General features: G+C 41.9%; 19 protein-coding genes and 1 non-coding gene across 42 annotated transcripts; 13 read left to right on the top strand and 7 right to left on the bottom strand.

The window, feature by feature from the left end:
• The first annotated feature begins 10560 nt into the window (after nucleotides 1-10560).
• Nucleotides 10561-22246, top strand: tpm1 (tropomyosin 1 (alpha)). Of its 15 annotated transcripts, none has more exons than XM_076089110.1 (10): nucleotides 10561-10805; nucleotides 11154-11279; nucleotides 11470-11595; nucleotides 14796-14929; nucleotides 15299-15416; nucleotides 16316-16386; nucleotides 17196-17271; nucleotides 17479-17541; nucleotides 17649-17718; nucleotides 18312-21375. In XM_076089110.1, exons 1-10 carry the CDS (start codon nucleotides 10692-10694, stop codon nucleotides 18392-18394), a joined length of 981 nt encoding a protein of 326 aa, XP_075945225.1. In that variant the 5' UTR covers nucleotides 10561-10691; the 3' UTR covers nucleotides 18395-21375. The 15 variants fall into 15 exon arrangements, with proteins under 15 accessions (XP_075945225.1, XP_075945219.1, XP_075945220.1 ...); XM_076089109.1 differs by lacking the exon at nucleotides 18312-21375 and adding an exon at nucleotides 21384-22246 and having other exon boundaries at nucleotides 10563-10805; XM_076089103.1 differs by lacking the exon at nucleotides 11470-11595 and having other exon boundaries at nucleotides 10563-10805; nucleotides 18312-18390; nucleotides 19405-21369.
• Nucleotides 22247-23747: 1501 nt separating this feature from the next.
• On the top strand, nucleotides 23748-25945 carry LOC142947482 (uncharacterized). The gene is made up of 2 exons (XM_076089097.1): nucleotides 23748-24158; nucleotides 24302-25945. Exons 1-2 carry the CDS (start codon nucleotides 23987-23989, stop codon nucleotides 25141-25143), a joined length of 1014 nt encoding a protein of 337 aa, XP_075945212.1. The 5' UTR covers nucleotides 23748-23986; the 3' UTR covers nucleotides 25144-25945.
• A 139-nt stretch (nucleotides 25946-26084) lies between these two features.
• lactb (lactamase, beta) lies at nucleotides 26085-29593 on the top strand. The gene is made up of 6 exons (XM_076089096.1): nucleotides 26085-27066; nucleotides 27185-27251; nucleotides 27454-27644; nucleotides 27735-28044; nucleotides 28126-28291; nucleotides 28748-29593. Exons 1-6 carry the CDS (start codon nucleotides 26713-26715, stop codon nucleotides 29271-29273), a joined length of 1614 nt encoding a protein of 537 aa, XP_075945211.1. The 5' UTR covers nucleotides 26085-26712; the 3' UTR covers nucleotides 29274-29593.
• A 6494-nt stretch (nucleotides 29594-36087) lies between these two features.
• tmem266 (transmembrane protein 266) lies at nucleotides 36088-59944 on the top strand. Its single transcript, XM_076089758.1, has 10 exons — nucleotides 36088-36101; nucleotides 41634-41822; nucleotides 51096-51250; nucleotides 53079-53152; nucleotides 54100-54156; nucleotides 54283-54421; nucleotides 55142-55257; nucleotides 56485-56677; nucleotides 58082-58144; nucleotides 58243-59944. Exons 1-10 carry the CDS (start codon nucleotides 36088-36090, stop codon nucleotides 58878-58880), a joined length of 1638 nt encoding a protein of 545 aa, XP_075945873.1. The 3' UTR covers nucleotides 58881-59944.
• Nucleotides 59945-60194: 250 nt separating this feature from the next.
• Nucleotides 60195-65774, bottom strand: etfa (electron transfer flavoprotein subunit alpha). The gene is made up of 12 exons (XM_076089093.1): nucleotides 65642-65774; nucleotides 64906-65055; nucleotides 64719-64800; nucleotides 64384-64466; nucleotides 63769-63868; nucleotides 63461-63571; nucleotides 63230-63331; nucleotides 63002-63070; nucleotides 62828-62910; nucleotides 61807-61872; nucleotides 61351-61431; nucleotides 60195-60386 (listed from the first exon to the last, which is right to left on the bottom strand). Exons 1-12 carry the CDS (start codon nucleotides 65678-65680, stop codon nucleotides 60351-60353), a joined length of 1002 nt encoding a protein of 333 aa, XP_075945208.1. The 5' UTR covers nucleotides 65681-65774; the 3' UTR covers nucleotides 60195-60350.
• A 1516-nt stretch (nucleotides 65775-67290) lies between these two features.
• On the top strand, nucleotides 67291-71412 carry isl2a (ISL LIM homeobox 2a). Of its 2 annotated transcripts, none has more exons than XM_076089095.1 (6): nucleotides 67291-67510; nucleotides 68011-68200; nucleotides 68599-68858; nucleotides 69385-69671; nucleotides 70526-70693; nucleotides 71296-71412. In XM_076089095.1, exons 1-6 carry the CDS (start codon nucleotides 67453-67455, stop codon nucleotides 71410-71412), a joined length of 1080 nt encoding a protein of 359 aa, XP_075945210.1. In that variant the 5' UTR covers nucleotides 67291-67452. The 2 variants fall into 2 exon arrangements, with proteins under 2 accessions (XP_075945210.1, XP_075945209.1); XM_076089094.1 differs by having other exon boundaries at nucleotides 67453-67510; nucleotides 68599-68861.
• A 2264-nt stretch (nucleotides 71413-73676) lies between these two features.
• scaper (S-phase cyclin A-associated protein in the ER) lies at nucleotides 73677-127173 on the bottom strand. Of its 4 annotated transcripts, none has more exons than XM_076089083.1 (31): nucleotides 126848-127171; nucleotides 122932-123049; nucleotides 121771-121847; nucleotides 120640-120837; nucleotides 118117-118217; nucleotides 117567-117683; nucleotides 116863-116990; nucleotides 116469-116755; nucleotides 115591-115932; nucleotides 114109-114276; nucleotides 113944-114010; nucleotides 113727-113844; nucleotides 113283-113394; nucleotides 112743-112883; nucleotides 112280-112435; nucleotides 112033-112175; nucleotides 111828-111909; nucleotides 111586-111738; nucleotides 110384-110491; nucleotides 106547-106683; nucleotides 103039-103104; nucleotides 102413-102539; nucleotides 96386-96501; nucleotides 88984-89107; nucleotides 87289-87518; nucleotides 85488-85643; nucleotides 83034-83268; nucleotides 81427-81576; nucleotides 75441-75632; nucleotides 74710-74758; nucleotides 73677-74413 (listed from the first exon to the last, which is right to left on the bottom strand). In XM_076089083.1, the coding sequence occupies exons 1-31, from the start codon at nucleotides 127013-127015 to the stop codon at nucleotides 74316-74318; spliced, it is 4464 nt and encodes a 1487-aa protein (XP_075945198.1). In that variant the 5' UTR covers nucleotides 127016-127171; the 3' UTR covers nucleotides 73677-74315. The 4 variants fall into 4 exon arrangements, with proteins under 4 accessions (XP_075945198.1, XP_075945199.1, XP_075945202.1 ...); XM_076089084.1 differs by lacking the exon at nucleotides 126848-127171 and adding an exon at nucleotides 125675-125919; XM_076089087.1 differs by lacking the exon at nucleotides 115591-115932 and having other exon boundaries at nucleotides 126848-127170.
• Nucleotides 127174-128380: 1207 nt separating this feature from the next.
• Nucleotides 128381-131619, top strand: rcn2 (reticulocalbin 2). The gene is made up of 8 exons (XM_076089091.1): nucleotides 128381-128450; nucleotides 128942-129082; nucleotides 129179-129281; nucleotides 129369-129565; nucleotides 129659-129772; nucleotides 129877-129970; nucleotides 130080-130219; nucleotides 130486-131619. The coding sequence occupies exons 2-8, from the start codon at nucleotides 128942-128944 to the stop codon at nucleotides 130627-130629; spliced, it is 933 nt and encodes a 310-aa protein (XP_075945206.1). The 5' UTR covers nucleotides 128381-128450; the 3' UTR covers nucleotides 130630-131619.
• Nucleotides 130679-138790, top strand: pstpip1a (proline-serine-threonine phosphatase interacting protein 1a). 3 transcript variants are annotated; one of them, XM_076089089.1, is made up of 15 exons: nucleotides 130679-131323; nucleotides 132525-132625; nucleotides 132722-132796; nucleotides 132947-132981; nucleotides 133085-133191; nucleotides 133315-133377; nucleotides 133868-133972; nucleotides 135248-135293; nucleotides 135526-135605; nucleotides 135971-136069; nucleotides 136164-136260; nucleotides 136450-136537; nucleotides 136643-136719; nucleotides 137302-137396; nucleotides 137487-138790. In XM_076089089.1, exons 1-15 carry the CDS (start codon nucleotides 131294-131296, stop codon nucleotides 137616-137618), a joined length of 1230 nt encoding a protein of 409 aa, XP_075945204.1. In that variant the 5' UTR covers nucleotides 130679-131293; the 3' UTR covers nucleotides 137619-138790. The 3 variants fall into 3 exon arrangements, with proteins under 3 accessions (XP_075945204.1, XP_075945203.1, XP_075945205.1); XM_076089088.1 differs by having other exon boundaries at nucleotides 130684-131323; nucleotides 137299-137396; XM_076089090.1 differs by lacking the exon at nucleotides 130679-131323 and having other exon boundaries at nucleotides 132580-132625; nucleotides 132722-132800; nucleotides 137299-137396.
• tspan3a (tetraspanin 3a) lies at nucleotides 138605-142596 on the bottom strand. Its single transcript, XM_076089092.1, has 7 exons — nucleotides 142405-142596; nucleotides 141408-141599; nucleotides 141234-141308; nucleotides 140932-141033; nucleotides 140640-140792; nucleotides 140458-140541; nucleotides 138605-139442 (listed from the first exon to the last, which is right to left on the bottom strand). Exons 1-7 carry the CDS (start codon nucleotides 142465-142467, stop codon nucleotides 139350-139352), a joined length of 762 nt encoding a protein of 253 aa, XP_075945207.1. The 5' UTR covers nucleotides 142468-142596; the 3' UTR covers nucleotides 138605-139349.
• An 828-nt stretch (nucleotides 142597-143424) lies between these two features.
• On the bottom strand, nucleotides 143425-144258 carry ch25hl1.2 (cholesterol 25-hydroxylase like 1, tandem duplicate 2). The gene has a single exon (XM_076089757.1). It carries the CDS (start codon nucleotides 144256-144258, stop codon nucleotides 143425-143427), a length of 834 nt encoding a protein of 277 aa, XP_075945872.1.
• Nucleotides 144259-145784: 1526 nt separating this feature from the next.
• On the top strand, nucleotides 145785-150638 carry LOC142947468 (uncharacterized). 2 transcript variants are annotated; one of them, XM_076089078.1, is made up of 12 exons: nucleotides 145785-145948; nucleotides 146596-147213; nucleotides 147549-147608; nucleotides 147702-147754; nucleotides 147881-148025; nucleotides 148146-148537; nucleotides 148641-148869; nucleotides 148977-149091; nucleotides 149308-149425; nucleotides 149518-149629; nucleotides 149832-149944; nucleotides 150053-150638. In XM_076089078.1, exons 2-12 carry the CDS (start codon nucleotides 146608-146610, stop codon nucleotides 150120-150122), a joined length of 2013 nt encoding a protein of 670 aa, XP_075945193.1. In that variant the 5' UTR covers nucleotides 145785-145948; nucleotides 146596-146607; the 3' UTR covers nucleotides 150123-150638. The 2 variants fall into 2 exon arrangements, with proteins under 2 accessions (XP_075945193.1, XP_075945192.1); XM_076089077.1 differs by lacking the exon at nucleotides 145785-145948 and adding an exon at nucleotides 146018-146150.
• Nucleotides 150639-150711: 73 nt separating this feature from the next.
• ch25hl1.1 (cholesterol 25-hydroxylase like 1, tandem duplicate 1) lies at nucleotides 150712-151902 on the top strand. The gene has a single exon (XM_076089081.1). The coding sequence runs from the start codon at nucleotides 150712-150714 to the stop codon at nucleotides 151666-151668; it is 957 nt and encodes a 318-aa protein (XP_075945196.1). The 3' UTR covers nucleotides 151669-151902.
• Nucleotides 151903-152495: 593 nt separating this feature from the next.
• Nucleotides 152496-157099, bottom strand: kti12 (KTI12 chromatin associated homolog). The gene is made up of 9 exons (XM_076089082.1): nucleotides 156864-157099; nucleotides 156279-156330; nucleotides 156136-156188; nucleotides 156005-156060; nucleotides 155832-155911; nucleotides 155424-155583; nucleotides 155239-155301; nucleotides 154214-154282; nucleotides 152496-153626 (listed from the first exon to the last, which is right to left on the bottom strand). The coding sequence occupies exons 1-9, from the start codon at nucleotides 157012-157014 to the stop codon at nucleotides 153483-153485; spliced, it is 828 nt and encodes a 275-aa protein (XP_075945197.1). The 5' UTR covers nucleotides 157015-157099; the 3' UTR covers nucleotides 152496-153482.
• Nucleotides 157100-158355: 1256 nt separating this feature from the next.
• znf592 (zinc finger protein 592) lies at nucleotides 158356-166317 on the bottom strand. The gene is made up of 9 exons (XM_076089076.1): nucleotides 166146-166317; nucleotides 163491-165706; nucleotides 163028-163206; nucleotides 162769-162942; nucleotides 162521-162680; nucleotides 162009-162263; nucleotides 160909-161021; nucleotides 160672-160813; nucleotides 158356-160552 (listed from the first exon to the last, which is right to left on the bottom strand). The coding sequence occupies exons 2-9, from the start codon at nucleotides 165684-165686 to the stop codon at nucleotides 160055-160057; spliced, it is 3717 nt and encodes a 1238-aa protein (XP_075945191.1). The 5' UTR covers nucleotides 165687-165706; nucleotides 166146-166317; the 3' UTR covers nucleotides 158356-160054.
• A 2855-nt stretch (nucleotides 166318-169172) lies between these two features.
• Nucleotides 169173-175783, top strand: slc28a1 (solute carrier family 28 member 1). Its single transcript, XM_076089079.1, has 18 exons — nucleotides 169173-169410; nucleotides 169583-169662; nucleotides 169745-169812; nucleotides 170105-170196; nucleotides 170292-170481; nucleotides 170574-170715; nucleotides 171275-171388; nucleotides 172161-172235; nucleotides 172320-172400; nucleotides 172510-172590; nucleotides 172779-172904; nucleotides 173182-173312; nucleotides 173393-173561; nucleotides 173925-174122; nucleotides 174262-174343; nucleotides 174425-174523; nucleotides 174606-174711; nucleotides 174873-175783. Exons 1-18 carry the CDS (start codon nucleotides 169407-169409, stop codon nucleotides 174991-174993), a joined length of 1959 nt encoding a protein of 652 aa, XP_075945194.1. The 5' UTR covers nucleotides 169173-169406; the 3' UTR covers nucleotides 174994-175783.
• On the bottom strand, nucleotides 175287-191987 carry alpk3a (alpha-kinase 3a). Its single transcript, XM_076089075.1, has 13 exons — nucleotides 187659-191987; nucleotides 186747-186868; nucleotides 186136-186253; nucleotides 184668-186012; nucleotides 179459-181937; nucleotides 178983-179130; nucleotides 178397-178524; nucleotides 178266-178307; nucleotides 177895-178169; nucleotides 177694-177782; nucleotides 177378-177595; nucleotides 177231-177279; nucleotides 175287-177159 (listed from the first exon to the last, which is right to left on the bottom strand). Exons 1-13 carry the CDS (start codon nucleotides 187796-187798, stop codon nucleotides 176820-176822), a joined length of 5493 nt encoding a protein of 1830 aa, XP_075945190.1. The 5' UTR covers nucleotides 187799-191987; the 3' UTR covers nucleotides 175287-176819.
• malt3 (MALT paracaspase 3) lies at nucleotides 189875-197609 on the top strand. The gene is made up of 15 exons (XM_076089080.1): nucleotides 189875-189988; nucleotides 190250-190334; nucleotides 190440-190561; nucleotides 190890-191028; nucleotides 191194-191369; nucleotides 191550-191646; nucleotides 192196-192231; nucleotides 192366-192569; nucleotides 193018-193195; nucleotides 193398-193472; nucleotides 193656-193783; nucleotides 195124-195273; nucleotides 195888-196042; nucleotides 196703-196819; nucleotides 196956-197609. The coding sequence occupies exons 2-15, from the start codon at nucleotides 190322-190324 to the stop codon at nucleotides 197292-197294; spliced, it is 1929 nt and encodes a 642-aa protein (XP_075945195.1). The 5' UTR covers nucleotides 189875-189988; nucleotides 190250-190321; the 3' UTR covers nucleotides 197295-197609.
• Nucleotides 197610-197909: 300 nt separating this feature from the next.
• trnah-gug (transfer RNA histidin (anticodon GUG)) lies at nucleotides 197910-197981 on the top strand. Its single transcript has one exon. It is a non-coding gene; the product is annotated as a tRNA-His (tRNA).
• A 1123-nt stretch (nucleotides 197982-199104) lies between these two features.
• Nucleotides 199105-248261, top strand: frmd5a (FERM domain containing 5a). 2 transcript variants are annotated; one of them, XM_076089900.1, is made up of 14 exons: nucleotides 199105-199206; nucleotides 234339-234443; nucleotides 235499-235541; nucleotides 235967-236045; nucleotides 238309-238406; nucleotides 239106-239229; nucleotides 240172-240259; nucleotides 240439-240527; nucleotides 241067-241130; nucleotides 241272-241363; nucleotides 242306-242380; nucleotides 243356-243424; nucleotides 243627-243733; nucleotides 247132-248261. In XM_076089900.1, the coding sequence occupies exons 1-14, from the start codon at nucleotides 199105-199107 to the stop codon at nucleotides 247707-247709; spliced, it is 1713 nt and encodes a 570-aa protein (XP_075946015.1). In that variant the 3' UTR covers nucleotides 247710-248261. The 2 variants fall into 2 exon arrangements, with proteins under 2 accessions (XP_075946015.1, XP_075946016.1); XM_076089901.1 differs by lacking the exon at nucleotides 234339-234443.
• Nucleotides 248262-248601: the final 340 nt, after the last annotated feature.

The raw sequence follows: 248601 nt of genomic DNA, 5'->3' as shown, positions 1-248601 counted from the left end.
GTACCTAGTCGTTGCCTTTTTCCCCTCAGCTAATACTAACTTAATTCACTCTGAAGCTGATCCTCTTTCTGTGTCAGCAGCAAATGATGGCATAGTGTGTAAAGGGTGATTAAAGGTGGCCACTAACACACTGAGTTGTCCTAATGAACACCATATTTGGTTGTTTGAGTGTTTTGGTCTCATGCAAGGCCAGGCCACACAGTGGAGAGGGGAAACTGAAGCCATGTGTTTAACTGGGAGTGCCCATCTACTGCTCACCCTCTCTCTCCCTTCAGTCCTAAAGACCAGGAGGATGTTTGTCTGGTTAAGTTTGACCTCAATAGATGAATGATGTAAAGCAGAGACGCAGGCTGGTCGAGTTCGTCCTCTTATTGTCCTGAACTTCATGATTTCAGACTGATTAGTAAACCACTGTTATACCTGTGTTATAGCTATAATCACGTTTTCAACAAATATCCTATATTTATAGCCCTTTCCTGAAAACTGTTCATTTGGCAGAAGAAGCACCATGCTCAGCATGATGGTTGAAATGAAAATAAAGAATAGGGTGTCTCATGCACTCAATATATTCCCCTATATCTGTTTCCCAAGCTCTCTCTTTGTTTTTCTATTGGTTGCCATTAACAAGACTTCCTGTCACATGTCATTTTCCTGCGCATGGAAGAAGGTGTGGACTCCAGATGCACTTGGTTGGCTCTAGGTTTGATGCCGGACACCGTGGCAGATATAATTATCGTGCACAAGACATCTTGAATTTTCTGTTTGAAATAATGGTGCAGACATTCAACATTTTAAAATTGTTCAATGAAGCACTGGAGCCTGAGAACGATTTTTTTTTTGAGTTTCTTAAAGTCTTACACACAAACCGTTATCCTTAGCGACAACAGTGTTCATCTTTGGCACCCTTAATGTCTTATATTTGTTGTGTTGGAAGGTGTGTTTGTGTTTTGCAGCACTGTGACTTGTGTCATTCCTAATCCCCACAGACTGGCAGCCACTTGGTTTCAGGCTTTGTTCCGTGCTCAAGTTCTCAGAAATGAAGCCATGTTAACCCATGGCTAAACCAAAGGACACTGGGTCAACTCTCCTCTTTCATCGTTTCAGCACTAATTTACGGCATGTTACATCAGTAGTGGCAGAGCAAATGCACTTGGCTTTATATGGGTTTCTTAAATCTATATGTTTATATATTTCCCAGTGTGAATAAAAGGAAAGTTACTGTAGGTTCGGAAGTGATACTGTGCAGGAATGGAGCCACGGCTTGTGCTAAGAACAGCCTCGGTGACACTGAGAATTGTCACACTGAGAAGCTATGTAGCCAGTTATGGCAGTTAAGCCTTGAAATGTTGGTGTTTATCAGTTTCTTAATTTGGGATTTATTTCTACGGTTATATTACCAGACTAAACAATTGTAAATTCTTGTATTTTTTGTTTGGAAGCCAGTTCTGGTGGGGCTAAAATTTAAAAACGGGTTTGGAGGGTATCATGGTCTTTTGCTGCATAGAGAGAGGGAAACAGTCTCTCCCCTAAGCCAGTTTTCTCCACTTGTAGAGAAAAGGATGAAAGAGGAAGTGAGGTTTTGAAAAAATGCACATTGGGAAAGGCTTTAGGTTTTGGGCTGGGCCATTTGACCAAAGCATGCTACTGAAACTTTCATTTGTTTCACAGACATTATCTCAATCTCGCAGTGACTTATTTTCTCACGTCTAGAGAGGTCTAGGTGTAAACTTTGGTCTATGTGATGTTCTCATCCCTATTTCAAGCACGCCTGCTCTTCAAGGTTTATCTGAACGTTTGCAGGAGTAAAGGAAGGGGTCTAGCGGTGTGCATGTCAAGCCAAGAAACTTACAGCTTGCCCAAGCTGATAAAACAGTGGAAACCAGCATTGTTCATCGGTAAATAGCTGTAATTAATGTTTGGCTTTGGTCCATTTTGTCAGGGAGTTTCACATAGTCCAGACCCAAAGATACTATGCCAGAGAGAAGTATAGACGCCACTCAAACAGCAGAGGAAAAGTACCAAAACTTTTTATTCTGCACTCTTATTCTTATTGTTTATGTAAATGAAGATGATGGCTTTTATGACTGAACCAACTGTTGTGTCCGTCTTTCTCCATGTTTCCTTCAACAAGACTCTCTGAGGCACTTCATGTTTCAGGGATGCAGCCTGTGTATGTGTACATGGACTTTGTGTAAATATACTTGCACTGGGTCGGCAATTAAATGCTCTGAAAAGGCTGAAGAAAAGGAATATGGCAGTGACATTGTGTAAAAAAGATGCCTGTGGTTTACTCGTATTCACACACCACCCCTCTGCTGCTCTGAGAAGCAGGGCTTCCTAACATAAACCTGGAGGACAGCAGCTGATGGATGTAAGAGAGCCATTTACTCGGGTCTGGAGCACATGACTATTTTAGGTCATCAGCATGTTTCTCCCAACGTATTGGCTCCATTTCTTACCTTTTGATTTAATGAGAATAGTGAACTGTCTTTAGAGATGACCTCAGTGCCTTTTTAACTTGGTACAATGGCAATTTATATTATGTGTTGTGATTTCACAGAGTTAAAAGCCAAGAGGTTACTGTCATATTGCCCTAAATTGTTGATTTGGCTGTTTCAAATTTCCTATCTTACAGATATTATGGAAGTCTCCTGAGACCAACTGGGCTAAATTAGATTAGATGGAAACCATGCTTTCTATGTAACATGACAAACAGGGTTGGTTCTCATACTGCTACTGCTCAGCCAAATGTTAAAGAAGTGAGAGTTTGAGTGTCAAATTGCAGGAAGTGTCCCACATTCCTTCATGTAATGCTGAAGCAGACAGAATTCACCCATTTCCACGAGATAACAGGTGAGTGGCGCTTTCATGTGAAGTATGTGAATTAGTTGCAGTCACATTCAGAGTGTCCATCCACTGCTGAGTGACAGCATTCGCTGTCCATTTCTCCCATGACGGCACAGCAGCTCCTTTAGCCTTCTTGTAAGGAGGGCAGTATTTCTCAGTCAGCAGGGCTATATTGGGTCACAGCTGAGACTCGAACCCTGGGTGCTAATTTTGGACGACTCCACAAGTAACATCAGGAATATCCATTAAACGTATGTGTGACTCCAACACCCGCTCTTCCAAAGTCAGAGTTTCCCCAGTGATTTACAGTGATTTCTCTTGGTGTCTTGGTCTTAAACAGTGTGAGAATGAGCCGTGGAACAGGGGAACCGTCGGCCTCAGACTGTGCTGCCGACTGGAACTGATCTGCGGTGTTCCTGGGATTTAAGCTGTCTAGAGTGAAATGTAACACTCGTCCCTCCAAACCCTCTATCTTAATAAGGAAACTTTGCTCCACACTCGTTAGATGACAGGCTACATTTCTGCAGAGAAAGAAGTCCTTGGCTCCTTTTCTTCTCTCGATCCTGCGGCCTCCCCGCCCTGTATTAAAGCTGAATAAACAGTCACTCCACTTAGTGCTCAGCAGATTTTTCTCAACACTGATGCCAGTTTTTATAAGAAAGGATTTGGTGTGGAGACTGCCCAGATGATTAATCAGTGTGACTTTATCCATACTATTATGTCTTACAGGGGCAGTTTGCCGGTCTGCCCTTCTTGTGTTGTATTTACTCAGCCAGAGACTCAGCTGATTACCTCTGAGTGACCGAAAAACTTTCTTCACAGTCTTCACTGTCTGGTGGAGAGTATGTACATTTACTAAAGTACTGTTAAGAATCATTTTGAGGTACTCTACTATTAGTTTTTTTAATTTATTTTATGCTACTTATACTCCCCTAGCTTCATTTCAGATACCTACAGCTGTAGTTATTTTTCAGATTAAGATTTGACATACAAAACAAATGATAAGCTTATTTAATACAATACATTGCGCAACCATTTTAGTTTTTGACCCTTTACAAAAAAAAAAAAAATTTCACATTTCAAACAGTTCCACCAAAGAGTTTTCAGATGGTTTTATTCAAAAGTCAAGGATTGGAGAAAAGTCCAATAAATTAATACAATTTTGTGTTGCGGAACTTTTATTGCATTGATTGTATCAGGACCCCTCACATTTTTCATGTGGCCCTAAAGAGGAGGCTCGACTCCCAGCTTGAAAAACCACTTGACTAAAGATGTTGAAACTAGCACAACCAGCTATTTCAGTAAAATGTTTAGTACGAATTATTGATAATATATCAGTTACAGGGTTGATTTATACTTTTACTTTTAATACTTTAAGTTAATTTTGCTGATACTACTTCTGTACTTTTACTCATAGGATCTTGAATTCAGGACTATTTTTTTATGCTCATGATTTGGTATGTTAACTATCTAAATTATCTGAAAACGTCTTTCTCCTCCGGTCTTTCTTAATCTTTTGATGGGAGAGATGTGTTCTTTAAGCAGACTCATAGCATAATTACTCTCTTATCGTACTGTATATTGTTATCTCTGACCCAGAGGCCTTGGTTGTTGGGGCAGGAATCAACCAGACCACACCCGATGGATGTCTATTTATTCTCATGTCCCTGCACTCAGACAGTTGTTTCATTACTGACTTTGCACAACCGTTGTATCTAGCTGTGTGGTGAGTCTAAACCTGACTGGAAAATGGTCACGCCATTAAATCAAACGCGGGGCTGCAGAAAGGCTTTGGTGTAAGAATGCAGGTGCCGCACAGCTCTGGGTTCCTGTGGCATTCCTCGCTGCAGAGAGACCACTGTGACCCAGTCATAGTGAACGTCGGCCGCAAGCTTTCAAACAGCCACTCAAAACCACACTGGAATGTCTCATCACCATAGATTCTCGCACACGCTCCATGGCTTTTCTTCAGCTAAGCCATGGTCATTTTGCGGTTTGAAGTCCATACGCTCATATAAACCTTCACTTTCTCACTCAAATTTAGAAAACTGGACTTTTTGTTAGCTAAAAATGGAAATTGAAACGGTTTTGATGATGATTGTTCTCCCTCAAGGAGAGCTTAGATGGATTTTGTTGTTAAGAAGGGCTTTATTAAGATCAAAAACATAGACAGGGAAGCTAACATACTCCCATAGAAGTCCAGCATCCTCCTCCTCTTTGCCATTGTTTCATTTCTCTGCAGCCGAGGGTTCTGACAGGCAGGACTGTAACAGTGGCTGAGTTGGAGGTGCATACCAAGAAGTTTTATAGCCCTGTGGAATGGAAAGAAATATCGAGTGCGTCTTCGGACCTCACAAAAAGCCCCCGCAACTTAGCCCTCTGTCTACTCTACCTCACTAACACCAGAGAGCCCATATATGGACACATATATGAAAGATTCTCCCTCTGTGTGCAAACACGGAAACTTCTAGCCCTGTGACATGAGGGGCAAAAGATTGAAGGCAAATATTTAAAGAAGACCATCACCGAGATGCTGGGCAGCTGTGGAAGAGCAAGCAACAATCATTATGTTGTAAGAGGATATCAACAAGCACAAAGCAAAGGACAGTGAGCATTTAAGTCAGCATCTCAAATAGATCTTTCAACAGCCTTTGATCCCTGAAGGAAGAATATCTGAGCACACAACTCTGATGCTGTGGAAGGAATCTCTAATCTGGGAGAAGTTCAAGCTGCCTGTGAACAATCATTTGCTCCCCTCTTCCCTCTTGCCCTTTACTGTGTACAAATAAACACAACAGAAGTGCAAAAAGTGTCGTTTTTCTAAATTGAAGGCAGATTTGTATTGCAGAACGTCAGACAGATTGACTTTTCTGTTCCAGTATTCCTGCTATGACATGTCTGGCCTTTTGGAGAATTAAATTTTACACAATAATTCTAGCATGGCATCCCCGCATGAGTCTGAAATGAATCATGACAGTTCCCCCCCGAATGCTTTCTCTCCTCCCCTCTTTTGGTCTAAGCTGACTGAGCAGCATCAGATATGGCTGACATTCTTGCCTCTCTGTGTGTCTCCATCTGTAGAGGGGGAACACAAACAAACAGTCTGGGAGGAGTCCTGCCGAGGCCACAAATATTCCTCCATTATGACTTCTTCCCACATTTGTGTTTGCAGTGCTGGAAGCTTTCATTTTTGGTATTTTTTACACCAAAGCTCAGCTTGTTTTCTCTCAATAAGTCACAGCTGCTTGCATTGTGCCACAGAGGCTTCTCTGCAAACTTGACATCTAAATTTCAACTTTGACAAAAATGCATCTGTCGAAAAAATGTGTCCAATCGTGAGGATTTCTATGAAACGATATGAGACAAAACAATGTTGTGCCCCATTCCTGGCCTGTAGGAGTTTTATTACAGGTCTTTACAGTCTCAGAGATGACTGATCCTTTCATTTAACAGCAGCTACTTGTACTGTTGAAAAAACTTGGCACAAGAAGAATGCTACCCATCCTCAATGGAGCACCTGCAACTAAAATATTTGACCTTCATACCTCTGGAATTTGACTCAAATTATCAAGCATGCCCGTCCGTGGTAAGAAACTGTGAATTGGAATTTCAAGCGGCTTACACTGCACTCTCAGTTTTTGTTAACTAGGTAGAAAGTTTAAATGGAATTACAACTGACTGAGGGACACTTTGTTGTTTGATTTACACCCTTAATGACAGATTTATCACCACACAGAACTGCGTGAGTCAAAGTGTCACAGCCTCTATGCAACTATCTATCAAGTAGAATACTGTACCGGTTTCTGTGGTTGTGATTAGATGTCCACCTGTGCTCTCTAATATACTAGTTTGAGTCTTACAAGCAGTATATGGCCGAGGAACATTACTGTGTATAAACCAAGCGACAGTAGGGACTGGGCTCGGGTTACAGCTTGGGTTGCACCCCCTCTCTTCGCTTTTGCTATGCTAAATGATTATGCCCCTGCATGGAGCTATCTAATTCCAGGAGTACAGTCTGAAAGAGCCAAGGAGTTCTCTCTATATATATCTGGGCGATGTCTGCAGAAATCTTCAGATGGCATTTGACAAGGAACCTGCCAGCACTGTGCTTCTCAGAGTTTCACTCGGTGGCTGCTCTCAACATGGAGGGGCAGCTACCCTGAGTGCTCCCTTGCTATTCTGTGTCCGTTGCAGTCATTAGAAAACAACCACACACATGTCAGAATGCTATAGCTTTACAATAAATTATGTGATTTTAGTAAAGAGCAAACAGTTTAAGATTTTCCGTTTTTTTATCGGACAGGTATTGTGACTGAGACTCAACAGAGGCAGAGACATACTGTCTCTAATGCAGTAACATTTTAGCCATGAGAAAGCCTTACATGTATCTCCCAAGGGTAGTCTTACGCAAACATGATTTCAGGCACAACAGCCAAGCTCCTCCCTGAGCAGCGACCGAGAAGAACTGGACATTCCTTATGCATAGTGGGTTGTCACTGTAGGCCTAACAGATTAACTAATACAGGGTTACAGTATTAGCATTAAAGCTCTTGGAAAGCTGTTGTCTCACTTCAATTGGCAGGAGGACAAACTGCACTACCACCACCTAGACCACAAAGTAACAGAGTTAAAAGTCTGAGAGTTGAGGGTTTCTTAGGTCTCAGTTGACTTTTCTGTCCCCTTGAGACTTAAAGCTATAAATACTTTCGTGGCCTCAGACTTGTCTCGTGTTTTAATGTCGTTCTGTATTTCGTAATTTTGACAACCTTGTATATGACCATGGCTGCCATAACTCACATGGTGGGGAAATGAATATAAGGATAGCTTAGTGAATGTGAATATATGAATTCATTGCTCATTGCTGCACCTGTTTCAATCAGCTGTTGCCTCATGTAGACATGATCTTAGATCTGTCCAGAAAATGGGCAATTGTTGTCTGATGGCAGGTCTGTTTTTACATACAGTATGTTGTGAGGAATTAATTCGTCATTCAGTAAAGTCACGCTACCTCCTTTCAGCTGTTTGCCACCTCTGAGGATGAACATTGAGAAGATTCTTGGCTTTTTCAATGAGCTCATGCAATCACTGTTTTCAACACAGACACAGCCTTCTGAAGACAATCAACTCGTCATTAATGTGACTGTTGGCAAATATTTGGGACAGAAGAAAATATAGCAATTTATTTATTTATTCATAACTCGTGTTGTTCCTACGAGTAAGTTCCATATTAGTTGACATCTAATGGGTTTTCATGTTTCAGTACCAATTCAAAAGCTATAAAATGTAGATGGTAGGACATAGACTTAAATGTTTTTCAGATGCTTTCATTGGCTCCTCTGGCAGGAGGCTTTGGAGGCCTTGAGAGGCAAATATTTTTTTTTCAGAGAGCAGAAAATTATATGTCTGGAGATTTTTTTTTCTTTACTTATAAGCAGCCACGAAAAATAAACTCTTGTCTTCCGAACAGCACCACAGCCTAAAAATTGCTTTAAATATTAAATACTTTGTTATTGCTGTTCTCATTATAGGTAGTCAACGCAAGAACACTATGCTTTATGTCCTTTTGCTCTATCTTAAGGTGTGAGAGCTTTTCATTTTCCAATGTAACTCAGAATGCAGTGTTTTTTCAATAACGTCTGGACAGAGGGAGAGATTTGAGACTACTTTAATCAAAGCAAGCGTACTGGGCCCTGGGCTATTTTTACTGTACTACCAGTGCAGTAAAGGAAACATCATTATGGAGCTTATTTTCATTCCCAGAATGCCACAGCAAATCCAGTGTACCATTACAAACCTCCCCGGAGTCCATTACGTGGAAAGGCTGTTTAAGATAATTAAGATCAAATTGCAAATCACGCTTTCTGTAAACGATGTAAAGACATTGATGAAGACAAGTAATTCTGAAGATATTCAATGTGACAAAAGTGTAAAATACTATATGCACACAGTATTAAATAGAAACAAGGCAGCATATCTCACACGTTAACACATGTTTGAACACCCCTCTTTATACATTAGAGAAAGTAAATGACTTCATTTGGCAAGCAATGCATTATCTTGGCATATTCAGAGCCATTTCTGTGCAGCAGTAACCTCCAAGTTCTGTACATTTAGTGTTTTATTTTTTTTACTCATAGCAAGTTGAGAAAAAGAAAAAGACCTTTTCCAGAAAATCACATGTATGAACCAATTTTGATCCAGTGAAAGAGAAAAGCAGACAGAAATAAGGCCTGATCTGTGACCAGTACTTTTCAATGCCAGTCACAATTATACAAATGCCAGTCTATTAGAACATGGGCTGGCCCAGGATTAACTAAATATTGTTTATATTACTGAGCCTTTCAATCAAAGTCTAAGACCAGGCTGATGCCTAAATTAACTGGACAATATCTTGAGAAAATTATAAACACTATTCCTAATATTGGTCATGTTTTACAACTGAAAGTCAGCCGGGCGTACAGCAATAACAATCTGTAAAACAGACGAAAGCCTGAACAAGACAAGGATTATTTTGGGGAACATATCTTATAGCACTGGACTTTGCCCTCTTGGCACAGTCGTGAATCCATATTACAGACGAAGGCAGGTGCAAGAAAGAGAAGGAGGTCCTAAAAATATCCCCGAGGAGCCTTGTGAAGACTAGAAGACACTTGGTGGGTCCCTCAGTCGCTGCAGTTGTGTGTTTTAACGTTTCATTAGCTCAGTGCATTTTCATAATATCTTTAAAAATGGGGATTATTGGATTATCTAATAATGAACTAATAATGTATGCATTGTAATAACTGAATATCATAGAATTGCATAGAATATAATGTTACACATTCATACCCTTTCAGAAATAAAGCTACTAATAAAATGTGCTACATATAAACTGAAATACTCTTCTTTAGCACTTTATATAGCAGTAAACATCTCTTAAATGCCAAGTTAATTAGCAGCTCAGCTGCTGTAATTGAGGTATAAAACTCTGCCCACAGTCAAATGACACATCAACAGTTTACAGGCAGGATATCCGATACATTATCAGGTAAACACTTCCCCAGACTGTGAACAATGCCACTAGGGCTTGATGGGCTTATCGAAAGCATCTCCACTCAAACAGCACATTTGGCTTGAGCTACCACGCTCACCCACACACACCCACACACACACACACACACACACACACACCAGCTGCTGCAAGTTGACAAAAACCTGGTAAAACTGTTATAGCAGCTGCCTGTGGTCCCACTCGGCCTGTAACAGGACAAAAAACACCGACGAAAAAGAGAATACTGTGAAGATAATTTACATGAACAGCAAACAGTATCCCAGATTTCAGTAATACTCTACTGGAAATAGACAAAAAACTCAAGAGACACTCAATAGAGAGACAAATACCGCATGCTGCCTTTAAATGTGTTGCCACAGTGGTAAAACAAACTGTCATGCAGATATTTTATGCTGTCATCATACAGTAAGCTTCATCTGCATGTTCTCCATGCATTAAATGGCTTCTGTAACACTACCATTAGGAAGCCTCTCCGTGGGAGCTGCCTGCTTGTCCATCACATCCCATATAAAGGCGTATCAAAAGTCAAATGTCTGGGAGCAACGAATCGCGGAGCAGAGCCATAAGTTAAAAAACGCCCGGGCACCCTCACACGCCCCCTCCGAAAAAGTATTGGATGTCCAAAGGAATCCAGTCACCCCCCCTTCAAAGTACATATTTGACAGGGCACAGTCAGGCAGCGCCTGTACTCCAGCTTAGTCTTCAGTTAGGCACAGACGTCCAAGCCTCTCTCCCATTTCCTTCTTGGTTTTCATTTGGACGTTTTGTTGGAGCCGAACAGCAATAAGCAGCCATGGACGCCATCAAGAAGAAGATGCAGATGCTCAAGCTCGACAAGGAGAATGCCTTGGACAGAGCTGAGCAGGCTGAGGGAGACAAGAAAGCAGCAGAGGACAGAAGCAAACAGGTCGGCTGATGTGTTTTTTTTCTTTTGTGGAAAATCACAAAGATTTAAAAGCAGGAATATCAGTAGAAGTTTAAAGCAGCTGTCCTTTAAATGGATCACCTCCTAAATACGGATTAATTACTTTCATGGAGAAGCCCAAATAAGGATTAAATTAAGAATAATCCATCCTTCTTGGATTATATATATCCTCCTCTCAACCGTTTTGATGATGTAAATATAGCCAAACCATGTTGATAATTTAGAAAATGTAAATTGGAGAGAAATATGTTTGATTATTAATTAAATAATGGCATGTTAATTTGTATAATGTGTTTAATTGTATGATGTTTTTCTTATATGCATGTATAGTTAGAGGACGATATAAGAGAGTTGGAAAAGAAATTGCGTCTTTCTGAAGACGAAAGAGATAAAGTGTTTGAGGAGTTCCAAACTGCTGAGGAAAAGCTGCTGACCGCTGAGGAGGTCGCCACCAAGGTATCTGATCCTGACGTGCATGAGCTTCCCTAACTTTTCTTCTCTCTTCCCCCTCTCCTGTCCTGTCCTCTCCTGTCCTGTCCTCTCCTGTCCTGTCCTGTCCTGTGTGTCTCTCTCTGTACGCCTCTCGCGCCTGTGCGCGTTCACGCAACTCCTCGCTGATCACCTCTGAAACTGAAACTCGCCTCAGCTTGAGGACGATTTGCTAGCTCTGCAGAAGAAGCTGAAGGGAACTGAGGATGAGTTGGACAAGTACTCCGAGGCTCTTAAGGATGCCCAGGAGAAACTTGAGCTGGCTGAGAAGAAAGCCGCCGATGTGAGTAAGGAAGGGGGTTCACAATGGCACCATTTCTACACCACGCTTCTTCACACCTTTACTCTCTTCACTCTCCGACGGGCGACAGTTCAACAACACAGGGAAGGGAAATTCCCTCTCTGTAGTCATTCAAACTTGAGCATCAAAGTCCACATGGACTTTTTTATCAAATGTCCAATTACTGTTGAACTGTCGCTTTGTGTTAAATGAGCACATGCACAATCCCTCACAAGTCTGCCCAAAGAAAGTCAGATTGGCTGTTTAACTGCAACGCTCATTATTTATTTCAAATCCAATTAATCCGTAGGATAACTCATATCATTGATACCCTATATTTCTGTTGTGTTTTAGGCCTTGCTGTGTTCAGTCGTACAGCTTTTAGGCTGAATAAGTGTCTTTCAGAGAAGTGTCCTGATGCGCAGTCGTTCTCAGAGCGCATGGAGCAAGGCGCCTGGATAAATATAGCCCCACTGCTTTATATGGTCATGATAGAGCTCATACTGCAGGCTGCGCTCTATGCTAACCACAAGGGGGAAGCGCTGTAAATAAATTAGTGTTTTAAAATAAATTCCCTTCGGATGAATACATGACAACTGAGCTATGTAAATAATTTCAATTTAGCCATGTTAAAGGTCGTGCTTTTGGAGAAAATCCTCGGAAACCGTTTTTCACGACAAAAAAAAAGAATCCTGTAAATGCCCGAGTTAGTGTGACTGTCCGGTGCAGCAGGCACTTTGTTCACAAGAGTCAATCAGGGGAATCAATTTGTAGTGTGGTTTAGAAGTGGCCTCGGGGATAACCCGGTGTAAAAAATCCTTTAATTGGATTCCTCCGGGGAGTTAGGCATTAGTGTGACTATAGTCTGGTGAGTTTTAGCCACATCCGTCATACTTGGTGCTGTATTTCTTTCCCTGTAGGCCCATGTATTGCTGTGTTTTTTTGTTCTTAATATTTCTATGTAGGGAGGTTTAAGTATGGCTGTAGTGCTCAAACAAGTTGAACTACACTTAGTGTTTTATAGCCTTGTTTTTTTCCCCCTTTCATATTCTTCAAGGGTCTTCTGTGATATTTGCTAAGTTTAAAGTTTAAAGCGTAGTCTGTAATTACTGTATTCAGTGAAGACTTACTGAATGGCCTGTAGTCGGTAGAAGTATTTTACTGCCATGTGCACTACTCACAATTGACCAGCAGATGGCGCGGTGGCTCTGTTAGATAGCTACAAGCGGGCTATTTACAGTGTATTGACTGGGTGTGTTCTTGTCATTAAATATACATTGTTGCTTTGCATCAATTCAATTTCACGTGATGTTATTTCCTGGGGCAATCCGGAATAATTCCACAGTGTAAATCTTTCAGTGCACAATCATTCAGAATAGTTCATTTGCAGGTCTATTTTTGAAATCAGCAGTACTTCCTGGACAAATGACAGGCATCGCAGAGAGCGTCTCCAGAAAGCTTTGCGCGCCGTCCAGTCTTCACGCAGCTTTCAGCACAATCAAGGACGTCATCTCGACCCTTGACAATTACTCGGAAATTGTGCTGCACTCGGAGCGTATTTTCTTAGTTTTTATTTTAACATAGTTGCAGAGTAAACAATGGCCGGGGCTACATCCCTCGAGGCAGTCAAACGAAAGATCAAATCTTTACAAGATCAGGCGGACGGTGCTGAAGAGAGAGCCGAGAAATTACAGAGGGAGTTACTTGCGGAGAGGAATGCCAGGGAACAAGTAAGCATTTCTTTTTTATTTTACCGCGCGTGCAGCCGGAGAGGAGCTGTTTATTAAACCCAATATCGCACATCTTCCTCTTGTAGCCTTTCCCGTGTGCGTGTTTGTTCCGCTGAATTATAGGCGACCCTGTGATATAGCGGGATTTCTCTTGACGCAACCGCAGTGCTGCAAGCTGAGCTTTACACGGCTCCATGCAGTGCCAGCCACCACAAAGTAGCCTGCTGCTCTCGGCTAAGCGTTTATAATTGGTAACGTTAGGCCACCGATGCACAAGTCATATTACGTGGGAAAAAAACGCGGAACTCTGCATCGGTGCGTCGCGTCATATCGCTACTGTGTTTCACTTGCGTCTCCTTTGATGCACTTTGATGCCGTTACCGGTCCTTATTCAACCTGCTTTCCAGTAACTTCCGTTTATTCGGTTGTGCACGCACGCCAACGGCAGGTTAAACGTGCGAATAGATCACTTTAAGCAACCAGGAAGTTACAAATAATCCGTGGTAACATTTAGGGTGCCAGTCTGCTCTGTGAGTGTGCATGCTCTTTGAGTTGCCCTTATAAGGGCAATAGGTTTGCACAGCTACCAAAGAGTGATTTCACCCTCGTGTGAACATAGCGGCGGTTATCTAGACGGGAAATAAATCTTTCTGCAGGGGGCTTATAGCAGTCTGGGCCTATCTCAGGCTTTATGTTAATCACCCGTGAGGGGTTTGAAATAGGGTTGAAAGCATATTGCGTCAGTTTATAGGTTATTAGTCATCAGTTTATAAGTTATTACTTCCTTGTTGCTTCACAACCGCCGATGCACTTTGGTCCGCCACTGCTCACTCACGCCTGAACTGCAGGGGAAACCGTCAAACCACTGGTTGTAGCCTGTTTTCAGAGCCTCAAACCGGCTGAACAGCCGCCATGAAGCAGAAGTCACTCCACAGGTTTGAATAATCACAGGAACGGTCTGCCCTTTTTCAAGTCCCTATCAAAGCGGAGTAACTTTTCTCTCAAGATACCAGATCATTTCCCCTATTTGGATCAATATGTGACGAGTTGAATTACACTTAAATGTCTCCTACAGTTGTGAACTATCCAGGGAGTCTCCTCTTCGCCATGAGAGCAGTCGTATACAGTTTATTGTCTCGCTTTGACTTGAGCCGTGTTAATGTTTCCTCAGGGGTCTAGTAATGAGGCAGGGTATTCAACCTGCTGTCAGCTTGGGACATTGTTATTATAAATAGTCAATTAGGAGCACTGGTACAAGGAGGGCTTTTCCCAACAGGTTGCATACAGAAACACTTTTGCACAACAGCGATTACAGTCACCCACCTGGCATAAAACAAAAAAAATTACAATCCACCACCTCTCGTTCATTCTTTGGGCTGACTTGTACGGATGCACTGGCGTAATTTCCAGGTTGTTCTGTTGAAGACGTCGACCTCTAAGTTTTCTCCTCACTTGCTCCTCTTCTCTCCCTAGGCTGAGAGCGATGTCGCTTCCCTTAACAGACGTATCCAGCTGGTTGAGGAGGAGTTGGATCGCGCTCAGGAGCGTCTGGCCACTGCCCTGACCAAGCTGGAGGAGGCTGAGAAGGCAGCTGATGAGAGCGAGAGGTGGGTTTCTCATGACTCAGACCTCTGATCTGGCTCTCTCGCTGCAGAGACCAGGTGGCGGGGCTGTGTTCCTGTCTCTTCGTATGGGGTGCAAGCGGAGCCTCTGTGCTGCAGAGCTGGATATCACACAGCTCACTGTCACACTAGCTGTGTCCAATAGTGCAGTCATTTCTTAACATCCATACATTCAGTGTTTTATCCATTTTTCATGTCAGAAAACAGTTAGCTATTCACTTTGGAAGGACGTATTAAAGATTTACCAGCCGACACTACTGTGCACTCGACCTGTGTGTCCTCGGGGAGACTGTAGGCTGGTCAGGTCTCAGCTCCTGGTTCCTAACATCATGATCTGTTTCTTCCGTCACACAGAGGCATGAAGGTCATTGAGAACAGGGCCATGAAGGACGAGGAGAAGATGGAGCTGCAGGAGATCCAGCTGAAGGAGGCCAAGCACATCGCTGAGGAGGCTGACCGCAAATATGAGGAGGCGAGTTTTTCAGCCACTGGCAGCCACCTCAAAAAACCTCTGCAACATCGAACATTGCTCATTTACTGCAACCAGTAACTGTGTGACAGACGTGTTACCCGTATTGAATTCCAAGATATTTGTTTAATAATATCTTAATCTGTTGATAGAATGTAACTTTTTTTATGTTTTTACGATCCGATAAGGAAGCATTTTTACACAATTATGACAAACCTTTTGAAGTTTTAATCCAAAATCACCATTCACATGGTTCCTGTATTTTTCTGGTGTATGATAACATAGTAAAACACAATCGTAATCAGTGGGGGAGTTTAACTAACTACATTTACTCAAGTACGGTATCTAAGTACACATTTGAGGTACTTGCACTTTACTTGAGTATATTAATTTGACATTACTTTCTACTTCACGACATACATATACTATTAGAGCTGAAACAAGTAGTTGGTTAAACGACTAGTTGATATAATTCAATTGAGAGACTATTAAGTACCTTTTCTTTTGATACTTTAAGTATATTTTTCCTAATTACAATACACTATTTTACAGAGATGTATTAGTACTTTCACTTTCAAGTAAAAGGTACTCTAACACAAGTAGTTGTAATAATATCAAATGTGTCTTCCGAGAAGAAGTAATAGTTGTTAAAAATACTGAATAAACACAAAAACGTTCTTAAATATACTTATAACTACATTATAGTGTGTTATAAACCATTCGTTAAATGTTTATGTCATGCTTATAAATTCCTATTAATGGGGGTTAAAGTGAAGTGTTACCAAGTGTAGTTTTAAAATATTAGATATTTGGCCACACTTTCAGGAAAAAAAACTTAACCCACATCCTAGTTGTGTCAGTCATGTGTTGCGTTGTAACACTCTGTTGTGCTGCACCTAAAGGTGGCCCGTAAACTGGTCATCATTGAGGGTGAACTGGAGCGTACAGAGGAGCGCGCTGAGCTGAACGAGGGGTAAGATCTTTCACCTTTACATGCACCAAAGCTGCACTCACATTTGCACGTGCGCTGGCAATTTCAACAGTTGAGCTTTCAGCACTAATACACAAAGCACAAGACTTGTATCCATTTGAACAGTGTGCCCTGTGTTCATACTGTGTGTGTTTATTATTTGCATGCTGTCCATGGTTTGAATGGTTTTGGCTTGCACACGTACGCCACACCCATAAACAGACGGGCTCGGAGAATGGACGATGAGCTAAGGGTTTTGGAGCAAAGCATGAAATCACTAAACTCCTCAGTCACAAAGGTACTACAAACAAAAACTAACACATATCTTTGATAACTGGCTCCTCCCACTGTCATTTATGCTGTTAAGTGTCCCCTCTGCTTTGCTTGCTGCGCTTGTTTCCTCTTTTATGCTCTTATATTCGGGGTAGTTCGACTCTTTCACGTCTCTAACATGGCAGAGACTGTGCAAGAATAACACCTCACATCTAAGAGAAAGCATGATATTTAGATGCGGAAATAGCTTTTAACCAAATTAACGATTACATTGCAACCCACTACTCTTTGTGTGATCACAAGATTCACATTTCTATTCTCACAATCCGGCTCTGTTAAGGCACTTTTAAGGCACTTGGGGTTCCCTCGTCGTTTAATCCCTGTAGTTCTTATTTATCTTGTTTCCTCTCTCCCTTTTTCTTACTTTCCTTCTTCCTGGTTTGTGTCCACCTCTGGTTCTGTCCATCCTCGTTTCCTGCCCTTTCCACTATCCCCTCATTTTATCCTTCGCAACTTCATCCCCTCATCTAAAACACCAGCAAATGCTCTGAGCTTGAGGAAGAGTTGAAAACTGTGACCAACAACCTGAAGTCACTGGAGGCCCAGGCTGAGAAGGTAAGTGCAGCCTTCTGACCGAGTGCATGCTGTCAAACCCCCTCAGCTCCCGGTTAGACTGGGGGGGATGGGGAGCAGAGGAGCCTTGGGGATAATCCATCCACAGCTGTAAAAAAATTATAGACATGTGTTTTTACGCACTTAGGACATTCCGAGTGTGACTCCATGCCCATGTGTTTGACACCTGTCGTTGTTTTTGTCCCACAGTACTCACAGAAGGAGGACAAATACGAGGAGGAGATCAAGGTCCTCACCGACAAGCTGAAGGAGGTAAAGCTTCACAAGGCCTTATCTGGGGTTGCAGGCTGACTCCAGGATGATTTGTACAAGTCACTTTGAGTGTTGGACTCACTTATACATCTGTCTCTGTTACACAGGCTGAGACTCGTGCTGAGTTCGCTGAGAGATCAGTAGCCAAGCTTGAGAAGACCATTGATGACTTGGAAGGTATGTTTTTTTTTTTTACCCCTCACCCCAGAATGCTATTCTGGTTATTATGAAATGGTTATTGTGTCATTGATGGTATCAGGGCTAAAAAAAAAAAAAATAATGTATTTCAGCCTATTATTTGCTTCGCTCTTGAACTCTACTTCTGCTTCCCTTTTAATGCCGTCACGGCTCTTTTCCAGACAGCAACATACTTTTGTTGTGGTGACTCTTACCTTTTTTCTATTATGTTTAGTTGATTTGTTTTTTGAGTTTCAAGGTAGGAAAGAATGGCTTTGGTGTTTATCAGAGCTATCAGGCCTAAATGTTGACTTAGTGTTCAAGGAGTCGTGATTGAGGGCTGAGAGTGAGAGATATGCTCCATTTCTTCATGGCGCTGAGGAATTTCCCCTGACTTTTGTTGCACTTCCATTCTGTCATTTTCTGGTGTAACTTGTTTTTCCTCTTTTTCCCCTGTTTTCAATTTTTTTTTCTTCCTATCTTTTTCTCTCTCTCTCGTCAATATTTCTGGATGCTTCACCCTTCACCTCCTTGCCATGTGCTCCTTCACCTTCACCCCCTCCCTCCCCCCTGCACCCCTGGCCCACCAATAGATGAGTTGTATGCCCAGAAACTGAAGTACAAGGCCATCAGCGAGGAGCTGGACCACGCCCTCAACGACATGACCTCCATGTAATTTTCAACTTGCTGCGCCTGCTTGTTCCGCCGCCCCCACCTCTCTTCCCTGCACCTCTGTTTACCTGTACACCAGCTACCTCGCCTTCATCTCCTCCCTTATATTTCCTTCATACCCATCATAACTAGTACATCCAACCCTTGTATCTGTTCCTACACTTAAAAATAGTTGTGCAGCTATGTTTTTATATAGTCTTAAAGTTTGACGTCTTAAAACAGACATTGTGGTCTTCCGTGTCTGTGTAATTGAAGTCCACAGGCAATAATTACAACTCATCACACTTCTTCTTTTTTAGTGTGGTTATGATACTGAATGCTCTTTGTATCAGTATCATTGATGTTTGAAGAATACTGTAAACTGGACTTGAGTAATGTTATGCATATGCTGGTTTTGTCAGTCCATGCATTCTTTACAGATTCATAGTCATTTCTAAACACTCGTGATATTTTCACATGATATTTTGACATTCTGGCAATGCATGGAAATCGTCTATTGAATTGCTGTTAACGTTATCACGAGAGCATTTCAATGAATCCGATTCTAACTCCAGGTTATGAATGCTTCCTCTTCTACTAACATGGTCTACTTCTGTCCAGAAGAAAGGCCCCCCCCTGAGTGTTGCAAGATCCCCCTTTGTTCTGTCGTTGTACCAGTCGGTCACCACAACTGTCACAGTTTAGCATCACTGTCGTTGAGTCCCCAGTTTTGCTAAATTAGTGTTGTCCCTCAACATTTGGCCATTCTGTGGGAGATTAACAAAGTGCACAGCATCAATCTGGTAAAGCGGTGCTCCTCCTGCATTAGCAGAAAGGTCTCAATGTAATCAGAGGAAGGAGTTGGTTGTGTTTGCCAGTGTGTGCCACCTCACAATGCACTGCCATTGTGAATTCTGGTTGTGCCGTGTCGTGCCGTGACTCCTGTGGTTCTGGTGTATTGTGGTGTGCATCTCAAATTCCCGTAGGTCCCACGCCGACCCCCCTGGTTCACTGTACTTCTTCTCTCCCACACAGATAAATATTTCACACCTCATCAAAGATGCCTCCTGTCGGCTAAGCGGCATCTGTCTGCTCTCTCAAGCCATCTCTCAATTTTCCCATCCCTCTCTGTCTTTGCTTTCCTCTCCTCCTCGTGTTTTCATCCTCATGTCAAAGTTAATTGCATCCCATCACTTGTACAGACACCTAAAATCTTTCTGCATTGTGTAAAAAATAAACGTCCTTCCTTCTATGTAAGCTGTATCGCTTTACTCTGTCCTTTTTTTTTCTTCTTCTTTTTAATTTATTTATTTTCAAGAGGCTCTAATAAAGCCAAGTAGCCTTGATTTTAAGTTATGATCTTCATTTTCGTTTCCCTGCATCCCATCAAGCCATTAGTTGAGCTTCACCCAGCTTTTCTTTCTTCTTGTTATTTTTATTTTATTCAAATATTTTTCTGTAAAGCTGAGCTATAAGGAATATCACAGTAGTGCCATGATCACGGAAACAACTGCAGGTACTGGACTGAAAGCTGAGCCAAGTTGTCTTCTCTCTTAGCGTTTGAGCCTGATGCATGCGAGCACTTTTCAACATTTAGTACTGTGACAGGAGCAGCTGACTGGAAAAGATTTGAGAATTGTAGGGAATTAGTGTTGGATTGTTATCGGGAAGATTGTGGTGAAGTAGAAGAGTAAAGGGTGTCATGATGGAGTACAGAACAGTATGTAAGATTTGTTGAGCCTCATCTGGTTGCTGGAAAAATTGGAGTAAACTGCGATCAGTGATTATGAGACCCTGGGCTTTGTATGATACACAGTATCCTGTCATATATTTGAATAAACAAACAATCATATATTCTGAGTGTTTTTTATTAAAGTTGTCCCCATATCTCCAGAGCAATAAGCGGAAGTAAGCAATGTTCTGGTGGTGTGTGTTTTGAGATGTCATAATTCAAATAGGACGGCAGAATAATAGGTGAGCCCCATTCTGACATTGTCGGACCACAACAAACTGGTTGATTCTCAGTTTGGATATTGATCCGCCATATTTAAGCAGATGATAAGATGCACTTGATAGAGAATGGTATGACCAAAATGTCAGATATACATGTAGTTTAGTATCTTATTTTCTATTTTGTTCCCACCCTATCCAGGTTTAAAGGTTTTATATTTAAGCTGCCATTTAACCTTTTTAGTTTAAATTTGCTTATCCTCTGTTTTCACTCTACACACAACCGCCCCTCTCAAAACAAGAACATCAAAACACTGTTTGATTATGTTATTTAATGGCTATTCAGATACTGTTGGTGTGTTTTATAAAGACTAAAAAAAGTAACTGATGGCCTGGAGAAGGTAGGTGTCAATGGGCATTTTCTCTTTTCCTATTTTCCTCTGATTTCCTGTCCTCTCTCTGTTTTTCTACTTGCTTTCTGACTGCAAAGATCGCTTCCACCATCAACTTCAGACAAACCGCCTTCTCACTAACGAACTGCGCGTGGCCTTGAATGAGGACTAAATTGCGTGAATGTTTTACGTGTTTGTTACGGTTTTGTCTTTAATGTGTGTGTGTGTGACAATCTGATCCAGAGCAAGATCCAAAGTTCTTCCGTTTGCATTGTCCACGTACGATGCCCGCACTGCTTGAAATCTGTGTTGCTGTTTGTTGAAATGTAATTGAAGTATGGTAAAAATCAGGGATTAACTCAAATCTATATTGTATAGTCTTGCAGCCTAGTATTACGATATAATACAATAATATTTTTTTATGGATTGTTGTTGTGTTTATGTGTATTAATGAGAACGTTGTTGTAACCTGTTTGCATGATGGCTTGCACATCATAATATGAGCTTGTTGACTCAATGTGTTGCACTTGTTTTCTGTCCATTAAGTGTAGGTTTAAATCATTTACGTGACTGACCTTAGCGATGTAGCCAGCTTGATTAATAATGCAAGCTAACCACTCAACTTTGCTTGCTTGTGTGAGATTATAACTTCTTCATTTGATGTTCTAACAGAGAAACTGTCACAAGCTAAGGAAGAGAACCTCGATATGCACCAGATGCTGGACCAGACTCTAATGGAACTGAATAATTTGTGAAAGCACGGTCTGACCCCACTGACGCACTGTGGGTTTGGCTTTTTGTTCATGCACCTTGCTTACCATAAACCCCTCTTCTCATACCTTGCCCATGGTGGAGATGAAATGGCCAAAATACATTTCCTATTTCACCGTCCTGCCTTCAGCGGAAGTTGACCAAGGAGCAAAGATACGGGGAAGTAAAGCTTAAGCATTCCCTTTGATGAAGCCTAAATTGAGAAACAATATTGTTTTTTCGCCCGTTTTTAATCTTGTAATGATGTCTGCCTTTTGCAATCCTTGAGATAGTTTTTTTTTTTTTTTTTTTTTTTTGACAAGTCATTTGGTGAAGTGACATTTGTAAGATTGGTTTCTACTGCATTGAAGCTGATCTGGTTCATTCCATTCCACCTAGATTATGCACATACAGAAGGACAAAGTGGAGACATTTTGCACTTAGTTGAACATGAATTCTGTAAGACAAATTATGTTTAAAAAGATATACATGCCCTCCTCCCAGAAACTTTCATAACAAGTGTAAGTATAAATTGGCTATGCCTGTCATCATGTATACTGGTGCTAATGTAATGTTAAGCAATGCCCGGACATGCTAATGCATTACAGTGTAGTCTTATCCTTTAAAACCATGGTTCAACATTGTTTCATCATGTTTATAAAGTATAGATTTCAGTCATCTGGTTGTGCATTGTTTTAGCATTGTTTTAATGTGGATGTCTCAAGTGTTTATCATATCTGAAATTTACAAATTATAAAAAATAAAAAGCACGTTTTGAAAATGTTCTAACTTTGTTTGTCATGTATACATCGCCTTTTGTCCATCTAGAGGTGACCTAAATGAATGGCCGTAATAGATTTTTGGGTGAATGAATCAAACCTGATGCAATGCCAAGGAAAAGAAAACTACTTTTCATCAGGACGGGGTGAAGCTAAGGATGTATGGGTAAGACTTAGAAAGGGTTGGAACATTTCTGGGAGTTCTTTTTGACTCACGGTTAACTTAAGCAGACAATATCAGGAAAATTGAGGAAAAAAGTAATAAATGTGATGACTGGTGGGAAGCCACTTGTTCATCGTTGAAAACAATGTGTGTGGCCTTGACAAGATCTATGTAATCAGTACAGCGTATTGGCTCCATACAGCCAAATCTATTATTGGGAAAGTTGATGTGATTCAGGCTCAGGCATTCAGAGTATAGTGGAGCATTTAAAACATCGCCAACACCTGTCCTGCAGGTAGAAATGGGAGGTATGCTGCTGGATTAAAGGAGGATGCAACTGATGGCAAACTATTGGGCTAATTTACAGGACACAAAGGGAGTTTGACATTACAAAGTAGTTTACCCGGTGGTGGCTCCATGGAGCTTGCGTGGCCTGATATACTGTAGACTGGTATTTGTTAGAGGTTTGATTTGGTTTTATGTAATGAAAGAGTATAGTGATTTACACTATTTTTACAGATTTACATGGATGTTGCTAAGAAACCTGGGACAGGAGTGACAGGATATGGGGTGGCAATACCAGCTAAAGGAATAGGAAGAAGAGCATCCAATAATCTAGGGGTTTACACAGTGGAGAGGCTGGCAGTGCTGGTTGTACTACAATGGGTGGAAAAAAACTAGACAGGAATAGTTGTTGATATGCTCCGACTTATCCACAGCCCAGTAAGTTTAAAGTATTTTCATTCAAACAGGCTTCAAGACATACTGTATGAAGTCCTTCAGTCAGCCACAAGAATAACTAATCAGGGAGGTCAGGTTAAAGTCCTGTGCGTTCCAGCGTATGTAGAGAATGAGAGGGCGGATGAGTTAGTTAAGCGGCCTGTAAAGAAAGGTAATATAGATCTATGCAAATTAGTAGAAAGGTAGGACAGATGAGGGAAAGGGAGACGTCTACATCATAGTCTAAAGAGTGTCAACGTTGGTAGGGTGGGTAGTGGGCACAGGAGAAAGGAAACTGTGTGTGGACATGGTTAAGGTTGGGGCATTGTGCACGAAACAAAACACTGAAACTAAAGTGGAAATACGTGGACGGGCTTGTATGAGGGACATCAGGAAGAGGAGTCACTTGAGCATTTAGTTTTGAGTTGTGAGTATGGGAGGCAGAACGAGATGAATAAAAAATAGAGTACTACGCATGGGTGAGAGAGCACAGATTAGGTAATGTTGGCTCTCTTAAGGGACACAGCCTGGTATGTTTTTATGGGATATTATGGATAAGCAGGGATGGGGTGCAACGGTGGTTGTCAGGGGCTAGGATTTTATAGCAGGTCTAGGTAGGTCTTATAGCAGGATACAATATAGGTTAACGTGGTAAATGTGTGTGTTTTTTTTGGGGGGGGGATACATTTTTAAGTCTATTGTTTGATCCACACTCCGGAGCAGACGGTGGCGGTAATGCACCAACAAGGTGGATGCCAACCGCAACCGGAAAAAAAGAACAAGAAGAAGAAAAAAAAAGAAACATTTGTATGAGCGTGTTGAATTAGCTACTTACAGATACTTATTTCGTTTGCAACTAAACAATGTCAGTATTTCCGGATTTGAGAGAGTTTGTCAACGAGCGACTAACTGTTGCAGCTGATGAAATATTCGAAGTGTTTAAAAACGCAATCGTGGAGTACGAGGAAGAGATCCAACGTCAGCGCAGACTGTTGGATATCGTTTGGAAACCTGAAGTGAAGTTACACAGGATAGGTGCGTCAAACCTCATTGTGTTTAAAAAGCTAACGGGTGAATATGACTCATATAGGATCCTAATGCGTTAAAGACATACGGGTTATGTTGTTCTGCTCAGATGTCCGTATGTTTATTATTCCTTTTGTCCTTCGACCCTCCAGAGCTCCCACAGCAACACGTCTTTCAGGAGGACGAGGTTCTCTCTGACCAGCAGCAGCTCTGTGTTCTGGTGAGGAACTCCAGTCTGGACCAAGAGGACCCAGAACCTCCGCAGATTAAAGTGGAACAGGAGCAACTCTGCACCAGTGAGGAGGGAGAGCGGCTTGTACTGAAGCAGGAGACTGATGACTTTGTGATCCCCATTAATGAGGAAAGTGGCCACAGTGATGATGATCACAGTCTGAACTCTCACAGCGCTCATGAAGCTGAGAGCCAAGATCCGATAAGAGACGAGCATGGAGACTCTGGATCAACCAGTGCAGAGCCAAAACAACAGACTCAACATCACAAAGGCCAAATTGACAGTAACAATGTATGTAATCCGACTAAGTCAACTATTCACTGTAATACTCGCAACGGTAGAAAGGTTTTCACATGTGACATATGTGGGAAATCTTTTAAATATAAGGCATATATGCAGAGACACAGGTTAATACACTCGGATGACAGGCCGTATTCATGTGAAATATGTGGGAAGCGTTTTAGATATAGGTCATATATGCAGAGACACAGGATGATACACACAGATGAGAAGCCGTATTCATGTGAAATATGTGGGACATATTTTCGATCTAGCAGTCACTTGATAGTCCACATGAGGACGCACACAGGTGAGAGGCCGTACCTTTGCAAGACCTGCGGGAAAAGGTTCAGTGCAGTTTCAACATTGAACACGCATCAATTAATCCACACAGGTGAGAAGCCATATGTCTGTAAAACATGTGGGAGGGCCTTTAGACTTCGTGATCACTTGAGAGGCCACATGAGAACCCACACGGATTAGAAGCCGTACCTTTGCAAGACCTGCGGCAAAAGAGTCAGTGACCTTTCAGTATTTAAAAGACACATGAGGATTCACACAGGTGAGAAGTGTTATACTTGCAAAATGTGTGGGAGAGCTTGCGAGCTAGCGTGTCATGTAACCTTTCAGCCGTTAAATCAATCTCATTTCTTGTCTTTGCTCTTCTTTTTATTCTACGTTTGACTAACTGTGACTGGACATGAACATCTTCCTTTAAGGATTTGCATACAAACGGGGTATTAAGCAGTATAACGGAAAATTGAGGGAAACGGGTGGTAAATGCAAAATTGTGCATTATGTTAAATTGTGTAATTTTCTGGTTCGGAACCCATCAGGAATAGTAGTTTCCTCACCATTCTGTCCGCCTGAAACGCCAGTGCTTATGTATGAATCACAGTTACGGGTTAAATGATCCTGTATCCTGACAACTACTCAGTGAGATGTCCCTGAACATGACACAAACATGTTAGTAAAAATTGTATCATTATTTTTTCTGACCATAAATACCTAATGTACCAAATAACAAAAAAAAAACTTTAAAAGTAAAAAAAAATTAAAAAAAATGGAACATCAGCCACCCAGGGTACCCAAAAGGCCCACATCAGCACTAAGGTATCGCCAGGTGCGTCCTGTAAAATTGATCTCATGGCTCCGTCTTGTTGAAAAGTCCTATCATATAATATGTTTTTATTTTGGTTGTCCCTGAGAACCTGGTGTCAGTATTATTTGTGCAAAGGAGTAATGGTTGGTCTCAGAGCAAGTAAAGAAGCTGTCATGTATTGTGTGTTGTGTGTTGCGTACTATATGGAAACTTAGAGGTGATTGGTTGCATACATATTGTACATGAGGTGGGAGGTGGTGTGTCAATAGGGCCAAATTCGGTCTGGCTCAACCATGCAAACAAGTTGATGTTTAATTGAGATGTCAGGTTAAGTTCCCGTGGGTTCCAGTGCATGCAGGGGTGAGTGGGAATGAAAGGGCAGATGAGTTGGCAAAGAGGGCTTTAAAGAAAGGAAATATATGCAAATTAGTATCAGTAAAGCAGTCAAGTGTATTATTTGGGGGAAAATACACCAAATGTGGCAAAAAAAGGTCAGAGAAGATAAAAGGATACATGTATAACATGTCCAAGTTACCAAAGTAGTTTGAACAGGAGAGAGGAAACAGTGTTGACAATTGGTCCAGTGTGCGTGAACCAAAACACTGAAAATGCCAGACAGACTGGTGTGAGGGATGTGGAGAACAGGGGTCAGTTGAAGGTGCTTGTCAGATGCTAGGATTTTATAGGTCTAGAGTGTAAAACATGGAGGATAAATATATAGGTTAACGTGGTATGTGTGGTATTTTATTTTGTGTGTGTGATTTGTTTTGTTTTGATGGAAAGATTGTAAGTATCTTGTCTGATCCACACTCCACGGAAAGTGGCGCTAATGCACCGATAAGCTGGACGCCAACCACCGTAAAACCAGAAGAAGAAGAAGAAGTAGAAGTAGAACAACAACAACGGTCAGTTATCTCCAAAATAAGAGAAGAGAAGCAGCATATCCAACAATGTCACGACTGCTTTTACCAAATGGTTTTTGTGTCAAATGTACCCTACTAACAGCGCGCGGGCCTCCTTTGCTGACATCGCGAGCCGGAGCGCGAGTCAAGCGTAAGCCGAGTGTTTTTATTCAACAGCAAATACGGTATGTCGGAGGGTCAAACACAGCGTTTTTTAAATACCGGTCAAAGTCCAGGATTTGGATATGCGGGGTCGCTGTGGGGGTCGCTCTAGCTGTCGGACTGAAATACCGCGATGACACAGCCAACACTTCCTGTGAGGATGAAGCAGAAGAAGCACAGAGGACTGGTCGATACAGCGATGCCATCAAAGTTGGCCTGGAGCTTGTGGAGAGGGTAAAGGTAAGCCTTGAGGTAGGCCTATGCACTGCTGGGGTTCTCCTTGTATTCCCTGCCTGACCTCTGACCTCGGTGTCACCTGTTTCACTTCAGTGTTTGTGTCTCGTCTGTTGTCACTCAGACTGAGGTCGGGGCTCCTGGTCTGGTGGTTGGGGTCTCCGTGGATGGTGCTGAAGTCTGGAGTGAAGGTGTGTGCCTACAGAGTCAGCTTTAAATGAGCCCATCATTGGCTTACTACCTAGGAGAAACCCAGGAACAAGTGAAAACACAAGACACAAATAACTTGCTATTGTTTATTTCACAATAAATAGTTTTAAATTTGCAATACATGGAATCTTCCTCTCAAAACACTTTGATGTGTATATGTGATGCATTTAACACGTGATTCAGGGATCGGTTATGCTGATTTGGAGAATCGCGTGCCGTGCAGCCCGGAAACGGTGATGCGGATCGCCAGCATCAGTAAGCCCCTCACAGCTGCAGCTGCCGCGCGACTGTGTGAGGAGGGGAAACTACAACTTGACGTGCCTGTCCAGAAATACGTCCCAGAATTTCCCCAGAAACAATTTAGCGGAGAGGATGTAAGTCACTTGGAACGAAATGGCAGAGTGTTCTTGTTATCGGGAGTAGTATCGCGCTGTCCTGCTCACATGCACGTCACTCATTTGCAGGTCACAATAACCCCTCGTATGATTCTGTCCCACCTGAGTGGTATACGGCATTACGAGAAGGATGCGAAGAAAGTGAAGGAGCACAAGGAGAAACCTAAGCGTCTCTTAAAGCCAGCAAAGAAGGAAGATGAAAAGAGCTCACCTGAAAACAAAGATAAACCTGCAACAGAACCAAACACCAAAGACAAAGAAGCCACTCAGGAGAAGAAAAAAGAGTTTGAGCACGAGGAATACTACTTGAAGGACAACTTTGAAAGTGTCACTCAGGCCTTGGACCTCTTCAAGGACGACCTGCTCATTTTCAAACCGGGTAAAGCGCATATCTGCTCGCTAAACCGTTCATATATAATACAATGTCAATGTCTTGATGAGTACGATTCTGTTTGTGCAGGCACCACTTTTCTGTACTCCACCCACGCCTTTACCCTGCTAAGTGCTGCTGTGGAGCGAGCTGCTGGACAGCGCTTCCTGGATGTCATGACGAACATGTTCCGTGAGCTGGGAATGCTGAATACTGTGCCCGATGAGAACGACCCTATTATTTACCACCGCTCCAGGTAATGTATGAGGACATTGGTGTCAAGCTGCGGCCCAATCGCTGTGGCAGAATGTCACAAATGAGTACAGGGGAGATGTGTAAAGATGTTCAGGTACCATTTATTTTCCGATACTGGTTCCAGTAACTATGAATGCCTTTCTCTTATTATCTAGTTTGACAGATCTTACAGTGTAAAATATAGACATAATGCTAACATTTTGCTAACCCCTGCCCGATTTGTACTGCGCATGTGCAATTCTCAACAGTGACAAGAAAGAAGCGACGTTGGTTCACTCATGAGCTACGACGTCATCGTCGATTTCAGACACGGTGATCGTTTTTTTTTTTTCAGGAGCTGACGAGCGAGACACCTCGCTTCTCTTTCTTCTCTGTTGGGAGTTTAACATGGCCAGTCCTGATTGGGTAGCGAGTGACATGGTTGCACAACATATCAACTGTTGATGCTCCTCCACAGATTCTATCACCTCAACAAGAGAGGACGTGTTGTGAACTGCCCGTATGTAGACAACTCCTACAAGTGGGCGGGAGGCGGCTTCCTCTCCACGGTGGGTGACCTGCTGCTGTTCGGTAACGCTCTGCTCTACAGCTACCAGGTGGCCCACCTGAAGGACGCCGAGGGCTTTCTCCCTGGCTTTCTCAAACCCCAAACTGCCATCGATCTTTGGTCACCAGTTGACAGGACGGAGGCAAGCTGGGACAAGGACGGACTGTATGCCCAAGGCTGGCTGGTAGTGGAGAAACTACAGAAATACGGGCAGTGCAGGAAGCGAAGACACTATGTGTCACACACAGGAAGCGCTGTGGGGGCGAGCAGCGTGCTCCTGGTGTTACCCAGTGAGGCGATAGATGAGAACCAAGGACGGACCCCTCTCCTCCCTCAGGGAGTGGTGGTCACCATCATCACTAACATGCAGTCGGTTGGACTCAACAGCACAGCGCTGAAAATTGCACACGAGTTTGACAAAGCCAGACGCCTGTAAGAGTCGGTTGTTTACAGAAGTGCGAGTTTCACATTTTACTGAGAAGTATTTCAGATCAACCTTGAAAACCGTGACATTTTGATACATCTATTTGCGAATTTAACTCCACTTACTTTCCATTACAACGCTTGCATACTGCCACTAGGTGGAAGCAATTTACAGCAACTCGACACACAAAAAGAAGCCTTTGACTTATGGCATCGGTGTGTCGGCTTAATACAGAGGTTCATGCATCTCCACCTTTTTAAAAAAGCTAATACAACAGTGTTGTAATAACTGTAATTCTGCATTTGAGAGAAATAAAAACATTTTATATACAATGGAAAGAGGTTGGTTGCTTTTTAAAGACGCATGGTACCCCTTCAAAGTCTCTACATCCCATGTAGTGACTTTTAGGGCCCACCCTGAACACGTATATCTTCTCATAGCAACATGACGTGCTTCGGGGAAAACTCTGCTGTGTGTTGACCTAATACTGCCCTTCTATCAATAATCAATAGGGTCACATTTTTTTGTGTATTCACTGCTGAGCCAACTTTTGAGTCTTAAAATGTACTTCAACCACAAGTACAATCCTGTCTTTGTATTTAAAGGAACAAGAACCATTCCAGATGTTGATGCCTGAATGAGTTTGATGCAGAGATAGATTGTTGATGGTAATTCAGAGAACAACTAAGCTGTTGGCAGTCCAAATGTAGCTTTTTTTCCTCCTACAGTTTGTTGTTGGCAGCTGTTTGACAATACTTGGAAGTCCATCAAAAGGGAAAGACTAACAGACTTTTGTCTATCCAGTCCAACAAGTTTGAATTGTCTCTTAACCTCGCGGATTTGATGCCACCATTTTCATTATAAGCCTCCTGGGATCTCCTCTGCCCCTGTTTTTAGATTTATAGGACTGATGAATGGCTTGGGATACGCTAATTATATAGACTCCCACGCACACACAGTGTGTCACTACGTTTGCTGCCTGTGTGTCGTCGTGCATGTCCAGCTTTGTGAGAGCCAGTTTGAGTGTTAAAACTGCAGAGTAAAGACAATTTTGAAAAGTGAGGTCATCTTGACCAGTCCTGGCTGCTTCAAGGGGCAATTATGGTTTGGGGTTGAGATCAAATGTAGGATTAGGTTAAGAATAGGCTAACGTTTGAGGTTAGGAATGAAGTGCTGATGGTTAGAGGATGGAGAATGACTAGTCCATCGTGTGTGTGTGTGTGTGTGTGTGTGTGCGCGCGCGCAGTATCCCACCAGAAATCACACAGTCAAATCTTTCAGTATGAGGGTTCATTGCATATATTAACACAAACTAATATTTATTTAATAGCACATTGAACATATTGATTGATTGATACAGAGGGTCATTTCATAATTCAATATTTAGAATAATAGTTCACATAATATTACAAAGCCCAACTATGCTTTGGACATTTCAGGCAAAGCACATAGATTGAAATGTGATTTAAAATGAGTAACACCAGCGCCAACTTAATAGCTTTGTTAAAAAGGCTGCTGTGCAAGGCGTGATTCAATTCCCACCCACTCTGTTGTTGTTTGTGTGTAAATGAATTACACCTTTCTGTAGCAAACAGCATGGACTCAAGAAATCTCACGATGTGTTTGTCAGCTCTTGACTTAAGTTAAAGGACAACTTCAGTGTTTTTCAACCTTGACTCTATTTTCCCATGTTTTTGTGTCTCAGTGACTAATGGGGACAACATTGTTTAGACCTGGTCCAGTATTGAGGGATAACGCTGCAGACACTGTTGTGTTGGAGTCAGTTGGAGTATATAAAGCGTAGCTTAGTGTTATCGCAAAGATTTTTGATCTCATAGCTGAATGTTAATGCTGATTTTGACTGTGTTAATGCCACGCAAAATTACAGAACGAGACTCTCTGGAGCAAGACACACAATAACAAAGAGAAAGGATTTAGCGAAGGATAAAGAAAAAGCGTGTTTTTTTTTTCTCTGTAGGGTCCTCAAGACTGGACCCTTTTTAAACTGTTGTCCCCATTAGTCACTTAGACACAAAACATGGGGAGAATAAGTTGAAAGATACTGAGCTTACCCTTTCCAGTCAAATGCAACAGTTTTCCTCTGGCCTATTGGTCTTTAGTCACACTCAAAACGGTACCAAGTCCAACAGGCAAGTGACACTCATCTCTGAGAATTCTTTCATCATCCCGCCCAACACTCACAGAGGAACAAATGTACATCAGAAGAAAGATCATACTCTGGGTTTTACTCTCCAATACTGTGGCTGATTGTTCTGTTGGCTCTGTTGCTTGGCTTTCAACACCCTACGTGTGGACAAAAGTAATGGTTATTGGCTTTGAAAGAATACATTCCGCCTGATGTACAATAATACCAAGACTGTATCGCACATAAAACACTTCCACATCCTGATGTTATTTTTAGACGCCTTGAGAACGTTTGGTAATCCTTAATCCATAATGTACTTACCTGCGTATGTAGTAGATAACAACTGCCAGCATCACTAATAATAGGAGAGCAACAATGACCACGGCTGCAATTAACCCTGCTTCTGTTACATTGGGGTTAGTGCTGAAGAGCTGGAACTGCTCACATCGGCTGCCTTTGTAATTTGCATTGCACCTGGTTTAAGATACAAGGACATTTGTCAGCAATACCGCCATCTGGTGACATCAACAGATATTCCAACGTAAAAGTTAAGGACAATTGCATTTTTTTTTTTACTTACACACAGGACAGTATATTCATAGAAAGTATTTTATAGCATGTCCCTCCGTTCATGCAATAGGTGGCTTCCTGCCCATTACAAAGTTCTCCATGATCTACAGACATAACAATATTTCAGGAATGATAGTTTTAAGGTGACTGAATAATCGCTTCTTAAAATGATTTTGTTTTTACCTGCCATCATTTGGAATGTTGTTTTCGAGCTGTTTCCTGCAAACACAAGAAACATTTGTGTTTGACAAAAGGAAGTAATGTCTCACCACTGAGGAAACCAGAAGTTTCAGAGGCCAGTAGTGAAAGCAAAGCTGTTGCATATACTAACAGTTTCTTAAGTCTGAAAGGTGTCATGAACTAATGTTGCGTTGTGAGAGGAATATATCATCACCATGACTGAAATCGATCAAATCGTCTGTCCTTACCAGCTCGTGAAATCCCGGCTTTTGGTAGTTAGAGCAGGTTGCAGAGGTGAGTCATAGTGACGCTTCACGATACCTCCGAACTGCTTCTTGTTTTACCTGAAGACGCTGTCGTGTGGGCGTGTTCCTCCCTTCGCCCCAAAAAAATGTTGGGATTGCAGTTTGTCCACATTGTGAATGGCAAGTTAAACGTCAGGATACTACTTGATTAGGTCATTTGTGTGTGTGTGTGTGTGTGTGTGTGTGTGTGTGTGTGTGTGTGTGTGTGTGTGTGTGTGTGTGTGTGTGTGTGTGTGTGTGTGTGTGTGTGTGTGTGTGTGTGTGTGTGTGTGTGTGTGTGTGTGTGTGTGATAAATGGTGTCATTTAATGTCGTGAGAGCAATAGAGCTGACATCAGATTAAGACTGACGACATTATATTTTGTTTTTGTTCTTTTAGGTTTAGTTGCATCATGCGAGGATGACTGAGCAAATCCCCTGTTGTGCATGTGAGCTCAGCGTGTTTGGGTTTGGTAAGAAACAACTGAATGACTGGTATGCAAAGAAGACATGAATGGAATCGTGGGAGCGTTTTAGTATTTTATGAACACTTCCGTCAGACAGATAATTACTGTCCGGAACCGTTAGGTGACTCATCAACTGTCATTTTTAATTGTTCACTGCCTTCCAGTGGTGGATGAACTATTCAAGTTATTAACTTAAGTAAAAGTAATACCACATATGAGAATACTCAATTACAAGTAAAAGTATAGAAGTATTGGCAACTGAATCTACTTAAAGGAAAAATTAAAAGATTCATAATGCAGAGTGGCTACACTGTGTTATATTACTATTTAATCATTATCATTTATATATTAATACTGTATCTAAGTCTTACTTTGATCTTGTCTTTGGTCAAGATGGAGCTAATTGTAACTACCACTTTAGTCAGTACCAATGGATCATATTTTAACTGATCATGTTTAGTATGTAAAATCTTATCTTTATAGTAATTTAATTTTACTCGTAAATAATACAGTGTAAACCAGGCTTGCCCATAAGAACACATAATAAAACAGGAATACAAAAAGGCTCCTATTGTCACAGCAGGAGAATATACGAATCGTTGGGAATTGAGGACAACAGTACAACCAACCCTTCCTCCTATATATATATATATATATATATATATATATACACTGTATATCCAAAAGGCTTTACCTTTTCATGATGGTTCATAATAGGGTAAATTATCTGAAAGTGATAGCACATTCATTGAAAACAATGACAAGGCAGATATGTTGTTGCCATTCTTTTATCCGCTTATCCTTTATGGATGCGTTTCCAGGGCCTAATTCCTGCGCTACATTTTTTTAAGAACTAAAATATCTCAGCAAGGCTAACCAAGTCAATATCGCAGTGACGCTGCAGCCCGATAAATGACATTAAATACAGCAGACTTGGTCGTAAACACACCACAGAAACACTCGAGGTCACTGAGTATATTAGTGATTCTTTTTTTTTCTTCTTTTCGTGCGGATGGGTTGTTATCGCGAGGAACTCTGAATCTCAAGAGGTGAAGTGAAGCGAGAGTGTTTTTCAACGTCGACGCTTCTAGGGTGGCATAGAAAGAGGAATGTCTGCAGGCTCTTAACAGGAATCTAGACTACTTATATGATGCATTTGATATTACTGTGTGTGCAGATCTAGCCGGTTTCCTTCGCGTTGGCGTTCGCTGCTCGTCACACATCTGTAGCCCCCTGGAATCCCGTTTTCAGCACCTGGACAGCTCCCGATAGTGAACCTCTTCTTCTTATTATCGGGCACATGGAGTCCCTGGTGTGATTGTGGGGGAAGCCCCGCAAGCACATTATGCCTCCCTCCGAAGATGTCGTTATCTCCCCGATTCAGTGACAGCCGTCGTCGTCTCCGCTGAAGGATGCTGCTTTCAGTCCGGAGTAGGTGTTTTCGTCGTGCGCTGTCTTCTGAGAGGCGATACGGGTGCTTGGCCAACGCACATTTCAGGGGAATCGCAGCCTACACACAGCAAGATCGGAGCTTCTCTCACACCGATCATCATTATCGGCGAGAAGGGAGATATTACCAACATCACTGCGAGGGTGAAGGAGTCACGACCACACTTAACACAATGTAGAACACATACGAGGTTAGTGCGTCTTTTCTGTGTTTCTTTTCGAGTCGGTGTTGATTTAAAAGCGCGCTGGCTGGTTGATGCATTTGTGTTGGTTTTGAACAAGAATGAGACCGTGTGGCCTTTAAGCACAGTGGGAAAATGTTACAGCACCATAACTGTTAATGGAGCTACGACTTGGTGGGAAATAATTGCAAATACACTTTGATTAGGTGAATTGCAGAAATGGCCCACCGTGCTTGTTTTTGTGAAATATAATAGTACAAATTGTCTTTGTGGATAGCCACCTCCGCTGATGAATCACTTACTGTAATAAGTGGCAGCTCAAGATGATGATTGTGAAGTTCAATCTCTCTGGTACTGTGATTTACTCGTCTCCAGAAATACTTTGCTCTGCAGTAAATTACATCCAGAAACAATCTTTGATGCCGCTTGCCTTTCGCTTCTCCTTATAGAAAGGCAAGCACCTTGTTAAGTGTTTTGGCTGTGTGACTTTCAGCTCATCTCATCGCCAGGTCAATATATATTTTCCTGAGTATAATGCAAGAGACCACATGTGTTGGGTGCTGCGGTGAAACAGTGTCACTCTCAGCCCTTGAATGACCTGTGCTGATTTATCCTGAGTAGCATTTAATCTGCTGTGCTTCACTACATTACTCTGCTGTGGTCTGCTGCGGCTGTGAATGCTGACTCCTCACCTCTCCATGTCTGAAGGCTTTCACTGTGCCTCTGTGTGTCACACACGCTTCTCCGAATCCATGAAATATGGTGTAAGTCACGAAGGTGTGAACAATGATGCAAATATATAAGCATTGCAGTCATAACTTCATCTCTTGTTGACAGCTGGTTTCAGTGTTCCTTTTACTTTGCAACACTGAGAACTGGGCTTGTTTGTAATAATGGACATTACGTGTTGAGCTGTAACTATGCATTTGAGATTTTCCTGTCTGCTCGTGTCATGTCTGTTCCCTGCAAAGCAGCTGGAGTGGGCTTTCACTGAACGGACTTTGACATCAATGGCTCTCTATCCCGTGGCACAAAGAGCTAGCATCCTGCTATACTTGCTATGCAAGAGGTGTGATGTTCCTCAGTCCCTGATTCACGGAGCTGAGCGTATTGTGGAGGAGATTTAAAATCCTTTACAGTTTAGTGCTCCCCAGGAAAATAGTTGAACATATAGCTGAAGTTAGGACAGGGCGCCTTCAGGAACAGCATAATCATAGATACTTCATTGATCATTTTGCATGCATTTGTGTTATACTGCATAACTGTATAGATATTTCATGATTCTGAGATTAAATGTTCATCCTTGACCTTGGAAACAGCAGTTGGCAAAAAAGCTGCTCTGAAGCTTCCAATCATATCTCACAATCTTGCTCAGCGGTTGGAGATTGCCCATAATTTGCTTCATGATTTCCTTTGTTCCTAGTAATCACACTGTTCTTTTATATTTTCTATAGGTGTGGTATGAGCCAGGTCTCTGCAGTGGTGAAATCACATTTCACACTTGGGGTCATTTAGTGTGGACGTCTATTTGCAGCAACAAGACCTCAACATGAGCAACCACCAGTGAGTATAACAACCGCCAGAACCTTGTTTGAAACCGTGTCTGAGAGAGTGTGAAATCGTAAATCTCTATTTATGAACACGCAGTGTTATGCAAAGGGCATCTCAGCGTGGAAGGATGCGATTAGCAGGATGGGACCTGCATATTCTCATGACCCTCATGCGAGTGGCTTCAGCGTGAAAAAGCGGAGCCTCTTCCAGCGTCCAGAGGGAGGAATTGGCTGGCCATCTCCAGTCTCTGCTGGCATCTCTTAGCATTCAGGAGGGATGTTCACTTGTCATCTTCTCTTATTAATAATTACTCTGTGTGTGGTCCTCCAGACAGACCCTGCATTCTGATGATGGCCACGGTTGGGGCTAAGAGAAGGGAAAAGAGGGAGCAGGGGGAAAGGAGTGGAGTGGAGTGGAGTGGAGTACAGTGAATGGAAAATGGGTTCAGTCAGCTGTATCTTTTGGTTAAAGGCACAGGGTGCTGCTTCCAACCAGCTCTGTCCGGGCCTTAAACCAGCAGATTAGTGCAGTTGATTCCATTTGAAGAGGAACGTTGGTGCAAAACATCTGTAAGCAGATAATATAGAGGATGTGTTGAGTGGTTAGTAGTACAAAGGCATGATTTAATGCCGCTGAATTACGGTGACTCTCTGTGACAGATGGGAAACTCTCATGCAGAGAAAGGTCTTTGGAGTTATTTTCACCCCAGCTCTCTTGCTGCTGCTGTAAATCACCTTTTTCTCTCTTTCTCTCTCTCTCTCTCCCTCTCTCTCTGAAGCCCTGTAGCATCTCTGCTGTGGAAACAGTGGGAGGCGGGATGGGGAAATTATTAGATGCTCAAACACAACAAATTAGAAGGGATTTATCTTGCATTTTTCACATAACTATGTATTAAAAAAATGTACATATTTATGTCTGTCTGTATACATTTTAAAAAAATGGTATACAAAGAAAGATGAGGTAGTGCTCTTCCTGTTTGTCCATTTTGGAGCTGTTTGTAAAAGACAACAACAAAGCAAACAACTCACCCTGAGGAGCCCAGCAGCTTTAAAAAGGGTCAGATTCACTGTAACTAACCTCTGCGTCACATGATGTGTCCTGCTGCTCTTAATTTCCCTCTATAATGAAGGCCCCTAGGCAATCACTAGAATAAAATCTGATAAAAATTGTGGAATGTTTATTTCATTCAAATACATTTTTTGGCCTAATAAGAGTCTTAACTATTAAATATTTAGGCTATAATGTGTCACGTTTTAACATTTTGTTGAGTGGAAGTTTTTAAATACATACATTTGTTAGGTATAATGTTATTTCATCTTACTCAAACATAATATCGTCTTTTTGAAACACAGATTCCCTTTTTTAAGGGAATACATTAAATCTGAAAATGACATGATTTAAAGAATAATTTTGGCAATATTCTATATATTTTTCTTATTGTAAACAAATCCCATGAAATGACCAAAACCAACATTTATCTGTTCCTATGAACAAATATTGTCTCTGCAGCTAAAACCTGATAGACTGTAAAGTATTTGTATTCCTCTGAGCCGTGCTGAGCCGTGCTGTTTCTCCATCATGATGAACCTGGGCACTGTAGTTTTATTTTGAGTCATTAAATGTGTATTAATCCTATAGGCTGAAAATAGTCCCCAACAAATGCATCATTCCTCCAGTCTGATTAACTTTTGCAAAAAAACAATGGTGCCATGCTGTTTTGGGAAATGACTTTGCCCCTTTTTTAATTCAAACTATGTATTTGTGACCCGTTTTTAAGACTTACCTTTTCAGTGGGAATTGATGAACTTGGGGCTGGGTGCCAAAAGCAGGGGAGGGACTAACACATTGTTAGTCTGTGATGGCCTTTTTAAAGGATTTTTTGGACAATAAGAAAAATATAGAAGAATGAATAATAATACCCTTTAAAGTGTTACTGTGTGTCCATATCCAACATAACTTGAATGCTGCTGTTGGGATGTCTGCAGAGTAAATCTTAATATTTCAGGCTTTACTTTCATTAAGGTGATACGGACATAAAACGACAGCTGAAGCATTTTCTCTATTAACAGTACAAAGAAAACACCAAAGACTAACAAAACACATTCACTCTTCATTGATGCAGTGGAATTGTGAACTGCTGTAATTTCCCCTTGGACTTTGAAAGAGCAGGCATTGCCTAAAATATCCGATCTTACAAATGTACCAGTGTGTCGGAAGCTTTTGTCAGGGCTGCTGCTGGGGAATCTGGACGGTGCCCATATAAGTGATTTGGCCCATTGGTTCCGCTTTCCTGGTCATATCAGGGCAGTGAATTGCTGTGCACCAAGTAGTAGCCAAGTGTCGGTATACAAACGTATTGGGTATGAAAGAGCAGCTGGGATGTCGACAGCTGGCCAGAAATACCGTGGCAGTGAGAACTCAGAATGACAATGATACCGATGCCCTCTGCAAACCACCAGTTCATGCTGAGAAGGCAGTTTAAAATCCACTGAAGGGACAGCAGCAGAGAATGTATTGCTCAGAATAGGTGATTTGAGATATAAAGTGACAGGCATCAATCTCATATCACCTGTTGTTGTCCTGTGTTATGCATCACATTATAATGAACATAAGCTGTCGTCAATGTTTAGTTTGACTTTATTAACAGTTATTTATCCAAAGAAAGTTGTATAGCTGCTCTGTATAGTCGCACCTGAGTGCTGAAGGTTGACTGGCTGTGTGTAGGACATGTCGGTTATAGTTTTACAGCAATTGTAGGGAATTGGAGCGAAAGACCACTCCCACAACTGCCTTTTACCCCAAAAGACTATTATCTGCCAATACAACACAGAGAAAAGTTGGGTGCAGATGTCAGTCATTTCAAACTTGTCTTAACCACATATCAAAAAGTATGAAGGAAAATACTAAATAACATTACTTGAACACATTCATGAGTCATTTAAAAAAAAAAAAAAAAAAAGATTAATTGAACATTGGTTTTAGTCTAGTCTTAACTTTACATATTACTGTAAACACACTGTTGTTAACACGGCCACAGCTACAGCCCTGAAAGTTAACATATTCCCTCCTGATGTGTCTTATTCTGCATTTGAACCTCCTTTGTGTGCGCTGATGTTAGCATTCAGAGTACAAATATATAATATAGTTTCACTTTCTGTTGAGTTCAGCAATATTGGACTTAAGCGGTATTTGAGTACCTTTCTCACAGACTGCTGCAAGAAACGGAGGCTAGAATAGATTACAAGTGAGATTCATTTAAACTCCAGATCTATGGAACCACTGAGTATTGCAGAGAAGATATTCCTATTGACGATGCCCGAGTGAAAAAAGGCGCTCTTGTATGTATTTTCAAGAAATATGTTACTGGGCAGTCTCTCTGAATGCAGGGTGTTATTCGGTTTTTATATATGTGTTGATCACTGCATGGTGATTTATAGTGACCAGACCTTTAGTAACATTAGCTCGCGTAGAAGCATATTCTTTGAGCCTTTTGGGCTTCATGATGAGACTTAACTCTTGTTCTATATGGGATATCTATACGAGATTTCCCCTCAAGCCATGCATGCTCTATGTTAACCTTTTTGCGTCCTCTTGGCGTTGCTAATATCACAGGCCTCTGAAAAGATCACAGCCTTTAGCAGGCTACTGGCTGTCCTTGCCTGCATTGTTGAAGGGAGCGTGGTGTTCAGATGTGAAGCCTCCACTCCCTCCCCAGGATGGCAACCAGCCACTCCACTGGGCTCTGCACATAATGGCTCCTGGCCCACTCTGTGATTGTCTGGAAATGTGATTTTGATGCACTGAACAGTTTGTGTGTGTCACGACGGATTAGCGTCCTTGTTGCGGTTGGTCAGAGGTGCCAAGTCCACAGATAACACTGGGTTTTGTGGCGTGCATGTAAATATATGGCCGTTTGACCCTCAGGCTAAACGACACATCTAGCAGGATACGCATAGCGAAAAGAGGAAGGGCAAGGCATTTAATGTAGTGAGGACACAAGAAAAAGAGTTTGTGTTCCATCGTCCTATTGTGCCATTTTAAGTTGATATAGTTCAAGTGATTCTTGGTTTTGTGTGAGAATAACAAAATAACCTTTCAAAAGAGTCCATTACACCACTATTATTCAAGAAGTAAGTCAGGAAAAGGACCTAGTTTCCTTTCCTGCCCTGCCTAAATTAACATTTAACTGGAAGGTGGGTCTGCTCAGTGATCTTTACTAACTGTCTCCTCCCACTCAGTTTCACCTCCAGCACAGAGGTTGTAGAATTCACCAAGCCAATGGCCTTTGTTCCCTCTGTCGTGTAATCAACGCCTTCCTCCACTGTTAAGCACTGGAGTTATTGATGTCTCCACGCTGGCTGCACTGGGACAGCTGCCAAGCCCTTTGAGACTCCTGTTCCAAGGTGACTTCTCCTTGTCCGCTATTGGCTGAGCTTGAAGGATCATAGTCCTCACCACGCATTCAAGTTTCAGGACCTCAATGGCAGATAAAATGACACTTTGTCTGGTTCTGCTGAATATAACAAACCTCACAAAGAAAATACAGTGAATGGAAAACAAAGCTGAAACAAGTTTTTTTTTTGTGCACTCCAATGTAATTTAGCCCATTTAAAAAAAAAAAAATTGTAAGATGATGCTGCTAGTTTTGCATGTCTTGACACGTGCTATGGGTTTTTATATTGATTTCCAGCAGCCATTGGTTTCCATTCATTTCATTATTCTGTCAAGTATAAACTTAGGTAAACCATCAGTGAAAACAGGCATGTCATTAGTCATTTTATTAATTGGTAATTCTGTCTTAACTATTCAGTAGTCGCACAATGTTTACAGAAATGAAAATGCTGGAGAGTGAATGTTGTAAAAAGAGTGTCAGTTTAAATGGCAACCAATTCTGAAATATCAGGTGTTGGAGGATCCTTGAGTACACACAGAGAGTTTTCAAAATGGTAGCTGCTGGTGAAAAGGCAAATGCATCAAATTCTTCGTTGTAATGATCATTCATCTCAAGCAAGTTTCAAGTTTGAGTTTCAGTCTGTAGTGATGAATAGCAATCATTCCAAACATCAATGAAGAATGTAAAGTATACATGAGTCGTCGTTTAAGTTGATATATTGTTAATGGTAATATTTCCTTATTTGGAGAATGCTAATTGCCGTATTTACTGTGGATTGAGACTTCACTTCATAGTCTGCCTTTAGAAATGTAGATCAGCTTGTTATCACTTGCCAGGTAAATGTGCCCTTGTTGAGCGCGCCAGAAAACACTGCAAACAAGGTATTTCACACCATGTTTGTGTTTTCATTCATCAAAATGAAGCATAGTCCCAGTAGTTATTATCACACTCTGCTATCTGGAGCATTTCCCAAGTAGGTGCACTGGTGAATTCAAAATAAACAACACACTTCCGTACAACCTTGCACTGTACTTCCTTTGCAGAAAAAAAACATTAGCTAAAGTATACCGAGTTAAACATGACACTCACAAATTATACATGACTCTGATGTTGCTCTGGTTGTGGTGTGTGTGTGTGTGTGTGTACCACAGGGCTCCTCCCAAGGCCGGAGCCTCGGAGCTGGAGGTGATCTCCCAGCAGGTGGAGGAGGACAACCAGTGCATGGCGCCTGTCCAGCTGGTCAGCTTCGCCTACAGAGACTTGCCTTTGGCCGCCCTGGACATATCCCTCGCTGGATCCCAGCTCATCTCGAACCCAGACGAAGAGGACAACAGAGAGGGGTACGTCCCACAAATCCACCTCGACAGCACCCTTCACTTTCTGTTGTTGCTTTATAGTTTGACCACAGTCAGTAAGCCTGCAACAGCAACTTGAGTGTGGTCGTGTAGAAAAAGAGGGACTGCATTCAAGGATTGTGAAGCTCAATAACAGTGAACTCTTTCATCGTTTGAAGCATATCAAACATCATACATTTTAAGGACGCTGGAAATAAAATGAGTAGCATGATTATCAATGAAATCTTTCTGTAATTAATTTATATACTAAAAAGCCCAAAATGTAATTACATATTGATTGATGTTCCTGATGTTGGCCATCATAAGAAGATACTAGAAATATGGTGTTGGGGATGTTGCGGGAAAGTGCTACATCCATAATTAAGGCAGAATCGCAATTACCACAATCTATAATCTACCCTGGCAGAGAAAAGCTCTGCCATCCCTCTCCCATTGCTCGTTATTGCACATGGTAATTACACCTGGCGTAGTGAATCACCCCTCATTTTATATTAGAGTCCGTGAGTCGAGGATATTTGGCTATGAATTTATTAGTGTCACCATGTTAAATGGACAATGTCTCCACTGATGTGTTCATTTCAGCTCAATGACACAGCAATTTCTCACTACCAGACAGGCTTCTGTTCATAATGTCGATTTCTGGCAGAAAACAAAGAGTGTTGTTAGCACCATAGCTTTCCTGAAATGTCAGAGCCCCGTGGCGGTGCTGTTTCTGTCCATGAGGCCTGCTTGTCCAGGGTTTGTGTTGTTTTCTTATCACCATGCTGCAGGCTCAGTACGCTCAGGATAGGACACGCCCCTGTTAGAGCACCCCTGTAGCAAGTGTCCGTGGCTCTCCACTCAGGAAGCGTGACTCACAACCCTTTGGCATGCTGTGATGCTGGCATCCATGCAGAGAAAGTCGTCAAACAGCATAAGCTTAATTAGAGCATCCGCCATTTCGCCATCCAAGCCCCGGTGTGTCAGCTGACCATGTCCGGCTGGACTTTGCCTGGTCTGGCCCGGTCCGGGCCGATGGCTCTGTGGGACAGAGGGCAGGGACAGATGGGTCCTGTCCCAAACACCCACTCTCTCATAGTACTTCATCGCTTTCTCACTTCGTCTTGCTCACAAAAAGGGCAGAAAATGCGCACATAGCAATGCCACAGCAGAGGGCAGGATCTGGCATCCCAGCTCAATTATCATCACAGTGGGCACTCTCACACAGCACCATATGACACCCTGGTCACCTGGAATTTGGCATCTTGCAGTGGAAAAGTCATGCAGTGTCAAGACATGTCTCTGAGGGATTCATCAAGTCAACAATGTGAATATTCTTCATCATGAAAAGTAAGTCGACATTCATTCTTAGCAGAGAAACACCTTCCTCAGAGTCCAGGAAGCAGACTAGTGGAAACAGCATGCAATCTGACACCCAAGTGAATGTTGCAGTATGCTCAGTGAGCTTTTTAGATTGGAATTCACGATTTTCAGGTCACAGGCATTCCAAGACGTACCTGTCATCACGGTTTCATTCACACGTTCATCTTTTGGAAGCGCTCTTGGAAAAAGCAACAGAGCCAGCTTGTCGCCACAGAATCTGGCTGCCTTTGTGACTCATGTGTGTAACATCAGAGGAATGACACAGAGGCCCTAATGGCAAGGCAATGAACTAGCTGGTTTACTTTGCTCTGTAAACTATTTTGCTCTTGTTTATCTGAATGTGTCATCACGGAGACTCCTCTGCATTCTGCAGGCTAATTTTGCACTTTTGTAAATGATTGTGTACAAGAATATATACCCACTTTATTTTTGTTGCAGTGACTTTGGGCATTTATTTTGATGATTAGCAGGTTTGTTTCCTCAAGCTACAATGACTTACTTTGCTGAGAAGGTTTTTCATATTTAGTTATTTCATTTTGTGGACGTGACTCTATCCTGTGGTTGTAGATATATGAGCAGGTGAGCACTGATTTCCGTTTGATCATAAATATAATTATTTATTAGTTCGTAAAGTTTATATTGACCTCTGGTCAGGGCTTCGGTTGGGATCTGGACATGGTGAAAGGAAAAGCATGAAGGTGAAAGGAATAGCTTTATACCAATGGTCAGCGATGGGATAAGTAAGAGATCATTCCTGAATATTTCGATGGTGAGGCCTTGGTTTTTGTTACATATGGTTGTGAAAAAATGAGCTAAATAATACACACCAGAGGTGCGCATATAGTCTTGCATGGCAGCTCCTCGTGGCTCTTTATCAGGAGGCGTGGGCGATTATGTAGGAGGTGGATGTTCTTGCGGTCTACAAGGGGCACACGCAGTCCTCGCAGATTCTATGCAGTAGTGAGCTGGATGGAGATATTAATAGATTTTGGCAGTACCATCTTCTACAGAACTTGCTGGAAAGTCCAAGATTAGGGTAATTTCACATCCACCTTTAATCGCTTAAGTAGTGTCTCATTTGTATCATTTAAAAGCTGTCTTTTTATATAATGGGTAATGTTGTTGCAAACTACAGAATATTAGCTTTTTAAGTGGATTTGAATGCTTTGTCATGTTACTGTATTGATTAAACTGTAGCAACCTAACCAACATAATAGATCTAATAGACGTGTGTAATTAGTGTTAGTGACAATAGCTGTTTGTGTGTGCGCAAAGCATAAACAAAGTCACTCTTTATGGAAGTAACATAATGGAGTATGCATCTGTTTCATCTGTTGTTGTAATCACAGGTCATTTTCAATTGCCAAAAATTTGTTTTGTCACCAATAACTCCCTTCTATGGCTTCCAGGGCTGCACGGTGGTGTGGTAGATAGCACCCTGCAAGAGGGGCTGGGGTTCGATTCCTGGGCTAGACGGGCCTTCTGTGTGGAGTTTGCATGTTCTCTCCGTGGTAGCGTGGGTTCTCTCCAGGTTCTCCGGCTTCCTCCCACAGTCCAAAGAGATGGAGCTTAGTTTAATTAATCTAAATTGCCCGTAGGTGTGGATGTGAGCGTAAAAGTGTGTCTGTCTCTGTATGTAAGCCCTTCCATAGTCTGGTGACTTGGCCAGGGTGTACCCGACTTTCGCCCAATGTCAGCTGGGATCGGCTCCAGCCTGAACAGGAAAAACTGTGAAAGATAATGGAAAAGATAATTGATGGAACTCCGTTCTTTAGTCATTTCAGAATATGTTGAGGATCACAGCATACTCGGAGGACTTGAATCATGATACATCTGTGTTGTTGTTTTTTTATACACTGCCCTTGTGAATGCAATTCAATTTTACTGGTCTGAACAAAGTAGTAAGGTGCTGTGGTGAGATTTTCTTCCACCTTAATCTTGACCGCACCTCCCTGCCTGGCCCCAGTCTCGAGACCCCGTGCTTCACATCCTGCAGTTGTCCTTGGCTATCATCTCCAGATCAGCCTGCTGCCCACAGCAGCAGTAGCATATGCCGTTGATCTCCAGGGGCCAAGCTGAGAGGTGTGAGGCACTGCTGTAATGACATATGGTTCATAAGGGTCAACCTGCTGATTTTAACTTGAGGACAGGGGAGGTGGAGGAGATAAAGAGAAGGATGGAGGAAGGAAGACCCTCCTCCACACTTTCATTCACAAAGCTGCCGACTGCAGATCATAAGGAAATGGATCCATTTGAAGAGTGTCCTATCTGTTCATGTTGGACGGTGTTGTGGGATTTAACCCTGTGCCTCGTTGCATGGTGACAGCCACAGTTAGCTAATACAGTGTCTGGTGAAATGTTGGGTATTAGATAAGCAGTAGTGAGCCCAGACCAGCCTAGAGTTACCTAGACATTACTGAACAGTACTCGGACTTCCCATATGAAATAAAGTTCTAATCACTAAAATGCATTAATAAAGCAGTCGATATGCACATAATCACAACTAGGTTGACAATACTCAAGATTTAAGTATAATGGAATAATAAATCTAGACTGTAGAAAATAGCAGTGACGGACCTTTGCCAGAGTCTAGTATGAATCTTGGCAGCAGCAATATTTCACGGGGCTTTGAAACCACAGCTATACTACCTGTTCTGTGTTGATGGATGTCAGAAAAAAGAACAGGCTTTTCTTCCCCCCACCCCCCCGACTCTATTTCAAACCCAAAGAGGAACAGTCCTCTCCATCAAATTGGCTCTCTTGCCTGGCACCATGTGCGACACAATAGATGACATTTGAGTGCAGGGTTTGAGGGTTTGTTAATATTCACAGACATGCAAAGTGTGAGATTGCTTTTTAGGCTGAGAGCGAGAGAGATCAAGTGTCCTGGTGAAAACCCATTTATCAGGGACAGCTTGTCTGCTGCTCTGCACATGGAGCCCCATCCATCTCCATTTGCTCAGTATCTGTGGCCCATTTCTCTGGCGAAGAGCAGCTCAGAGTTCCCTCTGCTAGGTTGTACCATGGAGTTGGATGCAAGGAGTGCAGAGATGATAGCTGATCGCGCTTGGAAACCAATGGAAAGGGCTGGTTATACTGGAAAGCTGCCTGAATTTTCAAAATAAGTAAAAAAAAAAAAAAGTTTACCTACTCACAGGGAATGCTAAAGCCTAAAATGTGTTCATAGCATCTGTAATCGATTAGGCCTTTTTATTTGATTTGTTAATTTACAGCAAAAGTGTTTGCTGATTCCCCAGGCGTGAGACTGTAAGAGATTAATAGCGATGAGACGCGGAAGTAAAATGTGCAATTGATTACCTATGATAACTTCACTTTGTTCAGCATATTTATTGCTTAGCTGGTTTTCCTCTCTGGGCTTCTTTGCCTCTTTTGGCTGTGATAACACAGATGACTCAGCAGTGGTTACACAGGAAAGGATTTAGAGCCAGTTGTAATGCTGGCACCTATGCTTTCTCAGGAAACATAAGCTCTTGAGTGAGAAAAAATGCATATATCAGGGATTAAAAGAAATGCCTCTTTCAAATGTATAAAGTAAGTTAAGGAGCAAGTCTAATGTTGAGCCTGAATGGGATGAAGCCCTTCAACCTCAGCTGTTCAATAGCCTGCAGGCGCACAGTTGTGGTCCATTTCCCCCTGCCTGAGCCTGCTGAGTTCAGCAGATTGGTGTGAATTGTTAGAAGTTTGTACTGGAGAACCACAAGGCTATGTAGTTATCAGTGCAGAGAGAGAGTAATTGATAGGAGACAGAAAACTTGAGTCAAGTAGTATCATGGCAAGGGCCAAATAGGATAGGAACTACTTCATTGAGGTGACAAATTTGACATCTTTTTCAACAAAAGTAAAAATGTTAGGTGTGCTTGAATAAATGAATGGACGGCCACAAGGCACAGTGAGAAGATGTCTAGGCCAAGATTTGTGTTTAGACTCATAGCATGATTAATCATTTTGGAAGCAGTGTGAGGGCTGCCACAGGTCTGTAGCCTAATGTTCTGGAGTTTATCACCGAGAAAATGTGCTCTGTTGTAAATGTGCAATCAAGACATCAATCAAGAGTTGCAATCAATTATTTAGAGGCCTTGCACAGCAGTGTCGTTCAGAGCGACACTATTTTAGGCTTTCCTTTGCAAACATTCTGAGGGAGAGGTTGGTATTTGCAGCTGTTCATTGCTTGTGTGCGTGTGTGTGTGTGTGTGTGTGTGTGTGTAGGTGTGTGTGGGTGTGTGTGTGTGTTTCAATCAATACCTCAGACGAGTTGATAGAGTCTTTGAGACTCATTACTTCTGAATGAATTTTTCCCTTTGCAGCCCTTCCGTTTTCTCTCACTCAATCTCTTAACTCACAAACACACACACAAACAGAGCACCGCCTCTCTGATTTAATTTCCATTTAACTACTATCTAATGAGTTTACATTGTATTTTACTGTGTCTCAATTACAGGAGACAGTTTAATGAAATAAATGCACCTTGTGATAGGCTCCCCACCTCAGTGAGAGTTACTTAGCCGGGGCTGGAGCCAAAGCTCTGTACCGTCTGTGTGAATGGGCCCCAACAGAGCGACCAGACACCTTCCTCTGCGCCAGTCACTCTGCCTGACGTCTCTGTCAACTCTGTCGAGCCTGGCCATTCGGCTGCAAGGGCCCGCTGCAGCCGATGTCATGTACAGCATGCCTTCACTTCCATCTGAGGCCATTATTGACCGGTCTCATGATCTAATCCCGTCGCTCTGCACTGCTGTCGAGACCACTTCGATTTTCCCTCTGCACTGCAGCTGCTGGCCTGTTGGATGTCTTTATGAACCTGTCCACAACACATGCCAACTTAAATCTCTAATTTCCTCCACGCATTGCTCTTAACAGCGTGTGTGTGTGTGTGTGCGCGCACATGCAGGCATGCGTGCGTGTGATGTTTGCCTGTGCACACACATATTTGTGCATTACCCTAAAGGTATTGCCTATTTGATCCGCACATACCGTGACCCTGGGAGAGAGTGAGGGGATGTCCTTCCTTGACTTGCTCCACCACTGAAGCAGCCTCACTTTCTCATAAATACTTCAGGTCCTCAGCATTCAAAGTTTAAAGTGATTTTCCTAAAATTAAGTTTTCGAGCATGGAGTAATCCATCACTGCCATTTACTCTGCTTCCAGACAGGGTTTTTCTTTCCAGGTTTATTAAATTAATACCTTTTCTGCCTGGCTCGTGGGAGAGGTCTGAATGAATTATTCCACACAGTATGAGTTGAATCGTGCTTTTCAGTCCTGAAGGTAAGTGAGGTGTCTCTTGGTGTGTGTGCTGCTCATTCCGTCTTCTAAATAATGGTCCATAAATGTGCGATGACTGTGTGTTCGGCGTGTCTTTAGGTAAATGTTTCTTTTTCTTGGCTCTCCTCCACTGGCAGATGGGGTTTGACATTGTTCCTTGGGAACAAATCGGTGCTTGGGAGTCTCCATGGTATCTGCTAATGATACCATTACCCTCCACCACCTCTTGGTTGCAGGTGTTGAGCCCCTAATCTGTTGGCATTTGGCTGGTACTGAGGGGTTGCTGCACCGGTTAGCCTCTGGGAGAGCATTGACAAAACATGGGCAAGCTCCTGCCTCTCTGCTGACCTTGGTGAAGGATGGAGATGATGTGTAGTTTTGCTACAGCCGAGGTTAACGGTTAACTTTTATTATATTTTTGTATTATTTTTAGAAATTTGGCCATGATTCCTGCTCACCAAAGTCATTTGTAAGAAACCAGAATGTGCCCAAAATGTCAATGATAACCCCTCATAGTACAAGTACAGTTGGCCACAGTTGCAAACATCCCTTATTTTTTGCTCCTCAAATATGAGGATTTTATACTTTTCATTGTCTTTTAACGTAATAAAGTGGGTTTTGGACAAAACTAGACATCTGAACATGTAATTTTGTGGTTAAGGAAATTGCAACAAACTTTTTTGCTATTTTCTGATCATTTATAGACTAATCAATTGATCAATTATTTGAGAAAATGACCAGTGGTCGCAGCCCTCGTTCCAAATAGGTTTAGCTAACTTGGGAGTCAAACCTCATACCTGACCGTTAGTATTTCATGCCTGTTTGGACCTCTTGTCAATCAATGTTACCACGTACACAAATCTTAGCAATTAACTTGGTGAGTGCAAAACTGTTGTAATTTTGGCCATCATTCCTATCGGTAATACTAACCAAGAGGATGAGGCCAAAATTACGACAAATAAGGCCGAAGTTAATAAAGTGGAATTATCCTTCAAGTCAATCTGCATCTTTCTCTGTTCTTTATTTCTCATTCTTCCTTCTCCAACTCCCCCTCCTTCCTCCCTGGCTCTCTCTCCACTTCACTTTTGGATAAGTCCCAATGCCTTTGAACCAGCTGCACCCTGCTTCCTCTCTGTGTTTGCCTTCTTTATATTGAACTGAACCAAGAGGAGAGTAGAATAAATTGCATCCTCTTTTGTCCTCTGACAGACATTGCCAGTAGCTTTCCTCCTATGGGGGACAGGTCACGAAAGATAGCTTTTTTTTTTTTTTTTTTTTTACGAAACCTACTGCCTTTCATGCATGGAATGCAGAGCTGTGACAGGAAGGGAAAGCCCTGTGTGCCTCCTGAAAATGTGTCATTATTTATTGACCATAAATCCCCAAGAGTCTCAGTCAGTCAGTTTCTGATTGGTGGAACTTGAAGGGGAGAGTTGGTATGGATTCAAGGCAGGTAAGACACTCACATCTTCAGAACCAATGTACCTGGACAAGGAGCCGGCACAAGAGGGACACGAGGACACTCCAAACGAATGGAAAATACATCGCAATGTGGAGGCAGGTGTATAAAGCAGTCGCTGCTTAACCAGTGGGAGAAATGACACATTCTAGGTTCAGGAATTATGAGTGATGGTCTCTCAAAAGCCAGCCAGGTGCGACTACACCCTCCAGATGGTGCACATGCAGCCCCACTGTCATGCCAAGAGAATTACACCACGCGGTCAGCCAGCCAGCCAGCTACTCAGTCCTCCAGAGCTACAACAAGAGTAGAGCCAGTGAGCTAACTACCAGCCTGGTTGTTAGCTAAACAGTTGCCCAGATGGGCAAACTGGCCAGTTTTCACTCAGAGAGCTGTCTAGTCGCCCAGTGATGCAATAGTTGTGTATCATGTCAAAATAAATCTAGAGACGATAAGACCATGGAGTCAGGTATCACCTCCTTTATAGATGTTCTGATATTTCAATAATTAAATCTATTAGTGCTTTATACACACAAGCATGTTCAGATAGGAAGAAAACAAAATATTTAATGCTCAAATTTGGATTACAACAGACGTCATGTAATCCGTTTCCAAAAATAGGCAAACAAAAAGGAATGGCTGTAACAGTAAGACGACTACACAGCGTACAAAAGGAGAGCTTTACCGGGAAGTGGAGGGTTGCAGGAAAGGTTAGAATAAACGGCTTTATGAGGAGATGAGGAAAGAGGGGGGGGGGGGATATTATGAATTCATATGAATTACTTCATACTAATATATCATCTCAGTGCCATGTATTTATGCTTCCCATCACATTTAAGAGAGTGAATTAATTTTAGTGCGCATGCTCTGAATTTGTATGCAGAATAGTGCCCTCTGCTGAGAAATATTTAGAAGAAGATTGACTGATAGAAAACAGAGCAAAGTCAAGGTTGAACACACTTCATGATTTGTGTATCTTGACGTTTCTTGTGTTTTATTGATTTGACCTTGCATGCTGCCTGTCAGACGCGCACTCTGTACCAGTATTACATTTTGAAATAACACCGCAACAAGACCCATTTATCTTTGCACACGCAGCTCCTCTAACCGCATTTTCTTCCCGTCTCTGTCTCTCACCCCCTCTCCCCCTGGTCAGGTCGAACTGGCTAAAGCCATGCTGTGGGCGAAGGGCAGCGCTGTGGCAGGTCTGCCTGCTGTCGGTGGGCTTCAACTGTTTCCTGGTGGCCTGTGTCATTCTGGTGGTGGTGCTGCTAACCCTGGAGATGCTCATAGACATCAAGCTGTTGCAGTGTGAGTGGTAGAAAAGAGTGTAAAGTCACCTGAGATTATCAATATAATAAGGAAGTGTTTTTTGTGTGTCTGTGTGTTTATCAGCTTCACTAATTAGCTCAATCAAAAACACCTGTGTGCCTGCAGCCTTTACATGGAGATAAAGCTGTGAAACACCTGTCAAACAAATCCTCAAAACCCCCATAAGCGTAGCTCCTATTGCTCCGATATTAGAACTGGAGAGGAAGGATGACTTGAAGAACAGATCATGTGAGATTTGTGTCTGTAGTGTAAAAAAAAAGTGGCTTCAGTGGCGATTGAGAAATGTTGTACGGTTGTCTGTGCAAGATTTTTTTGAAGTAAGAATTAACATTGTTCTGAGCAGATAGTTGGTTTTCCTCTCAACTAGAGGCTGTAGTACCAAATGTGTAAATCTGTGGGATTCCACAATCATTTTTCTATGACAAGGACACGATTAGCTACTTTTCTACCCAAAATTATGCATGAAGAGTGAAAATTGTGGAATCCGTGGCAAAATAGAAATATTCTAAAGCTCCACTTCACATCACGCACTCTGAGCTGCGCAATACACACCCATTGTAAAGTCAGAAAAGGACTGAGAAAGCTGAATACAGTAAATAGCTCAACGTTTTGTCAACATTTTAAAGTTGAAATGGTGTCTGCAGCTGAAAGTATGAGGAAGAAGAAAGCTTTTAAAGTTTAAGAGGATTTGAAGATTTTCTCCATAGAGATCCCATTCAAAAGAAAATTGCAAAAAGCTTAATAATTCAAAAAGCATAAGAGATTGAAACAAGAAAAGTCATAGGAAGAATGTCCTTAAAGAGCTGAACATTTTGATATTTGTGTGTGTGTGTGTGTGTGTGTGTGTGTGTGTGTGTGTGTGTGTGTGTGTGTGTGTGTGTGTGTGTGTGTGTGTGTGTGTGTGTGTGTGTGTGTGTGTGTGTGTGTGTGTGTGTGTGTGGAAAATGACCAAAGAACACAATTTAGATGTACACAGCACGTATGTGAGCATGTGCAAAAGGTCTACGCTGAACTTTATAATTAGTTTGTGTCACTGATGATCTATCCTGGGACCAGAGGCTCTGATCAATCATGATCTGGGGAATATAATTCTCCTATTAGTATTCCACAGTTAACACAAAACGTCAAGTGGTCCAAACACCACTATGACTCATGTCACCCCAGTATAGCTTTCATTTACATCATCTGGTATGGTGAAGACATCCTCGCTTATTATGAGTGGAAGGTGAGGGGTCATACCTGTTTGATGTCACTCCGGCAGTATCCAAATGCATGTTCCCCTGTGACGGACTGACTGACTGACTGACTGACTGACTAGACAGGCAAGACCAAGGAAAAGTAAGAGAAATTTGTGAAGGGAGATTAGCAGACAAAGAAATCAGGCAATACAGAGTTGGCTGGTGGAAGAATGTGGGGATGACTTGAGGAAGATGAATGGACTCATAGACAGATCACTGAACACGGCAAACGCAAGACAGATGGGAGGGAGAGGTAAAGCGTGAAGAGAAATGCCTCAGCTGACAGCCGAGTGCTGTTTCAGGCTGTCCACAATTAGCCTGATGAATTGACAGGAAGATACAGACACATGTATGTTTTGAATTGCTTCATGCCTCTGTCATTTATGTATGTGTGTGTGTGTGTGCATGAATGTGCTAATTTTTTTCCACTTTACTGCACCTTGTCAGTGTTACGCAGCAGGCAAACGCTGTTAGAGACACCAACAAAAAACGAAACATACATCTTCCACCACTTAATGTCACAGAAACTGTCCTTAAAAATAACCAGTTATTCTGTTTTATTCCTACAGTTAATAATGCATTCCACTTTGCCAGCATCATCCACTGGATCAGCCTGGCTATTCTCTCTGTGTTCTTCACTGAGGTGAGTCTCTATCTTCCCCTTGCTCAACACAAACGCAGTCTCACTTACGGCTGACGCAGCAGCCTGTCGATTAATGCTATGTTGTGCGGTATTATCCTCATTAGAATACTAACAACACCATGAAACGCCCCGTGTCCTCTGTCACAGCTTGATTCGATTTTGATTAGTAGAGGTGAACTTGTGTACGACTCTATTAAAAGTGTACTTAACGGAAGTGGCTACAAAATCACATCAGTATACCGAAAACAAAACCGTATAACTACTGTTGTTAATGCTGGCAGAGTTGGTCCTTCTCGGGTTGTTCGATTGATACGCAGCACAAACACTTTAAAATGCAGATGGAGCTTTTCTGTTCTGCTAGTTTTAAATAATTTCTAGGCCTCAGGTGCGCCGTATTGATTACCATTTTCTTTACATTCAGCCACATTTGTCTTAGTTCCCTACACTTGACCACCCCACTGCTAACTTTTGTGTAGCTGGAGTTTTACTTATCAATAAAAGCAGCCTCCCCTCCCCCCCCAGCCCCAGTGACACATTGAATGAGTAGAAACAGCAGGGAGGATGATTCCTGCTTAAGTGCAACCTTGAATATCTGAAACGAGGAAGGAGGGTAGGGGATGGCAGAAGAGGAACAGCGACAAAGGGAGAGTTGTTTGCTCTCTGCAGCCCCTGCTGCGTCAGCAGAAGGAGCTAAATGCAGTGCCTCTAATTGTTTGCATGAAATCCTATCGCGCTGCCTGTGATGTGCATGAATATGATGTCATTGATGAATTACCAGTGGAGGGATGAAAGAGGTCTGAATCACAATTGCAAATGCCTCTTACTGGGACTGTCAGGTTAATTATTGGACATTACTACCCAGTATGCTCAGCCTACATCATCCAGTCTTGCTATCATTGTGTATAACCTGCTCTCTGTCTCCATCTCTGTCCCTCTGTCTGTCTCAGACGGTGTTCAGGATCGTGGTGTTGGGGATATGGGATTACATAGAGAACAAAGTAGAGGTAAGCTCCCATGGGTACCATTAGTCCTATTACCCGGGGCTCCTTTCACTGCAGTGTCATTCCCTCAATGTCATACCACTGTGGAAGCTACAGACATAACAGCAGCTGTGTGTGTGTGTTTGTCAGGTGTTTGATGGAGCTGTCATCGTCCTGTCCCTGGCCCCCATGGTGGCCTCCACAGTGGCCAACGGCCCCAGCAGCCCCTGGGATGCTATCGGTCTCATCATCACACTGCGCATCTGGAGGGTCAAGAGGATCATCGATGGTGAGGCAGGGAGTGACTGATGTCCTTTGTATCCTGTCCTTTACTGTCAGGTCACAGAGATAGATACTGCAGTGTGCTCTCTGCGGTATCGGCTACATTCAATATTGAGGTTGTTTGCTCAATTATTTGTTCGTCTTTTTTCTTTCTTTTTTTACCAGGTAGTACATCGTAATGAACCCATGGTTCGAAGCTCAAACAACAGATGTTACATGCAAATATTTTTTATCATATAGGTGCACACAGAGTATTTTATTTATTAGGAGGAATGCTTTTTGAACAGTGTTGCTCCCCCTTGTGGTTTTTGAATATAGTACAGTACGTGTTCAAAGGGATGATACATTGTGGTGAACACAATGCAATAAAACACCGCCATAAACTACTGCTTTAACGTTCCCAACCATTAACTGAAGTCTCACAACAGTAGCATTGTTTGCAGCATCCATTGTGCTGTAGTTTTGTCCACCTTGTGTACAATATGTTAGTCAAAGTCCTTTGTCATGTGCCAGTGAATGTGGCAGACTTTTGATGAAACAAAACAGTAGTTGACTTTGATATTTAGAAAACGTGTGTGCAATAATACACTATCTGCAAGATCCACTTTTGGAGGGGGAATGAATGAATTAAGTCAATGTAAGGTGCAGTTGAAATTATGATTGAAAAACACAGGATTACCTGTTTCTTTAGAAGGAAAACTGACTGTAATATACCCTTTTGTTTTAGCCTATGTGCTGCAAGTGAAGGTGGAGATGGAGCTGGAGATCCAGCAGTATGAGAAGGGCAAGGCGGTGAGGGAAGAACAGCTGGACCGCCTCACCCAGATCTGCCAGGAACAGGCAGTATGTCCTCTTATCTTTCTCATATCTTTTACCTTACAGCAGAGATGGGGACTCCAGGTCACACTTGAGACTTTAATTGGACTTGCCCCTCAAAGAATTGAGACTTGACTTGGATTTGTAACTTGGATTTGTCAGCGTCTCTGGATTTGAGGGGCTAGAGGGACGTGTTAAGATAGTCAATTATAAGCTGTCATTAGTTGGAGACTCCCTGTAATTAGGTTGTACTCCAATCTCCTGTTATTGAAAAATAGGTTATGGTTATTATTACATCCCTAGTAATGTTAATAATAATAATGCTTAATTATAAACAATATTTTCCTATTAGCCTACCTTGAGTGACATTACTCTATATCCATGTTTAGGGCCAAGATAGTTATTAACTTTAAAGGAAATTTTTCCTTGTGTGTGTGTTTTTTTTATATTGCACTGTTTAAAGTGATCATATACCAAAGAACTAATCAATACTGATACCATATGCAATGGATAAAGGAGTGGTGATGCATGCTTTGAATTCCTTAGATATGGCTATACACTGCTCTAAGCGGACCAGATGGTATGCAGCAGATGGTATTACCTTCTTTACAACCATTAGATACTTGAGACAACTCAGATTTGCATTTCTGCCTTGAAGTATAGCTGCATGTAATCAGCAGAGGGCAGCAAAGCCCTATGCAAGAACACAAAGTACTTAAAAGGGCATAAAAGAGGCCTATGATGTATCCTATTTTATCACTAGATAATACATTTACAGAAGTCTTGTGGGTATCGGATAGCCAGCACTGTGCATTATCTCAAAGCATTCTATTGACTACTTCACAATGTGATTATGATAGTTCTAATATTGTTAGTAGGTCATATTAGTAAGCTGAAGAATAACTTTATAACTGAACTTCATAAGTATGACTGCAAGTGCATCCACTGAGTGCTCTATATTTCTCAAATGTCTGCCCAGAGGAGGAGAACAGTCTCTACTGTACGTCCAAGCGTTGTACTGCAAATATTAGAGAGGTTGGAAATGTGCACTTTGGCATAAGCTCCCTGTACTGTATATGTAAAGTTGAACTGTGATGCAAGCAATATAGCAACATATTACAGCAAATATAATGCTTGGACAATAGTAGATGGAATTTTAGTGAGTAGAATAATACATTTCTGTGTGTTGTTACTGTGTGTTGTTACTTTCAGGAGTTTTTGGCAGTCATCCGATTTGTCTTTCTTTCGTTCCAGTTTGAAATCAGGCAGCTGAGGGCCCACCTGGCCCAGCAGGACCTAGATCTGGTAGCAGAGCGTGAAGCAGCCATGCAGATCCACCACATGTGGGGTAAACAGAGCAACAGTTTCCAGGAGGTGGACGGACTGGCCTCTGGGGCCTCAGAGCATCACGGGCCAGCTAAAGCAAGAGAGCCTGGGGGGCCTGCAGGTAACCATCTGGAACACCCAACTTCATTGTATTACAGGCTATCAAAGACCTCTCTGCACCATGAGGGAAGACCTAAGCAGTGCGTCATGTCCGCACAAAGAGGGCAGTTGATTGCAGACACTCCTCAGTCTCTTGAGCCTTCCAAGATAAGGGGTGGCTGAAATTGTGTAACCAAAGTACTTAAAACATACAAAGTTGCAGGTTTCAATTCTTCAGGCGTTTTTGGAGGATTAGATAAGACAACCTTCCTCATCCTAAACAGCAACACTGATCAGTCAGAAATGCCACAATGCTATTAACTAACATATGTGTTGTTTCACTAGACCTTCATGCTTATTGAAAGAAAAAAACTGAATTAGCACAACATGTCCCTGCAAAAACCAGACACCTCTGCAAATAGCAAACAACCCCTTGCTCTGAAGCTCCATGCTGGGCTGTAGGACAGTGAATAATAGTTGGTGTCCTCTTGTCAAAAGCATTCGTCTCATCACATCAAAATGCTGGAGCCACACCGAGATGGACTATAAACTGTTCGTACACTGACAGGTCATAACTTCCAGGACTTCCAGCAGCAAAGCGCAGTCAGTGCAGGTGATGCCAGTGCTCAAAACAGTGAGGCTTTTGCTTTATCAAATCATAAATCATAGTGCGATACATCTGAGCCACGGTGTTTCTAGTCAGACATCCTTTTACCTGCGGCTGCTCCTCATATACTGTACATGTACTCATGTGGTATTGATCATCTGGAGATGGTCCCTGTCACTGTCAAGGCTAAACAATGTGGCCCCTCTTGGGATAAATCATAAAATGAATATGTAAAGCCCCAACACAATTGAATGTAAGCCATCTAACAGTCCTGTGGGACCTTGACTAGCACTTAAAGGAAACACACGGACTGATTCAGGATCTGGGGACCACATCCACAGGAAGGGTTCATAAAAAATGATGAATGTAGTTGTAAGCAGGTCAGAACCTTTTTTAAGCTATAGTATTTGTCAGCAATTACAACTTCTCATAATAAGATAGAAAGTATAAATTTATATTATAACACACCTGTGTTTTATTATATTATTATTCATTATCTGTTTACACATCAACCTCCACTTATGGGGGCCCACAGGAGGAGATACTATATTTGTTAATTAACACTGCTTACAACTAAAGTATATTGCGTTATAAACAATGAATTAAGTAAATACTAAACTAAAGGACTTATAGTAATGTTGCCCCTTTTGATTGTCCAACTATAACCAACTTGTATGGATTCTGAATCATTTTAAAAGCGTCCGATTGCTCATTGGACTGTGAAACACTACCAATGATTAACTCGCAAATTAACACTGGATTCAGTTTCATTGTGTCCGAGACAAATAACATCAAGTGTCCATTTTTAATCCTCTTCAGATCACCACGGTCATGATGACATGAACAACTACATCAGCCAGTACTACAGTGAGGCAAGCAGCGGTGAGCACCGACACCATCCTGCTCCCCTCTTTTCCACAGGTCCTTGTAGCGCCACAACGTTTTCACGGCCCTGTGTGCATTGTGTTCTGTTCTTGTAGATATGGGGATCCCAGACCCTGCACGAGTCATCACCACAGCAGCCATAGATGTGCACCTGCCTAACAACCCCAGCCAGCTTCCCTCCTCTTTGGTGAGTGTAGACGCAGCGTCGTCCAGTCGCTTGCGGCGCACCGGCAGCTCCGTCAGCGAAGCGTCCACCACCACGGTGTCCCGCAGCAGCTTCAGCATCCGGCAGCACAGCATCAGCAGCCACACGCTGGGCTCCACCACGGATTGCAGCTCTACGGTGCGCGAGGCCTCCACCTCCACAGATTACAGCGACCAACGCTGCTACCCTCCGCCGTACAGCAGCCCTCTGGCCCTGGGCGCTCAGCCGCGTGGCAGTCCCAGCGCTGTGATGCAGGAGCTGCTCTCCTCTCTTTCTGAGAATACCTGTCTCACCCCGAAGGGCCTAGACCCCGTCAACCTTAAACCACCCAGCCCAGCGGGTTCCACCAAAACCAGCCCTGAGCTGGAACACAGGGTCAACATCTACAACAAGAGGAACCAGGAGAGCAGAGTCGGGCTGCACTCCAAGCCTCTCATCCATCTGCAGGGCAGAGAGCCTCTTCTAGAGGAGAAGTACAGGATGATGGAGCCAGTGGACATGCCGGTCAACCGTTTGCCAGAGACATAAGACTCACTTCACAGGACTCGCTCTACTAAACTCTGGTGTTGTTGGGAGTCACTGGCACATAAACGGTGTCCGTCATCCTCTTTGTACTGTTGGGACTGAGAGGATGAACTTGCCAGAGCAGCACAAAAACAGAGGGCAAGGAGACTGGAGAAGGCAAATGTGTTATCAGGCAGCACTTATCAGGAATTGACACTCACAAAAAACACTTTTTTGAGTTTTATGAAAAATTTTACCAAAAGAAACCAGCAACCGGGCTTGAGCCCTAACATTTTCAGAAAACTGGTTTGCGCAGAAGATGAAAAAAATCTGGCTTTTTATATATTAAGTTGTGGTTTGATTTCTAGGAAGTGAAAGCAGTGAGGGGGTGGTGCTGAGGGCTTAGCTCCTTTGATGCACTTTGTAGGAGTTGGAGATGATGAACAGATGAGATCACGAAGGCCACAAACGGTGAATCAAACTTTCCACAAGCTACAAGTCCTGGAAACATCAATGTGCAGGTGTATCTGCTGTTTAGACGGTCAGTTTAGTGTCTCCAAACTCACAAAGAACAGTCCTCTTTGATGGGACTGCTGCAGGGTACATTGGATCAGTCGCAACTTCTTTCTAATCTTTGTCTTTCTATATTAGCAACGTTAACATTTGTATCTTAATTCTATGAGTAGAAAGAGCGTGGCAGACTTTTGCCTGGTGGATGAGTGTTTTTATCCAGGTGCCACGACTAGATTCTGACCAAACCCAGCTGACTCAAGTGTTTACTGAGATTTTGTCCCACACATACCAAATTATGATACATCATTTGGGTCTAAAATATGTTTTTATGATTTAAATGTTTAGAAGCTGTGCATATATATGTATTTCAGAATGGGTTTATCACAGCCACACTTGGTGAGGGACTTGAAGTGGAGCTACACTAACATGTCAAAAAGTAAAATATAGCATGAACCTTCAAGATTAGCCTCTTATTGAAACCAACCCTGTTTGTTGTTCTGTTGACAGACATTTTCTATCTTGATTGTGGAAAGAGGGCATTGCAAAATGAATCCAATAAAGAGAAAACATGGCAAAATGAGAACTAGTTATTAGTTGTCAATTTAATACATTATTTTCCAAGTGCACCTCAGTGAGTATACATGCTCTAGGTTAGCATGAAGAGCTACATCTTACAGCCAGCTCGGTCGGAGACATGTCGGGCGTTCCCAGAGATGCTCTTTGCTGAACCAGAAAATGAAATACAAATTAACACCTGTACTACTACTAAAGGCATAAAACACCGTCACCAGGTACGTACAAATGTACACCGACATTGAACACATGTAGTTTTAAAGCATTTATTTCTATATAGATGAATTATTTCTGCATGCAAACACACAAAGCTTCAGAAATGTGTTAAGGCAGTGGCTATGGGAGCCTGTGGTCCACTCTCTATTCTTCTTACTGCAGGTTCCAACTGTGGGATGACTTTGGTTCTCCTCACTTGTCCAGTGCCTTCGTCATCTCAGGAACAGCCTGAAGAGAAAACAGTGCAGAGACTTCAGAACTAGACATTCAACAAACACTTTACACCGACCGTTTAGCAGGACGAAACTCACAGAATTGTAATTGCTCCAGTGTACTTTTAAATGAATCTCTTGTTAACTGAGCTTGACATCTTTTAGGCATTTAGACTTTCTGTTCATTTTAAAGGGGAGGCATCTGGCCCATAAGTCAGCACACTGATAATACCAGCCGTGTAGCTTTAAAGACGCATTCAAGAAGCCGTTTGTGGTAAATACGAGTAGAAAATGATCCAAACGGCTTTCCTTGTGAGTCAAGCAACTTCACAAGTGGATCATCAGTCACTGGGAGTTTGTCCGAGGTATCAATTGTCCATTCTGGGGTAAAGTAGAAAGCCCATCCATTTTAATCAGCTATCTGAGGAGTGATCACTTGTAAGGGGATCTCACCCTGCAGGTCAAAACTCTACTGCCACTAGCCATTATTACTAATCACTTCTACAGAGTCGTCAGGACACCTGGGCTGCTCATGGGGGGGGGGTGGGGGCTAAATAAAACATGACCAACACGTGAAAATATAAGCTACTAGCCTTTCACAAGCAGCACTGGACTCCAGTGCTGCTTGTGCCAACACTCCTGGCTCACTCTGCCCAAGTACCAGCTAGATACAAGAAAGCAACCAAGCGGGTAAGAAGCCTGGCAAGTACAAGCTCAATACTAAACTGAAGCCACCTTTCAAGTGACTTTTTATATATCTTTTGATGTGCTAATGAGTCTCTCTATTCAGGGAAAGCTCTCCTCTGATTAATTCAAGGACTTAATAATTCAACGGTTGCACATTTCCATTAGCTGGAATAAGGCATCGTGCAAAATTGATCAGCGAGAAAGCAAACGTTATACTCTGACTGTCACTCTGGTCCCCAAAGTCCGGCAGAAGGCGAGTGAGCGGCGGTTCTGACCGTAGTGACACGACTCACCTTGAAAAGATCAGCGACCAAGCCGTAGTCGGCCACCTGGAAAATGGGAGCTTCTGGGTCCTTGTTGATGGCAACAATAGTCTGAATAGAGAAATAAAAACGGGTTTCTCTCAGTACGCAGAAGACAAAGGAACAAACTGCCTAAACTGTTAACAGCCTGTGTCTTATGCTTCAACAAAAGCAAACAAACTATGATCATTCAATAAAGAGGAAAAAAAGAATTGGGCTTAACTGCAAAATGTCAAAGAAACGTGATGATTTATGAGCCTTAACATTTGGTTCTTAACTGCAAACAATACAGAAGCATCCAAACATTGTATCACAGGGTATGGCAACTCTAGAGAGTTAAGGTTACCGTATATCAGTTTTCATAAAATCTCCTTAAAAAGTGGAATATTTTACTCCATTATTCAAAACTCATAGGTTGTTAAGGGGAGGTCTATTCATGACCTTTACCTTGCTATCCTTCATTCCAGCCAGGTGTTGAATAGCTCCAGAGATACCGACAGCAATGTACAAATCCTGTGGACACGAACAGAAGACAAGCACACAAGTGTTACTCGATTGTAGACATGAAGTGTGACTGGTGGCACAATGACCACGGTGTGCAAAGGGTCAGTACGCAGATCTCCACCATCAGTGCCATATGAATATTTCAGTGCCTATTTAATGTTGCAGCTGAAGTCTCAGAAGAGCTCAAAGAAGCAACATATTCCTACGAGATTATGAAAGCTCACGGGAACGGACACGCCATTCAAACTGAATCCTTATTATTGAAACTGTGTCTCCATTACATACATTTTAACACAATCCCTGGATCAATTCAAGCATCTGAGAGTAGACAGACTGGTGCTGTGACGGTGAGTGAGCAGCATTTTAAAACTACCAAGCTGTTTCTAGCACACATCATTCAGAGACAAACAGCAGTTTAAACACACACGATTCCAATGTCGACGGTACATTTTGTGACGAAATATTGAATATTAATCAGCAGATAAGGGATTATTTTGACTGAATACACAACATTTAAGATTGCGGGGGGGGGATAAACTAGATTATTATCATATTTAATCAACTTAGCCAAATTCAACAAGCTTGTCATAACATTTGGAAAATCTAATTTGGACAGTCTGGCCGAGCCGCCGCTCTGCCCAGACATCCACTGCACTCTGCTTTAATGGATCAGCTAAATCATTTAGGGCCCTAAATGTGCCATCAAGTCCATTTTGCCGGGCCTAATGTGTGGATAATTAGAGCCGGGGTATCCCGGCTGAGTCACATAATGGACAGTTAACCTTTTAAAAAAAAAAAAAAAGGGCAGAGCAGCCACCCGGATCGTACTGGATTGCAACCACGCTGTGTAATGGTAAACAGGTATTTGTCAAAAGCAACAGATTTTGAACCCAACTGGTGAAATTTTGCTTTTTTTGACAAATGTTTAGTTGATAACGTCACTTCAGAAAAAGGAAAAACTTACCGGTGCTACAATCTTGCCCGTCTGTCCAACCTGCATGTCATTGGGGACGTACCCAGCATCCACTGCTGCTCTGGATGCACCAACTGGAAAAAGAATATTATGCAATTTAAACTCTTCATAAGTAAAGAAATTAGGAAATAAAAAAAAAAGTAAGATTATGAAATTCCATTTTACCTGCGGCATTCATCTTGTCAGCCAGGTCATACAGCAGCTTGAAGTTCTCTCCACTCTTCAAGCCTCTCCCTAGGAGAAGGAAACTCCGTTAGTCTGCTTTGTGAAAGAAAACTGAAGAAGCACACAAGCTAATGAATTCACAACAAACACAAACAGTGGCACTGCAAACAAATGGCCGACATTGCTTTGGACCGAACGAGTGATTCAGAAGACAAACGGATGTCTCACCTCCTGACACCACAACTTTAGCGCTGGTCAGATCCGGGCGGTCGCTCTTTGTCAGATTCTGTTCCAGCCACTCAGAAACTCCAGCGGGAGAAGAAGCAGCAACTACAGATCAGTCATGACAAGGAGGATCATTGTGTTAAAATGATGAACAAATAACATTTTGTTTCTTTGTGGTATATCGTGTCGTTTTCAACAACACTTTGACATAATATCAAGTCATATCTACTGTACCATCTTCTGATGTAGCGCTTCCTCCTTCTGTTGAAGCCGCCTCAAAGGCCGTCCCTCTGACCGTGAAGATCTTCACCGACTCGTTACATTTCACTGTGCTGAGAGCATTTCCTGTACAATCAAAATATTATTAACATGCCATATTTAAAAAGCACAGAGACATCATTAATACAAACTTGCCAGAGAAAAATCCTGTTGCAAAATAATTAGCAGAGTTCATCTGCTTCATATCAAAGCTGTACCTAATCCAGGTAACATGATTTATCACGTCTTCTGAAGTAAACCTGTGTTTTTTAAAAAGGGCTTACCGGCATAAATTGTTCTGACAAACGTGTCTGGAGACTTGATCTCAATAATATCTGAAACTGGAGCAACATCCAACTTGGCAGCCACTCTGGGAAGCAGGTTCTGGTGAAAGAAATGGTGACTAAGCGTAAGCAGGGAAATATGCAATGATCAACGTTGATGAAGAATCAAGAGGAGAAAGAGACTGCAGTTCATTGATAGACGGACAAATATGTGGAGAATATAATATTTAGAAAAATGAAAATATTTGAAGCAGGAGCTTAAAACTTTTGGTAGAAAAGAAACTCATCTCGACGAGGCCATGAGAGAGTAAATTAATTTCTATGACTTTTTGATAACTTATTATAGAATTATTGTTTATGACATGCTGGACTGTGCATTTTTTTGCAAATAAATGTATGATCTTTTTATGATGTACTATACCATAACTTTACATGGCATACAATACTGGGACTTTTTTATGAATTACATACATTTACTATACTTTTTACGTCATACTATTACAAAAGAAGACGAAATGCACAATAAACAAAGTTTGGCCAGAATAATTGTGTAGTGAAAACATGATGTTATTTCAACATGTACAAATTGTACAGGAATCTCTCTCCGTTACTTACCTTTCCGAAGGCAGACGCACCGGCACAGATGTGGGTGAAATTGAATTGCTTTTGAGTTTCCAGGATAAGCGGCGTCAACTCCTCTGAAGAATAAAAAAAATAATAATCAGATATCAATACAAATGATTACTGCTGAGCCAGTTCTAGACAACTTGAATATACGAGTATGGATCAAATGAAAAACAAACTCCCCTCCCTCGTTTACTACTCCCAAGATGCTCTTGAGCACTACATCAACCAGCTGTTAACATGAAACAGCTTGTTGCTAAAAACAACAACAGACATGTTCGGTATATATTTGCTCTGTAAGTTAACTTACAATAGGTGCCACATACCTGGCAGGGCACCTTTGTAAGAGTCATGTTGAGCAACCAGAACCTTATTCACACCTTGGACTTGTCTGATTTGCTCTACAACCTGAAAAGACATAAAAAAATGTTTTTATTTATCCATATGTCAATGCGGTATGGTGACGCCAAAATAACAGCCCTTGAGCAGGTCAGTGTAAAAAGCGTTGCCTACCTGTGCACAGTTTGTTCCAGCAACTAGACAAGACACCTCACCACCAAGCTTACTGGCAGCAGTGATGGCATTGAGTGTGATAGGGGTCAGTTTCTCATTGTTGTGCTCTGCAATCACCAAGGTGCTTTGAAACCTTTGGAGAACACCGGCCTGTTGGAGAAAATGTCGACATCTCATTATCACAGTAAAACAGGATAATACCAGCTTCTTCTGGACATGACTGAACACCAGCAGTAGATGAAGGTCATTTAAATCAAGTCAAAGAAATAAAACGTGAAATCCCACACGCTGGGTTACTTAATGAGCTGTTATATAGTCTATGCTGCTACACACAGGAGATGCAATGCTTTAGGTAACACTTTAGTATCACCCGCTGCGTCAATGACAGTCTCACAGTTTCGTAACTACTGGTTTGACGTTGGTTGCATAAATGCTAGGCTAGCTGTGCTAACACCAGTTAGCACTAGCTCAAACACAAAACCTGCAAAACGTTGCCATATTCTTGCAACATTACAATGTGTATATACTGTTGTGGTCAAAACAAGTCACACAACGCTGTCGCACACAAATTGAGAAATAATACCACGGTTTGCCAGACGAGCACGCGTCTAAATTAGTTAGCAAAGCTAGCAACTGGCAATAACAAACCAACAAGTAAGCTAGTTTTCTACTGTGCTGGTGCGAGAACATATCAATGTCTATATATGTTATTACGGTATAACTGTCACCCCCTTACCAACTGCTTCAGACTTGTTTTGTTGAACGCTCTGTTCATCTTGGACCCTTCAGACTGCTTGCTTCTCAGGTGCAGAAACAAAACTGTGTCAAAGGTAACCTGACGTAAGCTTTAAGGTCTCGCGACATCTACGAAGACGACAACTTCCGGTCACTCTCAAAAGCGCTTGCAAACAATTATTTCAAAATAAAGAGCAGGTTGAAGCTTTATTATTACAAGTTTAACATATGGAAACATTCGCGATTCATTGATTCGTGAGAGTCATAACAAGGTCTTTTAGAGTTGATATTTTTGCTCAATTTCTCCCTCAGAGACAAAATAAAGAAGACATATAAAGCCAAAATAAAGCCTATTTTCCAATTCCTATTTTAATCATAGTGTAACTGTTAGTGTAACTAATTGTATGTTGAATAAGTACAAAGTAACAAGTACGGACCAGGAAGTAATAAATAATGCTAAATATTAGAACCCTACATTTAGTTTCACATGAAAAAAACTATATATTTTTCTATGTAGAACGATATTTTGTTGATTTTACAATCATTATCTCAACGTATACAGTCAAGCCCACATCAATGGGTGCTGTAGGCTATTTAATCAATTTTTTAATATACAAATACTAGAATATTTAACAAAACAAAACCCACAAAAATATGTACGTTTTTTCTGGTCTGTTGAATCTGATCGTACATTTTATTCAACTGCTTTAATATCAGGCATAAAAAAACGTTGTCTTCTGGCTGTGTGCCTCTCTCACTACTTCTCTCTGTCTCTTTTATTCTAACAGTTGAGTCTTGTGTATGTGAGAGGAACTGAATAGCCATCCTTCGGGTCCTTATTTATTGTGGCCAGGACTTTCTATCAATCACAAATATACGAAAGCTCAGGTGTACGAATTTATGGATAATCCATACGCAAAAGAAAACAAAATCTAGATCTTAAATTGTGCAGTTTATTGACGCTCGGTGGATCCAAGATCTCTATGTGATATTTTATCCAGTAGAGGGCTCTCTACAGTAGCGTGAGACTATTGGTTAACTATCAAACTTAAACAGCATTAAAAAAAAGATAATAATAAAGTTAGTATTAAATAAAATAATTAATTAAATAGTTTCTAGAATAAATATCAGACTGCAATAATAATAATAATGAAATTCTTATTAATAATAATAATAATGCTAGTAACTATTATTATTATTAATATTATTATAGTAATGCAAATAGGATCATGTTCATAATTTATAGCAGTAACAAAATATTGAACATTAAACATTTTCCAAGTTCAACTCTGTATTTTAGTGGGAATCCAGACAACATATGATTGTTTAAACACAAAAAAACAGAATATCTCAGTAACAAGAATATTGACACGGATAAGCTTACAATAAACAATACGTAAGCCCATAAGGAAATATTAAGAGAATGGGATATACCAAAATAAATGACAACAACAGCATATCTCACACTCACAAGTATACCTAATTGCACTGTGAGTTAACAGGGAAATTGCTTTCACTTCAGGAAATAGAGATAGCAGCGCTGTGGGACAAAAGATGGATTAAAAAAAATTCACAGCCAGTCCAAAGAGACAAAAGGAAAAAAAGAGCAGGGGTCCAGGAGGAGATTTGCATGGCACCCTCTCCCCGGACCAACAGAGGTCCAGGTTTGCAGACGTCACTGGTCGAGGATCTTTGTTTTCTCTCCACCTCTCGGTGGAGGAATACAAGTTTATCATCCAGCCAGGGACGGGACGGTCTCCTCTACCGCTCCTCTCCTCCATCTATCGGCTTGCACTGGGCTATTTCTCCTGTATGGTGGATATCCGGCTCAATACTTCTTTCTTGGATGATATGGGGGATCATTCAAAAAGTAAGTTATTTATCTCTCTCTACTCCTTTTTTTGTCATTCCGGGGTTTTGTTCTGAGTTTTTAAATTTCCTTTTAAGACGTATCCGGGGTATAGTCTCTTAAATGTAATGACTAATTGCTCGATTCATTTCGGCATTTGCAGAATAATATCGAAACCGCAACTAAGGTATGATCAACTGACCTGCCCTAACGAAAAATACACTAATATATATATATATATATATATATATATATATATATATATGGGCATATCCTTATAAACTTATATCGTGTGGTGCGTTTGAAGTGACCCTTGTCGTAGGTTACTTGGTGATATTTTTAGCTCCTGTTGCGTCATTATAATAAGTCTGTAATATTCTTGGAAGAACTCTGATGTTTGTTGTGATACGCGCAAAGATTTTCTCTCCTTAAGGTGGAGGGGTGAAGGGGGTTTAAGGGATGTCATGGGGATTAAAAGAGCTCGCACAGTGTTGCATTAATGCATTCCGCTCCTCACACAGAGAAGTCGGGAATCGCAATGTGTGTGGGCTGTGGAAGTCAGATACACGACCAGTACATCCTGAGAGTCTCCCCGGACCTGGAATGGCATGCAGCCTGTCTCAAGTGTGCAGAGTGCAGCCAGTACCTGGACGAGACCTGCACTTGCTTCGTCCGAGACGGAAAGACTTACTGTAAAAGAGATTATGCAAGGTAGAGTGCAACTTTCAGGATTTTTTTTACTCTCCTAAATTTCAGAGACCATGTGTTGGGTTGTTGAAAAGAAAGTGTTATATATAAAGGATATACAGGGGGCACCTGAGATGAGATAAATCATAATCTCATAATGATAATGGCAATTTGAATGGCAAATGTGCAGGGTGTAAATGAAAGTGGGCAAAATTGTGCGTCATGAACTACAAACCTGAATAAGATCTGTGCTGCAGGCATTCAGATTTGTGTTCTTTTTCCTGATTATTATATCAGCTCGCAACTTTTTTGCGCTTCTGTTGATTGGAACGTGCTCTGAGATCAACGTCAGATTCGTTTAGCCTGCAACATTTTAGGGCTACTGCATGAGACCAATGTATAGTCTCCATGCTCCCTTTCAGGTTATTTGGCATCAAATGTGCAAAGTGTAACATGGGCTTCTGCAGCAGCGACCTGGTGATGAGAGCTCGGGACAATGTGTATCACATGGAGTGTTTTCGGTGCTCGGTTTGCAGCCGTCACCTCCTGCCGGGGGACGAGTTCTCTCTGCGGGACGACGAGCTGCTGTGTCGGGCGGATCACGGCTTGCTCGCGGACCGGGCCCCTGCAGACAGCCCACTCAGCCCGGGGAACATCCATACCAGACAGCTGCACATCTCCGGTAGCCTACAAACTGATTTATTATGAACCTATAAAAGTAACACAGTAGGCACAGAAAATGATCTGCATAAAATCGTGCATGCTATAACCTATTATTATAATTATTATAATTATTGTTGTTATTATTATTATCATCAGTGTTATTATTATTATTATTATGTACATTCTGACTTCCAAAAGTATTGCCATTTTCTAGGCAAAATCTAAACAGTCGACTAAATATTAATATTTTGTGTGCATCGGCCAACAAAAAAAGATTCAATATAATTTACAATTTAATTTTTTTAAATGCATACAGTAGTCTGACGTTTAAAATGACGGCAGTGACTTACAGACGCCTAACAATATTTGGTGCAATATTTAATGTTTTCAATTTCATAAACTACAGCCGGCGATAGGCCTAGCCTACTTGTAAATCGAAGCTATTTGTTACTTTAATTTCTTCATTTAAGTTTATAATTCCTCCGACATAAAACATTTTTTCTGCTTATTTTAAGTTTCAAATTGATTTTTTTCCTTTTTTCCAGAACCTGTTTCTGTCCGACATCCTCCTCATCACCGGAACCACGTCCACAAGCAGTCCGAGAAAACCACTCGGATCCGGACGGTGCTGAACGAGAAGCAGCTCCACACCCTGCGGACCTGCTACAACGCCAACCCGCGACCGGACGCGCTGATGAAGGAGCAGCTGGTGGAGATGACCAGCCTGAGCCCCAGGGTGATCCGCGTCTGGTTTCAGAACAAGCGCTGCAAAGACAAGAAGAGGATCATCTTCTTGAAGCAGATGCAATCACAGCAGCACAGCGAAAAAACCGTGAGTTATGTTATGTTTTTTATATTTTCATGGTATAGCTGAAAACATTATGCTTTATTATAGACCCGTTTCTCATTCCAAAGGCCCAATTGATCTTGGGCAACACATGCTTAAGCATATTTTCTAATGTGCTTAATAACTGACTGTCATGCACTCACTATTGCCCCGTACAACTTGATTAAATTCTCCACTGGTTTAAAAAAAAAATAAAAAATTAACAAAGGTTGTATTCAAGATAATGTTCATGTTCAAATGTATCGCCACACATTATCTCGATAAGATAAAGAAAGAAATAATTGAATGGCAATACTGCTGGAGAGAAACCACAGCAGGAAACATAAACATATCGTAGACTGATTGTTGTGGATAAAAAATACAGAAAATAAAATTATTTGTCAAACAACTCTTAACAAACAGGAGGTTGTTTTTCCATTTAAAAAAAAAAATTCCATATCATTTTAAATATACAGGTGGTATATTTTCATGAATCAGAAAATAATTGTCAATTTAGTTAGTCTACTGAACTGAAATATTTTGTAATTGAAAAATAATTGCATGTTTTGCAGAGCTGACCACATTAAACCCAATGTATCCTTTAACTATTGCAAAATTAGATTTAGATATTTTACAGGCTCATATAAACCTAATATGCTTTCTAACAGTTGTAAGGCTAGTTAATTCATACAATTAAAACTTTTTGTGCACGTTTTATGTTTGTTGTTGCTGAAAAATGGCTGTTGGTTCCCTCATAATGACAAAAAAAATATGATTTTTATTGGTGTGGCTGAACAGCAGAATTTATTCAATGTATGGCCAATATTTGGGTCGAATTAACTGTTTCGTTGCTCTTGTAGAATCTGCAGGGCCTGACAGGCACACCTCTGGTGGCAGGTAGTCCTATCCGGCACGACAACACCGTGCAGGGGAATCCTGTGGAGGTGCAAACCTACCAGCCACCGTGGAAAACCCTCAGCGACTTCGCCCTGCAGAGCGACCTGGACCAGCCCGCTTTCCAACAGCTGGTAGGATGACATTCAGTATATATATTTAAAATAAATTATAGGCCTTTTAAAATAATACAAAGGGACTGATAGGCTTACATTCGTAGAGAGCGAGAGAGAGAGAGAGAGAGACAGAGAGACAGAGAGACAGAGAGAGAGAGAGAGAGAGGAAACAGAAGGATTTGCTAAACTTCAATCATATCCAATAATAATTCAGACATGGTCATAGGGCAGTTTTGTAAACGTGATGATGATGATTAAAAAAACAACGCTTAGAATTTGAGAGAATTCTTTAGTAACGCCTTGAATTTCCAAAATATTCAAGTGCAAACTTGCGCCAAACTGTTGATCAACCTTGTGTATGGGCTCCATGTGGGTCACTCGCTGATGTGGTCTCGTGCACGACTGATAAGGTGATTTGTAGCCTATTATGTTTTAATAGATAGGCCTGATACTTTGACAAAATAAAATAAATGTATCCCTTGCTCTGGTCATGAGCACATTCACATGTTGACATGTACAACTGTGGGCACGTGAGAAGTTTTGCACCAGCAGAGAGAGAAAATTGGTCTATCTTAAAACCCTTTTTTTGTTGATCTGACTCCTTCGGTTTCCTTCGGCAGGTGTCTTTCTCTGAGTCGGGCTCCCTGGGCAACTCCTCGGGCAGTGATGTGACCTCACTCTCGTCTCAGTTACCGGACACACCGAACAGCATGGTGCCGAGTCCAGTCGACACGTGAAGAGTCCTCGAGGTCAGCTGGAGCCCCCGAGCGCGCGCCCGCGCCCTCTGCAGGGGACGCGCAGAGACCTCAGTGACATTCAATCAAAGAAAAACGAATTAAAGGACCAGGATGGATTATGCTCGAGGATACATTCAGGTTGCCGACTGGAGGATGGGAGGTCTGACTATTCTTTTTAAATTTAGGCATTTTAGCTCACTGTCTTGCTCAAGGATACTTCGGCAGGACTCACAGCTGTTTATGGACATTATGGGCTTATGGGACCTTCTACCATGATGCCAATGCCTGAACTGGCCATAACGTGGTGAATGTGTAACGGGATTCAAACACACTGTCCTGTAATGGACGTCTGAAGGTTACAATATGTTTATCAGGAACCAAACTGTGTAGATGTGCATGTTTTGTTTCAATATCGACTCTTGTAAATTAAGGAAACAGATGAGATGCGCAGTGTTCGCGTTTTCTCCAGAAAATAAGTTATTAATATTTATTATGACGACAGACATAGCCGATCTTATCAATAAAACCATACTTTTAACTGATTATTGCATGCACAATTCCATTTGTTCTGTAAACCACAAGATCTTTTTTAGAATTATAGTCGGCAAAATAAATCAGTTTTTAAGTGAATTGAAAAGCAATTGGTGCTTATAATGCTTGACACCGTTTGAAGTGCTGGAGCTCACCTGTTTAGAAAATTCAACTTCTTAGGCTGTAAGACGGCCTAAAGCTCATACAATAAATGGTTAAATATGCACGTTTGGGCAATCAGAAATGAAATATTACGGTATTACAAATGTTCAGTTGCCCACATTTGTGGGTGCCGTTCTCTGTCTGTAAACAGTAAACCCTGAGGTAGAGGCCCTGCTTATATTTAGGCCTGAATTTCTGAGCCAAGTGGATGAGTGACTGATGGCTGACACGATATTATTAAGCATTTGGCCCACGTGTCATAGGTCACTGAATCAGACACAATGGGCTGAGGTCCGAGTTCGTGCCCTCACATGATTTTCTATCTTCTTCATTTATATATAAAAAAAAAAAAAAAAAAAAAAAAAAAGCCTCCAGAGCCTATATTTATAGCAGATTTTGCATAATATCTGGTTCCCGTCATAATGATAAAACGATCAAATTGGTCTTATTTAGACAAATGTCACAGTGCCATACCAACCTGAGGCCCATGGTTACAAGTCTAGACAGAGGACAGGCAGCGGCAGCCGCTTATCTGCATCTGGCATCACCCGCAAAGGATACACTGAATGGACCCAAAACAAACCGCGTAGCCGCGCAGCGCTGACGGGACTCCCAGCCTGCGGACGCATCCTGGCGTGTCTTGAGTTTATTTTCATTCCTGTAGGAATCCTGAACGGCAAATAGCCGCTGGACAAGAGAGCACGCAGGTCAAGCAGGGACTGACACACTACACCTCAATAATTTGTTGGGGAGGATCGCCTTTATCAGTGAGGGAAGTGCATTGAAATTCAGAATCCTGTTAAGTCTTTAAGACATGCTGATATAGCCTGTAACAACTTTAAACTGTGAGTACAACTGTAACAACAATACACTCAAGTAAATGTTAGAAAAATACAAGACGGGGCTAAACATCACAAATCATTTTAAAATAAGTACACGGGTTATCTGAATTTATATAGTTATATGTTTATACTTAACACATTAAACAGCTCCCAAATGTGCAACATCTGCCTTTAATCTAAAACTGGACAAACTGGATGAAAGTTCCAGCAGTTTCACACTGTGGGAAATGTTTTGCGAATATAACTTTTGTTTTCATTCCCAACAAATCCCTTTATCCCGTTTCTAAATATTACCTGAACCTGCTGGTTGATTGTCATCTGTGCATAACTAGAGGCCGCACTGATGCTGTAGTGATGAACCATTGGGAATAAAACAACTTGATCACTATTTGAATATAAATATGCCAATTAATAAACTACCAATAAATACGTGCAGAAGAAGATGGCTTCCTCTTAAACCTGAACAATCTGTTTGAGGAATTCAAGAGCGTGAAAGTACATTTCTATATGTACAACCAATTCCTATATATTCATGTTTATTTAAGATTCAATAATCAAATTTGTTTCTATGAATTGCATTTGTCCATAGACTAAATTAGGACATCTTCAATATTCAAGTTCATGAGGGTGTAACTGACAGGAATACAAGAGTCACCACCCTTTGTTGTATCTTACTCATCAATTTAACTTTGTAAAGTTTACACAGAAAAAAATAGAATGACAACAAAATATAGCCATAAGTATTTTATTTCACATGAAGGTAAATAACTCAATAAATTATATTAATTTGTAAGTTTGCCGCCTAACAGAGATAAAGAAGAGACAAAGATGTGAACTTGAAAAGGATCATTCTGAGCTGGCAATCAAGGCATGCCACGTAACTTGTAACTGACATCATGTAGACTAGTAATAACATTCTGGCCATTCACATTCAAACATGAGACAAATATAATAAATAACACAAACAGTATTCATGAAACACTTGGCAAACGATAAATTACAGTATAACTAAATGTTTCAGATTTAGATGGTCCCTGCTTTGAAATGGATCTTTTTTGTATCTACAACAGGGACACAAAGATAAACAAATGGCTTGTATAGACTTTAAATGGAATAGCTGTGCATGTGTTCTAACTGCAATGAACAATGAAGACATTTTGTGCAAATAATCATAAACATCAAACTGATTTCAAAGAAATCAAAACAGATAAACCAACATATGATAAGGCTTCACAACTGACAAAGTCTGAAGAACATATTTGCTCGTGTGCAGACTTAAAATTGTGGAAAAAAGAGAAAAAAACAAAAGTCCACATGTTTCTTTTGAAATGTTCATACTGTGCTTATCCATTCTGAGGACAGTGTGCATCACTCTTCCTGCTTCTTGAGAAAGAACTGCAGCGCTGAGTCCCACTGGTCTCTTGGAAAGCGGTTAGACAACTCGCAGTAATCCAGCAGCTGGGAAACTTTACACAGACAGAGAAGAACAACTTCATTATATAACGGGAGTCCAACAGCAATCCTTTTAAAACCGTCAGAAAGCAACCAATGTGCCAAGATAAATGTATCACAAGGAAAAATTCTTAAGTCTCAATACTACCATTAAACATATTCCAGATCTATTGTGTAACCGTCATGTCTGTTCTGAGGCAACGCCTTCTTTAAAACAAGTCAACTATTCTTTAGAATTAAAAATATGAAATATAATTAAATTCATCCAAATTCTTGCATTGCGTTTCATACATTTATCAGAATAACTTACCTCCGGGCTTTATTTTGTTGTCTGAATCTTTCTCATTTGCAGCACAGTCCTAGAAGAATGAACACGAGCATTAGTACGATAACAGTAGACTGCAGGTACCAGTAGTGTTGTGTGTGTGTGTGTGTGTGTGTGTGTGTGTGTGTGTGTACAATTTAATTGGTCTTATCTAAAATAATTAAAACCTTCCAGTCAGAAAAAAAAATATACAAATAATGTTATTTAAAAGTTGCCACTACATCTCAATGTATTTTCTAATCAAAATATATGTTTTTAGAATGCCGGGTGATAAAGAACCATACAGGATCAAACCGTTTCACTCCGAGGAATGTTCTTGAGGTTAACTCAACAATGAGGGCGGCGGGGCACGACACCATGCATTATTGCTTTGTTTGAAAGAAATGACAATAGCTTGTCTCCCTTTGAATGGAAGTTAATCGGTGTCTAAACAGCGGTGGTTGCAGAGTGGTGAGGGGCGGGTTGTCAGAGGAAGATGAAGGAGACAAGCTGTTTACTGGGAGTTGAACCAGTGGCAGGTAAATCCACTGTGAAGGAAGCCATTTATCTTTGTACAAGCCTGCCTGTTACAGATTCACCGGGGCCGAGATGAGCAACTGTTATACCAGCCGAGGCAAAGAGGTTCCCCTCTGATTATAGCCTGTTCTGTGATGGTCAACTGTGTGTAAAACTATGATCTATGTCTGCTGTATGTGACACCATGGTCCTATATTTACCTGAATGAACGTAGCCAGCAGCACACAGCTCATCTCCTGCTGCAGGATGACCTTGTTTTGGGAGTTGTTGTAGCAGGCCGAGATGAGGGAGGGGAAGAGCACTCGGATGAGGCGCGGGTGGCTGAAGTACTGGAAGGGCAGCTGACACAGTTTCTGCAGCACGCTGGGCTGGCGGCCAGACTGCACTATCACCTGGAACACACATGGAGCAAGGCCAGTCAGTCACTGAGCCAGTCAGGCGGCCAGTCAGTGGCACTGTTGGTTGTAAATCACCGCACTGTCCCTCCCACATGTAAATCTGCCACTAAAACAACACACAAACAGCCATTAGGAGGAGACCTGGGGGGCACAGCCTCCCACCACGCAATTATGGGCTATAAAACACAATGATGGGATGTTTTCTTCTTCCTTTGTACCAACAGCAACGGCAGAGATGCTGTACCACGAGAGGGAAATGTGAACCGATGTCATTATCAGCGGTTAAAACTTCACTTTCAAGTTCTGTGTTAAGCTCTCTGAGCAACACCGACGCAGAGAGTCAGTGCAAAAAGCTTGTTACCGCCCCGTAGGAGGGAAGCTCGGGTTGAGAGGGCATTCAAAGTGCAACAGGGGGAATGGAGGGGTGGGGGTGGCGGGTGAAAGGCAGGGTGAGCAAACCTCCACCAACGGTGTTGGCCACCCCCACTTTGAGAAATGAGCAATACCATTAATGGTATTTTCACCCTGCCGACATCCTGCTCTTCATCACAGCCTGTCAATCACACACCATCACATCCGGGCCACCAGCATTAAAAGCAAATCACTCCCAGCCTTATTTGATTAGAAAGGGGACTGCTGCAAATGAAGGGGTCCTGGCCTAATGCTCTGGTCATCTCCCCTGAGCCCGAGAAGACCACGAGCACCCCTCTGAGAGCACAAGGGGGTCAGCGTGCTAAATCCTGGCTGAAAAGACACGGCACTACTTTACAGTTACAGACGACGGGACCGGGCGGCTCCATGCCAATAGAAACCAGAAGGGCGAGGTGAGGTCCCCAAGTCACGGTGACATAAATTCACGAGATTTACAAGATTTTAAAAATGCACCCACTAATACTCTGCCATTGGCTTCTCCTTTGATAATGCACTCCAAGTTTCAACAGCAGGATAAACAAAGCGATAATTCATCGCTTTTATCAGTTCAAGGTGAAGCTTCTCAGAGCTGGCCTCTACAGCGGCGTTCAAAGGGACACAAAGCAGTGCCACTTCCTATCGTCCTCTGTTTAAAGCATCCGCATGGACAGGTCAAACAATCTGAACTTTAATGCATTACAAATACTTCAAAATGTGGAGAGGACTGAATTTGTCAACCTGAAATGCGAGTGTTAATTTTCAGAAGGTAAGAGAACACGAGGTCTGCTTTGGTGTGTTTTACCGAGTGCTGTATTGAAGTCCATGGAGTACATTTTTAAAGAGGTAAACCGTGCTGTGAATATGTGTGCGTAACGGTGGAAGAACAAAATCCCCACAGTTTCACTGACTCAATAAGTGTTTCTCACAAAGGAATGTGGGACTCGGACAAATTCATCCACTCACGGAAGAAAAAAAAAAAAAAAAAAAAAAAAGGCAAGGTCTGGCTGTTTTCAAAAGTAGAGCTGTTTATTTTCACTGCATGTAGTTTTAGCATTTTCATGCTACTTTCCATTAAATCCCACATCATCGTATTTATCTCGTCTGTTGCAACATTGCTCACAGACTAACTGGCATTGAAGAGGGAGTTATGCAGCCAAAACCGTGGTTCTACGAAAGCTAAAGAATATATTCATTCTTGGGTTTTAATCCAGAATATTTATGGTTTAGGTATCGTCATTTAACACCAAAGCAAGTGTTGGATATTTGAGCCGGGGCTCTGAGAAGATCCAACCCACAAATCACCCGGCAATCTCATAATCCTCCACCACGCACAGTTCCATCTTCAGCTGCCTAAACAAATTGTCCACCCTCAAGTGCCTGACGACGCAGAAAGACATAAAACAAAGCTGGTGGCAGGAAGAGTATAGCGGTTACACAAACTGAGTCTCCTGCCAACTTTCCACGCCTCTACCAGGTGAAGAGCAACACCAGAGCCCAAAATGGTTTCCAACTAGAGATTACCCCGTAGCGTTGCCTCTCCCAGCTCAGTTGAAGTATCTGCAGCTCAAAGCCTGACATCATAAAACTAACAACAAGCATCTGAACCCGTGCATCTGGCTCGCGTACAACGCAGACCCAGTAAAAACTCAAGTGTCTCGGCTGCTCTGTTCTTTCTTAAGTTCAGAGACCTGGCATTTTCAAACAGTGCCGAGTTTTATGACGCCTCCATTACATAACTTCCCCACTGTCCACAATGACAACAAAGAGTGTGTAAAGTTAATGTTCTGAAACGCAAACAAATTCCCGGGGAAAAACCCCAGCGTCGAAGCGTAAACCAAAGTTAAAGCAGATTTAAGAACGGAGAGGAAAAAAAAAGAAAAAAAAGAAGTGGCCGGCATTGTTCCTGCCGTGCAATAAAGCATAATCTCAAACAGCATAACTAGCCTGTGTGCATGAGGCTGCAGCACTGCTGGATAAGGCAAATATATGAATTTCATCTTGAACGTGTAGAAGAATTTCCATTCGTTGTAACGTCTAGACAGCCCGAACACCTCAGGAGGAACCAGCGTCAGAGCAGGGCCATATATCTGACACTGACTCCACAATACAAACCAGATCCATCAGAGTGGAACTGCCTTACTGATAACACAAGCAGCACAGCATGCGCCACAAAACAAAGTCAGTCAAATGGCTGTTTAGTGCCTCTTTACAGCATTTACAATGGCTGGCTGAGACGTGCACAGGACGCTGTGTAAATTACCTTTGGACAATTAGACGCTGGCGACGCAGACATTGACATAGACACTCCAACTTGACTTTTAAGGCAATTGTCAGTTGTTTTAAAAATCCCATAAAAAAAACTGCTGTTTACACAGCGAAGCTTAATAACTCTTTATTTATCTCTATGAGCCGACGCTGTCATTCCACCCCAGATCTTTACTGCTGATAATTCTGCTCTGAAACTAACCTGATGACAGTGTTACAGACAAATGGAAACTCCTCACTGAAAGGTCTGCAGGGATAAAAATGTCCTCAGCTTCACTTAAAGTCAGTTGGACCTGCGCTCACCCTTGAAGCAGAGTGTAAATCATCTACCGAGCTAACAATCAGGCCCTCTCCTGCCAGTCAGTGGAGAGTGCGTCTGCCTGCGTTACTCTGCCTTTGTTTACTCCGCTGGGTGATACACAGTGTGCATTCCCTGCTGCTGGCTCCCTATGGTCTGCACGAGCTGCACTTACCCTGCAGGCAGCGAGGGCTTGGTGTGCCTTGGCTGTAATGGACTGCTGCAGGGAGCGTTTCAACATCAGGTTAATAGGAATTACAGGCCTAAAGCTCGGCTTGGGCCTGCGGGGCAGAGGAAACGCCCTCGTAGAGAATGGGAAGAAGAGGAATGACCCCACGGATGAGGCTGAGCTCAGGAGATGTGAAGTCTGGAGGTGATCCATAGCTCTTGTGATGCTTACAGGTATAAAGAAAGCTGTTTACGAAATATAAGCAGAGGAGTCGGATAATCTCATGAGCCAGCGCAGGGAAAACCATTCCATTTCTAAAACGTCCATACACTACCTGAAATTAGACCCTCTTTGTGTGTGTCGCTCACTCTGCTTGCGTGTGTGTGTGTGGCCATTTTCCATGTACTGAAAAAAATGCAAGGTTTTCTTAAGATTTCCACACTCTCAAATCGCTCGTGTCTTTCTAAAGGAGCCAGCGGGAGTCAGGTGGGTTATTAACATGTCAACAGTTTACAATTAAAATCTCGTCAGCTCAGAGTTTCAACAGATCATCACCACGGATGATTCACAAATGAATCACTGCATTCACAGACGAGGAGATTACCGGCACATATCTCTTCAAGGGGAAAAGGGAAGTACAGTTACTTGTCTGTTGCAAAATAGGTGTCATTTGTTCTGCTTTTTTTGTTTTTTTGTCAAAAGGTCTCGAGGGACTCACCCAACAGACAATGAAACATATGGCTACATGGCTCTGTGGCCCCCACGAGCAGAGACGCACTTAAAGAACACACAAGCCTGCATATGTCACTCTACCGATGGCTTTTCGTGTGACAAGGTGAATTATTCATGCCTCCAGAGCAGAGGGAATACATCACTACATTTACTGCTGCTTCAAAGTTCTGCTTTTTATGAGCAGCCTTATTCATATATATATATATATATAAACAAAAGCTGGTGTGCCGACAGTGAATCAGCAGTCTCCACCAACGCACAGGCCTCGGGTCGGGCTGCTTTTGTGCTCTGCCAATGCTTACATTAGCTTGAGAAAAGCTCAAGCTGCTCTAAATATTCTCCTTAACGCCATCCATCTTGGTGCGGAACTGAGTGGACGCATTCCAGGAACTGGACCACTGGCAAAGATCAACTCTGTGTGGAGGTTGTGTGGGATCTTGTTCCCCCGACAATATATACTTAAATATGATATTTATTTTAAACTAAACCCTGAACTGAAGGATTTTTTTGCTGTTGCTTTTTCACGTTTCTTATAAACGTTTCTTATAAGCAGCATCAAGGTTGTGGATTTTGCATGAAATTAGCAACATGCTTTTTCACCGAACACAGTCCTGCCCTGTTAACTGTCGTTGTTCAAAGACGAATCATCTGTCACCCGCTTAATTTAATCTTCAGTCCTCATTCAATTATTCAATATAATATGCAAATGTTATCTACAATGACAAACAGATGCTAATTCTGTACATCAGAATAATTAAATTGCAAAGGAGCTGAGAGGAAAGCGCCGTAGACTGGAGGAAGACCCTTTAATTAGAAGTAAAAAAAAGCTGGTAAGAGAGAATCAGTAATCAGCCTATAAATAGTGGTTATGGGGGTTGACTGTGACCGTGCGAACATAAATGACATATCGGAGGTTTGAGGCTGAAGATGTGGCGGCTGCCTGTGTGGGTCAGGCTTAACATAATCAAAGCCCAGCCAACTGTAGCATGGCTAATCAGGGGCCCGGTAGACGGGCCATGCATGACAGCCAATTACACAGCAGCCAGGTCTGCTCCATCACATCCTGCTCACGTCCACAGAGCTCCTAAGTAGTTGTAACACCGGGACCAGCGTTACCAGGAAGGAACAATGGGTCACTCTGTGGTACAATAGACGACACACAGACCAAAAGCAAGAAGGTGCCAAGTCATGAATCTTTGAACAGGTGCTTTTTGTTACAATTACAAATCTACGACCCTTTTTTTGACAAATGATACGTGAACAGGACAATCGTACGGTGATATTACCAGGCTCTTCTTAACTCAGCGGACAGCTTTTCACAACTGAAAGAATCAAATGGAACTTGTGCTGAAACAATTAAACAATTGAAAATGAGTACATTGACAGAAAATGTATCAATTACAATTGTATCAATTGATTAATTGTGTAAAGTATTTCTGAAACATTAAGTAGATAAATGTATTACTTGGTAAATAAAAAAAATGAATAGATAACTATTTTGATAATCGATTAATAATCCCTATTCTCATATTATGAGGATTTTATGCTCGATGTTTCGAGGATTTTAAGGTTTTAGACTGTTGATCGGATAAAACAAGATCAACTTAATTTATGGGGAATTAAAATTGACATTTGAAAACATTTCTTGAAACAAATAGCAGTCACATATAAAGTGAAAACAGTCATGATTTGGAGACATCTGAAATCAATGTTTTTTTAATTTCCCTAATCACCAACATATTTTGGTCATTAAGATGGGAATTTGTCATGATTGTTTTAGATTTTATTTACAAAGCAATTATACAATCGTCACAAATTGGTAGATTGATAAATAACAAAAGCAATTGTAATTGTAAATTGTAGTTTGGTTTTGTTAAACTGAAGTAATTTCTGTGCAGTCAGTGCCGGTTTACCTGGTTGTCTGTGTGGTTAACGGTAAAGTATCCCACACAGACGATGACTTCGTGCAGAAGCTCTTCAGAGGAATGCTGGGTACAGTACCAGAGCAGGGAGCTGACGATGTGTCGGAAGGCCAGAGACAGGCCCTCGGCTCCTAGAACAGACTGACGGGTCACAGACAACACATGTTAGTATGTTTACAGGAAATGAAGCATGAATTGTCTATGATTGTGATTACAAAGAGCTCAATAACAATACAAAGTAATGAATGACGATATGTGTTGCTGCTGGGAACATACATAGTGTAAGAGTATGAGCAACTCAGGCGGGGTCCCACCATAAAACACCCCAATGCTGCTCAGAAATGAGATGCTAGGAGCAGCTTACAGACAGTATTTATTAAACATGTCAGTGTGACGGAGCACCAGAAGATCATCACTATTCCACTGGAAGTTTGGGTGCGTTAGCATTGTGACATCCATAAATGCAGTACCTGAGTATGCGTGCAGGCAAAGTGTTAAACTCACTGAACCATGTAAGCAGCTGTCAAATGGAACGGAAGCAAATTGTTATTCAGTAATAACGAAATAACTTTAGATTTAAAAAAAAAAAATCAACTCAACAAAACAGGAAAAACATCAAAAAAACAGTTCCTTCATTCACTTTCTTTTTTTTTTGTAAATCTGATTTGTTGCTGCATATTTTGCCAAAATGCAACCACTGCATAACCCTGTTATTCATACTGCACTGAACCCTTTTGAAATGTCTTTCTAAACTAATTATTGGGAGCTGATGCGGCAGCAGAGAGCATTAACGGCCTGCACTCTGATCATCCACTCACAACACCTATTAGCCGGTGCTATGGAGGTAATGTGAAACACAAGGTGACTACGACCCCCGTCCAAAAGAAGAAACATTATTTAAAATGTTCATAAAACTCCGGCAGTGAAGTGCTTTCATTTCCAGCTGTTTTGAGTTGCTCGAGTGTGGCGGGTCAGTGAGAGGAAGCCGCTTCAAGGTGATTACCACAAGACATTAAAATAATTAACAGCATTCTCGCTTGCTCTCGTGGCTCTCCGTCTACGTGGTGACCGAGCTCAGTGAAGCTGTCGCCCCCTCCTCCTCAGAGTGGGTAATGTACGGCCCTGCATACAGTGATAATCACTCGTGCTCCATCCTAACTGCTGACCCACCGGGCTCGATTCAACCCCAACCACTGACCCGGGGTCAGAGGACAGCCGTGTTTATGTCCACAGGTCAGCTTTGTCCTGAGGAGAGTAACTCCTCTTCCAATGGCTCCTAACAAAGGAACTAGCATCTTTGATTTTTTATTAAATCAGGGGAGTATCGTTTAAATATTTGGTGGGAATTTTACCACATGTGATGAGGGACATGTCATTTAAATTGCTCTTTCTACGATTTATTCAAATACCAGTTTGTTAATGCAAAGGTACCAGCTTTTCCTTTAGCAATCCATGTACTGTGAATGTTATTCAATAAAATATATAAAATATATATGGTATAATAATGTATTTACGATACAGAAAAATGCTCAAACAAACATCAGATGCAGACCTGTAAAGATTTGTGAAAAGTGAAAACAGAATATTTTGGATGATACCTGGAAGGCGGACAGGTCAAGCAGGGCAAAACTGTTGAGGAAGCGGATGCCTTGCAAAGCCACCTGGATGACCCCGGGGCCATAGGGCTCCTGACTCTGGGAAGAAGACTCTGGCGAGAAACTGTGCAGCAGGATGCAATACAGCGTGTGCACCACTCCCACCAGGTCTGTGGACTGCAGCAGGGCCGTCAATCCAGTCGGGTCCTGGCGTTTATTGTCAAATATACTGGGAGCACTGGAGAGGAGGAGAGGGCGAGTGTGTGGTCAGCAAAACCAAAAATAAATGTGCATGCTCATAAATAAACACACACACATATATACCAGATACCAGGAAACACTTTGTAGCATTTAGGTCTTTATTTGTGCCTTTATGCTGCTGGTATCATGCAAAAAAACAACCAAAACTGAACTTCAGACTGTTCACTCACTGGGACATCCCAAGACTACGGCCACATACAGTCTAGACCTCGGCGGCTTCTAGATTTACTCCCCAGACAAGGGCTTAGAGATGACTTTCCCTTCAGATAAGAGACGCTACCCTGTTCGTATTACCTGACTTAACTGACTGCTGCGAGTGGAAGAGCACAGACTTTAACATGTGGAGCATAAGATGAAGCTGTGATCCAACATGTCAAGATGCCCGTTTATTTATGGAATAACAGTTTTGCAGTCTTTATATGTGAGGAGCTTTTTAACTTCACTAGTAAAATTCACTGCCAGCCAGTTTGGGTGCAGCTGAAGAGTGGGACATTCAAGATTCAAGATAGTCTCTTCCGCTCCCTCCTCCAGCTACAGTAAACATAGTAATGCCATGACGTGAAGCTCATGGCAGCTACTTCAAGCTGGCGGATTGCACAGAGCTGCCTGACAAGGTGCTGAGTGCTCCAACTCATTTAATCAAGGCCTGCTTAAAAGGATTCAAGGCGATATGTTTGTTTGGTTTCAACAATATGCCACCTTCTTGGTTAAGGGATCGGTAACACCATCCTGTTATTGAACATTACATTTAACAACAAAGCCAGGAACAACGCTGCTTTGAAAACAGGAGGTACATTAAATAAAAGCTTCACAGGATGGAGAAAAGGCCTCAGTCTAGAAACCATTTCTTAAAGAAAATTTGTCATGCTAGGAGCTTCAAAAGATAGAATCTAATCATAGAAAATGAACAATTACAACATTTTACCAAGATGAAATATGTATTATCTAATCATATCAGCACCTGCAGGATCAACTACACTCAACATGACTGCATTATTTTGACATAAAAACCCTGCAATGATAAAGAAAAAGAGAGAAATTAACGCTTCAGTGTTGTTCATTCTCTCCAGTATCAACGCGGACGACTCTGGTGAAAACCCTCGGCTAGTACAGACAGACAATTTAAGACTACCGCAGCAGCACCGGCTATGATTTGCAGCCATGTAGAAAGGAGGGGGTGTGACCTCTGGATGGAACCTACAGCGCATGCTGATACTTGATGTTAGCCAACAGGCTCTGCGTGAAATATGCTGCTAGGCAAGAACACAGCCTTCCTAATGCCATTATAATCCCCTGACACAGCAACTGGCATGGCCAAAATATTCTTCGTGCCGATTGAGCATTCTTATACACACGGAGAATCTTGGCAGAACGGAGGTCGCTGGCTGCCGTATTGATCATAACACGGGTCTCATTAAACCTGCAAAGTCTGACACGATGTTTTCTCACAGATATTCAGTGACAAAACCGCCGTAGCTATCTTTCTGCTTTGCTGGTGTGAAGCAGCTGGTCATTGTTACTGCAGCACCTTGCAGCTGGCAAGGTGCTGCAGCACACTGGGCGACACTTCAAACGCAATGAGAAGATCATGGCGTAATGTGCTGCCAAGTGGTGCAGTAGTTATGAAAAGGAAACCTAATTGGCTGGATTAATACCTTGATTCTGCATCGACAATTACAATGCATAAAGCTTATTGCAATTGCAATGCACAACATCAAAGCATATCTCCTTGCTACCGTGGTTTAGCATTTCCTTTTAAGTGAGGAATTTGGATACTGGCGTCCCTTGGTGTGACTGTGTGCGTCGCCTCTGTCAGCGGCGCCGCTGAACCTCTCTGTGTGGAGGTCACTGTAGCACACGTTGTGTGGGCTCCCCCCACGCTGCAGGCTAAGGTTTATGGTGAGTGACAGAGCACCGGGTCAAGTAGATGCCTATCTCTATGTGCAGTAACGACAGCTTAGCCAGCTAGCTGGCTGGAAGAAACGACCTGCTGGCTGATTGCAGAGGAACCACAGGCTTTGTTTGAGTAACCGGGATTCCCGTCGTTATGGATCCTCGTGACGTTAAAGAACTGACGGTGACTCGGTCTCCGCCATTAGACGCACAGAGAAAAGTGAGTGTGTGTGTGTGTGTGTTTGTCAGAGGACGATCAAGAGATCACACAGACGTTTAAACGCGTGTAAGAGAAATGCTCACCGTCCGGTTACGACAAAACACAGCTTACACATGCTGTGCAGCAGAGCCGAGGCTTGCTGGAGGAAAGCAGACATCTTGGGCAGCTCGTCTACAGGACCTTGGATCGACAAGAAGCACCCGTACAGCTTGTCGATCAGACCCATGTTCACTACATAGCTGGAAGAAACACACAAGAGAGAAAAAAAACACGCAGTGGTTAATATCATCTTCCCCAAATGCACTATGGTAGACTTCCTTTGAAAAAAAAGCTCATCTCACACAGGCAAACAAAGGCCTTTACTGTGCATACTTCCACAGCACTGCAGCTGAAAACGGACACCTCACCTAAGCCCTCCACCCCTGCTATTACTGCGATATCTCCAATTTGTCTTTGCCAATGACAGGTCTCGTGATCATGTTCCCTGTACTCTTTCAGCCACAAATCACTGCTAATAGTGTCATTAGAGGGCTGTTGTGGCCCCTGTGCCAGCCCAGCTCTGGGGCCCTTGACACAGTGTGCTAACCTGGGGCCGTCTTCTCACAGCTCCGGTATGCTTGGACCTTCGGGCTCCGCTCAGGCACCAACAGCTTACAGAAATCGACACAGCACTACAGCTGCCAATCAAGGCTTTCTAGGAGCCGACGTGGCCGCTGTGAAGCCACGGATCCTCATCTAATCGCCGTCTTGACTCTTCGCTTCTTTCGCATACCTTTTTTTGTTAGAACTGTCACTCATTGAGTTTCCTCTCAAAACAGGTGATTATGACCGTTTTCAACCTCCACTCCAGGTCATCTGACACTTGAACCGAGCCCCATTGTTTTGACTTGATCCTCTTCCACAGCTTTACGTGGGTTGAAAGGATCTTTCCTCACACCGACTGCTTTTGTACGACGCCTGCTCTCTGTTTGACAACCTGCCCGGTGGTCGAACTTGCCGCTCGGCGCCTCAGCATTTACAACAATGATGGGGAACTAAAAGCACTGAAAGTCAAACTGAGGAACTGGTAATAAGAGGAAAGGAAATGGCGATCTCCTCTCTGTGTGATGTATGGGTTTGCATAATGGGAGAGTGTTGCAAAAGCCAAAAATGTTTTGATCTTTTGTCCTCACTAGCATATACATTATACAAGGCAGTTGATGTAAATCTCGTGCTCGTACTTGGGATTACCAGTCTGACGACACCATTTTTCTCAGGCCCTCCCCTGTCTCCAGGGTTACGACTGGGTCAGTGGATGAGAGTGGTGGGCCTGTGCAGCTGCTCCGACCAGATGAATCATGGCTTGTGGGAGTGGTGGTGGAAAGACTGCACTCTTCCACGAGGCTTCATCAGGCCGGGCCTGCCTTTCCTCACAGCCCACATTTCTCCAACGCGGCCCCAACTCCTACAGCCCAGACCCACATGGCTGGAGCTCCAACGCCAGGTTCAAGGAGGCCTTTCAAAGCTGTGGAAGTGCTCTTTGTTTATGCTACTTTGTGCCCCCCCCCCCCCCCTAAAACGGATTTTACTTGAAATGCGGCGCTGAATGTGTGGAAAAAGTACAAGCTGGAAGGATGCCAGAATACACCCTCATTCTCACACTACTCCCATTCTAACAAGACACCAGTTGGACCATTTCCAAAGAGATCTGACATTTTGTCAGCCAATTCTTTACATAAGGCATGATGAGGAAATCAGAGGTTGACCAACTCTCAACCCAGTGAAGAGGAGTGAAGGAGGGATGTACTGAAGAAGGTAAAAAGGTCGGGAAATGAGAGAAAACAAGGTGCCATGTAGGAGGAGGAGAAGCAGCGTCAGTAGTACAGAGCGCAGGAAGGAAAATACCTGATTAGGTCTTGTGTGCGAGTGTTGAAGGACTCTGTGGCAGAGCTCTTGACCTTGGCATCTGGGGAGGAAATCCATGTGTTTTCACCTTGTCCAGACTCAGAGATATGCGGCCACAGGGACCCGAGGATGGTAGCGATGGTCTGCAACAATCCCGTCGTCAAACCCTCAAAGACTTGTTTGTTCACACTGCGCCCGAAAATAGATTTGTCCTCATCTGGGACATATAGCTGCAAGAATGGAAGGAAAATAATAAATAATAGCTTACCTATTAATTAAAACTGTGTTCTTTGATAGATTTGATAAAATGTAATGCTGAGGCTAATGTTAAATGACCGTTTTTTGTTTAGCAAAAGGATTTTCCCACATTGTTGGCCCGTTACACGGTTTAGTGAGAATATTCACCAGCTTAAGGCCAAAAAGTAGCAGAATACACTCGTTATTTGTAGTAGCTACAGTAAAGGGCATACAGTAGCTGTTCAAGGCCTTTCCTCGGCCACACAAATGACAGAAAAGCCGGGGTACACGAGTAAAGATGTACCAAGAACGAGCTACACGGTGACAAGATAAAGCTCGTATAAAAAGGCTCTACAACTAAATTAAATAGTGTAGTCAGCCGAGCATTTCTCGTTTCATTTGCATTTCCAGACAAACTTGATAAAACACACAAGCAGAGGGCCCTGTTAAAATATAGTGCTACTGCGTAACATGGAAAAGCTTGCATAGGTAAAAGCTTCTCATTTGCTCTAATGGTTGGGGTGCATGCTGACAGCAAAGGTAAATCCACCGACATTCTCCACAAATCGAATTAAAAGGGTACATGCTCATATGGCAGTGCAACCCCCACTGCTTTACTCTATTGCTTACACACACGCATACCAGAACATAGACATACACATGAACACACACTCAGTCAAGCAACGAAAATACAAAAATAACAAAATTAAAGCTGTGCGGAATTTGAAAACTTTATTGTCTCACTTGTAAATTTAATTACAATTTATCAAAGCATGAATAGAGTTTTGAGCCTAATTCTTAATCTGCAGTGGACACATGGAGAACAGTTAGTGTGTCTCCTGCAGTGCTGTTGGATATGTCAGTCAGCAGAGCAGCTGCTGGGATATGTTTTATATAAACTGAACCAAACTAACCTCTCCCTGTGTGCCCTAAGGAAATATGACTTCTTTGGATTGGAACTCACTCACTGGAGGAGGAAGCCCCAGCAGAGTTCATGCATGTACCACAACCCTGTGCCTGTGCCTTGTCCTGTCTGTGTTGTGAGCGTAGGCGGCCCCAGCGAGCCGCCACCGTTAGATGTTTGGAGTGGGCTGATGTTTACAGTCCTTCTTACAGAGTGCTGAAGGATATGGGGCTGACATGTCGCCGCAATGCAGCCTGCCTGCCTGCGCTCTCACATTCCCCTCAGTCAGGAGGAGGCATCTGTGGAGAGGCTGGGCAAACGCTTTGTTACTCGCTAGCTTGTGTCTTGCTCTGTCTTTCATTAACACTGTGGCAGGAACCGACACTAGCAAAGAAGGCAGCGGTCAAAGCACTGTATACAAACAGATTAACGTAAAGAAAACAAGGAAGGTTTAATAAAAAGGCTTAATGAATGTGTGGCTTCGCTACAAATCCTTGATCACGCCTTGTATGCCTTGTATGTAATCGCAATGTGCTGGGACGCATAACACTTACTGTTAGCTGATGCAGCAGCAGGTCCATGAGGAGAGCTATCTTGTTGCTAAACAGCACATATGAGCAGCTGGGGGGGCAGCAGGAACATGCCAGGTAGTAGGTGTTTACAGCAGCACAGAGGGACCTAACACAGAAAGATTACAAATGGTTACTGATCACAAGTAAAAATTAAAAAAAAAAACACACCTCAAAGCAGGCTGCTACTCCCCTTGCAATCCGTTAAAGTAACCTCATTACTGGGATGTAAATGTCTCGCCCTGGGCACTGACAAGACTATCTGCAGTCATCAGGAAACCAAACACACTCTTCTGTATTTGTGGTTCCTTAAGGGGGCAGTTTGTCTTCACAAGTCAAACGCATATCTCACTGACGGCGCGAGTAAGGAAGCCGATTTGCGGAATAAAACACTCATATCAGCTACTTATGTGGAGACTCCCCCCCCCCACCACAGCCACCTTCAGAGGAGCTGAGCGCAATCTCGGTCCCATCTTGGCTGAGATAGCTCAGCATTTCCGCCGGAGAGATAACACCACTCCTCTCAGCAGCTCCTCAGCATGCCTCTGTTCCAACACAAGCCTCCCCAGAGAAGATTAATGCTTCAGATAACTGGCCATCGTTCTGCTGTGACTGCTACTCCCCCCTCGCCTCCCGTTTCATCAGTTAATATTTTCTGACAACTGTATATTTTAGCCATTGGCAGAATGGCGTGTCCTATCTGCTCGCTGGAGGAAAGGAATCTGCCTCTCCAGTGCCTAAAGTAGGCCATGTTTATTTCAACTCGTAAACATTTTGATATCTACCGAAACCTTCACATCTGCTGCACGTTTTCGGTCAAACCACGCTGGCATGGGAAAGGAGAATAGATTAGGCGGAGGCAGACCCAGGTCTGTCGATAACTTCCTCCACTCTTTGCTCTGCATTCAGTCGTTCTGCTGCATCATTATTGACATTGCAGAGTACAGCTGTCAGACGTGGAACATGGTGTTAATGTGAGAAGCACTATATTCTAGTGATCGGATAGCGTCCAAATCTCGCATCAAAGCTCACTTCCGTCAACCTGAAAACAATAACAGAGCAAAGGCCTCTTGCAAGTTGTTAATGTCCTACATGGCAGCTATATTGACAGTAATTTTATTAAAGCATAAAGACAGTGGAAAAAGTTAAACCGTAACGCTTAAGTGCACTGATTGAGCAGTCTGTGTGGAGCAAGAGGTGAGGTAACATGAGATCCCAACCAAACTGTGCCGTTTCCAGCCATGAGGCATCAGGACTCTCCATTTCCAGTGAACACGGGACGAAGATCAGCTTCTATGCAAATACCAAGATGGCAACTCATCTGCTTTCTCCTCAAATACCGTTTTATAATTTAATGTTCCAAATAGCTTATGAAATTCAAGCGGTGCTAGCTGACACGTACATTTTATAAAAAGGACAAGAGCTACTTTAGTACGTTAAGTCACTGTCCTGGTATTTAAGATCATGTGCCTGGTGAGTAAAGCAGAGCACAATAGTAGGGATATCATATGACCTATCAGAGATAAAAATGACTAGGCAGGACTGACTTGATTACTGTCAAAGAGCTGTTTTCTGAACAGCCAGATAGAGTTCATCTTGCTCAATGGTAGTAGTCGGGTTACACCGGAGACAACTGAGATTTGATGCTCTCTTCCTTATGAATGTTTGTTGTACGTAAAGTATACCTGGGAAGCAGTACTGTCACCGTTTCTTTTAGAACAGCTTCAACCCTTCTTGGATTGTTGCCGTGCTAGCCGCTATGATGGGATATTCAATCGTTCATTCCAGAAGAAATGAAGAGAGCAATAATCTACTTTGAACTCCTCGTAAAGATTTGGAGAAGTTTTCGATCAGCTGACCTGAGAGGCAAAGCACTCTTTTGTGACTCAATAAAGTCCAACATGCCCAAAAAACATTTATCTAAAAAAAATAAATAAATGCTAAAAATGTTCCTATCTACGAACAAAGAGTCAAGGACAACTCATATCAAAACATATTGTTTGTTACATTTGATACAGGCAGTTTCCACACGGCAACTTTGCCAAAACCTATAATGAAATGATGTGACAAGTGTGTGAAGCCACTTGTAACTGTCGCTCTATCTACGTCAGACACCTTTTGACCACATTTTTCAAATGCAGTTTGTTACGGTTCGGCAAATGACGCAATGATTCCCGAGACTGGTCGCCTTGTCTCGTACTACTTCAGAGTATAAACAGGGAACTCTAAAAGCTCAGCTTTATCACAAAAAAAGGACAAATAAGAAAGTAGTATTACACACCAGTGATATTAAGGCTCTGAGAATTTAAACTCAAAGCATGGCTTTATTGTCTCTCTACAAACTGACAAGTATATTCCAATTAAACCACTTGACTTCTGTCACGACAGACCGGACCTTCTGGCTTCACAATCGACTCACTCAACTGCTCATGTAATGAGCATAGCATTGCTTTGAAGCACAACTAATCAGGCTTGTCTTTGGTCGTCTCTGAACAAATGAGGAGGCTGTCAGAGGCATGTCTGAGTTATGCCCTTACACCAGCTCGCACAATGAACCATCACAGTGATCTGTATTTGGTTTCCTCCCACCTAATTGAGCTTGATGAGCACGACACCTGATAGTCCGCCCTCTCTGAGATTCTCGCTATCTCAATCCCCCCCCGATGACAGCTCCAGTCAAAGATTTTGTAAAACAATTTGGTAAAGTGCCACACCACCCTGTCTCACGTTGCACAAAAACTTTGTAGGGACCGATGTGTGCCAGTCCATCTGAGCAGGCAACATTCCTCCACCTACACCGCTACGGGGTTTTCATTACTCTGAGAGATTGTGCTTCCTCCCAAAATGACCACAACCACGATCCAGTCAGTGCATTATCACTCTAAGAACAATTCTGCTTTGAAGTTGGACTTAAGAATGGAAGTGAGATGCGAATAATGAGCGATGCAATCCGCCCATCTGCACCAACCAGCTTAACCTCACACAGCCTGGGAATAACAATTTACCTGCAAAGCTATTCAGATCCATAGAGACATGCGGCCAAGAGGTAGAGGGACGGAGCACATCTGATCCTGTCTCGCCCCTCTGCAGCCCTCTGGGGGCTCTGCCTGGGTGGCCAACAGGCCCATGCATGATAAGGTGGAGGCTTGGGTGTAGGGGGGGATTAGGTGTGCAACTGACTCTGAATTTAAACCCTCATATTCAAATATCACTTAATCAATTTTATTAAAAGGCTGATAGACACCGCTAAAAAAAAAAGACAAAGAATAAGAAACTATTCCAGACGGTCATTATTTGTCCACAACAGGACTCAGAAAGCCTTTCACAGCCTGGCTAACTCTCCAGCATACATCAGAAGTAAAACATATAAACATTGTCCTCACAGAGAGACGTATGGTTAAGCCATTCATTATAGTAAATGGCCAACTCTCAACTCAGTTGACAACAGGACAACAAGCATGTAAAAGGGTCTTTATACTTTTTGTCACTGCCTTCACTTATCAAGCCGGAGATCTGTGCTCCTCAACCCGAGTCTCACATTTCTCGCCCTCTCTGTGCGTTTCCTATGTGCGCAGCCAAGCCTGACCGGAGCGACGCTGCAGAAATCGGACCAACTTCCAGATCAGGTTGAGTCCCTTCTTCTTAAACAGGGTAAATTTGTGTTCAGGGGAAGAAAAAGAATCCTAAGCCAAAATAAAAGGTGAGGAGGCAAATCCATTTCCTTGTGCTGTCAAACAATCCCTTCATTCACTTCTATCTAAATGACATTTAATTTGATTCTGCTGTTGACTCTCCGATACCCTGAGTGCTTCCAAGACATCTACTCTTGCTGTCGTGCCACACTGGCCAGGTATGAAATCTGATGAGCCGTCACACGGGAGCAAAAGTGTGTGCACAAACACACACACACACACACACACTCACAAATGGTGGAAAACATCCTGAAATAAAACCACAGGTAGCAGGTCTGATTTCACAGGATACGCCAGGTCATGTGAGACAGTTGTGGAAATACAAATTGGGTTAACACGCAATGTCCAAAGACTCCTAAACCCTTCACTTCCTGTTCAAGTTACCCTCATAGCTCTGCTCTTCTTTTTTAAATCAATGGAAACCGTCAACAGACAGTGCGACCAAAACATTACTTTTGAATTAGATTTTAGCTCCCCATATTATCATTATTATAACAGGCGTTGGTTCTGTTCCGTTAGGTGTTTGGTGTTTAAAAGCATAAGTTGTGTTGGGTCTAGTGCCGAGACCATTTACAAACAACACAGAGGTCTTGTCTTCAGTGACCCCTATTGGAAGCCAAATAAAGATACGAGAGATCTTTGACACTGGGTTTGGGTTTAACTAGCTAATAGAACTAATATGCAGTTTTCATAACAGAAAGACAAAAAGGACTTCCATCGAAGCCAACTACTGAAACGCAAACAACAGTTGGTCCCTTTATTTATTTTGTCCTTACTAGTTAAACAGTCTGGGAACAAAACAGCTCCAGCTACATAAGCTACATACATATAGTGATTATATACTGGATATCCCTGGTACAAATGCTGGTACATATGACGGGTATACTGGGTACTTCACACAGTACAACATTAAATATATAGTTTATTAATCAAAGTATTGTTTTCAGCTCTGGTATTAAGGTGACTTAAATGTAAAATAATAGCTGATTAAAAGATTAGTCGTTTGAAAGAAAATGAAATAAGGCAAAAATTCAGTGTCTCAAATGGGAATATTTACAGATTATTTTAGACTTCTATTTCTTAGTGAAAGTAATACGCAGATTGATTCTTAGTCGCAGCCCTAATTGGTCTTACTAAGAGACAGATATATGTTGAACAATGGCGTGATTTAAGCATATTAAAGCCCGTGAATATGAATCCCCAAGAACAATAATGAGCCTAATGAAAAGCTAATAAACTAATAAAATGAATGTGAAGTGATATTCATTTCGTTGCATGCAAACATTTTGGATGTCATTGTGCGTTTTGTGAGGCATCATCTCGCCAGCTGAAGCTCAACTCTGATCGAGACATTCCAGTGACCACAGGGTTACACCAGGACATTAGCGGAGCCTCGCAGAGGAATTAGCTCATTAATGTAATGGTAACAATATGGAATCAGCCTCCCCGGGGAGAGATATGGCAGGAGCATCTCCGCAGCTGCCTTTTTTTGTAAATCACTCAGCTTATCTGGTAGGAGGAGGTGATCAATACGGCAGCATCGCTGTAAACAGATAATGTAGCGCACTCTGGGGCGAGCGTCTACATAGCAGCCCATTAGGCCACACAGCCATCCAGATGATTGATAGTGATAAGTAGACAGTCGGGCTGCGTCCTTGTGTTGCATCTCGTCACCCACTCCCAAACACGCTGACCCGACTGAGGTGCATCACAAGGTTTTGAAGGGTGACCCTCTCCTGCTGTTTACAAGGTTTACAAAACATGAAAAAAAAAAATAAATAGAGATTTGTTTGGATTCATAAAAATAAAGAGCCCTTTTATGTACACACAGTAGTAGCCTATCGCTGTAATGTAATAACAAAGCTAATTCATCATGGTAGAAGCCGTTTCAATCTACACTACAGAACATCTTGCGTACAATATATACGTGGTGAGGATGAATGTCTCCATTGGTTGCTGGATTGATGTGTTCATCGAGGGCTTATCACCGGTTTAGCTCTCGGCTCTCAGCTGGCAAACTCTCAAGGGTCCGGCAGTATTAGCAGCACAGGGGGAAGTGACAGGCAAGCCGGTGAACTGAGGTATTAAGCTTGATTCCAAACAAGCTACTGAAATAACCTATTAGGCCTCGAATATACCGTAGTGCGACTACTGCTAATCTCATGCTTGTGTAAAACTCCTCTGCAGAGAAACCCGTTTAGCCATTAGGGAAAGGTTCAGTTCAAGACCATACTTTTATAATTATCTATAACTAGTGTGATAGAAACACAATGGTCTAATCTTCACCTCCTGTTCCTTCACCGCGGCGTGTCAAGAAGATGTCTTAAAAGCCGAGGAGGTATAGTGTGCACTTAAGCTAACAACAGCGTCATGCACGGATGTGCAAACAAACGCTTTGTGCAAGAAGACAGTCTTTCCATTTAAGATAATAACATTTCTTTAAATTCAAAAGTCTGCTCGAAATTCCCTCAGATTACAATGATTGAGGAAGAGAGAGTAGAAGAAAATCAATATACATGTGATGCCCTTTAAAAGCCTTATAAATATAAGAAGCATTTGTCCATTAGCAGAGATTCAGAGACCAGTAAATGCTAATGAATGGGAGTGCAAGGCCATTCGAGTCCATTACAGAGTCCCACTAGTGAGTACAGCAGCCTCTCTGAGGTTATCTACTGGCAGGCCATGCAAACACCAGACCCACAACTCAAAAATACTCTGCACTCTAAATGATGGATAGGACACGTGTGCTTTTTGTGTTTCGAGAGAAAAGAACGAGCACAAATTGATTACGGAAATGGAAACGCTCTCAATTTCTCGAACGCTGTTCCTCGTTTATACATTTTGAGGATATTTACTGAGATGAAACAGTTTATAAACAATGATGAAGTTGGTTCGTTGAGAATAGCTTACTCACTTTGGGCAATTGCAAAAAAAACAACAAAGAGAGAGGAAATAAAGAAGTCTTGTCAGTAGGGTCAGAGAAAGGATACAGTCAAAGGGAAGTCAGACTGTGACAGCTGTTTGAGGCCTTGTGAATAAAGAAGAGTAGACAGACATCAAGCAGTATGTCGTCCTTTACCTTTTGCAAACACAATCAGAAACGCAATAATACAAATCTGATAATTCTTTATCATTTCAACACAAAGAGCTTCCAGTGTATTTGTACACGGCCAAAGAGAAATGTAAATATGCGTTTATCTAGATATCATATATTAATACTATATTTGACGAGATAAACACTATGGAGCAACATTTATGTGATAATAAATGTGTATTTTCAGTGGGGTCGTGCTGTTCATTATAGATCGTTCACAGGGAATATCTGTCATTGCAGAAAATCCCTCCACACCTGTTCCCATCCTGACAATGAACCTAAATTTAGACTTACACCTAGTCAGCGAGCTCACGTCCACGCATGGCTAATGTCATCTAAACAACAACTGGTCATAGAGTTTCAGAAATCAAACTGTTCCCATTATAAGCTAAAGAGACAGCTCACCCTGCTGGCTTGAAACAGAAACTTGATTAAGTCACGATAACAAACTTGAGCGTATCGCAATAATCTTTTGTTGTTTATTGAGTTGTGTGTTGAAATCGTGGAAAAATACCCGAGCACACCATTTACTTTTCTACATTCAAAGTGTATGATGATGTTAATTGAAATCCAAGTATTTCAATTTGGTAACTGTACTCACTTGAGAGGAATACGAGGAACTGCAGTGGGAGTGGAAGCAGCGGCAACGACCTGCAGAATTTGTTCCAGAGCCGACAGGCCGCCGCCTACTTGGAAGGCCACTTGGTCTGCATTGTTCTGTTGAGGCAAGGACAGAGAGGGAGAGAGGGAAAGAGAGAGAGAGAGAGAGAGAGAGAGAGAGAGAGAGAGAGAGAGAGAGAGAGAGAGAGAGAGAGAGAGAGAGAGAGAGAGAGAGAGAGAGAGAGAAACAGAGGTACAGTGAAAGGACAACAAGCCACAGGCTGGACAGGGGATTACATGGCTCTCACCAGAGAGGGAACCGCTCTTTCTCCAACAGGGGCGAGGGATTGAAATCTGAAACAAAGTGATCCCAAAAGTATTCCTGTTTAATCTCAAAAGTGCACAACCCGACTCCGCCCTACAACAGTCAAGTTTCTGTGAACGGTAAATGCTCTGCAGGCTCCAGTTAGCACCGGGGTGGTCTCAACGGATCACCACAGACCAAGAAAACGTCACTTGGCCAAACAAAGAAGGGGGCAGCTACAAAACTACAATCAAGACAATCGATCTGTTAGGATAGTGTACTGAAAAAAACGTTCTTATCATAGTCACACCTAAGTTGAGAATGCATTAGATGTACTGAGGTAATAAAGATGCAGCATTTACATTATTTCACCTATTGCGTCAGCATTTACAGGGATTAAAGAGTGACGTAATCCTGTTAACACACTTTTCTTTAACCTTCAACACGCGTGCAAAGAAGCTGCTCTAACACTTCTAGTTACTTTAGATCTAAAAGTGTTGCACTGATAGCAGACTTTTCTTTACAACATCATTTCAGTGTGTTTGACTAAATGGTACAATGCTTCGGCTCTAATGGCCTGTCACAAGATCTTCCTTCCTCTAAATCAGTGAGGACCTTTAGTGAAATAAACTGCCAAAAGTTTTTACATGTATTCTTTATAAACAAAATCCGTAGTTATTTTAACTTCTCACTTTACTTTTGAGGTTAAAAAACTGAATACAAACTAACCTAAGTTGCGAAAAAAGTCAAGTCCGGTCCATCAGATTTATGAACACATCTAAATAGTTAGGCCCTGCGCTCCTGTGATGATGAGTAATTGGCAGTAGGTCAGATGCTGTTGCTACAGTGTCTTATAAATCAACAAGTACAAAGACAGGAGCGAGCGCTGACTATCGGGCGTGTTAGTGCCCGGGTCGACGGGGAGGGAAGGAGCTGCTGATGGAGGGACAGAGGGCCGTGTTACACCGCGGGTCACTCCTACACCTAATGAGGTTACAGGCTCCTCGGTGCTGTGGCAGCACAGGGATCCAGCCTCTTCACAGCGCTTTTTGTTCCACACATGGGAAGCTGCCAAACAAGCCTGAACACATTGAGAGAGAGGAGTTCTTTACCAAATTACAGATAAGCTCTTCATCTGTCATTCATGCTGAGGTAACTGCTCCTCGATTCAGGTGTTACACACACACACACACAGAAGACACACTGAACAATCTTTTAGGGTTTTGGAAAAAACATTATCAAACACGCCAAAGACCCTTTGCCTTTAACGTAATGAGAAATGTCTCAAAGACTTCATTTTGACTTTCTTTCTGTACGTTGCCAGCAGTTTCCATGCCTAATCAATTGGGTCTCAGTCACTGAGCTTGGCTTAACCCCTCTCTTAACCCTCCCATCAACACGCCTACCTAAAAGCTTCTCGGCTAAATGAGAAAAGGCAGCTCTTTCATAGCAGCTTATCAAACGGTATTAAAGGGGGGAACTGGGACCTGCCCAGTCCTGGCCCGGGTTTCTTGGCTTGTCGCTGTCTTTTCTGCTCTGCTGACAGATTTATCTGTTGTGATGACGGAACAATACGAGTGAAGAGGATTAGGTTCAAACTACCTGACAGACTACCTTTAGGTGGTCTCTGCATGCAATGGTCCACAGAAAAAACAAAGCAGGCACCAGAGTCTTACTGTGAGGACACACGTCTCACCAAAGACATAATGTTTAAAGTAAAGGTTTGTTTTGCCAACCGGCTCCGAGCTCTGTAGATGTTGATCTCCGCGCTGTGCAAATAAGTCGACATTCTAAGCAAATGGGTAACGGTTTGTATGTAATTATGGGGACAGTGTATGTAGCCATTAAGCTGAATTTGCATACAAACTTTATGAAACAATGTTTTCACCCAGCTCCACCCAGTGTTCTCAAACAGATACGAAACTTTGGAAAGTACACTTGTTAGATGAAATGAGTAGTTATCAGTTACCTCTCCATGCATTGAGGCTACGAACAAAACCAAAGAGACTATTGGAAGCATGGGTGGCTAACAAATGTTAGCATGCTAACACGCTAAGATGGTGAACTTGGCAATCATTATACCCAATACATCATTGTGAGCATGTTAGCATACTAAACTGCTTTTGAAATGTAGGCTAACCATTAACCCTTGTTCTAACTATTTGTGCTAAGCTAGGCTAAACAATGTCCCAGCACTTCAGTATCTCTGTACTGAAAACACATGACATTGATATAGGTGATGGAATTCATATTGGGACTGTGGGTAAGACAGCCAACAACCATATTTCCCAAAATGAGCGTCCCTTTAAGTTCCAATCTGTCAGTGCGTGGTCACACCCCAACAGAACACAGTAACAGGATGAGCAACTAGTTTCCCCTCAAACACTGAGGGCTGAGCATGAAGACACAAGCGAGGAGCATGGCTCCTGAATAATACAACGGGGGGAATCTTATCCAATTATTGTCCAGGGTGACCATTGTTACCCCAGCTGATGAGAGGCCAGAAGCAGCTGGTGAATCCTGCGACAGTGTCCGCAGACCAGCCAGATTGCACTTCGTAGGCTCCTCCCACCAGACAATTTAATTAAAGCAGAGAGGAGGGCACCGCCTCAGTGCTGCCCCACCAACAGATGGACGACAACTGGCGGAGTTCATTTAGGACTGCGTTCAACTTTAGTCTGTACCTTCAAATCAGGAGTTCACTCCTTCACAACTGCAACCCGACAAAGACAAGTAGGACACCCCTCTCCTTACACCAGTTTCATCATTATACTGCTTCCTAAAAAAATCGTACGAGTGGTAAACAAAGCTCTGTGGGACGAGTCCACTGCAAACCACAACAAGGCTGCTGGAGTAAACATTTTAAGGTTGAGTATAAACTTGTGTGTTTACGAGACATGATGGCATATGATTCAGTGGACTGTGTGAGTTCTGGGCAAACATGGAAAAAGGATAATTCTACAAACTATGTTTATTCAATAAAATCAGCCAAGATTAATCAAAGGCCAGTGTGGCGCAAAACCAAAGCTTCCACAGAAACCACAGACAGCGTCTAGCTGTAACAAATACACCAAGAAGCTCAGAACTATTTCACTCCCTATTTGTCTTGTGGTGAGGAAACAAACAGGACATTGTTTGGGGAAGAAATGACAATGACAAAATACAATTACATCAGAGCTGAAACTTTTAGATGATTTTCCATTCACGATTAAGCTAATTCTTTCAATTAATCATCAGATTACTGCACAACCAAACGGCAGCCTTCATTATAATGATACACATGTCTGATCACATCAGGGCTGGAACTAATGATTCAAATAATCTATGATTCATTTGATCAATAATCTCATCTAAATGTCCAAAACACTGACAAATGCCCGTCTCATAGGCTAAAGGAATCTTTATACTTTTTTAAACGTGTGAAGCGAAAACAAAAGCAAGGAAATTTACAAGTAAATTGACTAATCATGTCAGCTGTACGAAACATTATTTAAAAAAAAAACTATTAATCTATTAATATGTTTACAAGATTACAATAATATCAGGATTGATGCTTTGTTGAATATTTTATTATGTTATTATTATTGACAGATAGCAACAACCAAAGTCATTAACTCAATTTTCTTTAAAACCAGGAAGTAATGATCAATACAGTAACACTTTGAATCAAGTGTGACAGAAGAATATTTTGCTTCTGAAATGTCTAAACTGAATAGCATGCTGCTCACTTTTACCGCCTGTGACAACATTCTGACGCTGCTGCTCTGGGCTGTATCTGTCAGTCTGCTGGAGGCCCGAGCTAGGAACCTTATTACCCACGCTGCCCTTCACCTTCCCCCACGTCCCAAGGTACAACTCCCACCAGTCCCAACCAGGCTCTGACAGCTGGCCAAAGGAAAACGTCTTGGTTGTCAGAGCACCATGCTCCTGACAGTTCATACCTACACGACGTTCATGTTGCTCTGTTCTAGACAGGCTTCAACTGAAACCATTGGGAAACACAAGTGCTCAGTAATAAGGCAAGAAAAGAGCAGCACATCGGGAAAATTGATATTCTCAATCACTGTGAGTAAAGAAAAAAAACAAAATAAACCATTAGAGGCCTCAGAGGGAGAAACACACTGGGGTCAGAGACTAGACGTAGCCTAGAAAGCAGGGGAGGACTGAGGGGAGGGTGGGACCCAAACAGCAGTGCAGGAGGGGGAGTGTCGGGTGTTGTCTAAGGAATTAGTAGAGAAAGTGGAGACTGAATCAGATATGGGGGAGAAAAACAAATCTCTAGGTGAGTCAATGACATGAGAGATGCTTGTTAGGTCAAATAATCTAAAGGGTCCCGACTTGATGTGACTCAGGGGCCAGACAGCCATGCTGACGGAGACTCTATTTATTTGACTTTCCAGGGATTACAGAGAGAAGTGCTCCTTAGGCTGCCTCGTCGGCCAATCGCTTTGCTCCTCTCGGCTTCGGCTGGATATTTCTCTAAGAAGCTGCTGAAGCAGAACTTGACAAAACTTGCTTTTGTGCCGAGGTAAAAGAAAGACAAAGCAAAGGCACCCGGACGGAGCCGCCTCCTTCACAGCGACACCGCTGTTGAATAGAGCACATCTACTGTGGCCCAATGACCTCTGACCTCCCACTGGGAGTACGTGGAGCTGAGGGGAGGAGCCCTCATATAGTGACAGCTTGTGAGCTACTCACATCACACTGGTCTCCTCCTCTCTCTTTACAGGACGCTGTGCCACCCACCTCAGCCACTTCTTTCTTCGCCCCTGGGGAAATTCGGTAATAGCCTCTCCAGCCGGCCCCCCTCGTCACTGATGGGACACCATAATCTCTCAGTCCTCACGCCCAGAGGCATGCACAGTGGGATGTTATGATGGCTCGAACCGCAACTTGGCAGGAAATTTATGCCTCATTACAGGAAGTGGGCTGTATATTCTCCTCATCATAAACACGGTGGCAGGTGTTTTAATTCCTCCTCTCAGTCTAAAATTGATGCGAGTTTTACCGTTAAAAAAAAAAACCCATCATGCCACAAAACCTCTGTGACAAATGTTTCAAATCAACTATAGTTATAAATGTCTGCCATTATATCTGACAATTATATTTATTTATACAGCTGTATGAAGTGTAAGAGAAAAGGCAAATCTCTGAAAAAATGTCAAATTCACTTGCCTTTGTTCAATAAAGTCTCGTGAATTCATGGCATTTCATCTGGAAATCCAATTTACTATTGTCTAAACCAGTGACATCTGAGTCGTGCGAGCCCCATAGACACGAGACAATGCTCGCTCTCGTGCTGGGAAGCTCCTCTATTGGTACCATCTGCACAATGAAAACACAGCTAATCTGGTCTTCATCAGCCAATAACCAAAGGCAAGTTGGTTTGGAGTAAGCGATACTCTACGTTGGGAGGGTGAGACACGGGGCGACACAGCCAAACACGACTCATCAGGGAGGAGACATGCCAAAGGGCTGGCATGACCTGTGCACTGCTGCAGACTGCTGCAAAGCAGACCGGCACAAAATGCACCAGAGAGGATGTGAACTGGTAACAAACTATTGAGATGGACATCTATGGTAAAGAAAAGTAAGGGTATAGGTGCATAGAACAGTTTGATTATTAATATACAACCAATATCTTAGAACCACCTCACTAATAAAAGATACGTATAACTCATTCACGCTGTCTATTGCATCTATGGGATGGGTGTGTTGCTCTACCTGTTTCTCTAAGATGCGAGAGATCTCTCCCAGAGTTCGGTCCAGACCAGACACTTTGTTGTTGGCGCTCTGGCCGCTGTCTTGACCCTGCAGCTGCTTCAACAGGTCCTTCACCAGGCGCTGCAACCTGAACACACGACAGCCGATGGAGGTTAGAGATCCGTTCACAAACACCAGATCTCTATCCGTGTCTCCACGCAACGTCGGCCAACTTCTATCCACCACAGAAGAGCTAAAACTCTTACTTCAATGTATGATTAGTCAATCAACAGAAACAGAAACAATTTTGATGGTAATTTAACAGTTTTTACAGTTTTAGCTTCTCAAATGTAAAGATTTGCTGCTTTTCTTTGTTTTGTAGGACAATAAACAGAAAACAAAACTATCTGAATATTGCTGAAAAGAGTAAAACAATAAAATCAACCTGCAACAATTTGGATCATTTGCTAAGCAAAATGCCAAATTGTGCTTCTTCCTGCCTCTGGAATGTAAATAATGATTTATTTGTATGATATAAAATAATTGTTAGTTGCTGCCCTACACCAAAGCTTTATAATCACTAGAGTAAATTATAAAAAATGAAGTAAACCTATGAAACTTTAAATTGTGAAAAGATAAAGACTTACTTGGCCTTGTACGGGGACTCGGGGACCTGTGTCTTTGCCTCCACTGACCGCTCATATTCCTTCGCCCTGCAGGAGGAAAAGTAGGAAAAAGTCTTTGACTACCAGGAAAAAAGTGTTTGGCCCGTCAGTGAAGAACACAACGGATGAAAGTGTGAAGAGATCGAGAAAAAGTTCAAACTGAGTCTGTTTATTTGGCCTGTCAGCCGCTCACCAAGTAACTCGGTTTAAAATAATCAGACACCGGCTCTGCAGGGACGAGTGTTTGGCTGCCATCGACTTAACTCTCCTTTTAAAATCCGCCTTCCTTTGAGTCGTTCTTAACAAGGGAGGCTCAAGTTCTCCACTTCACTCACTGTCAAATAAACAGTTAAAGGGGGTTAGAGCAGTGTTTTCAATGCGAGACCTCGTAAAAGGTCATGGTCATTAGGGGACCGGTATCTACGGGGCACTGCTCCAACAGCCAGACTCGGAGAAACACAAACCCTGTTCTTGTTTGTGGGGGATTCTATCTGTCAGTCAGGTATTCCCAGACATGATAAGTAACTATTGATCAGAGTGAGATTGAGCACCTTCCGGTTACCCATCTCTACACTGATAGGATCACAAAGTTCCTGGAAGACGACAGGTGGATTTGTCCCGGCAGGCCGTACGTGGATCGACCAGACCCTCATCCTCTAATCACAATCTCTTGTTTTCAAGGACGGTTCTCGAAAAACAACTGATAACTCACCTCACATTACATTATTATGATACACATTACAGTCATTTAGCAGACGCTTTTATCCAAAGCGACTTACAATTCAGATTCTATCACATTTCTACACCGTGGGCACAGCTACAGGAGTAATCTTTGGGGTTAAGTGTCTTGCTCAAGGACACATCGACATGCGATTAGCAGAGCCGGAACCGGGGATCGAACCACCGATCCTCTGATTGAAGGACGGCCCTGCTATCCGCTTACCCACAGTCGCCCTATAAATAGATGTATCTGTTAAAAAAACGGTTGTTAAGACTAGAATTTTAAAAAAGCAGCCTTGTCTTATCAAATACCATACTCTTCTTCATATTCAAATATCAAGGTAAAAATCTCAACATGCAATCAACAAGACCGGCCATATTTCTATCAAAAAGAGGAAAAGAAAAACGCTATCACTGTATTAGAATCTCAATAGAGCAGGTTGTGATCGAGGATAACAATATACATTCATTGTATAGTTATGCTCCGTGTCCAGTGAGCAGGATAAATGAGTCGCACAGAGTTGCTTTCAGAAGGGCCTGAACTGTATCCGCCCTGTTTGTCATTTATGATATTAAAATATTAATACCAGACAGGTTTATACCTAAACAGGTCAAACAGGGAGCAATTGCAGAGCAATTCATTACTGTCAGAAGCAGCACATGTTGGGCCTCCAGCAATAAATATCAGTGATCAGCAAGAAGAGAAAACACAACTATATAATCAATTTAAACAGTTTATAACAAAACAGATCTTTCACAGAGACACACTTCTCTCCAATGCTGCAGAAACACATTATTCAAACTGCGACGTCAATGTACACAACACAGACCTAGAAAGCAAGCCAGGCATCAGTTCAATGGCAATAAAGAGAACTAAAATTATACTAATACTTCAATAACTCAATGTACTTAAACCCCATGTAGCTTGCATATGCATTGTTAAGGACGTAAGTTCATTCACGAGCAGGACCGTTCCCCTTAATCTAGGGCAGCAGACGCTAAAATGAGTTAGGTCATGCTTCCCACCTCATACTGTATATACCATTCTCCCTGCAGGAGTTTCTTCACACACACACACACACACACACACACACACACACACACACACACACACACACACACACACACACACACACACACACACACACACACACACACACACACACACACACACACACACACACACACACACACACACACACACACTGTACCGGAGCATAAGTGGAGACCATCCTGACACTAACTGACAGACTACTTACGTGAAAATTTAATAGCATTTTTTTTCTATCGCACAACACTTATCATGAAAGGTTTGCCAAACCGCTAAAAAAAGAAGAAAAAAAATTGGGTTAAAAAGTGTTTTCGCTGCTTTATGACAGAGCAAGGCTGCAATGCTGGCCTGGTGAGAAGCACTCACGTTTTACGGACACCATACGGTGTTCCAATAAAACGCTTCATTTCCACCCGGCGGTGAAGCGGCTCACCTTTATGTTTACTGGCGCTCCGTGTTATTTATGACCTCTGAAAGCCTGCTGCCTTTGAGTGCTGGTCTCAGCAGGGCCGGCACAGGAGTGACGGTGAACAGAGACGGATCATGTTGTCACTTCCTCAGTACCGCTGAGGAAACAAAGCCTAGAACAGCAGCACTGAGAATAAAGCGCTGTAGCGGCTACAGGGTTTCGGCCTGTAGCCGCTACAGGGTTTCGGTCTGTAGCCGCTACCGGGTTTCGGTCTGTAGCAGCTACAGGGTTTCGGTCTGTAGCAGCTACAAGGTTTCCGCCTGTAGCTGCCTCTTTTGAGTCTTTTTTCCTGAAAAGCCTAATAATAATGAATTATCTTATTAGAGACCAGAGGTCAATCATGACAAGAGGTTGGAGGCTCTATTAGGATCAATTAACTCATGTAATAGTTGATAACCGTATAGTTGGATTACTTATGTCCAACTTTTAAGACCACATTATCAACACGCCCTCCATTATATCGTAAATGGACGGCACATTTTAACCTGAGTTGGACACTGTTATTTATAGACTATTGTACTTGTCTGCTACACACATATTTTAGGTTTACATTGTGTTAGTGATTCCTCTGCCACCGACTGAGATTGATTGAGGCCGTATCTTACTTTACGTCTCTTTTCATTATTTTTAGTATGCAACGTTCCTGCCTTCAGAGCGTATTAATGTCTCAGATATTAATACTTCCAATAATCTGCATCAATAACATCTTACAGGAAGTATTGTCAGGATTGTGTCTCTCTCCTCTCCCTCTCTGTTGTGACGGCCAGTTAAATTGATTGAGCTCCAGGTCCGGGTTCTGACACACAAGCAGCTATGCCTCCTTTTTGTTGATTACTATTGATTTTCTTTGATACTTCATTTAAAAATCAATAGCTCAGAAGAAGAAAAACAGGCATGGCTCATACATACTTCAACAAACATCCTGTACACAGAGGAAGGCTTCAGATTTGGCAATGCCATGGCAGCAATTTGGAGGAAAGCTCTTTGCAGGTGAAAGCTGGGGCCCAACAGATCGATTTGCAGTTTTGCTCCCCAATCCCAGAAAGTGGTCATAAATTAAGCTCATCAGTGTTACCTTGTGGACAGCCAGGATGCACATAACATCTGCTTTCCATCTCCTTGTCACTCATAAAAAAAATCCTGGCAAAGTTTTGTCCTCTGCGCCTCTGAGAGGATGCCGAGGGAGAAACAGAAAGAGAGAGAGAGAGAAAGAGAGAGTGAAAGAGAGAGAAAGAAAATGGATGCATTACCTGGAGTTCATTCTGGCGCGGAGCTTCTTAGCTTTCTTCCGTGCCTTCTGCCTCTCTTCTCCATCCTTCATGCTCTCAGAAGACACAGAGCTGTCCGTCACTATATCCACGATGTATTTCTTCAAGGAAAGATGCTCCTGGAGTAGACAAAATCAATACATCAAAGAGATTGCAGGCAATTGTAAGAACCATTACTTATAACAGGCTTCTAAAATAAGCTATTGTGTCTGTTTTTGGTGCAAAAACAAGCCCATAAATCACTGGTGGAAAGTAAATAAGTACTTTTACTCTGTACTGACAAACAGTTTTAAGGTACTTGTACTTGAGTATTTCCATTTTCTACCCCAGTATATTTCAGAGGGAAATATTGCACTTTTTACTGCATAAATTTATCGAAAATCTCCGTCTATTTACAAAACACGTAATCAGCTTATAAAATAAAAAGTAAAGGCTCGGAATACTTCTCCCACTACTGTACAGAGAACAGGAAGACGTTCTTCTAGGAGCAGAGGTTGTACACTTCAGATGTGGCACTGAATGTATAGTGTGCCATGTAGATCCATACCGCTCAATAACACCATAGTATCCTGTAATTACCCCCAATGCTTTAGTCTTTTGAAGCCGCTCGCCCATGGACCATGCTAAAAAGGCTGGAGGTGTTGCCTCCTGTCAGATGACTCGGATATTTCCACCAGAAGAAAAGGGAATGTAACCCAATTTGAACAACACGATGCATGTGCAAGAAACCAATTACCCAATTATGCTGTCATCCAGCACCCCGGAGGATAGGACGGCCTCACAGATAAACGGTTTCCATTCAGACGTCGAGCTAACCCGTGCGTGGGATGCCGTGTACCCGATGGTCACGAGTGTCGTCAGTACACCTGCTGCCTGAATTGGGTTTTCACTTCTCAAAAGGCCGAGAAAACCTGTTTTCTAAACGAGCTTCTTACTATGAAACTGAACCGTTTTGGTTGTCTTACATGACACATATCCTGTGGTTATATTGTTGTCTGTGCTTCATTCAATGTTTGGAAGTCGGCGGGACTCCATTGGGAAAACGTGGTGTCACATACATGCTCATGTTGCCAGCAATTTCAATCAAATCTGCTTATACCACACCAAAACATTCCGAATGATGCAAATTGGCTTTTGGGTTTTTTGTATATATTTTATAAGAGTTTTATTGTTGTGCGCTTAGTAAAGCATATTCAATATTATGGAGTAATATGTTAGATTTGAAGCACCATCTTTCGGAGCTTTAATTTCTATCAAGTAGTTAAGATCAAGTAACTAACTTAAGAACTATTTTAGTCGTTTTTTGGGGCCTAAAAGCAACAAGAGTAAAATAGGGGGGAGAAAGATGCTGATATGAAGGAAGTGTGTGTGTGTGTGTGTGTGTGTGTGTCTGTGTGCGCACACCTCTGCCCTCTCCTCCAGGATACTACAGGTCAGTCATGACTCATGGCTGTAGCGGTCCCTCTCATGGGAGGCAGCTGTTCAGTAATCTCTCTGAGAGGCTATCCAGTGCACAAGCCACTCACTTAATGGAATTTCTCAGTAACACATCCAAAGCATCTTTGCAAAAATCACACCGGTCACATAAAGGGCTACCTGAAATATTAAGCTGTCAAATACAATATAATGCTGACATAGAGACCACGATACCGACTATGAGAGCAAATAAATATATAATGATTACATCCCATTTCCTGTTGCTGGGAGGTGAGACAGAATGGTAGAAGTTGTTTGAGACAATCAGACTCGATGACAGACAGGTGCCGACCACTGAACCGTTGTAACAAAGCAGCAAAGACGCTGGCCTGAGGGCATCGCTACCGCACGTAGCGATGCCTCAGGTGGGAGGAATACGATACCGCTCTACACGTCTCTCCCTTTCCCCGACTACACAGATCCAAAAGGCTCCCACACAAATACAGATTACATGGGATATGTTCATCCACTGCCTCTTTTGTCACACACAAAGGCCTGAGAGGTAGGCTTTCCATTTGGCGTGAAACAAACAGGCTACTAGATAAGATGCGCAGTGTTGAGTTACCATCAGGACAGTGGTTTACATGACATTTTTGTATTGAACTGCATACTATCAGTGACATTTAAGGAGGGGACGAGTCACTCAAAGACAAAAAAAAAAAAAAACAACCTCAAAACTATTCACTGGTTCTCTCTTTCAACAGCAGCTTCACTGCTATAACTAGACTAATGTCAGATCTCAAAACAGTCTGGGGGGGGGGGGGGAGAGGCTCGCTTCAGCTGGCAGTCTGGATATTTCATCAAGGTTCTCAATTTGTGGCCATCAGCGCAGCTTTGACGACAAGAACTTCAGCACTATTCAGTGCCTTTGGGAGCTCTCATACCCTCTATTGGCCGTGCTTACTGAGCACTACAGACAAGCAGAAGAGCGTTTTTTTTTTTAGCTGTCGTGTCTAACGGTGATCAAGAAATAAAGTCCTTATGTCAGAAGCCATGCGTCTTGAATATTACCTGCAGCGTATTAAACCAGGACAGATGGCGGACGAAAAGAGTAATTGCAGTTCTCAAGCTCCCTCCCCATACATGGATCCCACCCTGTTGATAATTCTGGTAGTTTTTCAATTTAATTCACAAGTCAGAATGAGAGGAAGTGACCAAATATGAAGGCGCGGGGCATCTGCTGCTCGCTTCTTCTGCCGAAAAACTATAGAGTGACCTCTGCACAGTTGAACCAACCGTCTTCATTTTAATTAAAAATCTTTCATCGCCGGAAGAGTTATGGAGCCGCAGTCTGGAAAATAGCTGGCAGTGGTATAAATGAAATAGTGGACACAAAAATGAGCTTTGATATAAATAACAAGGAGCCACATAAGTCTATCTAAACAAAGTCTCCAGGCGTAGATCTATTGGACGGCTTAATATACTTTCACATAGAGAAAGAAATAGTAGTTCAGGACATCTAAATATCATCTATTAGAGATGCTACACTGACTAACAATCCAATCCAATAACAACACACTTAATACAAACTGTTCACATTTAGATTTAGCCGGATACAGAACAGGACAAGGACGACTTTCAGCAAGGGCTTAAACTTTGACTGATAAGTATTGACAAAAAGACAATTTAGAAGCTGGGAAAACAGTAAAGCCTCAACATTATGGTTATCGGTAAAACTATATCATATGGAAAGAGACACATTGCAAATGTATATGCTCATATATGGACTGTTCATAGTGCTATATCGGTGAAGTGCCTTGTTTATCATACTGTCAAACTGAAAAAAAATGACCTGCATTTGGAAAGGAAATGATTTAGAGGAAAGGAAGGAGGGGGGTATCAATTATTCCTCGCTGGAAAAAGCTTTGAATGAAGGAGCTGCTGGGGCCAAAGGTGCTGCGTATAGCACCAACAGTTGTCAGCCTCACAATGAGCACTGCTGAAAAGCCAATCTCATATTGCAGCCTGAGAGGTTACCTTGCATTAACGAGCTGCCTTCCCATGGAGAAGCGCTCCGTGACAAAAAAAAAAAAACGCCCGGAGACAAGGGGGTGATGTCACCCCTCCACTGAATCACTGAACCCTAACTGTGTACATTTCGAGGCCCATTTGTAATCGCACAAAGCCAGCGACGGAGCCGTGGCCGTATACAAGGGGATGCATAAACAATAATAATGACCACGTCATAAAAAGACAACTACGGTGTACGGTCTTTGTCTTTTAACATGACACATGCAGGGGTAATCTTTGACAGGATGAGTGGACGTTTGTTCCTGGCGGGGTGTGTGTGTGTGTGTGTGTGTGTGTGTGTGTGTGTGTGTGTGTGTGTGTGTGTGTACGCACCACTTCCTCGTCAGAGAGCTCCCGTCCTTGGATGCTGCTACTGTCTCGCACGGCCTGTTGGTGCCTCTTGCCCTTGGTGTGGCTGAACAGGTGCACCTCTGAGGTGATCTACAAACACAAACACGGTGGTCAGAGGTCACTGCTGCGGACACAATGGAGACAGAGGCAGGGAAGGGTCAACAGAGCCCCGTGGGATTCTGGTGAAACAATATACCACATGGGCTTTTCTTTACCAATGGGACATGACCTGTGTCTTTCCTGAACCTCCGTTTAAAGCAAAGACTAAGGCGAGGAAACGTGATGTTATGTGTAACTTGGCGATACAGATAAGATGCCTTCATGAATGCATTATCTTGTTCTTACAATACTAGTTGACAGAGTGTAGCTGTGGAAACCACTCAATACAACAACTCTCCTCTGGGATCATAATATATATTAAAAAAATACCTCAAAATGCCTTATTTCTTTTTCAAAAATAATATAATAATTAGCTTGCATTACATTGTAACTCAGTCAAATATTGCCAAAGGAGAGTTGTGGACTAGATGATATAAAAGGTCTGAGAAATGGCCACAACACGAGTCAGGTGTATAGCGAGCAGTGTTGTTCTGCCATCTCTGGAAACCAGCCCATTTCAAATGGTTTGTGTTCAATGTCATTAAATGAAGTGCTCGCTGCTGACCCATCCATGATCTCTGGTGTCAGATGCTGGCCAAGGTCATCCAACATTTTAACAAGATTTCCCCCTTTGACTCCCAACCCTCCTCTTTATCTGATGCTGGTTTGAAGACTCAAGGTGTCTCACCCCCCCCCCCCTTGTTGCCGGGGAAGCCCATCCATCAGAGATAAATATGTCTGCTTGTGGATTTGTTGCCTGACACTCGAAAAAGAATAACCATGCCCAGTAATAAATCTTTGTTTAAGAGTCCATGTTTAATCAATGCGGTTAAATCCTCATTTAAATGCGCCCTCTTCCAAAAATCCTCTGAATCACCTTCCTCAGCATTTTTATGTACAACCAGTTAACATCGCGGTTATGCTGCAGCATGCATCCTTCTTCTTTTCTTCACACCCATGTGTACATTTGAAAGTTACCAGGACTTTGTGTTGTATTGAGGACGTGGAGGTTGTGGTGTTAGCAACATAGTGTATAGAAGTTAGGGAGACCAACATGAGCCCTGACGGGATGAAACTGGACATACCATAACGCAGCACAGGGAGCACTGTTTCTTGCGCTCATAGGGTGTCAGTTTGGGGGCGTAGTCTGTGTTAGCATGTCGACCGCTGCTGAGCTCAGCAGCCTTCTCCTTCCTCTGCTCGATTTGCTCCATATGCCTGCGGCTGCTCTCATCATGCTACGGAAGAAACCAGAAAACCAAGGATCATGTGGGAAACTGGGATTCCTGTACGGTGTCCAAATGGAAATGTCCTGATTTAAACGTACCTTCAGCTGTATTTTCTTCTGCAGCTCCTCCATGGCCTCCTGTTGAGCAGCACTAAGAGCAGCCAGACGCTCTTCTCGATCTCTTCAGATACGACATAGAAAAGCAGTGTGAAACAACTGTACATGTAAATACAAGTCTCACATTTATCAAAGTAGCCACCTGTGTACACATACTTCCATACTGAAGGGATTTGGGAATACATACCTGGCTCTTTCCCGTGCTGCGTCTTCTCGAGCCTTCTCTTTTTCCTGCTTCTGCTGTTCAATACGAGCCTCCTGCTCCTTCCTCCGCACCAGCAGCTCCCCCACCCGGGCCTGCCGCTCTGCTTCCAGGACCCGTTTACGCTCCTACACAGGAAACAGAAGATATTGTTGAAGATGCACCCAAATGTGAAAATTTACGTTTAAGTAGAATTATTCATTTCAAAATCAAGTATTGATTCTTGTAGCACCTGCACAGCCTCATCTCTGGCCTGCTTCTCCTCCTGTCTCCTCTGTCTCTCATCCTGCAGCTCGTTGAGGCGTTGCTCATACTCATTTAACTTGGCCAGGGCATCGTGCCTCTTGTTTTGGGCTTCCAGAGTGTTGATGAATGCGATTTCATTCACCTGTACAGACACATATACTTATTACCGAGGATATGAACACACACACACACACACAGTATATAATATGTAAATAAACATAAACACATGTACACAGAGACGTATCTAGCCTAAATGTAAGTGTTGAAAAATTGTTTGGGCTAGAATCAACCCAACTTACGCAAGCAACCCACATCACTCTGTTTTCAGGGACATTGTGTATGTATGAAAGAGACATTTGAAGCTGTAGATTTCATGTTTTACATTACACTTGATTTAGAAAATTCCTCAGCTGTCACATGTATATAGTTACTGCATTTCCCTCCTCTACCTTGGCCTCTTCTTCTTGAGCCTTCTTCACAATCGCCTGGAGCTGAACCTCTCGCTTTAACTCTGCGTGTAACAGCTTTTCATCCATCATCCTCCGACGCTGCTCCAACAACTCCTCCTTCCATTTCCTCACCTCCTTCTCCTGCAGAAAGAATCATGTACATTATCTAGGACAACACAGACAATGGATCCATAATCTTTCAGCTGCAGTGTGTGCACATGGGGATTAATGGGGATTAATGCAAATACACAACACTTTATGGTTTTATGTGGTTAATTCTGATTTATTCTAGGTCTCACTCATCTTGCCATGGTCTTGAGAACAAAAACAAACTTCATGAAAGGCTGTTGATTTTGGCCAGGGGTCTCTCTCATGGCTGTCTGCGGCCAGCTGGCCTGGATGCGACTTGAGGGGGTTGTAATATTTAGCGATTCTATCAGGCAGCGTGCTGACAAAACCTCTCATTATGAGCCAGGCTGGGCTGAGCTTGCGTGGAGTTTCTTCAGGGTGCTTTCCGTCAACTCGGCATGTTGTACTCACCCTCTCCAAGAGCTTCTGCAGTTTGAGCGTCTTTTCCTCCCGGAGTTTGTCCCTCAGCTGCTGCGCCTTCAGCTGTTTCTCCTCATGTTTCTTCTTTGACTCTGCAATGGTTCTGTCACAAACATGGAAACAAATCATTCATCTCAACCTCCTTATCAACAAAGGCAGACGTAGACTCTGATAGGCACTAGGGCCTGTTTAGACGTTCTGGGTGGTAACCGAAAAATAAAGAGGTCATATGCAGTAAGTGGGCCTTTGACTCTCAGGCTGCTGGGTTAAATCCTTGTCAAAATAAGGTGAGGGGATTGTGAACGAGGAGGGCGCTAAACAAGCAGAGAAGCTAATAGTACTGTGCGGATGCTGTCCGTGTTAGAAACAAATGAAGCTGTTGAAAAAGGGGCAGATGTGCTCAACCAATCACGGCATAAAGAAACTGTTTTGCACCTTTTGCGTGACGGTGAGGACAATTTCTCGTGCATGTGGATTCCGTGTCCAGGAGGCCGAGCGGGTTCTTCCTCTACTATGTCCCCCCATGAGGTACTCTGACGCCATGGCTCACGGGCTACAGGAAAGACGAGCAAGGAAAACAAACGGATCAGTGTCGTGTTTGCCATTACAAAGAATGAGAGCTCAGTTTTTATTCAGATGTCGACGTCCATACCGTCATAATCCGCCAGCATTTCACACCAATCAATATTGACACCTCCAACTCCGTTGCCGATGCTAGCCTGTGGTAAACAAATGTGTTGTTGATACATACAACACAAAATAAATAAATAAAAATAATCTAAACATGTACAGTATAAATGAGCAGGATTCATCTTACAGAGAAGTCTGTTTCGTTGTCAGTGTCCAGGTCGTTGTTCTCGGCCTGGATCTCTCTGGTCAGCTGCTCCTCCTCAGCGATGGCGCTGGCAATCGCCTCCTCATTGGCTTTCTCCAGTCGGTCGGCAAGCTCCTCTTTTTTGGCCAGGACCTCGGCCATGGACTGTGGCTGAACACATGCGACAGATACCAGCTCACACACAAAGCATTTCACACTTCATACATGTTGAGTTCATACAAACAACCGCTGAGACATTACTTTTATTTATTTATATATATACTGTATATATATGTACCTAGTTTGCCTGTTTTCCATCATTGCTTACATTATGCCAAAGAGCAGTTTCTGCCGCTCTCTATAGGTCAATTATGTTGACAAAATATTGAAACCCCTTTGATTATGATGCAGTATATATATATCACACCAACTAAAATAGAGCAGACGTTTCGATTTTTCTCGTAAATGAGTACAAATTATGAAATATCTTAAGTAAAGAAATGTGGTAAATATTTCTATTTGAATGAATAATATTCAATGTGCAGCACCTGTAATGCTACAGTTCAGCCTCTGTGCAGTTGGTTTAAACACTGAACACCATATATCAACCCAATCACAGTTTGTACCACACAATCATCACAAGTGAGGAAGCATTCAAGAGTCATGCAGGGCACATTTACCGTGAGGATGAAGCGATGGTGACAGGAGGAGACTGATGGTTTTGCCACAAGGAAACCGTTTACTTCAACCGTAAAAGTATTTTGGGAGTTTTCATGACATGGCAATGATAAGCGAATGACTCAGAGACTACTCCAGAGCAGCAACTACTCTAAATGAATTATAGAGCCTTCTCAACAGTACGTGTCTTTTATATGAGGTATGCATGGGAAGGTTTAGAAGTTCTGGATTTAAATCTTAAGCACACAGGTATTGCCTGGACAAGGTCAAAGACGAGACTGGTGTTAAATTTGAGGCCAAATAGCCTTCACGGCAGATTCCAGTTCAATTCACAAACTGTCAAAATCTGACAGTATCCCATTTAAAGGTGTAGTCGTCCATGATTAAGTATAGGGAGCTCTTTGTTTGCACACTCCATGACGCTTAATAACAGCGACAACACCTGATGATGGTGGACAGTGCTTGCCTCAGATCAGACGCTGGGTTGAATACAAACTGGAAAATCAGTCCGGGCTCCGCAGCACTATTTTTTGCACAGAATTTGGTATTTTGGCCAAAATAACTAAAACAAATTGAGAGATTAGATTCAGGCCATACCCCGGGAGCACATGCTCAAGTACAAAAGTCATCTGCTCACAGCTATTCTTCACAGTGAGAGGCGCTATAACAACACTACACAGAGCTATGCAGTCTTTCCTGCACATTGGGACTGGAGGTTTCTTTAGATTGACTTTGTTTTGGCGGTGAAGTACCCTTGGGGATCCCCTCCCTGCCTCCCTCCCCCTCCTCCCATCTCTCAGCACTCACAGTAGAAAGCTCTGTGGGGTCCAACACACTCTCCAGTTTCACGGCTGTCTCGGGAGTCTCAGCCTGTCCTGGAGCAGATGTGGCCATGCCCTGCGACACGCCACCCTCAGCCACACTGTTCCCAAAGGCCAACAGAGCACCAAGCCCATCCGTCTGGGGAAGGTCTGGGGATGTTGAGGGGGCTGGAGCAGGGAGGACCGGGACTGACAACGTAATGTCTGTTGGTGAGGATGGGGGGGGCTCTGGGGCTTGGGAAGGGGTAGGAGCTGGAATGGGGGGAGGCGCGTCTTCACAGGGTGCGTCGACACACTGCACCGAGTCTTCTACACTCTCTGCTGGGGGCTGCACCGACAGTCACACACAAACACACGCACACTCAATTAAAGACATGCAGATTTCAAGCAATTCATGAGAGCAATAACATAAAAAAAAAAACGTAACAAAACATATTAAACCAATCAACACAGAGCTGAAAACACAAATCATGCAGGAAAGCTGGTACGGACATGCCCTAAATATCCAATCATGATCTAAATAAACTGATAGTTTGGAAATAATGACCATGTAACGTATGTAATGTATTTAAAAATCAACCGATGGCTGTAACACACTCTTACCATGTGTGTCTTGAGGCATCGACAGAGTATTTATTTCATGATAGTGAAAATGGGTTTTCTGCCTCTGAAATGTCAGCGTACAATCAATCGCCTTAAAGTTGATATGCCTGTCTGGACGGTATGTCTACGAATACCAAGGAGCCCAAAACAAAAACAAATGTGGCTGATAAAATAGTCTAGTGTTACTCTGCTCCTTGTGAATAATTGATATCAAGGGACCGCTCTGGGAGAAAGACGTCACAAGGTACTGAACCTCAGTACCTCAATCGTGTTCCCGTTCTCTGGACATCCAGCTTTGTCCAGGGGGTCGGGCTCCACGGGGCCCGGCTGCTCAGCGTCCTTCTGGGTCGTGTCCTCGTCCGAGGGACACAGAGGATGGAGTTGTTGCTCCTCCTTTGGTGGCAGAAGTGACTGGTCACACTTGACGCTGTCCTGCTTTGGGGGGACATGAACCAAGACGGGGCTGACCGTGGAAACTATGACGGCAGAGCGGGGCTTGGCAGTACGTCCTCGCTGGACCGTCTCCCAGCCCTCGGCATCCTTTTTACCTGGGAAACACGAGAGGTACGGTGTCAGTCAAGGATAACAAGACGCGTTACTGCGCTCTCCATTCTCTTAAAGTGCATTCTGGGTCTGTGCAGAGGAGAATTCTTACCCAGTTTCTCTACAGGGGCGTTGGTTTGTTGACTGGAGCCCGGGACGGACTGAGTGCACTTCACCCGGTCCGCCCAGCTGGGGCCTGCGTGGCAAAGCCGGGCTGCAGCCAGTGTAGGTGGGGGACCACTGAATAACAAACACACACACACACACACACACACACACACACACACACGAGAACAAACAAATGTGAACCTGACAATGAAGCTTTCGCTGTCGGAAGGTCTGATTTTCAATTATATTACAGCAGCCTGTCTGAGAGGCTTCAGCCGTCTGAAGACGGCGTCTATCTAACACGCCAGCACTCTCCACTCTGAGGCAGCACGGGACTGTAGTGAACAACAGGCCTCCGTTATGATCAATATCCATTTCCTGCAGCATCCGATTACAGAGCAGTGCACATATTGAACCGATGCTTCAGCAGTCTTTAACTGACACTTTCATCTACACCTTCCACTGATTCCACGGCCAAAGAGTGAGAGACTCGACAAATTGCATTAAACAAATGCTTCACCGTCAGGAATCAATGTCTGTATTGTAAGATAACGTAGTCTGCATCTTCTAACCCCTTTAAAAACATTTAAAATATTGATTGGTTAATAGCAGAATGCCTTAGGAGACAATTTTAATCAAATAACATGTTGATCTTTAAATGGATCAAATGCCTAATGGTGTTTGGTGAAATACAGTAAGAGAGCTTACCCAAAGGTGAGGGCGCGACGTGCACCTGGAGAAGGAACCATTCTGTCCGCTGAGGAGCTCGGCATCACATGACGTCCTGGAGACATCTTACGCACCTCCCAGGCTAACGACGTGGGCCTGAAGTAAAAGTGGCAAACATTACATAACCAACACTAATCACGATTCCTAGTCGCCAAACACGCACAGACTTGGCTCACACTTTGGCAAATCAGTTAAATGGCTGATTTACTTGCAGCAATTTACGCAATAAACGGAGCATGTAAAAGTTTCAGGTTGTCCTATTGATTAACGGGAACAAATTGGGGAGGCAGCACTGGGAATTTCATTTCTTGGTCAATTTACGGTTGCAGTGTTCACTGTGTTAAAGAGAAGCCAATAAACTCATGGATCTCTTGGAATTAAAGCCAAGGCTATTGATCCGTTCTGTTTGCGACTCAAAGCCAGGGACCAGACGCCGGCACTTCCAATCGCTCACCAATCGCTCACCTCAGGGAGCGATTGAAAACGAGGAGGTGACTGAGAGTGAGAGATAAAGAAAGGGGAAGATCACCTGTTCTGGGCATCCGTTTTCTCCAGCTTCTCCTGGAGCTGGATCCAGTCGATGAGAGCTTTGAAGTCCCGTACGTAGTTGTCCAACATCATCAACACCTCCTAGAGACAGCAGTCACAACAGGAGGGAGAATAATTACAAACACAAACATGAAGACAAGGTGCAATGCACAAACCATTTGTTGCACGACATTAATTTCAAAAGGCAAAGTCGATTTTGTTTCATAAACCAAGACAATTAAACCAAGACAAACATTCAAAACTTGTCGTCATGTAACCGTGTTTTTAAAAATGTGGTTTTGTCTAAAACAATGAGCATGACGTAAGCATAAAGTGATGCTTTCTATATTCGTTATTATTTGCTACTTAGAGCTTATGATCAGTTTGATTAAATCATACATACTTTTTTAAAACTAAAACCAATAACTGGCCCTTGAAATGCTTGTTGAGAGTGCAAATCAGTGACTGGGACCTCATCGCTAGATCAGGAGTGTTGCAGACATATTCATGAGCGAAGACAAAATGTTGTCATTTAATTATTGCTGTATGAATTGTAATAGCTTTTTTTTTTCTATTATAGATTTTCATGTTGAGGGGGGGTTCGTTATAAAGTCTGTGGCTTCTTGACATCTCCTGTCCCGTTTCTTGTTATTTTTCACTATCTGGACTTTAAGAACTCTTACGTGTGTGATAATCAAATAACAAACAGACAAACGCTTGATTGAGAAACAACCGAGAAGGCAAACTCCTTCTAGAAAAGGCCTTTCATCTGCACTTGCAGTGACTCAGTGTTGGGCCGCGTGGAGCTTTTTCCCAGAGCTCTAATGAAACGAACACAGCTGATTGATGGGGAGCGTGAAGGGAGTGGTAATTGAGAGTAAAGCTCCACAGTGCTTTTAGTTAATAGACAAGTCAGGCCAGTGAAAGATGTGTCCAGCAGCAGGTCTGCTGATTAGAGCTGGTTAACAGGCAAAGACCACCACCATGGCGCGGTGTTCATTTGGTAATGAAGGCCGAGATGGAGAGAGGTTTGCTGCTCCTCTGACAGATAAAGCAACAATGAGTGAAGGCACCGTAAAGTGGCTTTCAGCATGTTAACAGGCACACTTACCTAAATACAACCCTCGCATAACATTTCACGAGGAATGACAAAATGTTTAACCTTCCAGCGGCATTGCCATAAAATAGGATGGGCAGTAAAAGCTCGTGGTCCACACGCAGAAACAAGAAGGAACAGGTAGAGCCGAGTTCAGACTGACCGCTGGTAAATTATTCAGTTCTGATTGGTTGATTTTTTTTAAGTCAAACCATTCAAGACCAGAATAGCCTATTTCTGTCTACTTAAAACGGTTATATAAATTAAAAAGAATTAAATTCATTCATCTGCCTCCAAGCGAACAGGAATGCCAAGTACCTCTCTAGCCGGGTCTGTGTGATCCGTCTAATAAATCAGAGACGGGATGAAGGAACAGTTGATAGGAACTAATTAGGCCTGGGGGCTTGGGTTAAAGAGGGCTGGGCATTATTAATAAGCATATATGAATCATTCTGTGTGCAAAACATATTACATCAGCACTGAGGTTCTCATGCAACAAAATATAGCCTTAATGGAGAATTAGGCATCACTTCCTGACAATGGTTATGTTTATGTCCATAAGTTTGCGGGTGGAAAGTTGTTAGCAATTTATGTGAGAGCACACGATGCAGATTGCCCACGGCTACACTGGGGGTTTGTGGCTGGGGGCAATCAGAGCACTCTGCTTCCCCTCCCGATGACTCCATCATCTATCAGTGTCCATTAAGCCCGAGCTGGGTGGGATAGGGGCTTATGAACAGCACCCAGCGTCATGGCCATTAGACAGCATTAGGGTGGAGAGAGATACAGTGGTGTGAGGGGGAACAGCCAGATGTCTGACACAGGCCAACTGGCAACATCCTGATCACACCACAGGGAGCTGCACTGTGGCACTGACAGCAAGCCAACCGCACCACAGGGAACTGGGCTCCGGTACTGACCGCAGAACGTCACCAGAACCATGGTCGGCGTAATGCAGCGTGGCAGAAGAATCGATAGAACACAGGACCATCAGTATCAAAGCAACATCACAGTATCACTTCAAGGCTGCACCCAAACAAACACACCGACTCCACAGAAAGGAGACGAATGCTGTTGATTAGATGTGCAACATGTTGACCAATGGCCAAGCCCCATTTCAGCAAATGCCTGACGACAAAACACAGTGCATGGGCAATATTGTTTACAGTCTGTCACCGGGCCCAAGAGAGAGTCCTGTGATGATTCTTTCAGCAGCGAGCCTTCAGAGAGCCCCTCTGACATAAAGCAGAAATCAAGAGGAATGTGAGCTGTGAGGGAGATGTTGTGTTATGATCTCAAAGTCCCCCTCTAGTGTTCATAAATCCCAACACCTTTCAGGCTCCACATATCATGTGCCCACTCATCCTGACACTAGAATCTGCATTTCTAGCTGCCGGTGTTTTTTGTCTCTCCTCAAAGCGGACTAACCTTGCATTCTACGACACTCTGATCGGATTCACAGGTGACGTAAATCTCGTCCACAGCTCGACGCAGGTTGTCGAAGAGGAAAGCCCAGTAGCGCGCTCGCAGGTCCACCTTGCGGGGCTGTCTGGCTTTGGTGGGGCTCTTCTCCGGCCCCTTGTCCGACGAGACACCAGCCGTGCCTTTATTTTCGACTCCAGCATTCTGGGGAGACAAAGTGTGGACCAGACATTGCGGTAACAATGACAAGCTCATCGCAGTGTCATGCAAGTCTGTAGTTGCTTTTATATCGCAACCACATTACTTTTTTTTCCTGTTGGTTGGGACATGAGGTTCAGCTTTTATATAACTTTTGAACTCCCTTGTGGCAATGTTGGCTCCACACAGTATCCCAGTGGTTTCAGGAAGTATTAAATATTAAAATAAAAAGCATCAATAAATTTAGGGGACTAAAAGAAAAAGAAAAAAAGCTAAAATAACATTTCACTAGTCCAGTGAGACATCTGGCTTATAACATCCTCCTGCTGCAATCTAACGCATATCTTTTTACAAATTTCGCAACAACACCTAAAATGAAATTAGGAGATCTGAGTTGAGATGGATTTTTGTTGGGTGCAGCAAAGGAATATTCAGGCACGTAACACAACACAATTGCAGACTAGGATTGGTCACCTTTTTACTCCTTTTCTTTGTCAACTCAGCTTTTCCAAGACTGACTTACAAAAGCAAAAACAGGAAGTCTCATGACGTCACAGATCCACTTACAGTGCGCGGCAAAATAAATAGTCTGGCCCAATCCCAAGGACGGCACAGGTGTGTTCAGCCTGGCAAATTACATTTACTCAGAAACATTAAGGGTTAAAGATGAAACAAAAAACAACAACATGGAATCAGAGGATATTTATTTATTGATTCATCAAATATTTCATTTTGTCATTGAAGCTGTTTTGACAAAAACGAATAAATAGATGATATAATTGTATAAATAGATACAGTCTGTCATACTCAACCACTTACCAGGTGACTTCAGTGAGTCCCTGAGGGTTCAGGGCTTAAAGGCTTTAGGGTACATTGGGACTGGGCCAACACTTAGCTTGGTGAATTGTGCCCTCTAGTGGAAGAAGATAAAACACAAACCTGTTTCTTGTTCCTTTGCTGAGCAGCGTTGATCCTCTGGGCCTTGGAGCTGCCACTGGAGTTGCTTTTGGACTTTGCTACGGGGAAGAGAAAAAGTAGGCGTGTACTGCGTATAGTAACGGATGAAATAAACAATCTCAAATGATCGCGATGGAGGTATTCAGGTGAGATGATCAGGTCAGGCAGTAGAAAATATTCTAAATATGCCGTTTATTTAAACTATTTTCATGGTTGGGCCTTTTTTTTTTTAGGTGGCTAAAATAAGGGTACCCAATCTTTTCTAGAGATGATGTCCCAGGACATGTTCAGTGAGGATCCAGCTGCTTTGACAGTCGTCCATTAATATGTTCCAGTCTGTGGAAGTCCGATTTAAAAGACGTGCAGTCTACTGCTGTAACTTGAAATCATCTCTCACAAGCTTTAGAAATTATGACAAATTTATTTTGGAACAGAATAATAATAAAAAACGACCACAGCTACCAGTCCGCAGTGACTCTTATTTACATTTAAAGGAGAATGTAACTTACATTATACAGAATTTCCCTGTAAAGAGCCTGTAAAATAACCTTTGCTGTGGTGAAGGCTGTTCTAAATGAAGCCTTCTTTGATAATTTGATGTGGCACTAACATGCAATACAGGAAACAATACTGTCAACATCTTACCAGTGATTTTTCTTTGACATTTCAGGATTCCAAAGATTATAGCACTGTGTAAACAATTCAAAGCCTACTACATAATATTATATTGTTATTATTACACCGTGAACCACAGCAAAGCAGTGAACTGTGCCACCAAAGGTATGCTCTTCGACATAACGAGGGACCAGGTGTCAGTGTGAGCTTGAACCCACTTAAGAGATTCTCAACACTCCTTCACTCATCAGTCTAGCCTTGAGATGAGAAATGAGCATTGAGTTCACTGGAATACTGCAAATAAATGACTGAACACCTCCCACTGTCCCAAAGATATGGGAAATCAAATCACCTAAAGCAAACACGAGCTGCAACACTCACCACTGCACAATGAGGACCTGGACAACACAAATGTCATACGCCGTTTACTTGTGCTGTTAATATGGCATTAATGTGAAACCTGCAACAAAAGCAGAATAGCAGCACATTGGCATGCGTAGAAAGTGCGTCTGGCGTGCAGCTACTAACCTTCCTCCTCTTTGTTCTCCAGAGGAACACTCCAGGCGATGAGGTTTCGAGCGGCGCGGCCTTCTTCGGCGACGATCTTCCTCACCTTGTCGTGGCTGTTAGAGCGCTGAAAAGATGCCTGCAAGGGAAGAGTAGAGCAGCACAACATGAGTCATGAAGTGTGATCATAAACAGAGAAGAGAGTAGATGTACATTTATATCTTATTTCAGTACGGTCACTGGGATAACAAACTGAAATGACTCATAGTGCAACAATGCGTGGATCAATATGTGTTGGTGTATGTATGATTCTTTCTCTCTCTTTTTGTATGTTTTTTTCCTTCTGCCATCATCATTACTATAGTCGGGTGTGGACGGGGAGGTGGGATGGACTGAGAGGATGAATAGGAGACCAGAGGGTGGGGAAATGGGATGGCGGTTTTTATATTTTGTACATTATATTGTGATTTTGTGTTATGTATACCTGAATTCTTTAAAATGTTAACAAAAACATGATGTACTGCATGACAAACACAAGATCCCCCGACATTCACAATAACGCCTGCAATCGGAACAATTGCTCAAAACAACAAAACAGCTGTGCCCGGTTGTACAAACCACGTACTTGTGACGTGTTTTTAAAGATGCCACAGACAGGGTAGGGACGTTGGGATGAATTAAGAGACGGACTAGTCACCAAATAGTTTCAGCGGCGAGCTAACCAGTAACGCAGCCTGAAGCATAGCTAGTGTTGCTATGGTTACCTCCGTTTTAACACCGTGCACTCTATTTTTGTACAGCGCTTAAAGTATAGTCTAGTGTGTTATTATAGCCCTGAATATGCTCAAATGTGTTTATAAACAAGCAAGTCGATTGTATTCTGCATTTGTTCAAAGCATTATGAATTTTAAAACATAACTGACATCAAACTGTGTGCATATAAACACATGATTCAAATCTAAAACAGACATAAATGCCACAAAAACACACGTTAACTGCAAAATCAGTTTAACAGAATGTTAAAAATGTATCAAAAGATCAAAAAAGGACTGTATCAAATCCCTAATCCTTCTAGTCGATGTAAAGTAGCAATACTCAGCACCACAAGAGAGTATCGCACTATGACGTTTCAATAATTTGTCCCAGCCCTGGTGTGTGGATGTGAGCAAAGGTAGGCTCAACAGTGCACACACTCATTTAAAGGCACAGACTGTGACAAGAAACAGCTGGAGGCGGCAGCTCTGAACCCACTGTGTTCCCAGCATGCATCATGGTTGACCTACACATTGACTATGCATCAGTAAACATGACTGTAACCTCGGGGTGAAGCGGACACTCTGTGTGAAGCAAAACAAATCACTCATCATCACATCCTTTGAGTTTGGAACATGAAGACATCCTGTGAGGAAAACGTGGCATCGACAACTCTCTGCATCCCCGTCTCACTGACAAACAGTCTGTCACACAACAGTCATTGATGCAGTCAGAGACCAAATCTGTTAAACAACTCCATTTTCTAAATGAAAAAACAAAAGACAAAAGTACACAGTGTACCCAACAGTCTAGTATAATATGGTATATTTCGCCTATTTAAATCTCACATTTAAATGTTCTGACTTCTGGCCATCTGGTTATAAAACTACACAAAAGCTTGTAGCTAGAGGCTGATCGTTCTGGATCTTTCACTTACAGCAGCCTGCTCTGTATTGTTCACAAATCCTTTAGTCTAATGTTGACTAAAGTCCTGAGCAAACTGTATTTTGGTCGGACATCTAGACTTGAAACGCATTGTTACCTGAAGCCAACACAAAAACCGAGAGCCAGTTCTCCTCATAACAGCAAATGAGTCACTGAACAAACTGTTCTGTTCTTTCTCTTTTCCCGGCTGTCTCTCACGACCACAAAAATACAGATAAATCATTCCTCTTGGAACACACTCGCAATTGAAAAGAAGAGAGATACAGTTTATGTCTTATCCAAGGATTTGACAACAAAAAAAAAAGTGATTTATTTTACATAACATGTAACAACCTTTGCAGACCATCATTCACTGCCAGTAAATGTGAGCATGGCTCATTAGGCGTTACACATGCAGAAACAGCACGCGTGTATTGGTCTGATGCTATTTAATGTCCCGAAGGGAGATACCCAGCTGACCTACTTTTGGTGAGCAAAATTCTTTACACGTCGAGTGGCTTTATTCGGCCAAGTAGAAAAGGGACTGCAAAGAGATAAAGGAACATCAAATAACACAGGCCAATCTAAAAAGGAGCAGGAACTAGTGACGTAGGTCAGCATCAATGCACCAGCTCCCAGCTACTTTCTGTAAATATTTACTCTGCTGTTACTGGGTTTGGCAGCCGTTTGATGACAGATGAATGTTGTGGGAAAACCGTACCTACTTACAACCGATAGCTGGCGAACTATGTGCAGCAGCCTGAGGCCAAAAACAAAAAATAGGCCAACAGCAACATTCTCTTGATCCACTTAACCAGCTGCAAACAAGCTGTCTCCTGGGCTACACTGGAGAAAAATACATTGTTGGAGCATAACTTCTGTTTAATTCTCTGGCTAAGGCACTCCTTCGCCATGCACCAGAGAGAGTGCTTATTTTCTAGCCTGTGCTGAGTAAGGGGCAAGTGTAGGGTTTCCCTTTTTGACAGGGAAGGTTTACCAACAGATGCAAGTAGCAAGACAGTGGGGGAGATCTCGCTCATGAGGAGAAACACAGATAAAAAAATTAAAAAGATAAGAGGATACATACAGAATAGAAGTACAGTCTGTAAGCAGGTTCCTCGTCCTTATCCACCCCTGACATATTTTTGCAGCCCACTTCAGGCAACCTGTTGCCCCACACCAGCCCCGCCACTTGTGCAAAGTGACATCGTCATCTGACAGCAGGACCAAAAATAGACTCCTACTGTTTAGCCCACACTGCTATAGCAACTTGCCCAGCTGTGTCAACTCCTCTCCCAGTGGCGATTGAGAGGGACAAGTGCTCAGCGGTCCGCCAGTCCACTTTGTCTGTAATCTTAGCCTGAGCCCTCAGTGCTCTGCTGAGTTAGCAGCCATTTCTTAGGCCCGACTCTCTGCCCGCCGCTGTCTGTCTGCTTGCTTGCCACTCTCTTCTGCTCTCCACTGCATGTAGCTTCCTATATTTACAGCTTCTATCCTCTGCATCAGAGCCCCCACTCGCTCTCTCACTCGCTCTCTCTCTCTCTCTCTCATCTCTCACTCTTCTTCTGCCACAACGCTGCGCAGTCATGTGCACACAGCCAGCTGCTCTGCCCCCCCATCCTGTGTTGCCAGTGATGAGAGTATCGCTGCAGGCTCAGAGACAGTGTGTGTGTGTGCTAACGCAAGCCTGGCCAGGCATTAGCCTCACAGGGCGATGCTCTGGATCTGATTGGACTAGGCATCCAATAATTCATAGGCTGCTTGGGGGGACAAAACACACAGGCCCACGCGGTTTGACCGCCTACAAATGATGCAAACTTACAAAGTGTGCAAGAGGAAGTTGGGATAAACTGGGACAGCAGGATAAGCAAGGCGACCTGGTACAGACTTATCACAATTACTCCTGTGCTGCCCTGTCGTCACATTTATGTTATACTGACGATAAGACAACACACATGTACACACACATCCCATGATGCATTAGCATGTTCTCACACATCTCACAGGGCCATTTATCATCATTTAGTAAAAATTGCACAAGTGGGTGCTGGTGGAAGGGGACTACAAGGGCTGACTACATCACACAGATGTCTCTAAAATGTTTATTTCCTGCTGCACCCGTCAGCTGAGTGAACCCATTCTCAATTATCCAAATCACCTAGCTCAAGCTAGCTAGCAGTGCATTGGGATTGCCATGCTCTTGACTAAATTAGCAGCCATATTGTGGCTGTTAGCAACCAGCTAGGATGGCAATACGAACCTTCAGAGCGGTTATGGATGTATTCTTGCTTTTGCTTCCTCCATGCGAAGAGCCTGAGCTGTTGCTACCAGACCTCTCCCTCCCGTCCCCACCTTGGCTAGCTCTAGGGCCGAGGCGGTGCTGCCCAGCTCCACGCCGTCTTCCATCATGGCGGTTGTCTTTGGACATCGACCACGCAGTATGTTCAACGCTTATTAGTCGGTGAGAAATACGAGTCTACGGACACAGTTGTCTTGTTGTCAGAGTTGATGGAATAACATGTCAGATAAAAACATGACAGAGAGGACAACCTAACTAAGCAGGAAGTCTGTTAAGTTCACGTGTTGACTGACAATGGGGTTATCCAATGACATCGCTGTAACAGCGACACAACATATGCGCCAGCCAATCGCGTGCAGTATAGCTTAGGTTAAGGGGCGGGACTTCAAACCGCCTACCATGGCAACCATGAAGACTGAAGATCGGGCGGGACGTTTGTTTGATTGCGCGTGTGTGTCAAGCATCTACAGACCGGAAAAGAAGGGAACCTGCCTTCAAAACAAAAGCCTTTGTAAGCACACCTTTCTTTTGTTTAAATTATGTTGTTTGTTTATCTCCGTGTTTTTTTTGTAGTTTATTTATTTTGCACAATTCAAACAATAAAATAAAAATAAACAAACTTAACAGACATAAATTAATATCACAGTGCAGGAAGAGAAAAAGAGCCAACTGGGCTTATTTGAAGCCTCCACCTATATCATATTAAAATGTTACAATATTACAGAGAACATAAAATGAATATGCATAAGATATGACTACGTAAAATATTTGTGTAATATGTGTGTCTATTAATTCATCTACTTGACTGTACATAGCTTATGTTTGCTTAATCACTGTGTTGCGCTCAGTTAGATGCATGTCTATCAGGCCTTCCTCTAAATTTGTATATGTATATATGTGTTAATTCGTATTATTATATTCTATTTTAAATGTAGGACTGCCAAAATGTACACAGAAAACTTGGTTTGAGAAACGCTGTATGAGAGTAAAAACTTCCCAAGGAAAGAGTATATCTAGCAATCCAACACCCAAAAGTGACTAAATATTATAATTCCGAGACAAACTCTCAGCGTCAGCATTTTCTTTTGTCTGGCCCTATCTGTACACGTACTTAACAATGTCATTCAGATAACTCCTTACCGTGAAACAGGCCCGGATCATCTTTTCGGCCTGCTAACATCTAGTTGGAGAGAATTACATTGGTCAACTGCGTACACCCTAAAGTTAACACAAATTCTCTCTCAGACATGACAAAGTTATTTAAAATATTTTCTCATTCATCCAGACTATTGCCCCTTTCCTCCGCACAAAGGGCCACCAAGCTGAAACATATACTGGAAAGATAAACTTTTGTACATTTTAATTTATCTTTGTGTTAGTCTTGCCAGTCCTGTAAGCACGACACCCTAAAGGAATTAATCCTGTTAAATTACCAAAACAAGTTTGACATACACCAGAATAACAAAACGTTTACTTTGAAATGTTTGCCCGGAAGTACACGTCTCCTCTAGGGTGAATAACAATCGCGTCAACACTTGTGCAGAGGACTTTTAAAAAATCTAATGTAAGTTCTCTGACGATCACAACAGCGTCTTCCATTTTCATTATCTGTCAGCCTTGTCGCAGTTACTTCTTGATTATTGACTTGTGTGCGTTGTCTTTAACTGTCTATTATTTTGGTTAACGCTGTTGATTTTGTCCTCGATTCTGCCTGTTGGTAAACCTGTCTCCTTTTCTCGAATATAAACTGGAGTTAATTAAAACGACGGTAGACAATAACTAGTATTTCTACCAGACGTTCAGCCTCTTTGTCCCTCTCTCTCTACCTTATACGCACGTGTTCCTGGTAGATTTAGCAGGTTTCATCCAAAATTCATGGTTTCATCATCATGCAGGACGAGGCTCACGCACATACAGTTTAGTATGAACTTCCACCAGCTGACCACAAGGTCGCACAGTTGCATTGCGACTAGAAAACTAATTAATTGCACTTAGTGGTGTTTTCAATTCATCCACTCATTTGTTTTACTGTTCAATAACTGTATTATTCAACAGATGGCATCCTCTGCATTGTTGGTAATGCTGGTACTTCAGTTTGGATTTGGACAGGCCTCTCAAAAACATCTCCATGAAGATCATTATAATGGTCAGCAGCACAACCCTGAACATGACTTGGACATCCTGCTGGGAGATGAGGTTTGTAAATATTCCTTACTCATTTTCTTTTTGCTCTTTAGCCCAATTTCTAATCTTCATTCATCCCCTTCTCACTCTGACCTCATGCACTTCTAGGACGCAGAGGAGATAAAGACACTTAGTCCGGCAGAACAGAAGAAAAAGATGATGGAAATTGTCAAGCGGATTGATACAAATGCTGACAATCTGCTAAATGCGGGTAAGTTGATGTCTCTCTCAACATTTAAAAAGAAAGCAAAGACAAAGATGAGAGGTCATACTCAGTCTGCTGTGTTTTTGTCGACAGAGGAGATCACGCTGTGGATTCAGCACGTCTACAGAAAATATGCTCTGGACGACACAAAGGAGCGGTTCTCTGAGTTCGACACGGACAAAGATGGTGTTGTAACATGGGAGGAATACAACATGGTCGCTTATGACCAGCTTATTAGTTTTGATGATGACGCGGTTCTGGAGGATCCAGAGCAAGAGTCCCTCAGAGACGTTGGTATACTTTAATTGTCCTGTTAAGAATCCCATTAAAACCACAGCCTGATTAATCCGTGATAACCTAACGTTGGCACATATCCCCATTAGCTCCACCTGAAGGAGAGGAGACGCTTTGACTTTGCTGATGTGGACGGCTCATCCGGGCTTAATGTGACAGAGTTTCTTGCCTTCACCCACCCGTCTGAAGTGGATCACATGGCCGTAAGACGAGCTCAGACTCCTGCAAAACCTGATCATGCGTTATGTGAGTGCCCTTCATATTTCATCTTAACATTTAATAATTTACCCTTTTCTCCCCCTAATAGGATTTTGCCATTGAAGATGTGTTAAACGAATATGACACCGATAAAGATGGCTTCATCAACCTGAATGAATTTATTGGAGATGTTCGTGGTGAGGGTAAGACAACATAGATTATTTTAAAACATAGAAGGACCTGTTTGTTGTTAGTTTCTTCTGCTGCGCCCCAATTTTCATCCCAAGTGTTGACACTTCATTTTGTTGCCAGAGGATTCCCCTTCACAGTGGGAGATTGAAGAAACAGTGCGGTTTGAAGACCTCTATGATCAAGATAAGGATGGCAAGTTGAATCGAGACGAGCAGCTCCGCTGGGTTGCCCCCAATAGCTACGGCTCGGCAAGAGAAGAGGTAAGACTCAACCGATCCAACTTGTATATTTAGAGAGACAGCGTCTGACACCTAGTGGCAGTCCCGTGACAAGTGGTGACACTCCCTTGACAACTATTGGCACTGGCAGCTCGTGGCACCTACTGACACCTACATATACAAACAAAACAAATTCTAACATTTAGGCACAAGCACTTGTCAGTGTCAGTTGGCACTCTGCAGATGCTTAGATGCTTAGATGCCACGAAAAAGTGAAAAACGTTGTTTTGTTCTCGTGTCATTAACAGGCTCTTCACCTCATGAAGGAAATGGACCAAGATGGAGACGGGCAGATCTCAGAGGGTGAAGTCTTGAAAAATCAAGAAACATTCATGAACAGTGAAGTGACAGACTATGGCCGACAGCTGCATGCGTCACATGATGAACTATAACTATACTTCATGTTCTTGTTTTCTCATTTGTTTCCATGAAGACATAATGTTGTTTATTACCTTGTACTTCGACATTAGTCATGGGATTTACGTCATGGTTGATCTTATCCATCAACAAGCGTTTGCAGTATTGAATGACTTGGACAAAATAACATGAAAAGACAAATGACAACACCAGCATAACACAGCACAGGTTTCCAGCCCTGCCTGGAGAACTGAGAGAAAAAGTCAAATGTCCTGCAAAAATATTTCATCATTCTCCTATTTCCCTTTAGCTGACAATGAACTACTACTCTATCTATCAGAGCTCCCCAAAACGGATAACATTGCCATCTGAAGGGGTTAAATTATGTTCAGGATCATGTCAACGGTTAAATGGTAGTTTATGCAATACACTAGTAATATGATTGTACCACTTTTTAAGGACAATAAATTGACACGTGCCAAAAGTGAACTGACACGAGTATCAGTCCAGTTGTGTTAAACACTGACATGTTGCAGCTCTTCCTCATTTAAATAAAAAAGACTAAGTGAGTGAGTGTTGCCGTTAGAGGGCTGTTTCCTGAATGTGTCATGATCCGTTTCACTTGCATCAAGCAACAGCCCGATACACTGCTGGGCATTATAAAGTGAATTAAAGGGACTATTTTTAACCTCTGGCAAGATGTCGTTACTATTTAAAGATGCCTTCTGGGTGAGTTAGTGTGATGCTATTAATCCATACTTTGTTCTGTTGTGTTGTGTTCACCGGAGTTTTGAGGTAATTTATGTTGTGTACCTTTCCACTTCTTCTGTATTTGTGCTTCTCATTTTGTCTGGACAGTATCCATGCTACCATTCACTAGTAATGTATTAAGTCAGTCTTTGACTACAGTTAGCTTAACACTTTGTCTTTAGACTTCTGATCTGCTTTGATTTCTTTCCTTTTTCTCATTTTGAAACCCACTGAACAGGTACTGAATTGTTGCTCGGATTAAAACATTAACATTTTTTTATCTATGCAGTCTTGATATGCAACACAATTGTTCTCTTATCTCTGGGCTGTGTACAGTTTCCATCTAAAATCAGGTGTGTCACACAAACTAAACAGCTCTTTCTCAGTACAACTTTTTAAAATAGTGCTTTGATGTTAACCGTGTGTTCTGTAGAGTTATTGAGAGTTTCCTGTTAATCTCATCTCTTTTTTGTGCCTTTGGTCTTCTGACACTGCCTGTTCAGAACTGTACAGAGCACCTGTTACCAGACCAGAACTCAAAATGGTCATGAACCTCAGTACAAGTCTCTTTATCATAACTGTAAGCAAAGCATCAGGAACTGGTCAGTCAGAAACAACCGGTCAGTGTAACTCTAGTGTAGCTTCAGTTCACATTATGAAGTTGTGTGCTTCCCTTTTCCTCTTTATTATCATCCTGCTATCAGTATCCTCATGTCAAATGTAACCCAGCTACATTATCGATGAACATCAGAGATTGCTACACCAGTAATTGTACTTCCACATTGTTTAAAATTCAGCAAAGTATGAATACTTTTTCATGAGAGGGGGTTCTCCCATTTGGTTGCTTTCCATTCAGACCTCAACGTTACAATTTCCATCCTTGATGAGAAACCACCTACGTGTAAAAATCTCACAAGTAATCAAAGTGAAAGTTGCTGTTGAGTATCATTTAAATCATCAGCTATTGGCTAAAGGTGATCATTAGGGTCTCTTAAATACTGAGCAATGAAGAAACGGTAATATTTTATTTCCAATGGACACAAAACATTTAGTAAAACAGCGTTTATTTAGACTGTTATTCCTAAATGTATCATGTTGTGTTAAAACTGAGATATCCCTGTGAACATAGTACCTTATCACTGACAGTATGAGTATCATGGTTTGGTATTCATGGTTCCAGGGAGTGGACTTCATCAGTAATACCGGCTATGAGACCATCAGTCTGAAACTTAATGATGGTCGACGGACATGCAAAGACATGGAGGAGCTCTTGAAAATGAGGTGGGCTCACACATTTCTGATGAAGTGCACTTGATGAATCATTGACGTGACCTCAGTGTAATGTGGTTCAGCTCCATTGTGGTATTGTCTATGTAGGGCATCAGCAGAGGAGAAATACGGCAAGGAACTGGTCACAATCGCCCGCAAGGCTGGGGGTTTATATGAGATCTGGTAGGTATGTGTGTGCATTTGAGCGTTGATGCCCTCATCATACGTCTAAGTCTGCCTTTCTAAGCAATACATTTGTTCTGCACCATAGGGACTATTTATTGCATGGAAAGATGCATGACATTTTATTCCTTATTCATTTTGTTTTCACAGCACTTTGAGAAACTCTCTTGACGAAATGAAAACACGTAAGCACAGGATATATTTCCTCCGTTATTTTTTCTTGTGCACTTCATACACGTCTCAGTCAGCTCTGAGTTTTTACCTGTATATGTTTTGGTGTTTTTTCAGAAATTGAAAACATAGGAAACTTGCACATTCAGCTATCTGCATCGCTAAAGGAGGAGGTGAAGAGAATGGAGCAGTTCAGAGAGCGACAGAAGGAACAGAGAAAAAAGGTACAGACGATGAGCTTCTTTTTTTCTCATTTGCACAGGAAATGTAAATAGAGTTGCCTCTCGGTGTGGTTTTCTGATGACGTTGATGCTTTTTAATTTAATGTTATGTTCCTCACTTCCTAGTTTGAAGTCATCATGGAGAAGGTCCAGAAGACAAAAGTCTCTCTCTTCAAGAAAACAATAGACGTAAGAACAATTTATATTATCATGATGATCTATGATTAGACCTCGTCTGTGTGGGAGGGCCTTGTAAACAGTTTTACAGAGATCCTCTTTATATAATTGTGGCAGCAGTAAACTGTATATTTTAGTGCAGCTACATATTGCTTAGTATGAGCAAGAAAAGTGCATTCTGAAAAGACTTCAGCAGAGAAGTATTGCCGTCTATATTTAAGATGAGCATAAGAGGAAGAGGGTTTCGCAAGACAGGTCAATGTCAGTCATAACTCACTGGTGTGAAGGACAAATTGAGGAGCTTAAGCTTATAAACCTCTCCAATCCAATCAAAAAGAGGAAGTGAGGTGTTACTTGCTGCACATTTATGTTCCCTCAGACACATGGCATGTCTTAGTTGACTGAACATGCCCCCCCATCCTTCCTGTCGAGGGTTCAGAAAGCGATGATGAACAAAACATGGGTGTTACAGTTTCATATGGTTTCTGTTGTTTTCCTCTAGTCTAAAAAGTCCTATGAGCAGCGCTGCAGGGAGGCAGATGAGGCAGAGCAAAATGCTGAGAAGATGGCCAACGCTCCCACAGCTACTCCCAAACAGACCGAGAAGGTAAATCTGTGCTGTATGACTCATTAAAGGTCCAGTTCAGAAAGGAAAAGCTATGGCTTGACTTTCTAAAAGGATCAGTGCTGTTTTTTTTCTCTTAGATATAAATTCAACCAATGAAACCCGCACCAGACATGTTTTAAGATATTTAAAAATACTTTTTAATTTTCAATTCCCTAGTTACACAACCTTTCGTGACATCTACTCCTCCCTTCTTGAAAATAATCTATGAATATGCAAATAGTGTTCATTTCAATAATTCAACTACTGGACTCAAGATGTCTCTGACTTCACTTAAAAGTCTATTCTCCGTGTAAAAAGTATGTGCACTGGAGGTTTTAAGCGTACAGATCACGTTTGTGTAAACCGTGATTCATTTCCAGACTTGTTGTGATGTCACCAAGTCTTGCTTGTGCGTACATGTCTGAAACTGAGATTTAAGGTGAACAAAGAGATACTTTCCCACTCAGCAGATTCATTTTATGAATACAATATTCTACACAGTGATGGCCAAACATCCGACTAAAGTAGCATGTCCCCCACCAGTCGAGACATCAATGGGCTGTACAAACAAGCGGCGATGTCTGCAGGCAATTGGCTTGAAATCGTCATGTAAAACATTCCATATCTTGTGGACAACACAGAGGCGCAGACACGCTTATTGACTCACATATGCACGCACACATGCGACTGATACCATGATTATCTTGGTGGAAATAATAAGAACATCTCAGTCTTTGGATTTTTCACACAAAGGCCTGGTCTCTCATTTTTAAACACTGTAAACATTTATGTATTTGTGTCTCTGTAAAAATAGTTTTTAGTTTCAAGACAAGAAATATGAAAATGTTGTTACTATAGTTTGGACATTGCACTGACATTGTCATTTGAATGTTTTTTGTCTATCATAACTGTATTTGCGAGTATACTGGGCACCTCACAAACAAGGTGTGGTATTAACAAATGCTAGCATTAAATGTAGGTATATTTTAAATACTTTTTTACCGTGGAGAAGAACAGAGATAGTTTCTCAAACAGCACTGCCAGTTATTACACAGTTACTCCACAACCGACTGGGACATTTAATTCTCTTTGTCCTTGCCTTTATTATTTAATATAGTCATTTAGAAACTGTGAGTTCCTGTTCTCATTGAGAACGTCATTTTTATAGATTATTTTTAAGCACCTACGCAATAAACTTTATTTATTTTTATTGGGGAAACTACAGGTTTACAGATATAAAATAAGTGTGTAATGTATTATTTTGTATTTTTTCAGATGAACAACAAATCTAAACAGTGCAGAGAAGCTGCGGTGGAGGCTGGTAAGGACAGATAATAGCAGCGAGATGTTGTATTTTGTCATTTCATGTAGGAACCCTCTATGATTTAACATTTATTTTGAGGATGCTGGTTATTTACTTCCCTTTCCATTGAGGGTTCCAGAAACAGAGTTAGATGCAGCATATAAATAAATCTCAAAGTCTATTAAAGCGTTATAGAAAATCTTCATTTATTTATTTATTTTTTACAATGAATTCTTGAACTTGTCTTTAGAGAAACAGTACTTGTCAAACATTGAACAGCTTGACAAGACTCGCGAAGAGTGGGAATCAACACACATCAACACATGTGAGGTAAAGTACAACACTAGAACCTGTATTTCTCCTCTCACTGCATTTATCAAGGTAGGCATGCAAATTACAACATGATGCATTTCAAAAATGTACAGACTTAGACCAAGATTGGCAATACCCGAGGCCTGTTTTGTCAATGAGGATGTACGATACTTCCTTTTAGCAGACTATAAAGTGAGTCATTAATCTGCAAAACTTTGTCCGGGCAACAAAGCCTTCCTAGATGTGATAACACCAACAAATCTTAGGCAGCCATTCAACTACATGTGTGCAGTGTACATACAGCACTGTATAGTGTTGTAAATGTACCGTGCTTCAATGTTTTCTAGATTACTTATTATTTTTGTAATCATTTTGTTTTGCAGGTGTTTCAGCAGCAGGATGAGGACCGCCTGAGCGTACTAAGGAATGCTCTGTGGGTGCACTGTAACCATTTATCAATGCAGAGTGTTAAAGACGATGAGGTTTGTGCAGCTCTGTATGGGATAGACTTTCAGCAAGCCCTTCCAATATTCTGTACTGTTTATTCAAAACTCACTGTGCAAACTGCTCTTTCAGTGTTACGAGGTTGTGAGGGAAACACTGGAAACGTGTGACATCATTGGTGACATTAACAGCTTTGTGGAGATGAAAAGCACCGGCTCGACCCCCTCAGGTAAGCACCCGCCCTGCAGCTTTTTCCTGATTTGGATTTGAATATGTTCCAAGGTGGAAATTTTAATATTATCTCTCAGCTGCTGCTGAAACACACAACAAAATGTTTGACTCCTTTTGAAACAGGTGATTGATTGTGTGTAACAAGTCATCGCCCCTGAAGCATTCGATTTTTTTAAATTTAATTCAGCTCCAATTGAATACCAAAGTTACTACGAGAGGGATGCTGCAGATGTCAGAAATGGCAGTGCTGGATTCGTAGGAGGAGTGATGAAGAGGTTAGAAATACACAATGTAAAGCTTTTACACAATTCAAAATGGATGATGATGACGATGGTTATTATATATTTTATTTCTTATTGAATTCTTTCCCCAAATTGTAGGTTTTCAAATCTTCTTCATTCGAACTGTTCCAGTGGCTCCAAATTGAGCATCAATGAACCAGTTGCACAACCTACTGGTATAGTACCAAAGTTATTTAGTCAGTAACACTGCAATTTCCAAAATGATGACAGAAATGACTGTGAAAGCCACATTGAGCCTTGCAACACGAGGTGTGGAGCAACTATAAGTTATATACTGCAATTATTATTCTTCACACCAGTGATTCACAACTAGGTGACACTCCTTGTTCTACAGAGGGAACTTTGGCAGTTATGAGGGCTTATGTGGAAACATTGTGGCGTAGCTCAGCTAGTTAAGTTAAGATTTAGAAAAAATGAATATATACATATATCCACCTTTCTTATGGACACAAATAGGATTAAAAAATGAATGGGAGGAGTGGAGTGTTATTTTTTTGTGTGTGAAACGACAGTATCCACCTTTACACATTAAACAGTTTCAATTAACATCCAGGTTAAAGTCAAAATGAACACATTTGATTTGTGACAGGTGGTGGCGATGAAGATCACTTGAGATCACCTGACATGTCGTACTATCAGTTTAGTAGCTAGTTTGGGAAGTTGCAAGTTACGAGTGGCTTCACACAGTAAATGAACCAGTGCTGATTATGTCTGAAATCCTGTCAACTCCTCAGCAGAAACATCAGAGGGAGTGTATGCTTCCATACCTGCATCTCAGGGATCCCAGATGAGCAGCGAGGGGTACAAGGTCATGTACGACTATGTGGCACAGGTCAGCTTCTACATGAGACACATTCAAATGTTCTAATTCTTGTTCATTTCAAGTGATGACTGTTGACTGAATGTGTCTGTCCTTGTTCAGGGGGATGATGAGCTCTCTGTGTCTGCCGGGGACGTTGTGGTTGTCATAGATCAAAATGAGGATGGCTGGTGGACGGTGAAAAGAAATGGCCTCACTGGATTGGTCCCAGGCTCTTACCTTAGCAAAGAATGAGTTTACCTGACAGCCATATGTAGGACTATGACTACCACAGTCCCTCAAGTCATATTTTATTCAGGCCATGTCATTTCAAATTGCCTTATATTGAGCTTATTTGTTGTACATATTTGTGATTGGATGCATCATCAAAACCCCTTTGAGTAGCATTTGAAAATGGGGCTGTCACATACAGTAGCACGAGACAGTGTGGAGATATTTATTGCTATGGCACATATTCATGTTACTTTGCCCTTATTGCTGGTGTGCTGAGTGCTCCTCATACCAATGACAGCCGGGAGATTAAGTGATCTGTTGCGCAAGGTCTCTGCACTAAGTTTATTCATATGTGGCACTCTTGTATACCTGCAGTCTTAAATATGAAGCAGAATGCTTTATTTCTGTTGTTGCCGTCTGTATAATTTCTATGTGTAGTTATTGTTTCTATTCTGAATGTTACCAGAACCATTCAATCGCAGTAGCTGAAATGCAACCAGGCACTGTACTTGGGTAATGCGGCTGAGCGGTCTGCTCCCTCTGGTTCAAACGTGTCTGGTTACTGAGCAACAGGGGAGACGTGACCTAATTAATGTCTATCAAGTTACCAAAGCGTAGGCCATTCACCAACATTTTAAGTGTGTATACATGTCCACAATGGTTGTTTGGTGGTCACTAAACCACAAGTGGATACAACGACATCTCATGATTCCAGGAAGAGCTCATATATAATATGCATGCGTTATATTTTGAGCCCACGGTAACCTTGAAACTAGTTTGAAAACAAAAAGCTACAAAGCATAAAAGATTAGACACAGACCAAAGTATTTGACTAAATATGTGAACCTCTTACAGCCCTCCCTCACGGGAAACACCTGAACTTTGACCTCCCTTGTAGACTATGAGCTTTGTCCAGACAGAAAGAAAAGTAAAATCACATTTTGGGGAAGCAATATCGTCTCTTTGTAAAGAATTGTCAGAGCAAATACAACAATAAAAACAATAAATGAAAAAACGCACTCATTTAATTTCAACTTTTCCCCCACATTTTATTTACATTCTTGAGTCCTGCTATTGCTACAAATCAGCAAATACAATTCTTAAACTACCAGAAGTGGACTGCTGAGACAAAAACAAACAAACCGCTATAGGACAAAGTCTATCTTGAGTTAAGAATGCATTACTACTTGAAACCCCCCCCCCCCCCCACACACACTGAAGGGGATTAAAAAGCTGGAGTCTTAAAAGAAAGATCAGACAAGCAGACGCCAGTTGAGTTACACACTTTACATGCAATAACTTGTCACTAGTTTGGGCTGTGGTGTCCACTATTTCCGGACAAAATACTGCTGCTGAAAGGTGAGCTTTCAACCAAAACTGAGCTGTAATAGTAGAATAGTAGTAGTGGAGGTAATTTAATTCAAATTATAGGTAGGTACAGAACAGATTTAAACATGAAATACTCAAAGCCATACACACAGTGCAAACCAAAATATGAGGAAACATCCCATCGGTATTTTACTCCACACAAGAGGTTGTACGCCCTCGTGCCATCATAAGCACCAGAATGCGTTCTACATCTCATTGACCATTTAAGAATTTGGTCTGTAGCTTTTTTGGGGAAAAACAGGTAAAATATAGAACTATAGTGTGGTTGTTGTTTAAGGTTAGTGCGGTAATATATTATTTTCATGCTCTCACCAATAGTTAGTTCTGAAAGTGTGTGTTATGGTGTGAAAAATGTGTTGTCCTTTATGCATAGGTGCCTCCTGTAATAAGAAGCTCGTAGGCAGGATCTCTGGCTCTGCGGCACAGCACGACGCATGTACACAACATCCCCAGCATCTAGAAGAAAGAGACAGATACATTATGATTTTTGAGGCGTGAATGCAATCGCCAGACCTAAAAAAAAACAAAACAAATGTTAAGATTATTAACATTCTACGCCACGGTCGCGTAAGCGAGAGTATGCACAACACGGCTGTGAAGGCGGACTAGTTGGCGTGATGACGATTCGTGGTCTCATTTAGCCACCGCCTTTTTTAAGACACTTGAAGCTTCGAAATTCCCATGAGGGGGTATCTACTGACGTATTTCATATCATAGTACAAAATGTTAAACACATTGACTAATGCTAACTGATTCCTGGGTTTTAGGACTCATTCCTGCAGCACCCTTTCATGAGACAGAAAACAAACAGACCCAGATAATTAAAGGAATAGTTAAACATTTTGTGAAATACACTTATTTGCTTTCTTGGTGAGAGTTAGATGAGAAGATCAATACCACTCTCATGTCTGCATGGTAAACATGTAGCTGTAGCACAATAACTAGAGACAGGGGGATATCAGCTAGCCTGGCTCTGTCCAAAGGTAACAAAATCCACCTACCAATACCTTTAAAGCTAAATAACACCTTACAATTCACACAAAAGCCAAAGTGTAAAAACAACAACAAGTCGTTTTATGGGGTGTTATATGCCGCACTATTTCTTTGCCGTGAGCAGTGCTAAACTAAGCTAAATGCTAAGCTAAGCGGCTGCTTGCTGTATGATCATATTTATCGGATAGACACGAGAGTGGTATCGATCTTCTCAAGCATGTAGGGAAATGATGTACGTCGTGCCACGATTTTTCAATACTACAGAAAGTATCTCTTTGTTATAAAAAAAAAAAAACCTGAGGCTAAGGCTGCTGACATTTATGTAATTATTTCACTACTTCTCCTGGGTGCCCGTCGCTCAACGTCCTATAGAATTAGAGTAAATGTGACAAAGGTCCAGTTAAAAAAAGAGAATACAGGTTGTACAGTGAACATGTGATGTCCTACAAAACAAGGTATCTTAATTACAGTTACATACCTGGATTGCAGCAAATGTCAGTGCAGTCCAAATGACATACATCATGATCTCCTTCAACTTCTTCACCACCAGAGCTTCACAACCCTACACACACACAGAGAGAGAGAATATGTTTAAACGTAAGAAACCGTAACGAGTCACTCCTCTTTAGAAAAACATGACACATTTAGAGGTTGTTTTACTTCTTGATAGAGATCTTCAGGATGAGTGAGGGACCCCGTGCACCTTCCAAAGTTTGTTTTGCAACAGCTGATGGGCACGCTGTTGTTTTTGGATTCTTCATACCAGTGTGTATTCCGCCAGTCTGAGTAATTGTGGATCCCACAACACTGAAGCTGTAAAAGGGAAAACAATGAAAACTCAAAATTATTTTCAACTACTTGCTCAGTCAGCACAAGTCTAACAGAAATACAGAAAGCGAACAATATTATCATCGTATGTGATTTACAGAGGAGACAGGACTTCTGTCCTCACCTGTCTCTGGATGTAGTCGATGGCACGGCTCTGGGCATTGCTGTTGGTGCCATTGTACTCATCGTACACTTTCTTGATCGAAACATTTACTTCATTTTCAACCTGCCGATGGTTAAGAAGTGTGAGACTTGACATTTAATCTTAAACAGTAAAAAAACAACATGATTGCGAGCACAAGGAGATTATATTAAGTTATCTATGATTGACAGATTCAGTGATTTGGAAGATCTGCTGGATTACAAGTTAAGCAACAAATAAGGCTAAGAAAAACAATCTTGTAGGCTTGTGTTGGACTTTCACACCTTTGCTCTGTAAACATATCCGAGAACCACCACAGCCACTTCCGTCATGAAAACCAGCAGGAGAATGACGACAAACTGTGGATCGAATTTCAACATTTGAGACGCAGAGACAACAGACACGCATGCATATAAGCAAAAGTGAAATGCATGACACTTATAAACTGGTTTACTGACCGTTGTGAGACCACAGTAGCTCTCTCTCACTGTAGCCCAGCATCCAATGAGCCCAATGATGAAAAGGAGGGCTCCAACTGCAATAATGGTCACCGCTGGGATGAGAGTGTACACATCTTCAAAGAAGTGATCGTAGTCGTCGTATGTGATGAAGACATAGGCTCCAACATAGCACAGGATGCCAGCAGCAGCCTGAGGGTGACAAAAAAAAAACAGAAAGCAAACCATCACCACACCAACACATTGCAAAAGGTTTAAAGGGTGTTTGTCTAAGTTGTGGAAGCAGTTTTCAGATATTTTATTTCAGTATAGAAAGCAGTACCACAGGGTAATAATACTCTATTGCAAGCTAAAGCCATGCATTCAAAATTCTACTGAAGTGAAAGTACAAACATAGTAGTTTAAAAATAGTACTACAAGTAAAATAATTCTAATTATGCAGAATGGCAAATTTCAGAATCATATATATCATATTTACTGGATTAAACTTAATGTTAGTGATGTGTACTTTAATGTTACAGCTAAACGTAGAGCTCACTTTAACTACTTTATATACAGATTAACGTATAATAATACACTTGTACTTTATTAGGTGGTTTACATTATGTATTAATAATCTACTTCTGCAAACTACAAGTAAAAAGTAGCTTAAAAATGGAAACAGTCATGTAAAGTAACTCAAAATGATAGTTGAGTTAAAGGTAACAGATACATTCCACTATTGGCGACATTGTATATATTAAGCTGAAAAAATGTCTTTTTCACTCTAACACGAAATGAAAGGTGCTGCATTTAACAATGACTTGTTTGCAGTAAATCATTAAAACTAAAATAAATCGTTTGACGTGATGTCTGTCCTACTGTTTTGGCAAACGAATCCCTCCCTGGGTAAACAAAGGTCGCAGCTGACCTGCGCACACACAGCAGCTAACGTAGCTACACGCGGCTAGCTAGTGACGCACGTTTCAAAGCGTCCATTAAAAACCTCCAAACTTACCCAAAATATCAGGTTCAGGAAGACCAGGACCGTCTTTGACGACGTGATGCCACACTGGCCCATCTTCACCGCGGGTTGATGCTGAACGTGTGTGTGTGTGTGTGAAAGTATTGCAGGTTTCTACTCAGACATGTCCCAGCTGCTGCCAGCTACTCATCCCAGCGCTGTGTCACCGGATCGGTCTGTGGGCGCAGCGCAGCGACGCAGCGCCACCGACACAACCACAGTAACCACATCAAGCTCCATAAAACAAGTCGCTGAACCACCCCAAAATGTAGAGGATATTATTGATCTAGTTACCAGAATACGATGCATGCGATATGTTTCTGTTAACTATTAGCATCGACTATATAACATATTTAATTGTGATATCAATAGAGGTACTTTTGTGACATCTAGTGGTGGATGTGTAATTCGACTTAGTTGTCCCTTATACATAAAACATTTTTTGAGTGTGTCATTACAGCCAGTATCACTACTCTGTGATCACTGGTCAGATTACATGACCTGAAACACATCAAGAGATACCGGTGTCACAGTAGAATTCCAGATATAAGGTGATTTATGGTTGAAAAATAAAAGGGAAAACCTACCAATCTTCAGTCAGCGATCACTAAATCATCAATATGTGCACTTTTTTTGGATGTACATATAACTCGATTGTATGTATAACCAATGGCAACCCTGCTATGAATATTCAAAGTGGAAACGTAGTCAAATTATATTTGCCCCTTTTGTCCGCACAGTCAAATTAAATAAAAGCCAACTGAAAGGAAAGAGTGGACAGTTGTAACATAAGCCATGTCCAAAGCTCAGGATCACATTCAAATGAGGAAACCAGACACACTGGGGGCCGTTGGATTCAAGCATTATTTAGATGTTGTTGGATGGTGTTGTTTTTAAACACAATACAACAGGCCTACATCTGTTTGCAAAGGAATATGTAGATTGTAGGAAAACAAACACAGACACATAGAAGCGCAGCTCTCTGTCTATAGCTGCTATCAGTAGTGTTGCCTTCTATTTCATAGCAGTAGAGAAGCTGAAATCCGCATGCGTGCCAAATATTTTATCCCAGTGGCTAAAGTGTGGCGCAAAATTGGTGTTGGGTTTCTGATGGTGCACATCATGTTTGCTGGGCCCTCCATAGATGCCAAATGGTATCAGGCGTGATGTGGACCAGGGGAAATCATAGCCACAGTGATCCTCAATAGAAACGTAGACATGCAAAACCATGAAGGCCCAGGTGGTGAGTAGGTGACATCTCAGGATCACAGGATTCAGAGTGGTCCAAAAGCCCACAGTGACCAGCTCCCAGCCGCCAAGACACTGAGTGGCTAAAGCAAAGGGAGATGAGTAGTTATGATGGATGGCATGGAAAGTGACATACAGCCAGCGGATCTTGTGGTGGAGCAGGTGCCAGATGAAGTACTGGAAGTCAAAGAGCAGGAGGTTGCTTATCACCCCAGCAATCAGTTCAAGCAGGGACGGAGCCCGGTCCGGCAGGTCCACGGGCGGTCTCCATGCCCACTGGGCCACCGACGCTGGGAGCACAAGAAACGCATGGTTGTACAAGGTGACGCCTGCACAGTGCAGCAGTTTAGAGGCTGTAGGACGACGGCTAGGTTGCAACTTGAATTGCTGCACCCATGGCCACCTTTCTCCCATGATGTCGCAAACAAGAAAAGGAATGCACAAGACAAAGTAGGAGGACACAGTCAGGACAATGGGGAAGAGTGGAGATGTCAAATAGTCTCTGTAGTTGAGCCTCATGCTATCCCACAGACGCTGCAGCAAAGAGTCGTCTCCTAAGCATCTTATCCAAAGATCTACGCTGATATCTGCAAGATCCATCCTGAAGTAAAAGTAGCAAGGTGAATGTCCTACAAATGTCTGAGGAATGTTGACATTCCAGTCAAAATCTGTAGCTATGGTAAAGACTTTATCCCATGAGTGTGTCCTTCACTGTGGGGTATCAAGTGACAGCGGGGTGCAAGAATGCAACACATTATTTATACACCCTGGGTAACTGGAAACAGATAGCTCTCCACGTGATAGGTTGTTCACTATGGGAAAAGTATTTATTATCTACTTATTCTTATTTTGATTATTTATTCTTGCATAAAAAAGACCAGCAAAGCAAAAGGTGCTTAAAGAGACAGACACAAAGAACATATCGGTAACACTTTTCATGATGACAAAAATAGAATAAACATGACACTAAATACAATGACACATTAAAAATATATATTATATGTGGTGTTTATTTGTTTTGTTCGCGTCTAAGTACTTTTACTGAGGCAGTACAGCTTTTAATAGCATGTCCATTTTAATGCAAACCAAGTGCACAATCTGGCCAATATTTAGTGTAAAATATATAAAATACAAATATTTCTACATATAAAGTGAATGTTAAATTTATACGAGTAAGTACAACAGCCTTCATCGTTCATTGTGCTGATGTTTCAAACTTCTTAGCACTTCAACAGGCCCACATGCTACAGCAGGCCTACGGTGGGAAAGAAGAAAGAACATCTCACCTCGATTGCCATTCAGTAGCTGTTCTGGAGCTTTTAATCATATCACATGTTTTTCAGCAGGAGAGTCGAACACTTCAAGGTTTAACAATGTCGGCTTAATGCTGTTATGATCAGAACGTCTAGAACAGTTGCTTAATGTTACTTGTGTAGTAGGAATGAACTTTTCACCTCAGCCTTTAATAAGCCAACATGGGGGATAAGTATCACAAGCGCTCGGAAAAATGGAAACTCCATCACCCCGAAGCAAACTCCATCTGCTGATACAAATTGGATGGAAAACTCCCGAGCAGCAACTAAAAAGACCGATGACAAATTGTTCAGACCTGTGGAAAGATCATGGGGATGAAGCAGTCTGTACATGACCAGGGCGGACAAGATCTGTCTGGATACATCTCGTACACTTTCAGTGCAATTCTAGACACTCACAAACTATGTTTAATAAGTCATTTATTTCTATGACTATAACCCAGCTTAACAAGCTGTGTCATAGGGCAACCTGCAACACAACAACCCAACTTAAGCTGTGGTAGGGTGAGCCCTTTTTTCCTCTTTTGATTTCATGATCATGAGTTTTTGTTGTTGTCTCTGTTGTTCTGTGATTTAATCATGTCTACATTCCGTTTATTGTTTATTGTGCTGTGCCACACATTGCCCCTTTGGTCCCATTTAAGTTGTCTTACGTCTAAAGTCGTTGTGTTGAGTTGAAGAATGCATTTTAAACGTCTTCACGTCGATGCCACACTCCCAAGCTGTAGAGGGCGACAGAACTTATCTCCAGTGTACAACAGAGGACGTTTCGACCGTCTGTAACTAAAATCTCCATAACCGTTTCACGCGATAAGCCTCGTTTGTTTACATCACGAGAGAGGATTTGTTACCCCCCCCCCCCCCAACCGAGTGTGAACCGTCGCACGTAGTGGCGCAAAGCACTTCGCTGTCGTTAAAAAGGCACCGATACTGTTTCCTGAAACACTAAACGGTGCAGCCGCTTGGCAGGTAGCGGGGTAAGGCCACTTTAAAAGGTTATTCGCAACGTTTGTATTTTTCTGTCCATATTAAAGTTAACATTGGCGCAAAAATGCCACGCTATTGATAAGAGGGGGTACTGAAGAACAATGACAGATGATCCGGTGATCAATGCGCCCCATGTTGGGTCAAATGTTACCAATATGTCACATAGATCCTTCACGTAGAGCAATAATACAGGTGGTTAAAGTCCATTTCTAGACATGGCTTTATTTTAAGAGAAGCTGTTGTGTGTGTGTATATATATATATATATCTATGGCCCAACTTTGCTAAGACTCTCGTGGCTGAATGAGAGCATAATACCTGCATCCAGGTACAAAGATCTTGTTGAAAGTCTTCTCAGAAGAATGGAGATTGTTATTTTACTGCCCATATTAATCACAAATGTTTTTTTTTCTGTTTCCACATATGTTCGGCCATGTAGTGTTTACATAAAAGTAAATGACTACTTCTTTTACTGATTGCCTTTTAGTTCTACAGTGTTCTACGTATGAACACTGTCATGTTTAAACACACAAAGGGACTTCCCAAAAAGCTGCCACAAAGTCAGAAGAACACCGTTGTCTAAAACAGTGCTTCACAGCTTTTTATTTAAATCTGTGTCGCTGTGTTTATTTACTCAGGTGTCGATACTGATGGAGCATGCTGAGGGAGACGAGGTGGGTGAATCAGAGCCTGTGCTCTATACACAGCCGCCGCCGTGTCGCTTCTTCTCTCAAGGAAGACACTGCAATTTTGGGAAGAAATGCAGATTCCTACACGTAAGAGATGATGCCAAAGCTCATGAGAAGAAAACCACCGGGACACACAGTCAGTCATACGTCCCATCTCCAAACTCTGAGGTCCCTGGAGAGGATGTGGGGCTCAGGCCTCCTCCGAGTACCTCTAGGGTTGCCCCAGCAGCTAGCCGCCGCCCCTGTCGCTACTTTCTCTCAGGCCACTGCACCATGGAAGACAGATGTCGCTTCTGGCATCCACCACAGTTCCCCCCGGTGGATCACCAGCCTGTTCCCGTCAATAACCCAAGACCTGCACAGAGGATGCCGCCAGTCCCCCGTCCCGGCAACCTCCAGGAGGTCAAGCTGTGCGACCTGACGGAGGATGTCGCCGAGCAGCTACGAGACACGGAGATCGAGCAGTTGAAGAAGCGCTTTCCCAAAGATCAGCTGATTATTCAGGAACGTAGTGATGGCAAAGTTACTTACTACAGGCTGACTGTGGAGGCCACTGATCCAGACTGGGTGAGCATTTCTTTCTCCTCTTCTCCTCTGAGAGTTTAGAGCGAAAAAATCCACCCACATATTATTTCTATAATACAGTACAGCTCAGTTATAATTGGGGAACTTGAGCAAGTGTATTAGCCACTAAACCCCAGTACAGGGCACAACAGCCAGCTATTTAACTGAATGGACATTACTGCAGAATCACAACTATTAATCCATTTTATCAGCATTGTTAAAGCCATAATCCACAAGTTTCTACTTTAAATCCCGAATGAACCAATGCTTTGGTTTAGTTAGTAGATTCACCGACAATATTATCTGGAAACATACTTACCCTGCATTTGAACTTACAGCCTTTCGACCTGAAAGAAGTCGACATCATGGTGAGCTTCCCAGACAGTTACCCCAACGAGGTAAAGCCCACTGCTCCCATTTACATGACAGGTTCTGTGATATACTATACAGGAAATGGTTGCCATCCTTATCATCTTGATTCACTTTCTTAGATTTTGACATTGGACATACCGTTGGACCAGGAGCTTCCACCAGTAATGGCCAGGTAAAAGCATGTACAGGTTATTTTAGACATTTAATGTTTAGTATCATTGGTGTTGATATTCATATATATATATATATATATATATATATATATATATATATCTTATATAAATCTCGTGCTAAATAGACATGTACAGCAAGCGTCACTGGAGTGGCTTCAAGCCAAGCATGCGACCAATCAGCTTCTGGGAAAGGTAGAGCTGCTCTTCCGGCCTTTTCTTCGCTGGCTAGATCGTAGCATGGAGAGACTGTTCACGGAAGGAGCCCGGCAGGTGAGGCTGCGACTTGCACTAGATTGTGAATTGTGTGCTTTCCTTTTGGAATCTACGAAATTACCTGTAAATAAATGCTTTTTAACGCTCAACGATCCTCTCTTGGATATTTTTTTGCAGTTGAAAAAAGACGTTGATTTAGAAAAGGCTGGATTGCAGTTCATACCGTACCAGGAGCTCCAGGCAACGATGTGTGAAAAATCTGGGAACGATCATTCTTCTGACACCGCTGCTGATGCAGATGAGAATGTCAGTGATGATGGAAAACTGGACGAGACAGAGGGCACGAGGACAATGGAGGGAGGGACGTTGGTGCAGCAGGAGGGTCCAGGTTGTGATGAAGGGCAGGAAGAGGAGGAGGAGGAGGAGGAGGAAGCCAGTCATCTGGTGGAGAACATTAGGATCAGCGATCCCCGCAGAGGCACAGAGATGAAGCTGCTGGGCCTGAGGATGGGAGAGAACACAGCCACAGTAGTGGCCCAACAAATCACTGTCTGTCTTCAATGTAGCCGGTGAGGAAAACGAGTTAAATGTCACATCCACGTCACCAATTAGAGTTTGTTTACGTCGAACGACACTCGTCTCAAAGCTTGACTGTTTGTGTGCATTCTGCAGGTGTAAGGTAACTGCAGACCTGTCCCTGACTGGGAGGACACCCTGCACAGCTCAGTGTGAAAAGTGCAGCGCAAGCATCACTGCTGCGTTCAGGCCCTGCATGCTGCACCATTACAGCGACGTCCTGGGATACCTGGACCTTCACAACGCTGTGCCTGCTGACCTCGTGCTTCAGGACTGTGAACTCATTGTGGGCTGCCTTAGCTGCTCCCAGGAAGGCCCTGTGCCGGTGATGAAACACAGTCCTGCCTAATACTGCCTAATCTGTTTTGTCTGTTTTTTTTAGCTCTGGCCTTCTCTGAAATTGCTTTTTTTCTGTCTTTTAATTCTCACCAGAACCTTTCCTATGGTCAAACACAGGAGTTTAATTGTGAACACTGCCACGGCAAGCTCAGTATTCTGGCCGAGAGCACAAGATTCCAGTACATTCAGCCACGCGCCAACAAAACAGGTCACCCACATTTGCTATTAAAGGGATCAGCAAAGGTTTAAGATCTGGCACAGTTTGTTCTCTCACCAATGTTACCTCACATTATTTAATATTGAAAAAGCCACACAGTGCATGGACAACTTCACACATGAGCATTTATACGTCCGCAAAGTGAAATGTTTACTGTACCTAAACAGATCAGAAAGACCAATATATCGTTTTTTTTCCTTTTTGCAGGTCCAAGTGCCTGTGCTGTTAATCACAGGACGATAAGAGATCCTGCTGTGCAAAAAGGGAAGCCGCTGCCGGACAAAGGAGGATGCAAACATTACAAACAGAGCCATCGTTGGCTGAGGTACCACCGTCTCTGTGTCCCATCACTTTCTCACGTCTCTGAGAAGAACATGTAGAGTATTGTGAAAGCTTCGTGCCACTGTCTGCCCTCAGGTTTCCCTGCTGTGGACGTGCTTACCCCTGTGATGTGTGCCATGATCAGGACCAGGACCACCCCATGGAACTGGCCAACAGGATGATCTGTGGCTACTGTGCCAAAGAACAGGTGAGCTAAAGACATTTTAGCCACAGAGGCAAGAAGACACTTTATTCATCCCGAGTGAATTGGCTTGTACGCTTATTGACTGGTGTAATATCCCAAATCAACAACTAGCAAAGAGCATCGAGGTCTGTGTGGGAAGCATTAATGTATAAGGCTCATGTTTTACTTCTGAACGGAAACATTTTTTACGTGTTTGTCGTCGCAGCCATATTGCAATGGAAAGCCCTGCGTCACCTGTGGAAGCATGATGACTAGAGGTGCACGCACCAGCCACTGGGAAGGAGGACTGGGATGCAGAAACAAAACCAAAATGAGCAGGTACATCTAACGACGTTAAGGTTCACATTTGTTTGGTGTTAACATTACTGACGAAAACATAATCATGGTTGTATTCATTAAAATAAGTAACACTTTGTTTTGTTTCAGAAATGATCGACATAAATATGCAAACACCAACAAAACGGTTTCAAGGAAGGCCGTCGCTGAAAAGAAGTAGCTGACGAAGAAGAGCATTATTGCCTTAATTTGTGATTCATTTCAATGAATATATTTGACCCAATAAGTCCTGTTGTTATGATCATTTTTGTGTGATTGTGAGAAAAGATAAGCTGGTCAATTGAAGTAGGCCAGCGGTCTAATCTAGCTGTCCGAGTTAATCTTTTTATTTTAGGAGAATGGAAAGTGCAAGAAAAGAGGTAGATACTGCTTTAGATGACACATGGACTAAAATACAGCATGTATGGTTGTGTCTGACCATTTTATGACGCATCAGCTGCTCAAGGTATAGAGGAGTTACATAAAACACTGAGATAAATTTCCTTGGCTGTATCGACACACGAACAATTTAATCAACTCTGAAATAAGCAGCTGTTTTGATGTTGGGACATTTCTAAAAAAACAAATTTAGGGTCTATTCTGCAATATTTTTTAGATTAGAAAACAAAACTATTTAGGAAGTATTTCACTTTGATTGTCTTTGTCCTCCTTCCATGCATTAAAATACTTAACCTTGTACTGCAGCTACAAGCTTATCGGTTTGTTGTGTCTAATACATATTCTTGAATGGTTCTGTTAATCTTCTTGTGATGGTCCGCTTGTTGTTGCTGGTCTGTTCTGCCCCTTCTGTTGAAATCCACTATATAAAGGCAGAACTTTGTCTTGATCCTGAGACTTGCAGCAGCCTTCAGTGGTACCACAGCAAGATGTTGAACGTCAGTGAGCTTCCTCTGCAGCGCCTGCCCTCCGGGTCCTCGGGCCGTCTACTGCAGCCATTCTGGGATCATTTGCTTTTCCACCACCTGCCTCTCATCTCGTCTCCTTTTTTACCCGTCCTGCTCGCCTTCTCCAGCTATTTCTTCTTCAGCATACCCTTTGCTGCACTGGACCTCCTGGGAGAAAGAGTTCCTTCATTCTATAAGTACAAGATCCAACCAGACAGGCGGCCGACAGTGGGAATGATGGCTAAGAGCTTCAGGAGAGCCATGTATAACCACATATTCTTTGTTCTGCCAGCTGTATTAATCGCCATGTTCATACTGCCTACACCAAGAATACCACAGGATGCTCCTACTCTGTATGAGGTAATCATTGATGGACTGGCTATACTTCTCCTCTTTGACACTCAGTACTTTGTTTGGCATTTCATACATCACAAGCATTCACAGCTTTACCGGTGGATTCATGCAATCCACCATGAATACATGGCGCCTTTTTCTTGGTCGACTGAGCAGCTCAGCATCCCAGAGCTGATGACTATTGGACTCTGGAGCAACCAGGACCCAGTTCTTTTAAAGTGCCACCCGTTGACCACGTGGTTGACCACAGTTTTCAGTATCTGGATGTCTGTGGAGGACCACATAGGTTATGACCTGCCGTGGACCTTGAACCACCTGGTGCCGTTTGGTCTGCTGGGCGGCGCACCGGCTCATGACATGCACCACCAGAAGCCGAGCAGCAACTACGCTCCTTTCTTCAGCCACTGGGACAGAATCTTCGGCACCGCCGTTCCTCAGCAGAAAAAGACTTTGAAGAGATGTGAATGAAATTCTGTAAATACTGCACATAGTGTTTTTTTTTTTTTTCTGATGTTATTGTCAATTATTTCAGCATCGTCGCATTCACCATCCATTCTTTTTTTTAAAATATGTTTGATAACTATTAATTCTATAGCACTTGCTGCCTCTTTGCTGCTCCTCCATGTTCTCTTTGTGAGGCTGTGTGAGATGAAGAGTGTATTTTGTATGGCCTGTCATTCAATAAAATGATTAAACTTACAAGTCTTGGATTAGTGTTTCTATTGGTGTTATATGGGCTAAAAGTCCTGTACATGTGGACACATTCAATACGTTATTCTCCATGCATGTATGGTCAGAAACCAGCAGTAAATAGTAACACTTGCCAGCAAAGCATTTCTGTAAACAACTTCTTGTTCTTGCAATCCTCTTACATAATACAAACATCTTTGAAATAGCTTAAAGCTTAGTGTGAACTTGCTGTAGTGATTCCAGCGCGAGGTGCGCGCGCCAGTAAATCAGGTAATTACGGTCGGGGTGTGGGGCCCAATCCCAATCTCCCCACTCAGGGTTTAGGGCCATCCCACTGAGTGTCAGAGGGCTCCCTCGCAGACATTTTGAGCCCTTTTTGAACCCTTTGCCATAAATCAGCATTAGATGCAGACTTTGCCCAAGGAAATTACCCACAATTCATAGCAATGTGATGTTTAATATGGTGGAAGCGTGGAGATGTCAAAAAGGTAAACAAAGAGGACTGCACATGGGTGTTCAGCCTGGCAAATTACATTTACTCAGAAACATATAGGATTATAGATGGAACATAAAAACACATGAAATCAGAGGAATGGAAGCATTGATTATATTACACAGATTTATTCATCAAAACGAGTAAAATGTATTATTTGAAATGACCTCTCATCTTGTGAGGAAAGAGTCTGGAAGACGTCACATCATGGAGTAAAAAGTTGAAATAATTACCCACAATTGTACATAATATGTTTTTGACATTGTCATGGTAAGTTTAGTTTATGTATTTTGCACAATTCAAACAATAACATCAAAATAAACAAAATTAATATCACAGTGCAGGAAGATGCAAAAAGCCAACTATTTGAAGCCTCCACCTATATAATATTACAATTTTACTAAATTACAGAGAACATAAAATGAATATGCATAAGATATGACGAGATGTTTTACAAGATATGAAATATATCACATTACAAACAAAATAAAAAAGTAAAATACAAATGATGTAGTTGTGTCGAGTGTGTGCGAGCACGTGTGTGCGTGTGAGAGACGTGATGTTTTGCAGCAAAGTGCTGTCTCACTCTTATTTACAACATTTAAAGCTTGTACAGTCTGTCCCACTAAACCTACCAGGTGACGTCGGTAAGTTCCTGGGGTTCAGGGTTTAACATTGGGATTGGGACAACGGGTTACACTCGCTGTCTTTTGGGTTCTTCACAGTTCATTTTGTTTGTACCTACGGCCTCTGGCGTTTCGGAGAATAATGCGGAGCTCGCGCGCCGCCAAGCGCGAGAATAAACAAAGCTTTACTCAGCAATAGTTTGCTTACAAATCTAATTAGGCATAAGAAGCTTTTGAACAAGACAACCAAATACTGTTTGTTGGGATAGTCACCAAGAAATAGGTCAAGTACAATAAGAGGAATTAAGGAAAACCCATACTTGAGAAAGTGATAAGCTTTGACTGAAAGACTTACTTGGATTTGAATTTCTTGTCATTAAAAATGCAATAACACACAAACATGCAACTACATTTATTGAATACATTTATTTGTCACAGAAAATAAAAGCACTGAAACCAATGCTATTAAAATGTCAGTGAAGACTTTTATTTAAATACTGCACAAACATGTTGGAAATGTGTCCGGTGTTCTCGGTCGGGTGCATCTTGGTGTAGCTGATGAACTGGCGGCGTAATTTCCTCAGCTCTGCCATGTTGATGCTGCTGGTGACCTCAATGTTAAACGTCAGGTTAAGGAGATTAAGTAGGAGAAGAAAACAGTTCAGCTGAACACATGAGAAGCTATAACTAACTGACAAAAAGTTCCTGAATGTCACAGTGTCACGTCTCAACCTTTAAGGAGAACAACAGAAAGTATTGAACGCACTGACGTCGTCTCTAATGATGCACCTGTCATTAAAGGTTGACCAGAACAGAACCTCGTGTGCTTTTGATTTAGCCTCTGCCTGGACTGACACGTTCAAAAGGAGAAAATCAAAGGTTGTTGTTCATGTTATTACGCAGGCACGACCTTTAACCGTGATCAGCTGCTGTGCCTTTCATTTAAAAAGTTTCCTGCATTCATCCACCTTCTCCTTCAAACACGTCATTTGATGTCGAGGATACTTTGCCTCCTGCTGTTGAGGGAATATGTCTCCTTAGCACAAATTAACAGAGGTAATATTAATTTCATTACAGCCATTAGCTGTGAAAGGTCACTGATCTCTGGACATCCCACATGAAAACAAGAACTACCTGTGAAATGATTCTTCAAAAGGTGGCTTTTAAATTAAAATGTGCACATGCAAGTGTGTAAAAAGGATATCTTCTCTGTAGCTCCTGGTACTGTGATGAGATCCCCGGCAACACTCGTCTTCTGGGAGTTAAAAATTGCCTGAAAATTTTAAAAGACTTTTATCAAACAGACTCATGACATACAGAAAGTTGACCAATACCGCTCCCCAGGTGCTTTGGTTTGTCAGGAGTTTGAGATCTGCACACTAATAATTGAATTGGACTGAAATAAGAAAAGTACTTGTTCTTCTAATAAAAATATAATTTACAGGGAATTTGTGACAAATTAGTTAAAACATGCACTCAATAGCAAATCAAGGGCACAGACCAGGTGATTTCTTATTGGCTAACACAACCTATCACATAAACAGGTAGATAAAGAATTACAGCAGCAAAGTTATTTGCAAAACAGGACACACAACCGCATCCCAATGATGAAGGACACCTGACGCTAATTGTTTTCAGAGGGAGGGCACACTGGTGATCGCAACGCATTAGACCCAAATACTTCTTATTAAGTGCAGTAGAAACCATTACATTCTTCACTTACTGAGATAATAAGGCACTAGAACGTGTTGTCTGCTGATCATATCGACAGAAAGATCTCGAATCAGAAGCTCCATCAGAAGCGCTGTGAGCTCAGGGTCAGTCAGTTACAGAGCATCACATAAGCAGAGCCACACCACCAAACTAAAATGCATATCGCTGCAATTAATGGACAAAACCATGACGCAAGTGTTTCATGTACCTAATATGACCTCCACTATACTGATGAAACAAGTAGAACACAAGTAGAGTGTCAGAATCAATGAACATAAGCGTACATCTCGACATTCTACGGTATTGATAGGATCTTTCCCAGCTGCAGGGAAGTGAATTTGGAAGAAATACTAAAATTATTTGTGCTTTGTCAATTCAACTTTTTACCATCGTGATCTTGAAATATGACATGATTCAAAAGACAAGACCGGCTCCAGCAAAAGCAATATCCCAAGAGAAAAAGTCTGAGTGACTGAGAAATAACCACAAATTCCAAAAGAACATATGAAGACATACCAATAACACATCTTGCGTGATCTTGTCCAACTCGTGCAAGAAGTTTGCAGATGACAGTGGTTGCTGCGCAGAAAAAGGACATTACCATTAGATAATCAAAAAGGCAGCATGAAAGAGCACACATTTACATCCAATTTACAATTTATTTACATAAAAACAAAAAACATGCAGCACGTGTCTCTCACACTCTGGGTAGACTGGTTAGGCGGGGGTGCTTTTCTTTTGAAAAGCGCGTCAGAAATGTCCTCATATGGAAGCGTGTCGTCTTTCAGGACGGTGAAGAGGGGACTGTCCCATCGGTTTCTGGAGTCTGGAGCTTCGAATCTCAGCACTAATGCATCAAAGCTACAAAATAAAAAAACAGATACAAAAACTAAATTGCGCAGTCTTCATTCTTTCGACGATGACAGGCACAGAAGTATTTTATACCCTATCCAAAGATGAACACAAATCCTGACGTGCTGACACGCTACCTGCCCCTGTGTGTGCAGCAGGGCTGGGCGATACGGCCCAAAGTCCTCCATCACAATGAAGGTCATTTCATCATCATAATAATTGCCCAGCACTAATGTGTGTGGAGGCTTCTCACTCACATGTCCTGGGTGTACCGCTCAGCAGCATCTCTGCTGGTGTTCCACGTTGAGCTCACTTCATCCGACGTCAGACAGTATACCTTCATCAAAGGGAAGTATATGATTTAGACTTGTGCGAGTAGTGTTTGGGTAATAGTTTTATAGATACAGTATATAGTTATTTCTATACTTACCAGGCAGTGTGGTGTCTGCACATGTTTGATGAGACAGAAAAGTTCATAGCGGTAGCCTGAAAGGTATTTTCAACTTTAAAATCACAATGTTTGAATACATAACATAGCACACTATTGAGAGCAAGGATTACCTTTTATGTAATTTAATGAATCAAAAATGACAACGTCATCCCTGTTGACTTTCCTAAACAGCAAATAAATGAAGGTTAGAAGGGATGCGACAGCAGAACATCACTGATGAATCTGATCCAGGAACAGATCTGAAAGACCTCACCTCTCTACTTCAGCTTTCAGAGATGCTCGGACATTTTTTTCCTTTTGGGAATCTGCAACATATCCAACCAGGTTTAAATTACAGCAGGAGTACACAACAGTCAAAGGTTACCGTTTAGTAATCCAGTCTTCTTTGAGACCGTTAGACTGCATTCAAAATCTCTCTTTGGTTTCTATTCTCTTGGGCTTTTTATTTGCACTGTCTGTTAATGTCTGATGTAGATCACTTTGAGTTGTCTTGTCGCCGAAATGTTCAATAAATACAAATTCATTGCCTTGCTTTGTCTTATTGCGGCGAGATCAAATATTTTGCAAACCAAATGTGATACCCAAATATCTAACTGATGTAGTATTACCAATAGGTAAAACCAGATATCCCTGCCATGTTGTTCATAGGGAGAGCCTCCATCATAGGACAGTGGGGACATTTGCACACCACACTTCATTCGAAATACCATCGACTTAATGCCAAACCCTCGACATGCACTCACTCTCCGTAGTAACGTTACCCGATACATTTTCCACAAAACATAAGTAACTAACGCTGCCTGAAGCCATAGCGTTAGCTGGCATGAGCTTAACTTGCCTGCGTAAACTGTGTTTTTCTCAACGCCCAGTGCTCCGTCTCCTATAATATGAACCTTTCTGTCAGTGTTGCGTTCAAAGCACACCTTCAGCTCTTCTGCCCGTCGTGTTTTACCACTACAGGGGTAACCACACATGACTATCAGAGGCATAACTACACAGGCAGATACCGAATAAACTGAAAAACATGCGGGGAACCTTCACCCGGATATGGTTAACTTACTATTAATAGACTAAGGAGGACGACCAACAGGAGGCGCCACCAAGCTGACGCAATTTAACTGATTTAGCCATTCCCTATATGAGTAAGATAACATTTCAACTATCATGTGAAAATATTTCGGTTTAGAGAAATTAAACACACATTTTCATTACATTCGTTGCTATTTTTAATACAATAAAAGATACATAAAGATGAAAATCATGGCTGACAAATGGTCTGGATTTCTGTACTATAGTTCATTGACAGGTGGTACTAGGTTAATACATTATTCAAATAAGTGGACCCAAGAACAAAACATTGTCATATACAATGTAACATATCACATTAAAAACGTCACCATATTCATATTAGAGCTTTAAAAAAAAAAAAAAAAAGTATTTTAAAACTCTCCTCGTCAGTGGGACTTCATATTGTTGGTTGAAATGTTCCTCAAGCAGGATCCCCTCTTCTTCTAAATGGATGGGAAAAAATAATAATTAGCTGTGCAGTTAATGAATTTATATAATTATAATAATAATAATAATACTCAACTTACATGTTCAATGCATGTTTCTGTTGTGTTTGTTGGGCAGTTTTCAACATCTGGATGAGCAGTGCCTGTAGGTCTTCCACTCGGTACAGAGGACTAACAGCTCTGGCAGTGGGAACGTGTACATCTTCAAATGCAGACTCCATTAAGGAACTATCCGCAACGCTTTTCTTGCCCATGAAATGCCCTTAAAACAAAAACATCAATATAAACTGTCAAAAAAAATGAATGCTATACATATATATTTTTTAAATGGCACAAAAACATGAAATAATTAGCCAGAAGAGTGTTATTTCTCTTACCTGTTGCCCAGAGATTCCCCTTTGGAGTCATCTTCATCTTTGCAACGTTATTTCTCAGCTCAGTTAAATCAAGAGTCATTGAAGATGTCATGGCAATGTATAAGACAAGAATGAAAGAAGACAGGAATCCTGCTCTGCAGATCTTTGTCAAAGTGCCTTTCATTCCTCAAACGTCTTCTACGCGATTTGCTGCCAGTTAATTAAAATCTCTTTGCTCTTCTGTTACTTCGGGGCCAGGCAGTTATACTGAGATAGGATGGGCTTAATATTCTAATGTGATGAAGTCATCCATCGGTGGTTGGTTTCTTATTGGATCCATGATGCACATTAGAGTGCTTTGTGTCAATCTGACCTGCTATGATGATTGTAAATGACTCACTTCAAAACCACAAATCACCCGGTCCAAACACCATTTTAACACAAGACAAAACAGCAGATGTATAATTAAACGCACCAATTTATTTGTAGGTACTTTGACGTAAACATTACAGCAAGGCACATGGGCCACTGCATGCTGAATAGATGTAATGGCTTAAGAAAATGCTGTGAATCCAGGGTTCAATTGGCTACTTATGTACACAGGTTACTTTCCTACACAAGTCCTCGCTTTACAAGGTATCAAAAGTACAAACATCTTCCAACAAGCGTTACAAAAGAACAAGTCACTCTTTTCAGCCTCTGCAGTTCAACAGCTGCAGCGCGGCAAATGAAGGATCTAAGATAAGAGAAATAAAGAGCTCACATAGCACTTAAATAGAAAAGTTCACTTAACTGTTAAGTCAATATGACCGTATAGCCTTAATATCATTCCCAAACTAATTTATAAAATTCAATAATGTGGGATAATACATTTTTATAAACTATTTTTTTTTTTTTTTTTTTACATTGCACTGAGATTACCTGCAACTCCTCAACTCTTCTTTTGTTTAACAATCACTGCCATTGACCACAGAGGTAGGAACTGTCATGTATTCATAACAAAACAAGAGGTGCTGCTTTACAAACCAGGTCACGCCAACAGGAAGTGCCCACCAGTAGGAGCGCCGAGCGAAGACATTTCATTATGGAATGAACTCATTCTTCTAATCCCACCGGTGTCGTTATCGTCATGTTAAACGGGTCCTGACTTATAAAACACCATCTCCGATATGCCGCCAAACTTCACTTTCACACACCTGCTCTGGATTCTCCAAAACAATGTACCCTGATTTGACATTACATCGACGGTCCACTTGCCTGAAAAATACACTTCTGGCAATTTGAGGTATTTTCAATACTGCTGCATCACACATACAATACCTCACCATGTTTCACCTTAACACGCGTTCCAAAAAAATAAAAGGCCAGATTTGGGACAACACATGCAGCCACAATTCAAACACGTTCACTTGACAAAGAAAGTGTAAATAGTAAAAATAAAGTCTTGTTCTTATGTGTGAAAGAAAGTAAAAAGAAAGTCCTGTGTAGCCTAACTTCAGTAGGCTTTGCTTAGCAAGATACCTCGCCTGTGTTTCATCTCACAGGATAGTTTTACGAATAACCGTTTACCAAGAATACAGAAATACCACGTTAAATGAATACCAAACTACAGCATGTTTCGGCGACTACAAATATAGCTTTGTACTGCAAAACATTTGCAACACAGTCATGACATTAAAAACTGCAGCCTGAATCCCATTCAGGTAATAATGCGTTGCATTAAATACAAAGAAAAAAGCAAATTAAAATAAAAGTTGATTACAAAAGGCGAAAATCCACCTCTTCACTGTGACATCAACCAACACTGGACCTAAACACTCTCGTGTCGGGGTGGATGGAACATTTGGGGAAGGAAGAAATAAAAATTTTAAAAAGCTCCAGGTGTGATATGAGTGCAGGGCAAGATGAATATATATTACCAACATGCAAAGTTAAATAAAAAACAATCGACAACCTAATATTAATTTGTCCTCTCATTTATGAAAATACTGTTATTTCTTAAATGTTAAGGATGTGCTTGAATACACAGCACAGCCTCTGAATAACTAGCGAGAGATAAAAGTTGAAAAGGCCCAAACACACCCATGCAGAACACCGAGCATCCCTTGTTACTTTCACATGACAGCTGAAGATATTAAAGCAGATTTAAAGAGCGCTCACTACCGGAGAGAGACGGCTTGTATCTGAGAGTGCGTGCTCTGTTTGGAATCACAGTCAGAGGTCTCGTCACAGTGCGGACTCGCCGGCTCTGCTGCTTCTTGCGAGGGCTCCGGCTCATTTAGCGCCGGTAACAAGTCATTGACCTCATCAGTATCGGCTGATCTAACCGGCTGATTGACCTGCACCTTCTCCCTCGCCGCCTCCTCTGCTCGTTTCTCCGCCTCCTCGGTGTCTTTGACTTTGTGTACAATGAAAAGATGTCTGGTGAGAGACAACAAAGACGTGAAACACAAGCCGCAGCGAAGGCACTGAGGAGTGTTTTCATCCGTTTTATGCTGCGGTATATGCTGCTGGAACTGGGCGCCGTCGTCTGTGACGAAACCGCATTTTGAACAGCGGAACTGAGTTCTCAGACGTTTCGCCGGAGGAGCCTCGAGACAGGCGCCATCCTGTCCCTCCACCCGTGTGTCCACGGAAGGCCTTTCTGATAAAAATCCCTGCCAATCACAGAAGCCACACGCTTTAAAATGATCATTAGTAAGATTGCGAACATTTGATTCGTGCCTGCAGTTATTATTTTGTTGTTTGTGCTAAAAAGAAAAAGATAAATTACTACCTTGCCAAAAGCCTTTTTGGATTCCTGGACGGCTGTTTTCGGCATTTGGCCGAGATCAGGATTTTTGATTCCGTGCATTAAACTGATGTGGTTCTTCAACATGACGCTCGTCGTGAACGTTGTCTTGGTGTCCGTGCAATACCTGAAGTGGAAACAAAACGGACGTGGATTCGAGTCATTTGATGAGATACTCTGTGACAGCGAGGATTGGCTCATTTTCAAACATAAACATCTTACCAGCAAGTGTAAATTTTCTTTTTCCCATCATGGTCATTGCGAATATGTCTTCTCAGACTGGTTGTGGTGCTGAAAGACTGTTCGCAATGTCGACATGGATACTTCTTAACTGACTGTAAAGAGAGATAGAAATAAAAAGGTGTGACAAAACAAGATGACAAAGAGAAGTAAAGGATTCTTTTGTGGTAATTATAAACTTCTAATGAGTCCATAATCCAACGACAAGTAATCATTAAGAGATCATCACTTAATGAATTCTAACCCAAACTAACAATCTAATATCTCAAGATTCACATTAAATAACATCACAACTGTGCCACACGTAGCTAAAAAGGGTAGTTCTAGTATGTGATACCAGGCCAGATAAAAATCTAGAAGGCCAAATAGAATTAAACATGATGTCATGGGGCTGAGAATTACCAACAGTGTAACACAGCTTGTTTCATGGCTTCAGTCCGTTAAATCAACTCGCACTCTGACCTCCGGTACAAGACACAATGTCCCCACAACCATTTCCTCATTTCTCAAAGGACAGCGGTGTCTCATATTTACATAATGAGATTTTTAAGAGGTAATCATTAGCATGTGTGAGTAAAGGGAAATAATAGAACAGAAGAGGTAGGACGTTTATTAGAATGAAACCTTTAAAACCAGAAAAAGACACCACTTCAGCCATCTACACTATAATGTGTATTATTCTGTTTCTCTGAAGGCTGCCAAAGCACAGGTGACCTACTCTCAATACTGTGCCTGAACGCATCTCGTGCAGCCGGTGTGATTCCAGCAGTCTACAGAGATTACGCTTTACTAGACGCCTCAGAGAGAAACAAACAGGGTAATGAATTTGTGCATGTCACAAACTCTCTGCGTCTGTATCGACCAATACGTAGGTTAGTAAACACTTCTAGAGTTCTACCACACATTAAGAAGCTGCTGTAAGCACTAAGCATGCTAAACACCTGAACTAGTAGAATACAAACAGCACATACAAGTTAATCTGGGACCACACTGCGGCTTTCTATTACAAGTGAGTGCAGCAGTCATTCATGATTTTGGGGTCAACGTAAACATTCCAGCATGGGTAGTTCATGACCTCTCACCTTCCCGTGGTTGGTCTTCACGTGGGACACGTAGGAGTCTCGTTCGGGGAACCACTGGAGACACTCCCCACACGTCCAGCCGGTGGGCTTCACGCGGGGTCTTCTGTCCCGCTCGGCCTTTTTTCGGGGACTATCTGTGTGTTTACCAGGCCTGTGACTCTTCTGCAGCTGGACAGATTGAGCGTCCATGTCGGGATTGTCTGTTTGTTCACCGGTCTTTTCCGTCTCTGCCGTCACGTTTCCAACATGAACTCCCTGCGAAAGAGAGAAAACATGGCAATCATCCCGAAAAGTGACAAAACATAACAAGACCCCTTTTTCTCTCCTTCGTGTATATGATCATGTTTAATCAGGGAAGGATCAGGTTCAAGTTCACTTTTTGCACAACGTAGAGTTTTCATGAGAATAATGGAAATTATTATACAGTTGCTATTTGTTTGCATTATGAAAGTTTAAAATACAACCCACAAATACATGCTAAATAGATCACTATTTACTTTAAACTGACAAACCTTGAAGTGCTGCATTAACAGCTGCTTTTGTGGAAACACCGAGTTACATTCGGGGCACTTGAATACACACGTCACACGCTTGGTGGCGTTCTGATGGAAATGCTGAAACAGCGACTGCTTTTTCTTGAAAACCGTCTCACATGAACACTTAAAGATTAACCTGCAAAAGAAAGAGAAAAACACGTTAAAATGAACCGTAAAAAGAAATGTGCCACTTGTCTCTGTCAGGTCACGAGGTGCTGACTTACAGCGGGGATGTTTTGCTCGCACTGTGTTTATTTTTCAAATGCACTTCACAGCCGTTGGAGGTCTTGAAGGCGACGGGACAGATGGAACACTTGTAAAAGACTTCACAGTGTTTCTCCTCAATGTGAGTCTTTTGTCCTTGAAGCGTCTTGAAAACCATATCGCAGTGAAGACATCTGGAATAAAGAGGAAACACGACTGTTTTGTAACAATGTACTGTACATTTTGAGGCCTGTGCGGTCTTTCCGCTTGCTTACTTACTTGTACCATGCTTTGCGAGCATAGTGCAGACAGTTCTCCCTGACGTGCTTCTGTATGTCTGCAGAGCGACTCTGGGCACCACACTCAGGGCAGCAGTAAGGAGACTTGTGTGCGTGGATGCGTTGGTGAGCTCTGAAGCTGCACTTGTTGGGCAATAACATGGAGCACACCTTACACATCTGTCGTGAGAAACGAGAGGAAAGTCACAAAAGATAAATGCAAAAACATGGAAAACATAACTTCGCTGGTCACAGGGCCTTTGAAGGATGAGTCTGGTGATGTTCTATATTGTTCTTACCGTCAACAAATCCCATTAAAAGATATAAATATTACCATTTTTAAAGATATGTGTCTTCAGTGGGAACGCACAGGCTTGGAGATGAGTGCCACAGACGGGGCTTTTATTGGATTTGTTGACAAAAACAAAAACATCCTTTAATAATTCAATAAAACATCTACTCACAAGTCCTTCCACGTCGTCAGACAGCCTCTGGTAATGGCATGCAAGTGCTTTGTAGTCGGATAACGGCTTGCTACACTCCAGGCAACGGAGTCGGTGGCGAACGACATTGTCTGGATACAGGGGCAGGACGGGCTGGCTCTTGAGTGAGGGTGAGTTGTAGGAGTCCACATTCACAGAGCTCTGAGGTACAAACATGTGTTCCTCTGCTATGGGTTTCATATGGAGCTGTGTGCACTGCATCACCGTGCCGTTGTTCTTGTGCTCCCTCGCATGTGCCAACAAGGCACACTTGTTGAAGAACACCATGGTCTTCGCACAGTGCGTACATCCTACTTCGATGTGAACACTCCTCCTGCTGTAATGATACGCAAGGCTACTTTCCACCCCGAAGGAGTCCCCGCACTCCAGGCAGCAGTACCCGTGTGGTGGTAGGCGGATATTGCTCTCCGGAGGGGGGCTCAGGTTGGGCACGTATGTAGGCACAGGGTTGGCTTTGTTCAACAGTCTGTTTAAGGTTCCCGCCGCTGTGTTGGGAGTGGACGTGCGAGGACGAGGGTTGGCCGATTTGACCTGATGCACCAGCGGGACGGTGCTGTAGACCGTGGAGGAGAGCGTGTGTGGGCTCTGTTGATGAGATGTGGATCGTGCGGCTACGGAAGCAGCAACGCTGTGAGGGACCAGGTTCAGACTCGCTAAGTGCATTGCTTTGGGGAGAAAACCGGTGGTAGTCGCATGGCCTGCCGCGGCCGATCCTCTCTTTGGTTTCTGCCCCTGGTGTGCAGCAGATCGTTTGACAGGACCGCTGGTGTTATGGAATACTGTTGCACACTGCGTTATGCCCGGCCTCCTGGAGTTAACCTCCGATTTGTTGCGTAACACTTTTGGTGAAGGGGTACTGGCTGACACACCTTTAGTTTGTACTCCAACAATACTATCAACTGGCGCACTCTGAGATTGATGAGGAGACATATTGCTGTCGGAATCTTCACTAATCATACTCTGCGATGGAGAGGTTTCATATGCAGAGTGAACTTCATCGGTTTCTGAATCAGGCAGCACACTGGTGACAGTGCGCTTGATCTGCCCCGTGGTGGTTTTGATGGTTTTAATTCTCACCCTGGGTATGGCCGGGGGTGACCCAGCTGCCACGGCAGGGGATGCTTTGCCACTACTGTCGCTGCAGATGCTTACGGGACTATCAGAGGGTTTCATTAACCGTTTCACAGCTTCTAGTGGACTTCGTGGGGATATAGGCACGCTGGAGCTCGCTTTCACGCAGTCATTCTGAACAGCCGATGACTCGCTGGAATTGATCTGCTCGCTGGGATCTTTTCTAGCATTCAGAGCCACCAGAGCCTCGAGACAAGAAGATAATTTAGGTGCCTGAGATTTGACGTGTGGATAAGCGGGAACATCCGGTGTGGTTCCTGAATTGCAGGTGGTCTCATTAAAGTTCTGGTTGATGCTTAGTGGGGGAAGTGCACTGTGTAATTTAGGTGTTTTATCTGTTTTGTTACTGACACAGTTGTCAGAAGACTCCTCACTTGTACTGCTTTCATCTCTGCTGCTCTCAGTGTTCTTGGGAATATAGTCCTTTGGGCAGTCATCAAACATGCTGAAGTCCAGTTTTTTGGGATCGTCTTGGATAGAAGGTTCCACCAAATCTGAAGCTTGTGGGAAACAGAGTCCGTCTTGTTTCGGTTGCATTTCATCTCTACTACACTGAGTGTCTTCAGACTCGGGACTGGAGATGGGACTGAAATCCAAAAGTGTTTGGGAAAATATTGGCGTTCCATCAGGTTTGTGATGAACAGGTGCCTTTCCAAGAAGCTCTCTTGAATTATCCCCATTCAAAGCAGAGACAAAGGATTTGGAAAAGCAAGTGTCGGTGGTCTCAACAGAGTCAGCGGAGGTCTCTTGTCCACTGAATCCGTTTTGCAATGCCGGTTCGAAATCTTCCAAGGACTCCTGGCGACTTGTGTTTTTCACAATTACACTTACAGCGGGAACATCTGCTGCTGTGACAGCTTGGTCACTCAGTAAGCTGTCATCAAGACACATCCCTGTGTGTTTCAGCTGACTGTCAGTCTCCTCGTGACTCCCCTGGATGGGCTCTTTGGCATCCAACCCAGTGGCATCTGGGATGTCAAATGCTGCCAGAAGATCATCAAAATCGGGGGTTTTCATGTCACCCATGGCTGCACAGTCTCATGAACCTACAGACACATACAGAGTTAGCTTAATGTCTTATCTTTCCATTCACACAGTAAGCATTACGGGGAAGACGTAAGAAGCTGGGAAACGTCTTCTATACTAACATTAGCTTTAGCTAGCAAGTTAAACGTCACCAAGATCTGTTGGTCTTCGTCTATGCAGCTAACGTTACTATGCCGTACCAAAGCATGCATTAACACACACACACATGTAATGCAGGCAACTAAGCATTACCAAATATAAACTCTTTCATAGGCCGAACTAGCTACATTAATGTTGTTTATTGGTAGCGTTGCTAACAAGATAGAGGCAGCTAGCCGAGTAGCTACATCACGGAGCCAAGACAGCAGGTTAGCAAGCTAGCTTAGCAACATAGCTATTGCGTAAATCATTTAGCCAAGCTAGTAAACTCGCCACTCATCGATACACGAGTGGGCTTACCATTTGATCCGGTTATGTTTACCAGCTCTAGTAAATCAGCTATAAAGCTCGTTAACTGTGGGCGCTTAGTGTGAGCCAGCTAGGTTAGTCTGTAGCAGGGTTTCATAGCTAGGCTACTAGCTACTAGCGTTGACTTCGTTTTCCTATTCCTGTCGCTGGGTGATCCAAGCCCTCGGCGATGTCTTACAGACGGGAGGCGGCTCCATAAAGCGCAGGGTGACTTGCTAAGTTTGCATGCACCCCATAACAAGGAGAAGTGCAATTAATTGTGACTCAGCTGCTAACACGACACAAACGTTGACACTATGGAGTGTGGTAAGTAGTCAGAGCCAAAGCTAGGTAGGTAGGTAGGTAATGCATCATAACCATAATTAAATAAGACACATATGCATGCCTGGCATTGCTGGAGCATGCCATGGTCCAAGATATCAACCCGCAGGCCCCTGGTAAACTGTATTATGGACCCCTAACTAATCACTACTGTGCAACATTGTCTACTCCTTCTTGCCATGCTCTTTCTGTGATAAGTTGATATAAAAAAACCTAACTGTACATTTCTAATAGCCCAGGTTGTGTGTCAAATGCCAAGTCTGGCATGTGAAAGGGGTAATCCCAAAATATAGTCTTCAAACAGAAGCCGCAGTGGTTGCAATGTCCTGACTTTTTTTGTCCCTACTAGTATAAGTCACATCCCTAAAACACTGGGTTCAATTTCCATATCAAGCATCTTTCGTTAGACCGCTCTTCCCTGGTGAAAGTCCAAATTAAATAAAATGGCCAACATTGCACTGCACATACAGTGAAATACAGCTTAAAACTGTGTTCATGATCAAAATACCTTTACTTGAGATTTTGTTGCAGTGACATTTAGCTGATGTCACTCTGGCTGCATAATTTAGAGGAAGAGTTATCAAAATCACATTCATGATAAATTGTTGAGTTTAACACCAAAACATGAATCCTTTGATATGCTCCCCATCCTCCTTTGTGACAGTTTGCTTTAATGGCGTTTTGTTGAGCCTTGTTTGTTATGTCATCATCAGGATGTAAATAAAGGAAACCAGGCATCAATACCACTGTTCTCCTTTTTTTGCTCTTCTTAGCAGCCTGGATGTGCTGTAAATCACATGGTATTATAGATAAAGAAATTTGTTTTACTGTTTATTTTTAATATTAAACACCAAAGATTTCCTAGAAGGCAGTATTGGTACTGAGTTGAATTAGATTGATCAGTTTGCCATAATTTCAGACATCACAACTCATACTGTGATCTGGAATTGGCCCTAAACTGGACCTTGCCCCAGCTTCCCAGTGGTATTTCCTATGGGTATTTCCCATTTAAAGGCAACTGTTACCTTAAATGTTCAGCTGTGATTTACCAGTTGCATTTGGGGAGGAGGAGCAGGTTTTTAGCTTTCGTGTCGCTGGATCCATGACCTTAGAAGTCTCTGATTTGGGACAGAGCACGGCCTCTTGAGAGGGAATTAGTTTTTGATGTCCTGTAAGACAACGGTGAGGGATAAAAACTACTGTTTGGCCTCCAGCCTTGGCGTTCTTCCCGATAGTCATGCTGTGCAGTGGTGACACCAATTCCTGCACTTTGGTATAAGATTAAAGGAGAGAGAAAGCTTCGGTAACTGTAAACGTAACAGGAGCAATTATGTAACAGGATTTAACAGCTCTGTGGAGTATCAATGGCCATAAATACGCTTTAATTTGTTAGATTAAAGGGAGAAGTGAGCACACTGAATGGTGGGACATTGCATACGTTCAGTTTATTATCGAATACATCTGGATTTAAAAAAAGGCTATGCATTACAATGTTATCTCAACGAGGGTTTTCTCAGTCACAGCTTTGACTGTCACATCTAATCGTTAAATTGGGGCTGTTGGCAAACAGAGGTGATGGTGCACATGCAAATAATGTCTTGGGTTATTAAACCAAGGTGTTTAATGTTGTGCTGCAAAATCTATTAGGTCATTAACATCTGCTAAATCATTTCAGGGTCTGCAAGGCTTTCTGAAAACGTATTGCACTCAAAAATATCCTTTACTTTTAAACAAGAATTCATGTTTATCATATCCATCCAGACAGACAGAGGCCCCATTGAGTGTTATGAACCATGGACAAACAGCATTTTATGAAGAATCAGAGATTTTTGTGTGTGATCAGATCAAATTTGAACAGCAGCGAGTAGAACAAATAGCTGCCATTATATCCAACCATGAATCATCGTACTGAAAGTAAACTGCAAATTACACTGGAATATATTTAATGGTCCAGATAGCTGTAACTGATTTCGAGGCTATCTGATTCTGCACTCTCGTACTTAAAGATATGACATTCTGTCATTAAAATGCTAATTAATTTGACATTGCACATAAGTACTTTGTGTTCATCACAATAGCATTTAACTTCACATAGTCATATAACAGATTCAAAGTTCACATACTTATCTTTAGACTGTTTTACTGGAGTAACATGTGCTCTCTCATGTTACAGTTCTTTCTATTCTAACATTATAAAATAGTTTTTTCACAGTAGCTTGTTTGACAATGAGAAGGGTCACCTGCAACAAACATCATTCACTAGTTAGTAGTATAGCTGTATGTCTGTCTGTTTATACAAGGGCAACTTACGTTTTGATCTAAGGGGGACACCATTAGACTTTGTATAAAAAAAAAAATGCTCAAGATGTTTAAAGTTGTTTTGGTGCAGACAAAATAAATTGTATTGTAGTTCAGTAAAATTAGAAAAGAGTTACGCCTCATTCATCGTAAAATAGTTGAGTCATTGTTAATTCACATACTTCTGAGGAATGTTTTCTCTATGAATGGAACACAAAGGCTTATTATGAATGACTTAAAGCATGGGTGGATCACTTCCTCCCACACATACACATTTGATTAATCACTGTGTATCCTCCTTGTATTATTATTAGCTTTTTTTTAAACTTAAAGTCAGACCCAATGAATTCATACCTGTCAACAAGAATTCATATTTTACCATCTGTTGCCCCAGTGATTTGGCAAACTTGTTCAAAATAAATCACTCCTAATCAAATGTTGCTTCAAATGACCCATTAGATAATTTCTGTTGTATTATCGCACTTACTGAGTGTGTGCTCTACTTCCTGAGAAAGATAAGAGCCACACGCAACGTGTCTGTTAATTAATGATGAGGAGTTTCATGGACATACTCTTTTCCCGCAGTATGTTTTACAGGACAGCATTTGACTGCTGGGTTTAGGAGGACGCACAATGAGTAAGCCAATTTCTCTGCTTTTCCTTGAATTAAGCCGTTTTGTTTTGCAGTTGTGAACTGGTATTTTTGTGCACCGTTCTTCACAAGACAAGCCACAAGGACTCTGTGGCTTGAGTTATTTTAAGTTCTGTTTTGTTTATCTCACAGAGTAAACAGTGATTGTGTTTTTCAGCGGAAACAGACTGTGTCGAGCTTGCAAATGTAACCCACGCCCATGGAAATGGCTTGGACAACCAGGCTTATGAACAAGAGGTATATGTCACATGTCATTTTTAAAGTAAAAGGCACAACATGAACTTTTAAAAAAATTAATAAAATGCCTTTATTTTTCTAGGACGACATCAATACTGATACTTGCAACGTCAAAAGGCAGACTAAAAAGGGATTGAGCTCATACTTAAGGTGTGTCAGTTCAAGTGACTTTTTGTGAAGTAATACTTGTTTAATTTGGGGTGCAATTATCACAGCAGGTGCACAGCATTAAGCCTCTGCCATGTTGATCATGATTATATTATGAACAGCGCTTAATATACATCCGACAGAAAATCTGTTCAGCAGTTTTCTGTGCGATTGTAAACTTTGTTAAAATTTGATGGAATTCAATACAAACTTTGGCAAATATATATGACTTGATATTGAATCTATAATTATGTGAAGGAATTTTTTTAATCACATTTTTTGTCCTGTACTTCAGCCTTGTTTCCAAGCCGATTAATGTCACAGAGGATTACATCAAGGCTCACTCACAAACCTTCAAACTCTTTGTGCTGGGCACACTTGGAGCAGGTAATATAAATAGACTGTTAATTTGTGTTCAAAATGTAGAATCAGTGAATATAGACCGTGTTTTTTTCGATTAAACGCTCTTTTCTGTCCTGTAGGTTATGTGGCATACTTTATTGCGGCCTGTGTTTTGGATTTCCAGAGGGCCATCGCTCTTGTAGTCCTAACCAGTTTGGCCGTTGTTGCTAAATCATATGAACTTCTGAAGGAGTACAAAGGAGAGAGCATCAGTCAGTGTTTCAGACCCGCAGTCCGATGCTTTAAATCTAACTTCAAATGGTTCAAATGGTGAGTGAATGTCTTGTTATCCGTTAACGACAATGTGCTAAACATTATGCGATCTGTTGATGAAGTGAAGGTGTGTTTTATCGTCTTTTCAGGCTTTTCATTTTAGCAGCTGTGGCCCTGCTTGTTCTGTGGATCGTCTTAGACACAAGCCAGCGTCCCGAGCAGCTGATCTCGTTTGGAGGTGTGTGCATGTTTGTCGTGCTTGTGTTCCTCTTGTCAGCACACAGGACGGCGGTGAGTTTTGCATGGGGTCACTGACTCTACTAAAGGATGAATAATCACTGTGATGACAGAAATGGAAATATGCTCGGGCGTTATCTCTCAAGTTATCTCTGATCTGTTTTGCTGAGACTTTGGATATCATTTGGCCTTGTTCCCGTACCATCTTAAGGTTTAGCAGAAGTGCTTCCTTGTGATAACATAAGGCGTCATGGAGACTCCCTAATACACTAACTACTTACATAGAGTAACTTATAATCACACTATAATGCATTATAAAAAGATTATAAAGTATTAAATATATCAGAATTATAAAACACCATGATCCTTGCAAAAAATGACAAGTCATTATAATACCCTCCGATCCTTAAAAATGTGACCAACAATTAGGATACTTGACCTTACAAGTCATTATACAGTTCTTGTTAATGTGTTATGATTATTGTTAAAAAGCATTATGAATAGTAATGAATGCTTTAAATTAGATTGTACAGTGCTATAAACAGGTTATAACACATTATATGAGGCATTATAGACATTAGCGTCATAGAAAGACTTTCCTAATCTTTTATAGGTGTCATGGAGGCCTGTGTTTTGGGGTCTCGGATTGCAGTTCTGTATCGGCATTTTTGTTATACGGACACAGCCTGGACTCGTAGCATTCGAATGGCTTGGAAACCAAGTGAAGGTATTGGATTTTTCCCTATCTAAAATAAATATCGAACGCTGTTATAATAAAGGAAACTAAAGGAAACGTACATATATCGGGCTAAGAATATGCAGTTTAGCAGGTGTAACCTTACATTTTGTATCAACAAATAGTTAGGCATGTGTGTGACCTATTAGTGATCGCTTCACAGTTATGAATGTTAATATAATATGTGAATGACATCAGCTAACAGGAAATAAACATGAACCGTTGAATAATAGGATACACACGGATGATTATTACACAAGCTCCACTTTCAAATCATGAGCATGCACAACATGAACAGTCATTTGTACATTTGTTTTTTTCATTATGAGCGTAGATTGCAAATACCATCCATTTTATATTAACACCAAAATAATCAGAAATTTACATTTATATATATGTTATCAAGGAGTAGTATTACCGTACAATTTCTAAAATCATATGTGATCCTGAAGCTCTTGGTTTGCACAATATACTTTGCTTGTATGGCACACAGTATTTCTTATCTACCGGGGCACAATATCCTTTAACTGAGTGGATCATACATGCTTATCTTTAGAGCTTCTTTGTTATGTTGTTCACCCTTATTCTTGGGTCTACAGGCACGTCCGGTACAGACTATATGGTCTTTAGTTCCATGATTTCCTATAGTAAAATCTGAATTAATAAGTAATTGCATCATAAATGTCATGAATGAATGAATAGAGGAAAGAAACAATCATTTGAAATACTGTAACCCATGTTTCCCCATGTCTGATGATTACAGATATTCCTTGACTATACCAAAGAAGGATCAAGTTTTGTTTTTGGGGACCTGATCGACAACGTTTTTGCCTTTCAAGTAAGTGGATGACATTTTAGTCTTTCTTGAATATTGAACGTGTTAAACTTTAGTTTTCTTCATGTAATGTTATTTCTCCTTCAGGCGTTGCCCATTGTTGTGTTCTTCAGCAGCGTGATGTCAATCCTTTACTTTCTGGGGATAATGCAGTGGCTCATTCTGAAGGTAAAGAAAGTTTAAACTGCCTCATAGGCTCCCTCGAGATCTGGGTGAATATAGCTTACACCTGCAGTGTCATGCTATGACCAATATCCATGTGTTTTTGTCCACGCAGATCGCATGGTGCATGCAGATAACGATGGGAACCTCTCCCACAGAGACCTTGAGCGTGGCAGGCAATATATTTGTTGGGCAGGTCTGAGCAAGACATGATGCAACACTATCTTTGATACTAGTCTGACTCTGACTACATTTTGTTTTGACTTTGATTTCATGAGCTAGACTGTCTGTGTACTTTACTTTTATGGTGATATAACAACTGCAGTAAAATATCATACAGTTACTCTGCTTGTTTACTTTTGCTCCACGTTGTTTGTGTATCAGACTGAAGCTCCGCTGCTGATCCGCCCTTATTTGAGCGAGATGACCAAATCTGAGATCCATGCTGTTATGACTGGCGGATTTGCCACAATTGCAGGCAGCGTCATGGGAGCATTCATCTCATTTGGGGTAAGATAAGGTTGTTTTATACCACCACATATAATGATGATTAAATATATCCATATAGGACATTTCATACACAAAGATTATTTCAAGAAGAGAAAAGTGTGGATGTAAAAACGTTTGTCGGTACGCCGGCCGGCGAATGAACACTGGCTGTTTTGTTTTTATTTGCAGTTTTACCATTTCAACAACAATCATGCAGACTGTCAAATACTGTATCTGTTGATTATTGCAGTAACTCCACCATGGCCTGCATTAAAGGACATTTCTTTGTGTTTTGCAGATTGATGCATCTTCCTTGATATCAGCCTCTGTAATGGCTGCTCCTTGTGCCTTGGCCATCTCCAAACTTTCTTACCCAGAGACAGAGGAGAGTGTCTTCAAGGATGAGAAGAATATCAAAGTGGCTTCTGGGTGTGTATATATGTCCATTCATATCTTCCCTTCTCCTATCGCGATTTTTGTGTAAATTCATTAATTTGTTTACTCCTTAGAGATGAACAGAACATCTTGGAGGCTGCTAGCAGTGGAGCGTCTGCTTCAATAGCTCTTGTTGCTAACATTGCAGCAAATTTGATCGCCTTTCTTGCCATCCTCGGGTTCATAAATGCAGCGTTGAGTTGGTTTGGCGGTATGGTGGGATATCCTTTAATCACATTTCAGGTACATTTGAGTAAAAGACTGATAACTTAAGTGTGACCATTTTTACAATGTGCAATACGCTTTTGGATTTTTTAAAATTGTATTTATTGATTTTTCAAAATTTTGGGGGGTTATCCAAAAATGTGCAGGTGGTCAAAAGATAAGAAAGCTAAACTGACAATCCAAATCAAAAATGAGTAATGAAATGAATAATATACATTTTGATGATGGATTTTCTAATTAATGCTGATAATTTAACTAATTATTTGGACATACATGTATTTCTTTATTTACACATTTCACAGATTTTGCTTGCTTGTACTGTAAATTCAACAAGTGAGTCTAACAATATCCAAATAACCGTATGCCTCTCTGTGCTCACAGATAATTTGCTCTTACATATTCATGCCCGTGGCCTTTATGATGGGAATACCTTATGAAGAGAGTTTCATTGTGGCTGAACTAATCGGCACAAAGCTCTTCCTCAACGAGTTTGTGGCTTATGAGAAACTATCTGTACTGAAGGACAACAGACTCAAAGGACTTGATGAAATGATTGGAGGAGAAAGACAATGGATATCTGTGAGTAAATGTTCTTAATTGGAGTGAGTGCTGCGGTGTTACAGGTATAAATTCATGAGCACCGGACAAAAAAAAGAATGAGAAACGATTTTACACAATGCAAAATAACATTACGTGATTCGTTTTTTTCTTTTTTCAGATCCGATCAGAAATAATCTCCACTTATGCTCTTTGTGGGTTTGCCAACTTAAGCTCACTGGGTATCATGATTGGAGGCTTATGTGAGTATTTCATCATTCCATCGTCATGTTTCTGTCCTGCCACAGGATACTCTCTCAGTAATGATTCATCTTTTCTCAAAGCCTCTATATGCCCATCCAAAAGAAGCGATGTCTCATCTCTGGTGTTGAGAGCTATGATCACTGCCACTTGTGTTTCTCTCATCAATGCTTGCATTGCAGGTGAGAACTTTTGAATTTAAACTGGCAGTGCAGTCCTGTTGTAATGTAACTGAGTAACCTTTTTTCCCACTTTATTTCTTAGGGATCCTCTTCGTTCCTCCACCTGACTGCGTGGAGCTGTTCAATGCACCTGCTTTCAGTGCTACAGATGTAAATATACAAACTTGCTGTAAAGACCTCTTTCAAAGGTAAGCATGTACATTTTATAGTGGCGGGATATAAATGTTAGGGTGACATCAGTGACACACAGTCTTAATAGATTCTTACATGTGCACTCAGGTAGCTGAGTATATCTCTCTGTGATATGGGGCTATTTGGACTTACATCTCAAATATTTTTTATTTTGCAGCACTGTAAACAACGGGACCATCTCATTTGAAGGGTGGTGGAGCACAGTAGCAAACGCCACTTTGTATTTCTCTAATTGTTGTCAGTGCTGTGGTCTTTCTGATGTGGCAGTTTGTATTTAGCGTGTTTCCGTGTTTGTATATTTGTGTAACAGTTGATGTAAAAATGTAAAGTCTATATGCATGTCTTTTAAAGATGAATGTATCTTTTTTTATGTATTATATGGTAAATTAATTCAGATATTGGCTTTTATTTAAAGCCATGGATTAAAAGGACACTCCTTCAGAATATAGATCCGGAAATATCCAGGCATCAACAGTTTGATGAAATTAAATATTTGACAATTATACAAACAGTCGTACTTTTCGAAAAAATTAAAAACCTGAAATGAAAATGTGATCTATGGTTGAACACAAATGTTTTAGATATTTATTTAAAAAACAAAACAAACGTGATGTGACATAACAAAGACAGCACACACATGCATTCCTCTCTCTTAATCACTCATTCATTTACTCACTCACACACACCCACTCACATGTTTTTGTTCACACTACTTCCGATATTCATCCTTTGACTTTATGTACACCTGAACACAACATAGCGTCACACCACACCTTAACATTACAGTATTTGCACTATCATTAGCTGGTCAATATTTCAACCTCTTTTAGAATTGTTCTGTCATAAACAGTCATGCAAGTTCAGTGATGTAAATATAAGGTCAGCTGAAGTGTAAGAGCGGAAGACTTTGAAGACTCTCATTGATCATCAACCAATAACCCATAACAGGAATTCCTAAAGATTTCTTGTCGGCTCTTTGTTATTTATAAAAGGCAAATGACTCCTGTTTGAAATGAACAATGAATACCTGTGCAATCTCACAAGATAAATAAATACTTTTCATTCTGATTTGTATTTTGCTGACTAACTGTACACTAGCAAAACTCACTTTCTTTTTCTTTTCCTTTTTCTTGTTCAGTGGAAGGTGATTGTCAGTTGCTGTAAAACAGATTTCATTCAGGGAGCCTTACTTGGTGATAACAGGCTGCTAAAAGTCCTGAGCCTGCACTTTTGGTTATTTTGTTCAGTGTGCTTTTATCCCACAGTCCATAGGTCAGATACTGTACTGTGTGGAACTCATTCAGTAGCTTTCATACTTGAGTATTGCATGTCGATGAGCATGAGCATACCATTGTTAAAGAGTTAACTGGTAAGCCCCTACTGCACATTGCTTTGCATTTATCAACATATATTCTGAAATACTATGAGAGGACCTATTAAAAACACAGACACAACGGATACAAAGTACTTAAAAACGACTAAAAAGTAATGCCGAAAACAAAGTGCACACAAATATCTTTGATCTAAAAATGGTGCTGTAATTCCACAGCATGAGCTCAACTTTGCTGCTTAAAGAAATGCATTGGCATTTCTAATACAAGCCATACATAATGTCTCTATAATTAACTGTATGTCCTACTCGCATGCTGTACATCACAGATGAACATGCAACGTTTAATATGGAACTCCCTCTGTGGCTGTGGTTTTATTCTCCACAACTATTTAAATCAAACCAGGAAAATGTTCAACTCTTCATTGAAAGAAAAGAGCTTCAATGCAAATGTCCCAGTGTGAAGTACGGTTGATTTTTCAGTGCTGATGATTTTGAGTTTACAGATATTTCTTGGAGAGTTGTTTCTCCACTCATAGATCTGATACGAGTAAAAAATTAAAAACACGGCTTTTGCTGGATGTCTTTTTACTGTCATTGTAATAGCGACTGATAAATTCACAGTAATTCTTTGTAATAAGTCAGGTCAACAAACTTTTGCTTTTCTTTTAATCTTACTCGTCAAGTCCTTGCTGGTTTTGGTAACTGGAAAGAAACAGGTAATACTAAACCATTACAAGCAGTAAAATCTTGCTTGTCAAAGAAGAGCCGCTTCTACCTCATTTCAAGGACATCAACAGTTTCTGCAGGCTGGGGTTTGTCGCCTAATTTATTGTCCTCTGTCTCCTGATTTTTTCTAGTCACCTTTGGGCTAGAATTAGCCTTTCTAGACATCTGAGGACTGTGTTCTTTTCGCTGCAGCTGGGGGCTGTTGGAGCCCAACTTGCGGTTGAGAAGGGGGCTTCTGGAGCTCTTCATCTTGGTGGGTTGCTGCAGACTATCCATAGTTTTAAGTGAGCGCAGGCCAAGAAGTCCACAGTAGTAGTTGCACTGATGGTGTGTCGAGAACTGTTCTAACACTTCAGGAGAGCCGTGCTCTGTTAGTCCTTGGTATCTGAAATACAGGTGTTAACTTTTTATTTCAGACAAACAATAACATTTGCATTTCCTGGTTTAGATACATACCCTTTTGACTTGGTCACAACTCTGACATTTGTAATCTTCGTTTCAACTCCTGAAAAAAAAAAAAGAATCCCAGAAGATTATCAATATTATCATTCTCAGAAATAGATAATTGATTGTGCTGGTTATGACCTTTGATGAGTGTCTTACCCTCGAGCCGAGTGACCAGCAAATTGCCATGCGTCCACTGATGGATCCAGTGCTGGAAAGTGCAGCATTTTTGCTCCACCTCAGAAATGTTTTGTGTAATCAGCCTGCCTTTAGGATCCATCATACAGTAGTTGAGGAAGACACCCTCAAAATAAGCCTCCACCGTAGCGTATGGCACAGAGTTCGCAGGCCGGTACATCAGATACTGAGCAATTACTCTGTGGGCAACACAAACAAATAGGCGGTTGATCACAAGGCAGTGTTGCAGATTTTGATATAGGAATCAGAGCTACTGTATAAAAAGCATGGTACTTACTCAAGTGAAAAGCCAAAGTTCTCAGTAACTCTTGCTTCAGCCGCAAAGATTTTACAGTATTCACGTATCATGTTTTGGACTTTGCATTCCTGGCAACACAAACAATTTAATAAAGCAGATCACTGTACTGCAATCATGATCACTAGGAAATTAGTGGGAGCAATTTACTAAAGATTCTTGGAAACTAAATCCACCACTCACTTGCTTGGTTATCTGTAGATTTCTCTCTGTGAGGTTGCTCTCCTGTGTGGTCCCGTAGGCGATGGGGCTTTGAACTTTGATGATGCAGGCGCTTCCAGAGTCAAAAATGGGATCCAGGCCGTAAATGACCTTCACTCTGCTGGCTTTGTGAGTGCAGCCCTCCCCGATGTGCACCGTCTCGGTCATGATGCGGCCAAAGTACTTTTCAGCCCAGCTGCCACAGTCGGCCAGGCCTCTGTTGAACAGCAGCGGGGTCATCTCAATCTCCTCTCCAACTACGGGAAAACAAGACCCGTATTCACATGAACATTGTAAACTCACAGAAAATGTAAAAGAAAAAAAGCTGATATGTTCCAACTAAAGAAAGCTACCGTATCCTTCCAAATCCTCTTTTAGTAGTATCTCAGACAGAACTGTGAGACAGAAAACAGAAAGACTCGTGAAGCATTATTTATATATAACATTTAGAGTTCACACTTGATTTCTCAAGGCATATACTCACTGTCTACGCTGAGCAGGAAGTCAGTGGTATCAGTCCCATATTCATTACTGATCGAACAGCCATATACTCCACAGTCGTGGCTGGATGCCAGAACAACAGCCAGTGCGACTTGGCTTTCATCTCCTCCACTTGAGGACAAAAAACATGAAAACATAATCATAAAACACGCCAAGTTGAGTTGCACAGAACGTCAAAGGTTCAACTTTAACCCACAAGGTGTCACTGCGAGACAGATGGCCACGCTGTGAGGCAGCATTCTGCTGACACAGCAGCCAACAGCACACATATAGACTTTTAATGCCCCCTGGAGATGGGAAAGATATTGTGTCAGGTTACAGTTTCTGTGTCTAGCCAGAGATTCACCTCTCTGTGTCATAGCTGTGGGGCTCACAGTCACATGAGGTGGACGTCTCTGCAATCCTTGTTGCATTATTGTTTTAGATTTGGAACCTGTCCATTTTTACCAGTCATGTCAGCTGGAAATCCTCAAAACAATAGCAGCGGAAGAAAAGGTGACAAGTAATACAACAAATTCAACACAATGTGACATTGCTGTTGATTTGTGCGAGAAGAAGGTCGGTTTTACCTTCTCTTCAGCTCTACTATTTCCTCCTCTTCTCTGTACCACTTAATGGTGGAGTCACTGAGTACGTTGAAGAATTGGCACCACATCTTCAAGTGTCCGGAGGCATCTGGGAACGGCTCTCCCCTGATCTTACGGATGACTTGTGGAGCTGGTGGTGCATGACAGAGGGGGTGCCAAAGTAAATATATACTGTCCTGGAGAGGGGAGGCTTTCTAATGTTTCCACTTCCTCGCGCACTGGTGGACTAGTAAGACTAATGTGTTGACAAACTAAATATTTCACACAACCCTTTGTGATATTGTGATATTTTGTAAAAACTACACAAAAGAGTCAAATATACTGTAGACTGCCACAGCTAATCACCTGTGATTCTACACAGAGTATTGAGCCATAATATATTATATTGTGCCAACAAGTTCATACAAATTTTATTGGAAAACACGCACAAAATGCGGACTGAAGGATTGCTTCTTTACCTTTCAAAGGGTTTAGCTTCTTTTCAGCTGGTTTCTCATCTTGTTTGGTGCTAACAGGCTCTTCTGTGGGAGTCTGCTCCACGGATTTTGGCACCTCCAAGGTGGCCTTTCTGCGGCTCAGCAGCGGAGAGCGCTTTTCCATTGGTGGGGTATTTTGTCCCGTGGGAGTTTGCAGTAATGCTGCTCTGCGAGCCTGGCTGGGTGACATGTAAGGGGTCTCTTTCTTGCCTTGGGTTTCCAGCGCACTAACTACAGCTCCCTCTCCATCTTCTTTAGTTTTGGGGATGAAGATTTTGCGACGAGCTCCGGAGGCCAACTCTTCAGGCGTGGCAGAGCGAATGAGTGATAGACTGTCTCTGCGCTTCAGACGGGGACTGTTCTCACAGGAGAGGGATGATGTTGGTGTTGAGCCTCCACTTAGATCTTCGTCTGCTTTGTCTATCTGACGGTCACCCACAGTGATTACTTCAGAGTCTGGAGCAGCTTTGGACATGAATTTACGGAGACTGGCTGGACTCAATGATGGATGTGCCGGAGGTTTACAGCAGAGTCTTTCTGCCGATCTGTTTCTTTGAAGGTCCTCAACAGACACAGAATTCTCCATTTTGGCCTCTTTAAGGGGTTTTGTCTTCAAGACTTCAGGGACAATGTTATCTTCTATTGAATTACTGAATGATGGCACATTGTCACCAACTTTTGGTATTAGAGCTTCATATAGCATCGAGGGAGTGCTTTCTTTGATACTCTTTTCTGCTGTTTCTTCTCGGTTCTGTTTTCTACTTAGAGTTATTTCAGGCACAGCCCTTTGCGTGGCAGCTGAAGTTTCTGTTTCTGTCCACTCACTTTGTGTGGCCAGTCCAGAATCACTTTCATGACAAGTGATAGAGATCGGTGGCACCACAAACACAGGCACTGGTGGAGTTTCTAAAGGCTGCTGTGCATCTGAAACATGGGTGTTTGCATACACATCCTCCTCCTTGTCATCAGTGCACGAAACGTTTATAACAGGAATTGATGCTAAGTCCATCTGAGGGAGCCGTTCACTACTTATCACGCGTGGCTGCTCTCGCTCTAACTTTTTACTCTCGTCATCTAATTGGACAACTTCCTTTACATTCTCTGTGAGTGAGAGGGTGATATCATTCTGCATACTTTTCTGTGTGGGCAGCGAGCTTGTAGAATCAGCCAGGCTGTGGCCTTGGATTATTACTTTAGACACACTAGTTGCATCATGTTTTTGCAAAGTAGCAGGCTCTGATTCTTGCTTGTTTAGTCCCAAACTAGTTAGTGGTAGAGTGCACTCTTTAAGTTCTGGCTCCATTATTTCAATTTTTGGGATTATAAAATGCTCATTTGGTTTAACACCTGCCACAGTTGGTTTAATATCTGGGGTGTCATCAATAGCAGATATTTGGATTTGTGGGATATTCACTGAGGGCTGACCCTGCTGTCTCTCACTGCTCTCTTGATGTGCAACATTGTTGTTTTCCTCCAAAACATACACATTACACATCTTGTTTTGTGTTACCGGGAGGCTCTTTGAGTCAACCAACTGTTCTTCCACTGGATTTCTCTTTTCTGTCTCCACTTCAAACTGTAAACTTTCATTTCTTCCTTCAGCGCTCTCACCTTCTACAATGACTTGCTCTTGGGTTTTAAGATTGCTAGCTGAGTTTACTTCTACATCTACAGCAGAAATCAATACCTCTTTCAATTTGCTTTCCTCTTCACTGCTTCTAAAACCTTTGTTTGAACTCTGTACTGCATTGACATTGTGGACTTCAGTGCTTTCCTCTCCTATAGAAGACGTGTAGTCTTGCAGCATTTTTAGGTCACCCTTCTCTAAACTCTCCGGGGCTGCAGTGGGCGGAAACCCTACATTAATTTCCTGAATCAGTGAAGTACATTCGGCCTGTTCCTTTACATCATCTCTCTCTACATCGTATGCTGTCACAGCAGGCAGAGACGTAGGAACATGATGTGCTGTTTTAGATTGACATGGCCCTATTCTCTTTTCCAGTGAACATGTTGTTAATTCAGAAATCTCAGATCTGTTTATTTTTGAGCACGGTTGTCTGTTTGAATTCACTTCAGCTTTCTCTTCCTCACATAGCTTATTCAAAGAGCTGCCCTCCTCCGTGTCAGGTTCACCTTCTTTGTCCATCTTATCAACACTCATCTTTTCTTCTCGTGAAGTTTTATCGAATGCCTCTCCAAGGCTGTGACTGTTTGACACCGAGATTAAATTGTGAGGGAAAGTCCAGCTTTCTTCCAAGCTCGTGAGGGTGGATGTGGAGGAGTATTCCTCTTTAAAGCAGTCTTGGGTCTGTGGCAGCACAGATACTTCTTCCCTGGGTGAAGACTTATCTCTTGCAGCCTGGTGATTAGGCTGTGGTGAAACTACCAGGCGAGCTGGCTCTTGCTGGTGTATGGGATCCTCTTTGATAACTGATACTATCTGAGGATCTTTCTCTTCAGCCTGATGAGAGAAGTAAAAAAATAGATAATATTAGTACTTCAGTGCATTTGCAGCAGTGTTGTTTTTTTCACAAAAAAAATACATGACACACACATGCCTTACACTGCTGGTTTTACTTCTCATGCATGTAAAATAATACATTTTACATGCATGAGAAGTCATTCTAACAGTACGATTTGTTAGTGACCACGCAACCTACTGGAAAAAAACATGCTGTCATGTTGAGGAGTTTTTTAAGAAGCTTGTTGGAACAAATCTACTGCAGTGACCTTTGACACCGTGACACGTTTAGACTGAGACACATTTTGCAATCATAAATCAACAGAAGCATAAACAGTGACAGATTCTGAAAAACATGCATTGTGTTATGTGTTACCTTCCCCGGCATAGAGGAAGAGCACTGTAATCAGTCTGTTAATAAAGTTGATCAATAGTTGATATTAACCAAGTGTTTACACATGCAAGGTTCCAATTCAATATTTAAATTTGTGAACAAAGTGGGATTAGCTTAAATTGTCTGAATTTAGCCATGATCACACTTGATACTAACTTTTATGTCTATGATTAACCTTCATTTGAAAGTGCTTGTGTGCTCTGCCTCTTATGCTGAAGCACGGACAGGGAAATTCCTACATTCTTGACACAGATGTTTACTCAAAGAACCTGTTGGGCAGTGAATGAACGATCGCTTGTCTCTCGACAAAAGACGAATCATAACACGAATGATTCACCTAAATCTGAAACTAAACTAAACTAAAAAATAATCTTACATTTGAGTGTGCATAGTACCAAAGAAAAGATTTACAGGTAAAGCTTCAAGCTACATATCCAAGTGTTTGGTTTTTCCCGCTCATTGTCCCCGCTGTTCACACTATTAAGATGAATGCAGAAGAGTAATGAAGCCACATGCTGCCTCGTGACAAGATGTTTGGCCAGCAGTGACTACTGAGAAAAAAAGAAGTTGCTGCTTTCGATGGAAGGGAACTGGTGTCACATTCTAAAAATGAGGCTGTGGCTGGCACTACAGTTACAGTGTAAATAGATGTCACACACATGTGACAAAACACTGCTCAGGTAAATCGTTTGACTTCCTCGAACTAGTCATTCACGAGGGCGCAGAGTTTACGACCAACATAGCAATGGTAAAGTTGAAGTTCCACATTATGGACAAACAATTGCTTTGCAGGTTGATCATGTTTAAACACACATGTCAGTTCCCCTTTTCACTTGTCATCGAGCACCAGCAAACTGGATGTTAATGGCAAATGCAGAATTAATTACATCCACTTGACTGTGTTATAGCATCTCATGCAAAATTCACGGAACAAAACAATTCACAAACTCAGAATACATTTACATACAAATATATGTAATACAAATTCAGATTTTGATTAAAGTAACCACATAAAGGTTCAGAAATTATTGTATTTCAACAAATTCTTCCCAACTTCCTCCTTAAGCATATAGACACATTGAACAAAATATGCTGAATAAATAACTAAAATGTTTAAGTGAGTGTACAACTAAACAAATCTGGCTAGATTGGATTTTTGAGAATACTTGCATGCTCGTATGTTTTGGCAATTACTTCAGTGGATTTAAATATATTATAGCCAAATATGTAACATGCTTTTCATAAACTATGTCTAAGCTAGTATGAACTGAATAAACTAGTGTCACTCTGGCATCAATAGAGGCAAATTTGTCTTATTTAAAAATAATTTCAGCTGCAATCTGAGAATTTTAATTTAGAATCTTTTTGTTTAAACTTTGCGTCCAAGATGAAAATACATGTTCACATATTTGAACCATTAAAAAAAGTGTTATCACTTCAAAGAAAGTCACAACACAAATCTATATTAAACAGCTAAGATTGTCACAGTCACATGACCAAACTGAACTATATAAGTGCAACGCCAAACAAGGCCAAAATTATAAGTGGCAAAGTATCCCGACCAGCTTTCTTACTGTATGGGCATGTACTGTACAGCATATTAATCATAGCATGATCGTCCTAATTCCCTACACATGACAGGCTTGAAACAATTCTCCAAGCTGAACGCTAAGATGACAGAAGTACTGCCTTCCTCTTACTGCTCTAGATGAGGAAGAGGTTTATTTAAAGATAAAGGGAGGGAGGGAGTGAGGAATGTGTCCAATGTGACGAGGCCCTCCTTTCATGCAGAGGCCTGCCGCTCTACTCCCACTCATCCAGAGCACACAGCCGTCTGTCCTGCAAAGCCTGTTTGTAACTTGAGAACCACTTCTGACATTCAGGTTTCATCATGATCTCTGACGCACTGGTGTCCCACTCATTGCAGCCAGCATCTGAGATATTCCCCATCCTATCTAACAGTGTGTCGATCCACAACATCCCCCACCCCCACACATATGTAGCGCAAGCTGCTCGGTTCTTCTGGTTCCTTATTTCTCCCACACTATCTAGCTTGATGCGCTTGAGTGATATTGATGCAGTTAAACCACAGACTCACGTGTTTTAAAGCGGCTGTATTGTCTGACTGTCCCACACCATGAATATAACATCGAACTGTGAGTTGCCATATCTACCACATTTGCAACCAGCAGCAGCTCAAAGCCTAAACTGTGTCATTATTGACATATTTCAGGCTTTGGCCCTGAAGTAGCTCATCTTGTATTATCTTTTCACACAAGTGCAGCCTATTTATAACTCTCAAGTGGCAGTCAGCTGCCCTTGAAGACCATACATACCTCAGTGAGGACTTCTTGACCTGGACTGCCGCTCTCTTGCCCCACAGACACCTCCATGGCCTCCACAGCAGCATCAGCCACATTGACACTCCGCGCTGTGGACTCCTCTACGCTCTCAGGCAGCAATTTATGAGCTGGTGGCTGGTCGGTGTGTAGAACCATGTCTTCATTGTTAAGTTCATGTGGCTTCTGTGACTGTTCTGTATCCACAGTCTCTGAAGTTTCTTTCGGTTTATCTATTTCCATAGCCACAATGTCTTCTGTAAGAGGCTTGCAAACTTGATTTTGTTCTGTTTGCAGCCGAAATGATGGTGGCGTTGCGGCATGCGAGTGGTCAAACGCTCTCTCCTTGTTCTCCATGTGATCATGAGAGTCCTTCTTGCTCTTACCAAAGAAGAAGTCTTTGACTGTGTGCAGCACCGAGGAGATGGAAGCCTGAATGTTGTGGTGGTCATGATCCTTATGAGCCTTGATGTGATGGTCATGATCCTTATGAGCCTTGCTGTGATGGTCATGATCCTTATGAGCCTTGCTGTGATGTTTGACTTCTGAACTATGTTTCGTGAACGGGACTGTATGCGACGTCTTCGACAGCCTTTCCCTTTCTTTCTCCCTCTCTACAGCCAATTCTTCTTCTCTCCTTTTCTTTCTCTCATACTCTTCTTCTAAGGCTTTTTCTTGTTCTTCCCTCACTTTTTGCATCCTCTCTTGCTCTCTCTCTTTCTCTTTACTGACACTTACAATAGGTATATCCATCTCGTTAGGGTTCTCCCCTTGAGATGAACTCTGTTTCTCCTCAGCACCCCGGGACTGGAGAGTCTCTGCCATAAATTGTGTCAAACCCATTCCTCCATCGTAACAGTTTTCACCTCCATTTCCCATCATATTGCTTCTGCTGCTGCGTCTGCTGCTGTTGTTAACCCCGTCATCTACTCCATTAGTGATCTTTATTTTGTTTTTGGTCAAGGTGTCCTCAAATGGAGATATCTCATCCAGGTCTTTGGATGTCACAGAGGCTGTTTCCTTGACTTCAGAGCTAACACCATTAGGTTCTGCAGCAGCTCCCAGTTGCTCCTCAGCCTCAGCCTGGACCAATGGCCTCTCCTCCTGTAGCGGGACGTGTCGCTTCCTTTGAGGATGTTCTGTGTTTTCTTTATCCCCCTTCTTGGTGTGTTCCTCCAGATCTTTCTTCTTCTTGTCTGCTTTCTGCTTCAGCTTGGCGAAGAACCTCTGGTGGATCTGGAACTCGTTCATGGTGCCGACCTCCAAAACTGCCGAGCAGGAGACAATACCTTTACTATTGCTGGCTGAAACCTGATAGATGGCTGCATCATCCAATGTGCAGCTGAAAACAGAAACACTTATTAACCTCATATCACGCTATCAGCGTTACAATTCCCAACAAAAAGCTGCATTTCTAATAATTTGATGTAATAGATTACTATTTTTGCAAGGTTGTGATACATACTTGTAAATATGGAGGGTGTGGATTTTATCATTTCGATGAATTTCATATTTTGGGAGTCCACAATAGCGATCCAGTTCCATATCATCTTTATACCATTTCAGTTCTGGAGCTGGGTAACCTAAAAGAAAGACATCGATAGACTATAATTAACTGATTGCCTCTGGGTTATAAACGTGCCACAAAGCACTTTATCTATGCATATTTGTTACACAGGGAGCAGGGTCAGTTTGGTTTGCACTAAATATCATTTTGTTTTGGAAGTTGTACAGTAAAATAAATTACAGTATAGAAGCTTTGGCATGAATGTGTTTTTAGGCAGTTGCATCATGTTTGTGAAGTGACAGCTGCTGGAACAGCTGTTGCTGTTGGACGAGCCCACCCATCCAATCTGCCTGCAGTTAAAAACACATCCTGAAAAACCAGCTTGAATATGATATGGTCTGTTGAGTTTAAGGACGAGTTCAGGAAGATGAAAGCAGTTCCCTTCAAAGTGAAATCCTTTCTTTGTTTTGAGATTAGTCACACCATGTCTCTGTGCATCACAAACAATCTGAAAGGTTTCAGTTCCTCCAACAGACAAAAAGCTGAAACATGCAAATGAACAAACCTACCTGATACCATACAGGTGAACTTCACGTTACATTTTTCTGACACTGCCTTTGATTTCAAGGTGGTGTCAAAGGATGGCTGTATGTCCTCAGTCAGCTGAGCCATGACGCTGCACAACGTGCTCCTGGAAGCAAACACTGATACATTAGAGAATGTATTGCTTTCAAATCGTAGACGGATTCACACTTTAGTATCATTTCAGTGACCTCTATACCTCTGTGCAGTACATTCCAAGAACTTGCTTAATTAAGAAACAAGGATGTTAATGGAGATTTCGGGGAGTGACGTGATTGTGAAAGAGTGACACAGAGACTTGTGAGGTATCAAGCAAAACAAAGTTGTCAATCCAACACTAAAACCGATGTTCATCACTAAAAACTGAACGCAACACTGGACAAACTGGACATTTACATTACAGTTCAAACGTGTGTAGGTTTCATTCTTGGGGTAAATCAGTTTTTGAGGTTAAGATGTTAGTTGGGAGGAATGTTTTAAAAGTGTGGATTACCTCGTTGGCCTGTAGTGAGAATACCTTGAATAGCTATTCGGAGAGGAGGCAAACGAAGGGACGTCAATGATTAAGTTCTGCGTATATATAGATAACCCAATTACATGAAATACCTTAATAACTGCCCTCCTCTTTGACAAAAGGAGCACTTCCTTGTTCTTATGGTGTGTAGATTGAAAACAGAAACAGGCATAATTGATGTGATAAAAGTGATTTTTGACCCACAATGTGATGTGCTGAACAATGTGGAAAAGAAATCTTTGGTTTGACTATTTTTATCATTCACTCTTTCTCCAAACCCAGATGTTTTTTCTTTACCACCATGCAATATAAATAAATAAATAAAACACAAATCTGCTTCGCAAGAAACATCCTCTGCATATACGTGGACTATGTGAGGCTATACCTGTTTTCTGGCCTAACACTGGAGAGGTAAGGATTGCGGCTTTCTGTGCGGCCATTGGAAGAGCTGCCCTCCTCTTCACCGAAGCTGCTTGTCCTCCCATTGCCAGAGAGAGAGCGAGTCATTGGCCTTCTGGAAGTCATATTCCACTGAAGCGATTCACAAAAAATGCAAAATGTGTGGTAAATGTATCACCAACAGTATGAAACTACTCCTTGTTCAAGTCCACAATTCGTCAAATCTTAAATATAACGGTGTTATCCATGTAAAAGCCCCTGCAGAAGAAAAAAAAAAAGAAACACTTTAGAATAGTAAAAGAACATGTTGGAAGTTAATGAAATAAAGTGGAGATACACTCTGGATCATTTGCTGATATAAAAATCCAACACACAGTTCAGTCTCAATGCTTGTCCTTTCTGACCAAGCAAAGTACTTTGCATTGGAGCAAGTTATAAATAGGATCAGCTATCAGATTGTGGTAGGGCTGATAGTGGTCAAACATGAACCAAAGACGTGTTATTGACTTGTACGTGTTAGGAATATAATTCAGGCGTTTCTTGATCACCTTAAAACTAGTAAAATTGTCCAACTTACCATTGAGATGTTGTCAGTGTTGCTTTGGAGCCACAGTCTGTGAAGAAAATCTTTGTAACTGCCTATCATAGACACGCATGTGTTGCCAGAAGGGGCCTATTTATAGAAGCCCCACAAATAGGTGCAAGATGCATACGATTTTCCAAAACTAGACCTAAGAAAGAAGTCTAAAAACCAAACTAAATTGAAAGAAAAAGCTAACCATTTAAACCAGAACATATTAATAAAAATAAATTCCTTGATGGTGATATAAATCTCACTGCTTGGTTTTGATCTGTCTTAACAAGTTGGAAAAAGGGTGTCCCATCTTTGAGACATTGTAGTGGAGTGGATGTGGACTTGCAAAACATGTCTGTGTCCTTAGCTGATGACAACCAATAGTTTAAGTGCTATGCTTTGCTCAAGAGTTGCTTAGGGACAGCCCCCCCCCTCACTTTGTATTGCAACACATGGTGACAACATAGAGATCCACTTACTGCTGACGTTTCACATCAATTTGAGGCTTTTCCTGGTTAAATTAAGGTTTAATAAAATAATAATAAAATACAATCTAGTTTAAACAACAAAAAAAGCACCCGCAAATCAGGCAAATATCATAATTTTGAAACTAATAACGTTTTGTAAACAGGCCAGATATATTGCGACAGGGATACTAAGAAATAATATAACTATTCATTTATATTGCACATCCCATGTTTCTGTATTAAAATACACTTGCCACTTTTTTTTAACGTACTGTTATTTGTTTATTTCTGTACCATATTTTATTGTAAATTTTAATATTTTTCAATTTTTTAATTATGTCTCGATTATTGCTCAGTGTTCATTGTTTATTGTTATGCACCATTCACCAAGTCAAATTTATGTATGTGTAACGTACTTGGCAATAAACGGTTCTAATTCTGATTCTGATATACGTAACTGTATACAGAAAGTACACACATTTTACAAAGTAAATATTAATAAACCTATTATTGAATAGATTTGATTCAAATGCTTCAATGAATGGTTAATAAAGGATCATAAACACTTACTTCCTATATATTTTAAGACATAACCCTTAACTCTGTGTTAAAACGTATACACAAATGTTGTGTTGTTATAGTAAGACACTTAATCATGATTGACACACATTATGCAAGTGAATTTCCCGTGTAAAGGTCACATGATCTACGATGTTGGGCAATTTGTGGGAGTGAAATGCTGTTTTTGTGTACATAAGCCAAGAATAGAATAATTCATCGTCACAACATGGTGACAATATTTAATTTCACATCTTTGTAGGAAATTTAACACAAATCAGGCAAAATCTAGACTATTGAAAACACAGTGAGCGTGTCCAGTCTTATCTCCCTAAACCTCAGCCGGTAAATTGTACAGTACTTGAAAAAGGGCCAGAACGATCGTTACCGTAATACTTGTAAAAGTGGCTCCACTTGCATCTCCCTTACATGATTCGCATGGACCTATCCAGCGCAGGGTTCGTTTGTTTGGACAATTATTAAATTAAAGCGGTACCATTTAAAAATAAAATAAAATCTCTGTATTTTTTCCAGTGTGCCAAAGGTTATATTCTATAAGATGCTCTCATATTATAGGCCTACCGGTAATGTGTGCGTACACTGCCTCGTTCCGGGAAAGGGAGAGTTTTCTAGATATAAATGAAGTTGAAGCTTAAAAGGAAAACATTTACTGGCTGAGGTCCGACAGCTGCTCAACTGGTCCGAGGCTGACGGCAGGTATGCATTAACACATGAGTGTTTAAAGAATTTTGAACACTGATCATATTTATGTCTAAATTAGTGGCACTTCTAACCGAAACTACATGATTGTTCACTGCGGTATAACCTGAACGTTAGTTAAACTTCACGAGAAACGAAAAGTTAGTGCCAGAGGCTAGACATTCATTACGTGGTGTTTTCATCGGTTTTGGGCCAGCAGCCTACTAAAGGGAGTTATTGAAAAATACTAATTGAACACTTTGACTCCACTTCCTGCAGTCTGTTGTGCTATAATAATAATAATAAGAAGAAGATGCACTGACGACTGGATCCCGCAACAAACCCTGTCCAATGATGATCAGCGGTATGGCATGCGTCTCTTCACCACACTACATTCAGGGACTTTTCAAAAATAAAGACACCATAGTATGATTTCAGATGACTGAGATTCTCTCTTGATTTGTTTCAGAAATTGTCGTAGTGCGCCATCCTGTTTCTGTGTGTATACCTGCGAACCACAAGGTGACTCTGAGTGTCCGTGCTGAGGGAACAGGTATCCTCAACTACCAGTGGTTCACTGATGAAAAGGAGGTTTGTTGATTTCACTTGTGCATAATGTGTTTTGAGTTACAAAAAACTTTTAAATTAAAATATAGTTTCTTTTGAAGGTTTTTTTTTGAAGACACACTCGAGCATTTTGAATGACACTTATGACTGTTAAATGTGGATACTGTGTGTCCCTGTTTGTCTATGCTTGTGCATGTTTACTCTAGTGCACAGCTGTCTTGAGCTCAATGAAACCAGACAAACTGAAACGAGTCATATCGAGAAAATCTCACACAGTCTCACACAAATCTTAATCTTTTCTCCATGAACCTTTCTGTTCTTTGTTAAAATATCATTTTGTTTTGTTTTCAAGGTGTCTGGAGGCACTGAAGCAGACTTGACCATCAAAGCTCAAAAAACTCAGCTCTATGTGTGTCGAGTGAATGACCACTTTTGTAACTGGGTGTTCAGCGACTGGGTGAAAGTGAAGGTGTTGGACATTGATAAATCAGGTATGCATTCTCATGTTGATTTATATTGTAGTAGGGTGGTGCTTTTGTTTCCTTTTTGTTGTATTGCATATTGCAAGATAGCCTCTGCCTGTCAGCTGGCAATCAATCAGTATCATGCACATTGCTAGAACATTGCTTTGAGTTTAAATCTCTATCTATCATCAGGGTTGCCAGAAAACTGGCTGGGTGAGCCACACATTGCTGTCAACCCTAAACCCCAGACAGTCCGACAAGGTACGAAACTCACTCTCCGCTGCGCTGCCTTTGGCATCCCCACTCCCCACTATCAGTGGTACAGAAATGGACAGCCGCTGCAGGACAAGACTAGTGGCATGCTGCAGGTGAGGAAGTTTTTTTTTTTACAGTGATTGTTTACACTGTGCAATATTTACTGTTTCAATTCAATGGCTCTGAATCATGCACTCTCTGTTTAATATTGATGTTATGAGTAATCTTACATGTGGGGCAATAGCCAGAAAGACAAACAATGGTAGGAATATAATCAACTGTGGTGCCTGCAGATCGACCGTGCAACAGCCGAACATAAAGGATCATACCTGTGCTCCATATCTAACGTGCTAGAGGAGACGTGGGCTGAACCAATCGATGTTGACATTGGTAAGTCATAACTGAAACTACTTTTATCAATGCGGTTAAACTCTGTCTTTTCCCAGTTGTATCATTGTTTATTTCCTCAGACCATACTGCCTCCATTTCCAATGAAAAGGCTGTGAAGAAAATCTGTTTTTTTTACCACGCTTTTCTTTCCACTGATTTAGCACTTAGAAGTTATTTCCATTATGCAGCAGGTACTTTCCCATTTCTAAAGACTAACAAGGAAGTTAGACTCCAAATAGTACTTGATCCGAGCCTTAAGACACACGACAGGAAAGTGATGTAAAGTGAAACTATAGTTCTGGCAGTGTTTCTCCGGTTTGTAACTTATGTTGTGGCATGTACAGTGCAGATCACAAAAAAAAAATAAAAACAATTTCATCATATATATATATATATATATATATATATATATATATATATATATATATATGATGAAATTGTTAATTGTACTGCCTGATAGGTGTCCCCTGGACAAAATCATAGTACACTAAATCAGATTTTTGTTTATAAAACTAATTGTGTGCACCTATATTTGTTTATATCCTCTAGTGCAAACTGATCAGCCTCCCCCTGCAGCACCCACAGGTACGGTTTTACGGAAAGAAACTCAGAGTCAACCCTTACTATTTTTAGTGTGCAACAGTAGAACGCGATCACGTTATGTATGAGCATTTCCTTTTGTTGCTATAATTAGAATTCTACTGTGATCTTTGTTCTAGCCACTGATAAAGTTGCCCTACTCATTGGCAACTTGAATTACTCCAATCACCCTACCTTAATGGCCCCCATTATGGATGTACATGAGTTGGCCAACCTCCTGCAGCAGCTTGGCTTCAGAGTGGTTTCCCTGTTGGATCTCACCAGGGAGGAGATGCTGGCGGCTATTGACAAGTTCATTCAGCTCCTTGACAGAGGAGTTTATGGTGAGTAGAATTTGCGATACCTAATTTTTTTCTCGCGTCCTGGCTCATGAATCCCTGCGTGGTTCACTGTACTTGTAGCTTCACACACATGCATGGTTGAGTGGGCAGACAAGGGGTAAAAAAAAAGCGTAGGCGTTGTTAACTTCATATATTATGTATGGCACTTCCTGTGTGCCTGTAACAAATGATATTGATGACTGTATAGAAGCAATGATAAGAGAACTGACATGCTGTATCAGAATGATACTCTCTGTTACTGTTCTCCACTTTCTCTTGCTAATAATGAAACCAAGATGGAAAATAAAGAGTTTTGAAACTTATCATTCTGTATAGGACTCAGTGTCTTTCTCCCCAGTGGGACCTCCAAACATTACAAGGATTGCGTATGTTCAATGCAAAATGTGATGATTGTAAGTGGTAACTAGATGCATTTTAACACTCTTGACAGGCCTTTTTTACTATGCGGGTCATGGATATGAGCGTGTTGGGAGGAATTACTTGGTGGCTGTCGATGCTCCCCAACCGTACCGGCCTGAAAACTGTGTCTGTGTGCAGAGGGTCATGCTCAGTATGCAGCAAAGACGGACTGCACTCAGTGTAATTCTTCTGGATACCTGTAGAAAATGGTAGGCACAGTTATTCATTTACGTTTTCACTAATAGAAGACAGTGACATGTGTTTTCACGTTTATTTGTAAACTGATGATTATACATACTGTATTATACATATGTACATACTATTATATACTGTACATAATACTAGATTTTTTCATAATGTGCTAGTTATCAGGATTGTTTTTGATTGCTTACTGTATTTTTCCTTCTGAAGGTACAACCAGGATTGCATAGCTTCAGGCATCATGCCATTGGGACCGAGTGGGAACACCGTTTACGGTTATGCCACGTATGTACCTTTTTATTAGCTCTTTTATAAATATCTAATTACAAATACAGAAACCAATACCTATTTTTTCAGTCAACATGCGGTGGAATGGAAAGTTATGTTTATTAAAAAAGCAGAACTAAATCCTTTGCAATCTTTTTCTTTTTTTTTTTTCAATAACATTTCCTTTGTTAACGAATGCAGATGTGAAGATGCTGAGGCGTACGAGGTCCAGGATGGAGGGAAAAGTACTGGAATCTTCACTAAATACTTGAACAAGCACATCCTGAAGACCGAGAAAGTCACACATGTCTTAGAGAAGGTGTCCGAGGGTAAGTTGATTTAAAAAGGACTGCGTTTTTTGAGAACATGATGATAAATCCAAAATGTATCAGCCTTAAAATGATTCTAAAGTGATGCTGTAACAAGGATAGCTGTAGTTGATCAACCATGCTTCGAAGGAGAAGATAAGCTTGTTTGTCACTAAAATCATATTCACTTTCATCCACTCAGTAGGTTGACAGTTGTGGTAGATTTGGGGTAAACAGATCTGAAGGGAACAGGTTGTTCTTTGGTGCACTGGAGTGAACCACAGACACATTATACAATTGTTGGCAACTCATTTTATTGTTGTTTACTCAGGACTTGTAAATAGCTGTGACAGAGTTATGAAGTTGTCCCATCTTGAGAGTGTGTTTGTCTGTTTGATGGGTCTCTGGTTGAATACTTTTTCGAGTTACCATTAGCATGTGACCTCATTCTCTGGAAATTCACACTGTTGGCAAGAGAACAGCAGGAAACCTGAGAGCTGCAGAGTGCAAGACAGCTGCTCTGCCGTTTGGGCACCCCGGCCACTGCGCTGATGGGTTCACAGGACTGCCTGCTGACGGAAAACTGTGTGTCTGTGGATATATTTAGATGGACAAATGAACCATGATTGTGACGTTCTTAAAACAGGTTTTCATCCCTTTTTACTTCTTATTTGAAATCCTTGAGCCACATTGTGGCAGTAACTTAAAAAAAATCCCAAGCCTCTGTTTGTGATATCTGCTCATCTTGTCCGGGACTTATTTAGAGATGGAAAAAGAGCTGATGATGATGAGCTGCTGGTTGCTCATCCATTATAGCGAAGACAGCTCGCCCCAAATATTCCTGATGCCATATCCTCTCAAAAGCCAAGAATACATGTATATTAAATTATTTTACCATGGTTTCACTACTGGCTAGCCATTCCACCCTGTTAACCTTTTAAATGATTCCTACGTTTGCATGTATTTACATGTATTTACTCTATCGTGAATAGGGGTTGTCCAAAACACATTTAGCCAGTCAATTACTGTGAATATTTACTATCGTGTCATATTTCCCTGAGTTCCTCAAAGCCAGCCATGTGAACCTGATGAACCTTTTCTCCACGCTATTGCAAATCTCAGGCAGCCCCATGAGCCAAAGAGTAGGGGTGGACAGGCTGTTGTCGTTGCTAACAATTTTATGGAGGTTTTAGTTGTTAATGAAGTGTTGGTTTTCTCAATATTGGTCAAAGTGGACTTAGTACAAAAGGGGAAAACACCTTGGAAATAATTACATTTGTTTGTAAAGTTGCTGTAGAGTTTTGTCATCAGCTCTTACAGGCATCATATTTACCTGTATTGTCCTCCTCTCTCTACACCAGATCTAAGCAGAGACCCTCTAGTCAAAGGCAAGCAGCAGGTGGAGATCAAACACACCCTGAAGGAACCTCGATCCCTTGCAGACCCAGTTCGGACCACCGGCCACACAAGGGAGCTTCACCAGCGAGAGGCCTGCTGGAGACAAGCAAATGGTGAGTTAAGGAAAATTTGTTTTGTCTGTGTTATGCGGTTTTCCTATGTTTTAAAAAAAATTCTAGGTCAAATCGCATTGCAGAAAGGATATGTAAAATACATCCACATTCCAGTTTATTTTCCATTAAGTAAAACCCAGTTCCGTTTCGTGATCTGATGTCACCTTGATTATGTGATAGATCGTTCTCTTTACTCTTACTCACACCTCCTACACTACAGCATGTGACAAACCAAGTGCAGACGTTGTGGTTGATTGTGATATTTTCACTGTTTTTGTAAATCAAACAAGGAACTGGTTCGTTTTACAAAGAGTATTTTCCTGTTTAATGGAAGGAAGTTGACTTTTGACACCATCACTTCCTCAAATTGACCCAACCCTTTTATAATAGAGCAGTCAGCTAGTCTGAGGAACTCCTCAGTCTCCCTCAGACATGAAAGATAAAAAGTCTGCGGCTTAAATGAACTGAAAGGCTGAAAGTCCCTAATGTGCTTAATCCAGGGTTTGGCTAAATCAGCTTCTCTGTCTCAGTGTTAAAACACTTGTGGAGCATGTTATATGTAGTCATCATGAAAATATGAATTAAAAAAAACACTTTTTCATATATCCTTTCAGAGCTACCACCGAAGAAGAGGCTGAAGTTTGCTTGCGGAGTAGAAGTGGAAGTCAGCTTCTCAGCTTTGTTCTCTAATGTCTTGGTGGCTTTTGCCACTGTAAAGACTAAAGGCCTCCGAACCCAGGACTGCACCGTCACCCTGAGTAGCATACCTGTAAATATTACGTTTTTTACTTAAAAACTATCCTTTCAAGTTTTATTATCATCCATATAGGAGCCACAACAGATCTATACAGTGACATTCTTGAGCCAAGGCACTTTTGTTTAATAGACACACACAGAAACACACTAGAGGTAAAAAGTAAATTTACAATAGACAGAAACATTGACTGCCTTTGTTTGTTTTTTGACACATCACTTCAGTCAGATTTAGTCTTTTTAAGAGTGAGTAAACTCAACATTGAGTTTAAAAACTGCAAGTTATGTCTACATCATGAATTCCATGTTGCTCACCCTGTTTCCACGAGTCACCAGGAATTTGTCATGTGCCGTTGATGACACGTTTCACATGTCTGAAGAAGTTCTGCCCATATATGGACTTCCAGCCTGCTGCAGCCACATGCAAAGCAGGATGTAGTGCTAGTAATAGTGCTGTTCTTCTCTTAGTGTAACGCATCCATGCAGAATCTTGGCCCATACTGACATCTAGTGGCGGATTTATGAATGCATTCGTTGTTGTAGTGCATTTCTAGCAGTGAGTGCCAGGCCCGTGTAAATACAGGACATGTTTATTGACAGTGAACTTCTAAATGTTATATAGTTGCTTAAAAATTGTGATAATGCTGACAACATATTTTATCCTTTAAATCCTTAGCCAATGGAAGACATATTTTCCAGCCCTGGCAGGTCAGAGGAGATGGACTCTCTACTATTTAGTAAATCTGAAAACACGGACTGTACTCTGCGACTTTGTGCTCTTCAAAAGCTTACGGTACGCAGTTGATGATATATGTCCCGATTCTGTACCTTTTATTTTAAGTATACATTTCAATCAAAACAGAGCAAGTATTTACAAGAAAGACCGTAAAATAAATGTGTAATTTTGTTTTATCATTTGCATTTGTTAGAAGACGCTGGTCATCAAGGTGGATCTACACTATACTCACATGGACAGTAAGCTGCGCCAGACAGAAAGCCAACAGGTGGACATAGGAAGGCCTCTGGTGGCCTCCTGTAAACTGTACACGAGGAATCATGGGACAACAGCCAAGGAACGAGAAGGTTCTTCCGCTCAAAGTATGGGCAACATGTCAAGCAGCAAACCACGGCTGCATCAGACTCCGGCTGATCCATGTCGCCCTTTCACCAGAAAGGCAGAGTGTGCTGCTGAAGTTGCAGTTTCAAGGAGCAACGAACCTGAAGAGAACGATGAAAATGAACTGCAAGACTTCACTCTTCGGCACTAGACCTTGACGGTCATTTTGTAAATACTAGTTTGAAATTGTGACGCTGAATCATGCATCTAAATCATCTGTGGTTAATGGTAATGATGAATGAATGAGTGAATGACTGGGGTTTGTGTTTGGTTTGCGTTACCAGCCATCAATTCTTATCTTAACACTGAATAAACATTAACACTTAACTACTCTTCAAAGCCACAGATTTTCATTGTACATTGTAAAATACTTTTATATCAGTGGCGAGCTGGCTAGCCTAATTTAACAAATAAAGACTAATATTACTGTTAATAACTTATCTAATAAAGACCACTACTTTCCTTATTTGATTCTCAGTCTTTGGAAACACACCATTCTGTTGCTAGCTTAGTCAAATAAAATATGTATATGGATAACAAACTTGTATCGTTGAATAGACTACACGTAAACTAACCATCAACAAAATGAATACTGTATTGTACTGTACTGCTTCTTTTGACTAGCTAACGTTGAATTGCATGACTTCAGACGAAATGTATTAACAGTTTTGTCCATTAACCAATTCAGATAAACAATATCATCCTTCTCGTGCCTGTATGTCTTATACACAACATGTCTGCCTACAGCACCAGTCACCGCTAGCTCGCCGTGATCGTATAGTGGTTAGTACTCTGCGTTGTGGCCGCAGCAACCCCGGTTCGAATCCGGGTCACGGCACAGAAGGTGCAGTCTAGGTACTGCGTTTTACAGAGTTTTTCAAATGTTACAATATTCCTAACGCTGACTCATCATTATATCTCTGGTATGCTGTAATAAAGACATTGGGCTGTCATGTAAATAAAGCAAGGGGGCATTGTGATAATGATTTGGTCCATTTTGCTACGAGTAACTTAAATAAGTGAGTGGAAATTTAGCGCGTAAAACGCACTGACGATGACTGGCCTGCAGGTGACAGTAGAATACATTCAATATTCACCCAACATGATCTAGGAAGAGGTACGATAAATAATGCCTTGCCCCCTTCCAGGATGCCTTACCTATGATCGAACTATTTATATTTAAACAAACCGTGGCTAATGCTTTTAGGTCAGTCTGGCATGGTTTTGGTTGAAAGTCAGTTAATCAACCCCACAGGACACTCCAAGAGATATTTTCTATTCAGATATTGTTTGGAGCTCTTCACAAAGAGATATTTGATAAATTGTATTCAGGCTTAGTCCCACCGATTATTCACGAATACCTCTCAGCCAAAAGTTACCTGTGTATTCTGGATGGAAGCATTGTATCATTCCAGCATTATGTTAAAATTGGGTAAGGCACTGAGACTAATACCCGTTTTGCTGTATGAATAAAAATGACCCTAAATTCACTCGATATTTCACAAACAGAAGACAGTTTTTCAGTTGGCTTGAGCTATAGGCAGCTGCTGTGTGTCAGGACAAATTGCGGGGTAAGAAAAACAATGTTGGATGTTAAAGCGCAGGGAAAACGCCACACACTCCCGTTGGCTCACTTTGACGTCAGTTTTCATTGGGACCCGCCCGCTCGCTCAAGTGGCGGCGGTGAATGGTGAGAGATAATCCTCGGCTCCGCCACAGACACACAACAGGGCTGCGCTGCCTTCTGGATCTGGATGCGGGCATCCTTGGATGCTGCTCTCTGCACGGGCCCACTGCACGGAAACTTAACGGGACAACAATGGTGCACGCCTCGGCGGCTGAATCCGTGGCTGCTGGTAGCTTAGGGGACCGGGGATTGTGGTCAATGTGACATTCACTGGCACGCTGGTGTTGAGTTTATTGTTCTGGTCCTAGACGCAGAGCAGCGACTCTCTGAGAAGATGTTGAGCCGATTCATGAGTGGCAGCATCAGGAATCTTGATCGGGAATACAGCTGCACCGTCAGACTGCTGGATGATTCGGAATATACGTGCACCATTCAGGTCAGTCACCTGTCGACCACTCTCTGAAAAACGATGCGATTGTGTCCGACCTGGCAGACGGAAAAGCGAGTGTCTGAGCAGAGGGACAGCAAGTGCCTGCATGTCCCACTGCTGGTGTCTAAGAGACAATATACCCTGAACAGAATTATATAGAGTTATTTTTGTAATTTCAAATAACACAAGGCTGACCCATAAGATAAGACCCATCATTTCCAGAGTTCATGAGTGAATTTAGTGGCAGGCTTTCAGGGAGCTTTGTAGGACAGACATGGCAGTTCCCTCCGGCTCAGGTTGATGGGGTGTCAAAAGCACTCTGTGCTCTGAAATTCATGACTGAAAGGGCGTTTTGGCAGGATTCATTTTTTCAGTTTGTCTCTTTCCTTGTTGCTTGTTGGATTACTGCTTGTTGATATTAATTACCATCATTTAGTGTTGCTCGTGCAGTTTCCCTTGAACCGCTGACATCAATAATGCACATAAGGGATCCCGTTACTGCTCTGGAGAACCTACTAAGTTACATTATGTGGCCCTTCCAGATAAACACTGGTAGAAGCGTAACTGAAGCATGTGGTGTTGATGCAGGACTGAATGTTGTCATTTAGTGACTACAGGATTCATATGTGCATCTATGACATTTTCTTTTATAATAAACGGCAATTTACCACACTGTGTGGACACAGTGGGAAACAAACAATTGATATTGTCAGCTGACATATATTACTTGTTAAGATGGAAACAGAACTAGGTCCTGATATTGAGATGCGCCTTTTGTCTCACTACGACAAGCACTGCTTTGATGATTGTGCAGTTTTATGTTCATGCTGATTTCATAAGAAAAGTAGGTGAGAGGGCCTGTCACATCAATTACAACACAACATTGTTCCCTTTGTGGATGCCGTGCATTTGTAGTTAAGGGGTGTAAGAAAATCCTTAGAGAATTCTCTGACTAGTCAGCAACACGTAGACACATTAAATCCGCTCCACAACATAGCAAGGAAACATTTAACCTGCAATGTAAAGCAAATTAAACATTAATAAGACGTGCATGATTCTTGCCACTTTGATATCCGTTATCAGCAGCAGGCTATACTGCAATCGCTCCTTCTTTTCTCCCAGGAGCAAGCGTGAAATGGATACTGCCATATTGTAGGATGGTGACTGTGTGCCCAGGTTGTAAAAAGACCTGCATTTCTGCTTGGAGAGCCGAGCCAGAGACGGAGCTGGGCCAGATGGACTGTGAAGCCAGCAGGTGTGCTGAATGCAGCAGAGTCGTGTGGTCTAGGTGGCTGACGTCAGCAGGCTGGAAGATGGGAAGTGAAAGATGAGAATGCTCCTGCTCTGCTGTGACGGTCTGGCATCCTGACTATCTTTCTGTCTAACCCGGCTGTGGGAGGGAGCGGGTTAATCCACCTGACTAACGGCACTGCTACAGTGTAGTCCTCATTTAGTTCAAACTTTGCTCTTCCTTCCCATCCAAGCTTCTGCTAAAAAACAAAATTACCCAGGGTACCTAGACTAAGGAATGCAAAATACGAGGCATAACTAGGTCATATATTCTCAGTCTCTCGTAATCTCCTCTCTGTGTGTTTCTGTCTCTTCATCCTTCTCTTTTTCACCTTCCGATCCTGTTCCCAGGAATTTATTCCCATGTTTCCATTACACTCTGATCGGTTCCCTTAACTGTTTGATGGCTCCAAATTCAGATGTGTCCCTGACTTATGTTCGCCTCCTTCCGTTCTCTGACATTGAATCAGGTATCAACGTCCTCAATTACAGGGACACCCCCATGGTGTCTACATTTATAAAGCCACCTTCAGCAGAAATGTCCTCAGCAGAAACACAAAATATGCATGCACCGCAGCTGAGCATTCAAAAGAAGGGCAGAAAATGTGTCCATCTTTCAAGCTGTAATGCATCAAGTTTTGCTTTAATGAATTATGGATCTTTCCACTATGTTTGGAGGAGGAAAAGTGAGCACTCATAATTACACAGACCTGTAGTTTTAGCTCTCATCTAGTCCCAGGTTGATGGAAGTGCCTGAATTCCTCTGTTGCCCTCAGGCCTCTTCTGATTTTAATGCAATGTAGCAGCAGAGAGTCCGACTTCACTAGTGTCTCTTATTTGTGTCACGTCTGAATAACAGGTAAATCACATGTAAAGAAAATACCATATTAATCAAAGACAAGAACCAAATGGATTTACAAATACAGCATGCGCTCTTATTTGTTTATGGGTCTGACCTGAAGGATGAGTCAAACACTATTACAATTTAGTTCTGTCAGATGCAATATTGACGATATCTAAATTAATTGTTTTGTCCCAAGTTAGCCTTAAAAGTTCTGTCTCACAGTTTGTGCTAATATTTCTTCTGCATCTCCATTCTTAAGGCGTCTGCGTGCCTGTTGTTACTGTAAAACAGTTGAACAGGTATTGTGAGATTTGTGTGGGGAGAGAAGGCAGAAAGAGAGCGAGGAAAGACTGTATCAACTGACAGGGAAACAGTTTTTGTCCATACCTGAAAGAATTTTACTCAAAAAAGCTATTTGAGTAAATTTTTTTAAATATAAAAAGAATAGCTCCTTGGGTGGAAGGGTTGAAGCTCCCTTCCACCCAAGGCCTGCTGTTTCTGACAATTTGTGTCTTCCATTTGCTGATTTCTTATTTCTTATAAGTGTGATGATGTAAGATGTAGATCGTACTTATTTTCTCCTTTACTATCTCTCACGCATTCCGAAAACCTCCAGTGTTTTGTCGTTGTGCTTCTAATTAATTACAGGTTTATTGAATGTCTTTCAGCACAGGGAACTGACCCACTCTTTTTCAGCTGCAGAGTTAATAATAGCCTACACCCTGTGAAACCTGTGATTTACCTTAGTTTTCTAATAACCGTTTTGTTTGTTGGAATCCACAACCACCAGCTTTCAGGCCACTAATCCACCCACAAGTTAAAAAACGTGTGTGTGTGTTGTGAAGTCTGCACCAAGATGATTGAGAGTTGGTGCAAGACTTTCCACCCTTTCACTAGTGACCAGGCCTGAACAAGTTCTCCTTAGGTCCGCTGACATCTTGGTGAGGAGACTGCCGGGGGATGGGAGCCTGTGTGTATGTGTGTGTGTGTGTGTGTATTTAGGATGCTTTACTTTGAAAAATGGGGCCAGTGTCTCAGCTGTTGCTACGGTGACTCCACAGTTACCCTAACAAAATGTGAGATCACTCACTGGTCAGGATTCCCCTTCCAAAAGCCCTGACAAAGACTCGGGCGTTAGTGCTCACAGGAAGTTAATTTATTTCGCTGAATGCCATTTGAGGGCAGTGGTGGTGATGTGGCCGATGCCATGCTCACACCAATCAGGACAATCTGCTTGGGACTGTCCTACTGATCCCCTGACACACATTCAGTCTTTTACTGTGATGTCATTCTCGTCGTAGATAATCTGCACTTAAAGCTCATATGAACAGCTCGATGTGTTGGAAAATTGGCAATTGCCTTCTGGGCTGGGAATCATTTAATCATTTTTGATACTAGCGCAGCTGCTATACCCGAGTTGACGTATCACAGTATTGAAAAGCACAGGAGTGAATAATATAATTAATAATGGCTGAATTCCATTTTGCTGCTTCAGGGTACTGGTATTGTAAATGCTCGCTCACTGTCATGTCGTACTGGGACACTTCAATAGAACAGAGCCATCCTCAGTGTTATTTATAACACCTGTGCATTTCATACTATTGATGTTATTAGTAACACATGTGCTTTTCCTGCTATGGCACGTGAAAAACGTCTGCTATAAAACATACCAAAATTATACTTTTGACCTTACTTTGAAAAGTATAAGCTAAATCCTTTTTGTGTAACAATCAAACCAAAGTTCTCATACGTAAACGTTAACAATAACGTTGCTTTAAAAAGTTGGCATAATTATGACTTGAATCAGTATATGTGATCAAATAATAACCAAATAAAATTGCAAATCTGATCATACTTTTCATGACAGATTTTGTTCACAGTTGTCGATACTCAGCTACAGGTACATTTCAGTTGCTACGTTAAGGTTCGCTACCCAACTCTATGTGCTTTGATTTTCACTATTTTTGTTTTCAGTGAATTGTTTGTCTTTTGTTCATGTATCGAAATGAGACAAAATAATCTTTACTCAAGGTCTTCACCGTGAATGCGGCGAGCTCAGCGCAAAGCTGTTTTATATATAGTTATAACAGTTTTAGCTGCAGCGTACAATGTGACACTTCAGAGAACCCTGGTGACTGCAGGTCTTTGCTGACTTTGCACTGTCAGGACCTTCAGAAGTTTCCTGCGCCAGGTATGCTATAGGCAAATGTCATCCAGGGTTGGAAGTCTGCATACTTCTGTGTGCAGGTGTGTGTGTTCAGAGCTCACTGATGCTGACACACTGTTGCTATGCTTCATATGAATGATTAAAATGTGTGCTAGGTCTGAATGTTTCATGAGGAATAACCTCCGGAGAACGTCACCTGTGTTTACCAGCATCACTGCGCACCAGCATCACGATTGGCTGAACGTGTGGCGCATGGCTGGTTTGTGATTAAGGATTACATCACTGTAGCATCTACACAGCAGAGCAGGGCAGGACAGCCCCTTGCAGCCCTTTCCAATCTCTCTCAAGGGGATTTGACATGTGGGAGCAGCCACTTGCCAGTTATACTTTATCAGTCACGTCTCGTTCGTAATAAAAGGGCTGGTGCATCGTGTCAAGGTTGCCTTTGGATGTGGTCCTTGATCTTCAGCCTTGTGTGTCATTGCTATCTCACACACAGCTCTCATACTCCAGTGCGGTATTGCTGGAAAAATCAAACATTGCCTGACCTGCATTAGCTTACTGGGATTAATGAAAGAGCTTAGTTGAAGATGAGATGGCTTTGGCTATGCACTCATTAAAAGCTCACACACATAAACACTTTTCTCAATTTGTTGCACTGCATCAAATCAAGATGCTAAATGGTAAATGGACTGCTTTTCTAGTTTCCCGACAACTCAAAGCGCTTTAACGCTACATGTCATCATTCCCCCATTCACACACATTCATACACTGATGGCAGGGGCTACCATGCAAGGGGCCACCTGCCCATCAGGACCCAAAATAAACCATTCATACCCATTCATAACACAGCAGGCACAGCTTGCGGGAAAAATTTGGGGTTAAGTGTCTTTTCCAAGGACACATCTACATGGACTAGTGGAGCCAGCGATCGAACCGCCGATCCTCTGATTGAAGGACGTCCCTGCTCTACTAGTAGTAGAGCCACTAAATGTGGTTGCAGAGCTTGTTTGGGTTCGTCTCACCAAATGGCCCTCTCATATTCCCCAGTGTCTCTTTGTGTGTGTGTGTGTGTGTGTGTGTGTGTGTGTGTGTGGGCTGGATGTAGAGCAGGCAGGCAGTCTGTCAGTGTGTTGGTGGCAGTCTGCTGAGCCCTCCATTGTGTTGTCTGGGATGTATTATGTGACAGAGAGGAACTCAGAGGGGCCTGAGGTTATGCTCCACCTGGGAGCATGAATATTAAACATCGAGCAATATATTCCTATGGTGACTGTTCTGCTAATAAGAGCAGTGGACATGAGCAGAGCGGTGTTGATGATCCAGCTCCCCTATCAGGCCAAGGTTCACTTTAACAGGAGATAGCCTGCAGCTATAGTAATGCAAACAAATTGTATAGCTTGTTGGTGATATTTATATACTTGAGTGGCCTTATAAATGAGTTAACATGGTGCAGTGCAACTCTTGGTGGGGATTGCGAAAGGGAGAGCCTTGGAAAGCATAACTCATTTAAATGGGGGGGGGGGGGAAACAGTGTCGCTTTGATCAATTACTGATAACAAAGGGTGTTTGTAACCTGCAGCGATGATGCACAGGAGTGATGCACCACCTCAAGCCAGAGAGTTAATCAGATAAGAGCTGTCTTCAAACGCTGACCTCAAAAATTTGTGAGCATAGTTTTAATTGCAATGTTATATCAGACTCAGCATTAAGTGTAGCAGCCTTGGTTGGTAACGGGTTATGTTTTACAATGAGATGCAATTTGGTGCAGAGCATTCTTTGTTCAGCCCTAATGTTTTGTTTTGGGACCATAGCGTGCTCAATCGCAGCTTTGCAGGCCGCTGCTAATGGAGGGCACAAATATTTGATTTTACATCAGTTGTGATATATCTATATCTGTTGTTTGGGAAGATTGTTCTACAAAAAAAGTTAGCAGCGTTGCAATTTTGAAACTGAAATTTATTCAGATTATTCACCATTTACTACGACTTGATTGCTCTATTTTTGCTGCTGTGTTACTGACCTGTATACCTTCAAAAAGTTTTAGCACACAGATGTTACTGTGCTGCTATCCAAAGTCAGACTTTTCTTTTTGTCCCAGCTTCTCTACTTGGTCCTCATCGCTCTGGTCCAGTCTGTCTGTGGGCCAGAGGGCTCTCTGCTGTATAAGAGAATACAGCCATTGTCTCGCTTTGTACTTCAAGGCCCTGTGCCTCTGCAGACTAATGAGGAAACACAGGCATATGCTCGTATACTACCACACTGACAGTGAAAAACAGCAGAGCAGCACTTTTGTTGACGTTGTTGCGCAACAGCAGGCGGAAAATTTAGAGATTTGCATGCAATTCTTATTCTATTATCAGCTATGTAGGGGACCAGAGCATACGCGTATTTAGTCTCTTTCAGTCCAACAATGTCGTTACTTGTGAATGATTCTTGGTCGCGCACTCCAACACAAAAGTTGCTTTGTGATGGAAATTGAAAATAATGTGGGTGTCATCAGCTCTCAGGACAGGTGCTGAGCTGAAATCAGATGCAGCCTTGACAGCCGTGACACTTTTCTGTTGGCCGATCAGCCAACAGAAAAGTGAAAGTCAGGGAAGTACTGATGGGGGGTAGAGAGGTTCATTTAATCTTCAACCCTCAGTTCAGTCTTCATTATAAGTTTGCTGTCCTACAAGGGAGCATTTCCCAAGAGAAAAAGTGAGCTGTTTTTATGAGACATATTTCTCCTTTCTCCCTTTTTGTCCTCCTGCTATTTCTCTCTTTTATCCCGCCCTCATCTGCTCCACGGGTCACCTCTTTCTCTGCATCTACAGGCTTGTGGTTCTGCTGCACACAGCCTCACTGCAGGGTTTTTTGAGCTAATGATTGCCGTCCCTCCCCTCCATCTCCCTTTTCCTCCGCCCATGCCTCAGTGTCTCGTGTCTTATTTTGTCTCTTCAGCAGATTTACCTACTTGGCGTGCTCAGTGGGCTCTTGCCTCCGTGATGTTTTTAGTGTGGTCATTGCTGTTCAAGGAACAGATTTGATGTTATCGTTAGTATGTGAGGATATCAAAATGCTTTTAAGTGTAGAGTGACAACTAGTTTCTTTCAGTCCTTCAGCTGTGCCATTATACATGTTCAGGCTTAATTTAAGGTTGACTGTGTTCAGATAAACTGGATCTGTAGTTCAGTGGATTTTCATAAGGCACCTCGTTTATTGGATCACCTGGGATTTAACTTCAGCAGATTGAGGTATTGCTTACAGTGCATTAATTTGACTGGAATGATGACTTTGTGTTGGCTGAATAATTTCACACATAATGTCTTCAGTAACATGCAGGTAAACAGTTCCTCAAACGAAGAGCTGTCAGGTCCTACAGCCTTCATGTTTAGCAGTTAAGCAGAATTACTGTTTGGTAACAGCTTATCTCATCCTTATAGAAACAGCACTTAACCACTCTATATGTATAGCCTTAATTTCCACTTATTCTGTTTTTAAAAAAGCCCCACCATAATCTCCACCAGACAGTAAGTCAGTCATGTATGAATAAAAAAATGAACATAAGCATGTAAACAGGGTTGCGAAGTTAAGCAGCGGACTAAATAGTTCACATAAGTTCCATGCTTGAAGCAATGTTTAAAGCAATATGACAATTGTTGCCACATGCACAGCTTCTGGCATGGTGTCCTGAGATTTGACGCACACTATTAGTTTGCCAAGAGTGTGGCAATAAACGAAAAAAAACATAATGTCAACAAAAGCCCTTCAGTGATGGGAGAGGTTATTCAAGTTACAGCTTGGTGCAGTAGTGATCTGCATGAAGGAGTCTCAGAATGCACAACCTGTCCGCTGCAGTTGAGGACAAAGGACGTTTCGCTCCTGGACAAGAATATACAACTACTGAAAGCTTTTGATTGTAGAACTTAGAAAATTTTATTTTGCAAACAAGGGATGCACTAATCCATTTATTTTCCTCTGCCGATACTTGAGCATTTAAAAATCCGTATACCTCTCTGTCCATCTATATTTGTAACTGATTTTACAATGACATTGATACAGGACTTTTATTTAATGTGGATGAGTCATGCCATGGTCAGTAACAGTGAGTATACAATCTTGTGTATCAGAGTGGTGTATCAGTGCCTAGTGTGAACAAGTATAGGTGGTCCAACAAATCCAGGTGTCTAAACCGACATGCTGATGTTATAATTTGATTTAAGAAACTCTAGCTTGTATCTAATGTTGCTGGCACACATTAAGCTCTTTAGTGCCAAATTATTATCTTTTAACACCATTGCATGCTCAAAACAATAACAATGATAGTACCCTTGAGAATGATTTATAGTTATACACCCCTAAGGATAACCTCCTGTGGAGCAACGGCAGCTGGCAGGTTGGTGCTGTTTACCAGGAGGAAGGTGGCTGATCTTGAGCAGTGAAAGTGCTCTCTCACAGATTAGTCTCTAGCTCTGAGAGAAATGCGAGATCTTGTCATCTTCGTACAGATGTGGCTAGGAGCCTCTGAAGAGGGCCACTTGAGCTGCACTGAGAGTACAAGGTCTGTTCTTTCTCAGCAGGCCTCACTCCTGCTCTCCTTTACCGTCTTTTATCTCTCTTCAAAAGAGTGACAATACACACCGTCTCTCAGGTGTGCCACGGCAAACGGCTGAACAAATCCGCTTATGGAAATTAAGAAGGAAGAGAGCGGGGGAGCTTGAAGAGAGCCGTGTGTATTGGTGCAGCAAGACATTGAGTCGAGGCGGGCTGGTTGTTTTTGGTATTTAGAGTTGAAAAATCACCTTGTGAATGTTTAATTCATCTCAGTCTAATTTGCCACCCATTCTGGATAATTTTCCTCCAGAGGAGTTATGTTTCCACTGGGTAGATAGATGGCAGGCTGAGCTGCTTTATGAGAGTCATTATTTGTGTGCATTAGCACTGTTTGCTTGCATTACGTGTGCCTGTGTAGTATATTTGCAGACATTATCATCCGCCAGTCAATGTTTTATTCCATCTTAGAATCAAATAAATGCCTGGCTACCGTTGTTCCACGTGTGTCTGGGCCTGCAGATTACACTAACAGCTATTCATGCATGCAATCAGTCTCCTTTTCCTTTGTGTGTGTGTGTCAGCGCAGCAGTCAGAAGAGATGAGTGTCTCTGGAGAGGAGATAGATGAACACATGCAGGGGACAAAGAGGCTGGCAAGTGGAAATACACAACAAGCCACAGACACAAAGCGGTCCACTGCAGCTTCTGGGTCAATTCGGAAAATGTGTTGATTAACAACAGTAACCGTAGTGTTTGCCAATAAAATAGTCTTCTTTTGAGTTTGTAAGGATATTTATTTTGAATGTAATAGACGAGAATGCAGGTTCTCCCATCACATAATTGAATTAAGGTCCTTTTTTTTGAAAGAGTTGGATATGAAAAATGATGGTACTCAAAAGCAATACTATTTACACAGTGTTCATTGTTGGAATGTAGCTTATGAAAACTTTTGGCATGAACAACCTGGCTGAATCCATAAAATCTTTTCAAAACCGTAGGAAAGTACAAAATCCTGTGTATGGTTAGAGTCTTAGAGTCTACAGCCAGGCTAGCAGATCTGTGAGGATTTTGCATGCTAACATTTGCTAATTAGCACTAAAGACAAAGTACCGCTGAGGCTGATAGGAATGGCATGAATTTCGCAATTCATAAACCAAAGGTTTTGGACAAATTGAAGATGATGGCGTTATGTGAAAAGTCAGGGGATCACTGAAGTCTCGCTGCTTCTGTTCATATGATTTGAGCTGTGGTAGTACTGAAAATCTGCAGAATTTAAACAAAGCAAGACCTCAGGAAATAATCTCAGCCTTTGGTCACAGCTCTGTGCCTTTGTTTCGGCTGAGTACACAGACAGAGGTGTGCCATATGGCAGCAGAATAGCAGTCTGGAGGGGATTGTTTCAACAGTGGTGCTTTCCTCTCAATAAATGGTGTTCATGGAGCTCCCCTCTGTCCCCTGGGTGGGAGACAGGTGCTGCTGAGGGGAATGAAGCGCTGTTTGCACAGCTACCCAGCACGTCAGTCTCCCAACTCATTTGGAAGGGAAGAGTGATTGTTTGCCCCGGGCCTCTTTGGCTGCGTATGCAGAGCAAGAAGTGAAGAGCCGCTTGAGTTTCACATACGTGAAATGGAGGATAGTGAAAAACCTTCACACATCTGTTGGTTCCGTTTATACAATATTCTCTAAATATATCAGACTAGAAAAAAATATTTAGCATTTGAGCTCATGAGCTATCCTAACTGGAATGCAATTAAGTGTGGATCAATGCAATCAACACAGAAATCAATTAGGTATCCTGTGGGCTGTAGTTATATAGTATTGGTGATGCTGATCACGCTGTGGTCCAGTTTGTGGTGAGCTTAGCTATTTTTAGCCAAAGTCATTCCTCAGTGCAGGTACAGGGAATAAACTCTACAGAGGAGTTGGCCTAGTCACCTCCGCCCACATGCTGCCTTAAGCACAATACAAAGCTAATGACCGATGAACACATTCTGTGACTATCATCATCTGATCTGTCGGTGCCCTGCGTAAAAGCTGATGTATCGTGGATTGATTGTGTTGCTCACAGTGTGCTACAGTTTTATTGCCTTTCAAGTCAAAGGAGTCTTAGAATGTTTTCACATTGTATAAAAAGTAGTATGTAGGCTCACAACAAGGCACAAAGCATGAACAAACAATCAAACAAGCAAATTAATAACACACATACACACGTTTGACACTTCAACAACACAAATGTGACATAATAAATGTGTTTAGCCTAACATTCGGATATTATTGGAGATATTACATTAGCCGTTTACTAGTTATGAGCGTGTTTATCAGTTTTATTGGTGTATTATGTACAATTGAGAGCTACTGAACCAGGGTCAAATTCCTTATATGTGTTATTTGTCTAAGTGAAGTACATCTCTCGTCTCGACCCGCACAATGTACGTCACCATCGCGGTCGTTACCTTGGCTTGCTAGCTAGCTAGGTAACTTAGCCATATCCATGCACAAATGTAGCGTTATCTTATCTGAAGTGTTTTATCCAGCGACTCTTTTTATTATCAGGGAAGTGGAAAAAGAAGCATAACCTGTTGTTCATGTGAGCACATCCCGGTAGGAAATACACTGGCATCGTACCTTCAGCGAGAAATGCCACTTGCGCAACTTTTGAGTGTGTAGTCTTTGTAATTATGAATTTCACAGTCTTATACTTCAACAGCTAAACGACAAAATGATGTCAACTGACAAACCTCAAAAGTGTAATTCGTGGCACAATTCAAACGGGATGAATAATTTAATTATGTTTCTCTTGCTGTTTATTACCGCACATGTTTTTTCCAAAATAAAATCCCATAGTGGGCCTCCAGAAGGGGCGGGACTTTGCCTCTCTATTTTAAGTACATGTTAATTGGTTTGAGCATTTTGCATCAAGTAATGCTGTAACATTGTCGTAAGAAATGCCGGGACATTCCTGGACATTGTGTTTATCTGTGTTACTTGACTCAGTTTATTGCTTATACCTTCTCCATGGGATTGAGCAGAGTGACACATTTCCCTCTCTCCTGAGTCCTGAATGGCTGGCTTTTGCTGCAGCATCTTCATTGACCATTGCTCTCACTCCCGACTCCTTTGGGCTTTTCTGAAACGCCTCTTTTACAGTAGGCATTAACTTGCCTCTATAATTAATGAGGGTAGCTAACTGAAGAGTGGCAGCAGTGCTTTAATGGAAAGACCCCAGGAGTGCCCTTCAGGACATCCCATTCTCCCTCTCCTCTGGTGGGAGCAGACTGCGACTGCTGCTGCTGGCTTGGTAATGATGCAGTGGCGGCAGTCAAGGCTGAGGAGTACTGCAGTCTGTAGGAGCTACAATCAAGCTGAGATCATATACTGTATAGCTACAAATCTGGTGTAACGGCTGTCAGTATATTTATTATTCTTTAGCTGTGTACTTTTCATCCCTCAATCACCAGACTCTCTAAGCTCGATTCGTCATACAGTAGAAAAGAACATGATCCGTACACCGGGGCATCATTAATAAGAAACAAGAGTAAAGCAGGTTTGACAGTCCTCATTTTAGCCCCGAGGGAAGTGATGAAATCCCAAGATGATGTGGTACATCCTCTGTTATATTGTATTAATTACAACATTGCCTCAGCCAGACTTTCTTAAAATTGCAAGTGGCTATATAATAGATAAGCGCATATAGGAATGGTGCATTTGTATGGCTACTGGGGATGTGCGATACTCAGATATGACTTCGCTTTACTCGGAAATTCATATTGCATTACATTAATGAAACTAAATGTAGACCACGGACTTCCCCTCGACCAAAGCCAAGGTTGGATTTTGCTAATTTAGAAGAAATCAGCATATTGCCTGTCTCTGGTCTTTCACTGAGTTTTGAACTTTCATCCTTTTGAACTGTAATGCGGGCGAAATATGGTTGAGTCTTTGCCAAGGCTGTGGCCTTCCGCTAACGGTGGTGTAGTTACCAGCCAGCTGTCCGGCCCTGTTTGCTCTGTGACAGTTGGCCAGACTTTGCAGTCACTACTTCATTCACTGTAAATATCACCTTGATTTGATTTATTGCTAAGACGGTTGGTTCTGAGTCAAAGAACACGAGACAAGTGACTGAAGGATCAGCTAAATGTTCTTTTTGTGGTTTGTTTGGCCTTTCGTACAGCAAACATTTCTACACATTTTAACTTGCCAATCACAGGTGTAACGTATAATATTAATTATATACCATGCTAGGTGTGCCAGTTCTACAGCTCTGTAATTGCATGTATATCATTATCCCTGCTCCTTCACTTTCAGAAGTAAAACTCCCATTCATTTTTCTACTTCTACGAATTAAAATCTCCTGAATTAATCATAAAAAGTCAAAGTTACAAGGCTGTGTACATAAACACTTAGCGGTAGATGTTAACTACAACTCCCATGGTGCATTGTGGCCAGAAACCTCCAATCACAGAGCATAAAATTATGTTGCATGCAGCGTTTAAAGCAGGCAAAGGCTAGAAAAATGCGCTGTTGAGGAAACAGATTTTACAATCTGCAAGTTTAAACCAGTTCCCTTTTAATTTTTGTATTTCTGGATGAATGTAACAACTAAAGCATCGTCTTCTGTTCCCAACTGCACCGCCAAAGTGTTCTCAATCCTCCATCGCTCTGGTTCGTGCCTATGGCTTCTTCTCCATGGAAACCGTGGCTGGGGCTCATGGGTTTACTAATATTCAAATCTGTCCGGCGAGCCAAAATAATGAACGAATCATAATTTCTCAGAAACAAAATTGAAATATTTAAAACTGGTGGTCACAGCATAAATCTGTAGGGTCATTTCATAATCCAGGAGTAACATTGAGGATATTGTTTAAAGAAACATTTGGTAGTTGGGAAAAAAACCAGCTGACCCTCCAACTCTAATAGTTACACCTGTGCTTTTCCTATGACAAGTCAAAACATCTGCTGTGGTCTATTAGGATCTCTGTTCAATGGCACAGTAGTTGCTAAACAACACACATCCCTTCTTTGTCTGTCTCTGTCAATGGAGAATGATGGACATCTTTGATAATACCTCAGGTTTACTGAAGGTCATAGCTCTATGATATACATCACGTTAACATGGACGTTTTAAACATTAGGAGCATCCACACCAAGTAGTCCATCCATTCCAGTTAAATGTGCTTAGCCAGCACATAGACTTGTATCTATCGCTTCTTACTTGCCTGTCCATAATGCATGTTCATTAGCATCTTTCTGTGGCTCGGCCTTGCTGACTGCTGCTCCACATGACTCTAATAATCGCTTATTTATAAGAGCAATTTTTCAATTTATGTGATGCCCAGTTTTGTAATGCATGCGAGTATGGCAAAGAGTCTTTCTGGACACGAGGCAGCCGTGTGAACTGTAGCCGGGGACTCTGCGCTGAAATGGCTGAACACCATAGCGTTGTCCTTGGAGACTTGATTTACACCTGTGTTGCACAAGACAATTTGTTTTGCAGCAATTTGCTCCTTTTCTGTCATAACTGCACAGCTAGTTATCAGTAATATACACTAATGCAATACTTGACTTGCACAAAGTTTCTGCTTTTTAATAGTAAAGTGGCTTTTTTCCTATCTACAGTACTGGTTATTTGATAGTTTTTGTAGTTTTCCGCGTGTCCTCAGAACGCATGCATTTCCTCTATACTACTTAAGGTGTTCAGCATAAGCATGTCTCTTTGGCCCAATTCAAATAGGCACAGGCAGTAATATACATGCTGCAGATTGCATTTGTCTCTTAGGACAGTGCTTGGCATACGGCACTGCTCTACTTTTCCTCCTTGCGTACTCTACACACCACAAATTATCGTGGTTTTGTTTTTCCTCATAGGTAGCAGTAACTCTTATTATTTTGAGACAAATATAATAATCTAGATATCACAGCCCTCTATTGTGTGAAACCCAAATACACAAGGTTGACAACCTCACCAGCAAGGTACAGCATGAAATCTCCTGGAATACCGTGTTGAGCCAGGCAGTAATACGTACATCTGTAGCGCACCAACCCATCAAGTTGCATCAAATTCCCTGGTAGATTGGTCAGAAGCTGAATCACGAGTATATAAATGTTGAAGACCTACGTAATTGGGAAGATGACAGATGGAAGGTAATGAGGGCCAATTTTAAAGTGCTTTTTAAATCGTGTCATCAGTGTTGCTGTGCCGACTGTGGGTGAGGAAGGTCATCTGTCAAGGTTATTGTCTGATGAGTCACTGCAGGGAGGCAATGAGCGAAAGGGAGAAGGCACAGCAGACTGCCAAACCAACAATATAATATTATTTAAGTGCGGTCACAAATCCTTCAGTATGTCCACACCGGAGAAAGACAGATAAATGCCTCAATCCTTTTAGAGAACACGGTCACAGAAAGGCAGCAGTAATCAAATTCACAGAGAATTAGGTATGAGAGGTATTGAAAGATTATATTATACTGCTATCGATCTTTTTTATACCGTCCTTGAAAGTAGATGGTTTTGACCGATCAAACCCCATAATCATCTCCCAGTTTTTTTCTTGAGCTTGAACGTTGTCGCAGCTGTGCAGGTCTAATCCAGGTTTTCTAGCTGCTATGAGTCTCCATCTGCACTTCTTTCTGCACACAAACCTTTATGTGTAGATCACAACCCGCTCTACAGGTTTATTTATCCGTGACCCTGTTCTGATGTCCAGTATAGTGGATTATTTCTCTCAATCAAGATGCATTATGTAACCACTAGCCTGAGAGGATTATAGAAAAACATTCCGCTTTTAGAATTTAGCCCAACGAACCATTCAGACGCGGCCCTACTTTCTGAGAATAATAATCCTTCTGGTGTGAATACATGGTCGGTTTAAAGTTTAATAATAAGGCATCATTGTACGTGTAACATATCTTCAAATATTTCATAAACAAACATCAAGCAGGAATAAAATGTTTCTTGATTTCTCGAAAGGTCGTGAACGTTGTACAGCAGCTCAAACGGGCTCTTGCGTTTTTTTAATTTGCGTTCTCATTTATCTTCCGCGTTCCTGAGTGGCAGCCAAGGAAGAAATTACGATTCCACGTCCCTGGAGTTCTGGGATGCTGTAGCGCCGCATCGCCATGGCAACTGCTCATTTCGTCATTGCTCCCCAGGTGTGCTGCTGTGTAATGTGCGCCCAAACTCTCTCTGCTCCCAGCTATGTCTCACCTCATGTTGCACTTCCTCGCTCACCTCACATAAGACCGTACAATTATCATCGCGGAGCCGCATGTTATTGCATTCATGATTTAATGATTATCTCTTGTTTGCGCCGAGCTTTTCCTTTTGTTTTCTCAGCGTATCGCTCACATCTGCGAGTCATCACCACAGTTGATATGCAAACTGGGTACCAGACCTGTTATATTTGAGTTCTTCTGTTCGGCTCGCTAAACAAAACAATAATTGTTGGTCTTCCCTTCCTGTATTTACAAATTCAGCGTGCCAGCAAACACTGGGAAACAACAGCAAGTGGTGGCACATTACTGTGAGCGACACAGCCCCGCAGATGAAAATCCGCTTGTTCTGGTGCCGTAATTAGTGCCTGAAGGGTACAGCGTTCTGCTAATCCAGCACCGGTGCTCCAGTGTGCTCAGGGATTGGAGAGGAGGCCTGAATCCCAGTGGAGCAGATGGATGATGTGATCCGAGGGAGGCTGATCATTAAAAAGGTTGATTACATGGTGGTAATGCGATCAGAATTTTAGGCTCAAGCTGGTGGTTTGCAGAGTTCTCTCAGGGCTTCCACAGCAGAGTTTAGAGGACTTTTGTCTTGAAGGGCTTTTTCTCGTGAATTCGACTAAAGGTCGGAGTTCTTGTCAACCTTCGCACCTTGTGTTTATTGCCTTCATTAACCAAGATCATAGGACAGAACTCCTGCCATTATTACGCTTATGATGACGACGATGATGATGAGGATGATGATACTAATAATATCTCAATCAAGAGAGACTTGACTGAAGTTCGAATTGTGGAGAGTCTTTGGCGATGGATGGAGGATGGTCTTGTCTGTTCGCACTAAAATGACAACTAACAGCAGAGAGGAGAACAGTCTTTATTTAAAGTTTGATGGCAACAATATGATTGGCTTCGGGAGATTGAAGCAAAATTTTGTTGGTTTAACATAGAGTGATTGCCCATAGTCAGCTTATGGAGTAGAAGCAAGTGAGAGAGTGAGAGACAGTTGTTTTGTTTTGATTATTATTATCCCAGATTCACATTAAGCGATGACAGTTGGTATTTAAATAAGCGATGCATCATCCTAAAGACCTCTTTAGCGTACCCTCATCATTCACTGTCACTGGACCAGACAGCCAGTTGCACATGGTTGATGTATGTTTGAGTGTGTGAGTGTTTCTTTGTTTGGCTCCTGCAGCATAGAGAAGTTTTTTCATGTCCCTAATGATGTGACCATACATCAACATTGTCTCTGATAGTCTTGTCATTGAATTCAAAAAATGAAAATGAATGGATGGCTGTACACGCCCTCATTCATCCCAGAACAGGGATTACAATTTGATTACAAGTATTTATTAATTAGGGAAAGTCAAAAAGAAGCATCAGCCTCTTTTGGCCGGATTAAAACAGATTTAGTGGCTGTGTTGTTTCTGTGGGATTGAAACAATTTGGCTCTATTCCGTTTAGAAAGTCAACTCGAACGACTTATTCTTGTTTTGTGTCTACGCTTCCTTCAAATGTTTTGGACAAATACTGCACTTTTAATTAAATTCAAAAGTCAACTAAAAGGCACCATCCATTTCACTTTCAGTTGACTTGTTCATGAGTTGTGTCTTTACAGGTTGCATAATACTGCACATTTCTCAATGTCAGTGTCAGCATTTTGATTTCAAGTGTTTCCAGGCTTCATACATATACTTTCCATTCATTACAGTGAATCCCTCTTTCTTGTCGTTTTGATGGTGCGCTATAGAGTCATAAATTCATGTATGCTGACAAACCTATCAGCATATTTCCCACTTGCAATTTTCCGTTGCTGACTAGGGAAGTTCTCATTTTATGGGTTGTGAGATTACACAACAACTCATCCATCTAGAGCAAAACAGCAGCAGCAGCAGCACAGGGGGCGATGCAGGTGATGATAATGATGACACACACATTTTGTTTTGGGACCACTACGCTCTGTTTGCTTCATTCTGAGCTGATGGATGTTTTCTACCAAACCCACCACTGTTCTATTCAGCTCAGCACTCACTCCTGGCATGGTCTGTAGAGGGATAACTCTTTATTTAGCTTTAAAGAAGAGATGTTATCAACATTCATGCACAGCTATACTGTGTACAGATGGAATGATTATGTTTCCTAAGCTCGCAATTTTCTGTCGATGGTACCTTGCTAATTGGTTTCCTGACCATCTTCCTCTGGGATTTGAGGGAAATGTTTATGCATGTGAGCAGACCGCAGATACATCACACATTGCCATTAAGCATGACTCAGCAAATTGTTGAAGGCATTTTGTTTTAAGCGTTTGTATCAAGCATGGAGCACAGGTAATGGATACAGGAATATTTTAGCCTTTAAATCTTAGACTTTGCACAGTATTTTTTAGTGAGACTCACCAGGGAGCCAGCCCACTGCCTGCAGCGCTGGATGACATCATAGCTCCCAGAGCTGCATGACTGAGTGGAGAAAGTTGGAAAGATGGGGGGAAAGGGCCTGCAGTGAAAAGCGCAGCCTCCCACGCCACCCCGGTCCCAGTTACACCAGACCACATGCCACCCTGTGCAGCCAAGCCATGCCATTCTTGCTTCCCCCTGGGCAAACAAAGACCCCTTTCAGGCCAGTCCCTACTGTGATCGTGCAGAGCAGAAGCAATCTGTTCCTCTTGGCTGCTCGCTGTTTGTGCAGCGCTCAACCAGCAATGCTGTTTCTGCTTTTTGAATGTTCTGCTTGGTCCTGTCCATCTTGAAAAGGGCATGAAGACTGAGACAATCTACAAACTAACAGTCGTGGCATATTTAAAGAAAACTGCAGTTTATTACTACTTTCAAGTTTCTTTTTGTTGCTCCTGCAGTCAGTAATGGAGCAGGAACGTCAGTGAATGAGCAGTTCAGAGTTTGCAACCTTTCACCCAGCAGATTCAGTCTGTTGTATTCCTGCTGAGCACAGTGACACGCACTCTGGGAGTGTGAACAAGCAAACAGTGCCTTTTTTCGCCAACCTCACAATATATGGGCACAACACATGTAACCATGGTTATTGTACACAACAAGGCTTGCATTTGAATGGTTGGCAAAAAATAAAAGTGCATGACATAATTGTGTGTTTGGTCAAAAGACAAGATCGAAAATCAAAATCAGGTGCCTCAATTAACAGATGTTCTATGACCAAAACAAAATAGAGAAAACTTTCTGTGAGTCGCAGCTTCTTTGCTTGGAAGAAGCTAAATGCAATAACTTGGGAGCATGCTGCATACTGCTTGTACGAGAACAATAAAATGAAAGTGCAATTTACTGACCTCCACCATTCGATGCGTCCTTTACAAAACAGAAGTTGGTTGCTTGAATCTGTTTATAGTATTGTATATTGGCATTGCAGTATCCACCACATTTATCACACATCATATGTTCATATCCTGCAGCTTTTAGTGTCTGATGATGTGGATTATTTTAGTGAGAAAGTGGAACAGTAGCTGAAAGCATTTCACTGATATTGAGTGACTTTTTTCTGAATTCACCTTCTTTTTGATGGCTTAGGATGCTCCAGGGGCAGAATGCTATTTGTTTGACTGATGAGGTCCGGACTGGGTGGTCTGGACCAGTATGCACCTGTACTCCCATCAGCCCTCTGGGGTGATCTCACATCTCCACTCTGTCAGTCAGCAGACTCCACTTCCTTTTGACCTGCAGCATCAATCCACTGTCCTCATTCACTCACTCTCTGCAGTAGTCAAGGTGTGCAAGAAGCCTTGACCTACAAGATGAGAAAGCTTTTGAGCCCCCAAGACCTTTTTAAGGTTATCAAGGAAGCTTTTATTTGCAGTACAATGAAGGAAACAGCAGCCTCGTGACAGGAGTATCAGTTTTTACTAGTAAGGCAAAGGATAAATAGCAAAGGATAAAACATAGAACTATAATATTTCACTTTATGTTCAACTCTTCCATTTAACTCTTTGACATTGACAGGTTGTTTCGTGTCAAACTGTCACACTCTCTCTTTGTTTTTACCTAATTCGCTTCTCATCTATTGTGAGAAATAATCAATACTTTAGTAAGATGTATTTGTCAGTGGGTATTGACTTTTTGGTTTACAACAGTCGCGTCTCTTCCTGTTCATTGGCAAAGAATCGTAGCTTTCAGACCACAGAACATAAAACCTAATTTGTGTAACCCAGCACTGATTTATTTTGCATTCCCCGGAGTATTGATCCATCAAAGCATTGCAAAGGCTTAACGAAAGACTGATCTAGCAATACATTAATGATGAATATTTTACATTTTCCTTGAAAAGAGTTTTTGTTCTGACATTACACCATTTGAACTCTTCATCAGCTTTGTGGATGTGGGAAACCTGGAGACTATGGATAAGCTTGATGAAAAACACCAAATTCTTTAAATAGTTATGTTCCTTTTATTCATTTTCTGTCTGTGAGAACTCTCTCTTACTGTTAGTTGGAGTTGGGTATTCAAAGGGTGAAAACAAGGAGCTCTCTCCATTTCCAGTCACACTTACAGCGTTTGTTTTCCATTGTGGTATTACAATACTGTGGGCAAGAATCGAATTATACAGAGTGAAGTAGAAGGCTCTTGTAAAGACACTTGTTTTCGATTGTGAAGATGTAGCTATCTTAATTAGAGGTTGATGGTGTGCGTGCTTACAGAAGAATGGCAAATCTTGCTGCCATTTAAGGGTTTAACTTCCATAAGGTGTAATGTTTTCAATAGATTGTTAATGTTCTGTCTTGTATGAATTACTGAATAATGTCTGGTGTATCTTCCTGTGTGTTCATTATCATAAGTATATGTATGTATGTAACTCAGGGTGGGTTTCATATGCTAATGCTCTAAAGTTAAATGAAATACTGAATTTAAGGCTAAAAAAAATCTATAAGTCCCTTTTACTTAATGCCCCAAAAGATTGTTTTGTCCACAATCAGCTGTAGTTATTATGTATCAAAGCTATCGACCAGTGTAAGAAACTGTATAATGCATTGTGTAGTTGTGTGCTATTTCTCAATGCCAAAATGCTTCAAAAAGCATTTTGCCTCACACATACTCTAAAAGATGACCAGCGTGGGGTGCGCTGGTACCATTAAGGCTGAGTCCTTACCACAGTTTGAGTCTGGCCCAGGGCCCTTTGCAGCATGTCATCCCCTCTCTCCCCTCTGCCGCTCCTGTCTGTCTCTCTATATCAAATAAAAAGAATACTAGCATGACAGTAATTGAAGCGCGACAGAAGCTGAACTCCTCAGAGTAACGATGTGCAAAAGTCAGTGTTAGGGTAGACTAGTTGTTTTATAGGCCAAGTGATGTTTTGACCCAACAGTTTAGTGAGTGACAGAAAGCTAAGATTACGTAACATTTACAGTAACAGCAACTTTAGTAGTTAAACAAGCACAACTGCATGTTTTGCATTGACTTAACTTTGTCTAATGTTTCAACATGGTATAGTGGTCAGTTTCCGATAATAACATTGGGTTATTATGAGGATATTTTGTGTGTGTGTGTGTGTGTGTGTGTGAGACAACCATTCAACTGTTCAATTGATTAACCAGATAATAACATATGCCTACCTCTTACTAAACCACTATGCATGAAATGTGTTCTTCTTTTTCAATTCTTTCACCAAATGTTCAGATTTTGGGGAGGCATGTGAAGGTGAGGTTTGTGCCTCGGGCGACGTATTGTTTCTGAGCTCACTCTTCCCAATTCTAAGGTGTCAGTTCGGTGCCATTTCCCAGTGAGATAGAAAGCAATAACTTTGAGTCAAACAGATCTCCTTTGATAACATTTAAATATTTCATTTGCTAAGCTATTTAGAGTTGTGTCTTACTCACTTGTTTTTTTTCATTTGAAGTCTGGCACACTCAAATCAATACCTTACGTAAGCTGCGTGGGAGATGAATTTGAGACTCTGTTACTGAAGAAGAGTGAGAGCTATCTTTACATTGTGTATGTTCTGCAAGAAGTCGCCTACCTTCATTCAAAGGCCATGCATTGAAGAGTAAGGCCTTGAGTAAGAGAGGCTTGTAAGAAGTGCTGTCACGGATACTGCTGTTGCTACGAGACTGTCGGAAACATTTTTTCAGAAAAATTGAAATATATAATATATAATAACACCTAATGCTTAGGCCGATATGCATAAAAATGATGCTAAGCCTTCTGCTATGAACATGCAATAGTGTACCCACTGAAGGCAGCGGGAATAAGAAGCCGGTGCTGTGAAAGTACACTGTATGTTACGGGATTTGTGCTCGACTCCGCTCCTGTATCCTTCACTGTGGACTGCTGCCTTATCAGCAGAATATATTCACACGACATGAACAACAGGGGGAGAGAAGGGCATGTTTGTCCCTCTGGGTTTGTGTTAAGTTTTAAAAGGTTGAGGGAAGTGGTTATTGGAATACACTCAGATTGACAGGTTTTGGAAAGGGTGCAATTCTGGGGTCACATGACAAATTGTGTTTGAGATTACTTTGCCTACTAAAAGCTAAATGACCCAGTTAAATGACCCTGTGCTTCAGTGTGCCAGCTTTGTTAACATATCTTCCTTTTTTGTTCGCTACTGACAAACCGCTGGAACACTCAGAGACGCAATCTCTGCTTTGTCTTACCAAAGGGTGTTGCTGGATCCATATGATTGTACGGGAGGTTTTTAACCCTCGGCCCCTGTGGGGCCATTAGAAAATCAGCACCACGTGTCCCCTGAGGAGAACAGGCTAAGCTGCATGGGACTGAAACTGAAAGGCGGCTATAACAGTTCTCACAGCTGCCTTTGAAAGTCCTATATTTTGCTCCACTTCTGAAGATTCATCCTAAGAGGCTTATTTATATTAGCTGTACCAAATACCAGCTGTTAATTAAGCATGAAAACCAATTAATTTATGCTTTTCTTCGTTTTCCCCGTGGTTAACCTTAGACAAGGTTAGTTGCAGAGGCGTCCACTGTCAGGGTGTGTGCTCAGATTCATAAAGTTCATTAATCATTAATTCATTAAAGTAAAAATGCTAAAGCCAGGTCAGCTCATTGAATACTCCTGTTAAGCACTTCATGCAGGTGAATTACACACACATTACCAGTATCTGTCACAGCTGACCATCTCCTGTGTCTCTTTGCAATATAACAGAAGATGTTATGCATCTGCGATGTACATGGCATCAAGGTGTGTTGCCTACTGCTGAGCAAGAATTTCCTTTGATATTAAATGTATCTGTATAAAAGATGTTTCGTACGCTGGTGGGAGCATGTAGGTGTTGAAGAGAAGAGGCCTGAGAACGGAGCCTTGAGGAACTCCAAGTCATTTTTGTACTCTCAGATGTGTAATTACCAATTGACACAATGTAGTCCCTGTCCTTCAAATAGGATTCAAAACAGTTTAGCACTGTGCCAATGAATCCAGCCCAGTTTTCTCGTCTGTCTCGTAATATGTTGTCATTGAACGTGTCGGATGTAGCACTGAGATCTAATAATACCAAGACTGAAACTTTTTCACCGTTTGTGTTCAAATGCCATTTAAGTCAAAGATAAGCTGTTAGTTAATGTCAAATTTAGTTCGATGGATGGCCACTTTGTTTATCTTTGTCCTTATTAAAACATTGATCAAAGGAAATGTTTACAGTGTGTCCAATTTAGCACTAACAGTGTCATGGATTAGGCAGTTGGGGGACTCCTTGAAGCCTCATAAGTGACACCACAGTAAATCTCTCAAATAAGCTGTCTCTCCAAATCCCCAGCCGACAATTCAACAGCACTTTCTAGCTTCTCCTGCCTCGTTGATTGGTCGCCACGTACAGCACAGTGGGTCCCAGACAGCAGGCGCCCTAACGTTCATAGTTAAACTCTTCATGGCTGTCACACTAAATAATCAACAAAAATAACCCAATCTCAAAGAAATGACTCTGCTCACTATTGTGTCTATACGATGGTTAAAAATAAGTAGAGATGTGCTGTGCCCTAAGTCCAACTCAGCAACCTACTCGGGACAGTTTTGAGTGTGTAGTGCCTGCCATGAAGATTACGTCACATCAGATTACATCAAACAACAGATTCTTACAGTTTTTTTGAAAATGACTCTGTTAAATCTCTTTAAGTTAAATCAATGATAAACATGGTTTACTTTAATGTCTGGTCTTGTAGCAATCCTAAAACAACTTAATGCATTGTTTAAATATATCTTGGGTAAGAATTGTAAAATGGTCGTGACAGACAGTGGTTAGATAAGCCTAATTACTCTTTTGCCTGCAGGACAATGACTTGTTACAGTGTCTTCTGGGAGATTTGAAAGACATTTCCCCTTGTTTCCCAGTAGGCGATCCAATTGTGTGTGACCAATACGATCATTTCTTAATTTCCCCATTACAAGTGGAGCCTGGCCTTTCTTGGCTTTGATGAGAGCTTCTGACTTTTGAAGGCTTATTTCACCTCAGTGCACCCCTGATAGTAATAGACTTCATGTTTTTCCCCATATATTACATATCATGTATACTTCATATGACTGCTGACCATTGTCTGAAGCAAGCTGCAGTGTTTCAAAGATTTGAAATGTGTTTTAAAAATACATTTACAGACTTGAATCTTGGCTCAGTTCGGTAACTCTTTGCAGTTAACATTAAGGCTGAAACAAACGATTATTTTTCATTATTGATTCATTTGCATTGTAGATTGTTTTCTCAATTAAACGATTAATAGGTTGGTTTATAAGTGTCAAAAACAGAAAAATGTCTAGTGCATTTTCCAAAGCCCAAGGTAATCATAATGAAGCATAATCAATTTGCTTGAAAACCACCACATATTCACATCTGAGTAGCTAAAACCAGTGATTTTTTAAAACATGTTTTGCTTCAAAAATACTTAAACGATTAAGTGACTGTCAGATTTACCCTAGTTATAGCTAGGTGCAACTGCATTCTACGAGAACCTCGTTTCTCTCAATCATTTATTGAGAAGATTTCATCTCCCTTGGGCCTCCATTAGAGCGTTGACACACAGTGGCAGTGGTGGGCCTTTCACGCCTGTGTGCACAGGCAGCTAGTCTTCAGGGCCAAACAGCTTTCTGCATTTTTATGGCTGGATTCACCACTGGAAATGGATCTTTCCCGGGGCTCTGGAGACAATGGAGGGGGTGACGTGGCACCACGGAGGGCCCCTCAGCTCAGCATAAGATGTTTAAAACAGCCAAAGGGTGCCAAATCTGAGAAATGGAGCTCAACATCTTTTTACCAGTCAATTAGCCAGATTGTCTGCCAGTCACACAAGTACTGCTCTTACACCATATACAGACCCAGATATTCAGATTCTTAGGCACTACAGTAAATCAAGTAAACAACCGTGATAGCTGTTTGTAGCACCAGTGGTGTACTTCAGAGGCCTGAGCAGACTCTGATTTACAGCTCACTGAGTGCCTCTGGCATGCTGGAGTCAGACACGGCTAGAAAATATGTGGGAGGTCATCATAAGTACTAAAGGCACACTGAATAAAATTTGGGCATCACTATAGTGAGGGGGCAGCTGAATGCAGTTCACAAAGAAGCACTACATCATAACTGCATTGTGGTGTTGTTTATACCACGGTAGCTATACCTTTAACATCTCCAGGTGTATTAGACGATGGTGGCAAGTTGTTTTTGGTTGACTGACAATGACTTCCTCAGTGGGTCCACACTGCAAAGTCCCTCTGAAAAACAGGTGTGTCTACTAAGCAAACATTATTCCATCTGGAAGTGAATTCATCGGCAGAGCCAGAAAAATCAAGCTTCCGCCTACTCACTACAGAAAAGCTTGAATTCACTCAAAAGGATTCTGCTGCCTTTGTCTTTTCATGCTCACTTTAATGTGTTGCCTTGGACTTTACAGCAGCATTCTTATGACTGTGTGCTGGTGGCAAATGTGCAGTTTTACATGGCCTTGTAAATAATAGAGCCTCTGTGTGCTTTGGCTTTTACATTTTTCAGGATTCTTTATCTATCAATATGCTGCACAGTGCTATCGGTGTGCTGCTTGTGCGTGTTTTTGCTGCAGGGGAAGTAGTTGGAGAACCTGTCTGCAAATGTTTTTATTTATTATAGACTCGTGCATTTGCCGTGAAATAAAAAAGGTTTAAATTCCACTCCACAGCTAATGCACGGCCTTTACCGGGGAGATAAATTAGTCAGAGTTGTTCAAAAGCTCTTAATTATGCAAAAGGGATAGAGGCTCTCCAAACACAGAGTGTTGTCATTGTGTCAGTGATCTGCAGATATACCAGAGACACCCAGGACAACAAGAAAGATGAGCCTACATCTGCTGGTGTCAGTCAAGCTTTTTGATTGTTTTAATTGGTTCCCTTTCGAGCAAACAATACACATGATGACACCAAAGCTCATTCAGACAACAACGGATATCTTCTGGAATTTCTGCTTCATAATTTAACCATTATTTATATATATATGTAATGAAAAAAAGACATCTTAACTCCATTATGCTCTTCTGAAGCTATTTATTAAACACCCTTTCACTAGGTGATGTGTCTGTCATCACCTCTGGTCAACACTGGTTCTAGCTTGCTGATGGGTTGACTGTTGACTAACTTAATGTGACAGAGGAGGACGGAATCTCAGGAAAAGAATCTCCATCGATGGAGCCTCGAGGCTTCTTCTTCACTGCAACCCAATTGGCTCTGAAGTGCAAAACTATTCTTTTCAGGTATGCAGACACAACACAAAGCAATTGTTCTGCCTTTTTAGAAAACTGCTGATAATTTCATAATGTTCAGATGCAATATTTTCACTATTTAGCTGTGATGCTATTTGAAAAGATGGCAAAAGCGACATTCCCAACTAGTGTTGTCTCCTGTGACTTCACATTCAATCAGCCCACTTGACAAAAATAGGAGAGGCTGCGGCTAGGAAATATCCCTCTTCAATAATGATAGAAAAAGACCAAGAATTCAGAAGGGAAATTACAGTTTGACAGTAAAGAGATAACTGTGTCTGAGTGAATTATCTTCTTCACAGAAAGCCCTTTTCTTCTTACCTTCCATCTCATGCAGTCTTGCTTTTCATTAAAGATCTGACCGCAGCAGCTTATTGAAGGAGACACAATGCTTTAACCAGCTGTTACGTTTGTGCCAACAGATTCTTTGAGTGGCAGCAAAAAGGACAGTTATTAGAGCAAACTGTTAAGTGGGAAAAACGGGAGTCAAATTGTAGGTAAAGTCAGTAAATGTGCAGATGAAATGCATCAGAGTTCATCAGTGTACAGTCAAGAGGGGATCCTGAGAAGAAACCAGCGAGTGTGAGCCCTCACAGAGAGGGATTTTGCATTATCAGCACAGTATCACTGATAAACGTGCCAAACGGTGTCGTGGTAGTGGAACAATAAGGCCCGATGGGTGTCCACGCATATTTCAGAGACGGCAGGCTGGAGAGAAAGAGCCAGAGGTGAAGCCTGCCTTTCCCTGACAGGAGTTTAGCTTTGGAAAAGAGGATGAAGCTGGAGCTCAGTGAACTGGTCGTCTCATTGTTAAAACATAAAAGCCCAGGGCTGAGACACATTGTGGAAGTTATAGCCTGAGACCAATTAGTAGACCACGTAGTGCAGCTTGTAACGATAACTTCTCATAACTAACCTGCTTGGGAATAGTTGCTGTTAGGGACTTATGTTCTCAAATGTAATTTATAAAATGGATGAAAAGAACACTGAATGCTCAGAGGCTTTAATAGCTTTCCCTGCCAAGAAATCCAATAGTGCTTATGGCTATTACACTGATAAACAGCAGACATTAGTCATCGTGTGAATAAATCTTTGACAGCAACTGGAATGTGCAAATACAACTTGTCATGCCTGTGGGCTAAACCTAGATATAGTTATGATAAAACTGCATGCCGTAAGATTGCCCACTTTCTCATTTCATGTAGAGGTTAACAGTGCATGAGAATAAATGTCAGGTCTGAAGGGTTGACACATACTGAATTAGCGACACTGAGTCATTGCCCGACAGCCTTTCACTCCACTGGGGGAGACCAAACTGGCGCATCACCAAAGCTGTGCAAATGCCAGAAAAATTAAGCATTGTTTATATGCTAATCCCAAGCATGACACCAATTGTGCTGCTCATTCTGTTTTTGGGGGTATTTGTCACACTTTTTAGTAAGAAAACCTAGCTGTTATTGGAGCAACTCCATGCTCACTCAAATATATATGGTAACCAGGGATGTGTAGAGTAAGAAAAACATTTAGCTGGTCATCAAATGACCAATCGAATGCCTGGTTGATCCTTGCTTTGATTATCATCTCTGCACTAGGGTTTACAGGGAGTATATTTAGATGCAGTTAAAATCTCTCAGCTGCACATGCAATGCTCAGTTGTATGTGCAGCTGAGAGATGTGACAGAAAAGCTATTAGAACCAGGCTGGCAGTGAAGTCCATCAGTTGTGGGCTGAAGAACGGATGACTCAGAAATCCTCATTGAGAAATGTATTTATTTCCTTGTTTCTGGAAAAGTATCATTAAGGCACACATCAAACACACATCTAGAGCCACTTCTTTAGTTGCTGATGGTACATCCTGTTTGTATCTCCAGTAGTCATGTATGTAAGAGTGTTTTGCAGTGGCTATTTATGAATGACCATGAATGCTGTTATGAATGCTATTTACTCAAGAGTGATGAAACTGTGCAGGTAAAAGTAGACACTCCTGTGCTCCACCAGTCTGCTTCCAAACCTGTATGAACTTTACAGGATTAAGTACTCCAGTGACGTCTGAAAGCCATATCCAGCTGCAGCGTGGCAAAGATGCCTTTTGAATTCATTCTGTATCTTTTTATTGTAACATTTATTTTGGAAAAATGTGGGTGCAATAGCTATTAAAAGCTGTCTTTATGCCATTTAAGCCACGGCATGGTGGCATGGCTTTATGGATGATTAAGTTGGTCTGTCCATCAATCCACCACTGTAGGCCAGCCGGAAATCTCACCAAATGCTGTATGGATTGCCATGAAATTTGGTTGAAATATTCATGTCTCCACAGGATGAATTGTAATAGCTTTGAAGATCTCTTGACATTTCCTTTAGCGCCACCATCAGGTCAAAATTTTAATTTGTCCAATAATTCGCTAAATGTTAGCAAGTCAACAAAAAGCGATGGTGAACATGGTCTTACACCTGCTTACTAGCATCTTAAGTATTGTCATTGTGAACCTTTGTAAGAAAAGCTTTGCAGTATGCCTGTTTAAGATGCTTCAGTTCAAATGAATGATGCATATCCATCAGAAAGAATGGTTATAGAGTTGTTAAAGCCCCAACATTTATTTGAATTTGTAAACACAACACTAGTAATTCTTGAAATAGTGTCGTGCTTCGTAACAGTGGACATAGAGCTTCAGAAAAGTTTCAAATATGCATTAGTTTTCTCTTTTTTCCTGCTATAATTACATAACATTCCCACATATTATTGTGCTTCCAATCTTATTACATACTGGATAAGGTAACTAATGAACCTCACCCCCAAAATGTTGCAGACAACTAATGTGAAATAGAATTTGGCAAGAAGATAACAGTTGGCCTCGTCTTGCAGATCTCTGAATCCATTCTTGTCTGCTATTTTTGATGTAAAAGAACAATAACATTAGACATAACGTCATTGATTTATTGAAAGCGCTGCCAACATTGTCAATCAAGGTGACAGTTAAACATACCAATTATGCAAAAACAATGTCAGCGTTCTTGGCATTTAGCTGAATAAAATGCACTCTCTCACGAATTCCTCTTTTAATCATAAATGCCAACTCACATTTCACCCATTCAAACTATCCACCGCTGAGAAGCTTTAAAAGCAATTATCCATATCGCTCTATCCTCAGCTCTCTTTTGCTGCACTTAGTCTCTTGATTCCTCACATTTCTGGGGCAAATCCTCACACATTCCCATCGTGTTTTGATGGCCCACTTTCCCGCTTGGTAAGATTGTGCTGCAAACTGTCTCTGGTTGACAGCATCGTCTTGTACAAAGACTCATTACAGCTGCATCGCTTTATATCTGTGTATGCCATTAAAAACGTCCATTTCTATATGAATTAAACATTTCTTATTTGACTGGGGAAAAAGGAAATCGGTGTATATTCTGCGTACACTTGCTTGAGACTTTTGTTCGCTCTTAAAATAGGTACTGTTTTGTCTTTGCGCTTTCTGCTGTGTTGCTCCTCAAGGCATGTTGTCAATGTTCTCCTGGCCCTTAATCAACCATATTTTCATGATTAGTGATTTAAAGAAGTCTGAGTGAAGCTGCCTAATGACTCTTAACACATTCTTACACTTTCTATTACATGCTCCGTGTCTCTTTCAACCGCCCAGGGTTACACATACGTTTATAACCCTATTTGAAAGCAAATGTCCAACCATGTGCCGATCAATTGGTTTTACACCTCAGCCTTTTTGCTTTATTGTATCTTATGAAGTGTTTGGCCCCACCACTTCTTTTATGTAGATGTCTTTCTGGGTGCAGTAAAATCATAAGGTTTCCGCTTCAAAAATCCTATATTGTCCTCCTCAGCTAATGACTGTGATAATTGCTTGCTGACTGTGGCTCGATGGGAGAGTACGTTTTATATCAAAGCTGCAGAACTCTTTCAGTTTATTCCTTGTTTTCACCCCATCAGCCACCAGTGTTATCTTGAGAACGAAGTGCATTGTTTGTTGCAGTCTTCTCTTCACAACTGCTGATTCTACAGTTCAAAACCCTGATCTCGTGGCGTTGATTGTTAGATGGTGGAGGAGTCTGAAAAAAGAGCTCGACCTGTTTGTGTCAATACTGTACGCGTTGGTGTTGAATTTAATCATTTAGCCACATTAATATTGGGTGTTGAAATTTGATTTCTAAAACATGTTTGAAAGCACTGTATTTTTACTTTGACACTGCAACAACCTGTGCTATCCTATTGATTTATAAATGCATAATAATGACATAATACCTGAACATACCTAATAATATACATGATTCACAGAGACTGATGTGATGTGCTCTATTTAAACACCTGCATAACTGCTAACTGTTTGTGTGTATGCTTTGACTAAACCAGTTTATGACTTGAGATAAACAGACATGATATTACAGCAAACATGGCTTCTTATTAATTGTAAGTGGTTGTGGGTTGGCCTTTGTGTGCTCCAAGTCCCAGCTGAAGTGGCTGGGTCATGACTTGAACTCCGTGCAGCTCGGTCAGGACGGTGAATCGCTCTGACACATTAATCACTCAGCCTCCTGGGACGAAAGAAAGTAATCTGCTTATGAAACCAAAGAAATCACCTCAGGGCACTATGTACCTTGAGCTGTACACTGTGCACACACACATACACACACACACGCAGTAAATGGCATTATGTTTCCACTCCTCTCACCATAAAGTGATACAATCTTTTATTAATGGTCTGTGCTCCTGCGTTGACATGGAGACCATTTTAATGATTAATCTGAAAGGAGAGTGCCCATTGTACATTGGGGGCTTTTTAGGAAGTTGTTTTCAGGTAGAGGCACGTCAGAAAGATATTTTTAATTATCATGTGTCTTTCTGAGATGCCCTTTTTGATTTATAGTCAACAAATCCATCCCCATTTGCATTATCACAATTTATCCTATTATTTTCTCACACTTTATTTATTAACTTTATTTCGTAGGGAAGTGGCAGACAAATACAGCACAGCACTATTGGATATTGTCAATATGTAGGGTCTCACCCAGTCACTTGGTTATTTTAAATGGTCAAACCCATAAACCCTTTTGTAAATCTGCTGAGGCTCCTGTAGGGCTCTATTGAGATGCCAATCTAGGCGAGGAAAAGGTTCATTAGTGTTAATTAGAAATTTCACATGTTTTCTCTCGTGCAATCACCTCAGTCTTGTAATTAGAGAGACCGGCGGGGAATAATGCAGCTGTGGTCGGTGTGGAGTAGAGACGAAGGTAGGGGGAAAGAAAGGGGGGGGGGGGGGGGGTTGGTGGGAGTGCTGTTGAATACTAACAAACTTGCTCCTTGCAACAAAAGAGCAGATGTCTTTTCTGACTCAGTATGTCCTCTCCATACAGAACCGTTTTTTTAAATTTGTGGTTGGCTTTGTTCCTCCCAGTTGCTCCCTCTATAGCTTCTCAGCCAAATGATGAAACCACAAGAGGAAGCATGCTTTACAATTTGAAAACAGAAATATTATTTCTACCTTTCATTGTGTCCTTTTTGTATTTTAAATGCATACAGCCTGATTATTTATAACTTTATTTAGATTATGCAGGATTGGATTATTTTACATACCTCAACCAATATTTCACCTTCCTCAATGATAAACCTAGCAGTGTTTCTCTAATCCTCTACCTTGATTTCAAAGACAGGGTTTCTAGTTTATTTGTCTGCATGCAAGTGTCTGTGATTCTTCAAAAATGCATATCCTGTATGTGCTCATGCGTCTGAGCACACCACAAGGATGGTGCCCCTTTAAGCTAGCAGGCACGTCAGATTGGTTAGTAATGTAACAAAGAGGAAATAATCTCGAAGTGACAGTGGCTAGCACCCATGAAGCCCTCTCACCACAGAAATGTCAGTTACATCCAGCAGCAGAGCTTCTATTTGGTCACAGAGAGTCACGGCGGTTAAGCGACAAGCCCAGCATCGACAGGCCTTTGTCTTAATGAAGTGCCTTTTATCGGCAGCCTGAGTAATGACATGGAGGAGAGTGCTGCCAGTGACACCTCTACTTGCAGAGGAAGGAGGAGTGAGACGGCCAACCATTGAACTTTGTTGCACTCCTCCTGAGCCATTATGTGAGACTCGAGTGCCGCATCAGACCTCAGCTAACATGTGATTCAATCATTTGAATATCGTAGTTAAAGAAAGATATTCTACAAAACCGTATTCCATTTGTATGTAACACAAACGTGTATGAAAGCTTTAATGAGCAAAGTTTCCCAGTTTAGATGAGAAAATATTTAAACAAATAATCAGTAACAAGACTATTGATAAGATCAGGCTTTATTGCCTGATGCTTTATTGATACCTACCTACAGAGTTTTCACTTGATACTACAGACACATTATAGTTGGTTTTATTCAGCCATAGAAATGATAATGTGCATCTTAAATCTGCATTATTATTTTTTTGGGCCATTTTAAAGAAGGGCAACAGGCTATAAACACAACAGGGACATATTATCAACCTCTGAAGTTGATACAGATGTCTATTTACAGATCCACAGAGTATCATCAGCATTTGCTGTCATGTTTCTGGCTCCCCGATGACCATAACTTTAATATTCACTCTCTTTCTAGCTCTGGTCTCTGTCATGGTGCTTTTTGTTAAAGACTGTTTCATGTTTTAGTAACAAAATCCTCTCTTCTGGTTTCTTGTCTAGATTTATTTCCTGCCTTTCTTTGTTTCCCGTCTGTGTGATTTTCTGCCCCGCCCTCATTAGTTTCACCTGTTACATATCAGCCCTGCTGTCGCCTGTCCCTCGTTATCTCCCTCCTTTCATTGTGTATTTAGTCTCTGTGCTCCCCTCTTCTTTAGTCAGTCCATCGTGTTGTTTTTCATCTTGGATGTAGTTTTGTTTGCCCGTAGCCTGCCTGCATCTCGGGTTTGTCAACTGCACCAGTCAGCCTGCTTTTGTATCGGCATTCGGGTCCTTTGCATGTTCTTAAACTTCCAAAATGATAACTTTATAGTCGCTAAAATGCTTCATAGAGCTGAAGGGAACTGCAGAGTCGGCTGGGACTTTCCCATTACACAATCATTTGACCCATTGTTCATGTGAAAATGTGGATAAGTGCAGCTTTAACAGATGCATGGACATACAGTAACTACATCACCGTGTGCAAATAGATAAGCAATACTCTGAATTTAGAAAAAAATACTTTCCATTTGATAAAAACTAGCTTTTTACAGTTGCCTCCCAAAATGCCCATAAACAGTGAGACTCCTCATGGGCCTTTGTGCTGAATGATCCACTAAAGCAATCCTCAAAAATACAAATCCCCATGAGCCAAGTCTGTGATGTGGTATGTGGGCACGATGTCTCCCTGGCATGGAGAGACGGTGAATAGTATCAGCACTGGAGTGGTGCTAGATTTAATATTTGCTGTCTCTCTGATTTTGATTAATCACAATCACTTTTCAACCTTATCTCTTCACTAGAAATATGCTCTGATGCAAAGATTTAATGTCGGAGAAGTCAAGATGCTGAAATGTCACTGACAGCAGAGTTTTACCTAATTAACCATTTGAGGTATGTCATCTCCCAAAAGACGTCTTTTAGTTGTTTCAGATATAACGGTACAGTTTAAGAGTCTTTAGCAGTCAGACTTGATTCTAGCCCTTCACAGTGACTGACACCAACTTGCACTGTGTGATTAGTCAAAGACCTGTCACTTATTACTCTACCTGGCTTCGCTGCATTGATGCGCCCAGTTGTAATCATCGCTCATGCTAATTGTATCTGCATCCCTCATTAGTGTATGACGCTCTTCCAGAGCGAAAGCAATGAATTATGGTTGAAGAGCAGCTTTTAGCTTGTTTCTGTCCTGCCATTGTTTGAGAGGAGTTTCTTAGCAGTGAATGCTGTTAAAAATACTGCTGGATCCCTACAAGACAGTCTGTCCCGTCGATTCAAATGCTCAGCGGTGTTATGCAGATACATTGTTGTGAACATGAAGCGGGGCATCAGATGCATCAGACAGTGGAGGACGCCCAGGCTTCTCTCGGTGCTGCAGTATACGCAAGTGTCTCTCTAAGAGAAGCATCCTCACGAGGTTCAGAATACAGAGTATTACTGTCGCAAAACCCCAGTGAGGTTTCACCATATTTAATCCATCCTCTCTTTGCGCTCCTCTTTTAGCTGTGGATAGGGTTTATTCCAGACACTTCAGATAGCTCTGACTGTGTATTAATATTGGATGAATCTGAGATATCTCTGGCAGGGTTTAAAAACAAAGCTGAAGCATATTCTGCTAGCAGCAATTATTTCTCATGTTTGAACTCAGGACAGTACTTTTGTTGAATCTTTTCTTGGCTACATATTCAAATATGTTTCAGATTTTTTTCTGTGGGCATGCTTGCTGAATTTTAGTTTTTCTCTTCTTTTACAGCGAGATGCAAAGGGGCAGTATCTGTTTGACCTCATCTGCCACCACCTCAACTTGCTGGAAAAAGACTATTTTGGCATCAGATATGTGGATCCAGACAAGCAGCGGGTAAGTGTGTGTAAAAAGAACATGAAATTTGTGTTTTGTAGTCTATTCCAATTATAAGATGCATAATACAATATAGTGCTCAAGTTTATAATGTGTGTGTTTTGTGTGAAGCCTCTAGATTTGGTACCATTGTTGCTAGTTAAAAGGAATCGTTTCATACTTCGGCTGTGCGGGTATAGGCCTAATTTTGAAATGTTCTGCTTTAGCTCCAAGATAAAAGCTTCCTGACTCCAGCTTTGTATTTAACTCACAGAGTGGCATCAGTCTTCTCATCAAAGTATTTCCCAAAATGTTGAGCTAATACTTTATAGTCTGCAATGGGATAAAAAAATAAAGCATTGTTGATATTTCAAACAAAAATGCATAGTTTCTACTCGTCTTGTTAGACCCAGTTTTAAAATGACAAGTTTAAAATATGTCTAAGTAGATCCACTGCGTCCTATGTTTTAAAGGTAGAGGTGGTTGAATGTGAACTCAGAATGACTTTGTGCACACATAACTCTGTTGCTTTGTGTCTAAATAGAAAACTCATGAGTGGCTATACTTTCGGGTTTGATTCAGTTGGAAGAACGAGAATGTGGGACAGAGTGAAAAGTTGTGTTCTTCAGTTTCTTTTATTCATGCCCCGCCTCTTAGACGGACTGTTGTTTCATCCGGCTCTTCTGTTGTGAGGCATGTAGTAGCACTGCTTGACTCATGAAGTATTCACATGTTCACAGATCATGTTGTAGTCCTGCAGACAAGAGCAAAGTCCTGCTGATGCTGCATTTCCTATGCTGTCGCTCAGGACTATTTTGGTTGGTTGTTGCTGTTGGTGGGTTTGGTTTGGCGAGAAGGAAACCTGAGAGAAAGATGGATAGAATATGCTCCCAGAGAGAAAGAAGAATCTGAATCTGGCCGAAGACACCGTGTGACTGTCTAATCAGCCCTCGTGCTGTAACAGTGTCTCAAGAGATCTCCAGTCATGTTTTCAAAAGAATACCACACACGTTCTTAACGTTCAATGCCGCTTCCGCATATTGATTTGCATTCATCTGTTTTTTTTTCCAATGCAGCACTGGTTGGAGTTCTCAAAATCAATTGCAAAGCAAATGAAATGTAAGTACTTTGAGTATAGAATTTTTTTAATGTTGGAAGACGAGATCTGGACTTATGTTAAATGACTTAATGTTTATTTTTATCCATATCATTTTACTGTTTTATAACTGAAACTGAAACAATGCAAACCCCGATAACTGATTAATCAACACCAAACATTTGCTGGTTATGAAATGTATCTAATTTGCTCTGTGCTTAATGTTAAGATTCCTTTTCTTTGGAGTACTTTCATTTTATGTTTTCTTTCCACAACATTTGAGGCACAAAAGTATTGCACTTTTTACTCCATGGGGATAAATCTCCCTCTGTCGGAGTCTTAAAACAGCCTTGCTGTCTCCTTCCATCTCCTGTGGATGATGTGTGATCTCTTGCAATGACAGGAATCCTATCTGTTTCTTAAATGTTTTTTTGTGCGTTTCCTCCAGGTCAGCCTCCATTCACCATGTGTCTGAGAGTCAAGTTCTACCCTCCTGAACCCGCTTATCTCAAGGAGGAAATCACTCGGTATGAACTCCTGTTGTTGTTTTCACTTCAGATGAATTGACAAGTACTCTTATACTGCCACGGTGTACCTTTTTGTTTCAGTTTAAAAGTAAGGAAGATAGACTGCCATCATTTGATGAACCTGTGAAAATCAGCTGTGCTTCATCCTTTTCTATTTCCTTTTTATTTCTGATTTTCCTGTAGTACAGATTGTGCTCTAACATTTTAACACAGAGCCAACATGTGGCTTTCTAAAACATTATTCATGGGCTTGCATATTTAAAATGCCTGAGTACTTAACTGTCTAAAACATTATGATAAATATTACACAGAGCACAGTTCGCAGGAGGACTTGTGAAGCAGCGAGGAAAGTAAATAGAGTCTAAAAAGAGTCTTTTTCGAGTATAAAGTCACAGATTTCCTTCCATGTTAATTCTTCCCAAATGGGATTCTGATTAAATAGCAGAAAGGTAAAAGTGACTAATTAAAAGCATGAAGGTGACTGAGTTTGCACTGCCTTTAGTTAATGAAAAGGGGCCAGCTGGTATATCTGTGCATTCATCACTGACTGTGAGAGTAGGCCACTCTCTCTCTCTCTGATGTGTAATGAGATGTAATGTTCACCACATGTAGAGTGCTGATGGAGGGTGAAAAAGAAAAAGCAGGGTGAATGAAGGGCGTGGGGGGTGAGGAGGAGAGAGTGATACATTATGATGAGAGTGGAGAGTGCGGACCACCGAGGGAGGGAGAGGATAAATAATCAATCACATACAAGGCTCATTCAGTGGGTACTCCCTCTCATCATATTGTGCAAGGATTTTTTTTGGACAGCATGTTAATATCAAATGAAAAGGCAGCTTTTCCATAAAATATGGTGATGCCTTTCGTGTTGTAGGCCTTTCTCACACCAGGCATTTTGACTTCTGCTAATGGAAAAAGCACAGGTGTTTCTAATGGCGTTAACGATGGCTTCGTTCTATTCAAGCGTCCCAGTGAACTGAAACTGAAGCAGCTACATGGAATTCAGACATCATTAACTATATTATACGCCTGTGCTTTTCGCAATGTGACTTGTCAAAATGTCTTCTGTGAAACAGGCCCATTCAGTAGTGTTAACATGCTTTCCAGGTGAGTTTACCCAAAGCAAATTTAGGAAAGCTGTACCACTCTAGTGATTAAAAAATAAAGAAAGATGAAAGGATTGATAAGTGTATGTCTTTTCCCAAGAAATGGACTGACAAAACTGCTGATGTGTTTCGGCTTTAAGCCTTCACCGTATGACAGTTTGTATGAAATTCACAGGAAAGCAATTTCACCTGTGAGATGATCCACTGGACAAAAAAACTAAATGCAAACAAAGAAGGGGAAAAATACGTAGGACGTTTTAGTTGATTTAACTGGGGACAATACACATTAATCAACAATGCCATTTTTACAAACCTTAATTTCAAAGCGTCAGCTCAACAGCTGTTTTGCCCCTTTAGTCCAAAAAAGGGATTTCAAATTAAGAGGAAATTGTTACGCCTTGCACTGTGAAGGCGAAATAGTGTGCTATGTCTGTGAGTGCATGTTTGTATTATGCAGATATTTTGTAATACAGTCAAAACATCAGCAGGCATCAGCACTGAATGGCTAATTAATTAGTACCCATATATTGTACTTGACGCACCTTCAAACGGGTCTGTTGCAGAGTAAACAAGGTGGGGAATGTAAGCAGCTTTTTAATGCATCTCTCCATGCAGAAAACATTATTATCCTTTGTGGAAATGCCCTAGATGGAAAGCAGGTCTGCTGGCTGATTGTGAAAAACAACAAGATGTATGTCCTGTTCATGGCATGGGAGGGGTTTTAAGTAAGAATATTAACAAGCCCACCTCCAATAGTGATAATAATGATAGTCATCATCACCATCCTGATATTTGCTTCAGATATTGTCTCAGAAAATATTTCATGCTTCAGGAGCTGATTGGTTGGGTGAGTCTGAAACTAGGCTGGAGGCTTTAAGAGAAGCACAGCGTCAGTAGCAGCTTTCCCTCAGGGCCTTCCTACCCTCCTTTCTCCAAAACAAAACCCTCATTTCAGCTAAATCAAAAAGAAATATTCAAACCACCCATAGGGAGCATGAAGTCAACAGCCTTTGAGGTTTATCAGGTTTGTTCTTTTGCTGCTCCTCCTTACTATTTTCATTTCACTGAGAAATGTGGATGACTGAGTGAATATCATCAGTATTCTCTTAAGCAGGCCCGTCAGATCGTCCGACGTGATTTTTGTCCTTTCCTTTTAGATATTTTGTCTTCCTGCAAATCAAGAGAGACCTCTACCACGGTCGGCTCTTGTGTAAAACCTCCGACGCGGCCATGCTGGCTGCACACATCCTTCAAGGTAACGGAAGGTGACAGATGGGAATGACTTGAACCGCTTCGCTCTGTGTTCTGTGACCTCTGTTTTACCATGCCCTGTAGTTCACAAGTCTGATGCTGACAGCCAAGCAAATGTGTTTTTATGTGGAAAGAAGCTGAATTAGGTGATAGTGATGGTCTTCAAAGAATATGCTGCCAGTGTTATATTATATATATATTTTTTTTTTTAATTCATACAAGATTCTAAATGCTTTTAGACATGTAGTAAGCATTACGCTCATTGGTTGTGATTTCCCATACTGCTTTTAACGATAATTAGCTAAGTGACCTGCACACTCTTTAATAAACAAAGAAACCACACTTGATTACAAAATCTTTCTAGTGGTTACCTGGCTTCTTATCGTCACCACACGCACACACACTTCAGGTATGATGGCACAGCTAACAGGATGCACAGTGTTTGAGGAGAGGCAGGTCCTCTGGAGGAGGGGCTGCTGAATTAAAGATGGACTGCCTGGTCAGCTCCTCCTTGCAGAGAGAAATCGGCATCAGGGTCATCCGAGGGAGTGCAGTGTGGCATGAAGGAACACAAATAATCCTGGCCATGTTTACCCTGCAAAAGCAGCACTGTGTGCCGAAAGCTGCGGACATCGTTTTAACTTATGTGCCCTGAATGTTTGTGAATGTTTTAACATTTCACTTTTTCTGATCCTCCCTCCAGCCGAGATCGGAAATTACGACCCTGGGAAGCATCCTGATGGTTACAGCTCCAAATTCCAGTTCTTCCCTAAACATTCGGAGAAGCTGGAGCGCCGGATTTCAGACATACACAAGAGAGAGCTGATGTAAGTGCCAAAATATAAAAACAATCAATACCTCTTGTTTTCACATACCTACAGATCAAGCTCTTATAAAGGCTGAACAAACAGCACATTTCCTCTGACATTTATATAATTAAGTGCAGTAATGTGGCACCATTGTCTTGTATTGGGTTACATTATTGTCGCTTATTTGAGCGGATAGCAGAGAAAAGCGCTCTCTTCTCCACACTAACAACTCATAACCTGCCCTTTATCCTAGTTAATGGTGATGGTTCCCAGCTATAACTGGAAGAGCAGCAGAGCACAATAATAAAAGTGATCAGACAAAGCAGATCCATGCACACACACACACACACACACACACACACACACACACACACACACACACACATACACACACATACACACACACACATACGCACGCACACACACACACTACTCTCTCAGGCAGCAGTTGAGCTGCTGAAGGGTTTCCTTCACACGTTGATCCATCCAACTCCCCCAACTGATTCATAGTTATACTACAAAAAGTAATTTATTATTTCTAATGTAAACGAGTCGCTGTTTTAATGACGTACAGTAGAGTAGAAAGACATCAAGTCCAGTTTTGATGCAGTAAGAGCAGAATGACAAACGCCATGAGACTCTGCTACCCACTAGTGGTTTCTTCTCTCTTCACCAAATTAACAGTGCTTCACTGTGAATACTCACATTGATTTGACAGCCTGAATGAAACGAGAGTTGACGTGGCGATAATTACTTGCTTTTTAAAAATATCCTGATTTGCCTCTGCTGGTCTTATATTGACATTTGATCTGTATAACCTCTGTCTACCTCTTTCATCCTCTAAATGAATGTATTCATTTGTTTGTGTCAGAAGTGTTTTGGCCTTTCAAAACTTTTGTGCATTTTTTATGCTTATGGTGGACTGACACAGATGTTCGGTGTGTTGTTGCTCTCCCTCAGTGGACAGACACCTGAAACATCAGAGCGAAATTTCCTCCAGAAAGCCCAGATGCTGGAGACATATGGTGTTGATCCACATCCATGCAAGGTTTTTCAAGCACTGCTGTACTATTTTTAGACAGTAAACATTTCAGCAAACAGTTCTGTCCAATATGAACATTGAAACTTATGGGACATGCACCACACGCTGAAACACTAGTCTCTTCATTTACGTGTTATTCATGTTAAATGTGTGTCAAGTTATATTTCAAAATTGTTCTCTCTCAGGATGTGTCTGGGAACCCGGCTTTCCTCGCCTTCACACCGTTTGGTTTTGTGGTGCTTCAGGGAAACAAGAGGGTTCATTTTCTCAAATGGTGAGTCAAATGTGCAACGCCAAAGACAGCGCACTAGCTCCTCGAGCACTTGCTGGATGTAAATAGACAAACACTGTACTGCAAGCCTTAATTTGACCTGGTTTGACATACATGCCCTATATGCAGGGCGTTCTACGTAAAACAGCATGCGCACTACAACTGGTTGTACAGTCACACTCAACAAAGCTCATCCATCTGCCTCTACCTGTGACAAGAGCCCACGGCTAGCATGTGCACAGATGACTAATTACATTACACAATTTGTCTGTTTGCTTTTAACTGAAAAGGTTCCTGTTACAGTAACGAAGATGTACTTTTTATGGTTGCAGTACGTTATACTGGCTTTGTTTGGTAGCGTTCGGGTTACCCTCATTCTCCATTCCCAGTCTGCAGGGAATATTATCAGTTATTTGTTTTGTCAGCCAAACACAGAGCACCGTGGCTGTTTATGTCATCTCAAAGTGGTTGTCATGAATATTTAAAGAAGCTGTGGCTTTCGGTTTCCGCTTTCTGTATGTGTGACTGTTTTGCCTGGACAGGAACGAGTTGACCAAACTGAAGTTTGAAGGCAAGACGTTCCACGTATATGCAAATCAGAACGAGGTGAGAGCATGAATTTTTGGATGTGGGGACAAAACTAAGACAAAACTAAGACAAAACTAAGACAAAACAAAAAAAACTACACTCTACATGCACTGCTGTAAGTTATATTTCCCTGCACGTTCTGTCATTTTAAACGTGCAGGACAAAAAGATCATCTTGACGTACTTTGCACCCACACCGGAGGCATGCAAGCACCTTTGGAAGTGTGGAGTGGAGAATCAAGCGTTCTATAAGTGAGTCCCTGCACTTCTTCCTTCATTTAATATCAATGTTCTTCTTATTTCCCCGCACCGCCATGATTCAGTTACCTACTCTACAGGTTACCGTCACAGTACGCTGGTATCCTTAAAATCCCCTTCCCTCTGGGTTGTTTGTCGGCGGGAAAATGAGGTGCGAGTTGCATCTGACCTTTTATTGAATGAGTGTGCGCTGGCACGAGACTGCAAGCACTTCACCCACTCCCTCTGAAATACAGCTCCCCTGTGTCAGCCATGAATAATATTGCGGGTCCCCTCTGTTCTCTCTAGCTAAAGAAATTCAAACAAGCAGCCTGTGAGCTCAGGGAGCAGGGAGCAGTGGGGTAATGAGTCGGGCTGATGCCTCAGGTGATTTAGGGTGCGTGGGGGTTGGCAGATGGAAATAGAAGGGCATCGGGAAGGGCAGAGGTATTGGAGTTAATATGATGTGTCCTTCTGATGACCCTCTGAAGTGGAAGATATTTTATCAGCCTCCCACTTATTAAATTCTTCCCGGAATAAGGAGTCTGGGGAACTAAAAGGCAAGAGAACATGTGATCTAGATGTCTTTCCGAGAAGCACACATCTCTTGAAAGCAAAATGAAACATTAAACATTAATGTCTCACTTACTATGACAATATAAACATATTGAATGGAGCCGTGTCGAGGATGCAATGCCTATACTGCGAGGAGTGGACATGCATCATTTAATAGCAGGGTATTTGATCCTAGTTTGTACGTTGTTCTGGGATTCAGAAAGCAAGAATTACATGTATACACGCTTCAACACTGAGATCATATTAGGAGTATATCATTGCGATAATGAGTGGGGTGTTGTTTATATTGTAAAAGTTCATACTAATAGTTTTTTTTTCCTGTTTTTCTTGTTTTCCGTGCAGTAGGCTTGATTTTTCTCTTTTTTTTTCTTGTTCCTTCAGGCTTGAGAAGTCAAGTCAGGTTCGCACGGTGTCCAGCAGCAACCTGTTCTTCAAGGGCAGCCGCTTCCGTTTCAGGTAGAGTACACGACAAGACAGTATGACTGATGGCAGGGAGGGGAGGACACTGCAGAAAACCCCCAGCTGGAAGTGGACAGAAGTGTTCCCAGAAGACGTGGCCTCCTGGCCTTCTGTGCTGTAACGTCAGCGTACTTTTTGCCCGGCGGATAGGACTGACACCTCACAAGAGGACACAGAGGGGAAAATGAAGGGGACTGATCACATGAGGCATTATCACCTTGTATGAGCTAAAAACCTGTAGTATGACCAAGATATTGTCCTTTATTAAAGGACCAGTTCACCCAAGGGATTAAACAAAAAGCATGCCTCACTTATCTTTAGTGGTATCAAGCTTGATATGATAGTTTTGTTTTATTTGCTCAGATTTTGAGATATACATCTGCATTTTTGCCACTGGGATTAAATTTAATTTTCTTCTGCTCTGCGTTGAAAAATGAAATTGTAACATGTGTTTGCAGAAACAATGTTCAGGTTTCTCTCGATAATCCACAAACCTGACGAATTTCCATTGACTTTCCTTAGCTGGGTGGTGGCAGAATATTGATATCTCAAACCCTAAGCTGTTCAAACCAAAACTACTTGAGGTATATTATGTAACATTGCATTCACAATTTAAAATTCATACATGGAGACTGTATATGAACTAAAATCACAAGCCCAGCCAGTTAAATGTTGAGTTTACTGTTGAAGGGCAAACCATGATCATTGTTTTGATATTCTTTCCTGCAAGTCTGTGTATGCATTTTGTCTGACTGGTGGTATTTCAGTTACACAAAGCTGAATTCACCGGGTTAATTCAATCATGATGCTCATGCACTGTACTCCTCCACTGCAGTGATGGCTTTCATTGCATTGGGTGACACCAAGGTGCCTGGTTCTGTATGTGTGTGTGTGTGTGTGTGTGTGTGTGTGTGTGTGTGTGTGTGTGCGTGTGTAACTCATCCTGAGCATCGTGTCTGTGCTTTATAACAGTGGACGAGTGGCAAAAGAGGTGATGGAGCAGAGTGCCAAAATCAAACGCGAACCTCCAGAAATACACAGGTAGAGTTGTAAACTCAGGAGAGGTCAGAATGTCCTCAATCCGATTTTTAGTTAATTTTCTTCCATTTTCTTAGGCACCAAGCTACTGTAGATGTCTTTATACCAGCAGCACCTACTCGCTACAGTATGAGTTACCTCTGCTCGTAGCTGTTTCTGTGTGCAGTGACATTTGTGCCTTTTTTGTTTTTGTTTGTCACTGCAGAGCTGGCCTCGTGCCCAGCAGAAGTTGTCCATCCATCACCCACGGGCCTCGCCTCACCAGTGTACCGCGCACGCGTCGGAGAGCTGTGCACATATCTATTATGGAGGGTAAGAACTTAGCTTCACCCCCCCCCCCCAAGCTTCAAAAGACCTAAGCAAGCAACAAATCACCTACCTGCCATGGAAGTGCTGATGGCAAACTTATGTTTTCACAAGACATTTTGTGTTCAGTAGAGGCCTCACAGTGAGTATGTTATTGTTTCATCCTCAGCCACTGAAACACGTAATTTGTCGTTTCCGAAGCAGTGACGACCCCAGTCTTCAGATATAATTGTGGTTGATGCGTTATAACTGGCTGGTATAAAATCTCAAATGGATCAGGGAGCCATTAGTCCTATTTGTGTGTACTCCTATTTGTATGAGAAAACACCCTTCTGCACACACACACACACACGCGCGCTGTAACTTGAGCCATTTGGCCCAGTTCATGCTTACAGCGCTAGTGGGACACGCTGCAGGTGTGTGCGTCAGTCAGCCTACTCCACTTGATGCAACAATGCAGAGTTTTAGAGCTGTGGGTGTGTTTGAGTGATTGTGTATTTGGTATGCAAACACAGTGGCAGCAAGAGTCACTCATTCCGCCCACCTGCAGGCGAATGGCCCTGAACAGGTGGCCTTACTTCCCTTTGCATGTCCTGCATGGCTGTGGTTAAAACCCACTAGTGAGACCCTCTGGCTCTGCCTTTCAAGTACATACTGTATGAGATAAATGGAGGTCAGAGGCAGGTGTACTGTGTATATTGAGGCTCTTCTTCTGTGGGTTCAAGAGAGCCATATGAGCTTCCCACCCCCAGTGTGTGCTGACTGGGTGTCTTACAGTGGTATTAATACCCCAACTGAAAATAGCCTGAGTCTTCTACTCCATGTATGTCACTAGCCTGGGTGGGGCCAAATCAGGCCAGGCCAATGGCGACGAGTGTAGCGCTGTTGCAGAAAGCCACCGTTTTGCCTCACACACTCCTCTCTGCAAACCGCAACTAAGGCAGAACCCCTCGGCCTAACACACACACAGCGAGACTGTGGCCTGGACTCCGGGACAGGGACCATAAGGACGGGATAAACACGTGCATGCCGCAACCATGGTTAAGTGTCTGATCCGTATCACTACCCGGGTGAACGTCCACCTGCGTATGATCAACCACTGCTACCGGGATGTAAAGGTTCGCGTGCTGAGCCTGGGGCCTCGTATGCTGGGCAAGGCCCTGGGCATCCTGCCCCTTTATCCTGCCCTGATGGGGCAGCAGGAGTCTGCCAGCGGCACCCCTCTACCTGGCACTCCAGGTAAACGTCACAGAGCCAGCCAGGGATGTGCTTTACATGGACGCGCCAATGGCTTTCTCTATTTTAAATCAGTCTCCGTCTCAGCAATGTTGGCACGGAGGGAGCAACGCCATTCCTGTGGTTGTCTGTGCCTCCTGGAGGTTTTCTTCTTAGTGCCTATGTGAGGGTCATTTTGTTGATTTTAGATTGGAGGACTCTTTATAAAGCAGCTATGTTTGGTTCCAACCAGTATACAGTATTTTAACAGGTTTGGTGTATACGTTTCTTTTAAAGTTAGTGTTTCAAATTAAAAGCTATAAAATAAACATGGGAATTTCAAATTAAAGCGGTGCTTTTCCTGCTTGCTGCCTCACTTTATAAGCATAATGCAGGATAAACTGAGGCAGATCAACAGTAAAGTAAAGATGGCTGCTGACACTCACCCAACCGTCATGTCTCCTTCTTATCACTTGACAGGAGTTTCATGTCAGCAGGGGCTTACACACTGGACATAATTGGTTCTACTTTTCCTGCAGTTTTCAAAAAAGTCCTTTTCATGATTTGCTTCTTCATCGAAAGCTGCATTTGAATCCCTTCCCTTTATAGTGACGGTGTAATGTTGCCGCTTTGAGTCTCTGCAGAATGTGATATCGTCAGCAAAGCTCAACCGCAGCTCATCGTCACTGACATGTACACTGCAGTGAGGCTCTCACATACTGTTCTGTTACTTATACTGCAAAAGGAACAGTAGAGTTTACAGTAGCAGTAAATATATGTCATGCCTTGACGCATCTACAGTTGCATAAGACCACTGTTGGCAATGCTGCAAATCAATGAGCATTGTTGTTTTATGGCAATATTGGATTCTTGTATGATTTCAGTATCAATCTTGTGGAGTACCTTGATTTGTTAGGTGTATTTCATTTAGATGAAATAAGCCAAACAGCCATGTTTATCCATAAACATTTTTTATTTTCTCACAATATCAGATTACAAATACTGTCATAGAAGATTTTATCTAGATGGCTCATTCCTAGTTGTAGGTTAAATATTTTTATCCTATAATTTTGGTTTAATTTATTAAGGAAAGATAATTTAACTGTTTGGTGCAAATGCAAGCAGGCTGGTTGTACTTTCTCTATAGGCATTAAAGCTTTTCTCTCAAGTCTTCCTAAAATAACACTCACATGCCGTCAAAGACGGTAAGCCTCATATACAGAGTATAACATGTACACATGACATCTTTTGGACTTCTGTCCATCCTTGGAGAAGGATCCCTCCTCTGTTGCTCTCCCTAAGGTTTCTTCCTCTTTTCTCCCCGTTAAAGGGGTTTTTTGAGGGAGTTTTTCCTGTACCGACGTGAGGGTCCCGGGACAAAGGATGTCACATGTGTACAGATTGTAAAGCCCTCTGAGGAAAATTTGTGATTTGGGGCTATACAAAATAAATTGAATTGAATTGAATAATCATGGAATGGGACGTCCTCTCAGCCAGTATGGACGTAGGATGCCAGTGACAGAAAGAAATCTAAACCTATCCTTATTGTAATCCTAATTTAAGAATGAGCCTTGTGGTTTGTATTTGTGGTTCAAGCCATGAGGCTCTGAGAAGAATATCAAGCATCCTAACACGAGCTTTTAAAACAACGGTACATATTGAGAAATCTAACATTCAAAGTGGGATCAGTGCTGTAACCTCTAGAGTCTGTTTGTAGATTAGGGCTCTGAGAGTGCAACTTCATCTGGAAGCAGGCTTGGTGTAAAGTATACTTTATCTTAATGGGTTTGTACACTGTGTTTATCGAATAAGGTCTACACGTCCAGTGCAAGTGGAACATGATGATTTCTTCCACTAAAGATGATTATTAGGCATCACATCAGTTTTAAGAGCATTCTGCAATGACAATACTCCCCCCCCCTGTGTACTTGACTCTGGGGAAAGCAAGGTCAGATTTCTGCTCTCGGTAGAGACTGTGTGTCTGCTCTGTGACAGACCTCTGCTGGACAAACGGCAGAATAGACCTCCCAGCATTTAGAAGTGCAGCTACAGCAGTATATTGTGTCAGTGAAGGCCAAGTTTAGATTATGAATGGCCACATCATGTCGGTAATTATTTTTCATGTGTGTAATATTCCTTTCTTCCTGTCCGATTCCCTCCTCCTCTTCCTCCCTGAACCACCACACAAGGTCTGGAGTCATTGCGTGACAGTGCTCACTCTACACCGGTGCGTTCAGTGTCCCACGGGGAATGCTTCATGCCACGCTCCCGGAGCCAGGCCACAGATGCCAGTGAGAGGACTGCGGTGATCTCGGACGAGGCCTACAGCCCGTCCGACAGCGTCCTGCCCACCCCGGTGGCCGAGCACAGCATGGAGCTGGCCGTCTCGCGCCAGGTCAACGGGGCGCCCTGCAGCATTGAGGAGGAGAAGGAGTCGGAGGCAGGCACCCCCATGCGCGGGGAAGTGGGTGATTTTGGTGCACAGGAGGGTGCAGGGGGGGACACGGCCCTCAGCGAGGTGGAACAGGTGAATAAATTTGTCTTAAGTGTCCTCCGTTTGCTCCTTGTGACCATTGGACTCCTCTTTGTCTTGCTCCTCCTCCTCATCATCCTCACCGAGTCAGACCTTGACATTGCATTTTTACGTGATATCCGCCAGACCCCCGAATTTCAGCAGTTCCATCACGAATACTTTTGTCCCCTCAGGCGGTGGTTTGCCTGCAAGCTCCGCTGGGTGGGCGGGTTGCTCATTAACAAGGGAGAGTGAGGTCGTAGAGGTGGTAGATTTCGTAAGCCCGTTCGGGGGTCTGAGATGACGGTTAGGACTCCGGAGTGATGGAGGGCAGCCTCGTCCCAACATGAACCCTGCTTCTCTCATCATCCTCCTGCAGACATTCAGCTTGGACCACGTCCTGGTAACACCGACAGGATCTCTCCTCCCCTTCTCCACTTTGAGTTAACCCCCCTACCCACCCAACCACCTCCTCGTTTCGCTTGTTTTCTTTTTTTTTTCTACAAAGCCAGAGGACACCTTTTGCATTTTTTTTTTTTTTTTTTTTTTATTTCAACTCATTTCAGGTATTTTATTTTTTCAAATAACACAAAGGAAAAAAAATTCAAACTGAAATCAAAGAACTGAAGACGTTTATACAGTTTTTTTTTTAAAGAACAGAAGATTTCATTGCAATGGTTGAAAGTTGCCTTCACTATTATTTATTGCTTTTAAACATGTGTTTGCTTAAGGAAATGAGAACAGAAGAACAGCAATCGAGGAAGTTGATTTGTCTTTAAAATAAAGATGGAAGTGAGTTATGTTAGAGGGAATAGGCCCTTTGCTGTGAAGTATATATGAGGCAAAGTAATATAATATCTTTTGATATTGGCTCATCCCCATCAGAAGTCAACTAGACACAGCACAACAGCATATTCACCTCAGCAGGAAAAAAACAGAACAGTTTGAAGGGACTAATGGTGAAGGTTTATGAAACAGAGAGCAGACTGTGTGATTACAAAAGACCTTTTTTTAGAAGATGTTGATGACTGAATTTTGTGGATTGTTTAAAGACACAATTAGCTTAGCTTAAGTATACCCTGGTGTACAAAGTAAACTGATGAAGAACAAAGTTGTTTTTCTAAGATTATTTTTAGGGATACAGTGA

This window comes from Anarhichas minor, unplaced genomic scaffold, assembly GCF_050575085.1.
Source record: "Anarhichas minor isolate MPS153535 unplaced genomic scaffold, ASM5057508v1 ptg000011l, whole genome shotgun sequence".
NCBI lineage: Eukaryota > Metazoa > Chordata > Actinopteri > Perciformes > Anarhichadidae > Anarhichas > Anarhichas minor.
The sequence above is the reverse complement of the archived record's forward strand: the minus strand, read 5'-3'. Positions and strand labels throughout refer to the sequence as shown.

Bases quoted from the DNA above. Each gene is read 5' to 3' on its own strand.
- tpm1 (XM_076089109.1), top strand. From the start codon at position 10,692: ATGGACGCCATCAAGAAGAAGATGCAGATGCTCAAGCTCGACAAGGAG. The intron at 11,280-11,469 runs GTATCTGATCCT...AACTCGCCTCAG, and splicing joins CTGAGGAGGTCGCCACCAAG to CTTGAGGACGATTTGCTAGC. The intron at 17,719-21,383 runs GTATGTTTTTTT...ATGTTCTAACAG, and splicing joins GACCATTGATGACTTGGAAG to AGAAACTGTCACAAGCTAAG.
- alpk3a (XM_076089075.1), bottom strand. From the start codon at position 187,798: ATGACTTCCAGAAGGCCAATGACTCGCTCTCTCTCTGGCAATGGGAGG. The intron at 186,254-186,746 runs GTAGGTTTGTTC...TCTTTCTTTTAG, and splicing joins GTTCACCTGTATGGTATCAG to GTTACCCAGCTCCAGAACTG. The intron at 177,596-177,693 runs GTAAGTACCATG...TGTTGCCCACAG, and splicing joins AACTTTGGCTTTTCACTTGA to AGTAATTGCTCAGTATCTGA.
- tmem266 (XM_076089758.1), top strand. The intron at 54,157-54,282 runs GTAAGCTCCCAT...TGTGTTTGTCAG, and splicing joins ACATAGAGAACAAAGTAGAG to GTGTTTGATGGAGCTGTCAT. The intron at 54,422-55,141 runs GTGAGGCAGGGA...CTTTTGTTTTAG, and splicing joins GGTCAAGAGGATCATCGATG to CCTATGTGCTGCAAGTGAAG.
- rcn2 (XM_076089091.1), top strand. From the start codon at position 128,942: ATGGCATCCTCTGCATTGTTGGTAATGCTGGTACTTCAGTTTGGATTT. The intron at 129,282-129,368 runs GTAAGTTGATGT...TTTTGTCGACAG, and splicing joins TGACAATCTGCTAAATGCGG to AGGAGATCACGCTGTGGATT. The intron at 129,773-129,876 runs GTAAGACGAGCT...TCCCCCTAATAG, and splicing joins CTGAAGTGGATCACATGGCC to GATTTTGCCATTGAAGATGT.
- frmd5a (XM_076089900.1), top strand. From the start codon at position 199,105: ATGTTGAGCCGATTCATGAGTGGCAGCATCAGGAATCTTGATCGGGAA. The intron at 199,207-234,338 runs GTCAGTCACCTG...CTTCTTTTACAG, and splicing joins AATATACGTGCACCATTCAG to CGAGATGCAAAGGGGCAGTA. The intron at 241,131-241,271 runs GTGAGAGCATGA...TTAAACGTGCAG, and splicing joins TATATGCAAATCAGAACGAG to GACAAAAAGATCATCTTGAC.
- LOC142947482 (XM_076089097.1), top strand. From the start codon at position 23,987: ATGTCAGTATTTCCGGATTTGAGAGAGTTTGTCAACGAGCGACTAACT. The intron at 24,159-24,301 runs GTGCGTCAAACC...TCGACCCTCCAG, and splicing joins AGTGAAGTTACACAGGATAG to AGCTCCCACAGCAACACGTC.
- slc28a1 (XM_076089079.1), top strand. The intron at 170,716-171,274 runs GTGAGTTTTGCA...AATCTTTTATAG, and splicing joins TGTCAGCACACAGGACGGCG to GTGTCATGGAGGCCTGTGTT. The intron at 172,401-172,509 runs GTAAAGAAAGTT...TTGTCCACGCAG, and splicing joins TGCAGTGGCTCATTCTGAAG to ATCGCATGGTGCATGCAGAT.
- tspan3a (XM_076089092.1), bottom strand. From the start codon at position 142,467: ATGGGCCAGTGTGGCATCACGTCGTCAAAGACGGTCCTGGTCTTCCTG. The intron at 141,309-141,407 runs GTCAGTAAACCA...TTCGATCCACAG, and splicing joins GCTACTGTGGTCTCACAACG to TTTGTCGTCATTCTCCTGCT. The intron at 140,793-140,931 runs GTGAGGACAGAA...TCCCTTTTACAG, and splicing joins TCGACTACATCCAGAGACAG to CTTCAGTGTTGTGGGATCCA.
- etfa (XM_076089093.1), bottom strand. From the start codon at position 65,680: ATGAACAGAGCGTTCAACAAAACAAGTCTGAAGCAGTTG. The intron at 61,873-62,827 runs GTAAGTTTTTCC...TCGTGTCCACAG, and splicing joins CGGGCAAGATTGTAGCACCG to GATTTGTACATTGCTGTCGG. The intron at 60,387-61,350 runs GTGAGTCGTGTC...TTTTCTCTTCAG, and splicing joins TGGTCGCTGATCTTTTCAAG to GCTGTTCCTGAGATGACGAA.
- ch25hl1.1 (XM_076089081.1), top strand. From the start codon at position 150,712: ATGGTCCGCTTGTTGTTGCTGGTCTGTTCTGCCCCTTCTGTTGAAATC.
- malt3 (XM_076089080.1), top strand. The intron at 191,029-191,193 runs GTATGCATTCTC...ATCTATCATCAG, and splicing joins GTTGGACATTGATAAATCAG to GGTTGCCAGAAAACTGGCTG. The intron at 196,043-196,702 runs GTAAATATTACG...TTAAATCCTTAG, and splicing joins TCACCCTGAGTAGCATACCT to CCAATGGAAGACATATTTTC.
- scaper (XM_076089083.1), bottom strand. From the start codon at position 127,015: ATGTCCAAAGACAACCGCCATGATGGAAGACGGCGTGGAGCTGGGCAG. The intron at 123,050-126,847 runs GTTCGTATTGCC...CTTCCCTTGCAG, and splicing joins CATCCATAACCGCTCTGAAG to GCATCTTTTCAGCGCTCTAA. The intron at 112,884-113,282 runs GTGAGTACAACA...TTCTTTCTGCAG, and splicing joins TGCAGAAGCTCTTGGAGAGG to GAGAAGGAGGTGAGGAAATG.
- isl2a (XM_076089094.1), top strand. From the start codon at position 67,453: ATGGTGGATATCCGGCTCAATACTTCTTTCTTGGATGATATGGGGGAT. The intron at 67,511-68,010 runs GTAAGTTATTTA...CTCCTCACACAG, and splicing joins TATGGGGGATCATTCAAAAA to AGAAGTCGGGAATCGCAATG. The intron at 69,672-70,525 runs GTGAGTTATGTT...TTGCTCTTGTAG, and splicing joins AGCAGCACAGCGAAAAAACC to AATCTGCAGGGCCTGACAGG.
- kti12 (XM_076089082.1), bottom strand. From the start codon at position 157,014: ATGCCTCTGATAGTCATGTGTGGTTACCCCTGTAGTGGTAAAACACGA. The intron at 155,584-155,831 runs GTGAGTGAGAAG...TTTATTTTGTAG, and splicing joins GAGCGGTACACCCAGGACAT to CTTTGATGCATTAGTGCTGA. The intron at 154,283-155,238 runs GTATGTCTTCAT...TAAAATTTTCAG, and splicing joins TCACGCAAGATGTGTTATTG to GCAATTTTTAACTCCCAGAA.
- LOC142947468 (XM_076089077.1), top strand. From the start codon at position 146,082: ATGCGCCCCATGTTGGGTCAAATGTTACCAATATGTCACATAGATCCT. The intron at 146,151-146,595 runs GTGGTTAAAGTC...TTATTTACTCAG, and splicing joins CACGTAGAGCAATAATACAG to GTGTCGATACTGATGGAGCA. The intron at 147,755-147,880 runs GTAAAAGCATGT...CGTGCTAAATAG, and splicing joins CTTCCACCAGTAATGGCCAG to ACATGTACAGCAAGCGTCAC.
- znf592 (XM_076089076.1), bottom strand. From the start codon at position 165,686: ATGGGTGACATGAAAACCCCCGATTTTGATGATCTTCTGGCAGCATTT. The intron at 160,814-160,908 runs GTAAGATGTTTA...TTTCCACTTCAG, and splicing joins AAGAAAATTTACACTTGCTG to GTATTGCACGGACACCAAGA. The intron at 160,553-160,671 runs GTAGTAATTTAT...TGTGATTGGCAG, and splicing joins CCAAAAAGGCTTTTGGCAAG to GGATTTTTATCAGAAAGGCC.
- ch25hl1.2 (XM_076089757.1), bottom strand. From the start codon at position 144,258: ATGGATCTTGCAGATATCAGCGTAGATCTTTGGATAAGATGCTTAGGA.
- pstpip1a (XM_076089088.1), top strand. From the start codon at position 131,294: ATGTCGTTACTATTTAAAGATGCCTTCTGG. The intron at 131,324-132,524 runs GTGAGTTAGTGT...TCATGGTTCCAG, and splicing joins TATTTAAAGATGCCTTCTGG to GGAGTGGACTTCATCAGTAA. The intron at 135,606-135,970 runs GTAAAGTACAAC...TTTGTTTTGCAG, and splicing joins CACACATCAACACATGTGAG to GTGTTTCAGCAGCAGGATGA.
- lactb (XM_076089096.1), top strand. From the start codon at position 26,713: ATGTCACGACTGCTTTTACCAAATGGTTTTTGTGTCAAATGTACCCTA. The intron at 27,645-27,734 runs GTAAGTCACTTG...ACTCATTTGCAG, and splicing joins AACAATTTAGCGGAGAGGAT to GTCACAATAACCCCTCGTAT. The intron at 28,292-28,747 runs GTAATGTATGAG...GCTCCTCCACAG, and splicing joins ATTATTTACCACCGCTCCAG to ATTCTATCACCTCAACAAGA.